We start from the raw sequence: 288358 nt of genomic DNA on the forward strand, positions 1-288358 counted from the left end.
CTTTATTTATCCTAAGCTGAATGGAAGATTACAGTGGCGTAGCCCTAACCTAAGACTTGTCCCTCTTGATTGTAATTGCTTGTTTCAGCACTTTCCTTGTGAAGTGAAATCTCTAGGACTGTGGGCACTGCTTCCACTTGGTTTGCCACTGTTCTCCCAGTGCTGAAACATAATCCCTGTCATAGAGTCCACTCTTAATAAATATATACTGACCAAATCACCCAGGCCTGTAGCTGATTGAATGTGGAATTTGAGAAAGAAAGAGGAGTCCAGGGTGGCTGGAGGATTCATTTCCTAGTGAGCCCACCAGGTCACTGCAGGAAAAGCACACTTAGGGTAGCGTGGTGGTTAAATGATCCAACTAGGATCATAGTAGCTTCTGGCATGAAGGGCAATGTCCAGGTAATGCTTTTATAAGGGCAGAGGGAAGTCCTTTGGGTGGTTTTTATGGAACGTGATCATTCTGCAGCCTATAACACCAAATCAGATAGGTCGATGGTATTTTGTTGCCAGAAGATCATCTGTGACAATTTAAGCAAGTTAGGAGAATATTTGGCTCAGATCAATCTGAAAAAAAAATGTTTCATGGAAGTTTCAAGAAGGAAAAAAAAAAAATGAACCCTACAGAAAACAAATGTTTCTGACCTAGGTCAGACTCTTTAAACAAAACCACATGAATGTTCAGACACGTTGGTCAATTAGCTTAAAGGAGCGTGCACCACACCTTCCAAATGCTTTCTTCTTTGGGGAGGGGCTTTAATTAAAAGGCCAGAGGAAGTCTGGCACAGAGGATGACAAATGGGAAGGGATCACCTTAGAGAAGCCATTGGCACAGAAACAGAGAAATCTGGGTTGGCTAGGATGCTCAACATTTATTAAAATTCCCCAAGTGTGAACTCACGCCTGAGTCAGACTGTCAGTGGGCTGCCTGAGGAGGAGAGTGGGGGCCCATAATGAATTCTACAGTCAGAAGCTTTACCACCAACTCCAGTTCCATGACTGAGGCTGAAGCAGGGGAGTTGGAAAACCAAACCTTGGATAGGGAACCTTAGGAGAGCAGGGTCCCAATGCAGAACTGGACTTGCCTTGGTGGAGTATCCCAGCTTAGGTGGTCTCAGAAAGGGAGCATGTTTGGGCCTCATCCAACAGCTAGTCTAAGGGAAATAAAGCTGAAGCTGAACAAATCATCCAGGCATTGTATGGCTGTACCCTAAACAGGAAGGGAGGCTTTTTGGGGGCTAGGGGTAACCCAAAGGAGCTACATGGGCCCTTCTTTGTCCCTCCATCCTATAATTATCTGTGCTCCCCAGAATTCAGTCTCTGCCTGTTTCTCCTCTCATTTACTCCTCTCCAGCTTTAGCCACACTCATGAGATCCAGACTCAGATGTCCATCGGCCTACTGGCCTTCTCTTATGGGATGTCCCAGGGGGCCTGTCAAACCTCTGTTCACTGTCTCAGTGACCTCAGGAAAATTACTTATGCTTACTGAGCTTTTCTTTCTTGCAAAATGGGCATCCAAATATCTGCTTTACACAATTCTTTTGAGATTAAATGACTTAATGAATGACACATACTCAATCCAGGGCTTACTCAATATCTCTCCCCTTCCTCCAGGAATATGTAGTCCCCCATCATGTTCCAATTTGTGTTTTGGCCAATCATTTGGGCTTCTGTACACCCTTCATAGGCAATAACCAAAGAGATTGAACTTAATGACACTTCTAGGGTTGTGTTCTCTGGTGATCCATGTGGAAAATGGAGCCAGGTATTGAACGACCCTTCAAATCCAAGATTCGCCAACCCAGACTCATTTTCCTACCTACCCTGCAGTACTGCTCATCTTAAATCCCCTCTGTGAGTGAATGGCAGAACCATCCATCCAAAACCCCTGAACTGAAAAGCTGGATATTAGCTTCAACTCCTCTCTTCCCAGCAGTCACCAAGTCCAGCTCTATCTCTTGTTGCTGCTGCTGCTGCGTCGCTTCAGTCGTGTCTGACTCTGTGCGACCCCACAGAGAGCAGCCCACCAGGCTCCTCCATCCATGGGATTCTCCAGGCAAGAATATTGGAGTGGGTTTCCATTTCCTTCTCCAAGCTCTATCTCTTAAATCGATCTTAAACCCATCATCTCTCATTGCTCCCCACCTAGAATACCTCAGATGCATATAGGGGCTTCCCTGAAGATCCTATGGTAGGATGCGTATACTCAGCCAAGTATATGTATGGTTGAGTCCCTTTGCTATTCACCCGAAACTATCACATTGTTAATTGGCTATACCCCACTACAAAATAAAAAGCTAATAAAGATTAGAACTCAAATCCTTCTTCAAACCTGCTATGCTGCTGGCCTCTTCCCACCAACCGAAGCAGCTAACAGTGAGACAGAACTAAGGGGAAGGCACTACTGAGGAAAGTAAGGGGAGTGGGGAGTCACTTAGAGGAAAACCACTCTGTAACAGCAAGAGGAGATGGCAAAAAGAAAGAGCATTTGTTAGGGGCAGCAGTCTGCCAGGCACAGACTTCAAAGTCGCCCCTATGTCACTGCATCTAATCCTCACAACAGCCTATAAAAGAGGTTCCAATTATCTCCATCTTAAGAGGAGGAAACTGGACACAAAGAAGTGAAGTTACATAGCCAATGCTGAAACTATAATGCAGCTGAGATTGCAATGTTATCTACCTAATTCAAGAAGGGCTGAAGATTTTGTGGTGGAGGCCCACAGCCACTGCCACCCTCAGCCAGATTGTACAAAATCCAACACTGGCTGCTGACCTGGGAGGATCTAGGAAAATAAAATGCCAAGTTCATCTGGCTAGAATCCAGCCCTACTCAGTGACTCTGGAATCCAAGATGGTGTTTCCCTGTTTACACTCAGAGCAAAGGTATTTGGGGCTGGAGGCTTTGAAGAAAAGGTGAGACAGATCCTGGCCCCTGCATATGGAAGCACTCTGCATTCCACTTCCCACTTCCCCACATGTACTGCCCTGGTGCTGATCCATGAGTGTATCATACTTTAAGAGGGAAAAGCTGCAAAGATAAACAAGGAATAAAATCCAACAATACCTAAAACCCCAAGGGACAAGAATTACTGTCATTAAGGAGACTTCCTGTCACCTAGGTTGCTGGCTTGCTAAAATCTATTTTCTTTTGAAAACCCTGGTTCAAATGCCATCTCTTGTAGGAAGCCACTCCCTGGAATGAATCCCTCCCTCCCTCACCTGGACTCTGTTGTATGGTTTGGAATTTATCATACTCATCCTTCAAATTAACCATACTTCTTCACTAACCTGTAAGCATACTGACAGCAAAGAGCTTGCTCTCTTCATAGTCATAAAGGAGAATTTATGGTCATATTTGTTGGTGTTCTCCATGCCCACATGCTGTACATTCATCATCTCCTATAATCTCAGAGTGTCCCACATTTGTTTTCTCAAATGGAAAGTCATGGGCAGAAAGATCACTCATAAGGTCAGGATCCAAACCCAGATCCAAGACTGGACTCTTTCCAACAGATGACAACACATAAAGTATTTATTGAAAAAGTTATTCATTCAATATTTGTGAATTTATGGGTTTTGAATTTGTGAATTCATTCAAGCCCATCACCCTCTGTGTCAAGTAAAGCCAGACACGACAGTGTACCAGTTTTCTATTGCTGCACAATAACCCACCCAAATAACAATCAACACCACATCCTGTTGGTATCCAATAACAATCATTTCCTTTGCTCCCAGTTCTGAGGATGGGGAATTCTGGCAGGGCTCAGTGGGGACTCTCCTCTCTGTTCTGTAGAGTGTCTGTTTTACTCCTTGTGGCCTCTCTCTCCACGTGGCTACTCTGGGCTTCTTTACATGGCTAATCTGTTTTTTTCTGAGCAAAAGCATTCTGAAAAGGCTCGTTAAATCTCAGGATGTCAATTCTGCTGCATTCTCCTTGCCAAACCAAGTCAGAAGTCCAATCTAGATTCCAGAAGGTAAAGAAATTAACCCAAATTCCTCGTTGGGAGGAGGAGGCAAGGTCACACTGCAAAAGGACGACACAGGAGAAATAATCCACGGGGGTCTTTTTTAGCACTCTGCCAGATACAAATGACAGATTCTGATCCAAGTCTAGAGCTGTGGGATTAACTGTGTGCACCTTTAAAGAAGGGGCTTCCCAGGTGGCACTAGTGGTAAAGAACATACCTGCCAATGCAGGAGACCTAAGAGACATGGGTTCGATCCCTGGGTCAGGAGGATCCTCTGAAGAAAGAAATGGCAACCCACTCCAGTATTCTTGCCTTGAGAATCCCATGGACAGAGGAGACTAGCAGGCTACAGTCCATGGGATCACAGAGTCGGACATGGGTGAAGCAACATAGCACGCACGTACACACCCTTAAAGAAATAGAGACAATTCCAACTCTAATCTGGAAATCAGAGCAGAGCTGCAACAGACCCAGGATTTTTCATGAGTTTTTTCCTTTCTGTTTTGGCCATGGTTTGCTGTGATAATTATCACATCCGCTTTACAAAGGTATTCACAAACATCATAACTTGTACAGTGATGGAGCAATCTCTGAGTTAAAACTTCTCGCCAACCAGGGGTTTTGTTGTGGCAGGAAGTCTGTTGGGAGCCCATCTCAGAATTGCGGGCACCACCACAGCCCTCACTGAGCACGAGGCACGAAACAGGCACCAGAATCAACTCTTAACTTAACCTGAGCCACTCTCTCAGATTCACAGCATTCAAAGTGGCTGCCGCTGCTGCTGCTAAGTCACTATAGTTGTGTCCTACTCTGTGCGACCCCATAGATGGCAGCCCACCAGGCTCCCCCGTCCCTGGGATTCTCCAGGCAAGAGTACTGGAGTGGGGTGCCATTGCCTTCTCCGATTCAAAGTGGACGTTTCATTATCTGGAAGCTTAACTAGGTGGAAAATTCCTGGCTGGGCAGGAACCAGAGGAGAAAGAGACCAACAAGGGAGATAAGTCACACCTGCCAATTAGTGCCTGAAAAGACACAGCCTGTCCTTATCCAACCTGCAGATCAATAGCAGACATTTATACTCAATACCCTCTTTAATGCAGGTGTGTGACAAACAACCCTTTCAAGTTCACTACCTGTGTAATGAGCTGTAGGGGGTTCCCAGCAGATTCAGAGAGTACACTAAATCTGTAGAAGGGGTGGGCAATGAACAAAGGGGCTCTTCTGTAAGATGTGAGCAGAATTGAAGCAAACCATCAAGGGAGGTTTAGTGCCCTGGGGTTATCAGCAGCCAAGCTGCCGACCACTTAGCTAACTCGTGGCCCCCTGGGCTGGGAGGAACCCCTGCCAGTCACTCTTCTCCCCCCCGCCCCCCGCCCCCGATCCCATCCCCTGCCAGTGCCAACTATTGGCTGACCCCAAGCCAGAGGGCAATGAACCCATTGAAGCAGGCTGTTAGAGTCAGCTTCCCAAGGTGCAGAGTACAGAAGAGAATGGATCTGCAAGGACAAAAGACAGATAGATAACCAGCACATAGCCCCTCTGCTAAGCAGCATATTGTGAGTTGTTCCTAAGAACTGCACCCCCCCGCCCCCGCCTCCCTGCCAAATCATGCCTGCCTTGGTAATCTTTAAAATCCAGTTTCACCCGATTATGCATTTTGTAAGGGGAAGAAGAAGGACAGAACACTGAAACTAGTCCAAGAGACATCCCCTAAGTCTCGGTGCTTTGACCCATAAATTTTGGGTAGTTTGTGTTTCCTGGGGTGTGAAAACTCAATGAGCTCATATTTGTATACGATCCTTATAAAGTATTAAATATAAAGCAATAGACAGATGTGCTCAATTATATCAGACGGGGGTGGAAAGGCCACAGATGTGAAACCACATCTCCTGTGAAGAACACACTGGGCATGTCTGGACCAGGCCCTTCCTTTCCATCACAGCCCATCACATGACGTCAATCCCCAGACAGAAGTCCTGGGAAGCTCTCACATCCCTCACAGCCACCTCCACTCTGACCTATGAGGCCAGCAAGGGGTCCAGGCCAGGCCCCTGTGGCATCAGCAATGACCGACTGAATGGGCCATTGGGAATTCAGTCCCTTGTCAGCAAGACTGATGAACCAGACGTGCATCAACGTCATCGGAGTTTTTGTTTCAGGAATACTCTCCACTCCAGAAAGGTCCCATGGGAGCATTTAAATCCACAAGGTTTATTTAGGGCACACGAAGTAAGTCAAGGATGCCAAAGAGTGCACTCCCTGGGGAACTGCTATGCAGAGCTGCTGGCCAGAGAGAGACAGACAGGAGTTGGCCAGGCCAGACTGGCCTTTCACATCCTCGCAGGACCCTCGCCAAGGTCTTGGAAAGAACAGATTCAGAATTAAAGGGGTTCTTTGTGATTTTTAGAAGACATTGGATGGGTATAGCGGGAATGGGGGTGAAGCAGCATAAGAACCCATGGAAATGGCATCAGGCGTGCACCCTCTTGACTTAAAGTAAAATTTCCATTTGACTCAAGAAGGAGGGGCGGACTTCTGCTCTCCTTTCCCACTGAGTGGCTCCCACTGCCCACAAAACATTGCCCAGAGCTCCTTAATCTGGCATTTCAGAGCCTGCCCAGCTGGCCCCAGCCTACATTTGCAAGTTTACTTCCCAATACTGTACTTCATAGGCTCACACAGTCTGGCATCATATGGTCATCAACGGCATAGGCTTCAGAGCTGATATACCAGAGCGCTAACCTGGGCCCTGTCCCTTCCCAAGCTATGCGACTTTGGGTCAGGGGTCCCGGTTCCACCTCCTAAAAGTAATAGCATTTGCTACAGATGAAGTGAGATTATGCAGGTAAAGCCTGCAACACATTGCCTAATCCAACTTCAGAAGTCAATCAAATGCAGGTGATAACAAACCAATCTCCTGGTTGTGCTGTGTTCTTCACCCCACAGAATCCTACCTGCTCAGTCCTCTGCCAGTGCAGACCCACCCCAAGCCCAACACTTCCAGCTGCTCCAAACACAGGAGCCCCTCCCCTGCCTTTAACCTCCACTCCTTCCTCAAGACTCCAAGTAACCACACTCACCCTGCAAAGGCTGCTGCCAAGAGACAGAAATACTGCTGGATTGAGCCCCAAAAGACCCCAGGTCAAGTCCCAGACTTTCCAGTGATATACCACCTGATCTCTCACCTGTCACCCAGCATCTCTGAACTTCTGTTTCCTCTCCTCTAAAACAGGGAGAATCTACCCCCTGCCACAGGTGGAAAAGCAACAGAATAACATGTGGGAAAGGACTTCATAAACTTTGAAATACCATGGAGTATTTAAAAAATGAAACCATTGACTTTCAGGACAACAGTAATACTAAGCCAGAAAGACTAACTTTTTATGATCTGATTCTGCAATTTCAGTCTATGATGTTTCTGCTGGAAGACCCAGTGAAAGTGAAAGTTGGTCAGTTGTGTCCGACTCTTTGTGACCACATGGACCATACAGTCCATGGAATTCTCCAGGCCAGAATATTGGAGTGGGTAGCCTTTCCCTTCTCCAGGGGATCTTCCCAACCCAGGGATCGAACCCAGGTCTCCTGCATTGCAGGCGGATTCTTTACCATTTGAGCCACAAGGGAAGCCCAAGAATACTGGAGTGGTAGCCTTTCCCTTCTCCAGGGGATCTTCCCAGTCCAGGGATCAAACCCAGGTCTCCTGCATTGCAGGCAGATTCTTTACCAGCTGAGCCACAGATCCAGTATACAGATTCAAATATACTATCTGAGCCACCAGGGAAGCCCTCAAATATACACTCCAGTTCACTGTCACCAACAAGAAGAATTTCCACAGATGCCCTCTGATCCCAAAGTCCTCCTCTGAAAAGTGTAGAAATAAAGTATGTTGTTGAAATGCTACTTCTCATTTGCAAAGGTGCTTTTGCAGTTTACAAACCACCATATATTCCAGGACCTAAGGAGCGTCAGTTAAATGAACAAGCCAGCCAGAGTCCCTGGCAGCAGCCTGGGTCACTGATCTCCCTCCAAACCAGAAGGGCCTAGAGCTTCTGATTACTTGAAAACCCGAGAGCAACCCAGGCTCACCCACAAAGGGCCAAATGCCTGTGGGAAATGGGATTCTTTCCAGCACCTGGTCGTATGTCAAATATCAAGCTGGAGTTCTGTAACCTGGGCAGTAAAGGATTGCTTCTGTTTTACTTCTCACTAAGTACAAATCTAGTCATTCTTCTCTCCTCTCCAGCTTACAGCCTGAAAACACACTGAGAACCCAGTGACCTACTCAAGCCACCTGTCAAGGTCTCCACATAGCCTATGCCACAGTTTCCTTCATTTTAACCTGTTTAGCTGACATGTCTTAGGCAATGTCTAGTTCACAAGGCTTAAACTGTCCAGTTTCTTTGAGATAGGGGAAGATATCCAGGGGAAGTAAATTTATCTGTTAAGCACAAAAAGATTAGCTGATGTGTGTTTATTGCTACACAACAATAAACTGTGAGATCAGAACCTGTGGCCTTCAATGTTCTAGACTGCCTCGATGATTTCCACTTAAACAGTGGAAATCCTGCTGAGGTAAGGAAAATGATGAGTTTTAAAAAAAAAATTTATTGAGTTATAGTTGATGTATAATATTGCATAAGTTTCAGGTTTACAACATAGTGATTCACAATTTTTAAAGGCTTTACTCCATATATATTATTATTAAATACGTGCTACATTGCCTGTGCTGTACAATACAGCCTTGTAGTTTATCTATGTTTTATATAGTGGTTTGTACCTCTTAATCTCCTACTCCTATTCTGCCCCTCCCCACCCCTCCCTCTCTCCACTGGTAAACACTAATTTATTCTCTATTTTATCTGTGAGTCTGCATCTTTCTTGTCATAGTCACTAGTTTGTTATATTTTTTTAAATTCCATATACAAGTATTTGTCTATGTCTGACTTATTTCACATAATATCCTCCAAGTCCATCCATGTTGTTGCAAATGGCAAATTTTCATTTTTTTCATGGCCCAGTAGCATTCCAGTGTGTGTGTGTGTGTGTGTGTGACATCTTCTTTATCCATTCATCTGTTGATGGACACTTAGGTTGCTTCCATATCTTAGCTATTATAAATAATGCTGCTATGAACATTGGGGTGCATGTATTTAATATCTTTTTCAAATTAGTATTTTTGTTTGTTGTTTTTCAGATATATTGGAATTGCTGGGTCATATGGTAGTTCTACTTTTATATTTTTGAGAAACTTCCATTCTGTTTTCAATAGTGACTACATCAATTTACATTCTGACGAACAGCATATAAGTATTCCCTGGAAACTGACTGGAGTCTAGGAAGTTGAACTGAAGTGGAAAAACAAAAAACAATCATTAATCAAAGCTCTGCCCCTAGTTCATTGTGTAACCTTAAAAAAGTCAATTCCCTTCACTGAAGGTTATTTCTTCATTGGCTAAATGAGAAAGTTGGACTAGATAAGACAGAGCAAGTACATATCACCCTCACTTATCTACCCAAAAGCCCAGGCAGACATTGCTAATCAGTCACAGCACCCATTCCCCATAAGCAGGATGCAATGCATGGCTTCAGGCAATCTGTACAAGTAGATCAGACCCAGCACATGAAGTAAATAAAATCTGTTTACCATCTCTGAGCTAGATGATTTTTATCCGTTTTGACATTGTACAACCCATGAAGGATAGAAGCATAGAAACAGAGATTAGGAAACCTGAGGCCTAGAGAGCACCTGCCCATAGTTTCAGTGCCACTGAGAAAGCATCGCAAAATCTGAGTCTCCATTTCCTCATCTGTGAAGAGTGTCACAGCTTTATTTTCCTTATTTTCAAGATCTCTTTGAAGATGAAACTCAAAACAAAAACCACATAAAAGAGCTTTCTCAACGGAAAGTCCTCTAATAATCTTAGTATACTAACATTTGTTAGTGAAAGTCACTCAGTCATGTCCAATTCTTGTGACCCCGTGGACTGTAGCCCACCAGAACTCCTCTGTCCATGGAATTCTCCAGGCCAGAATACTGGAGTGGGTATAGCCATTCCCTTTTCCAGGTGATCGTCCCAACCCAGGGATCAAACCTGAGTGTCTGGCATTGCAGGCAGATTATTTACTATCTGAGCTACCAGGGAAGCCCAACATTGTTAACTACCATGCTAATTACATTAGGTTTATTTCTTGTCTCATTTGAGTCTCACAGCAGCACTATAAAGTTGGGTTTCTAGCACATTTGTAACCAAAGATCTTATTAATACATTGTGAACTCCTCTCTTTGTCCAAATGTTCACTTTGGAGTCTGGTGTAGTCAATAAATATTTCCTGATTTTACATGACTCTCTGGAGGAAATTGTGTGACTCCTGAAAACTTAGGGGCATATTTTAGAAGGTGAAGTACAACAGATAGAATGCACTGGGATGACCTAACAATGATTTCAAATCCTAAGGATGGTTGAGGACGTGATATATGGACCTTCACCTCAGGGTTCCAAGATGGCTGCTGCAGCTCCAGACATCACATTTTCACAATATGTTTCCAAAGTAAAAAATCACAAGGGTAGCTGAGACGATGGAAGAGCTCTCACTGAATACCTAGTTTCCTTTATCAGGAAAGGAGACACTTGCCCCTGCTGACTTCCTTATGATTCATTGGGTCATATGATCACCAGAGAACAAAGGAGGCTGGGAATAAAGAGCACCTGGGAAGAAGGCAAGGGAGGAAGGGCCACTGGGTAGCCAAGTAGTAATGTCTACCATAGGGAATAGTTCTAGAAGTCTTCATGTATTAGTTTCCTGTTGCTGCTATTACAAATTACCATAAATGTAGTAAAGTAATAACATGATTTTATTATCTTACAGATCTGGAGGTCAGAAGTCCAAAATGGATTTTGCTAGGCCAAAATGTAAGTGTCAACAAAACTGTGTTCTTTTCAGAAGCTCTAGGGGAAAACCCTTTTCCAGTTCTATAGGCTGCATTCATCCCATTACTTGGGGCCCCTTTTTCTATTTTCAGTGCCAGCAACAAAACATCTTCAAATCCCTCTCTGACTCTGGCTCTGCTTCCATCTTCACATCCCCTTCCCTGATCTAACCTTCTGCATCCCCTTCCAGCTTTTAAGGACACGTGTGAGTACATTGGGTCCACCAGGATAACCTCTGTATCTCAAGATGATTAACTTAATTACATCTGCAATGTTCTCTTTGTCACATAAGGTAACAGTCACAGGTTCTGAGGATTAGGTAGTGGACACCTCTGGGGGCCTATTATTCAGACCATCTCATCTCACATGATTCTTTGCAAACCTCCTCTGACTAAACACAGACTCCTGCTCCTGAGGAAATCTAAAAACAAAACTTCAAACTTGTCATCTTATACATCTACTCACGTAAACATCAATGTTAACATTAAGAAGAGCCACAGAAAGGCTAGTTCATGTCCATCTTTCAACTTCTCCAAGTTCTTGAGAAGAGATACACAAAATAAATTTGAAAACAAAAAGAAATGCCTTTCCTGGGTTGAGGGAAATATTACTTCTTAGACTATCCAACAGCACCCCCCAGTGCCATGAAGCAGGAAGAAGGAAGGAGGGCTACCATTTGGTTAAAAAAGAATCAGAATGTTTAGCCACAATCATGAGGCACAGGTACCCAGGCCCCAGTCTCAGAGATTCAGAGGCAAGTGCTCTGAAGCTAGGCCCAGGTGTGAGAAGTTTTTCAGAGGTCCCAAGGGATCACATGTTCCGTTAGAGCCACGGAGTTCAGCATAGAAATAAACATGGTCTGAAAGCCCTTAGGCCCTATTGTTTAGTTGCTAAGTCATGTCCAACTCTTTGCAACTCCATGGACTGTAGCACTCCAGGCTTCCCTATCCTTTACCACATTCCTGAGTTTGCTCAATCTCATGTCCATTGAGCCTGTGATGCCATGCAACCATTTCATTCTCCTTTTCCTCCTGCCTTCAATCTTTCCCAGCATCATAGTCTGCTGCTACTGCTGCTAAGTCGCTTCAGTCGTGTCCGACTCTGTGCGACCCCAGAGACGGCAGCCCACCAGGCTCCCCCATCCCTAGGATTCTCCAGGCAAGAATACTGGAGTGGGTTGCCATTTCCTTCTCCAATGCATGGAAGGGAAAAGTGAAAGTGAAGTCGCTCGGTCGTGTCCGACTCTTAGCGACCCCATGGACGGCAACTTACCAGGCTCCTCCGCCCATGGGAATTTCCAGGCAAGAATACTGGAGTGGGTTGCCATTGCCTTCTCCAAGCATCATAGTCTAGAGATTCAGAAATAAATATGATAAAGCTCCTCTTCTCAAAGAACTTTCAGTCTCATTAGACAATGAGAGCTGGAAGAGACACTGGTCACAACTAACATCTGTATGACTTAGGGCAAATTATTTAACCTCTCTGTGCCAGATTTCTCCTGTGCAAAATGAGGATAACAATAGTGTCTGCCTTAAAAGTGTTGTTAAGATAATTAAATGATACAATTCACAAGAAGCATTTAGTATGGCGCCTGGTACAAAATAAACACACAATGATGTTAGAGGTTCCTAGCAAGTTCCCAGGGTAAAAAGTACATGGCCCACATGCTACCAGTGCCCTGTCACTCAGAGCAGACACTACTGATTGATCTTAACTCTTTTTCCTATTGAATCTGGACAAAGTTTCTCAATTCCACTCAAACTAGTTCTCCATTGCTGGTGGGGAGGATCAAATTTGCCGTGCAAACTCCTCCTGCATTTTTCATGTAAGGAAATTGAGACCCAGGAGGGCCAAGCTCATTACACGAGCCTGTGCAGAGATCAGTTCAGTTCAGTTGCTCAGTTGTGTCCGACTCGTTATGACCCCATGGACTGCAGCATGCCAGGCTTCCCTGTCTATCACCAGCTCCCAGAGCTTACTCAAACTCATGTCCATCGCATCAGTGATGCCATCCAACCATCTCATCCTCTGTCATCCCCTTCTCCTCCTGCCTTCGATCTTTCCCAGCATCAGGGTCTTTTTCAATGAGTCAGTTCTTCATATCAGGTGGCCAAAGTATTAGAGTTTCAGCTTCAGCATCAGTCCTTCCAGTGAATATTCAGGACTGATTTTCTTTTTTTTTTTTTTTTTTTTTTTTAGGACTGATTTTCTTTAGGATGGACTGGTTTGTGCAGAGCTGAGAAGGTCCAAATCATCCCAGCTGGAGCTCTGCACATGCGCCCTGCCACATACACCAGCTTGCTGGACTCTGCCTCAGCCACAGTGTATACCACACTTACAGGTGCCTCCTGTCAGGGCTCCTGGCTATTCTTGTCCTCTCCACCTGCTACCTCCTGGGTGTTTTGCAGTGGCAGAATGACCTCAGAGTCTCTCGTTGGGCCAGAGGCCCAGTGTGACATTGTAAGAACTCACACCCGGGGATTGAAGCCACTCCCACTAGCAGAACCCTGACACCTGCCTTTTATTAATTGCTTGATTGTATCTGATGTACTTCAGATAGCTTCATGTTGATTCTGCCAGGCAGGGATTTTTATCTCTATTGCAAGGATGAGAAAACTGATACTGAAAGAAATCTAGTATCCAGCCCAAGGTAAAATTTTTAAGTGGGCTTCCCTGGTGGCTCAGTGGTAAAGAATTTGCCTGTAATGCAGGAGACTTGGGTTTGATCCCTGAACTGGCAAGATCCTCTCGAGAAGGAAATGGCAACCCACTCCAGTATTCTTGCCTGAGAAATCCCATGGACAGAGGAGCCTGGTGGGCTACAGTCTATGGCGTTGCAAAAGAACTGGACATGACCTGACATCTAAGCAACAAAATAGTTAAGCAGCAAAAGAAGACTCAAATCCAGGTCTGATAGAAACAAGCTTAAGCACGCAGCACACCTTTTAGCTTCACACATGCATAACTTCATGATGCAGAACCGTTATACTTTGCCAGGCTCCTAATGAACCAAGTTCTCCCCCCTCATCACATTTACTCAATTACACTGGCATCTGTCCTGTCCACTGACGAGTCTCCTCTGTAAAACTAAGGTCCTTCAGCCACCGCTCTTCTGACACATACACACATGCATACATAGACACCTTCTCCACCAGCTGTATCCTATTTGTCCTTCAGTGTTATGCTTATAACTACTTCTCCTCCAGGAAGTCTGCCTAGACTGCCAGGTATCCCTGCTATATGCCACTGTATCAACCTATATTCCCTTTGTCTCAGCATTTGTCAAACTGTATGGTATATGCTTTCTAATTATAGTAGAATTAAGTTCCCATTATATGTAAAAATTAAGAAACACTAACAAATACTGCATGATATCATTTAATATGCGTTATCTAGAACAGTTAAAATCATAGTAACAGAGTAGGTGTTGGTTACCAGGGACTGGAGGCTGGGGAAAATGGAGAGATGCTGGTCAAACGGTACAAGCTTTCAGTTATAAAATGAATGAATTCTGGAGACCAAATGTACAGTACAGTGACTAGAGGAAACAGCTGGTAGAAACTCTTGGTAATTGTATATTCTACATTCGAAATTTTCTGAGTATATATTTCAAGTGGTCTCACCACACACATACACACACACACACACACACACACACACACACACACAATGGCAACCATGTGAGGGGATGGATATGTTAGCTTGATAGTAGTCATCATTTCACAATGTATACATATACCAAAACATGATGTTCTTTACTTTAAATGCATACAATTTTTATTTGTCAATCATACCTCAATAAAGCTAGTAGAAGGGATGTAATAACACTCAATTATACTTAGTAATAACAGCTACCATTCATCAAGCCTTCTGCCAGGCACTCACTATACCAGGCCTTGTATCCACACACATACATGTATAAAATCTCATTGATCACTCCCAGCTTCTGAGGTATCACTTTCCTCACTCCACAGCAGGTAGGAGTGGGAACTGGCAGAGAATGAGCTTCCAATAGGTTAAGTCATCTGCCCAAAGCCATATAGATATACACATGGCAAAAGCAGAATGTGGACCCAGGTCCATGAGTTCTCAGGGCCATGCTGTGGACACCATGCTAAACCGCCCCAATGCAGTGTGTGCAGTGTGACTTCCTCTCACACCTTGCACAAGGGCCAGCGGCCCTGTGACAACTAGTTCAGCCTTGGAAGGCAGCATTCCTTTCTTCCTCTTGGTATTGTGATGTCAGCTACTAGAAAAGTTACCGGATTGTGACAGTTAATTAAACTCAGTCATCAGGCGTTGCTAACAGCCAAGTTCTCACAAAAACTGTCCCAAAAATCACATGTTGGAGATGGTGAAATACAAGGAGGGTGGGGACTTGTTCCTACTTCCAAAACACAAGAAGGACCTGTTGAGGCAGATGAAATAAGATCCAATCCATCAAACTATATACGTTTGCTTCCCATCAGAATCTGAGCTTTATGAAGAAGAGATGGTTTCATTCCTTGCTGTCTCCCAGGAGTCTAGAACCATGTCTGCCGCAAAGTAGGTGCTCAAGGAAAACCACCATTGAATGAGTGAATGGACTAACATTAAATCCAGATAATAGCAGTGCAGGAATGATGAGAAGGATCCTGAACAACCCAAAATCATTGTTCAAAGTTTTCCAAATATGGCACAAAAAATTGCTTAGTGTAAATTTAAGTGGTAAAAATTATATCCACTTTTTAGGAACACATTTAGCCTTTTTTCTTATATATCCCTTATCCAAAAATCATAAAAAGTTGTTTAATATGAAATACACTGATGAGGGGAGAAGAAAAAAATATGAGTATGGGATTAAGAGATACAAACTACTATGTAACAATAGGTAAGCAACAAGGAAATATCGGATAGCATGGGGGATTATAGCCATTATCTTGTAATAACTTTTTTTTTCCTGAAAAGCTGTTTATTGGGACAATCAATCAAGGAGAGACTCCACTGACCCTGATTTTCAGTGGTAAAGAAATATAATCTGTAAAAATACTGAATCACTATGCTGTATAGAAGTTAATATTCTAAATCAACTATACTTCAATTTAAAAAATAAAATACACTCATAATTAACGCACATACTCTTTATCTTATCATGCATGTGTGCTCAGTCTTATCCAACTCTTGTGACCCCCTGGACCATAGCCCACCAGGCTCCTCTGTCCATGGAATTTTCCAAGCAAGAATAATGGAGTGGGTCAAGAGAGAGGGGACATACGTATACCTATGGCTAATTTATGTTGATGTATGACAGAAATCAAACCAATATTGTAAAACAATCATCAATCAATTAAAAAGAAATAAATATTTTTAAAAGAAATATATAGATAAGTCAAAAAAAAAAAAGAATACTGGAGTGGGTTACCATTCCCACCTCCAGGGAATCTTCCTGACCCAGGGAGGGAAGCAACATCTGTGGTATCTCCTGCATTGGCAGGCAGATTCTTTACCACTGAGCTATCTAGGAAGCCCCACTCTTCATCTTATACCATCCCTAAAAATAATATGATAAAATATACTAATAATTAACGAGCAATATATCATGTAAATTGTTTGATGAAAAACACTATTAAACTGATACCACTGTTACTGTGAAAGGGTCAAGGAAAGAACATTGCACGAAAGGGACAGAGGAGCGGAAGTGGGGGTGGAGATCAGAGGCAGGAAGGTGCTCAGAGGACAGCCGAGAGGAAGCTGAGGGACTTCCCTGGTGGTCTGGTGGTTAAGACTCTACGCTGTCAATACAGGGGACCCAGGTTCAATCCTTGGTGGGGGAATTAGATCCTGCCCTACAAGCTGCAATTAAAGATCTTGCACATGGCACTGAAGATCCCACATGCTGCAAATAAGACCCAGCGCAGATACCTAAATAAAAAAAAAAAAAAAGAGGAGGCTGAAGCCAGAGGAGGGGCTCTTCAGGAGGGGACATTTTAGGAGAAGTTTGGGGGTGTCTGGGAGGAAGGTGTGTGGGGCAGTCTCAACAATGCAACTGGACCCAGAAACTTTGCTCCTTCATGCCCAGGACTAGGCCACTCTGGCTGTGCCTCCCAGGGGTTAATTTGTGGTCACTGGGGTTTTTTCCTAAGTGCTCTGCCTTATTTGAAATCATGGTTATTCTGCAAAGCAGTTCATTCACCCCATCCCCTCATCATGGAGAGCCAATCCTAAAAAAATTAACAAACTCCTGAAATAAGAACGTACCGGAACCAGGAGTAGGTCCTTACTAAAGGTGGTTAGAGAAAGGAGATGACTGTCTTCTGAGAGTGGTCAAGGGCTGCCTTTCCTATTGATTAAACCACATCTTGAGGCCCCATTCAGTCCTGACAGCAGGTGACAAGGGCCATGAAGTGAAACTTCAGCCACCGTCACAGCTGCGCTGCTGTCCACAAGAGGGCGGTGGTGTATGTCAGTTCAGTTCCGTTCAGTTCCGTTCGGTTCAGTGGCTCAGTCATGTCCGACTCGGCAACCCCATGGACAGGTTTCCCTGTCCATCACCAGCACCCGAAGCCTGCTCAAACTCATATGCATTGAGTCGGTGATGCCATCCAACCATCTCATCCTCCATCATCCCCTTCTCCTCTCGCCTTCAATCTTTCCCAGCATCAGGGTCTTTTCAAATGAGTCAGTGTTTCACATCAGATGGTGAAAGTATTGGAGTTTCAGCTTCAGCATCAGTCCTTCCAATGAATATTCAGGACTGATTTCCTTTAGGATGGACTGGTTGGATCTCTTTGCAGTCCAAAGGACTCTCAAGAGTCTTCTCCAACACCACGGGTCAAAAGCATCAATTCTTCGGCACTCAGCTTTCTTTATAGTCCAACTCTCACATCCATATATGACTACTGGGAAAACTGTAGCTTTGACTAGATGGACCTTTGTTGGCAAAGTAATGTCTCTGCTTTTTATATGCTGTCTAGGTTGGTCATAACTTTTCTTCCAAGGAGCAAGCATCTTTTAATTTCATGGCTACAGTCATCATCTGCAGTGATTTTGGAGCCCCAAAAAATAAAGTCTGTCACTGTTTCCACTGTATCCCCATCTATTCGCCATGAAGTGATGGGACCAGATGCCATGATTTTAGTTTTCTGAATGTTGAGTTTTAAGCCAACTTTTTCACTCTTCTCTTTCACTTTCATCAAGAGGTTCTTTAGTTCTTCTTCAATTTCTGCCATAAGGGTGGTATCATCTGCATATCTGAGGTTATTGATATTTCTCCCAGCAGTCTTGATTCCAGCTTGTGCTTCATCCAGCCCAGCGTTTCTCATGATGTACTCCACATGTAAGTTAAATAAGCAGGGTTACAATATACAGCTTTGATGTACTCCTTTCCCTATTTGGTCAGAACCAAAGTTCTCTTGCTGAGATTAGCATTTCTTGTGTTGTTTATCTGAGATCAGCATTAGAGACACTAGTCGAGGATCCAGAACCAGAGTCAGAGACCCAACACACAGGCACCCACACACACAGCTCAGGTGGGGCACTGAAGCTCAGAGCAAAGGACTCACCTGTGGTCTCCCAGAAACTAATTACAGAGCCAGATGCCCTTCCGCATATCAGTGGCTCCCATGTAGAGTTCCTGGCGCTATAACTCGGGGTCCCGCCAAGATCCAAGTATCCAAACCTCAGGGTAGGGTTAAAGCACTAGTTGCTTTTTGAATCATCTCAAGGTGAAGTCCTACTCATCTCTCTCAACACAAGGAATGCAAAAGAAAGAAAAATGAGTCTTCTATACTTTAACAGGTGTCAGTATACTAAATGGTAAAAGGGAAAGAAAATACGCTATATTGTGAGAAAATGTATATGAAACAATGTATGAAAACAGATGTATCCTAAGGAAAGTTTGATAAAGAAATTATAACAGTTACATTGGTGGGAGAACAGTATGGAGATTCCTTAACAAACTAGGAAAACACTACCATATGACCCAGCCATCCCACTACTGGGCAACTATCCTGAGAAAAACAACATTCAAAAAGACACTTGTACCCAAATGTTCATTACAGCACTATTTGCAATAGCTGGGACAAAGAAGTAACCTAGACATCCATTGACAGATGAATGGATAAGGAAGATGTGGTACGTATATACAGTGAAATATTACTCAGCCCTAAAAAAGAACAAATTTGAGTCAGCTGTAGTGAGGTGGATAAACCTAGACCTTGTTATACAGAATAAAGTAAATCAAAAGAGAAAAACAAATACTGTATATTAACACATATATAGAGAATCTAGAAAAATAGTTATTAATGAAGCTATTTACAGGGAAGAAATGGAGACACAGACTAATGGACACAGCAGGGAAGGAAGAGGGTGGGACAAATTTAGAAAGTAGCATGATATACACTATCATGTATAAAATAGATAACTAGTGGAGAGCTGCTATATAAGACAGGCACCCCAGCATGGCGCTCTGTGATGACCTAGAGGGGTAGGAAGAGGTATTAAGAAGAGGTGGCAAGAATACGCAGAAGAACTACACAAAAAAGATCTTCATGACCCAGATAACCATGATGGTGTGATCACTCACCTAGAGCCATATATCCTGGAATTTGAAATCAAGCGGGCCTTAGGAAGCATCACTGCAAACAAAGCTAGTGGAGGTTATGGAATTCCAGTTGAGCTATTTCAAATCCTAAAAGATGATGCTCTGAAAGTGCTGCACTCAATATACCAGCAAATTTGCAAAACTCAGCAGGGGCCACAGGACTGGACAAGGTCAGTTTTCATTCCAATCCCAAAGAAAGGCAATGCCAAAGAATGCTTAAACTACTGCACAATTGCACTCATCTCACACGATAGCAAAGTAATGCTCAAAATTCTCCAGGTCAGGCTTCAAAGTGAACCGTGAACTCCCAGATGTTCAAGCTGGATTTAGAAAAGGTGGAGGAATCAGAGATCAAATTGCCAACATCTGTTGGATCATCAAAAAAGCAAGAGAGTTCCAGAAAAACATTTACTTCTGCTTTACTGACTATACCAAAGCCTTTGACTGTGTGGATCACAACAAACTGTGGAAAATTCTTCAAGAGATGGGAATCCCAGAGCACCTTACCTGCCTTCTGAGAAATCTGTATGCAAGTCAAGAAGCAACAGTTAGAACTGGACATGGAACAACAGACTGGTTCAAACTTGGAAAGGAGAACATCAAGGCTGTATATTGTCACCCTGCTTATTTAACTTGTATGCAGAATACATCATGCGAGATGCCAGGCTGAATGAAACACAATCTGGAATCAAGACTGCTGGGAGAAATATCAATAACCTCAGATATGCAGATGACACCACCCTTATGGCAGAAAGCAAAGAAGAACTAAAGAGCCTCTTGATGAAAGTGAAAGAGGAGAATGAAAAAGTTAACTTAAAGCTCAACATTCAGAAAACTAAGATCATGGCATGCAGTCCCATCGTTTCATGGCAAATAGATGGGGAAACAATGGAAACAGTGACAGACTATTTTAGGGGGCTCCAAAACCACTGCAGATGATGACTGCAGCCATGAAATTAACAGACGCTTGCTCCTTGAAGAAAAGTTGACCAACCTAGACAGCATATAAAAAGCAGAGACATTACTTTGCCAACAAAGGTCCATCTAGTCAAAGCTATGGTTTTTCCAGTAGTCATATATGGATGTGAGGGTTGGACTATAAAGAAAGCTGAGTGCTGAAGAACTGATGTTTTTGACCTGTGGTGTTGGAGAAGACTCTTGAGAGTCCCTTGCACTGAAAGGAGATCAAACCAGTCAATTCTCAAAAAAATCAGTCCTGAATATTCATTGGAAGGACTGATGCTAAAGCTGAAGCTCCAATACTTTGGCCATCTGATGCAAAGCACTGACTCATTGGAAAAGACCCTGATGCTAGGAAAGATTGAAGGTAGAAAAAGAAGGGGATGAGAGAGGATGAGATGGTTGGATGGCATCACCGACTCGATGGACATGAGTTTGAGTGGGCTCTGGCTGTTGGTGATGGACAGGGAAGCCTGGCATGCTGTAGTCCATGGGGTCACAAACAGTCGGACACAACTGAGCAACTGAACTGAACTGAACTGAGAGGGGTGGGATGGGAGAGGGAAGGGAGGCTCTGATGGTGGGGGAGGAGGAATATATATATATGTATATATGTACATACACATATAATTATGACTGATTTGTGTTGTTGTACAGCAGAAACCAATACAACATTGTAAAGCAATTACTCTCCAATTGAAAAAAAAAAGAAATTACTACAGTTACAATCAGGATGTGAAGGAACCTCAAGGAACAGTGGGCAGACATTTACCTGCAGGCCAAAGCCAGACAAGGGAGTGGCTATGAGACCCAGAGACAAGGCAGGCTGGGTGGGAAGGACTCCCTTGGTAAAGCGAGGAAGCCAAAAGAATAAATACCCCAGCCCACCATCCTCCACGCTCTGAGCTCCTGCCAGCCAAACTCAACCAGAAACCAAAAGGCAAGGAAGTCCCTAGAAGTGAGTTTCCAGGGACAAAGAGCAAGGTGGCAGAGGATGACAGGCTCCAGAGGTACAGCAATCACACACCATTTCAGCCTGGCCCTTCAACTTCACGAGCAGTATGATATTCAGATACTGTTAGAGGCAAAACAACTTTACTTTCAACTTCTGTGGATGAGGAGTAGCTATTCTTTGCTGGTGGGAATACAGTCTAAGAAAAGCTACTTCTGGGGAAACAAGAAGAGGGTTTTAGTTGGACAAAAGAGGAATTCCTAAACATTTTTACTCTTTTTAAATATAGCAAATGAGTGACTTTTCTCAGAGTTGGACAACAGAAAAAAATTTTCATTAAGTTGCAACAAAATAGGGTTAGTGGAATTATGTAGAGAAACTCACTTCTGAGGCTTAGAGAAAAGAAGTAAGTTCCTTATATTTATTATAAAATATCTGGCTTTTCAAAGAAGTATCATGTATTATCTTATGTGTGCATGCATGCTAAGTCACTCCAGTTATGTCTGAATCTTTGCAACCCTATAGACTGTAGCCCACCAGGCTCTCCTTGCCTGGGATTCTCCAGGCAATAATACTGGAGTGGGTTGCCATGCCCTCCTCCAGGGGATCTTCCTGACAGAGGGATCAAACCTTATGTCTCTTATGTCTCCTGCATTGGCAGGTTGGTTCTTTATCACTAGCACCACCTGGGAAGCCCATATTATCTCATAGTACTCTTTTAAGGTAGTATTCTTATTTACTATCTTACAGATGAGGAAACTCAAATACAGAGTAGTCAAACCATTCTCAAAAAGGGCAGCAGAGAGCAAGGGACAAGGGATACATCCAGGCTGACCTTCTGATGCCCCACCCTAGTCTTCAGAACCAGGATATTTATCTGACCCTGGAGGTGAGCTCAGAAGGTCACAGTTACGAACTCAGCAACACTGAGTCCCAGATCTAACATGACTTCACTGGGTGACCTTGGGCAGTCCCTTCCCATCTTTGGCCTCAGTTTCTCCAATCATAATGTGAGCAAGTTGAACTAAACTTGCAGTTTTCAAACATTTTTAGCAGGAGAAATTTTTTGGATACAATCTTACAAGGCAACCAGCAACGTCTTCACTACAGAACTTTTCAGGGCTTTTAATAAGCACATATATTTCGTCCCTCTCCAGGCTGGTGATTTAATATACACTTGGGAAAACAACGATCCAGACAAGTGTTTCTCAGCCTTTTTATTCTTTTTTTTTTTTTAACCACAATCCATAGCCAGAAAGACAAGTTACATTATGATCCAAGATACACACACACACCCAACGTGTGTGGAAATGAATATACCTTTCCTTTCAATGACATAGAAAAGCAAGTTTCACCAAACGATATTTATCTTCACTGCATTCTGATACTATTTCCTTTTTTAATGTGTAAATTATGCATGAGAGTGTACATGACCATGTCAGTGTGTGTGACTGGGTCATGATTCAAAATTTATTTCTCTTTAAAGGCTACAGTCAAAAATGTTTGGAAACTGCTGTCTTGGGCTCCTCTCAGCTCCATGACCCCAGCCGTGCAGGCTGCTGGCTGCTTGTGGGTCTCCAAGACACAAATTAACTGATTATTCTTTTTAGGGTTTAAAGCATGGGAGACTCTGTGCCTCTCTGCACAGCTGAGTTGGGCCAGAGAATGTGGACAGGATGGAGTGAAGAAAGCTGGCACTGCCCGTGTCTGGGAGGTACAACTCAGAAACAAAGAGGGAGTTTGTCTCAAGGGCTGCCAACACCGCCTCATTCACAGGCTCTAAATTCATTCAGCCTCCACCGGCCCACAGGCATCCCCTCAGCCCAGGGGCCTGCCAGCCACTTTGACAAGGGGTTAGTGTCAGATCTGGGCAGCTCTCCCTACCCGATGTGATGGGCATTCAGTTCGCCTGTGAGAATCGGAAGCGGAGTCACTCTTGTCAGCTGAAAAACAACATCCTTCCCCAGTCACCCCGTGCGCTCCCTGCTCCCACCCCCACCCTCAAGGGAACCCAGGAACACAACGTATCTTGAGATGTGCGTCAGCCGTGGGAAAGGGCTCTGGCTGGCCTGGCTACTGTGTGCAAGTCACCAGAGGTCATCTCTCTTCATCCTCTTTCCCTCACTGGTCTCCTTTCATCTTACTTTGAAAGGGCTGCCCTTCCAGAGTCGGCCACCCTAAGCCACTCCACTGGGAGAGGAGAAAGCAAGTGGAAAACGTTAGCCCTTGTGTCAAGCAGTGCCCAGAGGACCTTGTGTCATAAATATGTGGCATCCCCTTTTATAGAGGTGAAGAGAAGGAGGCTTAGACAAGCTGCCACTCAAGTCTGTCTAGTTCCAAGGTTCCAGACCTACCACCAAGCCATGGGGAAGAGGTGGGTAACAAAATAGCAGATCACGCTGCAGCGAGTCCAGAGCAGCCTCAGACTTGGCACAATGGAGGCCAGTCACTCACAAAATGAAGCTCCAAGGTGCCTACACTAGGGCAGCCCAATACACCACCATGTGAGTTACCAGCCGAACGCTAATAATGGGGACAATGGTGTAAAACTACCCATTTTGCAACTGCACAGACTCAGGATATTTTTAGCTTATTTTCTAGAGCACTTTTAAGCTTATAGCAAAACTGAGCAGAAAGCACAGAGCTCTCACATACACCCCACACAACTATCACCAACCCCACTCCTCGCCACCTAAGACATCCCCCACTTGAGTGGTACGTTTGTTATAAATAATGCAACCTACGCTGACACATCATTATCACCCAGATTCCATAATTCACATCAGAGTTCACTTTATGTCATACATTCTACAAGTTTTGACAACTGGAGAGTGATGGGTAGCCACCATTATAGTATTATACAGAAGTTTCCCTGCCCTAAGTATCCTCTGTGTACCACCTGTTCAGCCATCTCTTCCTACCCCTGACAATCACCAATCTTTTTATTGTCTCCATAATTCTGTATATTAATGAAATTTAATTCATTTCAACTACCCAAAAACAAACATCCAGGCCCGTATGTTTCCACTGGACAATTCTACCAAGGGTTTAAATAAGAATTAGCACTAGTTCTACAAAAACTCTTCCAGAAAATAGAAGAGAATAGAATATCTCTCAGTCCATTTTATAAAGTTAATATCACCCTGATACCAAAACCTAATGAAAACAATACAAAAAAAAAAACCCTCACACACCAAAATTCCTCATAAATATAGATGCAAAAATTGCTAAACTATTAGCAAACAGAATTTGGTAACACATTAAAAGAATTATATACCATGGTATATAATTAGAATTATATACCGATTATATACCATGACCAAGATATATTCCAGGGATACAAGGCAAGTTTCAGTTCAGTTCAGTTCAGTCACTCAGTCATGTCCAACTCTTTGCAACCCCATGGACTGCAGCACACCAGGCCTCCCTGTCCATCACCAACTCCCGGAGTTTACTCAAACTCATGTCCATTGAGTCGGTGATGCCATCCAACCATCTCATTCTCTGTAATCCATTTCTCCTCCTGCCTTCAATCTTTCCAGAATCAGGATCTTTTCCAATGAGTCAGTTCTGTGCATCAGATGACCAAAAGTTTTGGAGTTTGAGCTTCAGCATGAGTCCTTCTAATGAATATTCAGGACTGATCTCCTTTAGGATGGACTGGTTTGATGTCCCTGCTGTCCAAGGGACTCACAAGAGTCTTCTCCAACACCACAGTTCAAAAGCATCAATTCTTCGGTGCTCAGCTTTCTCTATAGTCCAAATCTCACATCCATACATGACTACTGGAAAAACCATAGCTTTGACTAGACAGACCTTTGTTGGCAAAGTAATGTCTCTGCTTTTCAATATGCTGTCTAAGTTGGTCATAACTTTTCTTTCAAGGAGCAATCATCTTTTAATTTCATGGCTGCAGTCACCATCTGCAGCAATTTGGGAGCCCAAAAAAATAAAGTCTGCCACTGTTTCCACTGTTTCCCCATCTATTTACCACGAAGTGATGGGACTGCATGCCATGATCTAAGTTTTCTGAATGTTGAGCTTTAAGCCAACTTTTTCACTCTCCTCTTTCACTTTCATCAAAAGGCTCTTTAGTTTTTCTCCACTTTCTGCCATAAGAGTGGTGTCATCTGCATATCTGAGGTTATTGATATTTCTCCCAGCAATCTTGATTCCAGCTTGTGCTTCTTCCAACCCAGCATTTCTCATGATGTACTCTGCATATAAGTTAAATAAACGGGGTGACAATATACAGCCTTGACGTACTCCTTTTCCTATTTGGAACCAGTCTGTTGTTCCATGTCCAGTTCTAACTGTTGCTTCCTGACCTGCATACAGATTTCTCAAGAGGCAGGTCAGGTGGTCTGGTATTCCCATCTCTTTCAGAATTTTCCACAGTTTATTGTGATCCACACAGTCAAAGGCTTTGGCATAGTCAATAAAGCAGAAATAGATGTTTTTCTGGAACTCTCTTGCTTTTTTGTTGATCCAACAGATGTTGGCAATTTGATCTGGTTCCTCTGCCTTTTCCAAAACCAGACTGAACATCTGGAAGTTCACTGTTCACGTATTGCTGAAGCCTGGCTTGGAGAATTTTGAACATTACTTTACTAGAATGTGAGATGAGTGCAATTGTGTGGTAGTTTGAGCATTCTTTGGCATTGCTTTTCTTTGGGATTGGAATGAATACTGACCTTTTCCAGTCCTGTGGCCAGTGCTGAGTTTTCCAAATTTGCTGGCATATTGAGTGAAGAAGGTATACAGATGGTAAATAAGCATATAAAAAGTTGTTTGACATTACCAGGCTCCTCTGTCCATGGGAGTTTCCAGGCAAGAGTACTGGAGTGGGGTGCCATTGCCTTCTCCGTATTAACCATTAGGGAGATGCAAATTAAAACCATAGTGAGTATCGCTATACATCTATTCAAATGTCTGAAATCAAATGGTGAGGCCAAATGATACAGTTTCCAGAGAAACTGGATCATTCACACATTGTTGGTCAAATGTAAAATAATACACAACTCCAGAAAACAGTTGGCCATTTATTTAGAAATTAAATATGCAGCTACCGTGCAAACCAGAAATATCCTTCCCAGGCATTTATTCCAGAAAAATGAAAACTTATATTCACGTAAAAACCTGTACACAAATGTTTATAGCTGCTTTATTTGAAACAGTCAAAGCTAGAAACAACCCAGATGTCCTTCCAAATATTTTACAAATACCAACAATGCTGCTGCAATGATCATTGTTGTGACATGTCTTCCTATATGCACACAAGAGCTTGGCAGACACTGTTGGAGGTCTGCCCATAATCCATTTGCACCTTCTAAGGTTATTTCAGTGAGTGAGACAGACATAATCTCTGTTATTACAGAGCTCACATTTTGGAGGAGAGAGAGATAAGTAAACAAGTTTCTACAATTGATTCTTCAGTAGCAGGTTGTTATAAAACCATCAGTTCACTGCTACCTCAGCCCCAAAAGATGCCAAACTCAGTAGCTGAATTCACTTCATTTTGCAGAGAAGCCTAGAACTCTTCTATATAAAACTCATCACAAAACTTTTCAGAGGACTGGGTGATGGCCCCAGGAAACCTAATTAAATCTGACTTACTAGAAATCCAAATTCTGCTAAGGTTCTCTGATCAATGGTTCAAGGAACAGTTTGCCCCTGCCAACTTTAACAATATAATAGCCAGTTATTTAAAGCAAAAGTGAGTTTATTTGGGAATGGTCAAAGGAACTGCAATTCCAGATATAAGAACCAAGGAGGGAGGACGATAGGCAAGTCCAGAGAACAAAGAAAAGGAATTTGCTTTTATAGGGAAAGGGGGCAATTTGGAAGGGCTGTAATAACCAAAAAGTTCAGTGGAGAAAGCTGGGAGTCCAAAGCATGGAGATTGTTCATTGGTTGAACTGCTACAGTTTCTGATTGACCTGGCTGTCCTCTCACAGAGAGTTTTCTTCTTCCTGGTAAATTGTAGAGAACACCTGCCTGTCAAGAGATGTAGGCAGAAATCTCTTCCTGTTTAGAGTAATTGACATGTATGTGGGTGGGGAGGGGGTAGTTCCCCCTGCAAGCCTATCCTTACTCCAATTTTAGCTGAGGTTTCTTTAATTAATTCCACAGCTGATTTAATTTTGTTGTAAAAAGACTGACTTTTTACCTTTTTCTTGGACCAGTGCATTAGTGAGTCCACAGAGTAAAGGTCTATACACTAGAGTCAGATAATCCCAACTTCTCCACGTTTTCACAATAAATGACCTTTACTTAACTTCCTTAAGCCTCTGTTTCCTCTTGCAAAAAGGGACTTACTGAAAGTACCCACCTAAAAAGTCGGTTGTACAGATTAAATAAAATAATACATAGTAATGCACTCACCCCAATGCCTAGCACATAGCAGTTTCTCTGTTCTGTTCTGTGATAACAGTGAAGACTTCGGATGATTTCCTTAGGATGATTCTTAGTAGAAGTACAAATCAAAGAATGTAAACATTTTTAAATCTCATGAAACAGACTATAAAATTATTTTCTAAGAAGAACTAATCTACACTCTTGCCAGCTGAGTAGAGAACACTCATCTTTCCTTTCCTTGGTAGCTTTTTGTGCTCTCATTTTTAAATCTTTCTAATTTGATAGATAAAAATCTATATATTCCTTTCCTTTCTGACTCTTTGATTATCAGCAAGGTTGAATGATATTTTTTAAAACACCTTCTAGCTATTTTTCTTTCCCCCTTAGTAGATTGTTGATTAATATCCTCTTGTTGTTGTTCAGTTGCTAAGTTGTGTCCGACTCTTTGTGACCTCGTGGACTGTAGCACACTGGGCTCATCTGTCTGTGGGGCTCTCTACACAGGAATATTTGCCATTTCCTTCTCCAGGGATACTTCCCAGACCAGGGGTCGAACCCATGTCTCCTGCAAAAAAAAAAAAAAAAAAAAGGCTTCATTTTTATTGAGTTGTGGAAGTTCTTTATATATTATTGATTCTTTTCTGGCATTGTGAAGTTTAATAAATACGTGTGGAAGGGATGAGGGTGGTGCTACTGCTTTGTCACTAGAATGTAAGTAATATTTATAAGTTGATGTATGCAATCTTTAAGTCTTTTAATTCTGCATGGATGCTAGGGCTACCACTTCCTTTTTTTTTTACCCTTAACTAATAATACATCATTTTCCATCCTCCACAAACCTGAAGATACATTTTCTGTTTATCATTTCTAGGGTAGCTATAGTGGGATCCCATCAGTGCTCCTTTTCCTACCCAGTGAATGTGAATATTGCTGACAAAATTCTACTGTCCTCTTCTGAATGGAAGTGCCCTGGACCAAACAAGAGCAACCTCACCAGAGAGGCTACACAACTCCCTCCTCCACCCTACCTGTCCACCAGACTTCAACCAATAACTGATGGATATGTGGGTATAGGAGGCCCACTCCCTTACTCTGAGGTGAGACTAACCTGCAGTGCAATTTGTGTTCTAGAGCTCCCCTGTGAGAACCAACTGGAGCCAGGCTCTGGAGGAGACCAGCCTCACTTTTCTGCTCTGTCTTATGTCAGTTGTGGCACTTCCTTCCCCTGAGAGCATTCTCCCAGGAAATCCCTTCAATGAGAATCCCTCTCTCAGGCTCTGCTTCCTGAGAACTCAACTCAAGGCAGCAGCCCTTCTAAGAATAACTGTTTCCGTGTACCTTTGTCCTCCCAACCATTCTGAGTCACACTCTTCTATGGCCACCATGAGCATGTAGTTACTTGCTTCTCCTTGGAGGTTGAGTTAACCAAGTGATGGATTGTTTCAGTAGCTTGTTCAAGGTCATCCAGTACATTGGTTAATATTTACTGAGACCCCTGAAGCAAAGTGACCTGAATGTGAAATCTGGGCCATTACTTGGCACCCAGCCTTGATGAACTGAAATCTCACATCTCATGTGCCTCCTCAAGGTTAGTTCCTTTTCAGAAGAAATGATACACACTGATTCTACACCCCCAGTACAAAAATAGCTCACCCAGGGCCCCAAGAGGCTGGAATATGCTGGTTTGCACAATCATACAGTTAGAGCTGGAGAATACCATAGTGGTTATGTAGTCTTACAGATGGGCAAACTGAGGTCCAGAAAGGTGAACTTACTTATTCAAGGCCAGGAAGCATGATGGTACTGCCACTGCAAATGTTTCTGGCACAGAGGAAAACATGGGCTGAATCATAATTTCTTTGCCTTTGATTTCCCCACTATCTCCTCATCTAGAAACCCCCTTTCTGTTCCTTCCTTGCTACCCAAGTACAGCCCATGGCTGTTTGGCATGAAAGAAGCTCTCCTCTACCTCCCCACCAATCTTCCAGCCTTGACTCAATGGCCTCAGTTGGTCTTCCTGATTCCTATACCCTGCACCCTGCTGGTTCACGGCATCCACCTCAGCTGACCAAGACTTCAACAGCTTCTTGCTAATTTGTAGTTGTCTCGCTCCACCCTTCCCATCATTGCCCACCCCCTAACACAGGGGCCCCCAGTCTCTAGGGCACATACTGCTACCTTCTGTCAGATCAGCAGCTGCATTCAGTTCAGTTCAGTTCAGTCGCTCAGTCGTGTCCGACTCTTTGCGACCCCATGAATCACAGCATGCCAGGCCTCCCTGTCCATCACCAACTCCCAGAGTTCACTCAGACTCACGTCCATCGAGTCAGTGATGCCATCCAGCCATCTCATCCTCTGTCATCCCCTTCTCCTCCTGCCCCCAATCCCTCCCAGCATCAGAGTCTTTTCCAACGAGTCAACTCTTTGCATGAGGTGGCCAAAGTACTGGAGTTTCAGCTTTAGCAGCTGCATTAGATTAGAAATAAAGTGTACAATAAATACAACGCACTTGAATCATCCCAAAACCATTCTCACTCCAATCCCTGCTCTGTGGAAAAAATATCATCCATGAAATTGGTCCCTGGTGCCAAAAATATTTGGGACCTTTGTCTAACACACAAACAAACTCTGAAGACCTCTTAGGAAAACAGAGGCGCCAAGGTATGTACCCCCAAACTGTCTCCATCTGCAAGGAAATTTATATCTACACCCAGATACTTCCTCTTCCTTTGGCCCTTTTCCTTGTTCCTTCATCAGCTCCTGCTCCCTAGGGCCCAGCCCCTTGGAGTACACTGCCTTCTCTCTAATATTCAACCTCACTGTCTCACCTCTGCCTCAAATAAGCCAACGAGCTTGCTCAAGTTCCTCCCATGCCACACCCTGCAAACAAACCAACTAACAAATGTACCCTTGATTAAAAATATACAAAATGGTCTTAATGATCTGGATAACCATAATGGTGTGGTCACTTGCCTAGAGCTAGACATCATGGGGTGTGAAGTCAAGTGGGCCTCAGGAAGCATTATAACAAAGTTAGTGGAGGTGATGGAATTCCACTTGAGCTATTTAAAATCATAAAAGACAAAGTAGTGCTATACTCAGTATGCCAGCAAATTTGGAAGATTCAGCAGTGGCCACAGTATAGGAAAAGGTCAGTTTTCATTCCAATCCCAAAGAAGGGTTTTGCCAAAGAATGTTCAAATGTGGTAAAATTGGGCTCATTTCACATGCCAGCAAGATAATGCTCAAAATTCTTCAAGCTAGGCTTTAGCAATACATGATCTGAGAACTTCCAGATGCACAGGCTGGCTTTTGAAGAGGCAGAGGAACCAGAGATCAAATTTCCAACAATTGTTGGATAATGGAGAAAGAAAAGGAGTCCCAGAAAAACATCTACTTCTACTTCATTGACTATGTTAAAGCCACTGTGTATATCACAACAAACTGTGGAAAATTCTGAAAGAGATGGGAATACCAGACCACCTTACCTGTCTCCTGAGAAACCTGTATGTGAGTCAAGAAGCAATAGTTAGAATTGGACATGAAACAACAGACTGGTACCAAATTGGGAAAGGAGTTTGACAAGGCTGTATATTGTTACCTTTTTTATTTAACTTATATGCAGGGTGTGTATGTGTGTGTGTGCATGCGCATGTGTGTGCTAAGTTGCTTCAGTCATGTCCAACTCTTTGCGACCCTATGGACCATAGCCCACCAGACTCCTCTGTCCATGGGATTCTCTAGGCAAGAATACTGGAGTAGGTTGCCATGCCCTCCTCTGGGGTATCTTCCCAACCTAGGGATCGAATCTGTATCTCTTATATCTCCTGCACTGGCAGGCGAATTCTGTACCACTAGTGCCAACTGGGAAGCCCTATATACAGAGTACATCATGAGAATGCCAGGTTGAATGAATCACAGCTAGAAAAAGATTGCTGGGAGAAATATCCACAACCTCAGATATCCAGGTGATACCATCCTAATGGCAGAAAGTGAAGAGGAACTAAAGAGCCTCTTGATGAGGGTGAAAGAGTGAAAAAGGATGGCTTGAAACTTAACATTAAAAAAAACTAAGATCATGGCATCCAGTCCCATCACTTCATGGCAAATAGAAGGGGAAAAAGTGAAAGCAGTGACAGACTTTATTTTCTTGGGCTCCAAAATCACTGCGGACTGCAATGATGATGGCTGCCATAAAATTAAAAGATCCTTGCTCTTTGGAAGGAAAGCTATGACAAACCTAGACAGCATATTAGAGACAGCATAACAGAGATATCACTTTGCTGACAAAGGTTCATATAGTGAAAGTTATAGTTTTTCCAGTAGTCATGTACATATATGAGAGTTGGACCATAAAGAAGGCTGAGCACCAAAGAATTGATAATTTCAAATTGTGGTGTTGGAGAAGACTCTTGAGAGTCCCTTGGACTGCAAGGGGATCAAATTAGTCAATCCTAAATGAAATCAACTCTGAATATTCATTGGAAAGACTAATGCTGAAGCTGAAGCTCCAATACTTGGCCCACCTGATGCAAGAGTCAGTTCATTGGAAAAGACCCTGATGCTAGGAAAGATTGAAGGCAGGAGGAGAAGGGGATGACAGAGGATGAGATAGATAGATAGCATCACTGACTCAATGGACGTGAATTTGAGCAAACTCCAGGAGAGAGTGCAAAACAGAGAAGCCTGGCTTGCTACAGTCCCTGGGGCTGCAAAGAGTCAGACATGACTTAGGGACTGAAAAACAACAACAACAAATGGCAATAATAATTCCCATCTCACTGGGTTACTGTGAAGATCAAATGAGGCAAAAAATGAAGAGTGCTTAAAATGTTTTTTTTTTTTGGTTAGATCTAGGTTGTTGTGGGGTTTTTTTTGTTATCAAGCCTTTATTGCCTATCTTGACTTCTTATCTGACCACCAGACTGTTATCTTAATTTGGATATCCCACAGGCAACTCAAATACAGGATATTCAAGATTCTGTGATCACCAGGCACCACCTCCACCACTTCCTCTCTCACTTTATCACCCACTAACTGACTCTTCCTATATCCTTCCTCTCAGCACCTGCCCTGCCAAACGCCACTCTCTCAAGCAATACACCTAAAAGATGGTCAGCTATTCCAATTTCCTTGGGACGTAGGGAGTTGCCAAGACATAGGACTTTCAGTTTTAAAACTGGTAGAATCCCACTACCGTATGATCCATCAATACCGCTCCTAGGCCTACGTCCAGAGATAACCATAATTTGAAAAGATACATGCACCCCATCATTCATTGCAGCACTATTTAAAACAGCCAAGACATGCGGGCACCCTAAGTGTCCTCTGACAGAGGAGTGGATAAAGAAGACGTGGTATGTAAATACAATGGAATATTACTCAGCCATAAAACAGAAGGAACTAATGCCGTTTGCAGAAATATGGATGGACCTAGAGATTATCACACTGGGTGATGTAGACAGAAAAGGACAAGTATCATATGATCTATTTATATATGGAATCTAAAAAAAAAATAGTACAAATGAACATCTTTATGAACCACAAATAGAGTCACAGACATAGAAAAAAAACTTATGGTTATTGGGAAAGAAGGGGGAGGGATAAATCTGGATATTGAGATTGACATATACGCAGTGTGGTACATGCCAAGTTTGCTTCAGTCGTGTCAGACTCTTTATGACCCCATGGACTGTAGCCCACCAGTCTCCTCTGCCCATGGGATTCTCCAGGCAAGAATACTAGAGTGGGCTGCCATGTCCTCCAGGGAATCTTTCCAACCCAGGGATCGAACCTATGTCTCCTGCAACTCCTGCATTGCAGGTGGATTCGTTACTGCTGAGCCACTGGGGAAGCCCATATACCACTAGTAGATATAAAATGGGCTTCTCAGGTGGCGCCAGTGGTAAAGAACCCACCTGCCAATATAGGAGACGTAAGAGATGTAGGTTCGATCCCTGGGTCAGGAAGATTCCCCTGGAGGAGGGCATGGAAACCCTATTCTTGCCTGAAGAATCCAATGGATTCTCTAATATTCTTGCCTGGAGAATCCAATGGACAGAGAAGCCTGGCAGGCTACAGTCCATAGGGCCACAAAGTGTCTGACATGACTGAAGCAACTCAGCATGCACACATATATAATAGATAATAAGGATCTACTGTATAGAGAGGGAACTCTACTCAATACTTGGTAATGATCTATATGGGAAAAAATCTTTAAAAGGGTGGGTATATGTACATGTATAATTAATTCACTTTACTGTTCACCTGAAAGTAACACAACATTGTAAATCAACTGTACTCCAGTAAAATTATTTTAATAAACACTGGTAAAATTCCAGGCCAACCAGGACAAGTTGGTCACCCTAATTCTTGATCCTTCCCTTCCCTCAACTTCCCACATCCATTTACCACTCGCTTCTGTAAGCTCTACCTCCTGATCCATCCCTTCATTCCACTGCCACCAACCATGCCTTATCTTAGAGCTTCTTGGCTTCTGCTTGTGGTTTCCTTGAATCCACTTTTGCCTCCCTCCTGTCATTTCATCTAGGGTGACCTTTCTGAAAGACATTAAGTCTAATGGCATAAATCTCCTACTAGGATTTTTCAATGGCTCCTTGCCTCCTGTATGATCAGGCCACCCAAGATGGCTGTTCTCTTGCTCTCTGTACTTCCCCCTGTAGGAATTACCCTTACTGCTTCACCTACACCCTCTTCCCATGACTGAATTTCCCTCTTCATCATAGAGCCTAGTGAGTAAATGCCTACACACTTTCCCCCAGCCCCAGCTAGTGATTGCTCTAATCTTTAGATCTATGGTAGCTTATCAAAGTGGTGGTAAGGGATGTGTCCCTCCCCTGGTTTCCCTGGTAACCAATGAGACATCAATTCCCCCTATAACTGGTAACCTCCTTCTCCCCTTAGTAGCAAAGACTGCTGCCATGTCCTGCCTGCCATCTGCCATTCATAGTGGGATGTCGCTCCAGAACACTCTTGCTTCAGATGTGTAATATCCTCCATCTAGTGAACAATTGGTGTCTCTGTCACTGACTCCCAGCTCTTTCTTCTGCTTGGGGCTGGGCAAGTCCAGGGCTTGTAGGCGTAGGGGGTATAGCCCAACAGCTCCCCTTACCCCTACTGTTAGTCCCAACTCTTTACCACAACTGGGGTTCTGATATGTCAAAATTCCACTGATAGGCCACTATTTGTAAGTATTTTAATATTTTTTATAATTCTGCACTCCTTTGCATAAAATGAGTCACAAATGTTGTATTGACCTAATGTGCATAACTATGATGTGAATGAGAACACATTTTGACCAGAGTTCCTCTTAACATGGGTTAAGTATCTTTGTTGGCAAAATACATGATAAATGCTTGGGCTAGGGTTGGTTTGTCTCTCCCATGTGAGATGGGGAGGAATTTTTGTGCAGGACAGAAGGAAGAAAAGGAAAAGAGAAGAAAAATGGAGGAAATAAAACTGGGAGGCAGCAGAGGCTATGTGTCTGGGATGTGCCTGGGACCTGCATTACCTGCCCCCATCCATCATCAGTAGCATTTTACTAAGTTCATGAAAGAATCAGTGTCTGTGTATTGTTTGTGGAACTTGGTGAAAGCCCTGGGCTTTGTTTCTGCTTTGACTTGGAGCAGCGCAAAGCAGCAAGTGGAAGAAGTGATCTGAGGCAGAGAGAAACGATGCAGAGGCCTTGTGATGTCACAGGCTGTGGAATTCAGCTTCTGGTCAAGGTTACTCAGACTTCCCAAGGATGGGGAGTCCCAGCTGGTACCCATATTGCACAAACCCTTTCCGAAACACATCTTCATCTCTGCAAGTCCTGGTTTGGGTTCAATATGAGCTTGACACCGAGAACAGAGGAGAAGAGCAATCTGTCTTCAGGACAGGTCTGCTGCTGCTAAGTCACTTCAGTCGTGTCCAACTCTGTGCGACCGCATAGACAGCAGCCCACCAGGCTCCCCCATCCCTGGGATTCTCCAGGCAAGAACACTGGAGTGGGTTGCCATTTCCTTCTCCAATGCATGAAAGTGAAAGTGAAAGTCACTCAGTCATATCCGACTCTTAGCAACCCCATGGACTGCAGCCCATCAGGCTCCTCCATCCATGGGATTTTCCAGGCAAGAGTACTGGAGTGGGGTGCCATTGGGTCTTAACAAAACTCGACCATCTCCCTCTGACTCTGGGAAAGCTTGTGGCGGCTACACCTTCCCACCTCTCTGCTCTGCTCAGGGCTCCCATTCCCCTCTTCCTTGTCAAATGCGTCCATCTTGTGTATTCATCCCCAAATTTTATCACCAAGGACCCCTGCCATTTCTCCTCTCCTCCCCCATCCCAGCCATATTTTGAAAGAGTTTATTGACCAGACTGCATTTACTCACAGTTCAACCATTTTCCCATATTTTGGCAATCAAATGCTATATAATCATCAATGGAGATTTCTGATTTGCTTGAGACAATAAAATTAGTGCTGAGTTGATATAGCTCCAGATCAAAGCAAAGAAACTTTATAGTTTAATGATAGCTAATGTTTACAGATACCTTACCACGTGCCAGGCCGTAACCCACTGTGTGTGTGTGCTAAATCATGCCTGCTCCTCTGTCCATGAAAATTTTCAGGGACGAATACTGGAGTTAGTTGCCATTTCCTACTCCAGGGGATCTTTCTGACCTACGGATCAAAACTCTGTCTCCTGCATCTCCTGCATTGGCAGGCAGATTCTTTACCACTGCACCACCTGGGAAGCCCAGTAAGCCACCGAGATGGGCATCATTATTATTAATTCCAGTTTACAGACAAACAGAAGAGATTTGTTTGCCCAGCATCACTTAACAAATGGGTAACAAAGCTGGGATTCGAATCAGGTGTTTCTGATAACAGAGCCAAATTTAACTATCCTTTTTCTGACAAAGGTCAGCAAAACCAAAGCTACGGTTTTTCCAGTAGTCATGTACAGATGTGAGAGTTGAACCATAAAGAAGGCTGAGTGCTGACAAATTGATGTTTTGAAGCTGTGGTGTTGGAGAAGACTCTTGAGAGTCCCTTGGACAGATCTAACGAGTCAATCCTAAAGGAAATCAACCCTGAATGTTGATTGGAAGGACTGATGCTGAAGCTGAAGCTCCAATACTTTGGCCAGCTGAGGTGAAGAGCCGACTCATTAGAAAATACTCTGATGCTGGGAAGGATTGAGGACAGGAAGAGAAGGGGACGATAGAGGATGAGATGGTTGAAGGGCATCACTGACTCAATGGACATGAGTCTGAGCAAACTCTGGGAGATAGTGAAGGATGGGGAAGGCTGGCGTGCTGTAGTCCATGCGGTTGCAGGGTCAGACACAACTTAGCCACTAAACAAAGAACAACAACTATTGCCAAGGTTATCAAACATGCTTTAAAAGTAATTAATTTCCATCATGCTTTGTGAAATACAGCACAGATTTGGAGCCCCTCTATTACTAGTCCTAAAATTTCAGACGAGGAAATGCTATAATAAACAAATCCCTCTCAGTCATCAAACAGTCATCACTTATTGTTTCAGTGTCTTCAAGATGCTAGTTTTACAATTTAAATCTAGATAGCTTTTTTAAAATCTCTTTTTAAAAACTTGGTTCAATACACTCTTACTTTTTTAAATTGAATACTATATTTAAACTACTCTGCCCCAAAATACAACAGAGCCTTCATACACTAATCATTTGCATAACTCTGACAATTTCTATTCCCTATTGGTGTACAGATATCAATTTTCCTTAGCCTTGAGAAGTATGTGTATAGTCATTGCAGGACTATTTTGCTTTCTGTCCTTTCTACTAAATATAGTTTTAGATGTTCTCCATTGACATGATTCATGTATTGGTCTTTTAAAATTTATTCTATTACGTTAATGTGTGGTAGTTGGCTCCTTCACTGTCCAATTTGAGGTCATAGAGCTATGTGATAAGTATAAGCTATAAATACTTTTGGACTTTAGTTTTAACAACTAACCTTCTTTTCTTTCTAAAATTACTTACTTTAGGACCTTTTCCCAGTAGTGGGACTTCCAGGCCAAAGAGTAGCAAGGCACAATGGGGAAAATATGGCCATTGAAGTTAGGCCTCTATTTGAATTCTTTCCTCATCACTTACCCTCAGGTGGCTTCAGACATGTTGCTTAATTTCTTCCTAAGCATCATAAATAGAATGATAATAACACCATCCCCACAGGGTAGTCACAAGGATTAACAATAAAAGACATCAAATATATAATATACCCTAATTAAATGGAGGCAGCTGTTGTACTAATAATTTAAGGATTTTTTTTACCAGCTTATTTTCCAGCTTGCACAATAAATAGTTTAATTATTAATTAAGACTTAAAAATTGAGATTGATCATGGTTTAAAGTGCTTTCTCTTTAAGGTATTTTCTTTGTGATCAGGATTCCCAGAGATAGCACAACTTAATTCAAATGTCAACAGTGGAATTTATCAGCTTATAATGAACTATGGAAGGGAAGGCTAGTATTGATTAACACCACCTGTGGTTTGCCTTCACATTCATGCCATATTAACAGCTACCATTTATTGGTCACTATCTCCATGCCAGGGCACAACACAAAAAGCTATATTGTGTTTTCTGATTTGATCTTCACAGCCCTATGAGTTATGAGTCACAATAACCATTTTAGAGATGAGAAAACTGAGTCACAATGAGGTTATATAAACTGGATGAGGCGATACAGACTGAAGAGGTTGCATTCAGTTCCAAACCCAGGCCTTCATGACCCCAAAGCTTATGATTTGTCTTTCACACCAGGCTGCTTCCCAGTGAACTGGATAAATATCTATAATCATTAACATGTCAACCTACAGGGAGTATTCTGGGTCATACTTGGATCTCTCTAGAATCCACTGTTTTCATGATCATTCTTTGCTAGACCTCCTAACTGGAAATCATTGTGTAATTTTATATTCTCATCCTCAAGGCAAAAATTTCAGCTCCCCTATCTTCAGCTTTAAACACACTTCTCCTACTTATTTGGGCTTCCCTGGTGGCTCAGTTGGTAAAGAATCAGCTTGCAATGCAGGAGACCTGGATTCAATACCTGTTAAGATTCCCTGGAGGAGGTCATGGCAACCCACTCCAGTATTCTTGCCTGGAGAATCCCCATGGGCAGAGGAGCCAAGCAGGTTGCAGTCCATGGGGTCACAAAGAGCTGGACACTGAGCAACTAAGAACTGCTACTTACTGACCTTGGGCAAGTTTCTTAACCTCCTTCATCCTCAACTTTCTAATCTATAAAGTGGGAATAACAATAGAACACAGCTTAAAGGGCTATAACTTTAAAAAGTAAATGAGCTAATATATAGACGAATCCCTAGACAGTACCTGGGACCTAGTGAGTGTTTAATAAATGTTACCTATTATTATAGAAATAATAAATTGTTATTAAATGAGGAACTAACCTATTTACAGCTTAGGTGTCCTTGTTGTGATCACTGTCTTCCCCTGCTTGCTTTCCCAATCATATCATCCTTGGTACAAAAGCTATTTGGAGACTATTTCTGCTTAAGGATAGGAATTTGGGAAGAAAGCAAAGTTAAATCAATCAGGTCGTAAAAATTCCTCTTTGCCAAGATGTCTCTGAGCTAGGCCTGCTGGCACTCAGAATATATGAACCAAGGGGAAATGAAGGGTGCAGTTGCTGTCAGACAATCCCGTTGCCAAGATCAATCTCTAGCCTGGAGTCAGAGCTCGCCTCCTCCGTGAGAAGGCAAGCTGGACTGGACAAGGAGCCTCAGAGGCCCCTGCAGAGGTCAGGCCCACATCCCCAAGTATCACCCAGCCTGGCATTACCACCAGGAGAGTGAAGACACTAGACAGGTCCCTTCTCTCAGGGCTGGTCTTGCTGGGCCAGGATGGAACAAATCCATTCCTAAACAAGCCAGAGGGGTGTTTCCCCCCATACCCAGGGGCCACGTAACAATGCTAGGTTATCAGAACAGTCATGACTGAGCCAAAACCAAGGCTGAGAAAAAGAGTCCAGCCTTTCAGGTCAAGGAAAAGCAAGTGATAAAGCCCTGAGAGAGGAAGTTGGTAGAAGAGTGACCAGAAAGTCACTGTGAGCTGGACAAGTAGAGAGCCAGGGTGAGAGTGGCTCCAGGTAAGGCTGCGAGGTTGGGGGGACACAGCCCTCAGGACCTTCTATCTGTGTTGACCATGTTCGTTTTCATCCTAAAGTTAATGGAACATTTTAAGCTGAGAGACATGATCGGATTTGCATTTTATTTCTTTCTTTATGGCTGCACTGGGTCTTCGTTGTTGCATGCCCGCTTTCTCCAGTTTTGATGTACAGCGCTTCTCACTGCAGTGTCTTGTTGCGGAGCACAGCCTTGAGGGTACGACAGCTCAGCAGCTGCAGCTCCAGGCTCTAGAGCGCAGACTGAATAGTGGCAGCACGTGGGCTTGGTTGCTCCACAGCATGTGGGATCTTCCCAGCCCAAGGAGCGAACTCGTGTCCTCTACATCGGCAGGCAGATTCTTAACCACTGGACCACCAGGGAAGTCCTCAGATTTGCATTTTTTTCTAAACGATTCACTCAAGAAATACTCTTGAGTACCTACAACAAATTATGTGTGATATTAAGAAGAGACTGTGGAAAAAATAACACTTAATGAGCACTCAGTCTTGCAGGGCAATAAGGCTAGTCACAAAGGCAGAAGATGGTGTTTCTAAGAGAGGGATCTGGAAAGCTTCATGTAGAAGTGGGAGAGGCACTTATACACTTAGGTATAATGTAGCCTAATGTAATATAGACATCGTAGAGTGTTGCCACTAGTGTCTGATGGCCAGCACCCAAAACCTGGCTTTACCACTTACATGAGAGTTGTAAGACCTTGAGCAAATTGCTTAACCTCTTTGTTTCTTCTTCTTTTTAAAAATATTTATTTGGCCGTGCCAAGTCTTAGTTGTAGCACATTGAGGTCTTAGATCTTCAGTGTGACTTATGAACTTTAAGTTTTGGGAAAAGAACTCTTAGTTGCAGAATTTGGGATCTAGTTCCCTGACCAGGAATTGAACCCGGGCCCCCTGCATTGAGAGCATGGAGTCTTAGCCACTGGACCACAACAAAAGTCCCTACCTCTTTCTTCATTTGTATTATTTTCATTTGAGCCAAACTTTAAAAGAGAAATAGGATTTGGACATTCAGAGATGGGGGAAAGAGAATATAGATGGGAGATGGGATGGGGATGAACATCAGGGAAAGGCTTGAACATGAAAGAGCAAGGCAGCTTCATTTGTCCAGAGACAATGTGTGAGAAGAACTGTGAAATCGAGAAGAACATTAACACATATTAAATTTTTAGCAGGTGCCAGAACTCTGCACACATTAATACGTTCATCTTCATAACAACCCCACAAGGTGGGATTTCTTCCATTTTACATGCAAGGAATTTGGTGCTCTGAGACACTGAGCAGTTTGACTAAGCTTGTAAGCAGAAGAGAGAGGATCTGAACTTGAATCATCTCGCTCCAAAGTTCACACCTGTTCCACTATGACCACACTTCCAACCCACCCCCCCCCCACCCCACACACATACAAACACACACCACCAGAATGGGACCGCATCTTCTCCTGAGCAAATGCCCCATGCCCCCCAAGGACATAGAGCTATGATCATTGAGGACATTTCAGAACCCGATCCATACCTGGGACAATAATTCTGGAAAAGAAAGAAAGTGAAAGGGAAGTCACTCAGTCGTGTCTGACTCTTTGCAACCCCATGGACTGTAGCCTACCAGGCTTCTCTGTCCATAGGATTCTCCAGGCAATAATATTGTAGTGGGTTACCATTTCCTTCTCCGGGGGATCTTCCCAACCCAGGGATCGAATCCGGGTCTCCTGCATTGGAGGCAGACGCTTTAACCTCTGAGCCACCAGGGAATTCTGGAAAAGTAATTCCAAAAACTGCTTTGAGTGAAAAAATATTGTCAGGTCATGCACAATGACTTCCAAAGTGGGAGGCTCTTCAGGGAGTTCCATGTTCATTTGGATGTGTAAGCTCTATGGTGGTTTTTAAAGCAACAGTCACGTTGCTTAACATTCACACCACTTGGTTACCTTGGAGTAGTAACAAATTAAGCCAGAGTCAGCTATTCACGCTGAATGATTTTATAAAGCTTGCTTTGCTCCCACAGCTTGACGACTTTAAATGCAAGCTACTTGCCTAAAGAAGCAGATATGATGGAAACTGCATTAAAAGAAGGTGCGATAAATCAGTTCCAAGATCCTGGACCCTTTCCTTCCAAAATTCCCTTATTCATTGATTCTCCTAGATTTCAGTCCAGTAAAAAACAAAAGACGTTGTAGAGTGTGGGCAAGAAAATGTTACTTTTGTCCAAAAAGAACCATCAATGACTGAAATGTACCTTTCATACTGCAGAGTAAATTCTACCAGGAAGAAACAAACAAACAAACCAACATGTCTTTGAGAATGACAATGGACAGGTGAGAGAGAATTGACATTTGGTGAGTTTAAAAATAGATCCTCCAATAGAAAGAGCATCTGCTAAAAATACAAACCAGCGCAGGCCTTGCGCATTCTGAGAGCTCTGAGCAGGTTATTAGGCTACTCAATAATGCCCTATTTTTAGGGCTGTGGAGCCGGGAAACACTGGCTGGCTTCAGCAGCTCAAATCAACACATAATGCAAGGACATGCAGATTAGTCTCTAAAGTACCTGGAAGTAAGGGCTTGTAGTCCTGGAGAAAGTTTTCTAGGGCAAAGTGATGATGTAGTAGCTTTTATAAGTTGCTGAGGTTAATGGAAAGGTGGAGTGGGGTGATGACTGGATCCATTCTTATTTTGCTGATGCACACATGGATTGTTAACATTGGCAGGATCGTTAAGACTGGACATTAGATGTTGACTGGCTCTCGGGATCTGAACCTTCTGATTCCTCCCCTGGGAAAGTCCCCCTTTTAGGAGGGTTGATGGCCAACGGAGCCTGCCTCCATCTCTAGGAAGCTGTCTTCCCAGTCCCCCACCCTCATCCCCACACCTGCCCCCACACACCAGGCATGGCAGATGCATCTGCTCAGGTTTTTGAATCAGAAGCTTATGACGCAAAGGAAAGAGAGCAGAGCATTCTTTCCGAGGGTAGCAAGCAAAGGCAGCAAGATCCAGTTCCCAAGGGCAGCACAGACAGTGGTGCCAACAGGGGTAGCCGTGCCCACTCCTGGCAGGGACACAAGCTGTGACGCCACAACTGAGTGGCATTGTAGCTGTGCTGGCTTCAAGGGAGCCTGGCTCCTCAGTGAGGCGCTGCCCAGGCTTTGCCCATACAATCCTCCCTGTTCTTACCGGTTCTCTCCGTCTGGTTCTTCGGGCTTCCTGGGAACCCTGTGAGCTGGCTGATAGCCCTTCAATCAGTTAAGTTTCTGTTTAAATTGCCCAGAGGCAATATTTGTTCTTTGCAACGAAGAACCCTGACTGCTGTAATAATGTAGCACTGTTATTTTACAAATTAAATTAAGAATGAGAGGGAAAAACACACAGCTAGTTAGCATCAAATCCAGGCCTTAAAAACTGTCTCCTGACAGTTTGGGCACATGGCACAGCTTTTCAGAGGCGCAGAGTGCGTCTGCAGACATGCCTTCTGTCCCCAACAGGCCCTTTCAGTTGTCTCCTGCCCAGAGGTTTCCACTGTCCTGGCCCACCCACCTAATTGTCTACCTCTTTCCCATGCATGAAGTCACCTCAGTCATGTCTGACTCTTTGCAACCATATGGACTGAAGCCCACCAGGCTCCTCTGTCCATGGGATTCTCCAAGCAAGAATACTGGAGTGGGTAACTATACCCTACCCCAGGGGAGCTTCCCAACCCAGGGATTGAACCCACACCTCTTATGACTCCTGTGTTGCAGGTGGGTTATCACTAGGGCTACTTGGGAAGCTTTCCCCACATCTTACCCAAGTCATTCCAAATGTCATAAACCACTTACCCTCAGTCACTCTCCCCCTGAGCCCTTCCAGATTACAAAGTCTCCTTTCTTCCAGAACATATTTATTGAGTACCTACTATGTGCCTGACACTGCATTAAGCACTACGAGTCCCATAGACAGAAAACAGAAGTGGACTCAGATACCATGAGCAGCACAGTATAGAGGGGAAGACAGATAGGAATCAAATAATCATGCAAGCGTACACGAAGAAAGAAAAGCATAAGAAGCTGTTGTGACAGCATGTGACTGAGGGTTCTTATCTAGTGTAGAATTCAGGAAGAGCTCCCTGAGAAGGAAGCATTTGAAATGAGATCTAAAATCGATTAAGGTCATTTGGTGACAAAAGGGGAGAGAGAATTCTAGGAAGGATTAGCACTCCACAGGTCCTGAAACAGAAGCACAGAAGTGGGAACCACAAAAGAAAGTCAATGTGTCAGAGCAAGGGATAGAGTGGAAAGGGCTGGGCTGAGATGTGGGAGGATGGAACTGGGGCATTTAGGGCCTTGTTAAGGATTTTGCTCAGAGCAACAAGCAGCCACTGAAAGATCCAAAGCAAAGGAGGGACATGGGGCATGCTCTAGTTTGCAAAGATAGCTGTGGCTGCTCTGTGGAAAATGAACTGGAGAAGAGATGACAGTGAACATATGCAAACAAATTAGCAGTCCATCACCATGGTTCCAGGGGGAAGTGACGATTGCACTGGAGAAGGAGAGAGGTGATCAGACTGGAGAGAGCTATGAGTAAAAATCCACAGGACTTGGTGTTTGGGGAGACTGCAGAGAAGATATTGAGAATGATGCTACATTTCTGGATAGATAGTAGAGTTATTTGCCAGAATAGATATTGTATTTTTTTTTAAAAAAGGTCAGTTTTGACACACGACACCATGAGTTTGGTATTAAATAAACTGAAGTTGTAATACCTTTGAGGCATTCCAACGGAAATGTCAACATATATGGATCTGAGGCTCGGGAGAAAGGATTGAGCTAAAATATGCATCTGAGTATCATTATTACATAGATGATCATTGAAGCATGCATGCAGATGAGTTCACTTGGGGAGAGAGTATAAAGGAACAAGACAAAGAGAGTTAGGAAAAGACTTTAAGAGTTACACCATTTATGCAGCACTATTTGCAACAGCCAGGACATGGAAGCAACCTAAATGTCCATGGACAGATGAATGGATAAAGAAGATATGGTACATATATACCATGACATATTACTCAGCAATCAAAAGGTATGAATTTGGGTCATTTGTAGTGATGTAGATAGACCTGGAGTCTGTCATACAGAGTGAAGTAAGTCAGAAAAAGAAAAACATATATTGCGTACATATGGAATCTAGAAAAATGGTACCAAAGAGCCTATTTGCAGGGCAGGAGTAGAGACACAGACTTACAGAACAGAATTGTGGACACAGCAAAGGAAGGTGAGGGTAAGACAAATTGAGAGACATATATACACTAGCATATATAAAATACTTACATGCAGTAGACATATATACAGTACCATGTGTAAAATAGCTAGCTAGGGGAAGCTGCTGTACAGCACAGGGAGCTCAGCTCAGTGTTCCATGATGACCTAGAGGGTAGGATAGAGGGAGAGGGAGGCTCAAGAGGGAGGGGATATACGTATACATACAGCTGATTCATTTCATTGTACAGCAGAGACCAACACAACACTGTGAAACAATTACACTCCAATGAAAAAAAAAAATTACACCATTTAAAAATCACAGAGAAGAAGGTGATGTAGCCAAAGAAAGAGAAAAACCCCTAAGATTCCGAAAGCCTGTATTCAAGCAAGTATACCTGAAATTCCTTGGCCTGGCTGCTGACCAGGATAGTATTTGCTGACAGAACAACAGCACATGGATACTCGGGGCTTTGAGCTTTGGAGTCAGACATTTTGTCATTCTGCTTCTGATTTAGAAGCCCTAAACTCCCAAGAAATCAGGTCCCAGAGAGACGAAAAGGCAGAATACAGAGAGTTTTTAGGGCAGTGCAACCGCTGTGTGTGATAATGGTGGATACATGTCATTGTACATTTGTCCAAATTCATAGAATATACAACACCAAGAACGAACCTTAATGTAAACTTGAACTTTGAGTAATAATGGTGTGTCAGTGTAGGTTCACCAGTTATAACCAAGGTACCACTTCAGTGCAAGATGTTGATACTGGAGGAGGCTATGCATATGCAGCAGCAAATATATGAGAAATCTCTTGTGCTCAGTACTTCTGTAACCTAAAACTGCTCTTAAAAAATAAAGTTTATTTAAAAAAAAAAGAAGGAGAAAAACCAGGTGAATGCTTCACAAATGCCAAGTGAGCAAGTGGAGCTGGTGTCCATGGCATCAAATGCTACTGAGAGGTCAGGTAATCTGGGGATTGAAAAGTTGCCAGTTGGCTCAAGAGATGTGGAGGCCATTGTTAATCTTAGGGAGGATCATTTTGATGGTGGCATGAGTGGAAGCCAGGATGAAGTGAGTTGAGAGATGAGTGACTGGGAGGTAAGAAAATAATGACGGCAAGAAAAAAAACCGTTCTTGTGTGAAGTTTCACTACACAGAGAAAGAGGACACATGGAGCAGTGGGGGAAATGAACTTTAGGGGGAATTCTTTAAGATGTACAAGGCTTGAGCATCCTTAAATGCGGCGGAAAAGCATACATTGGAAGAAAGAGGTTGATCATTACGGACCTAAACACTGTTGATGGGTAAAGTTAACATCACCCATCTCCCAGGAAATATTGATATTTTTGGATGGATATTTGATCTAACCCAAGTAATAGATGATGTGGGACTTTCTAGGTTATTGCATTGCCCAAGGCAGAGTTCACTGTTCTGTCCTGTGTCTCCAACACTTGATTAGTGTCTTTCGTAGTACTCCCAATGTTGCAATGTGATTTACCACTTGTTTCTCCCACTCATTGTACGTTCCTGGATTTGTATGTTGTACATTATATGTTTTGTATTTTACTCATCTTTATACCCCTGGCCTAACTTTATCGGTTCAGTTCAGTCGCTCAGTCATGTCCGACTCTCTGCGACCCCATGAACTGCAGCACACCAGGCCTCCCTGTCCATCACCAACTCCTGGCATCCACCCAAACCCATGTCCATTGAGTCAATGATGCCATCCAACCATCTCATCCTCTGTCGTCCCCTTCTCCTCCTGCCCTCAATCTTTCCCAGCATCAGGATCTTTTCAAATGAGTCAGCTCTTTGCATCAGGTGGCCAAAGTATTGGAGTTTCAGCCTCAACATCAGTCATTCCAATGAACACCCAGGACCGATCTCCTTTAGGATGGACTGGTTGGATTTCCTTGCAGTCCAAAGGACTCTCAAGAGTCTTCTCCAACACCATAGTTCACAAGCATCAATTCTTCGGTGGTCAGCCTTCTTTATAGTCCAACTTTCACATCCATACATGACCACAGGAAAAACCATAGCCTTGACTAGACGGACCTTTGTTGGCAAAGTAATGTCTCTGCTTTTGAATATGCTATCTAGGTTGGTCATAACTTTCCTTCCAAGGAGTAAGCGCCTTTTAATTTCATGGCTGCAGTCACCAACTGCAGTGATTTTGGAGCCCAGAAAAATAAAGTCAGCCACTGTTTCCACATCTATCTGCCATCAAGTGATGGGACCGGATGCCATGATCTTAGTTTTCTGAATGTTGAGCTTTAAGCCAACTTTTTCACTCTCCACTTTCACTTTCATCAAGAGGCTCTTTAGTTCCTCTTCACTTTCTGCCATAAGGGTGGTGTCATCTGCATATCTGAGGTTATTGATATTTCTCCGGCAATCTTGATTCCAGCTTGTGCTTCCTCCAGCCCAACGTTTCTCATGATGTACTCTGCATATAAGTTAAATAAGCAGGGTGACAATATACAGCCTTGACGTACTCCTTTTCCTATTTGGAACAAGTCTGTTGTTCCATGTCCAGTTCTAACTGCTGCTTCCTGACCTGCATACAGATTTCTCAAGAGGCAGGTCAGCTGGTCTGGTATTCTGGAGGAATTAGCTCTGCCCGACCCATTCCACTCAATAAATACTTACTGAATGAATGAAAAAGTAAAGAACAACAAAAACAAGATAGTAATAGGACCTCTAAAGGAGAACACTGGAGTTCAGAAGGGACTTTTCATGACCCATCAAATCTCAGCCACTTGTAAGAACTCTAACTTCATCCATGTAGCTAGCCCTGGTGGCAAGATAAGCCCTGTATTTAAACAGGATGACTTCTGACCAACACACAGGGACAGTGATCTGAGTGTGTCAGGCTGTGCTAGAAGCAGCCCAGGAGGAGCCACTAGGCTTGTCCTCAGGGATTAAAGACCTGAGCTAAGTCCGCACTTCTTCAGCCAAGACAATTTCTCAGAGAACCCAGGCCTCTTAGATCAAACTTTGCTTGAATTCCCTGTAAAATGCAGCAACACTTTGGCATAAACTGGCAGATATCACCCCAAAACATAGGGTAGTTTCCTGCTGTCTCTGTAGACCAGTCTAGAAAGTGCTATCTTTTCTCTTTTCATTCCTTGAATAATCCAGGGCTAGACAATTTCATTGCTTTTTATGAGCAAAAACAACTATAAAGTTTATCTCACCTTCTCTGCTGAATGGTCTGATCCAGATGGAATCCGCTGCATCAGCTTTTTCTTTCATCTGAAACTCAAGCACTGATAATAATTGGCATGCTTCTGTCTTTTTGCCTTCCTCCTGTGCCTGCTCTGTGTTTCAAGGAACTAGCTGCCATGGACATAGTCCTCAGACTCCCTTGCCGTCTGGTTCCAGGTGGGTTTGTGGAGGTACTAATAGGAGGTACTAGAGGGAGGTAAAGAGCTAAGGGAATGTGGGGTCAGTATATTTCCCCATCCCTCTGTGATCTGCACACGGTTCTAGAAGGGTGGCCTCCCTCCACAGCCTCAGCTCCCTCTGGGGAGCTCCCTCACAATGCCAGCTCTGTGGGACCTGAGGAGTGGCAGAGACCTACACCCTGCTGCTATACCCCAGAAGCCTTAACCTGCCCTTACCTCTGTAAACAGTGCCTTTGTCCAATTCTCCCTTGAATTCCACCTGAGTATACTTCTGGTTCCTGCCAGGACCCTGACTGATACACGTGGGGGACAAGTTATCAAGGGACAAACAACTGAAACGTCAAGTGGAGAGATGAGTCAAGTCATAACAAACAGGAGAAAAGTCTAAGGTCCTACCAACCAAGTAGTCCATATTCCTAATTCATGGAAATGGATTTCCCAGATCTGTCTCAAAAACTCTTTCTTGTGACTTACAGGGTGTCGCTTGTGTTTTTCACTAAGGTGGGTAAAGTTCTGACTAAAAGACATTTTCAAATGTCAACTGATTTAGATTTTTTCCCTGCAATACTGAGCAACATTCATTAACATAGAGTAGTCTGTTCATTTTCAAAGGATTGGTTTCTATAAATAGGTATTAAGTAAAATTCTGAAGAAAGTAAAAATCTGTGTTTTCCCTCACCTTCACCTGCAATGCAGGAAACCTAGTTTCATTCCCTGGGTCAGGAAGATCCCCTGGAGAAGGGATTGGCTACCCACTCCAGTATTCTTGTCTGGAGAATTCCAAGGACAGAGGAATCTGGCAGGCTACAGTCCACAGGGTCCCAAAGAGTTGGACACGACTGAGCGACTAACACTTTCACTTTCTTTTCTTTCCTTCTTTCATGCTGCTCGAGGGCTCTGGATCGCTTCTTCCACAGGAAAGCAAGGAGAAAACTAGTGCCCCACACTGTTAGCAACCAATTAAAGCTCTTTAAAATCCTAAAATGATGCCAAAACATAGTATGTATGGTTTTTACACACACCTCTCACTTCTCTATTTTCCTAGTGTATACACACACACACACACACACACACACACACACATACACACTTTCCTGATGGTCCAGTGTCTAAGAATCTGTCTTCCAATGCAGGGGACGTGGGTTTGATCCCTGATTGGGGCACTGAGATCACACATGCTGGAGGGCAACTAAGCCCGTGCACCACAACTAGAGAAGCCCACACACGGGCTGTGTGCTACCGTGAAGAACCAATGGAGCAAAAAAACAATGGTAATAAATTTAAAAATAAATAAATACATACACAGAAGCATTTGACAGAGCAGAGCACACTCATGGGCGTCACCTTGCATATGCCAAACTGGAAAAATAGACACATTTTAAAAATTTATTTGTCCACATATGTATCTGAAGAAATAATGGGGACACTGTCAGGAGGAAGTTGGATGTGTATCTACCAGCAATACTGGGTCCTTGTGGTCATTTGGTAATGGTGCTGGTTCAGAACAGAGACATCTCTTCATCTTTCTTAAAGGTTTTCTGTTTCAAGGTTGCTGTATTGTTTATCCCTCCTACTTTCTTGTTTGTTTTAGTTTTGACTCTTTAAAATAATTTTTAATTTAGTTCTTACTCCCTTTTTTGTTTGTTTTTTTTTGGCCTTGCTGCGTGGTATGTGAGATCTTAGTTTTCCAACCAGGGGTTCAATCCGCACCCTCTGTAATGGAAGTGTGGAGTCTTAACCACTGGACCACCAGGGAGGTCCCTATCCCTCATCATTTTGAATATTGTGTATTCCAACTAACATATCTTCCTTTCCTCTGATTCTGCTGACAATCACATCTTTAAATCTCTTATAACTATAGCCAGACTGCTCCAGATAAAATACCTAACTGATTGATGGGGGTGTATTTGGGGGCAGCGCTGGTAAATTGCTAGGTGGGATTAGGTAGCCATTGGATATTTAACTGAGGGAGCTGCCTCTCATTGTTCTTGGCTAACTTCCTGCCTAACATTCCCAAACCCAATACAAGGGAGGACTCGGGAACTTGTCACAGCCTTTATTTCTTCCCTCTCTCGTTCACAAAATATTTAGCATGCATTTATAGTCCACGTACTGGAGAAGGAGGGCTTAACCCAGCCCAGAGCTGGCTCGGACCCAATGGGTAAGGCTGCCTAATTCCATGGAGAAGGCAATGGCACCCCACTCCAGTACTCTTGCCTGGAGAATCCCATGGATGGAGGAGCCTGGTGGGCTGCAGTCCATGGGGTCGCTAAGAGTCGGACACGGCTGAGCGACTTCACTTTCACTTTTCACTTTCATGCTTTGGAGAAGGAAATGGCAACCCACTCCAGTATTCTTGCCTTGAGAATCCTAGGGACGGGGGAGCCTGTTGGGCTGCCATCTATGGGGTCACACAGAGTTGGACACGACTGAAGTGACAGCAGCAGCAGCCTAATTCCATAGCCAGTCGGCTTTGCCGAGGCTAAACTTCCAAATTAGCCCTCACTGGTAATACAGGTGCTATTATGTTAACTTCTGTCTTTACCCTTTTATTATATTTCTTGAAACTGTTCAGAACCTGAAGGCCTAGAGGAATGTTGCTTATTGTGTGTGTGTGTGTGTGTGTGTGTGTGTGTGTGTGTAGGGGGAAGTACCTTGAAGTTGACAACCAGGTACTGTCTAAACAGCTAGAGACAGGATAGTATGGCTCCAGTTCTAATAGAGTTTATGTTCCACAGGAGGAAGACAGTTGATAAACAAAGATCAAAGGTAAATTCCAAAAATGGCAGGTGCTAGGAAGAAATGAACTGTGTAATGTCACAGAGTAAAAGAGTGGATGTCCTAGACTTTCGGTAAAGAGGAGGCTCTCTCAGGAGGTAACATTGAAGTGAGGCTGAATGATGACAAGACATGCAAATGAGATATGTGAGAAGCTTTTCAGGAAGCAAATAGCAGTTGAAACATCTCTGGGGTGTGAAAGAGCATGGAGTATGCAAAGGAAGATTTGCATGGCATCAGCTTTATTAATAAGATGGAGAGTGAGATGAGGTCAGAGAGATACGCAAGAAGCGGATGACATAAGGGAAGGAATTTGAATTTTCTTTTCATTGTGATTAGTAAGCCTTCTACTAATTTTAAGTAAGAGATCTGATATGATCTGATTTACATATTTTTAACTTTTTATTATGAGATAATTATAGATTCATCACCTCCACTAGCTTTGTTCGTAGTGATGCTTTCTAAGGCCCACTTGACTTCACATTCCAGGATGTCTGGCTCTAGGTCAGTGATCACACCATCGTGATTATCTGGGTCGTGAAGATCTTTTTTGTACAGTTCTTCGGTGTATTCTTGCCATCTCTTCTTAATATCTTCTGCTTCTGTTAGGTCCATACCATTTCTGTCCTTTATCGAGCCCATCTTTGCGTGAAATGTTCCTTTGGTATCTCTGATTTTCTCGAAGAGATCCCTAGTCTCTCCCATTCTGTTGTTTTCCTCTATTTCTTTGCATTGATTGCTGAAGAAGGCTTTCTTATCTCTCCTTGCTATTCTTTGGAACTCTGCATTCAGATGCTTATATCTTTCCTTTCCTCCTTTGCTTTTCGCTTCTCTTCTTTTCACAGCTATTTGTAAGGCCTCCCCAGACAGCCATTTTGCTTTTTTGCATTTCTTTTCTATGGGGATGGTCTTGATCCCTGTCTCCTGTACAATGTCACGAACCTCATTCCATAGCTCATCAGGCACTCTATCAGATCTAGGCCCTTAAATCTATTTCTCACTTCCACTGTATAATCATAAGGGATTTGATTTAGGTCATACCTGAATGGTCTAGTGGTTTTCCCTACTTTCTTCAATTTCAGTCTGAATTTGGCAATAAGGAGTTCATGGTCTGAGCCACAGTCAGCTCCTGGTCTTGTTTTTGCTGACTGTATAGAGCTTCTCCATCTTTGGCTGCAAAGAATATAATCAATTTGATTTTGGTGTTGACCATCTGGTGATGTCCATGTATAGAGTCTTCTCTTGTGTTGTTGGAAGAGGGTGTTTGTTATGACCAGTGCATTTTCTTGGCAAAACTCTATTAGTCTTTGCCCTGCTTCATTCCGTATTCCAAGGCCAAATTTGCCTGTTACTCCAGGTGTTTCTTGACTTCCTACTTTTGCATTCTAGTCCCCTATAATGAAAAGGACATCTTTTTTGGGTGTGAGTTCTAAAAGGTCTTGTAGGTCTTCATAGAACCGTTCAACTTCAGCTTCTTCAGCGTTACTGGTTGGGGCATAGACTTGGATTACTGTGATATTGAATGGTTTGCCTTGGAAACGAACAGAGATCATTCTGTCATTTTTGAGATTGCATCCAAGTACTGCATTTCGGACTCTTTTGTTGACCATGATGGCCACTCCATTTCTTCTGAGGGATTCCTGCCCGCAGTAGTAGATAAAATGGTCATCTGAGTTAAATTCACCCTCTCCAGTCCATTTCAGTTCGCTGATTCCTAGAATGTCGACATTCACTCTTGCCATCTCTTGTTTGACCACTTCCAATTTGCCTTGATTCGTGGACCTGACATTCCAGGGTCCTACACAATATTGGTCTTCACAGCATCGGACCTTGCTTCTATCACCAGTCACATCCACAGCTGGGTATTCTTTTTGCTTTGGCTCCATCCCTTCATTCTTTCTGGAGTTATTTCTCCACTGATCTCCAGTAGCATATTGGGCACCTACTGACCTGGGGAGTTTCTCTTTCAGTATCCTCTCTCTCATTTTGCCTTTTCACACTGTTCATGGGATTCTCAAGGCAAGAATACTGAAGTGGTTTGCCGCTAGTGGAGGTGATGGAATTCCACTTGAGCTATTCCAAATCCTGAAAGATGATGCTGTGAAAATGCTGCACTCAATATGCCAGCAAATTTGGAAAACTCAGCAGTGGCCACAGAACTGGAAAAGGTCAGTTTTCATTCCAATCCCAAAGAAAGGCAATGCCAAAGAATGCTCAAACTACCACACAATTGCACTCATCTCACACGCTAGTAAAGTAATGCTCAAAATTCTCCAAGCCAGGCTTCAGCAATAAGTGAATTGTGAACTTCCAGATGTTCAAGCTGGTTTTAGAAAAGGCAGAGGAACCAGAGATCAAATTGCCAACATCCACTGGATCATCAAAAAAGCAAGAGAGTTCCAAAAAAACATCATTTCTGCTTTATTGACTATGTCAAAGCCTTTGACTATGTGGATTACCGCAAACTGTGGGAAATTCTTCAATAGATGGGAATACCAGACTACCTGAACTGCCTCTTGAGAAACCTGTATGCAGGTCAGGAAGCAACAGTTAGAACTGGACATGGAACAACAGACTGGTTCCAAATAGGAAAAGGAGTACGTCAAGGCTGTATATTGTCACCCTGCTTATTTAACTTATATGCAGAGTACATCATGAGAAATGCTAGGCTGGATGAAGCACAAGCTGGAACCAAGATTGCCGGGAGAAATATCAATAACCTCAGATATGTATATGACACCACCCTTATGGCAGAAAGTGAAGAGGAACTCAAAAGCCTCTTGATGAAAGTGAAAGTGGAGAGTGAAAAAGTTGGCTTAAAGCTCAACATTCAGAAAACGAAGATCATGGCATCAGGTCCCATCACTTCATGGGAAATAGATGGGGAAACAGTGGAAACAGTGTCAGACTTTATTTTTCGGGGCTCCAAAATCACTGCAGATGGTGACTGCAGCCATGAAATTAAAAGACGCTTACTCCTTGGAAGAAAAGTTATGACCAACCTAGATAGCATATTCAAAAGCAGAGACATTCCTTTGCCAACAAAGGACCGTCTAGTCAAGGCTATGGTTTTTCCTGTGGTCATGTATGGATGTGAGAGTTGGACTGTGAAGAAGGCTGAGCGCCGAAGAATTGATGCTTTTGAACTGTGGTGTTGGAGAAGACTCTTGAGAGTCCCTTGGACTGCAAGGAGATCCAACCCGTCCATTCTGAAGGAGATCAGCCCTGGGATTTCTTTGGAAGGAGTGATGCTGAAGCTGAAACTCCAGTAGTTTGGCCACCTCATGCGAAGAGTTGACTCATTGGAAAAGACTCTGATGCTGGGAGGGATTGGGGGCAGGAGGAGAAGGGGACGACAGAGGATGAGATGGCTGATAGATTCATAGTTCAGTTCAGTTCAGTCGCTCAGTCGTGTCCAACTCTTTGCGACCCCATGAATCGCAGCACGCCAGGCCTCCCTGTCCATCACCAAATCCCAGAGTCCACCCAGACTCACGTCCATCGAGTCGGTGATGCCATCCAGCCATCTCATCCTCTGTCGTCCCCTTCTCCTCCTGCCCCCAATCCCTCCCAGCATCAGAGTCTTTTCCAATGAGTCAACTCTTCAAATGAGGTGGCCAAAGTACTGGAGTTTCAGCTTTAGCATCATTCCCTCCAAAGAAATCCCAGGGCTGATCGCCTTCAGAATGGACTGGTTGGATCTCCTCTAGGCAATTTTATAACATGAGTAGCTTTGCCTTACCATCACTACAGTGACAATACAGAATTATTCAACCATGTGACCCCTTTGTAGTCACTCCTACCCTTTCCCCCAAAGCCCTAATCCCTGGCAGTCACTAATTTGTTTGCAAACTCTGTATTTACAGCATTTCAAGAAGACTAAATCAGTGGAAGCATACAGTATATAACCGTTTGAAATGGCCTTTTTTCACTCAGCACAATTCCCTTGAGATCCATCCAACTTGTTGTTTATCTCAATACTTTGTTTCTTTTTATTGCAGAATAATATTCCCTGGTATGTATGTACCACAGTTTATCATCCAGTGAGGGAAATCTGGGTTGTTTCCAGTGTTGAGGTATTATGAATAATATGAACGTTTGGGTGCAGGTTTTCACATGAACGTAAGTTTTCACTTTTCACTTTCATGCATTGGAGAAGGAAATGGCAACCCACTCCAGTGTTCTTGCCTGGAGAATCCCAGGGATAGGGGAGCCTGGTGGGCTGCCGTCTATAGGGTGGCACAGAGTTGGACACGACTGAAGTGACTTAGCAGCAGCAGCAGCAAGTTTTCATTTCTCTGGAATAAATGCCCTTTTATCATGAATTGAAGCACATCTGGGTTGTTTCCAGTGTTTAGGTATTATGAGTAATATGAACATTTGTGTGCAGGTTTTTACATGAATGTAAGTTTTCAATTCTCTGGAATAAATGCCCAGAAATTCAACTGCTGCATAGTACTGTAAGTGATTTTTTGGTGTTAAAAGAGACTGCTGTTTTCTATAGTGACTGTACCAATTTACAGTCCCACCAGCAATGTATAATTAATGGTCCAGTTTTTCTGTATCCTCACCAGCATTTTGCATTATCACTATTTTTTATTTTTGCCAGTGTGCTAGGTATATAGTGATATCTTATTTGTGATTGTAACTTACATTTCCCTAAGAGCTAATGATAGTGAACATCTCATGTGCTTATTTGTCATTTTTATTTTAGTGAAATGTCTCTACATGTCCTCTGCCCATTTTCTAACTGGACTGTTTGCTTAATATTTTCTCCCATCTGTAGCTTATCTTTACATCTTCTTAACAGTCTTCATAGAGTAAAAGTATTTAATTTTGATGCAATCAAATTTATTATATTCTCCTTTCGGGTTTGTTTTGTTTAGGAAGAAGTTGTTGTGCTTTTGGTGTGAAGTCTAAGAAGTGTTTACTTTATCTTAAGTTCTGAAGATTTTGTATGTTTTATCTAAAAGTTTCATGGTTTTATGCTTACATTTAAATCTTGGACCTATTTTGACTTAATTCTGTGAGGATTAGGTCAAAGTTCTTTTATTTTTTAATTTACCTTCTTTTTGCTTAAGGGTGTCCAACGGCCCTAAAACCATTTGTTTAAAAGGATATCCTTCTTCCATTGAATTGTTCTTACTACTTTCTCAAAAATTACTTGGACATTTTTGTATGGGTTTATTTCTGGTTTCTCTATTTTATGCCTTTGATCTGTATATCCTTCTGTCTTGAGTTTAGCTATTCTAGGCCTTTTGGTTTGATATATATGTTTTTAATATAAAAAATGATTTCCAGGACTTTGATAGAAATTTCATTAAGCTTATAGATCAGTTTGAGTTGAATTGAAATGTTTACTATGTTGAGTTTCAATAAATGACCACTAGATGAACAATAAATGAAATGGTATATCTCTCATTTGTTTAGATCTTCTTTCTTTCATCTGCATTTTACAATTTATAGCATACAGATCCTGTACATGTTTTGTCAGATTTATATCTAAATATTTCATTTTCTGTGGAGCTTTTGTAACTGGTATTGTGCTTTGAATTTCCACTTCCACATACTTTTATCTGTATATAGATTTTCCTGGTGTTCTTATCTTATAAATTGCTACCTTATTAAATTTATTTATTCTAGGATTTTTATTTTTTCCGCTGGGGCATTTTATTTACGTGTATGTATTACATCCCTAGCAAAAGAATTCAAAGAGTTTCCCTCTTGTGTGTTTTCCATCTTGCTTCTTCATGGTCCCTGATACCAAGTGAGGTTATCAGTATATTGAAACCAAACTGATAAGACAGGAGCAGGTTATTCTGCCATTTTTCTAGGTTTTCAAGTTGCACATCAAATCTGGGGCTGATCACTCCACACTTATTTAGCCTGCCTGTGAGGTTCACAGCAATTTTCTCAGCCCTGTGATTATAGATTATTTCAAATTCGCCATTGTAACCTTACTTCATCATCACAGTCAGAAACCAGACTACGACTTTGGCGTACAGCCTAATAAGAACTTGTCATTTGCTTCTCTTTTCAGCATTGTTGATACTCTTGAGAGCATCATCCAGGACATTGATGCAAACCAGTATGACAGCATGGAAAGAGCTATGATTTTGTTTTGTTTTGTTTGGGAAAATTTTTTTGTAGATTCTTTGTGGCTGTCTATATAGACAACCCTGTTGTCTGCAGATCAAGACAGCTTTATTTCTTCCTTTCAAATATGTATATCTTTTTTTTTCTTTTTCTTGCTTCATTGTGCTAGCTAAAACTTCTTGTACTGTGTTGAAGAAGAATGGTGATAGTGGGCATATTTGCCTTTTCCCTAATCTTGGGGGTTATGCATTTAATTTTTCATCATTAAATATAATGCCACCTGTAGAATTGTAGATGATCCTTCTCAAGTTGAAAAGTTCACCCTCTATTTCTATTTATTGGAGAGTTTTCATGATTGTATATTGAATTCTGTGAAATGCTTTTTCTGCCATCAATTGATACGACTCTGTGAATTTTCTTTAGGCTGTTAATATGGTGTATTACACTGATTAATCTTAAAATACTGAACCAGCCTTGCATTCCTGGAATAAACCCCACTTGGTTATAGTATATACATTTTTTTGTACATAGGTAGATCCAGTAGTTTGGAGGAGGCGATGGCACCCCACTCCAGTACTCTTGCCTGGAAAATCCCATGGACGGAGGAGCCTGGTAGGCTTCAGTCCATGGGATCGCAAAGAGTTGGACACAACTGAGCGACTTCACTTTCACTTTTCACTTTCATGCATTGGAGAAGGAAATGGCAACCCACTCCAGTGTTCTTGCCTGGAGAATCCCAGGGACAGGGGAGGCTGTTGAGCTGCCGTCTATTGGGTAGCACAGAGTTGGACACGACTGAAGCAACTTAGCAGCAGCAGTAACAGAGCCAATGGTTAATATTTTGCTGAATACTTTTTCACCTAAATTCATTAATATTTTTTCATCTAAATCCATGAGTGATAGTGGTTGATAAACATTTTTAAAAGATTGCTCTGGTTTCTTTGTGGAGAATGGGTAGAAGAGCACGACTGGCAGCTGGGAAATTAAATATTTTTCTCTTCGCTCAACCTTGAGCTCCCTCCTCAGCCCTAATAGTCATTTGCTTTTTAAATTAAATTTTCCTCTTTTGGGTCCAATTAACACCATAGTGTGGGCTTCCCTGGTGGCTCAGAGGTTAAAGCATCTGCCTGCAATACGGGAGACCTGGGTTCGATCCCTGGGTCAGGAAGATCCCCTGGAGAAGGAAATGGCAACCCGCTCCACTATTCTTGCCTGGAGAATCCCATGGACGGAGGAGCCTGGTGGGCTACAGTCCACGGGGTCGCAAAGAGTCAGACACAACTGAGCGACTGCACTTTCTCTTTCACTTTCACACCATTGTTCAAGTTCAACTGAATATAACCCCAGTGATCCCAACCTACCAGTTCCAGGGAGTTTGCTCCAACTCCAGCAAAAGGGAATTAAACTCTTCACTCTAGCCATGGAAGTCCTTGTTGAATGTGCCATGTACCTTATTTTTATGTCTTATCCGTCCTTCAATATCCTCCTGAAGTCCTAGAACCTCCATAAAGCTTTCCCACCCATCCCAGTCATTGGTAAGCGTTCCTTCCTGTCACCTCTTACAGTTCTTATTGTCTGTGATACTCATTTCACTTCATTCCATTCATTCATTTATGCATTCAACAAACATTAATTCAGTGGCTACCATCTTGAAGGTACTGTGTAGATACCAGGACACAGATGTGAACAAAAGAAACGCAGCTGCCTTTCCTAATGGAACTTACAGTCTAGGGAAGGACACAGCATTAAATAGATAAAGATTTATATATAGATATATTATACACTCAGAGAGAGTGATACAAATCAAGATAAGTGCTATGAAGAAGAAATATTGAATATTTAGAACAAAAGAATAGACTACTTTCATTTTATTTTTTTCTGTGCATATTTCATTTTAATAATTTCTTAGAGAATAGAAATCATATTTAATGTCCCTTGGTTAAACTCAGAATCTAACCCATGGTAGGTATGCAGTGGGTGTTTATAATGATGAAGTAGCAATGAAGGAGAACAGGATGATCTGAGGATGAATCAAGTACCAGGAGCTGAGGAAATTCTACTTCTCTTTGCATCCCTGCAAAAAAAATAAGCAAGCTTATAATGCCTTCTTATTGTGTTGGTTTAAAACACAGGGAACCATCTCTTTGTGTGTTTTATCTCTGGCAGGGCTTTGAAAACTGTTTTAAAATGCCTACCTACTTACCTCAAATGTCTATGCATATCTATCCTCTCTTCAAATTATTGTTTTCTAGGACTATGCACAATGCAGTGCTGGTAAATGTCTGACTACTGCAAAAAAAAAAAAAAAGAAAAGTACCAGATTTGTAGCATTTGCTGATTTCTGTGGTGTAAATACTCCCACCATGGCCAATTTAAAGCTACCAAGTTGTCACTAAACACAGAGATGAGAAGAAATGCACAGTAGCACATTTTTAGAATTCCATACAGATACAGCAGACATAAATAACCTCAAGAGCATAGTTAGCAGTGAAATATATTAAAATGTTAGGAAGTGGTGAGCTTTTTTGAGCTTTTATGACCTTTTTCAAAATAATGTATTTAATTTTAAGTTAATATAATTCTATGTTAATAATGACTAAGTTTCTCAGCTGTCTCACAGTGTTCCTAAAAATTTAATAATTTGCTCTCATGAGATGGTAAAAGCCAGCTCCAGTACCCCACCTACTGTGCAGCTTAATTGACCCATATATGTTCCAGATGGAACCCAACTATGCTAAATTGGGTCTTTCATTAGACAAGAGGAGAAAGTGAAGTTGATCTTACTAAGCAACTCTCAACTTTCTCCCTCAGCTTTGCAAAACAATTGAGGGTCAAACTAAAAGTTTCATTCAGACAATATTTCAAGTTAGTGGGCCAAAGACCCATTTCTGACCTCCTCTCCCTTGTCTACCTCCACTAGAAAGGCTAAAAAAGCTAAGCACTCATTTTCTCAACTTCCAGTGAGGCTGAGTTGCCAACAACACATTGGCAACTGCTGGGCAGTTGAGAGTGGTCTGAAAAACCTTTTCGCTTTCCTAATGAAAAGACTAGATAGATCTTCTACTCTTCCTTTCTGTCTCAGATATGAATATGATGTCTGGAGCTGCAGTAGCCATTTTGGAACCATGAGGCAATATGGATGAGGCAAAGGCCAAGAGAATTGAAGAGCTACTAGCTGTGGATTTTTTATTTTATTAAGTGTATTTATTTGGGGAAAAAACCCAATATACTAAAGATAAACTTGTCAAAAACAAGTCTTATGAACAAGCATTTAAAATGTTTAACATTGGACTAATGCAATAACAAAATTGACCTGTGAATTTTTGAAGATTTTTGTTGTTCAGCTGCTAGTCATGTCCAACTCTTTGTGATAGAAAAGATCTAATTTGGTTTAAATAAGCTCTGAAACACCTTTATGAAACTTACTTTGCTCAATTGGTATGATTTTAAAGAAGTTATGTGTATAATAAACTGAAGTGAAAGTTGCTCAGTCATGTCTGACCCTTTGTAACCCCACGGACTGAGGTCCACCAGGCTCCTCTATCCATGGGATTTCCCAGGCAAGAACACTGGAGTGGGTTTGGCTGTGGATTTGTTGGTCTTCCAGACAAAAATCAAACCAGTAGACTCCATCAGACTTAGTGTTACATGAGGGGAAAAGCAAACTCTTATGACGAGTTTTCTGTTATTTACAGGCAAAACCATTCCTAGCCCATATAGATAGGAATTTCATCAGTTTTGCCTTCTACCACTCTAAGAGCTGGAAACAGAATAAGAGGAAAGGCAACTGATAGGCCAAGCATGGTGCTGGGCAGCTTTCATACTTCATTCTCTTTAAGTTTCACAACAACACTATGAGAGATGACATTTATAAATATGTGTGATTTATCAGGGTTAGTCATACTTTAAAGGAAGTGTGTTTGAAACGAAGATTTGACAAAGCTGTGGTTACGTGGACCTTGAAGAATTAATTTCGGTGTGAACTTGCAAAGGTTTGAACACGTATTCTTCTTCAGTAAATGAAAAGTACATCACACAAACATTTCCTTTGGATTAATTAGACACAAACTGCCTAACTGAGAGACACAGCATCCACACTACCTTCTGCCAAGTGACTAAGGACATTTGGTTTGACTAATAAACAGTGGGGAACACTTTTCCTTTCATCAAAGCTGGCTTGGGTTTCAAGGAAATTTAGAAAAGATCTATCTCCCTTTTGGCATCCATTAATGAGGAGGAGGAAGTGGTACTTTCTGTGGGGTGGGCTGGTCAGAGGAGCTTTCCCCAGGGATCTAGAACTCTCTTAGTGAGAGTCAGGAGGGAAGTGGAGGTGAGCACTGCATTTCCACTGCTCCATCAATCAACCAGCAGTCAGAAGTCCCTGTGCCTTCATAATGTATGAAGAAACCTTGGCATGAGGAGCACTGGGAAACTGAAGGTGCCAAAGGAGAAAAATGAGGGTGGAGTGACAGAAACCACATCAGAAATTACAAAAAGAGCAGGGGTTGTATTCCATCTCAAGGAATGGAATTCCTACTGTTCAGGCATTCATTAGTCATTCGGAGGAGAGAGGTATTTACTGAGTGTCTCCAATGAGCTAGGCCCTGGGGATGGAGCAGTAAATTAATAAGTAAATGTAGCTTCTGCTGTCATGGAGTTCACGGTCTAGTCGAGAAAACAAATGGTTAAAACAAGTTATAATAAAGTAGCAGGAGAGTTATAATAAGTGAATGCTGTGATTTATATTCATTGTCTTCCTTATTCATGGTGTGATGGTGGTGACATGGAATGAGGAGAGAGCACTGCACCGGAGCACCTGGTGGGCTCTGATTAGTTCAGTTCCAGATCTTCTCCAGCTGTGTGTCCTTCGGTAAATCTCTTTACCCTCTCCATCTTTCTTTTTCTTCAAAATGAAGTCAAATTAGATGGTTATGATTCTATTATTTATACCAAAAAACAGTAGCAGTAACTTTTTAAAAATTATTTATTTTTGGCTGCACTGGGTCTTCCTTGCTGCGTGTGGGCTTCCTCTAATTGTGGCGAGCAGGGGCTACTCAGCGGCGTACCGCGGTGCTGCACTGCCTTCTCACTGCAGTGGCTTTTCTTATTGTTGGGAGTGGGCTCGAGAGCAAACAGGCTCAGTAGTTGTGGCACACAGGCGTAGCTGCTCCATGGCATGTGGGATCGTCCTGGATCAGGGATCGAACTCATGTCTCCTACATTGGCAGATGGATTCTCTACTACAGAGCCACCTGGGAAGCCCTTCACCCTGCTTGGGACAGACAGGCTCTTCTCAACAAGTCCTATTTATTTATTCTTCAATGTATTCAAAGGAGCACCAATTATACAGGCTGTTTCTAGGTTTGAGTTAAAAAAATATAATGAAATAATTTGAGAAGTGCTTGATTAAACACAATTCTTTCCCACGAGACTTGCCAGAGTCTTCAAATTTGCCTTATGAATTCCCAACTGGATAAAGTAACATGACCATAGGACCCTGTGTCAAGGAGCAACTGTGAGGACATCTTGGGAACTGCTCTCTGTCTGGCTGATTTACTAGTTCCCTGTGGCCAACACAGCTTCAGCGAGATTGTGACTATCATTGTTGGTTCCTTTTCTAGCCGAGCAAAAGTCTGCGAGGTGTTCACTCCACTTCTGACGATTACTAGCTGTGGGACTTGGAAAAGTCACATCAGTTCTTTGAGTCTCAGCTTCTTCATCGGTAAGGTGATGATGTTAGACTCCATGACCTTTTGGAACCCATCCAATTGTCGAATTCTCTGCTTGTGGGATTATACAAGGTTCTGGGAGACTGAATGTCGAGTATTTGGACACTGGGCCTGTGAAGGCCAGGAAAGGCCCAGGCTGTTGTGTGGGGAATGGGAGGGGAGCTGGGGCACGGCAACCACAGTTCATGGCAGCCACTGGAATCACTTCCACTTTTTGGAGATTTTCTTCCAGCATTCTAGCAAAACAATATCTGGGTCATCTCAACTTTTTAAAATTAAGGTCTCTCATGGCACTAGACTCATCTACCTTTCAGATTTGGATGGAACAAAGCTAAAGACTCAAAAAACAAAAGGTTAATGTAACTGAATGTTTGCCCTGTGGATCCTCAAATGCCAAGAAAACCTAACAGAAAGAGGTGACAGAGAGTGAAGATTGCATGACTTAGAACTCTGGAATCCTGAGCAACAACTTTGTACTCCTTATTCAAATTTAAGCAAGACAGCTGTCAACAAGCTATCAATCTAACTCTCTTCTCTTGTGCTCTCCTCAAACTAACCAACAGGAAACCTTCTCAGGGGTGCTTAGAAAGTGTTAAATGAAATGACAAGGGAATGAAAGGAAACCTTTTGAAAACTGCAAATGCTCCACAAATATATTATTTTTATCATTATTCATAACGTTTAAAGTATAATTTTGGCTTTACCACAGACATTACTTCAGGCAAGTAATTTATCAGCTCCACCCTCCACATAAAACGGATGTGGTAATGGATGGGAAAGGTTAACTAGAAAATGACGGTGGACGCCTTTGAAAATTGAGGGTCACTGTAATACTTAATTAGTAGTAACCATACAATTGTGAAGTTATAAACAGATCTGCATCTGAGCAGACCCAGAGCCTCTGCTATTTTTTCACTTGTTGCCATTTTGATTCAGTTCATTAGTTCCACTAGCCTGTAATTAGCACAACACCCTGGAAAATTAATGCACACTGGTGAGTCAACAGTAGGGAAATGAAACAGACTTCTAAATGATGTTGAAATTTCGCTAAAGCCTGACAGCCAGGTCCTCCTGGTTTCAGAGGAACTAAAAGCTGCAAATCCTGAGTCTTCACCTACAGAGAGGGGTGTCCATGTTTCTCTTTTGAACAACAGAGTTTCAACACTACTATCAAGGTAAACATATTCCTTATTCAAAATTTTAATCAATCAGAGAGTTGTAAGCTGTTATATTATGACTGTATGTTTTTCAGAAAATATAATTGAGATAAACTGCCCAATTCTTATCTCCTGATAGAAATTCTAGGGTCAGCCTGAGCAGGAGGGTTCTGAAGGGATGAGCTAGCAGAGGAAGTCTTGTACTGGAAATTGTGAGATTGCTGAAATCTGAACCCATGGAGAGAGGGCTCCAACATGCAGGAAGGGGTACTAAACATTACTATGGTCAAGAGGCCACAGGTAGATTAGCCACAATATGGAAAGCTGGAGTACAGAACCAGCTAACCAAGAATAGGGAGATGAAAATGAGGACCAGGAGAATAAAAATGGGAGTGTGTGCTTGGGGCACCTCTGCCTGAACAAGCTTAGCTTTCTTGAGCTGCCATGTAGAGTCATGTGCAGGTGGGTATGCTGAGCTAAAGGCCAGGAACTAGGTCATAAGAGAAATAAATGACTCCTTTCATCTTTCTCTTTTTGTAAAATCTTTTCACTTTCCAAATTAAATAGCTCTAGTCTCCTTGCCTGGAGAAGGCAATGGCAACCCACTGCAGTACTCTTGCCTGGAAAATCCCATGGACGGAGGAGCCTGGTAGGCTTCAGTCCATGGGGTCGCTAGGAGTCAGACACGACTGAGCAACTTCACTTTCCCTTTCATGCATTGGAGAAGGAAATGGCAACCCACTCCAGTATTCTTGCCTGGAGACGGAGGAGCCTGGTGGGCTGCCGTCTATGAGGTCGCACAGAGTCAGACACGACTGAAGCGACTTAGCAGCAGCAGCAGCAGTCTCCTTGCCTTGTAAATGCTTATCAGCTGTAACTGCTTTATTTCCAATTGTATGCATGTGATATGATTGGTGAAGTCTGCAGGCAAACTTTCCTAATTAACTGTCAATTCATCTAAAGCCTAAGTTATCACCTACCCTTCCGGTTGAATCCTGACTTCAGATCATCCATTCTTAAAATTGAGGAGTCTTTCCTTGTCCTTGATCATCAAATCCAATTGCCAAATCCTAAAGACTCTATCTTCTACGTACTTCTTTTCATTCTCACCTCACAGCTGTTTATTTGATCTCTTATGTTCAATACACTAATGCCAGTTTAATCTTAAAGTACATCTTCCATCACGTTATTCCTAGACTCACAATATTTAATGGCTGTTTAGTGCCTAACAAATTCAGGAGAAGGCAGTTTGGCAGTCAAAACCTTGGCCCTATCTCCCACTCACACCACAATCCGATAGCATGCATTTCCTCATGTTGTGGACTGCTGGATTCCTAGTTCATCCCCTACAAGTGAAAAGCTTCCCAAAGTGGGGGCAGTGGAATCAATGTGCACACACAGGGGATACATCTGCCCATTAGTCATGGGGGCTCAGGAAAACCCATTGCTGCTGCTGGAAAACTATCCAAAAGCTAAGCTGGACTGCCATCAGGTCAGTTGCATCATCTTCTAGTTGGAAAGACATCATATTAACTTTTCAATGACACCTCATTTGGAAATATACTTTCTTTATTAAAGGGTGGGAGGAACCTTGAACTTAAAAATTACCTCTTCCTCTTTCTTCTTTTAGCTTTCTCCATTTTTTCACACCGATTTTTTTTTTTTCAGGAAATAATCAGAATCTAGATTCCTCTAAAGAGTTCCTCTAAAAGTAATTGCTCTTTTCCTCCAACATTGTACAGGTTGCTCAGTTGTGTCTGACTCTTTGCGACTTCATGGACTGTAGACTGTCAGGCTCCTCTATCCATGGGATTCTCCAGGCAAGAATACTGAAGTGGGTAGCCATTCTCTCCTCCAGGGGATCTTCCCAACTCAGGAATTGAACCCTGGTCTCCTGCATTGCAGGCTGATTCTTTACTGTTTTAACCACCATCACTGTGTTCTTAAACAAAATATTAGCAAACTAAATTCAGTTACATATATAAAGTAGTACCACCATGATTAAGTGGGATTTATCCCAGAATGCAAGATTGGTGTAACATCTGAAAATCAATTAAGGCAATGCCCTAGATCAACAGAATAAAAAACAAACCACATAATTATCTCAAGATACAAAGAAAAAGTATTTGACAAATACTTTTATGATAAAACAAATACCTTTTATGATAAAACACTCAAAAAACTAGGAATAGATGGAAACTATCTCAACATAAATAAAAGCCATATATGAAAAAGCCACAGTGAATATCATACTTAATGGTGAAAGACTGCATGCTTTTCTCCTAATATCAAGAACAGGACAAGGATGGCTGCTACTGATATCTCTATTCGACACCAACTGTCTAGAGGTTCTAGCCAGGGCAATTAGGCAAGGAAAATAAACAAAAGGCATCCAGACTGGAAAGAAAGAAATTAAACTATCTTTATTCACAGAAAACATGATCTTGTATATAGAAAATCCTAAGACAGATGTTAGGAAACTGTATAATTAATAAGTTCAGCAAGCAAGGTTGTAGTTTACAAGAGTAACATACAAAATTTAATTGTATAATTGCATTCAAATAATCCAAAATGAAGTTAATAAAGCAATGCCATCTATAGTAGCATCAAAAAAGAGTAAAATATTTAGGTATAAATCTGTCTAAAGGAGTATAAGACTTATACTCTGAAAAGTAGAAAACAGTGCTGAAAGAAATTAAAGATGATCTAAATAAATGAAAACACAGTCTATGTTCATAGATTGAAACTGTTGTTAACATGGTGAAAGTGAAAAGTGAAGTCTCTCAGTCGTGTCCGACTCTTTTCGACCCCATGGACTGTAGCCTACCAGGCTCCTCTGTCCATGGGATTTTCCAGGAAAGAGTACTGGAGTGGGTTGCCATTTCCTTCTCCAGGGGATCTTCCTGATCCAGCGATCAAACCCGGGTCTCCCGTATTGTAGGCAGATGCTTTACCATCTGAGCCACCAGGGAAGTCCTGGGGAGAATAAGGAGATATAATAAGGACAGCTAACGGGTGCAGTTTCTTTGTTATCATTGTTGTCTGTCACTAAGTCATGTCCAACTCTGCCACCCCATGGACTGTAGCATTCCAGGCTCCTCTGTCCTCCACCATCTCCCAGAGTTTGCTCAAATTCATGTTCATTGAGTCCCTGATGCTATCTAACCATCTCATCCCCTGCCGCCCCTTCTCCTTTTGCCTTCAATTTTTCCCAGCATCAGATTCTTTTTCAATGAGTCGGCTCTTTGCATCAAGTGGTCAAAGTATTGGAGCTTCAGCATCAGTCCTTCCAATGAATATTCAGGGTTGATTTCCTTTAGAATTGACTGGTTTGATCTCCTTGCTGTCCAAGAGACTCTCAAGAGTCTTCCTCCGGCACCACAATTTGAAAGCATCGATTCTTTGGCGCTCAGCCTTCTTTATGGTCCAACTCTCACATCTGTACATGACTGCTGGAAAAACCACAGTGTTGCCTATATGGACCTTTGTCAGCAAATTGATGTCTCTGCTTTTGAATACACTGTCTAGGTGCATAGCTGAAGAGAGAATTTGTGAACTAGAGGAAAGGACAGAAAAAAAATCTAGACTCAAGCACAGAGTTAAAAGAATAAAAAATACAGAAACAAGCAGAGGAGACAGATATGATTCAATGAAAAGAGCCTCATGTTTATTTAACTGAAGTCCCAGGAGGAGAAGAGAGAGAATGAAACAGAAGTAATACAAAGAAACAATAGCCAAGAATTTTCCAAGCTATGAAAGATCTCAAGCCACATATTCAAGAATCCCTACAAACTCCACTGAAAACAAGTACAAAGAAAACCGCTCCTCAACACAACCAAGAACAAAAAAATAAGTATCACAGATTGAATAAGAAAACTACTTTTTCATTTCAAAGGTTACCTAGGAAGGCTAAATGGTCTTGTCTCCTAAATAAAATCCCCATCTTCACTGTTCCTCTCATCTACACCATTCTCTACACTGCAGTTAGGTTGATCTTAAATTTTTAAATAGCATCCATCACCTCTCTCCTCTACATAAATGTTTCAGTGACTTCTCACTCCCTCAGAATAAAGTTCAAACTCCTTGTCACAGTTTAGGTGGCCCTCTCAGATCTGGTGTCCATTTACATTTGCTTCTAGATTCCTTTCTCACTGCTACCTCTCTACAACTCTGCACTCCAGCCACTTTCCACTGACTTTTTCTCATGCATGTGTGTGTGCTCAATCACGTGCAACTCTCTGCAACCCCATGGACTGCAGCCCGCCAAATTCCTCTGTCCATGGAATTCTCCAGGCAAGGATACTGGAGTGGGTTGCCATTTTCTACTCCAGTGGATCTTCCTGACCCAGGGATTGAACCCTTGTCTCCTATGTTGCCTGCACTGGCAGCAGGATTCTTTACCACTGAGCCACCTGGCAAGTCCCCACTTTTTAAAAAAAAAATTTTTTTATTGAAGGATAATTGCTTTATAGAATTTTTTGTTTACTGTCAAATCTCAACATGAACCAGCCATCAGTTCAGTTCAATTCAGTGTTCAGTCATGTCCGACTCTTTGCGACCCCATGAATCACAGCATGCCAGGCCTCCCTGTCCATCACCAACTCCCGGAGTTCACTCAGACTCACGTCCATTGAGTCAGTGATGCCATCCAGCCATCTCATCCTCTGTCGTCCCCTTCTCCTCCTGCCCCCAATCCCTCCCAGCATCAGAGTCTTTTCCAATGAGTCAACTCTTCACATGAGGTGGCCAAAGTACTGGAGTTTCAGCTTTAGCATCATTCCTTCCAATAGGTTCCCCCAAATTGTTTCCCTCTTACCCATTCCAGGTCCTTTGCATATGCTGTTCCTATTCCTTCTAACTCTCTCCTCATCTTACACTCCTTTTCCTGGCTTTCCTACTTTCTATCACATTATTGTTTAAATAAGATTTCCCTTGGAAAACTTTCTAGATTTCCTAGATTTGGTCATTTATGCCCATAGAGGGCAAGAAATTTGCTCCTTACTTTCTGAAATTCTCCAATCAAAGCACTTATCACATTTTATGATTACTGTTTGTCTCTCTGTAAAGCCTTTAAAGTTCTAAACAGGCAGAAACTATGTGTATTTTGCTCACATTTGTCTCCCTTAGTCCTTGGCCTGGCTCAAAACTGACATTCAATAACTTTTTTTTAATTACTTATTAATTATTACAAGAAACCCCTCATATATTATCTTCAAGACAGTTCATTATACTTCTCTTCCAGACCAAGCTATTTCTTTTTCTTCTAAAAGTTTCTAAATAAGGATAAATGTGAATTAAATATTTATCTTGGAGGGTCCTTTATCATTTTCAAGATATTACTGCAATAAAAATAAAAATGTAAGTGAATATATGAATATTCATACCACAGGTCCCTCTCCTCCTATCCTAATTCAACAGAGTTTAATGTTTTTACTTGCTTTCTTACATGCAAAAAAAGTGTGATTATACTACTAGCATCCTCAAATGACACTCTGGCTTTTCACTCACTCCACAATCGGGTTCAGAAATGGCCTTCTTTGTTTCTTGTAGCCTTCTGTGGCTCTTTTCCAGTTTTTATCACAGACTTTTTCTCTGCTTCCTCTTCTCAGTTCAGCACAGCTTCCTCTGTCATGTTCTATAACCCTGCCACTGTTGATGAGTCTTTTTATGTGCCATCTGAATTGGTTGGCTCTGTCTCATTACCTCTTGAGTTCTATTTCGAATTTCAGTGGCAAACAATTTTTTTCTTCACCTGCAACTTTCTCTCCCTTTATAACTTATTTCTTAATTTGGTCATTGATTTAACTCTTTAAACATAGGGCAAAATTGAATATGATCCCCTTACCATCATCACATTTTATCTACTGTTGAAAGCCAAGAACAGTACCTGCTGCTGCTGCTGCTGCTGCTAAGTTGCTTCAGTCATGTCGAACTCTGTGCAACCCCATAGACGGCAGCCCACCAGGCTCCCCCGTCCCTGGGATTCTCCAGGCAAGAACACTGGAGTGGGTTGCCATTTCCTTCTCCAATGCATGAAAGTGAAAAGTGAAAGTGAAGTCTCTCAGTCGTGCCCAACCCTCAGCGACCCCATGGACTGCAGCCTACCAGGCTCCTCCATCCATGAGATTTGCCAGGCAACAGTACTGGAGTAGGGTGCCATTGCCTTCTCCTAGCACCTGACATATACTAAGTATATATTTGTTGCAAAAATTAAATACTTTTGGAAGGTACTCTATGACAGGTTGATTAGGTTGATTCAGATTACTTTTGTTCTTCATATACCACAGATAAATATCTAAAATGTCATTGAATCCCTGGAAGTTGATAACACTTAATAACATTTTATTTCAATATACACATTGTGATCTGATACAATTATAGGCATTCTTCCTTAGCCAGTTCTTTTTTGTTGTTGCTCAGAAATGGAAGAGAGGAGTTTTGTTATTTTCATTAACACATTTAGAAAACTTTACTTCCTTTGCATATCAGTCCTAGTCTTTGGTCAATAATCTAGTCTAACCAGCACAAGAAACACAGTTACTTCATTTACATGTTAACTAACAATGACAAATTCACCCTGTAAATCAATTTGCTGGTGTTTAAAAATGTAGACAGCAAGTAAGGCTCATGGTCCAGGGAAAAGGATCCTAATAGAATGCAGAGAAAATTTCTGGGTAGCACCCCTAATTTGAGATTTGGGGTAAATGGGGATTTTAGTGAGTGCCTGGGTTGGCAACAGGAAGGATTTGATAGAAAGACAAAGGTTAGATAGATGATGGACTTCACGGTTCAGGAAGAAACCAGGGTCAGCCTATTAGGAGATGGACTAATTTAGCATGTAGTGAGATAAGGGGAAAGTATCAGGATCTTGGGAGAGGGTAGGGAAATAACTTAGAAGCGTGAATTAAAGGAAATTGAAGCGGGGAAATAGCAAGGCCCAGGGCTTAGATGGTAAAGTCAATGGCCTAAAGATATGCCCCCTGGGTAATAATGCTAAAAGTGGAAAGAGAAAGCAAGGAAAGCAGTCTCTGAAGGGGAAGGGGAATGCTCAAAGGTGGAAATCAACAGGGGTGCGGTTGCCTCCCGCAACGGGTATAGAAAAGAGGGGGCGCAGTTCCCCCTCAAAAGGCAGAAACATAGCCAGAATCCTGAGCTAGAGTGCAGTAAAACGTGGGTGGGTGGGTAGCAGGAGGGGAACAGAGGTCCAAGGTGCTGGGATGAGTCAAGGGCTGAAGGAGGGTGATGCAGTCAGGAGTTTTGGGAGGCTTTCACAGAGAGCACTGGGATTTAGAGTTCGGATTGTAAAAATATGTTTCAGACTCTCAGGGGGCTCTGGCATGTGTTTGGTAGAGTCCACTCAGGTTAGCCTGGGGTACGTAGGTGGTTGTCAGTCAAGGATGGAAGGCAAATTCAACGAGGTCTGGGAATTCATTTAAACCAGTTAAGGGTGATTTCAGCGAAAGTTGGGAGGATTTAGGTCGAGAGTATGGTGCATTTCAGCCCGAGTGGGTCGATTTGCCCGGTTTGGGGCATGAATTTAAGTGGGCGCTGAAGGGTATTTCAGGCAGCGTGGCTGAAGAATTTCCTTCAGGACCGCAGTCCCTACCAGACCGGGTTCGGGGTGGGTTACAGCAGCGGCCAACCGCACTGCGTTTAGGATGGAGTGCGTTCCGGGCCGCGCCGGGGCGAGCGAGTCCGGGAGCGGGAGTCCGGCGGGGACTCCGGGGAGGTTCGGAGGGAACAGCCGTCAGCGCAGGGCAGGATCGCCGGCTCGGGGATGTTCCGCGCCGCGAGCTGTACTTCACTCCCGCCCCTCCCGATCCCGGGGGAACCTGTTGCCGGAGGAATGGGCGGGCGGCGGCGGCGGCGAACCCTCCATCGCCTCCGCCTGGGCCTCATGGCGGCCCTTTCGACCTAGACGCTGCGCGGCACGGCCCCTCCCTGTTGCCTCTGTTTTTAAAAAAAAAAAAAAACGAAAGAAAGAAAGAAAAATCAGCCCCCAACCCTCACCCGTGACCTGCGGGCCCGGCGGCGGCTCGTGCGGCTTCCGGGAGCGGAGGCGCGGCCCCGCGGGCCGGAGGAGGCGGAGGCGGAGGAGGAGGCCAACATGGCGGCGCGCAGGGCTGGGCCGGGCCGCCGCCGCTCTTGAGCGCCCCAGTGCCGTAGCTCGGCTCGCGGTGCCCACGCCCGCGCCCAACCTGGCCCGGCGGCCGCGGAGCGCGCAGCCCAGGAGCGCAAGGGCCCGCCCGGGCGCGGGGACGGCGCAGAGGCAGCGCCGCTGGGCCCGCCAGGCCCCGCACCCGCAGCTTCGCTGCTCGCCGGCCGGCGGGGCCCGGAGGCCGGAGCCATGGAATCGGAGGAGGAGCAGCACATGACCACGCTGCTGTGCATGGGCTTCTCGGACCCCGCCACCATCCGCAAGGCCCTGCGCCTGGCCAAGAACGACATCAACGAAGCCGTGGCGCTGCTCACCAACGAGCGGCCGGGCCTCGACTACGGCGGCTACGAGCCGATGGACAGCGGTGGCGGCCCCAGCCCCGGGCCCGGCGGGGGCTCGCGGGGCGACGGCGGCGGCGGCGGCGGCGACGGCCCCTCCCGCGGCGGGAGCACCGGAGGCGGCGGCGGGTTCGACCCCCCGCCCGCGTACCACGAGGTGGTGGACGCCGAGGTGAGGAGGGGCGACCCGTGACCCCCGTGGGAGAGGCCAGCGGGCTAGAGTTCCGTGGGGAGGGGACACACCCCACTGGGCTTGAAGTGCGGGGAGCGTGTGGAGCAGGGGAGGCACGGAGAAAGGGCAAATGGAGCACCGGGCTCGTCAGGACGGAGGTCACCGGACTGCGGTCAGGTAGGGAGTGGAGCCCGTAGGGTAACGGCTGATGAAATTGAATTGGGGATGCGGGGCAGGGCTGCGCGGCAGGGTGGGGAGGGGTCTCTCGGGCTTTGAGCTGAGGTCACCAGCGGGGCAGGCCCGGGAAGGGGATGGGGAGGAGGGTCCAAAGCTGGCATCCCCGAGATGGGGGAAGATGACACATTGGCCTGGAGAGTGTGATGGGGGATGGCGCGTGTTATCAGGCAGTCAGAAATGGGGTACTAGTAGACTAGGCAAGGACCCGAGATTTCGTGGCCCAGGGTTTCAGTGAAGGAGTCGGGGAAGGCACCAGGTTCAGAGTCAGAGAAAAAGTGGGATGGGCCAGCCAGGGTAAAGAAAGGCCTTTGCTGGGTCAGAGGAGGACTTGAGGTTACGATGGGATTTGGGTTTTAGCCAAGGACCAGAAAAAAGAGATTGGTCGGGGTCTAAAATGAAGAGGGACTGGGCAGAGGCCAGGAATGACAGTAATTGATATGAGATGTGGATTGGGGCGTCATCGATAAAATCAGGTATTAAAGCCATGGGGATTACACTGAGAAAGGTTAGAGATAAGAGGCCAGGACAGGAGTCAGAGCTGAGAAAGGGCTCGGCAGTGATGGGACTGGAGTTGGAATATGAAGCTGGGACCAAGTCTGGGTACTGGTCATTGATTAAGTCCGAAATGAGGGAAAGCTAGACGGGAGAAAGGGGTTGTAGCAATCAGGGTGCTCTGCAGAGGGACAGGGACAGGGTGGGAAATAAAGGGGCTGGAGGAATCTGTTAAGGAGAAAGGGCCATCTAGGTGAATGGCTTTGATCAGAGATCTCACTCAAGTGTGGATGGAGACGATTCCTTCTGTTTAGTTTGAGATGTGAGCAAAGAACATGAGGGAGAAAACAGACTTTACCTCTCATTTTTTTTAAAAAAGGATCAACCAGAAGCAACAGTGTTGGTGAATAATTCCTTTGCAGAAAAATGACAGCTCATGATAGGGGTTTTGGTCCGATTTGCTGCATAGTACATTTCAAAGGTCCAGTAGAGTAGGTTGGCTTACCCTAGTGGTTTGAGTTTTTAAGTAGAGATGTGAATTTGGATAATTCTTAATGTAGCTAAGCCTCCTGAAAGGATTTTTTCATAAATAATATTCTGTCTTTTTAGTCACATGCTTTGGCAGCATGGGCTGAAGTAGCTTGGGAAAGAAAGTAGCACTTCAAAAAACTAGATTTCTTCCCAAGATCTCTTTGGTTTCCAGACTTCCGCACACTTGATTGATTGCCCTCTTGTTACCCAGTAACTCAGCTGTATCATTGACTAGTGTATGGAAGTAAAGGTTGTAAGTATTCCTACTTTGGGGGAAAGGTCCCATATAATTAAATCAGATCAGATCAGTCGCTCAGTCGTGTCCGACTCTTTGCAACCCCATGAATCGCAGCACGCCAGGCCTCCCTGTCCATCACCAACTCCCGGAGTTCACTCAGACTCACGTCCATCGAGTCAGTGATGCCATCCAGCCATCTCATCCTCTGTCACCCCCTTCTCCTCCTGCCCCCAATCCCTCCCAGCATCAGAGTCTTTTCCAATGAGTCAACTCTTCACATGAGGTGGCCAAAGGACTGGAGTTTCAGCTTCAGCATCACTCCTTCCAAAGAAATCCCAGGGCTGATCTCCTTCAGAATGGACGGGTTGGATCTCCTTGCAGTCCAAGGGACTCTCAAGAGTCTTCTCCAACACCACAGTTCAAAAGCATCAATTCTTTGGCGCTCAGCCTTCTTCACAGTCCAACTCTCACATCCATACGTGACCACAGGAAAAACCATAGCCTTGACTAGACGGTCCTTTGTTGGCAAAGCAATGTCTCTGCTTTTGAATATGCTATCTAGGTTGGTCATAACTTTTCTTCCAAGGAGTAAGCGTCTTTTAATTTCATGGCTGCAGTCACCATCTGCAGTGATTTTGGAGCCCCGAAAAATAAAGTCTGACACTGTTTCCACTGTTTCCCCATCTATTTCCCATGAAGTGATGGGACCAGATGCCATGATCTTCGTTTTCTGAATGTTGATCTTTAAGCCAACTTTTTCACTCTCCACTTTCACTTTCATCAAGAGGCTTTTGAGTTCCCCTTCACTTTCTGCCATAAGGGTGGTGTCATCTGCATATCTGAGGTTATTGATATTTCTCTGGGCAATCTTGATTCCAGTTTGTGTTTCTTCCAGTCCAGCGTTTCTCATGATGTACTCTGCATATAAGTTAAATAAACAGGGTGACAATATACAGCCTTGACGAACTCCTTTTCCTATTTGGAACCAGTCTGTTAAATAACTGTACTTAAATCACTTTAAGAAATGAGCTTCTGTTTGCAAGCCCCCATCACTCTTCTTGTTCCTTTTAGTTTTGACCCAGTTTTGAAATCAAGAAGAAAGCCACTGCTTTTTCTGAAGCTGCTTTTATAGTTCTTCAAAGTTCAGCGTATCCTCATTTTGTGAAAAAAATTTACTTTTTTTTTCTTTTATCATGCCTTTTAATTTCCTGGAATTGCAAAATCAAAATAAATTATAATGCTTGGTGGTACTTTAACATTAACTGTACTAATGTATGTTGAAATACTCACATTAGCTGCCCTGCCTGAACATTTAAACACTAAGAATTTTTGGCTTCCTTTCACATTAATGACAGGCTGAGGAGTCTGCTTTCACATAAAATCTAGAGAATCTATGACTTTCTGAAGACCCCTGTCAAGTTTTCATTTCCTCTTGACTTGTGGATTTGGCTCTACCATTTAATTTTGCAAGGTCAGAGTGGGAAGTGGGGGTTGCTACTGCTGCCTGAGGATGCTTTACCCAGAAGAAGACCGACAAGGATATAGGCTCATGGGAACCTGGTGAGAATATTTAATCCAGTTGTTGCCTCTGTAGTTTTACAAATCTACTTGCATGCCGCTTGTGCAGCTTGTTGGTCATCCTTGTCGACAACGGGAACCTGAGGCATTTGATCTTGGGAAATAGGGAGAAGCGCTGATCATTGTTGAACATCTATATGGTGTCAGGTGCTGTTAGGTGCTTTATACATTGTACTTAATCCCCAGTGAGGTAGTTAATAACATCACTATTTTAGAGCTATGCTTAGCTAGTGGCAAAATCTGAATTTGAAACTGGTCTCTCTGACTTCAAAGACAGTGTGTTTTTCATTCTACTCAACTCATGGTTTAAAATTGAATTCATTTTAAGATAAAAAGGAAAAATAAAAAGGGAATGAGACAAATTTGAGGTTCCTGTACAAGCTAGAAAGATGTGGCTTGCAAGGGCTGAATCAAGGCATTGGGAATAGGATAATGGATAGAATGAAGGGAGAATCCTACCTTTTTAAAGAAAACTTCAGAAATTAATGCTTAGTTTGTCTCCTTGGTTTTACATACACAAGCGGGCAAGCCCCAAAGGGGAAGTGACATGTCCCCACAGAGTCAGTTCACGAAAGAGATGGGACTAGGATCCAGGCCCGCTCACTCCAAGTCCATTGCACTCTCTCCCTATCAGCTGCCTGCCTTTCAAATGAAAAAGGGACAGGACACAGTTAAAGGTTGGAGAAAAGAAAGTGTAATAAACAAGGTGAAGATTGTCAGCTCTTGTATAATCTTACTTGTTTTATTTCTTTAAAATGAGGTCCTTGGCTGAAATTATATAAATTTGTATTGGCCCAATAGGAAATTTCAGTTTCAGTGTCCTCTTAAAAATATTTGGGAATATACAGATCAAAATCCAATTGTTAAAAAAGAGAAAAATGATTGCATTTATTTTGTATTTGTCATTTGGTAACGGGAACAGTCCTCTCATTTGGTAAGCATTTAATCCTTCCAGGTTCCGGGGCTGGGAACAGAATGTAGAGGTTACATTCTGGTGGATCTTAGTGCAAGCCTCTAGTTTTACAAGAAGTGACTTCCCAAGGTCATGCAGTTAGGTAAATCAGTTTAGTAATTTGGGCTCGTGCTATAATTAGGATTTGGTTTAAAAATTAAAATTTGGAAAGTAAAAGCAGTTAACTTCTGGTTCAGTAGCACTAAGGAGAATGCAGATAGAAAAGACTCAGATGTCTAGTAGAATGCATAACACTGCACAGAAAGCCACTTTTTTAGATAATCTTCCAGTGACTTAAAGGTACTGCTTTCCAGAAAGTTGTGCTAGGTGTAGATGTGTATTAATTCTTGGTGTCTTGGCTGGATTGGATTTTGAAAAGTTCACCAGTTTTGATTTTAAATAGCATTACTTAACAACCTTTCCACAGCAGGTAGGAGTCTGTTCTATTTATTATTAAAGAGAGTGAGATCTCACACACAGCTGCTCCAAATAACTTATCCAGATGTTTAACACCCCCCCCCCCCCCCCCCCCGGTGTTAGAATTCTTCAATGTTTCTTTTATGGTTAATGTCAGCCCCCCTGACCACTATTCAGGGCATGCCCCCTGGTTCTGCCCTCCTAGAGCTGGGACAGAGTTGGTCCTTTTAAGAACTGTGATCCTATCCAGAGAGTTAGAACTTAGAACCAGGAACCCTTTTAGGCACGTTTTAAAATTTGACACTTGTGCAATATACCTTACTTGTTACTAAGTTTCCTTGTTTTGTCTTTAGAAAATACTAAAATGGATTTTTTTTTTTGCAAGGAGAGTTTTAACAGAAATACCTTAGTGTCGAGTTTCATGTTAATTCTTATTCCTAGAAGTGACATTTAATGCTGTGATCTCACTAATATTGTGAACTTGTTTTGTTTCTGTTTAATTGTGGATAGTCTTCTGGAAATATTTTGTCAGAAGTATTTGCATGATTTCATTGCTTTTTTGTTAAAGAGCCCTAAAGTTGGTCCTGCTAGACTATATATAAATCACATAAAAATCACATTAATTTGTAAATCCTTAACTTATTTTTGCCTCTTTTTTTTTTCTTTGGTATTAAGTGGGTAGTTATACATGAATTAAAATTATACATTATATATTACATAATATACTAAGGTTTATATTAAAACTCGTGTCCTTTTTTTCCTCTAAAATACACAATTCTAGCTCATTTGAATGTGGAGTAAATATCTTATAAATAAATTTTAGTTATTTGTGATTTGAATATATGATTTACAGTTTCTGATCTACTGTGACTTGTTCAATTAGAAAATGTAGAATCTATTTATAAGTTTTACAGTTAAAAAAATAAAATAATTCCCAGGACTTCCTTGGCAATCCAGTGGTTAAGACTCTGTGCCCCCAGTACAAGGGGCAGCAGTTCCATCCCTGGGCTGGGAACTAAGATTCTGCATACCACGGGGCAAGGCCAAAAAAAGGGAAAAAAGAATTCCAAAATTCAGTTGAAAGTACGTGAAAAATAGGGACTCTGAAAGATTAATTTTGAAATAAAAATTTCTTTATAATCTAGTATATGTGTCTCCTTTGTGAACTAGGCATATGAGTTCATCTGACTTGTAATTACCTGACCATTTGCTATTAGAATGAATGTAATTTGGCATGAAAGAAGTACCTTTTGTGTATCAGTGAGGTGTATTCTAGTGAAATCATAGTAGGTAGGGACAGCTTTATGCAACATAATAATCCTGTTAGCTTAAAATTTGAAACCAATAACAATACTAGAAAAGTAAATGTTGTTTTAATAATTTGAGGAAAGAATTTCAACCGTAATGTAACCTAAATAGCAGACATCAAGGTATTCCATAGCTTCATGCTTACTGCTCAAAAAGCATATAACATGGATTTTATTTGAATTTGAGTGCAAAGATGAAAAATTGTTGCTTTTAATAAGAATTATTATATTCAGGAAGATTTGGTTCAGTAATGATTTTCCTGTCTGTGGAGTTCAGTTTTCCCAGAAGTTTTTTTTATTTGAAATACCAAAGAGAAATGAGAAGTAAAATATATAAGATTAAACCATTTCAAAACACCCTCATATTCCACATGCACTCAAGATCATGCACTTCACTCGTTTGTGTTTTAGTTTGTTTTTATTTTATGTATTGAATTGCTTTTATTTTTGACTGTTCTGGGTCTTCACTGCTGCTCACGCTTTTCTCCAGTTGCGGCGAGCTGGGGGGCTGCCCTACAGTTGCAAGTGCATGGCTTCTCGCTGCGGTGGCTTCCCTTGCTGTGTACTCGGGCTCTGGAGAGCGAGGGCTTCAGGAGCTGAGCGTGTGAGGTCGCTAGTTGTGGTTCACCGGCTCTAGAGCACAGACTCAGTAAGTTGTGGCGCGTGGGCTTAGTTGCTCCGCAGCATGTGGGATCCTCCCAGATCAGAGGTCAAACCTGTGTCTCCTGCATTGGCAAGGTGGATTCTCTACCACTGAGCCACCAGGGAAGTCCTAGCTGTTTTGTCTTTTTTTTTTTTTTTTAAACATAGTTCAAATAAGCTTTAATTTAGGTTTCCTGTCAAATTAGAAGTGTTTTGCAGTAGTCCAGACATGCGGTGATGAGCTGCCGGAGGCAAACACAGTAGTGAGAAGTGACAAGTGGCTCAGGGATGAAGGAGGAGACAGGAAGCTTTGAAAGCAAAGCCATGTGTATGGAGTGATGTGCAACAGCTTTGTGTGCTGCGTGCCCCCGAGAGGCTGTTTTTACTGATGCCGCACTCCAGAAAAGGTTACAGTCTGTTCTGTTTAAGAAAGTCCAGGAATGTGTAATACATTTTACCACGGTTTTGATTTAAAAAATAAGAAAATAAGAAGAAGAAAGTTGGGCATATAAAGAAGTAAGCATTCAGGTACCTGGAAAATTGAGATACAAGGGATGTATCAGCCTGAGATTTTCGCATTGTGGAGGCATTGCTAAGAAAGTTGTGCTTCACTTTCAGGAGTAGATGTTTTTTCTCACCTTCCTTCCAGGGAGTTTTAGTTTCTTTTTTAAGTTTGTATTTCTCGTTCTCATTATATTATAATAGGAATTTTTATTATTCATTATTGAAATATTTTTCAGTCACAATTGAGTTGTAAAAATTTTTTCTTAAGCTCATATTAGTAGTAGGTGACATTAGATTTGGTGTATGTTTATTTGTTCTGAAGAAAAGAGCTAACACAATTAAGTTGGCATTTCATTTTGATAATCTTTATCAAAATTGAAATATTTTAGCCATGAAGCAGGAATCTTTAGCCATGAAGGTGGAATCTTTTTCTGGGGCTAAGTTGAAGATTTTATTTTTCTTCTTGGAAATAAGTAATATCTTCAGTGCCCACCAAAGTCTTCTCACTTCTTAAGTTCCAGTATAGTTTGCTTTCTTGTAGTATCTGTTTCAGTTATGTGCATTGTGAAATTCAGTTGACAGCATTTGATATACTTTCACTTAAGTTTAAGATGTTTCTGTTAGAAATATGTTATTTAAAAAATAAATATGATACATTCTTTATCAGTAGGCTTCCAAAATGGTTTCTGAAGTTAAAATCTTTTCCAGAAAGATTTGTTAGTCACTGTTGCCAGTGCTTTTCAATTTCTACTTTGTCTTCTTTTAGAATCTAGCTTTCATAACAGATCAAAATTTTTAGGCTTTTTTTCCCCCTTCTTTCCATTCCTCACTCATATTGGCAGTTTTGGTTGAAAATTGAATTGCTTGCTGCAACTTACCATTAGAAGCCTACCGTGTAGCATTTTAGTAGCAATTTAAATTATAGCAATTTAAAATACAGATCCTAAAAAATATGAAGGTATTCCATACTGCCAATGGCAACACCATCTGTCAATTAGTTAATTTATTTAAGACTCCTTACTTTGTCTTCTTATCAAGTAGCCTGTTAATTCTAACCGTAAATATCTCTCCTGCCCCCGCTGTTACTGCTCTGGTTTTGTTCTTGTCCTGTTCTTACTGTTTCTCTGTGCCACTCATGGGTACCAGAATGATCTTTGTAAAATATAAATTTTAGTTATGAGATAACCTTGCTTAAGCTGAAACTCCAGTACTTTGGCCACCTCATATGAAGAGTTGACTCATTGGAAAAGACCCTGATGCTGGGAGGGATTGGGGGCAGGAGGAGAAGGGGACAACAGAGGATGAGATGGCTGGATGGCATCACTGACTCGATGGACGTGAGTCTGAGTGAACTCCCGGAGTTGGTGATGGACAGGGAGGCCTGGTGTGCTGCGATTCATGGGGTCGCAAAGAGTCAGACACGACTGAGCGACTGAACTGAACTGAACTGAACCTTGCTTAAAAATGTTTGGTGGCTCCTTAATTCCTGTAGGTAAAATCTGAACTCCTTTCTTCCAAGATCTCCATCCTTCTCCACTCCACCATGCCTCCTGCCTTCCAGTGCCGTGTTCAGGGGCCATCTGTCCCCTCACTCTCCTCCCCAAACCTCAATAAGCATCTCTCTGGCTAACATGGATTTATTCTTCGAGATTACCTTAAATGCTGTTTCTCTTCAAGGCACGCTTGTCTTACCTGACCACATTCTCCCAACGGCATTTTGTAGGTACACCAAGTAAAGAAATGATCATATTTTAGCTAACAAAAAGGTGTATTTACATCTATGTATCTGTATTTCCACTGGACTTGAGGAACAGTAATATTTCTTTTTATCTCTGTGTCCCTGAGACCCCTGGCTCACAGTGTTTGACTGGGTAAATAAATGAATGGAGAAGGAATATCTTAAGGGAAATAAAAAATCAAATGGCGTTTGAAAGAATATTAAACCAGGAATTTGGGAGATAGTACATTTCTCTTCAGGGTTCTGTTGATTGCTAACTATAAGTTTATTGGGCAAGTCAGTTTGCCTCTCTGAGCCTCAGTTTTCTCGTCCATGAAATGGGCATCTTGCACTAAATCTATTGTTAATTTTCATTCTTTAATCTCTCTGAGAAGTTAAAAGCTATGAGGCCTTTCAGAAAATAGCATGTGTAAATATACGCACTTGGTTTTCTAAATAAACTGATGCTAAACACTAATGGCTGTTATTTTTGGGTGATAGGGGACACAGGTAATTCTCTTCTGTTTTACTGAATTAAAAAAAGATTAAGTTTTTAAAAAGTATATAAACTCTATTAAATGAAGACAAACCAAACTCTGGTGTCCATTAAAAATGAAAATAGCTTAAAAAATTGATTAAAGTATTTCATGATTCTTAGGAAAATTTCACCTCGATTCTAAAATTGTTTTAAAACTTTGCAACTGAGGGAAGTTAAATACAGGAAGGGTTTGTGTTTTATGTAACTGAAAAACTGGAAAAAGTATATTACTTCCTAACATAAAATTGGGAACTTTTTTTTTAAATCTAAATTTCATGTTTGATTATATACTTATGCTGCTGCTAAGTCGCTTCAGTCGTGTCCGACTCTGTGCGACTCCAGAGACGGCAGCCCACCAGGCTCCCCCGTCCATGGGATTCTCCAGGCAAGAACACTGGAGTGGGTTGCCATTTCCTTATATACTTACTAGATAGTTCCTAATTCTAGCTATAAGAAAACTGACTCAGAAGATGTGGTTCAGCAGGACTTTTCGAATTTGAGTCACATTTTGAGCTTTAATGGAGCTTCTGTTTAGTTGCTTTTCCTGCCTTTCTCCTTTTCTCCATGTTCCCCCATTCCTCACCTAATATCTCCAAGCAGTTTGCCTTGTTGACTGATTTTAGAACTTTGTTATCTATGACTCAGGTATGTTTGGACTCACCTTTAGATTAATCTGCCAGCATTTAGAGACTCTCTGAGATCTATGACTCTGTCTTGGAAACAGCTGTTTTTAAAGCACAGATTTTTTTGTTTAGCTTTGCATCGCCAAAGGGATGGAATAGAGATGCATACCTGGCCAACAAGGCCTTCCCTTGTCACCTGTGATTTCTGGGACTGGTAGCACTGCTACAGGGAGGCCTGGTATGCTGCGGTCCATGGGCTTGCAAAGAGTCAGACACAACGGAGTAACTGAACTGAACTGAGCACTGCTACTCATGACTGTTGGGCTCTTGGTAGCTCCAGACTTAGCCTCATCTGCTGTTTTCAAGAAGACACGACTGACGTGACTTAGCAGCAGCAACTGTTTTCAAGAAACAGTCCACTCACTTGACTCTTTTCGGTCATTTGTTCACCTTAATGTACTCTTTCATGTCTGCTTACTTATTTCTAAGAGAGCAAGACTGCTGTTTCTGGAATTTTTATTAAAATACTGGAAAAAAGAGCTCTTAGAAGAGTTCTCTAATTTATATTAAATAAAGATAGAAATCAAATTCCAATGATAAAAACAGGCATTATACCCAAAATGTCAGAGCAGCAAGACAGGTAATAGTCCATTCAATAAAACACTTAAATCTACCTTCATTCAGTAGGTTTTTATTGAGCATTGAATGTATGCTCGGCACTGAGTAGATGTTGGGCATACAGGAATGAACCAATCACAGTCCCTTCCCTGTTACAGTTTCAAGGCTGATGGGTTTCCTTTGCTCTGTGTCCAATAAATTATAATGTTATAATTCAGAAAAGTAAGGCCTTGAAGAGTTGTGGGTTAAGTATGAAGAGATTAGATCTTTTGTGATGTAATTTGATCTATAGTGGTATCGATTGCCAGGAAACCAAGTGATACTGTTTTTTCAAGTGTTATTTCTTTTAGTGCCATGGAATGTACAGAATTTGTATTTATGTACTTGTTGCATGTTTAATATTAGGTTAATGATTCTCTCAACTAGCACCTCTTTTAATAATGGTGCTAATTATTTCAGCTAAATGTCATTATGTTTTGTCCTAAAATCATATTTGTGCATTTTCCCCAGGAAAGAGAAATTGCTCTAGAAACTGGCCTTTTTTTAGGCTAAAAATCTCTTATAATTGTTGATAATACCCCCCGAAAAAGATTGTTTTTAAAGCTAAATGAAAAACTTGTCTGTTATTAATAACATTAGGAATCCTTAGTTTATTATCAACATTTGTGTGTGGGGGGGTGTTTAGTTTTATGTTGGAGTGTTTTATGTTTACTAAAATACTATATACTTTTAAAATGTTAGTACTTTTCATTTTGTAAGATTTCCTTCTGCTTCATTTGAAATGTTTTTAAATGAAACATTTAAACAACAGTAGCAACAGATCATCCTATATTTCACTAGTTTGTATATCATATTTGATTTTGAGAAAATATCTGTTGTCTGTTGAGCAATCAGTATTCTCAGTTATACCAGGCAAAAAATGTATGTGTAATATATAAAACTTGTACCGTAAAAAACAATTGGTTCATGAGATGTGTGCAGACATACTGACATCTGTAGAGAATAACAAGCAAGTCCTGTTCGCTTTTCATTACTTTGGGGTTTTTATGGTTGGAATATAAAACATGTCTGTGATAAAGAAGTTCCAAGTATTTGTTAAGGAGGATCAACTATCAGAATCCATGCTGAGTTACCTTGGATTCACCCAGTTCACAGTAATTTTAACATGGGAGAGAAATATCAAAAATAGTTGGCAAGATACACTTCGTAAAACAGAGCAATTATCTGTAGAGCTGAGAATATTTTCTGTCCTCTCCTCTCTCTGTTCCAATAAAAATGTTAAAAGTTGTAAATTTAAAGATTAAGGTTGAAGATGTGTTTCAAAGCTGGAAGAGACCATCGGGATCTTGTGATGTTACATCTCGTCAGTTTAGGTGTAAGGACCTTGACTCGGATCATTAGCAAAGTGAGGAAGGGAACTAGCTTTCCGCTTCTCAAGAAGCATTTTGTATATTTGACCAAACTGTCTTTCTGACATGAGGAAGTCTTTTACTGTAACTCATCTTTAGTATATCCTTCCTCGTAAGCTTGCTGTATCTTCATCACCACCATTTCCTTTGTTAGATACTAGTTTCAGTTAGGGGGCAAAAAGTTGACACTTGATTCATTTTTTCCCCCTTGAAGATATTTATCTTGTTTACCTTGCTTTCTCACTCAGCACTTTCTAATGTTAGCAGCTGTTGATAAGTTTATAAGAGGCGGTGAGGACTAAGGAGAGGAAGGTTGAAGAAGCGCTGTCATTTGTGAAGGAGCTGTGTCCATCTGTCTGCTTAGCGTCGTTGTAAACCTGACAAGGATTAGTGATCCCCTGCCTGAGTGTCCACAGTGGTACATGGGTACTGATATTTTAAAATAAGCTTAATAGTTAGTATATAAATTTCTTGAAATAACATATGCCTAATTTGTGTACATCTTTTACTTACTTAAAACTGCCTTTTTGTTTTCTGTGTATCAAATACAGTGATTATCATAAATATCCACTCAGAAATATTATACACCTGTAGGTTTGAAATAAAAACATTTTGAATGATACTTTGAAAGGCTATTAATACTCTTAAAAACATGACACTTGCATTAATTATATATTTTAATGAATATAGAAATAAAACATAGTGTGTGTTGATTTACTCTTAGAGGATCCATTTTAAAAAATTAGCCTTAAAATATGCCAGGTTCTTTTATGACTCCCAGCCTATAGGCATACTTTTCCTTCTACCTGGCCTGTTCCCCTCAACCTTCACCCCTAAGGAAAGGGGAATTCTCTTGTCATAATAGACCAGGAGAATTAGTCCAACAGCACTATGTGACATCAGTTTGATCCTTGTGGTTGATCCTTTCTCCACAAAGTAGATTTAACACAAGTTTGTAGTTGGCAGAATTAGATATTGAACATCCTCCTATTTCAGTCTCGTGAGTCCCATGAAATTCCAGATGTTAACCAAACCACATGTACTGTTAGATTTGCTACTGGTTTTCTTTTAGAGCTGATGCCTTCCATTCCACTTCCTCCTATTCAGTCTTCCCCTCTACCCAGTTAAAAGTCCCTTCTTGAGTTTGAATAGAAACCCTTACATACAGTGCTCAGTCATAGCATTTATCCCCTTGTATTGGAATTATTTATATATTTGTTAACCCAGACTGAATTGTAACTCTTTTGAGGTCAGGGTCTGATCATCTCTATTTACCACAAAGTCCAGGGAACACTTGACATTTGTTGTTGCTCAGTCACTCGTTATGTCTGGCTCTTTGCGACCCCATGGGCTGCAGCACGCTAGGCTTCGCTGTTCTTCACCATCTCCCAGAGTTTGCTCAAACGCACGTCCATTGAGTCAGTGATGCCATCTAACCATCTCGTCCTCTGTTGTCCACTTCTCTTCCTACCTTCAATCTTTCCCAGCATCAAGGTTTTTTCCAATGAGTTGGCTGTTCGTATCAGGTGGCCAAAATACTGGCACTTCAGCTTCAGCATCAACCCTTCGATGAATATTCAGGCTTGTTTCCTTTAGGTTTGACTGGTTTGATCTCCTTGATGTCCAAGGGACTCAAAAATCTTCGCCAGCACCACAGTTTGAACGTATCAATTCTTTGGCCCTCAGCCATGTTATTGTCCAGTTCTCACATCTGTACGTTACTACTAGAAAAACCATAGCTTTGACCATACAGACCTTTGTCGGCAAAGTAACATCTCTGCTTTTTAGTACACTGTCTAGGTTTGTCATAGCCTTTCTTCTAAGGAGCAAGTATCTTTTAATTTCATGGCTGCAGTCACCATCTGCAGTAATTTTTGAGCCCCAAAAAATAAAGTGTTACTGTTCCCATTGTTTCCGCATCTATTTGCCATGAAGTGATGGGACCGGATGCTGTTATTTTCCTGTTTTGAATGTTGGTTTTTAGGCCAGCTTTTTTACTCTCCTCTTTCACCTTCATCAAGAGCCTCGTCAGTTCCTCTTTGCTTTCTGTCATAAGGATGGTGTCATATGTGTATCTGTTGTTATTGATATTTCTCCTGACAATCTTGATTCTAGCTTGCGATTCTTCCAGTCCAGAATTTCACATTATGTACACTGCACATAAGTTAAATTAGCAGGGTGACAATATACAGCCTTGAAGTACTCCTTTCCCAATTCGGAAAGGAGTATATGGTTGTCTGAGGGGGCCACACTTGACATAGGAGGTACTAAATAAAAAAATCTGATCTGGAAAATATTTAGTTTGCGTCAGCATTTTGGAACACATTTTCTTACATTCACGTACGTCAAGTAATGTTGGGGATGGTGCATTTATCAGTATAATAATGATTAATGATGTTACTGTTAATCCAAGTGAGTTTATTTTGAAGTAAAGCTATGGAGACACCATTCAATTTTTTTTTTTAAGCCCTCCTTTCTTACCCCAGTTTCTTAAAGTGAATCTTGCCTGTAATAACCTATACTGTAGCTTGAAGGTAAGAAGTATTTTGGTAGCCCTATAGCAGATTTCTGTCATGGTATTTTCATTGTTTTACAGTTTGTGGAGGGCTTCCCAGATGGTACAGTGGTAAAGAATCTACCTGCAATGCAGGTTCAATTCCTGGGTCAGGAAGACCCCCTGGAGGAGGAAATGGCAACCCACTGCAGTATTCTTGCCTAGATAATCCCATAGAGAGGGGAGCCTAGTGGACTATAGTCCAGGGGGTCGCAAAGAGTTAAACACGACTTTGCATCTGAGCACTTGTGGCAACTTTTTTTGAACTGTTGCCAGTATCTTTCTAATGGACACCATTTTGGACATAATGCATTAAATGTGAAGTTGTTATTTGGCACCACTCCCTCTGCTTTGTATATTTTTTCTGTAGCGCATAGAAAAATACTGTACACAGGAAAGAACATAATGTATGATCAGTTCAGTTCAGTCGTGTCCGACTCTTTGCATGGACTGCAGCACGCTAGGTTTCCCTGTCCATCACCAGCTCCTGGAGCTTACTCAGACTCATGTCCATCGAGTTGGTAATGCCATCCAACCATCTTATCCCCTGTCATCACTTTCTCCTCCTGCCTTCAGTCTTTCCCAGCATCAGGGTCTTTTCCAGTGAGTCAGCTCTTCGCATCAGGTGGCCAAAGTATTGGAGCTTCAGCTTCACCATCAGTCCTTCCAGTGAATATTCAGGGTTGATTTCCTTTAGGATTGACTGGTTGGATCTCCTTGCAGTGCAAGGGACTCTCAAGAGTCTTCTCCAACACCACAATTCAAAAGCATCAACTCTTCAGCACCCAGCTTTCTTTGTGGTCCAACTCTCACATCCATACATGACTTAGAAGAAACAAAAGTTTTTTTTAGCCTTTGTAGGACTATTTACCAGTCTGTTCTTATTACATGTCTTAGTTGAGCTCAGCCTCAATAAGGAGAAGATTATTTGCAGAAACTGTCACTTCAGGAAAAGAAAGAAAAATAGGATACAGAATAATTATAATAGTAAACTGATTTTTAGTGTCTTTTCTGTTTCAGATTGTCCTATTTATTTCATTTATTAATATAATAATGATTAATGATATTACTATTAATCCAAGTGAGTTTATTTTTAAGTAAAGCTATTGAGACGCTGATTGGCTTTTACCCCTCCTTACTTACCCTAATGTAAAAGGAGGAAAAAAAAAAAAAAAAGGTGTGTCTAAAAGTAGGAAGAAGAAGGAAACAGTAGTATGGGAAGTATTTATGCATCACTGAACAAATGTTTGTTGAATGCCTTTGGCACTGGTCTGGCTGCTTATTGCTTGTTACTAGCTCGTAACCTATTGCAGTGATCCTGAAGGGTGGTAGGGGTAATCAGCAACAGATCAGGTTGTGTTTTCAGGATGACTTGTCCTCAACAGGGCCCCCAGCTATCTCAGGAGTGGAGAGGATTGGGTAAAAGTACTTAATAAAGCTTTAGAAATATCAATAACCTCAGATATGCAGATGACACCACCCTTATGGCAGAAAGTGAAGAGGAACTCAAAAGCCTCTTGATGAAAGTGAAAGAGGAGAGTGAAAAAGTTGGTTTAAAGCTCAACATTCAGAATCACGAAGATCATGGCGTCCGGTCCCATCACTTCATGGGAAATAGATGGGGAAACAGTGGAAACAGTGACAGACTTTATTTTGGGGGGCTCCAAAATCACTGCAGATGGTGACTGCAGCCATGAAATTAAAAGACGCTTACTCCTTGGAAGAAAAGTTATGACCAACCTAGATAGCATATTCAAAAGCAGAGACATTACTTTGCCAACAAAGGTTCGTCTAGTCAAGGCTATGGTTTTTCCTGTGGTCATGTATGGATGTGAGAGTTGGACTGTGAAGAAGGCTGAGCGCCAAAGAATTGATGCTTTTGAACTGTGGTGTTGGGGAAGACTCTTGAGAGTCCCTTGGACTGCAAGGAGATCCAACCAGTCCATTCTGAAGGAGATCAGCCCTGGGATTTCTTTGGAAGGAATGATGCTAAAGCTGAAACTCCAGTACTTTGGTCACCTCATGTGAAGAGTTGACTCATTGGAAAAGACTCTGATGCTGGGAGGGATTGGGGGCAGGAGGAGAAGGGGACGACAGAGGATGAGATGGCTGGATGGCATCACTGACTCGATGGATGTGAGTCTGAGTGAACTCCGGGAGTTGGTGATGGACAGGGAGGCCTGGCGTGCTGCAATTCATGGGGTCACAAAGAGTCAGACATGACTGAGTGACTGAACTGAACTGAAGCTTTAGAAAAGGTGTGTGTGCTCTAGCTAATGACAAATCCAATGTGTATGTAATTTGATTTGTATACTAGATGTATTTTTCCAAAATTTTTATCTTGAGCGATTTCCAGCCTACAGAAAAGTTGGAAGAACAGTACAGTGAATACTTGCATACCTTTTACCTCGATTCAACATTTACAAACATTCTGTCACACTGACTCTATCTCACTTGTCTCTAAAGACAAACACCTACACACACACACCCATTTTTTACCCTGAACCTTTTGAACCTAAGTTGCAAAAACATTGTCCAACAGAACCACAATAGCATTGTCTCAACCAAAGGAATTTAACAATACATTAATATTCTCTACTATTTGGTCCATATTTAGATTTCTCTACTTGTACCAAAAATATCCTTTATAGATGTTTTAAAAAACAGTCCAGGATTGAATCAAAAATTATCATCTCACACCTGTCAGAGTGACTGTCATCTAAAAGAATACAAATGACAAACATTGGCAAGGGTGTGGAGAAAAGGGAACCTTTGTCCATTGTTGATGGGAAGGTAAATTGGTGTGGCCACTGTGGAAAACAGTATGGAGGTTTCTCAAAAAGCTAAACATAGAACTACCTTATGACCTGGCAAGTCCACTCTTGAATATATATCTGAAGAAAAAAAACACACTGATTTGAAAAGATACATACGTGCTGATGTTCATAGCAACATTACTTATAATTGCCAAAGTATGGCAGCAACTTAAGTGTCCATCAACAGATGAATAGATAAAGGAGATGTGTATATATACACATATACATATATACAAAGAAATACTACTTAGCCATAAAAAAGAATGAAATGTTGCCAATTGCCATAACATGAATAGACTTGGAGAGCATTATGCTAAGTGAAATAAGTCAGAGAAAGATATACTGTATGATACTACTAAAATGTGGAATCTGAAAAGTAAAACAAACTAGTGAATATAACAACAAAGAAGTGGACTCACAGATAAAGTGAACAAACAGTGGGGAGAGGAGACGGGAGGGGCAACATAGGCATGAGGGATTAAGAGACATAAACTATTAGGTATAAAATAAGCTGCAAGGATATATTATACAACATGGGAGTATAGCAGATATTTTATAATAACTATAAATGAAATATAACCTTTAAAAAAATCATATGATAAAGTACTAGGCCCCATATTAAGCACTTCAGATGTATCATTGTGTTGGGAAAAAGTACAGGATTGAATAAAAAATTATGCATTGCATTTGGTTATCATATCCCTTTAATGTAGATTCTAGAATAGTCTTTATATCCTTTTAGTCTTTTGATATTGACATTTTCAAAAATAACCCAATTCTCATCTTGTATTTTTAAAAGATTTTATAATTGAATCATTTTAAATATACAAGAAAGTTTTATCATTGTCTATTAAGGTAATAAGGAAAACTGAACAAAAATATTAACTTCCTTCATGACATAACTTGTTTCTCTTTAATAAGACTGTACTTACAGTCATCTTTATTTTGATCTTTTATAGAATTTTAACATTTTTAGAGCCAAAGAAGGATCTTAGATCTATGGGTAAATGTTTTCATTTTAAAGATGATACTAAAATTAAGTGTGAAGATATGAAGTCTTACGTAAGACTGTGGTTCCCAGCCAGAGGATACTTAGTAATGTCTGGAGACCTTTTTGGTTGCCACAAGAAGGGAATTACTGGCACATAGTAGGTAGAGGCCTGGGATGTTGCCATACATCCCACAGTGCATAGAACAGCCCCCTCAGCAAAGAATTACCCACCCTAAAATGTCAGTAATACCAGGGTTAAGAAACCCTGGTCTGAAATCATACAGCTAGTGGTGAGCTTAAACCAATGTGTCTTTACCCTCAGTTCTGTGTTCTTTCCACGCACAAAACATACAGTGCCTTACTTTCGCTCCCTTTTGTTCTCCCTGGCTTCATTCTCCGTTTCTGCACTTTGAACCTTTTTTGTTAAGCCTAATGCATTTCTTTATGCCTGTAAGTATTAAGGTGATTTAAAGCATATTACCAGAAGAGCATGGAATATCTTTTTAAAAGAGAAGTATAAAAGTGTTTTCAGTGGAGTTTTGTTCCTGTAAGCAAAAGTGTATGCAGAATAACCTTTTGAGAGCAGTTTAGATAACCATAACAGATCTTTACTTTGTTTATTTGATATTTGCATTTACAGAGCATTTTTACATACATTATCTTACTTAGTATTCACAAAGCCCATTTTTAGTTACAAGCAAGCAAATGTCAGTCTCCTTTTCACAAGTGTAGAAATGAAGGGTCACAGAAAATACTATATCCCATCTGATTGTGGTCTGGTAGGTATTAGTTAAATTTACATGGAGAGAGATTTCAGTTGAACTTTTATCTGTGTGAAAAAAGGAACAGGCAGCCTTAAAGTGTCATAGGCTTTTGGTTACTAGACCTATTTAGGCAGAAGGACATTTCTGAGGTTGTGGAAGGCAGATTCCTTACCGTCTGAGCCACCAGGGAATCCCAAGAATACTGGTGGGTAGCCTATCCCTTCTCCAGGGGAACTTCCCTACCCAGGAATTGAACCAGGCCTTCCTGCATTGCAGGTAGATTCTTTACCAGCTGAGCTACAAGGAATCCCCCAGCTTGTTGAGTAACACAATCCAATTAGGGCTGTACAGCTGTAAATAGGTAAAGTTTAATACAACTCAGTATTTGTTGTTATGGAAATAGAAGAATGTGCTTTAAATATACCACACTCTCTCTGGTGGTAGACTCACACATACAATTCTCTAGGCCTAGAATCCTTTTCCCCTTCTCTTTCATTTTCTAAGTATTTATTAGATGCTTAACATTCATTCATTCATTCACCAAATATTTATTGAGCACCTACTCTGTATCAAGGGCTGTTGATGCAACAGATAAAGCAAAAATTCTGCCCTGGCGGAGCTTGTATTCTGGCTGAAGGAAGACAGACAGCAAACAATTAAGTGTAGAAAGTTAGATGGTGAGTGCTATAGAAAAAGATGAAGCAAGGAATGGGGCCGAGAGCATGCTGGCCTAGGGGGTGGGTATGCCTTTTAGATGAGATTCAGAAGTGAAGCAGAGGGCAGCTCCTCACTGGAGCCCTGGAGGCCACTGAAATGGCCTTTTTGTCAGAATGGAGTCGAGCATCGAGGGTTCTGAGCAGGGAGGTAATGTGATCTTACGGGAAAGATCCAGAGTTTGTTTTCAGATGTGTTTATTTAAGATGCCTAGTAAATATTCCTAGTGTAGATGTCAGAGGAGACATTGGATAAGTGCCTGGTGTCTAGGAAGAGGTCCATGCTGGAGATAAACTGTGAGGGCCTTCAGCTTGGAGATGGTATTTAAGACCGTTACACTGTGCATTCTCAGCAGGGCCAGCAGCCCTCCAAAGGAGCAAAAATTGGTTTCTCAGGGTTGACAAATATCTTAGATATTAACAGTGGTTTGGTCCAAAGCTCAGCCCTACCCAACACAACCTTACTCTTTAGTATTTCAGAGAGATCAGACAATGCATGTGTCTAACGTAGATTTCTGAGGACTGGGTTCCTGGGTACTCCAGTGTTTAGGGACTGAGGTGACAAGAGAGGAACCAGCTGAGGAGAGTGAGGAGTGGCTAGTGAAGTAAGAGGAACCAGGGAGTGGATCTGTCCTGGAAGCCACATGGAGGAGGTGTTTCAGGGAGGATGGAGCAATCAGCAGTGTGAGCTGTCGCTGGTGGGTGAGATCAGGTGAGGACTGAGCACTAACCCTGTGCGCGAGGCTGAAGATGCTGGATGCTTACTTAGGTCTCAGCCTAAATGTGAGTTCATTTTTAGGCTATCTTTGATCATGATAGGCTGGGTCCCCTTCTTCTTCTTCTTCTTTTCTTTTTGAGAAGGATATTGAAATTATTCAATATGAAATTGAAAAATTATGAAAAACACAAAACATAAAATTTACCATCTTAGCTATTTTTGAGTGCACAGTTAATTATAGTTACATTTTGTGAAGCAGATCTCCAGAACTTGTCATCTTGTAAAACTGAAACTCTGTACCAGTTAAACTACAGTTCCTCTTTTTTCCCCTGCCCCCAGCTCCTGCTAACCACCTTTCTTTTTGTTTCTATGAATTTGACTATCTCAGATACCTCGTGTAAGTGGAATAGCACAGTGTACTCAAGGTTCATTGATTTTATAGCATATAACAGGATTTGCTTCCTTTTTAAGGTGAAATAATATCCCATGGGTTCTCCTTCTTATACACTTTCATAATACTCTTGTTGTTATAGCATGCTCCTTATAAGAAATGATAATCCCTTATGTAATTGTCTTTTCTGATAGGTAGTGTATCTCAAAGCCTCAAAGGCAGAATGTTTGTCTTATTCATTTATGTATTCACAGCTTCTAGATAGTACTGAATGAGAATTCAGTATAAAAACAGAAGACAGAATACCTTAGTCTGGCGGAATCTTGAAAAATGTATTAAAGAAATGATACTTGAACTGATTTTAAAGACTGTCTTAGTCCATTCAGGGTACTATATTAAAATACTATAGAAATGGATGGCTTGTAAAGAACAGAAATTAATTTCTTGTAGTTCTGGAGGTTGGGAAGTCCAGGATCAAGGTGCCCGCAGCTTTAGTATCTGGTGAGGACCTGCTTCCAGATTCATGGACAACTGTCTCCTGGCTTTAACCTTACATGGTGAAAGGGCCGAGGGAGCGCCCTGTGGTCTCTTTGAAAAGAACAGAGCTCTTGTGACTCACCTGTTAAAGGCCCCATCTCCAAATACTATCACATCAGGGATTCAGTTTCAGCATATGAACTTTGAAGGGACACAAACATGCAGCCTATAGCAAAATAAAAGTAGTAATTTATTGTGTTGGAGAAAAAGCACTCTAGGCAGAGGAAAGAGCATCGAGGTAGCATGGCATCACGGCAAGTCCTGTGTGCTCAAGGGCCTAGGAGTTCAGTGTGGTTAGAGCAGAAGGGTTAAGGAAATAAGCAATGAGGTTCTGTGTGTAGGTTGTGGTCAGCTGGTGAAGAGCTTTGCATGCCAGTCAGTGCTGGAGACCTGCTTTTACTTTCTAGGTACTTAAGGCAGCTGGGGTCTAAAGGAGGTTTATGAGCAAGTAAGTGATGGGATCAGATCCCTTTTCTTGGTTTAGTTTAGTTTTTCTTTTGTTAGGAAAGATCACTGGCATTTTGAAGAGGACACAAGAGTGGGGTAGAACAGCGGCAGGGACGCAGTCCTGATTGTGAGTGTTGGCTGCAGTCTGAGCAGCGTGCAGCGAGGGCCTCAGCCACAGTGGTGGTTGGCCAGGAGAGACTATTGAGAAGTTTCTGAGGTAGAATCACTGTGGAATGGAGACCGACTAGTTGGGAAGATGACACTAAGTTTCAGAGACTAGGTATAGTTTCTTCAGAGAAGAAACATATTCAAATTAGAACACTGAATTCTTTGTGGAAGCTGAAGAGTCTAACAGGGATATAGAAACACTCATCTGAAGCTTGAAGAGTGGTCTGGGCCACTGGGTAGGATGTACCCGTTTGTGGTAGTTGGTCTTCTACAAGGATGCTCTCCCATCTGCATAGTAATCCCGCAAGGCAGGCGCTGTTCTCTGCTTGCTGTTGAGAAAACTACGGCATATAGAGAGGTTAAGAAGCTTATTCAAGGTCACACAGCAAGCAAATGGTGGTGACAGAATCAACATTTAGATCTGTCATGGGAATATATAGTAAAGAAAATTCCAACAAAATTTAATAAAAGGTACTTGTTTATCCTAGAAAACCTCTTACCTAAAACTTTAGGAATATCAGTGGATTAAGAAATAACGAGTGCTTTGGGAGAAAAGCAGTTGAGAATCAATTCATTCTTACCTTGTCAACTCTTAGCTTAGGGTACATTATATAAAATTTTTGTTTGGTTGTTTTTTAATAACAATTTACCTCCATTCTGGAATGATGCTTTTAGGGACTGAGCCCTCCTACCAGTTTTAGGAGGAACTGGAATACCTCCAGAGTGCTTAATCTGGAATATGAGATTTGGAGAAACCTCGATCTGAATTCTCATCCCATTCTGAATCCATGAGTGACTGTTAGCATTAGGCAAGAGACCATAAGAAATAGATTTGAGTAACTTGTCTTACTTGAGCCTCAGTTTTGCCCATGACAGATATTGAGCACAATGACAGATTTTGCCTCGTTGCCTCGTGGGGTTGGGCACCATCCCTGACACAGAGTAGCTAAGCCGTCAGGAGACATGCTAGTTCTCCTTTGCCTCTCTCTCATTTTTCTCTGCATGTATCTAAATCCCCCTTTACCATCTCACTCCTTCTTCCTGCTGTCTATTAAAACTGAAGGTCTAACTACAGCTACCAGCTTTTTTGTTCCTGAGATCAACGATATATAAATCTCAGACCTTAAATCTAAATGATAAAGGATAATCCTATGTGTTGCTCAGTAGTATCCAACTCTTTGTGGCTGCACAGACTGTAACTCACCAAGCTCCTCTGCCCATGGGATTCTCCAGTCAAGAATACTGGAGTAAGTACCCATTCTCCACTCCAGGGGGATCTTTTTGACCCTGGGATCAAACCCGGGTCTCCTGCATTGCAGGTGGATTCCTTACCATCTGAGCCACCAGGGAAGCCCGTATGTAAGATGCCACCTTTGAAATCAAAGACAACTTCTCATGAAAACCTTGTTTCTATGTATTGAATCAACACTAAGTGTTATGAAAGAAAGGGACCCCAAGAAATGTCTGCTTTTGTAGAACAGTTAGGAAATTCTCTACTGCTTATAATATGAAATGAAAATGAATTTCAAGAAAACAATTTGCCAACAGACTAATGTATTAGTGACTTGGGAACCACCTGCACTTGTCCCTCATCTCTTTCTTCAGTAAGCAGTATTTTAGGAATCATCTAGTCCAAAATAACAGATCATATTATTAATAGATTTGCATAGAACTAACTCTGAATTGCTTTGAAAAATATTAAATAAGACTGACGAGCCTGAAGTCTCAACTTTCATTAGAAAGTTGTTTAAGTTAGTGACTTGGAAGCAAATGTTCATGTTTTCATCTTTTTTTCCTTAAGCACTTGACATATATGGTGCTAATTATTGTTTATTTTAGGTAATGGACAAATGCATTTTTAAAAATCATGGGAAAATGATTTGGCATCAATTTGGCCTTTTCATTTTTCTGTACATTAATCAAACATTTGGAAGTTCTTTTGAGTACATTTTTGGCTAACAAAATAGTTCAGTAATCAAATTTAGTATTAGCATAAACTTTAAGCAATATTGGCAATCTTCTATCCCTTAAGGGTTTTTTTTCTGTATTTGTTGGGTTAGTGGCTAGACCGGAGCAGAGCTTATCTCTGAACAGCAGGCAGTATTTACTCCAGTAGGTTCCACTTCTTTAAACAAAGAAGGTTTAAATTGAGTTTAAGAGCAAAAGGTTTGTTAATTTCTTTGAACTTGAAGTGGTTTTCTAAGTAACTATTAAAATTCTGTTATTAACCTTAATGCTTATACAATAGTATTTCAAAGGCCAGTTGCAAAGGCTGAGTAAATTATACTGTTTTGTGTATGCAGCCCTCAATCAAGTTAGTGCCTGTACAATGTTTATGTTGGTTCATCTGCATTTTTCAAACAGGCAAGTTTCTAGATATGGATAGTGACATATATGCTCATGTCTAACTGTAAATATAGAAGATTTCATGCAAAGAAATATTTTTGTCAAGATAATCTACATGTTAAATCTAAAGATCTCTACCTCTGTGGAGGTAGATTTACACTATGCAGAGACAGCATTTATCAATTCTGTGAAAAACTATTTCCAGTAATTAAAAGTGCTAAGCCCATTTATAGATAAACAGTAAGCCTTATTCTGAACCATTTGCCAGTAATGAAGTTATAATCACAACTATATGAATTTCTAGGGTGTTTATGACATTATCAAATATCATGGGAATTACAGAGATCTTGTTTATACTTGTATTAATTTATATTTATGGGCATAAGTAAAATTACTTCTTTAGGAAATAGCCTAAATTATGTTTCCAGCAATTGTTTTGGTTCTAATCTTAAAATGTCTAGTTTAGAAATCATAATGTAGGGCATTAACTCATTTGTTATTTTTCTTGGATGACCAGATACACAAGATTCAGTGTTATTAGAAATTTTTCAGGTTAAAAGTGATATTCAAGAATTTTTTGTGAGCTCATTTCTTTTCTGCCTTAGTGACAGAATTGTGCATCCCTAACATGCTAAATTTACATAAATATTGTAAAGCATTTTCAAAACTTAAATGTCTTTCAATTTTAAATAAAATTGGTGGCTATCATAATAAAAGGACATTGCCTCAGATGGTCAACAAAGTTGAAAATGTTGAAGTTTTATTACTTAATATACTTGAAAAATAAAGTAATACCAGTTTTGAAATATGAAAGCTCTGTAGCCCTCTGCTTATAATACTGTTTCCCTTAAACATCAACTGTTTGCATGCATGTACACCGCCACCCGCAGCGTGGTTTGGATCCACCCTTTCTCTTCTTTCACATTGTCCTGGTCTCTAAAGATGAGAATTGTGTCTTTATCTCTGTCCCCAAAGTTCAGTACCTTGTCTGGAACATAGTGAACTTTTGATAAGTGTGGTGGTAGTGGTTTAGTGGCTCAGTCGTGTCTGACTCTTGTGACCCCCATGGCCTGTAGCCTACTAGGCTCCTCTGTCTATGGAATTTCCCAGGCAAAAATCCTGGAGTGGGTTGCCATTTCCTTCATCAGGGTAAATTCCTCACCCAGGGATCGAACCCAGGTCTCCTGCATTGCAGGTGGATTCTTTACCAACTGAGCCAGGGAAGCCCGTTGACAAGTGTATTTATTATCAATTTAGGTTAAGTGCTCATTAACTGTTACTTGGGTATCACATGCATTAGACATCTAATGAGAAAATAATATATTACATTCCAGAGTTCTTATTAAAAGCCCTATACCTTATGTCTGTTGGGAGCTATTTTGCAGTAGGACAATTCCAAGCTGCTTTGCATGTGTTCTCTTGTTTAGTATGTAATTTTTGCCAGGGACGGGCTCTACTCAAAATGATGGCTCAGAATATTAAACCAACCTAAATATGGGCTCCTGTCACTGTTTCCTCCTCTGGTGATTCCGTCTCTTGTCTGTGTTGGTAGTACCCTCCTCAGAACATAATGCTGCTCTGTATCGCTTGTTAACTCTGATGTGTACCTTGTACGTTCCCCCCTTTTAAAGACCAAGAATGTTAACTGCTTAGAAGGCAACGTGAGATTTTTCATCTGTTATGTCTTAAATATATGATTTTTTAAATTATTTTTAAAAACTAATTGGCATATTTATTTTTATTATAGATCATTAGATACAGCTGGGTTTTGAAATTCTTAGATGAGATTTTAAGCTCACTTATATTTAATAACTATAATCTTTGAACTCATATTTGTTAATCAAGGTTTTCAAATAGCAGCTTTATCAAGATATAATTCACACACGCTAAAGCTTACCTTTTTAAGTGTACATGCTTAGAGTTGGACAGCCATCACCACTCTTTAATTTTAGACAGTTTTCTCATCACCCCCAAAAGGAAACCTTGCATGCATTTTTCCCCTTTGGTTATTTTTGTTTTCTGTCATATTAATGTAAGATTGAAACAGATGGCTACAACAACATTTGAGATTCCACAGAGGGAACTCCTCTTTGTTGCTGCGCACAGGCCTCTCATTGCAGTGGCCCCTCTTGTTGTGGAGCACGGGCTCTAGGGCACGCCAGCTCAGTAGCAGCTGTACACAGCGGGCTTTAGTTGCTCGGTGGCATGTAGAGTCTTCCCAGACCAGGGATTGAACCCATGTCCCCTGCATTGGCAGGCAGATTCCTATCAACTGTACCACCAGGGAAGTTGAAGAGATTTTACTTTTGATGAACTTCAGAATTTATCTTTTCTTTTTTGTCGTTGTGTTTTTTTGTGTCCTATTTAAGAAATATTATCTAAACCAAGATTATGTAGATTCACTCCTGTGTTACATTTTAAGTTAATTTTTTTATATGGTGTGAAATAGGGGTTCAGTTTTATTCTTTTGCCTGTGTCTTAATGGTTGTCTCAGTTTCACTTGTTAAGAAAGCTAACCTTCCTCCATTGAGTTGCTTTTATGCCTTTGTCAGAGATTAAATTGTATTATCTCTCTTGTTGAGGGAGAATTGGCCACATATATAAGGGCTTATATATGGAATTTCAGTTCGATTCCATTTTCTGTATGTGTACCTTTTTATATTTTTGGCTGTGCCACGTGGCTTGTAGGATCTTAGCTCCCCCATAGAGGTTGAACTTGCTCCATCAGCACTGAAAGCATGGAGTCCTAACTTATGGACCTCCAGGGAATTCCCTGTATGTGTATCTTTATGCCAGTACCACATTATCTTGATTACTGTAGCTTTATAGTAAATTTTGAAAGTTGAAAGTGTGACTCCTCAAACTGTATTCTTTTTCAAGATTATTTTAGTTATACAGGGTTCTTTGCATTTCTATGTGAGTTTTAGAGTCAACCTGTCAATTTTTGCAAAATAAGCTGAAATTTTGATGCTGATTGAATTGAATCTGTAGACTAATTTGGGGAATATTGCCCTCTTAACAATATTAAATTTCAGTCCATGAACATGGACTCTTTCTATTTATTTAATTCTTTAGTTTCTCTCCATAATGTTCTGTAGTTTTCAGTGTATAAATCCTGTACTTATTAAGTATTTTATTTCTTTTGATGTTATTGTAAATGAAATTGTTTTTTTAATTTTAAAATTGTTCATTAGTGTATAGAAATACAAGTGAATTTTAGATATTGATGTTTTATTCTGCAACCTTGCTGAACTCAGTTATTGGTTCTAATGGTTTCTTTTTTTCATGAATTCCTTAGAATTTTCTACCTACAAGATCATATAATGAGTGAATAGAAATAGTTTTACTTCATCCTTTTCAATCTGAATGAATGCCTTTGATTTCTCATCTTGCCTAATTGCCCTAGCTAGAATCTCTAGTACAATGTTAAATGAAAGCTGGTGAACAGGCATCCTTGTTCTGATTTTAGAGGAAAACATTCAGCCTTTCACACTTAAGTATGATGTTAATTGTAGGGTTTTTGTAGATACCTTTCATCAAGTTGAAGAAATTCCATTTTATTTATTTGTTGATTTTTTTCTGTTACTGTTACGACAAGGTGATGGATTTTGTGAATATTTTTTCTGCATTTATTGAAATGACTGTATTTTTTTATATTTATTCTGTGACTGCTCACAGCATTGTATTGATTTACTATTGTATGCTGAACCAACCTTGTGTGCATACTTGGTCCTGGTGTACAGTCCTTTTTATCATGCGGTTTGCTGCTGCTGCTGCTGTCCCTTCAGTCGTGTCCGACTCTGTGCGACCCCAGAGACGGCAGCCCACCAGGCTCCCCTGTCTCTGGGACTCTCCAGGCAAGAATACTGGAGTGGGTTGCCATTTCCCTCTCCGATGCATGAGAGTGAAAAGTGAAAGTGAAGTCGCTCAGTCGTGTCCGACTCTTCAAGACCCCATGGACTGCAGCCCACCAGGCTCCTCCGTCCATGGGATTTTCCAGGCAAGAGTACTGGAGTGGGGTGCTATTGCCTTCTCCCACTATTAAGGATTTTTGTGTTTATATTCATAGGATCATTGGGCTGTAGTTTTATTTTTCTTGGGATGTCTTTGTCCATTTTATATATATTATTTAATTTTCACATGTTTTTGGATTTCCTTTTGCTATTGATTTTTAAGTTCATTCCATTGTGGTCAGAGAACATATGTTGTATGATTTTAATCCCTCCAAATAGACTGAGACTTGTTTTATAGCCTAACACGTACTCTATCTTAGAGAATGTTTCATGTGCGCTTGAAAAGAATGTACATCCTGCAGCTGTTATGGAGTGGAGCATTCTGTAAGTGTCTTTTAGGTATACTTGGTTTGTAGTATTTTTTTGTTGTTGACCTCTGCCTAGTTCTAGCTATTATTGAAAGTGAAAGTCTCCAACTCTTTTGTTGAATTGTGTGTTTCTCTTGTTCGGTCAGTTTTTACTTCCTGTACTTTGGGTCTCTGTCATGAGATGCATATTTGTTTAGAACTGTTACGGCCATCCTTCTTTATCTTTAGTAATAAATTTCCATATAACTTCTATTTTTTTCCGATATTAGTATAGTCACTTCAGCTCTCTTTTGGTTTTTGTTTTCGTAGCGTATCTTTTTCCATTCTTTTTATTGACCTTTGTTTTTCTCATTATGAAGTGTCCTTCTTTGTCTCTAGGAATATATTTCTTGTCTTAACGTCTGTAGGCATACCTTGGAGCTACTGTGGTTTTAGTTCGGCACCACTGAAGTAAAGCAATACCACAATAGAGTGAGTCACATGAACTTTTTGGTTTCCCAGTACCTAAAAACAGTGTTAATGTTATATTGTCATCAGTAAATACGCAGGAGCATTATGTACAATACTTTGGCCACTTGATGTGAAGAACCAGCTCATTGAAAAAGATCCTGATGCTGGGAAAGATTGAAGGCAAAATGTGAAGGGAGCAGCGGGGAATGAGATGGTTAGAGAGTATCACCAACTCAATGGACATGAATTTGAGCAAACTCAGGGATAGTGGAGGACAAAGGAGCCTGGCATGCTGTATATAATCCATGGGGTTGCAAAGAGTCAGACACAACTTAGTGACTAAACAAGAACAACAGCATTATGTCTAAAAAAATGTACATACCTCAGTTTTACAATACTGTATTGCTTGAAAATGCTCACCATCATCTGAGCCTTCAGTAAGTCATAATATATATATATTTTTTGTAAATAACTGCTTACTGATGAGGGTGGTGGTTATTGAAGGTAGGGGTAGCGGTGGCATTTTCTTAAAAACAATGAAGTTTGCTCCATCAGTTAACCCTGTGTTTCATGAATGGATTCTCTGTAATGTGCAGTGCTGATTGATAGCATTTTATTAGAAGAACTTCTTGCAAAATTGGAATCAATCTTCTCAAACCCTGCCACTGCTTTTTTTAATCAAAGTTTATAAATATTCTGACTCTTGTTGACATCTCAACAGTCTTCACAGGATCTTTACCAGGAGCAGATTCCATCAAGAAACTATTCTCTTTGTTCATCCATTAGAAGTAACTGGTCATCTGTTCAGCTTTTATCATGAGATTGCAACAATTTAGTCACATCTTCAACTCAACTTCTAATTCTAGTTTCTCTTGCTATTTCTACCACATCCGCAATGACTTCCTCCACTGAAGTCTTGAACCCCTTACTTAAAGTCATCCATGCGGGTTGAAGTCAACTTCTTCCTAACTCGTGTTAGTGTTGATATTTTGGTCTCTTCCCATGAATTATGAATGTTCTTAACGGCATGTAGAATGATGAATCCTTCCCAAATGATTTTCAATTTCTTTTGCCCAGATCTATCAGAGGAATCACTATCTATGACACTAAAGCCTTACAGAAGGTATTTCTTAAACAATAAGACTTGAAAGGTAAGATTACTCCTTGATCCATGAGCTGCAGAATGGATACTGTATTCACAGGCATGAAAACAACATTAATCTCATTGTATCTCTCCAGCAGAGCTTTTTGGTGACCAAGTGCATTGTCGGTGAGCAGTAATATTTTGAAAGGAATTTTTTCCTGAGTAGTAGGTCTTAACAGTAGGTTTTAAATATTCAGTAAACCATGTTGTTAACAGATGTGCTGTCATCTAGGCTTTGTTGTTCCATTTGTGGAGCACAGGCAGAGTAGATTTAGCATAATTCTTAAGGGCCCTCTGATCTTCGGAATCACAAATGACCATTGGCTTCTACTTCACATCACCAGCTTCATCAGTCCCTCACAAGAGAGTCAGCCCATCTTTTCTTTTTTTTCTTTTTTTGGTGGTGGAAGAGAGGTATATTTGCTTGTTTAATTAACCATTAATTTTTTTTCTTCTTTTTTGCTTTTATTTTTTTAATTATGAAACTATAATAACATGTTTACAGGAGACTTGGAAAATACAGAACAAGGTTACATATAGTTCCACTATATATTACAATTTTTATCTTTTTAAATAGATAAATTTTTAGTAGATTTTTAGTTGGAATTTTAATATAAAGCTCTCAAAAATTAATAGACTATACAGAGAAGTAGAATGATATAGTAGACCTGAAAAGCTCTGTGAACCAATTCAACATAATTAAGATTTATACAGTTTTCACACAACAGTAGGATACAAATTCTATTCAAGGTTACTTTTCATTTACAGTTATTACAAAATATTGGCTATATTCCCTGTGTCGTACAATACATCTTCGAGCCAGTCTTACACTCAGTAGTTTGTACCTCACTCTCCTCACCCTATGTTCTCTGTCCCCTACTCCGCTAACCACTAGTTTGTTCTCTGTGTCTGTGAGTCAGTTTGTCTTTTGAAGCTCTAATGCCAGGCATTGACTTCTCCTCTCCAGCAGTGCAAGTCCTGGATGTCATCCTCTTCCAATATGAGGCTGTTTTGTCTGCACTGAAGATCTGCTGTTTAGTGTAGCTGCCTTCTTTAATTACCTTAGTTAGATATTCTGGGTAGTTTGCTGTAGCTTCCACATCACCACTTGCTACTTCGTCTTTCACTTTTGTATTATGGTGATTTGGCTTCTTTCCTTCAACCTCACGAAGCAACCTCTGTTAGCCTCAGACTTCTGCAGCTTTCTCATCTCCCTCAGCCTTTATAGAACTGAATAGAGTTAGGGCCTTGCTCAGTTTAGGCTTTGGCTTACGGGAATGTTGTGGCCACTTTGATCTTCTGCCCGGACCACTGAAACTTTCTCCCTGTCAGCAGTAAGGCTGTTTTAAACGGCTTTGTTAGCGTTTGTGTGTTCACTGGAGTAACACTTTTAATTTCCTTCAACAACTTTTCCTTTGCATTCACAACTTACCTAACAGTTTGGTGCAAGACACCTATCTTTCAGCCTGTCTTGGCTTTCAACTTGCCTTCCTCACTCAGCTTAATCATTTCTAGCTTTTGATTTAAAGTGAGAGATGTGCTACTCACTCTTCCTTTCACTTGAACGTGTGGAGGCCATTGCAGGGCTGTTAATTGGCTTAATTTTAATACTCTTATATCAGGGACAAGGGTAGCCTGAGGAGTGGGAGAGAAACCAGAGATAAGCAGTTGGCGAAGCAGTCAGAACACATGTATTTATTGTTTGCTCTTCTAAACAGGCACAGTTCATAGTGCCCCTAAAGCAATTACAATAGTAATAGCAAAGATAACTGATCACAGATCACCATAACAAATGTAACAATAATGAAAAAGTTTGAAATATTGTTAAGAATTGCCAAAATGTAATAGGTGGCGCTAGTGGTAAAGAACCTGCCTGCCAACTCAGGAGACGTAAGAGACACTGGTTCGATCCCTGAGTTGGGAAGATCCCTGGAGGATCCCTGCAGCCCACTCCAGTATCTTTGCCTGGAGAATCCCATGGACAGAGGAGCCTGGCAGGCTACAGTCCATGGGGCCGCACAGAGTCAGTCACGACTGAAGCAGTAGCATGAACACAACACATAGATATAATTGAGCAAATGCTCTTGGGAAAACAGTGCTGATAGACTTGCTGTATGCAGGGTTGCCACAAACATTCAATTTGTAAAAAGCGCAAGGTCTGCCAAGCACAGCAAAGCAAAGCAGTGTAAAACAAGGGATGCCTAGATTCTGTTTGATACTAATACAGCCGCTCCAGCTCCTTTGTGTGTACATATCTTCTTCCATCCTTTTATTTCAACCTCTTTGTGTCTTTAAATCTAAAGGGTATCTGTTGTAGACAGCATAGAGTTCAGTCCATTTTTAAAAATCCATTCTGCAAATCTCTGCCTTTTGGCTTGAGCCTTTAGTCCATATTCATTTAATATATTACTGGTAATTATAACTTAATATAATTATTTGATAAAACAAGGTTTATAGCTGCCATTTTGCTGTTTGTCTTCTACTTTATGCCTTTTTGATCCTCTAATCCTCCATTACCACTCTGGTGTTAAGTAGATATTTTCAAGTGTGCTGTTTTCCTTGGTTTTTCTTTCACTGTGTAATTGTTAAAGTTATTTTATTAGTCATTGTCCCATAGTTTATATTTAACATCTTAATCTATAACAGTGTAATTTGGGTTAAAACCAACTTAATTTCAGTAGCATACAAAACATTCCTGCAGTAAAGCTCTGTTCTCTCACCCCTCCTTTGTGCTGTTATTATCATAGAGGTCACATCTGTAGTCATTATAAGCCCATTAACACAGTTTTGCAATTATTGCTTTATGCATCTATCTTTTGAATCAAAGGCAATGGCACCCCACTCCAGTACTCTTGCCTGGAAAATCCCATGGACGGAGGAGCCTAGTAGGCTACAGTCCATGGGGTCACTAAGAGTCGGACACGACTGAGCGACTTCACTTTCACTTTTCACTTTCATGCATTGAAGAAGGAAATGGCAACCCACTCCAGTGTTCTTGCCTGGAGAATCCCAGGGACAGGGGAGCCTGGTGGGCTGCCGTCTATGGGGTCGCACAGAGTCGGACACGACTGAAGTGACTTAGCAGCAGGAGAAGAAAGACTCCATTAATACTGTCTTTAATGAGAGGATGATGACGGGCCATGGAGGTGATGAAAATAGAGTTAATTCCACATTTGTGAATTTTTAACAAAAAAATCCATAAAGAAAAGGCTTTTACTGGAAAAATATTTATTAAAATGTCAGTGTGATTAATTTTTAAATGGTGAAATTAATGATGGGTTTTACTTTTTGCTATTCATATTTTCTGTATCTTCTGCAGTGAATATATATTACTTATTTGGTAATTTAAGACAAAAGCATAAAGGTATTTACAAACCAAATTATATTACCAAGTGGAATGGGTTCTTCAGTAGAACATACACCCTTTTTTTTTTTTTTAACCACTACAGGTGAATCCTTACCTCTCTAATTTAGTATGTTCTTCAAAAATCTGTATTTTAATATATATCATGCTAAATTATTTTACTTCTAAAATAATTCCAAGCTCACAAAAAAGTTGTAAGAATAGCACAAAACTGTTTTTGCAACTTTTCTGTAAATCTTTATAAAGAGCCATAATAAATTTGAAATTCTTATATAAACTTTATTCAAGTTCTTAAAATGTTAACATTTTATCACATTCTCTTTATTATTCTTTCTTTCTGTATATGTAAATATCCATGTATGTATAATGTACATGTGTATATCGAAGTATTAATATATGTGTGTTTTGTTGTTTTTTTCTAAAATGTTTGAGAATAAAGACATTTGAGAATAATGATATACCTTTACCCTTAAATACTTCAGTGTGTATTTCCTACAAACAGATATTCTCTTATGTAACCACAGTATATTATCAAAATTAGGATATTAACACTGATCAGGTACTAACGTCCTTTAAACCCAAGAAGTAAAAACAAATAAAAATTCCTATTTCACAACCTAATCAGGATCCCATGTTGTATTTCTCTAGTCTGACTCAATCTTTAATGATGCTGACATTTTTGAAGAATACAGGCTAGTTATTTTTTAGATTGTTCCTCATTTTGGGTTTCCCTGAAAGTGAAAGAGGAGAGTGAAGTTGGCTTAAAGCTCAACATTCAGAAAACTAAGATCATTGCATCCGGTCCCATCACTTCATGGCAAATAGATGGGGAAACAGTGGAAACAGTGGCTGACTTTTTTGCGGGGGGCTCCAAAATGACTGCAGATGGTGATCGCAGCCAGGAAATTAAAAGATGCTTACTCCTTGGAAGGAAAGTTATGACCAACCTAGACAGCATATTAAAAAGCAGAGACATTACTTTGCCAACAAAGGTCCGTCTAGTCAAGGCTATGGTTTTTCCAGTGGTCATGTATGGATGTGAGAGTTGAACTATAAAGAAAGCTGAGCACAGAAGAATTGATGCTTTTGACCTGTGGTGTTGGAGAAGACTCTTGAGAGTCCCTTGGACTGCAAGGAGATCCAACCAGTCCATCCTAAGGGAGATCAGTCCTGGGTGTTCATTGGAAGGACTGATGTTGAAGCTGAAACTCCAATACTTTGGCCACCTGATGAAGGGCTGACTCATTTGAAAAGACCCTGATGCTGGGAAAGATTAAGGGCAGGAGGAGAAGGGGACCACAGAGGATGAGATGGTTGGATGGCATCACCAACTTGATGGACATGGGTTTGGGTGGACTCCAGGAGTTGGTGATGGACAGGGAGGCCTGGTGTGCTATGGTTCATGGGGTCGCAAAGAGTCGGATGCGACTGAACTGAACTGAACTGAACTGTGCCTAGAATCAAGGGATGCATGTTTGGCAAGACTATCACAGAAATGATGCTGTGCCGTTTATAGTGCGTCCATTCAGGAGGCACACGATGTCTGTGTCGTTACTGCTGATGTTAAAGGTCTCCCTCCCTCAAGGAAGGAAGGAAGCACTTTGCTTTGGGTGGGTTTTGTTGGTTTATTGGTTTGTAAACAATAGAAATGTACTTCTCAGAGTTCTTGAGGCTGAGAGTCTGAGATCAGGATCCCAGCATGGTTGAGTCCTACTGTGGCCCTCCTCTGGGTCCCAGGCTGCTGTCTTACAGTGTGAAGAGCAGAGAGGAGATACAGGCTCTTCTGTGACTCTCACAAGGGGAGTAATCCCATTTGGAAGCTCTTAGTTTTCATAGCTGCTGGGTACATCAGATATTTCATATATGATTTGATCTGTTAACTTCCTGTGGCAATTGATGGTAGATATCTCATAGTAATGATATATTTCCATCATCCAACTGAATTCTGTTTTTACATACCTTAATTCTACTTTGATCTTAGGTTCATAAATTGAAGCATTTAACAAGTGTACAATTTTAATACTATCTTAACCTCTTTATACATTTGGTCCTTTTCAGTTCCTTTAAGTAAAATTGGTTTATTTACAGAATTTATTAATTAAAAGTATTTCTTAAAGATGTTGTGCTTTAAAAACTGAATTATCCCCAGATATCATAATTCTGAATTTACTTCATTCACCACCCCTCACTCACCTCCAATTTATATCATCTACTCCATTTTTAATTTTTATCACCTTCCTGGTTTTTGTCTTGTTTTCATCCTAATTTAGCCTTGAACCTGAAAAAAATTTGTTGCATTCCTTTAGATAGCATTCATATGGGGTTGAAAATTCTTTTTTAATGTGCTTTTAAATCATTTCTGTTTTACACATATGCTCCTTTGCTTCATTGAGGCTCAAGGTGAATTTTTTTAATGAAATTACTTTATTTTTAATGATTGAATTATAGAGTGGATTGTGAAAATGGATAGGTTTTCAAAGAAACTAGGTACTGGGCCATTTGGGAGGAGACGTTCTGTTTGATTTATTACAGATTGTCGTAGCAAGAACTGATGGAAAGTCTGACAGTTACTCCATTGATAGCTTGAACTTTGTGTGAATTATTTTCCATTTGAAAATATGTTTTAAATACCTGCTTTGTGCTAGGCACTAGGTTTTAGAGATATAGAAATTGTCAGAAACAGGGTCTTTGTCCTTATGGCTCACTTGTTTTAATGGGGACAAACAGAATAAAGCACAAATATTATAAATGTAAAGTTGTATCTGTGAGTTATGTTATAAAGGAGAAGTTCAGTATGGTAAGGTTATCAAATAATTAATGGAATTTGGAGATGTTTAGAAGTTCTTTAAAGGCTTTTCTCTGAAAGAGTTTTATAAGAGTTAAGTAGATTGAAAAGGGCAGAAAGATGAGTTCAGGAATAGAAGCATCCCTATGGAGAAGGACAGATAGAGATGGGTTTGAGAGAAATATAGGGGGTCTGATCACTTAGTCTTAGTGGTGGAGATGGGAGACTAGGGTTTTAAGAATGTGATCCTGATTTCTGTCTGTGCTGCCAAATGAATGTGGTACCTACCATTCACTGAGTGGAAAGAAGGGAGCACAGCTCTGAGGTTTGAGAAACTCCAATGTTTGATGGCTAGGAAGGGGAGGATATACGAGAATAGGAGACGGAAGGAACAGCAGACCCCAGAGAAGAGGAGGGAAACAGGCTATCCTGGGAGGTTAGGGGAGTGAATCTAGCATACCAAGAAGAGGAAGCCTGCAGGTCAGACATTCCTGGAGAGTAAGATAAGGACTGAAAAATGTCCATTGGATATAATGCTACAGCATTCAGTGTGGTGACCTTAACAACTGCCACCTTGGGAGAGCAGGAACTCTGAAATCTATATTGGTATAATACCAGGAGTGAGTCAGTGTGAGGAAATGGAGATAGCAGGTATAGATAATAACTCGAAGGTGAAATACATGCCCTTGGTGAAAAAGGGAGATAAGAAATAGGATGGCTGTAGGTAAAGGTAGATTGGGTACTATAGTGAGATAAAGAGAGTTCATTTTTGAAGACTGAGATGAGTTCACTTTCTGAGGGAGTAAGGATTCCACATTGATAAAAGCTGAGAATATTTCAGGTAGTCTTGGTATAAGATGTGGTTATGAGAAAGAAATGTGGAATCCACACTCTTGGCATTAATGGCTACCATTAAGGGTCTACTTTGTGTTAAACTGAAAAGATTTTAAGTAGTCACTAATTAGTTTGTTTTTTCCTTTAAACTGTAATCCCTTTTTGTCAGAAGAATGATGAAAATGGAAACTGCTCAGGGGAAGGAATTGAATTCCCTACAACAAATTTATATGAACTGGAAAGCCGCGTTTTGACAGATCACTGGTCCATACCTTACAAGCGGGAAGAGTCACTAGGCAAATGCCTGTTGGCGTCTACCTACCTAGCAAGACTTGGTAAGTTCATACCTCAGGACACAGAGGGAGACTTCTTTTTTGATAGGAGGCCTGGCTTTAATCTTAGCTCCTGTTGCTGCCCATCTCTGTTATCTTAGATTGTGTACTCTCTTAGTCTTTCTTAGGGAAAGCGTTAGTCGCTCAGTCGAGTCAGACTCTTTACAATTGGACTATAGCCCAACAAGTTCCTTTCTTCATGGGATTCTCCAGGCATGAATACTGGAGTGGGTTGCCATTTCTTTCTCCAGGGGTCTTCCCGATCCAGGGATCGAACCTAGGTCTCCCACATTGCAGGCAGATTCTTTATTATCTGAGCCACCAGGAAAGTCCTGTGAAATAAAAGGGTTATATGAAATCAGCTGCTTTCTTCTAGCTCCAATAGAGTATAAGATTCATTAAATATATTTGAAAATTCATATTATGGAAATTGAAATTAACGTATTCTAAAGAGGAGAAAGTACTGTTTATTTAAAAAACATTTTATACTTATTAAGTGCTTGGCACTGTCTTAGGTGCTTTGTGGTTGTTGTTCAGTCACCCAGTCGTGTCCGACTCTTTTCAACCGCATGGACTGCAGCACGCCAGGCTTCCCTGCCCCTCACCATCTCCTGAAGTTTGCCCACTTTCATGTCCATTGCATTGGTGATGCCATCCTCTCATCCTCTGATGCCATCTTCTCCCTCTGCCCTCAATCATTCCAAGCATCAGAGTCTTTTCCAATGAGTCAGCTGTTCACATCAGATGACCAAAATACTGGAGCTTCAGCATCAGTCCTTCCAACAAGTATTCAGGGTTGACTTCCCTTAAGATCGACTGTTTGATCTCCTACTGTCCAAGGGACCTTCAGGAGTCTTCTCCAGCACCACAGTTCAAAGGCATCAACTCTTTGGTGTTCTGCCTTCTTTACAGTCCAGCTCTCACAACTGTTCGTGACCACTGAAAGACCATAGTCTTGACTATATGGATCTTTGCCGGCAGAGTAATATCTCTGCTTTTCAACACACTGTCTAGATTTGTCATGGTTTTCCTGCCAGGAAGCAACTGTCTTCTGATTTCATGGCTGCAGTCACCATCCACAGTGATTTTAGAGCCCAAAGAAAAGGAAATGTGTCACACTTCCACCTTTAAATTATATTATTAAATAAAATATCACTAGGTTGGAGAATATGTATCATCATAAGGAGGCTTCTACACTATGAATATATTATATATTAAAGAGAAAATGGGCTTCCCTGGTGTCTCAGATGGTAAAGAATCTGCCTACAACACAGGAGACCTGGGTTTGATCTCTGAGTCAGGAGGATTCCCTGGAGAAGGAAAGGGCTCCAATATTCTTGCCTGGAGAATTCCATGGACAGAGGAGCCTGGCGAGCTACAATCCATAGAGTCGCAAAGAGTTGGACTCAAGTGAGCAACTGACACTTTCACTAAAGAGAAAATGATTTGTTTTTCATATTGAATTCAGTTATAAATAGAATTGGGCTGTTTTGCGAATTTTTTTTTCCTCATTTAAAGTGCATAGTTTACTATCGTGATTAAGTAAGAGGCGCATCAAAAGGAAATATTTTGGCTAGCTTTCATGGTGTGTTTATGACTGGCTTCTCAGCAGCAGCATTTATTGAGTGCCTGAGAGAATGCAGGTACTATGCTAAGCAGTGGCCCTGAAAAAAGAAAAGGCATGCGGCAGTCTCCCCACTGATAAGCAAGATATGTTACTGCGGTTTTTAAGTGTATTCTGAAGGGTAATTTTACAGTGGACTCATTCACTCACTCACTTATCTCTGTGCCAGGCACAGTTCTGTGTGTTTTACTGCATAGAGTTCAATTTGTTTTAGGGAAGAAGAGTGATCTTGGCATTTACTGAGAATAGTTCTGTTTTTAGTAGAGATGTTTAGAAAAACAATAATGGCTAATAAGTAGCTGCTGTTGCTGTTTTATTAGCTATTTTGTCAGATCATTGGCAGTTACTCTGACATGGAAACTTAAGTCCAACCATTTCAATTCTAATTAGTGTTTATTATGCTATTAGTCAGTATATATTAATAATATAAATATATCCTGCTATTAATAAATAATTTAATGCTGTAACTGTTTCTCAGTCTGTTCCTTTATCAGAATGTATGTCTTCTGCTTTTAATAATCCCTTAAGAATCAAGGTTTCTATGATAAGTAGTTCCATATGTATGAATTTGGAATGATATATGTGATTTCTACAACCACCTAAAATCTCAATAAAGCATATTGTTTCATTTACTTTACTAAGGTCTTTCCGAGTCTGATGAGAACTGTAAAAGATTTATGGATAGGTGTATGCCTGAAGCGTTTAAAAAGGTAAGGAAAATGTGCTGGGCTGATTTTTTGTTGTTGTTGTTGGGGGTGACGCTGAACAGGCTTTTTGTTTCAGTTTTAGTTTTTCATGTGTGAGCCCAGTTTATGAATCCTGCTCAACTGAGGAATGCTCTAATACGAAAAAAGTAGCTCTTAATTGGGGGCTCAGAAATCATTTGTTTCTTGTGTATTTATTGTTTGCTCATTGCTTCATTGAATATCGCTTTTACTTTCTTCTATTTAACTGCTAAAGAATAGATTAAGGGTTGTACTAGGAAATTAGACATCTTACTAAACTATGGATTGTGGCACTTAGATAATATTTATTTATGAAAAATATAGGTTGTTTTGTACTCACTATCCTACTGAGACAGTAGTGGATGTTTAAACTACAGAAAGTTTAACTGGATTGAATATTGTATCTGGCAAAACGTCATGCAGATGGCAGCATCTCTTTTGGACCTAGACTGATATGCTTGCCCCAATTCTGGTCACATCTCTTGTAAAGCAGTTTTTCTTAATAGTGAGAATAGAAGATCACAGGACTTGTGTTTCTGAAAGCAGTCTAACTCAGCATGGCTGCCTTTGCAGGACCTGAGTCCTGAATCCAGCAAGAGCAGAGACGATGTCACAGACACTGTTGTTTTTCCCAGTGTATAGCCAGTGCCAAGAACAGAGAAAGAGCTCAGTAAATCTTTGTTGAATGAATAAATGAGTCTCCTGCAGTCTCAATAGTTCTGGGTTTTGATATCCATTTTTGTCTCAAATGCAAGTAAGTTACTACAACTACAGATGGATGAAGTTTATATTTATTCATAAAACCCAGTAAAATAAACTGTTCATTTGCAAACTATTATTCCCGTCTGCATTTTGACAGAATCTCCATTGATTCAAGGCTTAAGGGAGAACGAAACTAATTTTAGGATTGAAAACAGCTTTATCTTTGTAAAAAGGGAGAAATCTTTTAAAATTGTCACTTGGGCCGGGATTATATGGAATCAAGGTTTCTCCCCATTTTGGATGAATTCATCTACCATTTTGTAGTTTTGTGGTTGTAACTTTTTTAAGAATTTTGTTAAGAATTACAGTAGCTGTTAAAAATAGCAGCATTTTTATAATGTAATACACTGTGACACAACACACTGGTCATAGGAGACACCCTCTCCCAACAACACGAGAAATGACCACCCTACACATGGACGTCACCACATGGTCAGTACCAAAATCAGATTGATTAGATTCTTTGCAGCTAAAGATGGAGAGACTCTATACAATCAGCAAAAACAAGACTGGGAGCTGTCTGTGGCTCAGATCATTAACTCCTTATTCAAAATTTGGGGTTAAATTGAAGACAGTAGGGAAAACCACTAGACCTTTCAGGTATAACCTAAATCAGATTCCTTATGATTATACAGTAGAGGTGACAAATAGAGTCAAGGAATTAGGTCTGGTAGACAAGAGTGCCTGAATAACTTTGAAAGGAGGTTTGTAACATTGTGCAGGAATCGTCGACCAAAACCATTCCCAAGAAAAAGAAATGCAAGAAGGCAAAGTGGTTGTCTGAGACAGCCTTACAAATAGCTGAGAAGAGAAGCGAAAGGCAAAGGAGAAAGGGAAAGATATACCCATATGAAAACAGAATTCCAGAGAAGAGCAAGGAGAGATAAGAAGGCCTTTTTAAATGAACAATGCAAAGAAATAGAGGAAAACAATAGAATGGTAAAGTCTTTAGATCTCTTCAGGAGAATTGGAGATATCAAATGAACATTTTATGCCAGGATGTGCACAGTAAAGGAGAGAAATGGCAAGGACCTGCAGAAGGGGACGAACTTAAGAAGAAGTGGCAAGGATGCACAGACCTTACAAAAGAAGTCTTAATGACCCAGATTACCGCAATGTTGTTACCCAGTCACTCACCTAGAGCCAAGACATCCTGGAATGCAATGTCAAGTGGGTATTATTACAACAAACAAAGCTAGCAGAGGTGATGGAAGTCTAGTTGAGCTATTTCAAATCCTAAAAGATTATGCTGTTAAAGTGCTACACTCAATATACCAGCAAATTTGCAAAACTCAAAACAGTGGCTATAGAACTGGAAAAGGTCAGTTTTCATTCCAATCTCAAAGAAAGACAATGACAAAGAATGTTCCAACTACCATATAATTGCACTCATTTCATATGCGCGGCGCAGACGGTAATGCTCAAAATCCCTCAAGCTAGGCTTCAGCAGTATGTAAATTGAGTACTTCCAGATTTACAGACTGGATTTAGAAAAGGGAGAGAAACCAGAGATCAAAGTGCCAACATCGGTTGGACCATAGAAAAAGCAAGGGAATTACAGAAAAACATCCATTGCTGCTTCATTGACTGTGCTAAAGCCTTTGACTGTGTGGATCACAACAAACTATGGAAAACTGTTTAAAGAGATGGAAATATCAGACTATCTTACCTGACTCCTGAGAAACCTCTATGCAGGTCAAGAAGCAACAGTTAGAACCAGGCTGGTTCAAAATGGGGAAGATAGTGCATCAAGTCTTTATATTGCCACTCTGCTTATTTATATGTAGAGTACATCATGTGAAATGCTGGGCTGAATGAATCACAAGCTGGAGTCCAGATTGCTGGGAGAAATATCAACAACCTCAGATATGCAGATGATACCATTCTAAAGATAGAAAATGAAAGGGAACTAAAGAGCTTCTTAATGAGGGTGATAGAGAAAAGTGAAAAAGCTGGTTTAAAACTCAAAAAACTAAGTTTCAAAAAGCTAAGATCATGGCATCCAGTCCCATCACTTCATGACAAATAGATGGGGAAAAATGAAAACAGTGGCAGATTTTATTTTCTTGGGCTCCAAAATCACTGTGGATGGTGACTGCAGCCACAAAATTAGAAGACACTTGCTCCTTGGAAGAAACGCTACGACAAACCTAAAAAGCAGAGACATTACTTTGCTGACAAAGGTCCATATAGTCAAAGCTGTGGTTTTTCCAGTAGTCATGTATGGGCGTGAAAGTTGGACCATAAAGAAAACTGAACACCAAAGAATTGATCCTTTCAAATTGTGGTTCTGGAAAAGACTCTTGAGAGTCCCTTGGATAGCACAGAGATCAAACCAGTCAATTCTAAAGGAAATCAACCCTGAATATTCACTGGAAGGACTGATGCTGAAGCTGCCATACTTTGGCCACCTGATGCAAGGAGTGGACTCATTGGGAAAGACCCCGATGCTAGAAAAGATTGAGGGCAGGAAGAGAAGGAAGTGACAAAGAATGAGATGGTTAGATAGCGTCACCGACTCAATGGACTTGAATTTGAACAAGTCCAGGGAGATGGTGAAGGACAGGGAAGCCTTGCATGTGGAAGCCTTGCATGGAATCCCAAAGAGTTGGACATGACTTAGTGACTGAACAGCAACAACAGCAAGCTGTAATAGTATAACAAATGGTCAAGTGGTTGTTGGGAGTTTTTTCCTATAAAACTCTGAGCACAAAAGTACTTTGCATTGTGTTCATTGTCATTCAATTCTTAGAATTTAGAGCTATTGAAAAGATTTCTCTACACCAGAAGAGCTACAGAATTCTGTGTTTCTTTAGACTTGTGTTTCCTGATATGATAAATCTCTCCCTGCCCTCTTCCCTGGGCTTTTCTTACGAGCTGCCTGTTTTTTAAAAACAGAAAAAAGAAAAAAAAAAAAAAGAGTATAAATAATAAGCAGTTGTGTGAATAAGGTGCAGAAAAGGAGTTTTGTTGTAATTTCTACTTTTGTCACCTTTCTCCTTCAGGCTAGCCTAGATTCTAGTGTGTTCAGGCAGGTAAAAGCATGTAAATCTGGTCATAGTGCATAGTAATGTTTAAACCTTGCGTACCTTTTCCCTGCACTGTGCTGCTTGTCTTACCCGCCTTAATCTGAAAGGTAGATAGGACTCCCATTTTCAAAGCAAAACCTGAACAAATGAGATGACAACAGAGGCAGTGGTGCTTAGCCCACATAAATTTTATTTTGTTACATGTGCTTAGTCGCTCAGTCCTGTCCAACTCTTTGCAACCCCATGGACTGTAGCCTGCCAGGCTCCTCTGTCTGTGGGGATTTTTGTTGTTACATGGAGCTTCTTAAATCTTAATCTCTGCTTTATTTTGCTTTATTATATAAGTTTTAAGTACAGGAAGGATAGATAGGCAGGCAAAAGACTTCTGGCAAAAAATATTAACTCATTGGCTTAAAATCACATTGGCTTATATAAAATCAGCCTTATGGTTATTGTTCATTTGAGCAAGTGGTGCAGCTAATTGCTATATAGAAAGTCTGAAGCTGAGGTTTTCCTTTGCTGCTAAAGAAGTTTGGATTATTTCAGGATCTTAACCCTCTTGTTAAGCAGTTCTTGGTGTGGCCAAGGTGAAATTTTTATAGCACAATATTTTCCCTCTCAATGGAAATCTTAGAAAAACCACTGTACCCATTTGCTAGTATTTTATTAAGTGGAATCCTTTGATTTCTCATTCCCTGTTCTGGTGGTTATTCCTGAGTTAGACTTCCCCAAGGACTTAGATCAAAATTTGGGGAACTCTAAAGATGAAGATTTTAGATTCTTAAGTGCCTTTTCCTTCCTTCCTTTTTTTTTTAATCTAAGATACTGATTATAAGATGTACCATTATGTTATACTCTGTGTTTTATATTTCAGAAAAATAATGCTAAGTAAACAGTGTTATAATGCCTTATCACTTAGAGCTATTTTTTATTTACTTAAACTTTTAAAAAAGTTGAGTATTAACTTTTATGCACACCAGAAAGGAAAACACAGTCAAAATAAATTGGCAAGGTATTCCTAAAAAATTTTTTCCCGCTCAGAGCCCTGCTGCCATCTGGTCAACAGGTGGGAAGATCCATTTCTGTTTCTGAGATATAAATAATATGAAGAGAATGTGCATGTTCAAATCATGAAGTACAGCATCCATTTCTTAGATTCCAGGAATTTTAATTAATAGTGACAGCCAAAATACACTTATCATAAAACCTTGCTAATACTTTTACATTCATTATACCTTTTGATATTAATATTTGTAACATCTCTGTTAAGTGGGTAGGAGTTATGCCTGTTTTGAGACAGGAGAACTGAGTCTCTGAGAATTCAGGTAAATTTGTCCAAGGCCACGCAGCTAGAAAATAGTACCAGAAGTGAGCTCAGGTTCTTTCTTGCTCTTCACCATTTCACCTCCCCTAATAATAATGAAAGGTAGAGAAATACTAAACATTCTCTTTTAACAAACTGTTTTAATATAAGGGAATTAAAGTTCAAAAAATAAATCTAAGTGTTGACTGAAATAAATGAACGAGTAAATGGACTGCAGCTGTGGGTCTGTTAAAGCAAGTCATCTGCATAAAAGTAAGTATTATAATAATAATCACTTGATTATTGTAAAGATTGCACTCATGATTGCAGTCATTTTTTTTTTCTTTCTTTCTGAATAAGACTCTAAACTGCCCTTTTTGTTTTTATAGCTCCTGACATCAAGTGCTGTTCACAAGTGGGGTACTGAAATTCATGAAGGGATCTACAACATGTTGATGCTATTAATAGAACTGGTTGCAGAAAGAATAAAACAAGATCCAATTCCCACTGGTCTGCTGGCTGTGCTTACAATGGTACAGTATGTCTAAAATGAAGTACTTTGCATTTTGGTTTTGTTTAACATACCTACTACCTTTTGACTAATAATTAGTAATAAGTCATAATGATATTATCATTAAAGACATTCTTCCATTTTATTTTTAAAGCAGAGCTGCCATTCTTGCTTTCAGTTTTAAAGAAATACATTAAATAGAATGAATAAAATTATTAAATTGCTTAATGATTAATTAGAATGATTAAATAGCTTTCCGTTTTGTCTCCCTTATTATTCACATCACAAATACTATCATATAGGGTGCTGATGTAGTTTGGTTTCCAGGCTTTCCTCTGATTAGTAACAGTAGCTGCAAGAGGAAGCGGGGCTCGTGTGTTCCCTCGGAACTATTTTTGCTGGGGCCGTCTCATGCAGCATCCAAGATCTTAGTTCCCCAATCAGGTATACAACCCATGCCCCTTGCACTGGGAGCATGGAGTCTTAACCACTGGATTGCTGGGAAGTCCCTGCCTCCTAACTTCTGTCTCCACTGCCTTATGGCCTATCTCTACTGGTGGGGGCCCTAGGACATTTACAGCGTTGGCTTCCCCTTGCCTTGGATCAGACCTCTGGTCCTAAGCCCTCCTTCTCTTTCCCCGTAGCAAACATTGAGCGAAGCAAGAGAGTAGTACTTTGGCCATTTGCTCCTCAGCACTTGCTAAGGAGTATATTTTGTTGAGGTACTTGAAAGATTCCATTAATGAGGAAGTCCAAGGTGATATTTTTATCTTCTTTTCTAATGCTAATATGTGTTGCTATAGAAATAGCTAATAATAATGTTTCTCTGTTCTGTTTGAATCTAGGCTTTCAATCCTGATAATGAATACCATTTTAAAAACAGAATGAAAGTATCTCAAAGGAATTGGGCAGAAGTATTTGGAGAGGGAAATATGTTTGCTGTTTCACCTGTATCTACTTTCCAAAAGGTAAACATAGTTCTGTTTCATAGTTTTATAAATAAACGTATTGAAAAAGATTTTGTCTGCTACAAAAATGACAGTTTACATGGAACGATTAAAATAGCCCATAAAAATGGCAAATACTCCATGTGGCTCTTAAAATAGCTCAATATTTCAACAGTTTTTTTCAGCTATTGCATATTTTTCCATAGCTGTTAATTAACTTCATGAGGAACTTTATAGATTTGAAATGTTTGGTGAATAAGAAATAACTGCATGACATGAAAAGTGCCCTATTTATTGAATTACCAGAACTCCTGTTTAATGGGTGTCCCAGTTTCTTAGAGACATTTGAGAAGCTAGAGCATTTGAAATTATTTGAAATGATTAGTTATTGCTAGAAAAAATAATAATTAATCTCATGTATAATTTTCTCCTAAACTCTACAAGCTTTAAAGCTTTTGTTTTTCTTTCAAGCACAGACCAATATCTTCATTTTATATTTAAAGGTCTACAATGTGCCAATAACATACCCACAAAGAGCACATAATTCAAACAGTTTGTTGATCAAACACTGTTTTGGTTTTGGAGAAATATTTGAAAGAAGTCAACATAGTAGATAAGAAACTTGTCCATTGCTTTAGTAGAAGCAGAGGTTTAGTTCAGTGATCGTTTGTTGAACATTTGCTGTGTGTCTGGCATTATTCTAGGTTTTGGAGATATAAATAAATAGTTCTTGCATAGATGGTTCTTGCCCTTAGTATAGAGTAATAAGACATGGTTTCTAACTTACAGCATAGTGGAGGAAATAGGAAATTTAAAAAAAAAAATCACAGTGTAACAAACAACAGGTGCAAGTGTAATAATAATGTGCTAAAAAAATAAAACAACAACAACAAAAAAAATAATAATAATGTGCTATTCATGGGATACAGGGAAAGGAGTTGCCACCTTGGAGGGTCAGGCAGTACTCCAGGGAGGAGGTGAGAGCTGAGTGGAAAGGACAGTGAGTATATCCTGTGGAATGTAACCACAGCAACTCTGTGAGTTAGGTATTATTTTTACCCCCATTTTGTAGGTGAGAAATTTGAGGCACACAGAGGTTAACTACTTGTCCAAATTCACAAGCCTTGTTACAGCAGGGACCTATGTGAGCTGGCTCCATAGTCTGCATTCTTTATATAGCCTTGCCTCTCAAGATATTAAAATCTCATCTTCAATGTTGTCGTGACTATTAAATGACAAATGTATACAAAAACACTGAACACAGTGGGTCACTTTAGTAAGTACTCAGCGAATGTTCTTTCTCTCCCCTGCGCAGTTTATATATGCAGCAACAGACACCCAGAAACGTTCAGTCTCTAATTTCCTCTCATTACCATGAAAGGAATTCTCTCTCCTACAAAGGCCCTATACACCCTCTCCTCTCCTGTTGCCTTCTAAAGCATTTTACACCTTAGCATTTCTGTTTTTTCTTTGGTATGCTCAGTTTTTTCCTCTTCATCGATTACTCCCATTGTGTATTACATGGTCTAGTATTTTCCCGTCTTTAAAAATTCTGCCTTTGATACAGCATCCATCTCTAGCTTCAGCATTATGCTCTGTCCCACTTCACAACCAACCAGATGAAAGTTTCCATGTCCTTCCCTCTCAGTTATTCTTTTAGTGCTTACTCTGACATTTTAACTTATAAAAAACAAAGCATACATTTCATCACTATCTTTACGCTTCTCTGAGCAGTACATGAAAACCTTAGTATGTTCTGTGTGCTCATTCCTCACCTGACTCATCCTTTTGTCTTTATTACGCATTGTCTTAGCCCTCTCCTATCTCATTTTATTCCCCTCAAATAGGTACCATCAACCTTATTTTGTGCAGTGCTTTGACTCAGCCCTGTTTACATGCTGTCTCTTTGTGTACCATTTCGTCTATATTTCAGGCCTTCTGTTGGGATAATTTTTCTTCTTCCTGGAGTACATCCTGTAAATTGTCCTCTCATAAGGGGTCCATTGGTGACTGAGTCTTTGTTTTTGATGGCCTAACCTTGATTTTATTTTCTGTTACTTGAAGAACATTTTTTCTGGGTTTTAAATTCTAGATTGACATATGTTTTGTGTCAGAATATCACAGATATCATTTCAGTGTCTTCTGGCTTTGAGTATTGCTTTTGAAAGTTGACTGATGATCTGACTATTGTTTGTTTTTAAGAAGTCTCTTTTCGTGGCTGTTTTTTGAGATCTATTTCTTTTAGATATTTGGCAGTTTGACTCTCACTGCAGTTAACTGAGATATTCTTTTTGTTTATTTTGCCTCAGATGCATTGAATTTCCAAAACTAAGGATGTATATCTTGTATCAATTCTGGAAAATTCTCACCCATTACCTTTTAAAATACTGCCTTTTCCCCAATAGTCTCTTTGTCTAGAACTATGGCTGCATGTTCAACCTTCTCATCCTGTCCTTATGTCCCTTAACCTCTTTCATACATTTTATCTGTTTGTTTTCCTGTGCAGTGTTTGAGATGACATTTTTCAGATCTGTGGTCCAGTTCAACTCTGCTTGTTTCTAATTATCTCATATTCTTGAGTCATATTTTCAGTCACCTCCTTGTTTAATGCTTAACTTATATGCTCTGTCTGATATCTAAAAGCTGGTCTGATTCTGACAACTTTTACTCACTTGTTTGTTGATGTGTGTGTAGAAAAACGTATTTATACTTGTTTCTTTATTTTTCTGTGAACTTATGTTTCTTGGAATTTAGGAACATTTTTTGAGGCCTGAGTTGCAAGTTCTTTCCTCCAAAAAGCATTTACTTCTTCTGGGTGCCTGGGAATACTATGATTTGGGACCACTTTAGAATAAATATTCAACTTAAGGTTTTTCAGACCATAAGGTCAATTTGAATTAGAGCAGCAAAGCCATGTGAGGGCAATTAGATGTTTATAAATTCCTGGAGAATTTTTTTCTCCTCACCATCCAGTAGCAGAGTCAAGGTAGGCTTGTTGTTTCCATTCCACAGTAAGTTTATTTCAGTTCACCTTACATTCAGGCTGTAGCGCTTTGAGTTCTTGCTTTATGTGACAACCTCTTCTTAGTCTCTGAGCCCTGTACTGGCATTGTGTCTTGCTTCTGAGCCACCGTAAGGCTATGAAAATGGAAGCTAGGGGTCTTCTCAGTTCCATAGATGCCTGCAGCATGATAACTGGCCTCACGGCTTGTTTACTTCACAGGATTTCTGCTTTCTCTTTTTTAGTTTTTGGTTACACTTCTGAGGACGTTTTGCCAACTCAGTTCTATGCTTTAAAAGATTGTTTTTTAATTTAAGATCTTTTTTAAGCTGTGGTGGCTCTTTGTTGCTGTGAGCAGGCTTTCTCCAGTTGCAGTGAGCGGGACTACTCTGTAGTTGCAGTGTGGTGACTTCTCTCGTGGGGCACGGGTTCTAGGTGTGCAGGCTTCAGCAGTTGCACACGTGGGCTCAGTAGTTGTGGTGCATGGGCTCAGTTGCTCCGCAGCATGTGGTATCTTCCTAGACCAGATATTGAACCGAAGTCCCTTGCATTGCAAGGGAGATTCTTAACTACTGGACCACCAGGGAAGCACTTAAATGTTTTCTGTTAGTTGTTTTCAGTTGGAGAGATGTTTGAGGCAACTAGACTGAAGTCTCCATTAGATCTTCTAGGCATTCCATCCCTCCTCCTTCTGCCACCAGTTCCCTGAAACTGCTGTCATTAAGGTACTGTGCTTCTAGATCCAGAGAAACTGTCTCTTGCCCCAGTCAGCATCAGTGGTCAGTTTCTTCTTCCTTGAAACTTCCTTCCTACAGTCTCTTGCTCTCTGCCTGCCCCCTCAGCTACCTCTCCTTTCTTGACTCATCCAGAGCCTTCTTCTCTTCGTCCACCATACTCCCTGTAAGAAATAGCTTCCATTCTTACAGATCTAAATGTCATCTTTGTGCTGATGGCCCTCTGCTTTATATCTCTGTGGCCCAGTCCTCTTTCCTGAGCACAGCAGACTTGAAGAGCCAGCTGTCTCCACTTGGTTACCACAGAGACATCTCAGACTGTGCCTGAAGCAGAACTTCATTATTTTTCCCCAGACTTCATTCTCCACCTTTTCAATAAATGGCATCACCATCTACCTAGATGCCCAAGCTGAAAACATAGGAATCAGCCATGATTCATATTCATATCCAAACCATAAACAGGTCCTTTGATTTAATCTCACATAGATCTTCAGTTGACGTCTCTCTGTTTCTTCTGCCACCATCCCACTCCAAACACCATCATGTCCTGCCTAATTACTACACTAGTCTTCCCTCTGGTATCTCTGCTTTTTACTTTCTCATTCATCCTTTCCTTTCCATTCTCCACATAAGTGTAAGAGTCCCCTTAAAACATAAAATGTATCATTTTCTTCTTTAAACACCTCTGTGGCTTTCCTTCTAATCACAGTCTACAAATTTCTGCATGTTCCAGCTTTTCTTCTCTCTACAATTTAATCTTTGCCATTCTCCCCTGCTCACCACCTCCCAGTTGGGAGAGTTGCCTCTCCTTTTTTCAAATGAAGGTAGGCTTTTCTGCCTTCCCCAAACAGGGCCTTTTCCATTTTAGCCTCTCTGCCTGGACTGTTCTTTGAATGGCTAAATCTGTCTCATCCTTTAAGTTCTAGATTAAAAGACCACCTTTTCAAAGAGATTTTCTATGACCACCACTCTGAACAGAGTGGGCTCTTATTTCTCATTGGAGGACCTTTTGTGGAAATGCACAACCTGAATGAATTATGTGTTGGTTTACTTGTCTTTATCAACCCTGCTGGAATATGAATTCCATGAAAGCAGGTAGCACATCTCTTCTTCATCACTGTTCTGTATCCAGCCACTGGAACATTATGCAGCTTCTAGAACAGTGAATGCTTGAGAGAGGAAATAAAGGAAGAAAAGGAGGAGAAAAGAAGTGCTTACTCTAGGACACTAATTAATGGTACAGCTGGGACTAAATCTTTAATGTCTTGATTCTTGATTTGCTACTCTGAGTTAATAATTATTTATCCTGTACCTCAGAAAGCTTAAACAACTGATCTCACCTACCCAAAATGCATAAATGCTTTGTATTGTAGCAGTCCCATCAAAATACAGACTTACTTATAAAATTGTTTTCAGTAATGTCAAAGATTCACATGAAGAAACATTTGGGAAAACCTTTTGAAATAATGTTAAATTTTTTTCCAACTTTCTGATTTAGGATAATAGAAATATGAGAGTTAGTAGGGAAGTTTTTGTATTGCCATTTCAATTTCTGTTTTCTTTTCTCATAGGAGCCTCATGGATGGGTTGTGGATTTGGTAAATAAGGTATACAGCTTTTATTAATATGGGCATGTTTTTCATTTTCTAATGAGCTTTCCTAGAGTTTTAGGTAGATGACAGCTACAAAGAATAATCAAATATGTTTTATCATTTCCTCCTCTTTTTTATACATGCTGTTTAAACAGATAAACATCAGCTTTAGGACTTAGTACATCTCCTGTAGTGTATCACAGGAGCATTAGAATTATCTTTGTGGTGACTCTGAAGACCAGGGTTATAAGCACATTGATAAAGTAGAATGTGAGCCGTAGTTGCTTGCTAAATTATTAAAGTATAGTATTTTAAAGTGTATACCTTTTTTCTTCTCAGTTTGGAGAATTAGGTGGATTTGCAGCAATCCAAGCCAAGCTTCATTCAGAAGATATAGAACTTGGGGTAAGTTAAACCGCTGTATGTACACAGTGTGGAAGTTCACTTTATTGAGGTTGCTGTGTAACCCCTGGGACATTGTCTGGACACATTAAATTAAATGTTAAAACTCAAGTTAATCTTTATGGGAGTAGCTCCCATGGTTCTGATAACCACAGAAATGTTTACTCTTTCTTGATCATAATAACCAAATTGTAGTGTAGAGCATTTGGTTGTGTTTTTTTGTTTTTCCACCACATTCATTTCTCTTTGTGATGTTTTTCTCTCAACTCCTTACTTGTAGTGGTTATATGAAATTATCTTGCTGTTTAGGGATAATTGCTGTGTGTGGCAAGTATATGTGTACATAGCAATCTTATGCCTCAGTTAAGTCACAATTTATTGATAGTACCAGAAGCAAATAAAATATTTTAACATCGTTCAGTCAGCTTTTTGGTATTACAGAGATTCGTAGGTAATAAAGGGCTGTACCTGGAGCTTAGAATCACCCCTCAGGTGCAGTACCAGTATGTTTTCATGTCAACTTCACTTTCTCAAAAAATTTAACCGTATGGTAAGGGGAATAACTTCATCTTTAATTTTTCACAGACTACTTGTTTGTAACTGAAAGCACTTCATTCTGTTCTCTAATCATTCAGTTAGAGACTACTTATTATGCACTTGCCATGTAGAAGACACTGTGCCAGCTACTGCGAATTGACCAGAGTAGAAAATGATGTTGTGAAATAATATGCCTAAGTGACACAAACTGTGCTTAGAGTAATACCCGTTATTTCTGTGGGCTGTGGCTTATCAGCTGACCCCGTTGGTCCATCTTTGCATGAGAGTAGTAACAACAGTCAAGGAGAGAGACGCGCTCTGCTTGGTAATAGACTATTGCTTGCTGCCCTCTGCTTACTCTTGAAGATCAGAGGTCAACCAGATCATGAATACTTGCAGTGACACTGGTCAGAGGCCTGTTCTCCCTCCCTGAACCTTGACTAGGTTGTTAGGCTGTCATTTTGATCCCCGTTAAACGGATCAAGTATGTTAGCGAGGACTTTATTGACCTGGAAGATAATAGGTAGTGACTGAAAAAGCAAGACAAAACAAAACCTATTCAGATAGAGGGTTTTATCCAGCTGGCTTATTTCTCAAGAACTGGCTATGTAGGTCACTGGGCAATAATAGAAATAGACTTCCTTTTTTTTAAAGGTTAAATGAAACACTCACTAATTTCCTGCAAAGTGTATTTTAAGAGAAGCTCAAAGTTTCTCCCCTACTTGATGAAAATTGGCTAATGGTGGATATATAGAAATCTAGGCTTGTTCTCATTGTTATCAGATGTCTTCAGGCTAAAGATTTCTCTAAGATTTTTCCCTTCTTCATTTCTGCTGATGGTGTCGTTTTGTGTCAGTTTTTCCCTAATGGCTTAAAATTTTTCTAATTTGCTTGAGGGGTGTTCTCGTTGCCATCTCAAAGTTTATAAAAGTACTCATTTCATTTTATACTCAAAACAATTTCATTTTTTAAAGTTAGTTCTTGAGTTCATTTAGAATTTATTTATATATGTCACATAAGATAGAAATCCAGTTTTATTTTCTTCCAAAAGGGTAACTAATTGTTTTAAGATCTGAAGAACATTCCTTTTTTTTTTCCTACAAGGTTTTTTTTTTTTTCCACTATTTTGGTTTGTTGACTTTATCAAATGTCTGAGTGTGTGTATATGGTATACGTGAATTGTTCCTGGACTTCTGTCATTTTTTGGTACTGTTTCTCCGCTATTTTGATTATTGGTGGTGCCAGCTTTGCTCAGCATCTTCCTTTTATCAGATTTTCTTGATCATTCTCGTGTTTTTATTCTTCCAAATATAGGCAACGTGTCAGGATCTCCTGCAGAAAGTGCCACCAAGATCATGTGTGGAGAATTGACATGTCTATAGTACTAGTCCTTTCCCTTCAAGAACATGATCTTTCCTCATTTATTTGGACCATTTATGTATTTCTGTAAAGTTTTATAGATTTCTTAATGAAAGTCTTAAATGTTTTCTTTGTTAAAGGCACATTTCATTCCTTTCCCCACTATTCTCTCATTTTTCAATAAAAATTTTTATTATTCTACAATGTGAACTTTAGAATCATCTCATCCAAGCCTTGAAAGAAGTTTTATTGGCATAGTATGATTTAAGTTACATTAAATTTCTACAATAATTTAGATGAATTGACATCTTTATATCAGCTTTTCCTGCCCCAAAGTATAAAATGTTCTCTGACATATAAAAAAGGATTTGTTTAATGTTGAAAGGAAAGAACTTGCTCACATTTGTTTCTGACATTTGCTGTCTTTTTTTCAGGCAGTCTCAGCACTAGTGCAGCCCTTAGGGGTATGTGCAGAGTACCTCAGTTCCTCAGTGGTACAGGTAAGATAAACCATCTTACACTTATTTCAAAAGTCATCTAAGGCATACAAACAGTAAAAGTTATCTTTTTATCAGGTTGTTCAGAATTGTGCCTATCAGAATAACTGCTTTTTTTTAATTAGCTATCCTTGTAGTGAAATTTTTATCAGAAGATAAATAAAAGTGATTAATAAGTTATAGGTAACATCTAAACATTTAAAGTTACTTATCTTTTCAATTTATCATTTTATCAAATACAATTACAGATTATAGCTTTTGTCCCCCCCACTTTCTTCACTGTAAAATAGGTGGCATATGTCCCTACCCCCTTCACAGGATTATTTAAGGATTCAGCATCACGTTAAACAGTGTTGAGTGGCCTGCTGGGCTCCCTCTAGCCAAGTCACTGAGAATCTGAGTAGCAGTTTGACAGCGCATCTTGTCTGCATGTCAGCAGGTCGTAGGATAGTCAGAGCTGTGAGTGTTGAGCTTTCTGATGCTTAGGGCCCATTGCACTTTCTGGTTGCCTTTCCATTTCAGTTAACAAGTTTTACTGAAGAAAATGTCATGTTGAAATACCTCCATTTATTATTTTCTTTATAAAAATATGTCTGTGAAACTTAGCTGTCACAGAGATTTTTTAAAAATCACCGTAAATGGTTTTGAAAGCTTAGTGTCCTTTGGGAGCATAGTATGCACTGTTCCTCATTTCTAATGTCTAGTGTACATAGGGCCATTTTAACAAGGGAAATGGGATTTTTTTTTTTTTAGTAGGTTCTGGAAATTTCTAAGTTTTAAGTGCCTTCTTTAGATTTCAGAGTAATTCTGCAAAATTATTTAAATGAAGCAGAGTGACTAAGTATTTCTTCATTCTGATATTAAGGTCTTTAGAGACATGTAGTGTTCTCTCACTTACAAGCATATGCATATAATCATTTGTTTTGTAGTGAAACACTGAAACATAAAGAGGCAAAATGATTTGACTTAATAATTTAATAATCTATATTAGCAATTTAATAATTGGCTTTTTAATAATCAAAGCTAGGATTGAATTTTTAAGTGCATACTCTTTATCCATGCATTGCTCCATGGAAAGAGATTTAGTGCAGATACTCCAACTGCTAATTAATACTAAGTTCTTTAGAATTCCAGGCTTTATATATAAGCACTGCTGCTGCTGCTGCTGCTGCTGCTAAGTCACTTCAGTCGTGTCCAACTCTGTGCAACCCCATAGACGGCAGCCCACCAGGCCCCGCCGTCCCTGAGATTCTCCAGGCAAGAACACTGGAGAGGGTTGCCATTTCTTCCTCCAGTGCATGAAAGTGAAAAGTGAAAGTGAAAAATGAAAGTGAATCACTCAGTCGTGTCCGACTCTTAGCGACCCCATGGACTGCAGCCTACCAGGCTCCTCTGTCCATGGGATTTTCCAGGCAAGAGTACTGGAGTGGGTTGCCATTGCCTTCTCTTTATATATAAGCATAGTGTTCTTTAAAAAAACGTTTATGAATTTCCAACCAAAGTATGTTTAACTTCCTGCAGTAGCAACTGAAACAACACATCCAACCTTAAATTCACTCAGCAATAAATTCATGCTGTAGTTATGTACATTAATACTTGTCTCTAACACTTGCTCCTTTAGAAGACTAACGTGACCCCTGGGACTTGCTTCCTTATTTATCTGTAAAGTAGTAGTAACCCATACCTGTCTCACAGAGTTGCGGTGGAAGCTAAGTAAGGCTGGCACATGCTTGACAAGAGCAGCGTGACTTGCCTCTTACCCTGACAGCCCTCAGTTTTCACTATACAGTTGGCATAAGTGTAAATAAGGAAATTCTATGTGGATGATTGCATGATGGCATTTTAATTCATTGCTAATGTGTTCTTGCTTTGACAGCCAAATATTTTCTAGTCACCAGATAAGTTTAAAACTTATTTTACTTAAAAAAAATTTATTTTACTTAAAGACAAGTGATCATTTAGACCTTGCTAATTTTTCACTACTTCTCGTATATTACTTAGAGTTAGTTATCTGGCTATGCTACCATTCAGGAACAGTATGTTGTATGAGTCTTATCTGTAGGCCTCATTTACATATCAGCCAACAAAAGTAAGTGCATAAAGCATCATATTTTTGTGGTTTGTGCTTCTATTTATTCTTTAAAAATCAAATGCAAAATACTTTATTCCAAATGATACATACTCCTGTTTAATACTTTAAGTCAATCTGTGTGTCTTTGGTTGTCTTTGGCTGCTCTTCAAAGGACCCTTATAAGAAAGTAAAGAGGAACTGCACCCATATGATAGTAAAGAAGCTGAGGCTCAGAATCAGTTAAAAGGGTTTACTTGGGATGGTGTTAGTTAGTTGGTGGTAGTCTGATACTAGATTCAGATCTTTGCATTGTACCTTCTCCTTTGTGAAATGTGAATGAAGAAGGATCTCCTCTCTAGTTTAAGAACAGATTCAGGGGTCCTTATTAACTTTAGCACTTTTTTCCTACAGCCCATGCTAGACCCAGTCATCCTTAATACAATCCAGGATGTGCGGAGTGTGGAGGAAAAGGACCTCAAAGACAAGGTAATGCATCTCCAGTCACGTGATTGCAGCGCATGCTGGTCCACAGAAGCACAACCAGGACTTGGGGCAAGGTTCACATATCATTGCTCTTTGGATTCTGGTCACATACAGCTCACATTAAATTAATTTTACATTTCCTGACCAAAAAAGTGTTATCTTTGTCAATATCAGTCAATAAAATGAATGGAGGGTTCTCAGTAAGTGACACCGTTAAGAATTTAACTAAAATGCTGGTTTTGATAGTAGTACAATTGGTATAGCATTGAATAAGCTTTAAAATAATTTGGTACTAAAAGCTATCCAGAGTTGTTCTATGATTCATTTTTCTGCCTTGACTTTCTCTCAGACCCTTTCTCTTTTCTTTGCTCACTCATGCACTGATTTTTGGTTAAAAGCAAAATGTAGTTATCAACCATGTGAAATATCAGATACCGCTAGACCATGGTTACTGAATATATCCTTTATTCCTGTGTGTGTAAGAATTGGCATCAAAATGTTTTATTGGTTCCTTTTTGTTTTCTCTGTATGTGTGTGTGTGTGTGTTTTGTTTTTAAATGAAAGAGATTGGTTAGCATCCCTGAGCTCTTGTCTGCCATCAAGTTACTTTGCATGCGCTTCCAACCAGATCTGGTGACCGTGGTGGATGACCTTCGACTAGACATCCTGCTACGCATGCTGAAATCACCACATTTCAGTGCCAAAATGAATTCCCTCAAAGAAGTAAGTCTTGCACTTATTTCTAGAAGACTTAAAGTATAGATACTTTTAAGTTCTTCCAAAACTTGTTATTAATGTAAAAATGTTGGGAAATAAAAAATAATAATTTCTTGTAATCCCACTAAAAGAGATAACAGTGATTATATATAAAATGGTCTATGTTTACATTTGTCTGTTAATAAAGTAATACTTTCATATGTATTACGTTCAGAATTCATCCTATGAAGTATTCAGTGTTTTAGTGAGATTTTTCTGGAACACAGTTCCTTGGACTATGAAGTTTGAGGTTTACTTTTTATCCCAAGGGTATAATTCCTTTTATTATATTTCAGATATGCACTTACTTAAACCAAATCTTTTAACTGGGGTTCAGGCAAAATTTTGTTTTGTTTACAACTGGAGTGGTCTAAGCAAAATAATGGAAATAAGATCTTGCAGCTTCCTAAACTTTCCAGGAGCATAGTTGGTTTTGGTGAGTGATAGGTGGGGCCAATAGAGTTCAGCCATAATGACAATTATTTTCCTTCAGTTTTGTACTAATTAGGATTCTTGGCTACAAGTAACTCTTGATTCTTGAGTGAATCACTTGATCATTTGAGTGATTCTTGAATTATTTTAAACTAGAAGAAGAATTTAATAAAAGAAGGCTGGGCTATCTCATAAAAATAGCCAAACCTCATAAGGTCAGAGACACATGTGGGCAACAGGACCAACTAGAATCCAAGACCAAACCACTGCCAGGACTCTGTCCAGGTCTTATCTCTGCTTTTCTTTGTTCTCTCTCTCCATGCAGAGTGGCGTCTTCATAAGGTAGACATGGCCATGGATAGCTCCCATGACCAGGGAAGGACTGATGCTTTCTCTCTGGTCCCAAGTGTAGAATTTGGAGACATGCTCTGATTGAAGTTTGGGTCAGATGTGCTTCCCTGAGCCAGTCAGCAGTGGCCCAGGGAATGTGAGCCCTGTGTTCTTTTTAAAGACATTAAAAATAGGTAGTCTATTAACTTCTAATAACTGGCCTTTGATACATTTAGGCTAATTATCAGACTACATTGTAATACTGTAAAAGTCACAAGATATAGGTGAAGATTTTGATTATGAATATTTGCATTAGATTAAATCGCAATAATCCTGTCTTTTTAGGTAACCAAACTCATAGAAGATAGCACTTTATCCAAATCTGTGAAGAATGCTATAGATACAGACAGATTGTTAGATTGGCTAGTTGAAAACTCAGTTCTGTCAATCGCATTGGAAGGTAAGTTAACTTGCTTTAAAAAATTACTTAACTCATAAATAATATACTTTTGTGTTAAAAATATATGAAGTTGTTGCTTTGACTATATTAGCCTTTATTTATTTTTTCTATTGTCATCTTTATTTTGTACTAGCCTTTAAATAATCTTATAGCAAGTTACTGTTGCTTTGAATTAATAGAATCATGTTTAGAAAGTCAGCGTTCATTACATCTGTCTGCCTCTCTGGTGTTTCTTCTTTTAGGCAACATAGACCAAGCACAATACTGTGATCGTATAAAGGGAATTATTGAACTCTTGGGCAGTAAACTGTCATTAGATGAGCTCACTAAAATTTGGAAGATACAGGTAAGTTGATCAGAATTGCTTTTGCCCTTTTCTGACATTTTTTATCAGAGAAAGAGAAGGATGGTGACTTACTGTCCATGGATAAATAAATATTAATTGAACTCAAAATATCTATGAGCAGATTTTAAAATGAGGTACATAATACTCTCAACTGAAGCCCTCAAGATCATTTAATAAAATGTGAAAGATTAGTATGTATTTCTTGTAAACTTAATCAGTATAAATTATTTTTAAGCCAGTTGAAAATATTTTGTTCTCCTCTTAAAATGAATATGTCAGATTGAGAATTTGATTCTCATCTTTTTTTCTTTTTAGAGATTTAATGCTTCAAGAAATTAAAATAAGGCCAACTGATAACCACTAATAATGGTTGCTTCGTGTAGTCTTACCAGTTTTATCATGCAAGTGTATGCTGATAGTCTAGAATCAATTTATCTTTGTTAGTGTTTTACTTTTGCTTCTGTATATCTCTGGGGAAAGACTTGTATTTTTCCAGGTTCCAAGACTTAACTTCTTCCCCAATGTCTTCTTTTCTAGTCAGGACAATCATCTACTGTGATTGAGAACATTCATACTATTATTGCTGCAGCAGCTGTCAAGTTTAATTCAGATCAGCTTAATCATTTGTTTGTTCTTATTCAGAAGGTATGTGCTCAAATGTGCTTTTGAATTTTTCTAAAATGAGGTCTCCTTCCTCTAGATTAGCAATATTTAACCGTACTCTTCTTAAACTTTTTTAGCTCAAGTTTAAAGTTTCTGCATATTTTGCCAGTGTGATCAAAACGGACTGGGGAGCAATTCGTATGTCTTGTCTTTTTCGTTCTACAGAGCTGGGAAACTGAGAGCGATAGAGTGAGACAGAAGCTATTGAGCCTTATTGGACGAATAGGCCGGGAAGCTCGCTTTGAGACCACTTCTGGAAAGGCAGGAAAATCAAATTTTTCTAGCTATAAGCGCTTAAAGCAGCTTTATTTGCATATGGGCTGGCTCATCACATGTGGTTTACTGTAGGTGCTGGATGTTCTCTGGGAACTGGCTCATCTCCCCACGCTGCCCAGTAGCCTTATTCAGCAAGCTCTGGAGGAGCATCTGACAATCCTTAGTGATGCGTATGCAGTGAAAGAAGCAATCAAGAGGAGCTACATAATTAAATGCATAGAGGATATTAAAAGGGTTGGTTTTACCTTTGGTCTAGTTTTGTTGTCAAAGTAATAGTATTGTCTGAGTAATTAGAACCAAATAATTTTCCTCCCCTATTGTTTAAATTAAGCTAAATGTCCTGCATGGAAGCCCTTTAATCTTAGAGTCCAAAATTGGGAAATTATAGGTACGGCTTTTATCAAGTCACTTACATTTTTCTTAAAATTAATTTTCAGCCTGGAGAATGGTCAGGTCTGGATAAAAACAAGAAGGATGGATTCAAGGTAAGAATTTGCAGATGAGGTATAAAGTAAAAGGTATACTAATTTAATAATTCTATGTAATAAATTGAGTTAAATTTTAAGATAATAGTAAATTATTATAGTGTTTTTTCAAGTAGTATTCAGATACAGACTGCTGTTTGAATATTTTCTTATGACCTGTGCTTTATTATTTAAACCTTGGGGAATTATTGACTCACAAAGAGAAAAAAACCCAGGGTTCCATTCGAAGAGTAGTTTTACTATATTATTTTCATAAGATTATAAGACCTTCAACTTAGTTTTTATTTTTAAAATTAAATCCAAAATATGCACAAGTTTAATAAATATCGTGCCCATTTTTCTCCCGTACGAGAGAAATGGAGGAATTCCCAAGAGTCAGAAGAGAGAAAGAAGGGGAGAAGGAGGTTCATTCAGTGCTGGCATGTAGTCATTTTTGGATGCTTGATTCAGATGTGGTCCTAAAGATGCTTGGTTCAGATGTGGTCCTAAAGATCTTAGAAGGGTGATTGTTCCATGAGCACCTGCTGCTGGGACTGTGTAGGGATGAGTGCATGGGGGCCCCTCCCCTCCAGGGCTTTGACCTCCAGTGGCTGGAGGCTTCAGCCTGTTCTTGGTAAGCGGGGGCTGCAGAACGGGCAGCAATGGCCGTAGCTCTCCTGTTGCTGCAGTCCTTAAACGTCAAGGCTCTCCTTGGAGAGGGCTGACCTCAGTGGTCAGTCCCTGGAGCCTGCCTCCATGATTTCAGCAGCCCTGATTAGAGCACGTCCTCCTCCTCCACGCAGGCCCTCAGGTTGCTCAGATGAAACGAAACCTCACAGCAAGAGGGGTTTCATTTCACTGTTACTTAAGAAAAGACTTTAGTAAATAGCTTACAGCTTAACAATTTCGTTGGTAAAGCATATTTCTTGGTTTTCCCCATAAGTATTTGTTTAAAGGATCTTGAATACTGCTAATTTACACTGGTAAATTCAGAGACTCTTGTTAAGCACCCTTGGTGACTCATAGGCTTTTATTCTCCTAAATTATGCTTGGTCATAAAGTTTAGTTGGGGGCATTTAAGAACTTTATGGGTTATATTTCTGACATTGAAATTTGATCAAGTGAATTTTCTACATTAAAATTATTCATAAACTGGAGCTGGTACCTCTCAGGTTATGATTAAATTATTCCTTTAATTCAACAACATTGCTCTGTTTCTCCTCAGATACAGTGTGAATTTTTCCAGTTTTCTCAGCTCAGCGATTCAGATAATTTAGCACCCTCTGTCTTTATGATTGAAACTCATCTAGAGCTATTTAAGCAGTTTAAATCTTTTGATACTAATAGTAAGAAAGAAAAGGTATCTGTAGAAAATGGTCTTTTCTTCACTGTAACAGATACATTTCTTTATAGGTCTGAAGGTTAAAGCTGAAGGGACTTTTTCCTCCCTCCAGGGAAATGACTTTTGAAACCAGAAAATCCTTCCTGAGCCCTGTCCCTGCCTTGTCACAGCTGAGCATTACTTTAGCCCTTCTAGCCAGTAGCATCGCTGCATCTTTATTGCTTCTCTTTGCAGTCACTTCACTCATGTCTGATGTTTTAAAACAAAACTCAAAAAGTAACAGGGAGAATTTTGGAGTCATTTTGTTAGTCTTGAAAGAAATATTCTTCATTTTTTATATCCCACTGCTCCCAGTAAGGAAATTCTGATGTACCATTCCTTCATTTCGAATAATAATAACTTGCATTTACCTAGCACTTCTCCATTGACTGAGTTCTTTTGCAAATACTCTTTTAAAGTACCTGTGGCTGAAGGGGGGCAGTGGGAAGATCAAAGCCCCCGACATGACTCCAGGCAGGGGGGTGAGTTATATACTGCCACTAAAGGTGTTTTTCTATGCTATGCCCTTTCCTGCCAGGCAGCAAGGTGGGCTGACTGGGAATTATGTCTCCCTGCCAGGCTACACAGAAACTAAGCAAAGGGTAAGACAAGATCACCCACCTCTTACTCCCCTCCCACCCCCAGCTACCTCTACTCCTCCAACTGATTCCCTTTCCCTCTGCTTTTGACACTTAAAATTCCCAAGTTCCATTGTTGTGTTCAGAAATTCTGACCTTTATTTCTTAACTTTATTTCTGTAGATTCTGCCAGGATACCCTTGGCTTCCTTGGTCCTCTTTTCCTTTGCTTCCTTTATACCTTCCACTGTCTGCCCCCAACCCTTTCCCTCTTATTTCACTCTTTTTTACTTTTCAATTAAAAAGTTTAAATGTACGCACCCAAAAAATATTACTAAACAAAAAAAAAAAATCATTTTTACTTGATCAGTGGTGTTTGCATATCCTTAAGTCATTATATGAAGTCCTCCTAGCAGAGTGCCCAGCAGCCTTTCAGTAAATGTTGGTTCCCTTCTTCTTACTTCCTCTGCTTCACCTGTGAAGACACTAAAATCATTTACACATACCTGAATGACCTCCACTTGACAAAACACGTAACTGAAAGTAAAAATAGCAAGGTGCCCTCAGTACAGTCTCTCAATGATGTGATTGATTAGCACAGGAGGAAATACTTGTTAAAAAGTGTCCACCCTTGTAAAAATTTTTACTTTGGTTCTAGATAAATGGCTAGGTCTGGAAAAACAAGGCAGATGAAGAATTGGGATATTCAGCTTTGAGAAGTGAGAACTCAAGAAAGAATATGAAAGCTTTCTTTTAGATACTTTTAGGATTGTTAGAGACGTTTGATTCAACTTAGTTTTTATGTCTCATAAGCAGTTATGGTAAAGGCATGTTTCAGTATCACAGATCCCTGAACTTTCTAGGAAGACAATCTGACACAGAATGCACTGTCTCCTGAGTTCCTCATCACTGGAAACACCGGAAGACAACTCTTTTAACAAAAATGAATAAGGAGAGTTTAGGCACAGGTTTGCAGGCTAAACTAGTTGACCTCTACAGCTTCAGCTAACATTCAGTCTTAATTTGGATATACCATTAACTGCTACTTATGAAACCTCAGCTTCGTTATCAGACATTATCAAATATTTTCGTTTTAATTGTTCACCATATTCTCTTGCCCCTTTTGTAAATGGAAAAGAGTAATTTTAAAAATTTTCTTATAGCTTAGCAGCATAATGTCATAGCATAGATATGATGGAATAAATAACATCTGTCTTGTTTGCTGAACTCTAGAAAGGCTATGTCAGAAATACCTTTCAGATTCCAAAGGATAGTTTTCAGTGTCAAAAAAATAATCTAACCATAATTGACTCAGAATGATACTTTCTAATATACCTGATTATTTACAAAAAGGTTTATATTCATATCCCAATGTTTGTAATCCTTTCAGAAGGTATCAGTTTGGACTTAAGCCTCAGAATTTTTAGTTTCTGTCATTTTGCGACTTTTATGTCTTAGCAGAAATATCCTAGCTAGTCTTGCAAGTAGTTGCCCTTTAATATATACCTTATTTCTCTGATTCTAAGATGCCAGTGATTGCACCACGCATCACAGGGTCAATCCAGTATGTACGGCCTCACGGCGGCCTGCTGCTTTCCAGTATCCAGTGTAGTGCTTTGGGCTTCTTCGAAATCTTTAAGAGTATAGAATTTTGAGGCATGTTGAGAAATATGGAGTTTTGTGTCCTTGTCTTTTTTGTAAAACTCAAGCTGCTTTTTTCCTTCATTAAGTTGTTTATACTACAAGTTAAATAGTTCCTCTTGAATTAAGCTGCAACTTTGGACAGAGAGATGTTTAATGCCAAATGATGTAACCCTTCACAGAGTATGAGTCTGTCACACCAAATTCTCCTGGCTTTGGAAAATGCTTTAGTCTTAAGACCACTGGCAGTTTTCTTTGCTTTTAATTGAATTGATAGACATGATGGGCTCATCAATACCACATCATAGTGTAATCCTTTGATAGCATTCAAGAAACAAATCAGTGATCTACATTTAAATTAAAAACCCATCCTTGTTTGGTGCTAACTATGCCATGTAAGAACAGAAATGATGGGTAGATGAATAAATACCTTTTTAACAGCCAAGTTTGCACATCCCACATAAGGATAGCCGTATTTAAACTTACTCCTATGCCTAATGGCCGGAAAGTTTCTTTTATATAATTGTTAAGAAGTATCACTATCAGAAATGTTGAATTTTGTAAAATTTGTATCTTAGAATCCAGGAAATATGGTATTTGCTGATTGATTGGCTAATCTCTAGGAAAGCCAATATTATTTTGGCAACAGCTGTCCACATTTACGTATTTAGTAGTACAACCGTTTTCTGCAAATGACATCAAAAGTATTTTTCTGCCCTATAGGCATCTTTATCTTACAGAAAGACTTGAAGAAGCAAGAAGGCTTTTTTTAAAAAATAAAGTTTTTAAAGTAAATGCTAACTCTAATTCAGTTTTTAGAGAGTTACTTGATCAGTTGATTAATAGTGTTAATATGACATTTTTACAGATTTTATAATGAAATCTCATAGTTTAAAAGATGTCATTTATTAAAAAGCAGTTCTTTTTTTAAAGAGTAGTGCATGAACATCAGACTTTTCAGATATGTACATGAAGATCTGGAATGTCATGCACCAGTTTCAGAAATAACATATTTAAAAGTGTTTTGAAAAATATAAATTATAAAGTGGCTGTAATAATTAATAAAAACAGAATTCTCTCTTCTAAAATTGTTTTAACTAGGAAATACAAGCAGATCATGGATTTTCTTTAATACTTAGACCACTGTTAGTATCTTGATCATATCATTGGTATCTTGATCATATCATTGTAGAAAATCATATTTTTATACCATTTTACTTATCAGCCACTTCTGTATTATCCAAGTTAAGCTTGTGCCATTGATTTTTTTATTATGTCAACATATCCTAGCAGCCTGTGCTACTTATAATCTGTCCTCTGAAGTTGCTAATTCCTTGTTGTCTGTTTTTTGCTGATGTACCCCTGTACATTTACTGTCACTTCATATCCACTCCTGTTTGCAGTTCTTGGCTTTAGGATTGCATGCAGAATAAGAAGTTGGAGACTGAATTATGAATGCATGGAGATAAACTATAAATGAGCAATGTGAAGAGAAAAATAATAGAATGTATAACAGTAGAACCTAATTGACTTGGAACTTTTTTATAGCTAATAAATTTAACCTGCCATTTATTTCTAAATTAATGTAACTTCTTTTTAACTCTAGTCATCTCAGATTAACAATCCCCAGTTTGTATGGGTGGTACCAGCTTTGCGTCAGCTACATGAAATCACCCGCTCGTTCATAAAGCAAACCTATCAGAAGCAAGACAAGGTAAGAGGATTGCTATATTTGATTATTATGCAGTTACTTGTATAACCTTTTGTAATGACTAAACATCATAAGATTGCTAAGTTTTATAGTGACTGTTTTACAGTTTTATGGTTATTAATATAATTCATTTATATTATTTAATAATCTTGAATTTAAGCATCATTCTGCTTTCATTTCTGTGGAGCTTGTCTTTTGATATATCCCTAATTCATTTATTTTTTATTTCCTTAATTTACTGAAGTAAGCCAATTTTTAAAAGTTAGAATAGTATTGGAGGAATTTGAAAAGATTCTCAAGACTTGTTTTATATTGTGAAAAAACATCAGTTCGCTTAAGGAACTACAGGCTCTTCAGTGTAAGAGACTTGGGAAGAAAGATCTGGAAAAGTATGCAAGAAGTGAAATAGTGCTTTTGAAAGACTTATTTTTTAAAAGAATAATAAAAAATTCCTTTAGAACCAGAAATTTTCGAGGGAAGTTTATTAATTCTGTAGTAATTCCCAAGTAAATGTACATATGAGATTGTTTTCATTTACTTTTATGTAGGAAATGTGAGTGAAAAATTGTAATGTTTGCTGTTCCTCAACTGCATGCTCAAATAGAAGCTTGTATTAAACTGACAAAGTAGCTGCACATTCTCATACCTTTTTTTGTTTGTTTGTTTTCACCAAGAGCATTATTCAAGACTTGAAGAAAAATTTTGAAATAGTAAAACTGGTAACAGGAAGCTTGATAGCTTGTCATCGGCTTGCAGCAGCCGTGGCTGGACCTGGAGGCTTAACTGGTTCAACGCTAGTGGATGGCCGATATACCTACCGGGAGGTACCTGCAATTGTGCTGTAGTCTCATGCCTTACAGCATCCATTTGATCTTTTTGCATTTGAACTATAACAGTAATATTTATTGGAAGGAACTCTAAAGAGGAAGCATGAGGTGTCTTTGTCATGATGGAACAGTTTTTAATCTTTAATAAAACACCTTGAAGTAAAAGGTTAGAAAATTGATATTTGTGGGTATATCTTTCAGTAAATCACCTAACATAACTGCATATGATATGGTATTAAAAGTAAATATCTTTTGTCTTTGATCGAAAATATAATTGTCAATTCTATGGCTCATGGCTTTTTGTTTCTCAAAGCTGTCAGTAATATTGTTTTCCAAAAAATAGAAAAATATTTTCACTCATCAGTTGTGTTCTGGTGTTTTACTCTGAGATTGCTTGGCATTTAAAGTCACCCAAGTTTGTAATAGACAAGTAGTTTCTGCTACATTGTATTGTCACCTCATAAACGGATTTCTCACATTTACTTTACCCTAAATTACAAGAGAAAGCATTAGGTAAACTACTTTTTAATTAAAGGTAAAACTACTTTTTAATTTCAGTTGTTTGTTTGTTTGTTTGCTTGCTTTTACATATGAATGCCTGGAGTTGACTAAATAGCATTATTTCTTTTTCCAGTATTTAGAAGCCCATCTTAAATTCCTGGCATTTTTCTTGCAAGAAGCTACTCTGTATTTGGGTTGGAATCGTGCCAAGGAAATCTGGGAGTGTCTTGTGACTGGCCAGGATGTTTGTGAATTAGATAGAGAGGTAAGAAGATGGCATTATGGATGAAGTAAGACAAAAGTGTGACTTAATAGTATTTCGCTTTACTGTGTGTATCTCACATTTTTGTGCATGTCTCATATCTTCAATTCTAAACACTTTTCAGTTTACTAAGCATACATTTATAATAAGCTAGGAGCTGAGAGTGTTGAAAAGATATTTTATATATATGTGATATACACAAGCATATGAGATCTTTGGTAATTTTGATAACCATTCTGCATAAAACCAAATTCAGCTAAGTGAGTACAGCAAACTTAGTGTATTCTTTAGTTTTTTTTTTTTCCTCCCATGAAACTAATTTTAAGTTAACCAACAGAAACTTTGAGTTCCTATAATGATGTTGTATCCCAGAAACCCTAAAGAAAGAATTGTTGTCTAGACAGATCTTTAGAACGACAGTTGCTTCGACATTTCCTAACAGTGAATCACTATTTCCTCCTCTCATTTTGCAGAATAACGTTAACTACATCATAGAGTTATTGAAAGGATCAAGTATGTGACAGTGCCTAGCACAGCATAAAGCTTATTTAATAAATGTCAGTGGAAAAACTGAAATGTAATGATTCAGTGGAAAGTATGAGTATGTATTTTCATTATCTAGAAGAAAGATTGCTGTAACTAACTGCTTCATTTAGTTCCAGAGTTCCAATCATTTTAGTTTTGAGTGGTACTAAGGCATTATAAATTTCTAAAGAATTAAAAATCATTTGTCTTTGCTTTCTTCGTTTGGATTATGTATTTGCCTGAAGTGGGTTTTAGTTACAGGGTGATATTTGTCTTGATTCGCAGATGTGTTTTGAATGGTTTACAAAAGGGCAACATGATCTTGAGAGTGATGTTCAGCAGCAGCTCTTCAAGGAGAAAATTCTTAAATTGGAGTCATATGAAATCACTATGAATGGTAAGGAAAAACATTAAAATTGTTTTTTCAGTTCTTTAAATTTTATTCTTTTCTTTTCAGCCCACTGTGAGAAACAGCATCACAGTTTGGTATATGCTTCTGGACTTTGCCTTATGCATATAAAGATACATCTATATAAACATGTTTATATAAACAGATGAATTTCTTTTTACATGAATGGTATTTTTAAATTACACAGTCTAATAACTGTCAAACTGTTTTCATGAAATTACTTAGTACAGAAAGGATTCATTTAAGATAAAAATTGGTCCGAGTATAGACATCCTCTTTTCAGTTGTTTAATTGAAATTTTTCTTATTGATATGAATTTTGCATGCCATAAAATTTATTTTTTTAAAGTGTACACGAAGTGTTTTTTGTATGTTCACAAACTTGTTCAGCCTTCACCCTTTTTAACCTCAGGACATTTTCATCACCCCAGAAGGAAACTATGTAGTCACTCTCCATTCTCCCCTTTCCACAGTCGCATATCTGATTGTTGTCCTTGTAGGTTATTCTGATCTGGACATTTTATATCAATAGAATCGTGCAGTATGTCACCTTTTGTATTTGGCTTCTTGATCAAGCTGAGACATAATGTGGTCAAAGTTCACCCAGGTTTTTGCACGTGTCAAAACTTCGTTCCATATGACCGGATAACACTTATTGAATGGGTGTAACACATTGTGTTTATCCATTCATCAGTGGATAGGCATCTGGGTTGTTACCACTTTTGGTTATTGTCAATAATGCTGCTGTAAATGTCCGTATACAAGTTTTTATCTACCTAGGAGTGAAATTGCTGTATGATATAATTAACATTTGAGGAATTGCCAATCTTTTTTGCAAAGTGCCTGTACCATTTTACAATCCCACCAGCAGCAAGGCAATGGCACCCCACTCCAGTACTCTTGCCTGGAAAATCCCATGGACGGAGGGGCCTGGTGGGCTGCAGTCCACGGGGTCGCTAAGAGTCGGACACGACTGAGCAACTTCACTTTCACTTTTCACTTTTCACTTTCATGCATTGGAGAAGGAAATGGCAGCCCACTCCAGTGTTCTTGCCTGGAGAATCCCAGGGACGGGGAGCCTGGTGGGCTGCCGTCTATGGGGTCGCACAGAGTCGGACACGACTAAAGCAACTTAGCAGTAGCAGCAGTATATGAGGTTTTGATTTTTCCCCATCTTCTCTAATAATTATAAACTGTCATTTTTATTTTAGCCATCCTAGTGGTTTTGAGATGGAGTCTCATGGCCTTTAATATCCCCTTTGAAAAGATGTCTATTAAAATCTTTCTCATCTTTAAATTGGGTTATTTGCCCTTTTAGTTTTGAGTTTTAAGGGTTGTTTATATATTCTGCATACTCACTCCTTATCAAATAACATGATTTACCAACATTTTGTCCTGTTCTCTGGATTGGCTTTTCATTTTCACGATAGTCATTTAAAGCACAAAAGCTTTTAGTTTTGATGAAATTTTTTTGTCGTTATTGTTGCTTGTTTTTGATACCATATCTAAGAAACTATTACCAATTGACAGTCTTGAAGATTTGTGCCTGTTTTGTCCTGAAAGTTTTATAGTTTTAGCTCTTGATATACTTTGTCTTTTCATTGATTATCTGTGGTACCAAGAGTACATGAATTTATCTGACATTCTATAATTTCAGGTTTTAACTTATTTAAGACTTTTTTTGAAAATGTGAATCTGTGTGATCATCGATTAAAAAGACAAGGAGCTCAGTTGGTAAGTAGCATTGTTTTCAAATCTAGATAATTTGGATAATCTAGTAAAACTTGATATTCAGCAAAAAAAAAAATATTCTAATTGAGAGATTTAAAAAGAATGGGCTCCTCCTTGACTGCAGTCTCCTGCATCATTCAGAGAGCTCCTCAGAGTGTGAGGGCATTCCCCTTCCCATACAGGTGACTTCTCAGATTCCTCTTTGGTTTTTGCTGACCTGAGAGAGCCAGTGGCCTCCTGTGGCTGGGTGAATGCAGAGTAGGGATAGTTCTAGCCCAGCTTCTAACCTCTCAGATCCAACAGTTCACAGGTACCTGAGAATGTACCAAAATCTTCAGTTCTGAGGTCTCAGAGGCAAGGATTTGGGGGAAAATTTTTAGAACAGACAAAGAAGCAGGAAAATGAGAATGTATACAGCTTACGTTTATATTTACGTGAGTAGCTTTAAAAAGGCGAAAAATAACTCTTATTTCAGATCTGTTTCATTCATGACCTGATTTCCTACAATTTTTACAAGATCTTGTAAGCCCTCGATCTGGCCATTTCTAACTGAGCTTTGAAAAGACCAAATGGAGCCCTGAGGATTAGTAACCACCTCTAGCTTGATTCCCTTTCCTTTGAAGAAAAACTCCTGCAGGGGGTGCCCATGTTATTCCTGTATGTGTGCCTCAGTGCCCCATCTGGGTAGAGTTGCAGCTTCAGTTTAGGATAACACCTGGAGGAAAATCTCCTTATCTGTCCTGATTCCATGGAAGTTGCCCAGTATTTCTGTTGTTGGCTGTTTTTTGTTTTAAAAAATTATTATATAAAACTGTTGCTTTGTATAATAGTGTTCTCGAGTGTACCTCGGTTCTTGTAGCCTTAATCCATAGTGAACTGTAAGAGGTACGGATTTACAATGTAGTGGAAAATAATTGTATTTTTGTGGCCTTGATGTGCTATAATTTTTTTTCTTCTGAACAGTATGTAGAAAAACTGGAATTGATAGGAATGGATTTCATTTGGAAAATAGCCATGGAATCACCTGATGAAGAAATTGCTAATGAGGCTATTCAGTTAATTATAAACTACAGTTACATTAATCTAAATCCTAGGTTAAAGAAGGTAAGTAAGGAGAAAAGGTGCTCATACACAAAAAGTAATGTATTTTTAATTGATAAGTTGGCATGCCTGAAAGTTTAGCTTCTTTATTTTGACATTTTATCCTTAATAATGATTACAACTAAATGGTAGACTCATTAATTTCCATTTACCTCTTAACTTTTAGGATTCTGTATCATTACATAAGAAATTCATTGCTGATTGCTACACAAGATTGGAAGTGAGTAGCAAATTTTATTTAACCTTTTTTTTGAAATAAATGCTCCTGAGTTTTTTTCCATTTATAATTTTGTATTTTGAGATCATGTATAGTTCTGGCTGGATCCCATTGGAAGAATTTGCCAGCAGTATCGTATTGTCAGCGTAGGGAACAGGCATTTGCCTTGATGCCCACAATATAGAAATAAACTTAACTTTATGGGAAATCATTCCTTCTCCCTCCACCATCTGCCTTCCCTGTTTCACCTACCGTGCCACACCTCACTCCCCTCTTCCTTTGGGGGTATAAAACTGTCTTCTGTACATTCCACATTTCAGTAGATTCTTTTTCTCCTTTTTTGGTCCAGAAATTTTATATACACACTTGCTTCTTTTCCCATCATTCCTCATGTGTCATTCATTTATATCGTAAATGCTGGTAAAAGCCACAGCAACACACTCAGTAGTAGGCCGTATTGGTTGTCTGTCCATTAGTAGCCTGTGACGTAATACTGTCTCGTGTGTGTTTCCAGTGCCTTATTTCTAGCATGATGGTTAAAGTATTAAGCATTCATCTTTTCATTCCTAATTTGTGCTTGTTGAAGTTTACTACCTAATAAAGAGTGTTCCAAAAGCATAAAATGCTACTGTCCTCAAATGTTAAAAAGTTAAATTTTCTGGTAATGAATATATGCTGGCAGTGAATCTGTACATGAGTTCCCGGGTTGTGACTTTCATCCAAATTCGTGATTATAAAAACACTTAAAGTATTCAGGTACCCTAAATAAAACACCGTGTAAGTAATAACACGTGTAGAACAGTCGTTCTCAATCGGAGATTATTGGACCTCCCAGGGGATATTTGGCAGTGTCTAGAGACCTTCTGGTTGTCACTAGACAGGTCCTGCCGGTACCTGGTGGCCAGTGGGTGGTGAGTACAAGTCAGAAATGCCACTAAACGTCCTACAAAGTCCAAGACAGTCTTCCACGACAAAACAGCTTCCAGCCCAAAATGTCAGCAGAGCTGATGTTGAGAAACCCTGATGTAGAATAATTTCTTGTTTAGGCAGCCAGTTCGGCCCTTGGCGGCCCCACTCTGACACACGCTGTGACTAGAGCAACAAAAATGCTGACAGCGACTGCCATGCCGACCGTAGCCACGTCGGTCCAGTCTCCTTACAGGTAAGCGGTTACAGACGCCACAGCAAACGCGCAACACACAAAGATCGGTCAGCTTAAAAGCAAAATTGGAATCTTTTTTCTTCCTTTGGAGATCTCTGTTAATTGTTCATTTCCTCATTTTATTTCATGTATTTTTCAAATAGTCATATCCTTGAAAATTATGTATTCCCTGTCATATATTTTATCATTTGATTCATTTTACTTTAACTCTGTGTAATATGAGTAGCGTACTCTATGATTGAACCAAGATATATTTTTTGTGTGAAGAATAATTTTTTTCAAATTTGAAATATTTACTTAGACATAACTTTCTGAATAGACAAGTCATGACACAGTGTAAGCAAAATGAAGTGGCATGTGATGATTAATATTGTACATTATGATATAACCATAGTTAAAATGTTATGTACTTAAAATTATTTTTCAAATAATTGTGTTAAAAGTTTGAATTGACATCTCTAAATCACATTGCTGTGTTGAGTGTTTTCAAATGTTGTCAGTGAAATTTGAGTTGAGCATTTTCTGTACTTCTTTGGTATAGTAAGGAGAATAGATGGATATTTAGAAAATTAAATCGAAGCAGTTAAACTACTGTGGATTTTAATAAGTCTTTCATTACTGGTGAGCAGCCCCAAATCAGTGATGCTCAGGTGCTCAGAGAAGAGCTCCCTCTGTGTCTCATTCTGCTGCCCTCCAGTGGTTGGTGCTGATAGAGTCTCTACTTCTGGAATGTGTGTATTTCTTTCTCTTTATTTACAGTTGGTTGTGTTCCTTTTCTTTTTAAAGCCTTTAAAGCACTTTATAGCAAAGTGATTCAGTTACATATGTATATTTTTTCCATATTGTTTTCCTTTATAGGTTATTGCAAGATATTGAGTATAATTCCCTGTGCTAACCAACTCTTTTAAAGTGAAATTTCCAGTACTGCTAATCAGCATGCCCGAGATTTAGAAATACACCTGTATGAACTATTTAGACTTGCGGAATATCACGTGTTTGAGGGCACTTGGATCTCCATCTGTCAGTGTAACACATGTTGTGTTTAATCAGGTGTGGAGCTGTCGCTGTATAAGCTGCTGGATATTGGAGTCCTCTTATTTCAAATGATATATAAGATTACTTAACTCTGACCTAAAGAGACCTCAGGTCTCATTTTTAGAGTCTGAGAGCGCCACACTTCCTTGCTATGTGTTTTCTGTTCCAAAGATGATCATATCTCTTTGATGTGTGTGGATTTCTTCACTATTTTAAAAATCCTTGGGATACCGTATTCTGTATATGTTTTAACTATACAGGATAGTCACATAAACCAGATGAACATTTTTTGCGGGGGGGGGGGGGGTCTTTTCCTTCCACCTCATTCTTAAGCTAATTAAACAGCAATTCTCATTTGTGGTATACTAAATGGTTTGCATTTGTCTTCTAAATTTCAGGCAGTTCAGAGCCTTGTCAGGTTCTGTGTGTTTACAGAATTATATGGCATATTTTAGTTGTAAGATTATGAGATTCAAACTCACTGATTGTTCATTCTTGGTGAATTGATAAACAAATAAGCCTGCAGACCCAGAAGAAGCGCAGGCCTTCTATTTGTGGAACAACTGTTTAAAAAAAAAAAAAAGACAAGGACAGGACAGGAAAGGAAACGTGGGCAGGGCAGCGTCTCCCCTGTTACCCGCCTGTGTGTGGCAGCTGTGACCGCTTGAACCATCTCCGCCTTGAGTAAAGGGGAGTTGAGTTTTGCAGATTTCAGTGAGGGCGAAATGTGATTGTGGTTTTGGTGAAAGAGACTGAAATTGAGCTCATGTTAGCAATTCATTTCAAGTATGTTCAAAAAAATGTTTTTAATTCATAGATCCACTAAACTTGTAATAATTGAGCGATTACTACTTCTGGCAGAACGTTACGTGATCACTATAGAGGTAAGCCTCTCTTCTTTGTAAGACAACTTGATCATCCTATAACTAGTCTGTTAGGAGTATATTTTTGCGACGTTTGACTGTGGCACTGTGCTGTTTGTTTGACTTGCTGTGTCTTTTTCAAGGATTTTTACTCTGTTCCCCGAACTATTCTACCTCATGGTGCCTCATTCCACGGACATCTTTTAACTCTTAATGTTACTTACGAGTCTACCAAAGATACCTTCACTGTAGAGGTAGGTTTACATTAAGTTCTGAAACCATTTCCATATTGTCTTGTTATTTTCATATGAACATCATTGATTAAGATAGCGGCAAGAATGACTATTTCAAAAGCTATGTAGTAAACAAATTTAAAATAAAGATCTGAAGTGAAAGGAAGTTGATAAGGTATAAGCAGATAATAAGTAAGTACATGATATCAGGTGATAAATGGGTGTTATAAAGATTTAAAAAGAATACCACAGAATCAGATGGGTATAGATGACATATTTTAGAATGGACAGGGATGGTCTCTGAGGTGGTCACATTTGAATGGAGACTTGAATGAATTGACAGAGCACGTTATTTCTGGGGAGGAGCTTTCCATACCAAGGGAGCAGCAGGTACAAAGGTCCTAAGATGGGAGTCTGTTTGGCTTATTCAGTGGCAAGGAAAGTGGCTGGTGTGACTAGAGCACGGTGAGAAGGGGAAGAATGGAAGGCTCTGCAGTGGAAGGATTTGAAATTTGATTACATGCATGATGGGGAGTGACGTATGGAATAGAATGTTTAATTACTGCAGAGGGGAGGCCTCATGAGGGCACGGGTTCTTGTCTTTGGGTTCTCTGCTGTGTTCCCAGCTTCTGCAGCAGTGCCCAGTACATACAAGGTGCTCACTAGTAGCTGTTTAAATTAATTGATAAGCGAATTACAGTATTGTTTCACTTCATTTTACAGGCTCACAGTAATGAAACCATAGGGAGTGTCCGGTGGAAGATAGCCAAGCAGTTGTGCTCTCCAGTGGACAGTATACAGATATTTACAAATGACAGTCTGGTAGGTGTAAATACACATTTTGTGTCACTTTAGTCTGTTGTCAGTATTCTCCTCTCTTTTCCTTCTCAGTAATTAAACAACTTTCTGCAGCTGACAGTGAATAAAGATCAAAAGCTACTCCACCAGCTGGGCTTCTCTGATGAACAAATCCTCACAGTGAAGACTTCTGGCAGTGGGACACCATCTGGGAGCTCCGCAGATTCCTCAACCAGCTCCAGCAGCAGCAGCAGCGGGGTGTTCAGCTCATCATATGCCATGGAACAGGTATCCAGTGATAATCTTCAAGTGCAAAACAAGAACTTCACATCATGAAGTTTTGCCTTCAGCCCATATAGATTTGGATGATTATGTCCTTTCCTCATAAGTCCTGACTCTTCAGAACTGTATCACAGAAATGCTGGGATTTAGTTGGGAGAAGACTATGTACTTTATCAATCTTCTGAACCAGACTCTTGTGAGTCTGAGTGATTCTGCCTGGCCCCTGCTTGCTGCTGCTCTGTTACATCTCTCTTCATTGATTGTCCTCTACTGGGTCATTACCATTAACAGTCAAATGTGCTGTGTTATTTCTGCCATCTTTTAAAAGTACCTTTTTCACCCAAACTTCAGCTTCAGTTTCCCTCAGTTCTCTGCTTTTCAAATCAGCAGAGCTCCCTAAAAGAGTCTGGACTCTCTTTACCATCCTTTCTTGACTCCTCTTGAAAAGAGACTCTACATGTTTTGTCGACTTCTTAATCCTCATCTTCTTGACATCTCAGCAGACTTGTTTCTTGTGATCATTTCCCCTTGAAATACTTTCTCCACTTGTCTTCCAGGACTCACTGGGCTCTCCATCCCTCTCTAGGTCTTCTTCTTTGGGCTCCTCTGCTGCTGCTGCTTCATCTTCCTGATCTGTATGCAGAGGAGTTCCCTGGCTCAGTCCTTTGACCTCTCCTCTGTCTACGCTTATTTAGGAATCTTATTTAGGAATCTCATCCAGTTTCAAAACTTTATATATTATATATACATTGATAACACCCCAACTTTTATCTTTAGCTTGAAGTGTAGATTGTTGTGTTAGTCACTCTGTCTAGGCCAACTCTTTGTGACCCCATGGACTGTAGCCCACCAGGCTCCTCTGTCCGTGGGATTTTTCAGGCAAGAATACCAGAGTGGGTTACCATTCCCTTCTCAAGGGGATCTTCCCAACCCAGGGATCGAACTTGAGTCTCCTACACTGCAGGTGGATTCTTTACCATCTGATACATGGAACCAATTACTCAACACAGCATCTCCTCTTAAATGTTTGATAGACACTCCATTCTAACTTTTGAAACTGAGCTGCTACCCGCTCTCCCACCACCTGCTCCTACCCCAAACCTCTTCATCCCACAGTCTTGTCCTGTTTCAGATAATGCCTATTTCATTCTTCTAGGGATTCATGCCTGAATCTTAAAGTCCCTTCTTTCCCTCATACCTCTATGCATCACCAAATCCTTGACTCTACCTTTAAAATACGTCTATATCCAGAAGCCAGCTACTCTTCTCTGCCTCCACAGCTTCCGCACAGATCCAGGCAGCCATCACGCCCCCCACCACCTGAGGGTAGCAGTAGTGCTGCGTCTGGCCTCAGGGCTTCTGCCCTTGCTCCAGTTCAGTCTCTCTGGTGTGTAGCACCCAGCATCCCGTGATCTTTTTACAGACCAGTCAGATTATGCCACTCCTCAATTCAGAGGCTTCAGCACCTCCCACCTCACTTAGTGTTCTCCCCTGAGGTCTTCCCCCAGGACCCACCCTCCCCCTCCCCATTCCAGCTGCAGTGGCCTCGATGTTGGTCCTCAAACATAGTAGGGCCTGTGCACTTGTTCTTCCCCAATACCCAGGCATTTTCTTTGCTGATACCAGGTTCTTTCTCACTTCCTCCTGCTCTCACTCAAATGTAGCCTTCTTGGTGAGCCTTCTTGGCAATCCCGTTTAAACTTTCAGTCTGTTCCTACTCCTGCATGGCTCATTTCCCTTCCCTGCTTTATTTCCATCTAACGTACTATATAAAATATTCATCTTGTTTAATGTCCCTGTTTGTCTCCCCAGTGAAATGTAAGCTCTGTGAGAGCAGACCTCTGAATGTTTTGCTCACTACTGTATTTCCAGCACCTAAAACAACAGTGAAACATAGTAGGTAGTCTGTATTTGTTGATTTTATGAATCATTCAAGGTTTTTTGTACCTTCTCTGTGCCAGGAACTGAGCTCGGCACCAGGGGTACAAAACTGACAAAAGACATTCTGCTCTTTATGTGTTTACAGTCTAGAAAGTAAGATAATAACCAGCACTCATGTGAAGTAAAAGTATTTAAGTAATGGAGAGGGTTATTACATACAGCTCTTTCATTTAATAACTTATGTAAGATGCTTGTGTGGCTGACTCTTTAAAACTTAGAGAGCATAGTCTTGCTATAGATACCACTGAAGCCTGCAGGGTTAATGTTAATATTGTGATGTTTCTTAAAAACTAACTATACTTACATGTGAAAGTGAGAGTCACTCAGTCATGTCCAACTCTTTGGGGCCCCATGGACTACCATGGAATTCTCTAGGCCAGAATACTGGAGTGGGTAGCCTTTCCTTTCTCCAGGGGATCTTCCCAACCCAGGGATCGAACCCATGTCTCCCACATTGCAGACGGGTTCTTTACCAGCTGAGCCACAAGGGAAGCCCAAGAATTCTGGAGTGGGTAGCCTATCCCTTCTGCAGCGGATCTTCCCGACCCAGGAATCAAACCGGGGTCTCCTGCATTGCGGGCATATTCTTCATGTAGTGAGAATTTAAGAATGAAATCCCACTCAGAGCATTATTAAGACAGTTTATCAATAGCAGAAGTGATGTACATAGCATCCTCAAGTTTCACATTTTTATATTTCATCATTGTTGTTCAGTCGCTAAGTTGTGTCGGGCTCTTTGCAACCCCGTAAACTGCAGCACGCCAGGCTTCCCTGTCCTTCACTATCTCCCTGAGTTTGCTCAAACTCATGTCCACTAGGTCAGTGATGCCATCCAACTATTTCATATCTGTCGCCCCCGTCTCCTGCCTTCAATCTTTCCCAGCATCAGGGTGTTTTCCAGTGAGTCAGCTCTTCACATCAGGTGGCCAGAGTATTTATTGGAGCTTCAGCTTTGGTGCTAGTCCTTCCAATTTAGGGTTGATTTCCTTTAGTATTGACTGGTTTGATCTCGTTGCAGTCCAAGGGACTCTCAAGAGTCTTCTCAAGCACCACAATTCAAAAGCATCAATTCTTCAGTACTCAGCCTTCTTTATGGTCCAACTCTCACATCCGTATGTGACTACTGGAAAAACCATGGCTTTGACTAGATGGACCTTTGTTGGCAAAGTGATGTCTCTGCTTTTTAATATGCTGTCTAGGTTTGTTATAGCTACTGTTCCAAGAAGCAAGCATCTTTTAATTTTGTGGCTGCAGTCACCTTCTGCAGTGATTTTGGAGCATAAGAAAATGAAATCTGACACTGTTTTCACACTTTCCCCATTTATTTGCCATGAAGTGATAGGACCGGATGCCATGATCTTCATTTTTTGAATGTTGAGTTTTAAGCCAGCTTTTTCACTCTCCTCTCTCACCTTCATCAGGAGGCTCTTTAGTTCCTCTTTATTTTCCTCCATTAAAATGGTATCATCTGCATATCTGAGGTTGTTGGTATTTCTCCCAGCAGTCTTGATTGCAGCTTGTGATTCTTCCAGCCCAGCATTTCACATGATATACTCTGCATATAAGTTAAATAAGCAGAATGACAATATACAGCCTTGACGTACTCCTTTCCCAATTTTGAACCAGTCCATTTTTCAGTGTCTAGTTCTGTTTCCTCTTGTCCTGCATACATGTTCTCAGGAGGCAGGTCAGGTGGTCTGGTATTCCCATCTCATTAACAGTATTCCACAGTTTGTTATGATCCACACAGTCAAAGGCTTTATCATAGTCAGTGGAGCAGAAGTAGATGTTTTTTTGGAATTCCCTTGCTTTTTCTGTGATCCAGCATATGTTGGCAATTTGATCTCAGGTTCCTGCTTTTTCTAAATCCAGCTTGTACTTCTGGAAATTCTCGATTCCCATACTGCTGAAGCCTAAGCTTGAAGGATTTTGAGCATATCTTGCTGGCATTTTAAATGTGTACAATTGTACAATAATTTGAACATTCTTTGGCATTGCCTTTCTTTGGGGTTGGAATGAAAACTGACCTTTTCCAGTCCTGTGGCCACTGCTGAGTTTTCCAAATTTGTTGGCATGATGAGTGCAGCACTTTAGCAGCAGCATCTTTCAGGATTTGAAATAGCTCAGCTGGAATTCCATCACCTCCACTAGCTTGGTTTGTTGTAATGCTTCCTAAGGCCCACTTGACTTCACACTCCAGGATGTCGGGCTCTAGGTGAGTGACCACACCATCGCGGTTATCTGGGTCATTAAGAGGTTTTTAGATAGTTCTTCCATCCTTGCCACCTTTTCTTAATCTCTTCTACTTTTGTTAGGTTCTTTCTGTTTTTGTCCTTTATTGAGCCCATCTTTGCATGAAATGTCCCCTTGGTATCTCCAGTTTTCTTAAAGAGATCTCTGGTCTTTCCATTCTATTGTTTTCCTCCATTTCTTTGCACTGTTTACTTGCAAAGGCTCTCTTACCTTTCCTTGCTCTTCTCTGGAACTCTGCATTCAGTTGGGTTTATCTTTCCCCATCTCCTTTTCCTTTCGCTTCTCTTTTCTCATCTGTTTGTAAGATAAGCACTCCTCAGATAAGCACTTTGCCTTCTTACATTTCTTTTCCTTGGGGATGGTTTTGGTCACCACCTCCTGTACAGTGTTATGCATTACAGGTGGATTCTTTACCAGCTGAGCCACAAGGGAAGCCCAGGAATTCTGGAATGGGTAGCCTAACCCTTCTCCAGCGGATCTTCCTGACCCAGGAATTAAACCGCAGTCTTCTGCGTTCCAGGCATATTCTTCATGTAGTAAGAATTTAAGAGTGAAATCCTACTCAGAGCAGTATTAAGACAGAGAAGTCAAAGTGAAAGCATTAGTCACTCAGTCATGTCCAGTCCTTTGCAACCTTATGGACTATAGGCCACCAGGCTCCTCTGTCCGTGGTATTCTCCAGGCAAGAATAGTGGAGTGGTTAGCCATTCCCTTCTCCAAAGGATCTTCCGACCCAGGGGTTGAATTTGCATCTCCTGCATTGCAGGCAGAGTCTTTACCACTGTGCCACCAAGGAAGCCCCAAGTTTTGCAGTAGCCAGTCTTTAAGAACCAGTCATTTTATTGTTTGTACCTTTGATTGGAAAAGGAGAAAATTCTTTTGTAAGTTTGTATCTCTCTTTTGCTTCTTCCCTCAGGAGAAATCCCTCCCTGGTGTGGTGATGGCACTTGTGTGTAATGTATTCGACATGCTTTACCAGCTGGCCAATCTAGAGGAGCCAAGGTAAATAGAACTGTTTGTGAAGCTTGCAAGAGAGCAAGCTATTAAAGTTAGGGAGCCAAATAAATGTTCTCTTAATATGTATATCACTCCACATCCCCTACTAAATTTGACTATTTTTTATTTGAAACTGTGGCTTTAAGAAAAAAATTTTCACATTTGAAAAATTTCAGGATAACTCTACGAGTACGAAAGCTTCTGCTCTTGATACCTACTGATCCAGCCATTCAGGAAGCCCTTGATCAACTTGATTCTTTAGGAAGAAAGGTATGAGTATCTTGGATAGTTACTTAACAGGCATGGAAATTTTATATCATGATTCAGTAAAAATGCAACATAGCATCACATAAAGGTCATATGATCCCATCTTTCCCATAACAGATTTTGTTCTTTAGAAAAATACCTTTGCTCTAAATGGAAATCTGAACTTCATGATGACTTTTAAATTATCTGTAGTCAATAATGACATCAGATTTTAGAACTGGAAGAACCTTTAGTGTCATCTGCTTCTACCTCCTTCATGTTTTATATGAGGAAACCTAAACCCAGAGTAATGAAGTGTCTCATCTAGGGTCATCTAGGGTCAGACTCTAGTGCCCATTCAGCTGTGATGTTTCTCTTCTGTCATGATGCCTCTCTGAATGTGGTTGTTGCATATGTTTGAGTTGTTTGCATAAATGGGTTATCACGTAATTTTTTCACAGTTGGTATTTAAAGTTCCTTTTGTTTAATTTTTAGAATCTTGTTCCTTAAGAGTTTATACTAAAAATGTTTTATTTATAATATTGTTTAATTGTATTGTCGGAATAAATTCATTTAGAACAAAGTTGTTAAAACTAAGCTATGAATTTTGTATTTCATTGATTATTATTTAGATCAGGTCAGAACCTTATCACATATACCTTATTTATTAATTTGAGGGAGAAGAGAACTTTTGTAATTGTAAACTATATTACTAGAACTAACCCCACAAAATTCTCAAAACTACTACTCTGCAATCTTATGATTTAATTATCAGAGTTCAGCAGTACAAATTTTAAAAACCTGGAAATAAATTAGGATGGCCTCACTAGTGTTGCTTAGAATACAGTCTCAGAGGCATTCCTGTAGAATGGAATGCTGTTGACCACTGACGGTCTGTGTGTTGGAGTTCAGTGCTTCGTTAATAATTGAAGAGTGATGTGGCCTTGAGGTTAATTTTTTTAGAAAATGTCGATGATTTGGGTATATTAAAGTGGAAAAGAATATTAGAATATACAGTGATAATGTTTCTCCTTCATTTGTGTCCTTTTTCATTATTTTAAACTTAGAAAACATTACTGTCTGAAACAAGTTCTCAGTCTTCAAAGTCTCCATCCCTGTCTTCTAAGCAGCAGCATCAGCCAAGCGCCAGTTCAATTTTAGAAAGTCTGTTTCGATCTTTCGCTCCAGGAATGTCCACCTTCAGAGTGCTCTACAACTTAGAAGTAAGAAACCTCATTTTTTTTAATTTAATTTTAACAGATTCATTTTGGTCTGAAGATTCATGCTTACAGATGTCAGAAATAAGTAAAGAGACTATAAATTGAAGTGTTTTATTGTTTTGGACTTTGAAAATGCTCTTTTTTTCCCCCAACTTATACATATCTATGTACATTGTTATACTTGTAAAATAGCATGTAAATAAATAATTAGGAAGCCTAATGTATAAAAATGTGTAATTAACTTCCTCTGGAAGTTTTGCAAGTGTTTATATCAGTTTTTAATCCTCAGCCTTGTTACTAAATGCATCCTAACTTTTTAAAAAAGCTGTTGCCATTTGTTGCCATTAATGAAGCTTTATAAATAGTTTCTCAGGAAACACATTTAACATTATTCTTTTAGGGTTTTTTTAGAAAGCTATTTTATTAAAAGTATTTGACCAAAAGAATATTTTTATTGCCCTCCTTCCTAACAGTAGCTTTAAATTAGTAGATTCAGTTCAGTAAACTTTACTAATTATTTACTGTCTACAAATCATTGTGGTAGTTTTAACTACCACAGAGTTGAAAAGATGATAATTGCTCCAGGTTCTTATGAGTGAGACGTAGGAGAGGCTGGATAGGCTGAGTCCTGGAATCAGAACCGTAGCAAAGCACTGTGGAGGTGGAAACTGCCCCGCTCTGCCAGACCCTCAGGGCACGTAAAGTTCTAGGGAATATAAAGCCCTAAATGATTTTGTTTTACCTTAAATTGTTCTACAATGGCACCCAACTCCAGTACTCTTGCCTGGAAAGTCCCATGGACGGAGGAGCCTGGTGGGCTGCAGTCCATGGGGTCGCGAAGAGTCTGACAGGACTGCACGACTTCACTTTCACTCTTCACTCTCATGCATTGGAGAAGGAAATGGCAACCCACTCCAGTGTTCTTGCCTGGAGAATCCCAGGGACGGGGGAGCCTGGTGGGCTGCCGTCTATGGGGTCGCACAGAGTCGGACACGACTGAAGCAACTTAGCAGCAGCAGCAGTTAATTGTTTATTAAGGAATCCAGATCAGTGCCTGAGCAACCTTTATCAAATTACCATTTATCTTCAGTAGGTTTTGAATCACAACAAAGGTCCTAATTGGCAAGAAGGTACCTACTCAGGCATGTTTTCAAAGTTTTATTTCATCTTACAGTCTAATTTGGAGTATAAAGTCATATTCACTCATTTTTGTGCTTAATTCATTATTTAAATGTTTGTATGGTAGAGCTGTGATAATGTTTCATAGTTGCCTTAAAATAATCGTTCTTGTGAAAATGTTTGTGGGGTGCAAGAGGAAAAAATATTTAGCATGTATTTTAAAAATAAAGTATGACCTCATTTCTTATGAACATTTAAAAATACATACAATATTCCAAAACAGAAAATTACCTAGAAATTTTTGGCTAATTCAGTCTTATAAATTTATATCTTGCACTGCTGCCAGATTTGTTATTTGCTTTTGAATGATTGTCTCAGAAAGTTAAGGTATAAATCTTAACACCCACATTTGAGAGCACCCTGGAAATCAGAAGGACCCAGCAGTGGTCATTCTGGTCATTTGTCATCAGCTACTTAGATTGCATTACCTTAGAGCCAAAGGACTGTATAAATCATCCCCAGTCTTATTTTAGAACTTCAGATTAACTGGGAATTCCTCTGATAGGCTGCCTTTTGCTCTATAAAAAATGTAGAAACCATAACACCCCCAAAGCACTTCTTTTTACTGTTACCTGAAAGGTTCATATCCTTGCATTTCAATCTTTAACTTACATTTGGCTTCTAGGGGAAATTCAGAGTGGATATTCCAAGTACCCATTCCTTTGGGAAAACCTTTCACCCTCCCTAAATTGTTGTCCATTAAGCATGGGGAGTGTGTGCCTGTGGCTGTCAACACTTAGAAAGGGTTAGGATAGCAGAAGGTTCCCATTCTCCTGAATGATGCTTGTGATCTGAAGCTGGCAAACTAGTTTCCCAAAGGGCAGCTTAGGAAGAAAGCATCTTTGGACAAAAATATCACATTAAGAATCTAAGCTCCTAAAATTACTAATAAGTTCATAGAAGCAGATTTTTTTTTAATAAAGAAAGGATCTTGAATTACATCTAGATTAAAACCTTGGGAAAACTGAGGCTATGAGCTTTAAAAAATTTAAGTCATAACTAAATAAGCAGTTGTTTCCTGGGCACTTGTTTTGTGCCAGTGCTTATACTAAGCACCTTAAGTTTGTGTTATCTTACTTACAAACAATACTCTGGGAAAGGTAATTACTGTCCTCATTTACCCAGTGAGAAAACTGAGGCAAAAAGGAAAATTACCTATGTGAGATCTCTCAACTAGTCGGTGGTAAACTAGGATGTGAGCTAAATTTGTAGTCTCATACTGCAGGTTGATTATGTGAAAATAGTTTCCTTTAGGTGGATACTACAGTGTCATAAAAAGGGCATGGATGTTAGAGTGAGACCCATCTAGACTCAAATTCTAACTGTGTGACCACAGGTGGGAGGTCACATAACCTCTCAGGTCTCAGTCTTTCCCTGTAGAATAAAATACCTGTGCCTTACAGATTGAGATTAAGAGATAGAGCAAATTAAGTACTTCATCTTATGCCTAGTACCTTGTAGACAGTTGCTCAATAAATAGGAGTTAGAATCATTATCAGGAAACTCACCCAGCATTTCTAATAAATGGACTGTTATAAAACTTTGGTTTATATACTTTTTCTGGAACATATCTGCATAACACATAATGTTACCTGCTCTTAGGCAAGTCTGGAGCCTGAGACATTCACATTTGCTGGTTTCATGAAAGAGGAGCATACTAGCTCTCTAAAAACAGAAAGATTTTTCATGCTAAGTAAATGGAACTATTTGTGAAACTATAAACTATAAACTCCAGTTATACTACTGGAGGTAGAAAGAGCAGCAGTTAAAGAGATTCTGACTCAAGTTGTCTGATTGTTTTACTTGGTATAAAGGAATAATTTCTACTGGAAATGTTGGGATGATTAATTGTGCTTTATCTTTTTTCCAAGGTTCTAAGCTCCAAACTCATGCCAACAGCTGATGATGACATGGCAAGAAATTGTGCAAAATCATTTTGTGAGAACTTCCTCAAAGCAGGAGGTTTGAGGTTAGAGTTTCAATATTGTATTATATGAATTGCAGAAAATGAATAGAGTTATTTTAATTAATTTCTCCTGCCAGGTCTTATTTATGCCTACAAGGCATGATTTGAAGTATTATGGGAGTTGTAATAAGGAGGAATGATGTTTCTGTCTTTAGAATATTTTTAAATGTTTTAATGACTTTTGATTATTTGGAAAACTGACAGAAGCATGTGTCTTTCCCCTTTGGTAGTGGGGGAAATTCTCAAGAGGAGAGGAGACTGTGCTGTTTCTGGTCACTCCCACATCAGTTTAAGATAAGGTGGATCTGATTCTTAGTAATCTATGTTGTGCAAGGCATTAGCACTGGGGGAAGATATTATCCCTGCCCTTGAGAGCTTCTTGTTATTCTTTAACAAAGAATAACAAACAGTTATTGCAGGTATTGAAACAGAGGCTTATAAAAGGTGCTTTATGGGATGAAGTGGGGAAGAAAGCAGTGGTTAAAATGGTAAGGTTTGCTTGGGGTAATAAGATTAGGAGATGCTTCCCAGAAAGTGACATGTGAGCTGGAAACAGAGATGAGTCACCGCTTTCTAGGTAATCAAGGGGGGAAGGACATTCTCAGCCAGAAGAGGGGTGGGGATGAGTGACAGCATGGATGGCACGGGACTGTCTTGGGAACTACAGTTGCCTGGTGAGACTAGAGCAAAGGGTAAAGGAGAGAGATTGTGAATAGGGGGTCATATTGAGGAATTTCAGCACTACCTTGTAAAAACAGGAGGTGTCTAAGCCAGGAGTTAGCTAGAACAGTTACTCTGACTGCAGTAGAAAAGATGACTGCAGGTGGAAGAGCCTGGAGGCAGGGAGAACTGTAAGAACTGTTACAGCGTTCCAGAGAAGAGATGACAGGTTCTAAATTTGGGACAGTGGTAGAGGGACATTTATAAGATGAAAAGTCTTTATGATTAGATGCAAGATTGTTGTTGCTGTTTAGTCTCTTAAGTCATGTCCAACTTGTGCAACTCCTTGGACTGTAGCTTACCAGTCTCCTCTGGCCATAGGATTTCCCAGGCAATAATATACTGGAGTGGGTTGCCATTTCCTTCTCCAGGGGATCTTCCCAACGCAGGGATCAAACCTGTGTCTTCTGCATTGGCAGGTGGATTCTTTACCACTGAACCACCTGGGAAGCACAGATATAGAGTAGGGAACATTTTTTAAATGGCCCTATGATTTCTAGCTTGGGAGAATGAGTGAATGATAACTCTTTAGTCCATATAGGGAATGAAGATAAGATGGAGGAAACTGAGAAAGTCAAGAGAAGTGAGTTTGATTGTGCAAAAGATCTCTGTGAGTCACATGAAGGGGATGGTTTGGACATGATGCTCTTGAGAGAAGTGGAGAATGGCACTGGATGTCCAAGGAGGCGTTGTGTATAAGGAAAGCCTTGCAGCCTGAGACCCTGGCAAGTGTAAGGCTGGGAAGCAGAATCAGTAAGTGGAAATCTCTACTGTATGAGTGAGAGAAAAGGAGGTGACCAAAGTTTGAAGGATAGGATAACTGAAGAGAAAGTTTGCTTTTCTGTTTTGATTTTAACTTGGAGAAGCCTTAGTTTTCATTGTGAGCCGACTAAAAGGGGCCAATGAAAAAGAAAAGAATAAAAGGGGGTGATCAACCAATGGGGCTAAGTTCCACTGCAGTTGGAAGATACGTTCCATAAAGAAAGTAAGCATGCCGTCTCCTTTGGGAAAGAAAAGAGTGAAAACCAGCTTGAATTTTGAGCAGAGGGTAATTGAAGGAATTCTGTTGGAGGCCTTCAGGAAAGAGAGCTTGGGTGAGACCTTGCAGAGATCAAGGGGACTAGAAACAGAAGTGGAAATAGAGGGTGAAAACTCATTTCAGATCATCAGCCAATTACAGAGCTATGCTAACACAGGCATTTTAATTCTGGCTTATTTCTGAGTGTCAATGCACATGCTAAGCATCGTTCTAAGTACTAGAAACAGAGCAGTGTATCGATAAAACAATAATCCATGTCCTTGCGAAGATGATAGTCTAGAAGGGAAGACAATAAAGAAGTAAAAGTGTATGTCAGGTGGTGATAAAAGCTGTAGAGAAAAATAAGACAAAGAAGAGCGGGTGGGTAGGGGAAGGGTTTGTTCAGTGGAGTGATCAGAAAACACTTCACTGATGGGGGGATATTTTTCAATGACCTGAAGGAGGTGAGGGAGCAAGATCTGGAGATGCTGGGGAAAGCTGTCCAGAGGAGCATCCAACGTGAGCCCCTATGAGGGTCGACCTGGTGTCTGTAAAGCCAGCAGGGGGCTAGTATGGTTGGGGCTGAGTGAGGGGAGAAGGGTAGGGGGCATGAGGTTACAGAGATACCAGAGGTCAGGGTATGCAGGATTTTACAGGCTACTGTGAAGGATATAGGAAACCATGGGAGGATTTTGTCCAGAGGAATCCCATGGTAACCTCCATTTTTAAGGGATCATTCTGGTTGATCTTTTGAGAATAGATTTTGGAGGTGAAGCTTCAAGAGTAGAAGCAAGAAAAAGAGTTGGGAAGCTTTTACAGCAATGTAGGTGATAGTAGATGTGAAAACAAGCTTTGTAGATTACACCAATTCTGGATATACTTTTGAATTGATAGCTCTTCTAATACCAACATAGCAGTTGATTGGGGAACTCATACAAGTTAGTGAGAAGGAAAACTATCTAAACACTGTATTGGTTATCTTTTTGGCTAAGAAAGGAGTCTAATTTTAATTCTGAACCAGGAAGGTTATATGTACCATAAGAAATCGTTGTGATAGGAATCTGTGTGATCCATTTATATGTAAGAAGCATGTAAGAATTTTAAGTAATTGATAAGTATTAAACTACTTATATGGAGAGCTTTCCTGGTGGCTCAGACGGTAAAGCATCTGCCTGCAATGTGGGAGACCCAGGTTCGATTCCTGGGTTGGGAAGATCCCCTGGAGAAGGAAATGGCAATCCACTCCAGCACTCTTGCCTGGAAAATCCAATGGACGGAGGAGCCTGATAGGCTACAGTCCATGGGGTCGCAAAGAGTCAGACACGACTGAGCGACTTCACTTTCACTTTCAAACTACTTATAGAAAATTGCCTGTGGAAGAAACAGAAGTCTTAAATATCCTGCCTTTTCTTTTTTCTTTTTTTTTTGAAGTTTGGTTGTAAATGTCATGCAGAGGGATTCCATCCCATCAGAAGTAGACTATGAAACAAGGCAAGGCGTTTATTCCATCTGTCTACAACTGGCAAGGTACGTAAATCTATTGATTACTCTCAGATGGCTATTCTTGACTCTTTCTTCCAGATCCCATCCTTTAAACATAGTATGAAGTGACCTTGGCTTAGCCTAGCTTATTTCCTTTTAAGATTTTTACTCGTGGGACAAACATTGCCAACCTTATTGGATGAAGACCTCACCAAAGACGGCATAGAAGCACTGTCTTCTCGCCCATTCCGAAATGTCAGCCGGCAGACGAGCAGGCAGATGTCCTTATGTGGCACCCCAGAGAAGTCATCCTACCGACAGCTGTCAGTGTCTGACCGGTCTTCCATCAGAGTTGAGGAGATCATTCCTGCTGCACGAGTCGCAATACAAGTAAGTGACTTGGTTTGTTCAAGAAGTCCCAAGGGCCTCCTTTACAGAAGGCACCACTGGTGGGGAGGGCCTATGCAGATATAAAAATTATTGATGTGAGTATCATCCTCAAGGAGCATACAGGAAGAAAGAAAGAGATCAACTAGTATAGAATTCACTGTAATTCACGTGGAAAACATCAATTGTTGTAAGAAGACTGCCAAAGCAAGACATTCTACAGGGCTTAAGAGGAATGGAATAGTCATCTTCATGTGCGGCTGTCACAAGGATTCCATGTAGGAGGGGCTAAGCCTTTAAGAATAGGTAGGGATTCCATATCCATGGATTCATTTAGAGAGAGGAAAGTTGTTCAGGTAAAGGGAAAGGTGGGAGCAATTAGAAAAGAAGCCTGTGTAGGAGGCCGTATGGTGGTTCACATAGACCGGATGCTGTGTGTGGAAGAGGGGACATGGTGACAGCAAAATGGGTGATTTGAAGCCAGAACCCAGAGAGCAGGGTCTCTGTGTTGTAGTAGCAGAGAGGCAGTTGTAAGTCTTTGAACAGTACAGAAGCATAAAAAGGCTGTCTGTCTTGTAGATGATGTTGGAGGGAAATGAGCCTGCAAACTGAGACCAAGAGGAGGTTATTGAAGTCAGTGGGACGTGTTCAAGTACTCACAGCACTTTCTTGCTTCCTTAGACAATGGAAGTCGGTGATTTCACATCTACTGTGGCTTGTTTCATGCGACTGTCATGGGCTGCAGCCGCAGGACGGCTTGACCTCGTTGGGAGTAGCCAACCAATTAAAGAAAGTAATTCTCTGTTTCCTGCTGGAATTCGAAACAGACTCAGCAGTTCAGGTACTGATTAAGAAGGATAAAATAATTAGAATATTGAACAGGAAGTAGCTATAAAAATCGTCTTTGTATAGGTTATTCAGGGTCACAGAAAGGAGAAAGCCTTTTCTCTTGCTTTTGAGCATGAACAGAAATTCATCAAGCTAAATAAACCCTCAAGATTTATGCATATTCAAGTATGCATGTATGTATATACATCCTTCATTTATCTATGTCATACTAAGAAAAAAGTTTATAAATGCAAAACAAATAGAAAAACCAAGCAGAGTTTTAGCTTGCTGAGTATGAAAGTGTCATGAGGCCAATAATTATGGCTGTAATAAAAATTCACCTAGAATATTTACCTGGAAAAATCATTTTCTTGGTTTGGCCTGTTATTTTCTGTTAGGCCTTTATAAATAGCTTTATTTCTCAGCTTTATTTGGTTTCCCTGCTGTGTATATACCTCACTAATACTAGAGCTTTTAAACTGTACGACATACAGTAAAGTGCAGAAATGCTGAATGTGCAGGAGTTTTAGAGTTTTTACATAAGTATAACCCATTAGATTAAGATAAGGAGCATTTCTAATAACCCAGAAAGACTCCCACATGCCTCCAAAATTGCACTGTTTTTGCTTCTGGCACCTGAAACTAGTTTTTCGTCGTAAATGTATTTTTCAGCGCTTCCAAATGTGTTTTAAGTACAAAGAAAGCAGTGGGGGTCAAAGTAAATGATTAATTCTCTCTTGTTTCTTAGACCAAAGTGTCTTCTTGAACTCTTTACCTTCACTTGAGGATTATGGACACATTAAAGGGTTTTAATCTCAAGGGTCCTGTGGGATCCCCAGTAACCCTTCAGTAACCTTCCGTTTTGTATGTTTCCAGGAAGCAATTGCAGCTCTGGAAGTGAAGGGGACCCAGTGGCCTTGCACGCAGGCATCTGTGTACGACAACAGTCCGTGTCCACCAAAGACTCCCTGATTGCTGGAGAGGCTTTGTCTCTTCTTGTCACCTGCCTGCAGCTTCGGAGCCAACAGCTGGGTATGCAGGAGGCCTGCTTGCCATTCGTGTTTTAGGAAATGGCCAGGTTTCTGTTGGGAATTATTTATATCCCTTCATAGATAAGGTCATATTAATAGAAATGGAAAAGGGGAAAGTTGGCATATGGAATAGGTAAGAATGGTGCTAGAGTACTTAATTCTGAACAAGTATTTATTGAGCACCTCTGTATACACGGTTCCACAGTTGATGTTATAAAGGCAGTATGTCTGCTGTCCAGGAGAGCTTACCATCTGTTGGAGGAATTAAAACAAGCCAAAGTTGTAGGTCATAAGCTATAGAAGTAGAATTATATATCAATCCCTAAACTGATAACGACTCCAGTATTAAAAATTATGAAACTTAAGATTTGTCCTTTTATCTTTATTGTTGGTTTTGACAAACTGGGGCTATTGCTAAACATATTTTTAGCATTAGATTCCCCAGGGCTCAGTCCCTGGACACTTTTTTTCCTCTGCCTACGCTCATTCTCATAATCACCCATTCACATAATCACATCCACGTTCACAGCCTTAAATTCCCTATATGTGTCGGTAACACTTAAATTTGGCTCTGTGACCTGGGCCCCTCCCCTGACATCTCTACTTAGATATAGTAGACTTCCTGAACTTAACATGTCCAGAACTGAACACTGGTCTGGCCCACACCACCCAAGAGATTGCCCATCTTAATTAGTAGCATTTTCGTTCTTGGAGTCATCCTACTCCAGGATTCCTTTCTTTACATCCTACTTCTAATCTGCCAACACACCCTTCTTCAGACTCCACCTTTGCTGGATTAAGGGGATTCCTCCCCTTAGACCACCTTTGCTGTTAGTACCCTCTGCTCCTCCATCATCTCTTACCTTGATTATAGCAGCAGTGCCCTGACTAATCTCCCTGCTTCTACCCTTGCAGTTTATTCTCCACACAGTAACCAGAGTGGACCCGCTAAAATGTAAGTCAGATCATATCACTCCTCTATTTACAGCCTTGCAGTGGCCCCAGTTCACACTGAGTAAAAGCCAGATCTTCCCTAAGGCCTTCCAAGCCTGACACCATCCACGCCCGTGATACCTGTGTGCCTTCACCTCTTGCACTCCCTGCCTCACCCACCATGCTTCAGCCACCCTGGCTTCCTAGCTGTTCCCTGACACTTAGGCACATGCCTGCCTCAGGGCCCTTGCACTAGCTATTCCCACTTCCCCCACCTTTTTTTAGAGAAATCACAGTCCTCACCTCTCCCAGCATTCACTTGTAAACTCTGTTGTTGTTTTTTTCTCTGTCACTTATCACTGTACAGCATACAGTAAAATTTCTCTGCTTTCATGTTTATTGTCGTTATCCCCTTCCCCACCTAGATGGTAAGCTCCATAAGAACAGAGGCTTTTGTCCCGTGTGTTCCTAATGAATCCTTAACACCCAAACACTGTGGGGTGTAGTAGGCCCTCAATAAATACTTATTCAGGGATGCAGTCTTAATGACTTGACTTTTAAAAATTGTACCAATACATGGAGCCCAGTTCATTACCATTATTACTGGTTCAGACTGCCTGTTACTTAGAATTGGTGATCATTATGTATTATTCGGTATAACATCCAAATTTATCATATAAGATATCAAGATAAACATACAGAAAAAGTTAGACAGTGAAGTATCAAAAATTTGACAGTACAATATCAAAAATGATTTACTTTGGTCAGATTTGCTTTTAAAGGCTTATATATGAGAAGTCTTAAGTTACTGTGAAATACTATTAAGCATAAGCCATACTTTTAGTTCAGTTTCCTACAACTGTTTGATTACAGAAGTATTTTCAAATCAGGATGAGAAAAATTTTAACTTCAAGCTTTTTTATCGTTTTTAAGTTTATTGTAGAGTACATTTTATAGTTCAGAGGTATTGGTAGTTAATCAAAGCAAGACATATTTGTTCTGTCACTAGTAAGCACAAGACATTGTGGGAAAAAGTGAGGGTACAAAGATTACTTGGACACAGTCCTGCTCCCGAGCGCCTTAGGCGCTCATGGGGGCAGTTATGGAGGTACTGAATTTGATTCTGTGTGGAAGAAGAGATGATGTCTACGATAGTTAAGGGTAAGAAATTATTCAAAACTTCTGAAATTTTGAAAATGCACTTCCTAACTTAGTTTCCTCCCCTGCCCCTATTCTCCTTATTCTTACCATCAGCCTCTTTCTATAACTTGCCCTGTGTTGCTGATTTTATTATTGATATTCTGCTTGGATCACCAAGTGCTGAGGTAAGGCTCACTTTATACAAAACCCCTTTGGTCTTGCTCTGCCTGGGCTCCTGGATGCCCGAGGCAGTGTGGGGACTGTAGAGGGAGTGGTGCTATCCTCCTGGGGAGTCACGTCGAGCGCTGCAGACCATTATGACAGTGACCGTTTAGACTCGCACCTTCCTTCCTTGTCTGTGTTTCACCGGAAGTTAAGAGACTAGTGCTATGATTAACTTGCAGTTATTTATAGCAAACAAAATCTTACAGTGTTCAACATCCATAGCTGGCCAAGTCAGCCAACATTAAACATTAACTTGTTGGCCCAAATCAAGAAAGACCAACTTCAAGCCGTGAACTTTCATTAAGTCTTAGAATTCTTATTTTCGTACATAACCTTGAGAATTAACTTTGAGACACATGAAGAAGAGGTTTGTTGGGTTTTTTTTCTAATTTTCATTTGCATTAAATTATAAGCCTGTTGATTAGAGTAGAATGTGCTGTGCTTAGACACTCAGTCATGTCTGACTCTTGGCAGCTCCATGGGCTGTAGCCCACCAGGCTCCTCTGTCCATAGGGATTTTCCAGACAAGAATACAGGAGTGAGTTGCCATGCCCTTCTTCAGGGGATCTTCCCAACCAGGGATCAAACCCAAGTCTCCCACATTGTAGGCAGATTCTTTACCATCTGAGTAGAATCCAGTACTAGAATAATTTGGGAAATCAGTACCCAGACCACACTTGATTTAAATTAGCCCTAGTTTATTCAATGTAAACTTTACTGACTGAAATGCTCACACCCTTATAGCATCATTCAGAGTATGGGCTTTGGAGGAAATTCATTTTTTAAGCAGTCTATGTATTGATTGATATACATCCTTGGCCACTAAAAATGTGATTTCAGATTCGCCATGTTGCCTGCGATCAACTGTATACTCTGAGTCAGACAGATACTTCAGCCCACCCAGATGTGCAGAAGCCAAACCAGTTTCTGCTGGGTGTGATTCTCACTGCTCAGCTGCCTCTCTGGTCCCCAACCAGTATCATGCGAGGAGTCAATCAGAGGTATGTAATAAGATGAAAACGTTCACGTCATACAGAGAGGGAGTAATGATTTGTGTACTGCTCCCCTACAGGCCACAGTGCATGACTGAGATGACAGAATCTCTCCTTCTCTCTTCCAGCATGTATACCTTGAAAGAAGGCATTTCAGGTTTTCCTCCCATTTAGGACCAAAGAGTTAGAAGAAACAATACCAGGCTTTCTTTCTCTCTACCAGCCCAGCTTCTATCTCCACCTACTCCAAAAAGAAGACTCACCTGGTGGTTGAGAAACTGCATTATTTGAGCCGGATCACTGCGTAAAGAGTTCACACCTGTATATCACATTTTTAGCATACTTTATAACTCCATGTCTAGAGGTACTAGGGTATCCTTCTAGCTTTTTCTTGGGTTTATACATCCTGGACATGGAAGGAGGCTTGTGATCCAGGTTCAGAGACTTGAGTAAAACCATTCTGCCTGCCCCATCTTACCTCCTGAGGCAAGCCTGCCTACAAGGGTGCCCCAGTGTAGGCTCAGCCTGGGAGGTCAGAAATCCCACATGGACCTCAAGTTTAAGCCACATTTCCAGCTCAACAGCAAGGCCTTGCTCTGAGGCTTAGAAGACACCACAGAGATTTGTGAAATCAGTATATATTTTCCTTTGTATACGCTTTATAAATCAGAGACCTTAGTAAAAATGTTAGAGCTACTCCAAATAATACCAGACACATCCACAATTGGGCGTCACTTCCACTTCGGCTCAGCCTCTTCATTCCTTCTGGATCTGTTTCTCTGTTCTTCTCCAGTATCATATTGGACACCTACCGTCCTGTGGGGTTCATCTTTCAGTGTTGTATCTCTTTGCCTTTTCATACTGTTCATGGGGTTCTCAAGGCAAGAATGCTGAAGTGGCACAGTACAACTTGTTTTCACATGCTGGGCTGGGTGAAGCTTAAGCTGGAATCAAGATTGCCCGGAGAAATATTAATAACCTTGGATATGCAGATGACACCATCCTAATGGCAGAAATCAGAGGATCTAAAGAGTCCCTTGATGAAGGTGAAAGAGGAGAGTGAAAAAGCTAGCTTAAAACAGCATTCAAAAAACTAAGATCATGGCATCTGGTCCCATCGCTTCATGGCAAATAGATGGGGAAACAATGGAAACAGTGACAGACTATTTTGGGGCGCCAAAATCACTGTGGATGGTGATTGTAGCCATGAAATTAAGATACATTCGCTCCTTGGAAGAAAAGCTATGACAAACCTAGACAGTGTATTAAAAAGCAGAGACATCAGTTTGCCCACAAAAGCCCATCTGGTCAAAGGTGTAGTTTTTCCAGTAGTCATGTATGGAGAGTTGGACTATAAAGAAAGCTGAGCACCGAAGAACTGACAATTTTGAACTGTGCTGTTAGAGAAGACTTTTGAGAGTCCCTTGGACAGCAAGGAGATCAAACCAGTCAATCCTAAAGGAAATCAACCCTGAATATTCGTTGGCAGGACTGATGCTGAAACTCCAATACTTTGGCCACCTGATCTGAAAAGATTATTCATTGGAAAAGATGCTGATGCTGGGCAAGATTGAGGGCAAGAGGAGAAGGGGACAACAGAGGATGAGATGATTGGAAGGCATCACTGGCTCAATGGACATGAGTTTGAGCAATCTCTGGGAGCTAGTGAAGGACAAGGAAGCCTGGCATGTTGCAGTCCACGGGTCGCAGAGAGTTGGGCCCAACTGAGTGACTAAATAGCAACAGCTCCAAATACCAAACTTGGTCTTTTTTTTCAGTGCAGTAAAATATACATAGGGGCTTCCCTGGTGCACAGGTAGTAAAAAATCTGCCTACAGTGTGGGAGACCCATGTTCAATCCCTGGGTCAAGAAGATCCATAACATAACATTTAACATTTTAATGATTTTTAACTGAACAGTGCAGTAACATTAAGTGTATTCCCCTTGTTGTGCAGCCAAGTTCTTTAGCATTCTAAACTGCAAGTCTGTACCCAGTAAGAAATCACTAAATGCAAGACTGGTAAATTTGACTCCAAAAAATATCTATGAAAAAAAATATACCTGAGTCAAAAGTCAGTTAAACTATATAGTTAGTTACTATATAGACTTATAACATATGTGACAGACAGCAAGCTAACTTTGATAATACATATGAAGAGATATTATAAACCACAAAAGACCAACAGCCAAATAGAAAAATGGACAAAGGACATGATGAGACAGCTCAGAGACAATCTTGTAGATGATTTTTTTTTTTTTTTTTTTTTTAGATTTGCTAGATTTATTTTTTTCTTTTACTGTGGTAGAATATGCGTAACATAAAATTTACAATTATATCAGTTTTAGGGGTGTAACTTAGTGAAATTAAGTACATACACATTTTTGTGTAACCATCACCACTGTCTGTTTCCAAAATTTTTCCATCATCTCAAACTGAAATTCTTCTCCCATTAAACAATAATACCTCATTCGTTTCACACCTCCCTCCAGGCACCGGCAACTACCAGTTTACTTTCTAGCTCTATAAATTTGACTATTCTAGGTACCTCGTAAAAGTGAAACCATACAATATTTGTCCTTTTCTATCTAGCTTATTTCAATTACCATAATATTTTCAAGGTTCATCCACGTTACAGCATGAGTGAGGGTTTCATTTCTATTCAACACTGAATGATAATTCCTTTTTGTATATATCATACTTTGTTTATCCATTCACCATCAGTTCAGTTCACTTCAGTCACTCAGTCGTGCCTGACTCTTTGCAACCCCTTGAATCGCAGCACGCCAGGCCTCCCTGTCCATCACCAACTCCCAGAGTTCACCCAAACTAAAGTCCATTGAGTCAGTGATGCCACCCAACCATCTCATTCTCTGTCATCCCCTTCTCCTTGTGCCCTCAATCTTTCCCAGCATCAGGGTCTTTTCAAATGAGTCAGCTCTTCGCATCAGGTGGCCAAAGTATTGGGGTTTCAGCTTCAACATCAGCCCTTCCAAGGAACACCCAGTCTCCTTGCAGTCCAGGGGATTCTCAAGAGTCTTCTACAACACCACAGTTCAAAAGCATCAATTCTTCGGTGCTCAGCTTTCTTTATAGTCCAACTCTCACATCCGTACATGACTACTGGAAAAACCATAGCCTTGATTAGATGGACCTTTGTTGGCAGAGTAATGCCTGCTTTTTAATATGCTGTCTAGGTTGGTCATAACTTCTCTTCCAAGGAGTAAGCATCTTTTAATTTCATGGCTGCAGTCACCACCTGCACTGATTTTGTAGCCCAAAAAAGTAAAGTCAGCCACTGTTTCCACTTTCTCAAGAGGCAGGTCAGGTCGTCTGGTATTCCCATCTCTTGAAGAATTTTCCACAGTTTATTGTGATCCACACAGTCAAAGGCTTTGGCATAGTCAATAAAGCAGAAATAGATGTTTTTCTGGAATTCTTTTGCTTTTTCAATGGTCCAGTGGATGTTGGCAATTTGATCTCTGGTTCCTCTGCCTTTTCTAAAGAACCAGCTTGAACATCTGGAAGTTCACCGTTACATATTGCTGAAGCCTGGCTTGGAGAATTTTGAGCATTAGTTTACTAGCGTGTGAGATGAGTGCAATTGTGCGGTAGTTTGAGCATTCTTTGGCATTGCCTTTCTTTGGTATTGGAATGAAAACTGACCTTTTCCCGTCCTGTGACCACTGCTGAGTTTTCCAAATTTGTTGATATATTGAGTGCAGCACTTTCACAGCATCATATTTTAGAATTTGAAATAGCTCAATTGGAATTCCATCACCTCCACTAGCTTTGTTCATAGTGATGCTTTCTAAGGCCCACTTGACTTCACATTCCAGGATGTCTGGCTCTAGGTGAGTGATCACACCATCGTGATTATCTGGGTCATGAAGATCTTTTTTGTACAGTTCTTCTGTGTATTCTTGCCACCTCTTCTTAATATCTTCTGCTTCTGTTAGGTCCATACCATTTCTGTCCTTTATTGAGCCCATCTTTGCATGAAATGTTCCCTTGGTATCTCTGATTTTCTTGAAGAGATCCCTAGTCTTTCCCATTCTATTGTTTTCCTCTATTTCTTTGAACTGATCACTGAGGAAGGCTTTCTTATCGCTACTTGCTAATTTTTGGAACTCTGCATTCAAATGGGTATATCATTTTTCCTTTGCTTTTCACTTCTTTTCTTTTCACAGCTATTTGTAAGGCCTCCTCAGATACCCATTTTGCTTTTTTGCATTTCTTTTTCTTGGGGATGGTCTTGATCCCTGTCTCCTGTACAATGTCATGAACTTCTGTCCATAGTTCATCAGGCACTCTATCAGATCTAGTCCCTTAAATCTATTTCTCACTTCCACTGTATAATCATAAGGGATTTGATTTAGGTCATACCTGAATGGTCTAGTGGTTTTTCCCCACTTTCTTCAATTTTAGTCTGAACTTGGCAATAAGGAGTTCATGATCTGAGACACAGTCAGCTCCTGGTCTTGTTTTTGCTGACTGTTTAGAGCTTCTCCATCTTTGGCTGCAAAGAATATAATCAATCTGATTTTGGTGTTGGCCATCTGGTGATGTCCATATGTAGAGTCTTCTCTTGTGTTGTTGGAAGAGGGTGTTTGCTATGACCAGTGCCTTCTCTTGGCAAAACTCTATTAGCCTTTGCCCTGCTTCATTCCGTACTCCAAGGCCAAATTTGCCTGTTACTCCAGGTGTTTCTTGACTTCCTACTTTTGCATTCCAGTCCCCTACAACGAAAGGAACATCTTTTTTGGGTGTTAGTTCTAGAAGTGAAAGGTTGTTGCTTAACCATGAAAAGACACCAGGATTCTTGGCCTCTGGAGGAGAAGAATTCAATCCGGCGCCAGAGACAAGGCTTGATCGCTCAGAGCATTTGTGTAATAAAATTTTATTAAAGTATAAAGGAGACAGAGAAAGCTTCTAACATAGGCATCAGAAGGGGGCAGAAAGAGTACCCCCTTGCTAGTGTTAGCAGCGGAGTTATATACTCTCCAATGAATCAAAAGAATGTCTGGAGGTTGTAAAGACCTCACCAGACCTACTCCCATAATTTACATCTTAAGATAACAAGATTAGCCAGAAGGTTTAATCCAGAGACTGTCCTCAAGCAGGATACATTATTGTTATATAATCCTTGTAAAGACTTCACTAAGGAAAGTAGAGGGGAAAAAAAAAGTTTGTCCTTTCTTCCTCCTTGAGAATTCCAGACCTCTCTCTCCTGGGCACCCTTAGTCTTCTTATCAATCTGCCTAGGAAATGACTGTCTCATTCCCCCCTTTTCTTTTAGGAGAATTATACTGCCAAGGGAAAGTGGCATCGTTTTCATTCCATAACTACTTCTTGCTAGGAGCGTGGTTGCTTAATTGTTGAGGCAACATATTCTCCTAACCCTCATATTGAGGGTCTCTGATCCAGGGGCCCCAAGTAGTAGTGGAGGAGGCTGTGGCACTCGTAGGAGCCTGGACAACCATTTGCAACTTAAAAGCCTTCATGCATCCGAAACAAATCCAGTTACACAGTTCCAGATGCAAGCCAAAATAGTCATCAAAGCAAGTTAAAATTAAGTCATATTATACCCATAGTTACATCAGTCCATCTTAGGATTGTTAGATGTTATCAGTTTAAGAAGAGGCATCACATGCGGTTGTTGTTGAAGGCATTTGCAGACTTGGAGAAAGTCTTTTCTTTTAAGAGATGTCCACCATGGGAAGTCTTCCACTGATGAAGATAGGAGTGCTCCACAGACCCAGCAGTTAGACTGATTGTGGAATTCAGCATAGGAATGAGCCCAGGACAGGAAGGCATTGTCTTGAGGATCAAACGGCATACTCAGGACTTTTGGAGTCAGCATAAGTAGGCTCACATAGATTATCAGGCCCATCTGAAAAGTACAAAGTCAGAGCATAGAAAGTAAAGACATAAAATGAAGTCACTTAGTTCCGGTCAGGGTGCCACCTCTTAACTCGAGTGTGATGTACCCACAGATCAATTCCTGGCACTTTGACAGCTGTGGGAGAAGAAAGAATAACCTGGTAAGGGCCTTCCCAGACGGGCTCGAGGGATTGGACCCCAGATCCCAATGTTTTTATGAGGACCTCGGTTCCTGGCTCAAATAGAGGCTTGCTTGACTCAGAGGCTGGGTCAGGAGTCGTCTCCCAGAGTTCTGTTAGCGCCTGTTGAAAAGCTGAGAGCTAAGTTACATAACTAGTTAATTTCAAGGCTTCAAGGTCTATAACAATGTCTGTGCATAAGGCCTTCCATAAATACATTCAAAGGGGGACAGTCCCTCCTTTTTGGGGGCAGTTTGAGCCCTCCTTAAAGCTATGGATGGGACTTTAATCCAGTTGTCTTGCATCTCTTGAGTTAATTTGTGCAGATGTCTTTTGATAATGTCATTAGCTTTTTCAACCTTTGCTGAGGATTGGGGTCTCCAGGAGCAGTGTAAGTGATATTCTATTCCTAGAGCCTTAGACACCCCCTGAGTTACAGCAGCTTTAAAGGCGGAGCCATTGTCACTCTGAAGGCTCCATGGCAGCCCAAACCTAGGGATAATTTCATAGATTAAAATCTTTATAACCTCCTTAGCCTGTTCACTGTGACAGGGAAAAGCCTCAATCCATCCAGTAAAAGTATCCACCCAAACTTGTAAGCAAGAATACCCATTAGCTTTTGGCATACGAGTAAAATCAATTTCCCAGTCCTCTCCAGGATACCTTCCACTTCGTTGCAATCCAAATTTTACTAGCTTTTCAGTCTTTGAGTTATTTTTCTGACAAGCCTCACACCTTTTGATAATCTTCAAAGCTTTCATTACATTTTTACCTTCAAACAAACGAGAAGCCATCTGGTAAGTACTCTCTGCACCCAAATGAAAACTCTGCTGTAAACCCTTAAGAATTTTCCATTGAGCATTTTCAGGAATTAGTAATCGTCCATCTTCTGACTGTAACCATCCTTTATCAGTAATCTTTGCTCCTCTTTTCTCGTATCTTTCTAATTCTTCCTCAGTGTAGATCAAAGGCGTCTGTGAAGGGGTTTCGTAAAGTGCCGCTTTTCTGGCTTGACAGTCAGCCAGCTGATTACCTTCAGCTACTTTACTCCCATCTCTTTTGTGTTCTTTGCAATGCATAACAGCTACTTCTTTAGGACAATATATAGCAGTTAAAAGTCACTCGATCTGATCTCTCTGAAATGTTTAATAGGTTCTCCTGTTGCTGTTTTAAACTGTCTTTCTTTCCATATTGCAGCATGAGCACATAAAGTCAAATAAGCATACTTAGAATCAGTGTAGATATTTATCCACTGCCCTTTGTTTAACTCTAGAGCTCGGGTCAGAGCCACAAGCTCCGCTAACTGAGCACTGGTTCCCTGGGGGAGAGATTTTGCTTCTGAAACCTGTTCAGCAGTCACCACGGTGTAACCTGCTTTACGCTTTCCATCCCGAACAAAAGAACTGCCTTCTTTAAATATTTCCATGTCAGGATTGTCTAATGGGGTATCCATTAGTTCTTCCGAGCTGCATAGTTTAAAGTTAGGAATTCCGAACAGTCGTGATCAGGTGTTTTATTTTCCTTCTCAGGAAGGAAAGTGGCAGGATTTAAACTTCCACAGACTTTAAGCTTAGTTACTGGTCCTTCTAACAACAGTGACTGATATTTAAGAAGTCTACTGTCTGTCATCCAAATATTAACCTTAGAATTTAAGATTCCACTCACATCATGAGAAGTCAGTACAGTAAGGTTTTGTCCATTAATTATTTTTAAAGCTTCAGGTGCTAATAAAGCCGCTGCCCCAATTACTCTTAGGCAGTGGGGCCACCCACGTGAAACTACATCTAATTCTGTGCTTAGATAAGCAGTAGGTTGCTGGTGAGGCCTTCAGGGTTGTGTCAAAACTCCCAAGGCCATACCTTTTCTTTCAGTGAAAAACAAATTAAATTCTGACCCTGTGGGCAAGCTGAGAGCCGGAGCTTGCAGGAGAGCAGTCTGAAGAACCTTAAAAGCCTTTTGAGTGTCTGGAGACCAAACCAGTTTGTCAGTTTGGGCCTGCTGAGTTTCAACTATAAGTTTATATAAAGGCCAGGCAAGTTGCCCATAACCCAGAATCAAAATTAACAGTAGCCTGTGATTCCCAAAAATCCTCTCAATTGTCTTAAGTCATAGGTAGGGGATGATTTAGTATAGGTTTAATTCTCTCAGGGCCTATGGCCCTAGTCCCTTCTGATATGATTAGGCCCAGATATCTAGCAGATTGTTGACAAAGCTGAGCCTTTTCTCTTGATGCGTTGTAACCACAGCCTGCCAGAAAGTTTAAGAAGTCTTCTGAGGCTCGTGAACAAGTTTCCTCTGTCTCAGCACAGAGCAAAATATCATCTACATATTGTAACACCACTGCTTCGGAGCTATTAAAGTTTTGTAGATCCCGTGACAAACTTTGTCCAAATAAGTGAGGACTCTCATGAAATCCCTGGGGCAAAACTGTCCAGGTTAATTGAGAAGCTGGCTGTATAGGGTCCTCAAAGGCAAATAGAAATCGACTTTCCTCCGCCAAAGGCACTGAATAGAAGGCATCCTTTAAATCAATTACTGAGAAATATTTGGCTCCTTCAGGAATTTCAGACAATAGAGTATAAGGATTAGGCACCATGGGGTGTAAAGAAACTACAGCCTCATTTATTATTTGTAAATCTTGAACTAGTCTCCATTTACCATTTGATTTCTTTGTACCCAAAATAGGAGTGTTACATGGACTGGGGAATTAATAGTCCCTGCTCCTTTTAAATTGTCAATGATGGGTTTTAACCCTTCCTTAACCTCAGGTTTCAGTGGCTACTGCTTCTTATGTGGAAATAAGTGTGGGTCTTTGAGCTTGACAACGACAAGAATAGCATTTTGTGCTCGACCCACAGATTTTCCATCAGCCCATACTCTAGGATTTACATTTTGTTCAATTAAAGGGAGAGAAATGGAGGGCTCCATATTCATAAAAACAGAGGCATGGACCTTGCTCAGTATATCCCTCCCCAAAAGGGGTGAGGGAGACACTGACACAATCAGAAACTCGTATGAAAATAGCACAGAATCCCAGTCACAACTTATAGAAACACTGAAGTAATACCTATTGGCTCATCCAAACAGTCCCATTACGGAAGCAGATCGGGAAGAAAGTGGGCCAGGGGCTTCAGTAAGCACGGAGTAAGTTGGCCCAGTATCTAAAAGGAAATCGACGGATTGGCCCCCCACAATTATTAATACCCAGGGTTCCTCAGGTGTAATTAGGACGGGAGCTTGTGTGGGGACCTTCACAGGACCCCGGGCACCTTCAGTCCTGATTGTCTTGAGAGTCGACCCCTGAAACCTACGCCTCTGGGGGCAGTCTCTCTTCCAGTGTAGTCCTTTGCAGACATGAAGCTGGGGTTGGCTTAGATGCCTGAGGGCAATTCCACTTGAGGTGCCCCTCCTTTCCACAGTAATAGCAAGCCCATCCCTTTTCACCTGGGTCCCTCTGGACATTTTTCTATGAATGGTTCTCATAGCCATTGCGAGGGCTTCCACCTGTAAGTATAAGGGAGATAGAGAAAGCTTCTGACATAGGCATCAGAAGGGGGCAGAAAAAGTACCCCCCTGCTAGTATTGGCAGTGGAGTTATATACTCTCCAATGAATCAAGAGAATGTCTGGAGGTTGTAAAGACTTCACCAGACCTGCTCCCATAATTTACATTTTATGATAACAAGATTAGCCAGAAGGTTTAATCCAGAGACTGTCCTCAGGCAGGATACATTATTGTTATATAATCCTTGTAAAGACTTCACCAGACCTACTCCCATAATTTACATTTTAAGATAACAGGATTAGCCAGAAGGTTTAATCCAGAGACTGTCCTCAGACAGGATACATTATTGTTATATAATCCTATGGAATGTAGAGGGGAAAAAAAAGTTTGTCCTTTCTTCCTCCTTGAGAATTCCAGACCCCTCTCTCCTTGGGGACCCCTAGAATTCTTATCAACCTGCCTAGGAAATGACTCTCTCAGAAGGTCTTGTAGGTTTTCATAGAACCATTCAGCTTCAGCTTCTTTAGCATTACTGGTGGGCCATGGACTTGGATTACCATAATATTGAATGGTTTGCCTTGGAAACAAACAGAGATCATTCTGTCGCTTTTGAGATTGCATCCAAGTACTGCATTTTGGACTTTTTTGTTGACTATGATGGCTACTCCATTTCTTCTAAGGGATTCCTGCCCACAGTAATAGATATAATGGTCATCTGAATTAAAGTCACCCATTCCATTCCATTTTAGTTCACTGATTCCTAGAATGTCGATGTTCACTCTTACCATCTCCTGTTTGACCACTTCCAATTTTCCTTGATTCATGGACCTAACATTCCAGGTTCCTATGCAATGTTGCTCTTTACAGCATTGGACCTTGCTTCTAACACCAGTCACATCCACAACTGGGTGTTGTTTTTGCTTTGGCTCCATCCCTTCGTTCTTTCTGGAGTTATTCACCCATAGGTGGACATTTGGTTTCATCTTTTAGCTAGTATAAATATTGCTACTATCAACCATGAGTATATGGATACCACTTTGAGTCCCGCTTTTGGTTCTTGTGTATATATGCCCAGTAGAATTGCTGGGTCCTGTAATAGTCCCGTGTGTGATGTTTTTGAGGAGCCACCACATCATTTCCACAGTAGCTGCACCATTTTCCTCTCCCACCAGCCATGTATAAGGGTCCATATTCTCCAGTGTCTTGCCAACACTTGTTTTCTGTTTGCTTTTGATAGTAACCACCCTGAGCATGAAGTGGCACCTTGGGGTTTTCATTTGCATGTCCCTAGTGATCAGTGATTTTGCATATCTCATCGTGTGCTTATTGGCCATTTGTATATCTTCTTTGGAGAAATGTCTGTTCAAGTCTTTTTCTTATTTTTAAGTTAGGTTTTCAATTTTTGGTTGTTGTTCTTTAGGTATTCTGAATATTAATCCCTAATCACATACATGAATTGCATATATTTTCTCATTCTTATGCTCCTTCTTTGTCTAGTGATTGTAGCATGAAAAGGCATTAAATTTTGTCATTTTTTCTGTGTTAATCGAGGTGATCATGTGGGGTTTTTTTCTCTTCATTCTATTAATGTAGGATATTCATTGGTAGGTTTTTGTATTTCGAACCATCCTTGCATTCCAGATATTAGTCTCAGTTGTTCACGGTGTTTAATTCTTTAAATGTTACTGCCAAATTAGATTTGCTAGGAAGTGTTCCTCTTCAATTTTTGAGGAAAAGTTTGAGAAGGGTTGGTGTTGATTCTTCTTTAAATGTTGGATGGAATTTACCAGTGCACCCGTTTGGTCCAAGAATTTTCTTTGTTGATAGGTTTTTGATTGATTCAGTGGTCTTGTTAGTGTACAATCACTGTTTCTACCTCATTCAGTCTTCTGAAGTGTTACGCTTCTAAGGATTTTCCATTTCATCTAGGTTATCCAACTTGTTGGTATACAGTTGCTCATAGTACGATCTTATAATCTCTTATAATCTCTCGTATGTGGAGATTCATGGCCCACATATCTAAGTCTCAAATATTGTTTTGAAGCATTTAACCTATTTTAACTTTATAAATTTATAAATAAGGAATAAATTAAGATTTTGGTTGCTGAGACAAGATAATTTTGAGTGACTTTAAAGTTAAAAAGTTAACTAAAATTTAGAGTTATGTTACAGCTGACCCCATTTAACCTAAATTAGATATTAGTTATATATTTCTGGTTCAGTTCAGTTCAGTCGCTGTAATGAAAAGTAATTCTTCTTAACAGTATAAAGCCAAATTTCAGAGAATGATTTTTCCCTGACAAAGTCATGGATTAAAAGTTATAGAAACTTCTTTTTTTTTTTTGCCCTTGTACATTTTTTTACTTTAGTATTCCAGTTTTTCCTAGTTAAAAGTTTTCTAAAATCAGATGATCCTTTTGTTAACTAGTAAGCTCAATGAATCTTTAGTTGAAATGTGTAAGCCATTTCCAAGTAATAAGCTGTTGTGCTTAAGTATAAGGTATAGTAATGATGTTAATAGCCGTTACGGGCTGATTATTTGGCTCACAGTATGCTAAATTCTTTACATACATTTATCATCTAATCTTCACAGTAGCCAAATGAGTGTGGCAGTGTTCTTATCCCGCTTTGTTAATAATCATAATTCTTGGCTCATGTGTAGTGTCATCATCAGTGCATTCTTGAGCCCTTTCTGTTTGTATGTATGTGTGCACGTCTGTTTCTAATACTCTGGTAAGCATTTAGAAATCAGGAAACTAAGAAAACTGAAATACATCATCCCTGGACACCCAGCTATTAAGTAGTGGAAAATGAAGGTGTTAGTCACTCAGCAACCCTGTGGACTGTAGCCCACCAGACTCCTCTGTCCCTGGAAGTCTCCAGTCAAGAATACTGGAGTTGGTAGCCATTCCCTTCTCCAGCGTATCTTCCCAACCCAGGGGATCGAATCCAGGTCTGTCTCACTGCAGGCAGATTCTTCACTGTCTGAGCCGTAAGTAGTGGAGCCAGGATTAAAAGTAAGGTCCGCCTTACTTTAAAATGTAAACCTGTGCTCTTCATTACTGTAATTGCCAGAAAAAACTTTCATTGATCATCCTAGAAAAAAGAATTTACCTTTCTCTTTCTTCTTTTATCCACTTTATTTTGCTTCTTAGCTCTTATCACCAATTGACATATGTATGTATTTTTCATCTGTTGTCTGTCTTCATTGTTTCTTGTTCATTGGTCCCCTAAAACAGTTCCAAGCATGTAGTAGGTGCTTAGGTGTATCAGTTAATATTTGAACAGTGAATGTAACTAGTGGATTATGTATGCAAGCAGTGTGTGCATCATTACAAAATGTGATAGATTTAGTAAGTTTCTTCTCTTTACACTATTATTCCTATATCTGTTTAAGTAAAATCACTAGTGTGTGTCTTGCTGAAATACTTAAGTTGAATTAATGTAGTTATTTTATGCTTAGGAAAATTATCTTATTCATCTGTTTCATTAACTTATTATAAGTAATTTTTTTTATTTTCAAATTAGCCTCTTTTTAATAATTCAAATCTATCTATTTTTTAGACTGTTATCCCAGTGCATGGAGTATTTTGATCTGAGGTGCCAATTATTAGATGATCTGACAAGTAAGTAGATGTCTAACTGATTTATGTCAGGGAAGGGGTTGAGAAGAACCAGAAAAGAAAGCCAAACAGACATTTCTAAATCTGACTTAATATATCTGAGATAGAAACAATTTTATGATTATTGTTTGAAGTTGAATTTTATTCTCTTGAAAATATTTTACAATAGTATATAACCCCATGTACCAATTAGCTCTTCTCTATAATATGTCCAACCATTAACTTATTGAGATTTGTTGATATTTAAAATTGTCAAAGGCTCATATTTTAATCACACTGATACAGAATTGTTAGGAAGAGTCTTTCTCTCCATTACAGTCAATTCTGACAATTTGGAAGGTTTGAAGGAAAGAAGGAAGCACTGTTGTGATATATTGAGAGTAATAGAAGTGAGTGATGGAAGTCAGGCAACTGTTTAGTGTTAGGTGACTTGCAATATCATTGTTAGAAACACTGTTGTTAGAGTGTTTAGATTTTAATCATCTGTACTTACTCTTATATAATGCAAATACACGTTGGAATGCTCTGAATTTTAGTTGTTCCAATCAAGAGTTTGTTAATTTTATTTCCTACCCTTTACACAAATCTTATAGGGAAGATTTATAATAAATAAATATAAATAAAATGAAATTCAGGATCAACAAAAGCATTGATTGGAAAAGAATGTCAAGCTCAGGAGGTTAAAAAAATACCTTTGTATATATGCAGAATTAGGTTGTGAGTTCCTGGAGGACAAAGGTAAAAAGGGAATCACATTTCTTCAGTTGTTCTCAATACCCTAGAGGAAGAAACAGAATGGTTTCTCAAAAGAAACACAGAACCTAAAAGAAACTTAACACAAAGGTCTTCAGATAACAGACACATAAAGGGAGAGCGACTAAGAAACCTCAGCAGTATCTCTAAAGCAGACACCATCCTGGGTTTCATGAGTGCCCCTCAAAAGCTGAGGACAGAGTACTCTGAGCACTGTGGTGTCATTGGTTTTGTTGGAACCTGAGATAATGCAGTCTGTGTCTTCATTCAGGAGTAAGACCTATACTGTCTAGAGGAGTGAATGGACTACATGTCCATATAGCCTGGCACTGCATATTTCAACCAAGCTTCCGGTGTTGAATTAGGCAGCAGCCCAAAAAGGTTTGCTTTGTGGCTTAGACTTGCAGAGGGTATTCTGTTTTGCTGCTTGAGAACTGGACTCATGAATTGACTGGACACGTACATCCTCAGAATGCATGAACAGGTTATTAGTGGAGGCCTTTTCTGTGCCATTGAGCCATCGAGTAAGGGATTCAAGATCCCTTCATTGATACTGAGGGCAGAATGGGAATATGTTTTGAAATGAGCAGTCTTTGCCATTTTTGGAGTATTGTCTTATGCCAGTGCCCATCCTAGGCCCTTTACGCACAGCACCCTGCAGTGTAGGTGATAGCCCCATTTTGTGAATGAGGAAACCAGGACACAGTGTCCCCTGAAGTATCTTTCCATCTCACCCCACGGGGCCCTGCGTGCCTGTGGCCCCAGTGCACCAGGAAGACAGTTTGATCACTCCCACTCTCCCTGCTAGTCCCAGCTTCCACTATGGAATCTTATTCCCAATCCTTGTTTGGAGGGGAAAGCAAAATACTGAATTCAAAGGAGCAGAGTAGTTCTCTCAAGGCTGGCTCATTGTCTGGAAGCCTGGATCCTGCCGCCCGCTGTGGACCCCTCTCCTCCACAGAGCTCACCACTCCCTAGGCGTAGGTAATACTCCGAGACCACTGGCGTTCCTCTCATCCCTTGACTGACCACTTCCTGCTCTGGCAGGGTTCCTTGCCTGGGACATCTGCTCACACCCACCAGACAGGAGCTTCTTCAGAACAAGGATTGGCCCCTTCAGCTTGTATCCCCAGCATGAGTACCATGACCCACAGAGGATGCACTCAGGGCCATTTGATCTGTGACTGAGAGGAGGAGGCAGGGAAGGAACAGACATGTATGAGCCTTCGTAGTCCCCTGGGCAGTTGCTGTTCATCAGTGACGATTTCTTTAATCTGTGAGATGAAAGATTGAGACTTGTCTCTGCTTAACTATTTTAATTCAGGATTTTGACTCTATGAAAAGAAATTCTTCTTTCAAGATGGGATGTTTTTTGTTTTGTCTTGTTTTTCTATCTTAGCCTCAGAAATGGAGCAGTTAAGAATCAGCCCAGCTACCATGCTTGAAGATGAGATTACCTGGCTGGATAACTTTGAACCCAATCGCACAGCTGAGTGTGAGACCAGTGAAGCAGACAACATCTTATTGGCAGGACACTTACGGCTCATTAAGACCCTTCTTTCACTCTGTGGGGCAGAAAAGGAAATGCTTGGTAATTATTACTTCATCTTATCATGTGACAGAGTACCTCAGTGCTCAGGTATTGCCATAGTGTTGTATGAAATTGGGAACATAAGACAGGTGCTAAGTGTTCCATAGAGAACCGACCCTTCAGACAATAGGAGATTGTCTGGAATTTTAGTGGATAACCAACATAAGGTGTATTTATCTGTGTCATTAAACCATATAGAGAATTTTATAGTGTTCAAAATAGCTGGATCATGTAACAAAAAAATAATAAATCATAGATGTTTCTCTTTTTTACAGTTACATACTTTATAAAATATAGTCCATTGTGTATCTTACCTCTTTTACAGATTATTCTTGTCTGGAGAGGCAGGCCCCAACCACCACCCCCTGGGTGGTGGGATACATATATAATTTGTAAAAGCATATTCAGTATTATAAATTACATTCAGAAAACAAATCAAAATGTTGATTATCACTTCTATCACACAAACTAAGTTCTATAAAAGTTTTCTTGGCTACTGGGGATACATAGAAAAGAGTGATCCTAAACCAGGGTGAGATGGGGCGCATCATTTTTACCTGAAGATTTTTACAGTTTCAGACCTTTTATGTGGACTGCCCCTATGCCCAGAGTAAAGTACATTATTCACCCAAACTATCTGCCTTGTGGTGTTCTTGGCGTTTATGTTCCTTAAGTGAAAGTGTAACTCCTTTCACTGTATTGTCAGCTCTTAAAGGAAGGTAGCTGCACTTGTCTATCTTTGTATCCTGTTCCCAGACTCTCCCACCCATCCCCACCCTGCTGCCCCACAGAGCTTTGCCAGGTACTGTAAGTGCTCAAAAAATAAGCATCAAGTAGAGTGAGTGTCCTGCCACTGGGTGGCCGCAGGAGCCTTTGCTGCTCTGATATGAAAGTGCAAGACAGGATCTTTGAATTAAATGTGTGTTCATCCTCAACATGAATATTATGCTCTATTCCAGGTTCATCACTCATTAAACCATTGTTAGATGACTTCCTTTTCCGAGCTTCTAGAATTATTTTAAATAGTCATTCTCCAGCTGGCAGTGCCGCCATCAGTCAACAGGACTTTCATCCAAAGTATGGAAAATGCACGTTGTGTTCAGTTTTGGTAAAAATTCTAATTCGAAACTTTAGTCCAAAAAGATTTTCTTAACTTGGAGTCTGTCTTCCATCTTGTGAGTGTGTGTAGCTTGTAAGATACTACCCTCTGTGTAAAGAAATGCATGTAAGGGGCTTAGGATAAAGCCTACTGGCACACAGTATTGCTGAGCAAGTATGCTAGTACTGATACCATCATCAGGATGGAAGAGTAAGAATGTTAACTTGATCAGTAACAAATTCCGAGAGAAACTGAGGTTTTAAGAATTGCTTCCAGAGTAAATTAGGCTCTGAGTCTTGAGGGAGTCTGTGAGGAGAAAAGTGTTGGTGCTTTAGTGCATGAACCCTGCAATTTGCTGAGTATTGACTGTGTCCTGATAATTAAAACTGATAGTGATTTACTACAGTGGTAATTTTAAAATCCAATTTTGTATCAGTTTTTATGGGTAGAAATTTGGAAGATCTTTCACAGTGTTGACCCTGCATGGGTGCTGTTTCTGCTCTTGGAGAGAGGAGGACCCAGCTACAAGCTGCCATCTTATTTGCTCTCAACCTAACTTACTTTGTTCTTTTCTCATGAAAACCAGAGTTAATTGAGGTAATCCTGAAGAAACTGAGGATTTGGTATTTAACCAGTGAAAAAAATTCCCATACAATTTCAGTAATTATTGAAATGGGCAAGGCATAATAAGCAATATTTTATGAACTCTTAAGAGGTGTCTTATCATGTATAGATTTATCTCTATCTAGAAATTCCTCGTTAGCAAAATCTGTTTTAGGTAATCTTCATTAAAACTCTCGGGGTGTCCTTCACACTGTGACCCCAGTCCTTACCCCTGCCCTAGTCTTGTTCTGGAAGATTTGGTGCTCGGTCTGCGAGAGTCTTTTGTTAAAGCAGTGGAAACACGTGATTATCTCAGTTTTCAGTGAACAGAGAAAACAAATCTTCAGCAGTTTTCACTGAAATGTTTTTTTCATGAATCCTTCCATTTGTATTTATTATTATAAAAGTAATACATCCATCAACAAGGAGTTGATTTTAAATCATATACAGTACCTTGAATAGAAAAGGAAACACTCTTTCATCGCTCCCTGGTGTACTGAATGGTGTTCATTTATCACAGTGACTCACAGCCTTTTCCCACCTAAATTCTAAAGCTAGCAAGAGACTTACACGGAAACTCTCTTCACAAGTAATACTATTCTTGTATCATACCAACAAAAGAACTTCCTAATGTATATATAGATTTATATAATGGTACCTTCTATTCATTCTTTACCTGTCCTTTGCAACCCAGAAATGCAATGCAGTTAAGAAGCAGAGGATAGTGCCAGGTCCATGGCCTGTATCCTCAGTGCCTGATGCAGTTCTGATCTCCATGCCCTTCCCCCCTCTTGAACACATCTCCTACACTCCATTCCATAATTGTTTCTCTCAGAGGTTGGATGTCCTCTTTTCTGTGTATCCTTCCTAACCTGCGACCTCCTAAGAAATGGAAAGTTGACTTAGGTGACAGTGAGAAATTACTGTCCATCCCCCAAATGATTTCTGCTAAAGGGGAGTAGTAAAGAAGCCTTTGGTTTCCTGCAGAATGCTTGCTAGTTATCTTTCACTGTCACTTTATAAACACACTGACTTGGCAAGCTATTTCTGTCTCCACATTTTCAGCAAAATAGAAAGTTGACTAGTATCCTTGATGTTTATGGGCATCTGTTCTGATTTGTATAGCTTTCTGCCATGTAGATATTTGAATTTCATATCTACAAAAACTTTTCTTCCTACCTATTTTGATTGAAAGATAGTTGTTTCCATGTTATTTTTCGGTAAAGTTTTCAGACTCTTTATATTCTTGCTAATCCATCCCTTAGATAAGAGTATTCTGGAGTCATAGTGGAAAGATTTGCTACTTGATCATCAGGCCAAGAAGATATTTAGCTCTAAATCATAATCATCCTTCCTCGGTTCATGGTCTCTCCGTTTGTTACCTGATCGCCTCCCACTAGATTCCTGGGTTCTGACTTACCCCTGTTTTAGAGATTGCACCGCTTATATTTTCATTTCAAATGTTGGTTTAATTTAATAAGCGACTTAAGTAAGCTATTCACTGTTGAAATTCACTTGTGTCTTTTGTTTTTAGGTGTAGTACAGTGAATAGCCGATTGGCAGCCTACGAAGTCCTTGTCATGCTGGCTGATAGCTCACCTTCAAATCTTCAAATTATTACAAAAGAACTACTTTCTATGCATCATCAACCTGATCCTGCTCTTACCAAGGAGTTTGATGTAAGTTTTCTAGACCTTGATGCACTTAATTTTTTTTAGAATGAGCTCTTGTTTAAACATAGTATTTTAAAATTATGCTTGCATTATCCTAATCACAAAGAAAGTCAGTGTTATTCCTTTGCTTATCGTGTTCACATACTCAAATTAGCTATAATCTATAGTGTATTATCCTAATACATTACTAAATGGCACCCTTTTAATTAAAAAGAAGACTTTTTAATTTTTATTTTTTATTTACTTACTTATTTTTGGCTCCTCTGGGTCTTCGTTGCTACACAAGGGCTTTCTCTAGTTGCGGCCAAGTGGGGGCTACTCTAGTTGCGGAGCGCAGACTTTTCATTGCAGTGACTTCCCTTGCTATGGAGCACGGGCTCTAGGCACGTGGGCTTCAGTAGTTGTGGAACATGGGCTCAGTAGTTGCAGCTCACAGGCTGTATAGAGCAGTAGTTGTGGCTCACGGGCCCAGTTGCCACTAGTCCCATGGAATCTTCCCCAGACCAGGGATCGAACCCATGTCCTCTGCTTTGGCAGGCAGATTCTTCACTGCTGGGCTACAAGGGAAGTCCCGAAAAAAGGGACTTTTTGACATTTGACTTTGACATTTTTGACAATTTTTTGTCAAAAATTGACATTTTTGACATTTGACTTTTGACATTTTTAAGTTAAGTGGTAATTAGTCACAGTATAAACTAGCATTTCAGCCTATTTTTTGAGAAACTATGCTTGGTGCAGTGACAGGCACTAGGGCTACAAACTCAAACACTGGCTCTGGCACAGTCTAGTCTGTGTTCACTTAAATTCAACTAAGATTTATTGAGTTTACCATGCACTGAGGCGCTGTAGGCTTCTGGAGCTCAAAAATGAAGATATGAGTCCAGCCTTTAGATAGAGGTATATCCTGAATGCTCTAACAGAGGCACTTTGACACCAGATGGTGGTATTTTAGAACCCTTCTTAGAAATTATAGCATTTAAAATAGAGCCCTTCACAGTAGTGAGCCAATTGAGGCAAGGTAGGAAGGTCATTTCAGACAGGAGAAGCCATGTCAACATCTACAAGAGGAAAACGAGCTGCAGATAGATGCCCTGGAGCACCAGACCAGGAGCAGGAGGACACTTAAGCACCCTCCACGAACATGCAGAGGCAACCTCACCCCTTTGGACGCCTGAGCTGAGTACTGTGAAGCAGGCAGGGAGAGAAGTGAGAAGAGGTGTTCTAAATAGAGGCAGTAGTGCTTGCAAAGTGAAATGTGTGCGTACACTGGGAGCTGTTTTGGTATGAACTGTTTAGTTTATAATGCTTATTTTATGCAGTGCTTTAAGTTTTACATGCATTTAATAATCAGGTTAAAATGACAATCTTACTTTAGTAAGCCAGGGATTATATCAGCATAATCAAGAAAATATTTGTCATATAAATACAGTTTTAGCACTGTTATGAACCAGTTTTTTCTTGTTTTGCAACTTTTTTTTTAATCTGTACTTTGGACTACAAATAAATTACACTGTTAATTAGATCACAAAAATCACCTTGCTCTAAGTATATGTTGAATGTTAATGAAAAGTATATGATGTTTAGCAATTCCTTTCAGTCCAGAAGACCTCCAGGGTCTTGTCAGTTTGTTAGTTATTACATCGATCCAGGTACTTGATAATGCAGATAAAATATGGTTCTGGTCATAGCATCCGCACCAAATTCTACTCTAATCACATTGCAGAGTGTCACTACAGTACCCTTTTTCACTTGGAGAAGTGCCATGTTGAACTTTATTCAGGATGCCTCTTCTAAATTATTTCTACCTAGAAAAACACTGTGCTAGAATCTGCATTGTTACAAAACATCCTTAAGTAAAATGCTACAGTATTTACATATTTTTTTAATTGCATGCTTATTAGAAGAAATTCAGTAGAAGAATGTTACCTTCTCAGAAAGTAAGAGAAGGAGTATGAGCCTTCCTTGACCATCCACACATGTTAGGATTCTTCGTAGTAAATGCTTCACAGAACCCTTCCTACTTTCCAAAGTACTACCTCAGTTTGAAAATATGTATCAATATTTTTAATTAATGTCTACCCTGCTATATAATGTAAGCTCCTTGAGATCAAAGACCAAATATATTTCTGCTCTCTCATATCCCTGGCTTCAGGGTATTCTAAAGAAGTATTTGTTGAATGATAATGAAGTGACTAAATGCATGACTACATAGTGAATATGCAAATACATGCTTCATATATGGGGGGTATTTTAGGAACTAAATGGAAACAGTAAGATAGTCGTTTTAGAATTGCATTGCATCTGTAGAGATGCTTTGTGGACATGGGTTTGCTACCATAGCTTGTTGACACACTGGATGAATACATTTGCAAGTTTCTCTCTTTTCCTCTGGGATATCTGACATAGCTGTGAGGAAGTCTGCTAGTGACCAAGATACTAACTCTGTCTCAATGGTTTCTACTTGCTTTCCTAGTACCTTCCCCCTGTGGATAGCAGGTCCAGCTCAGGGTTTGTGGGGCTGAGGAATGGTGGTGCTACGTGTTACATGAATGCAGTCTTCCAGCAGCTGTATATGCAACCTGGTCTCCCAGAGGTGATTTCCTTCCTCTTTTCTGTTTAGTTTCATAAATGTGTATGCCTGAGAACTCTTCCATATTCATATATTGCATTTTGGGGTTTACTAAAACTAGACCCAATTAGAGATTCTGTAGTAGCTTCTGAAGTCTGTATAGATGACGTTGTTCATAGTCATAAACTTTTATAAATCTGCTGAGGTCTCATACTGCCTGTTTGACAGATGAATTTGACCTAATGAGATTTTTTTAACTCCTAAAATTATTCTCAAATTCTATCCCACAAAGCTATTAATGTTTCTCCTGTTTTAGAAATATTTAGACTCTATCATTTGCACTTTGTAATCATCTACTAGTAGGTTATGATATAGCAGTAAATAGTTTTGAGAATATTCTGTGTCATTATGTCATACTTATTTCTTGCAAAGATCCTGGTATTATTGGTTTCGGTTTTTCATAACCGAATGGAAGCTCAGAGATGATTTGTTCATTATTATACTAGCTAGAAGTGTTAAAGCTAAACATACGCAGAGTTGTAGCCACAGATAAACACACATGTCATTCTGAAAGAACAGTGTGGGTACTTGGAGTATAGAAATCAAGGTTTTCTGAAAGTGGTTGAATATTTCTAATTTAATACATTTGATTTCTTTTTAGTCATTACTTTCAGTGGATGATGACACGGACAACCCAGATGATAGTGTATTCTACCAAGTGCAGTCTCTCTTTGGGCATTTGATGGAAAGCAAACTGCAGTACTATGTACCTGAGAACTTTTGGAAGGTATTTCACCCAGTAACTCTTTAGGTTGAAAGATGTTAGCTATTTGGAATGTGGCTACATTCTTTCTCTAGTGATAACTGTCTCTTCTTTATTAACTCTAGACTAATGCCATTGCCAAGACCTATAAAAGAAATATCTTTACCATTCTTCTTCAAGTGATTAGAATGTTGAGAATAGTCATTTATATAATTTCTAGAGATTTGCTAGTCTTAATTGTTTGGGCTGTTTCCCCTTATTTTTACTTATCTGTTTGAAATATTTGTTCAAATTATTCCTCTGAACATATGCCAGTTTCACTAATACCTCTAAATAAAGAATATCTTTTAAAGCATTGCTGTACTATGGTTTGCCTTATATTTCCCCCATAGGTTGGATAGTTTCTAAGAAAGAAACTGTCTGTTCCTTGACCTTAAATCTCACCCTATATGGTTTCATACGCTTATTACTATAAAGAGACTGTGGAAAAACATAGATGGCTGAATGCAAGCTAATCTCACATCAGTAAAAACTTTTATATCCTAATAGTGAACTTGATTTTTAGAAGCATTTAAAGACTCTTCTCGCATTCCTTTTCTACCATATTCAGAAATTGCTATTTTTCCTTCAACAATGTATTTAATTGTTACATAGATTTTCAAGATGTGGAACAAAGAACTTTATGTGAGAGAACAGCAGGATGCATATGAATTCTTCACCAGTCTCATCGATCAGATGGATGAGTATCTCAAGGTAGAAAAAATTTGCATTTTTCCCTCTCATTTCTCTCAAAGTCTAGCATGAGAACAGTGCTTTAGAATTTGGGATTACAAATCAGAAAGTGATTATCTTTAATACCACAACTGTAATTCGTTTCATCTGGGTTTGAATATCAAAATATACAGAACACACTATAGATTATAGATTTACTTTCTTAATTCATCTGACACTTGTATATAGTTCTTAACCTATATCCCATAATAATAACTATTTGTAGCTACTCACTATGTGTCTGCATTGAAGTAACCTTGCCTCAGAGCAGTGCTGCTCTCAGCAGTGAACCCATGGCTCCGCACAGAGCTGTCTTGGTTTGTCAAAGGGAATGAAAGAACCAAACTCAGAAGTTGTTTGTGGTTACGTGACCCAGAGCTTCCTACCTCTACCCAGTAAAACCTGTCACAAACTTCCTAAGTGGTGTCGCCTTCTAAGACACAGACAGCCTCCCGCCACTGCCAGCATTACCTCTCCTCTCATCACAAGGCACAAGTTACCTGCTTCTTTAAAAAAAATAATGTACAGGGATTTCTCTGGTGATCCAGTGGTTAGGACCCTGCTTCTACTGCAGGGGGCCCAAAATGAAATAACTTATAAATTTGTAGCATTCTATCCACAAGAAAAAAGAAGAAATCATGGAGAGTCACTACTAGCGTGGTAACTGTGGCAAGGGGGGGAGGACTCAGACGATCATGGAGAGTGCCATCCTTGTGTCAGTGTGGCCGACGGCCCTGCTCTTCCTCTTCTGATTACTTACGTTACTCTGACCGTGGGCCTACGGGTCGTAACTCTTTCATTAGTTCCCAGCTTAAACTACCAAGCCGACTAATTTTATTTTGTTGGGTAAATTAAAATCTATGCTTTAGCTTAGGTCTAAATAAAATTCTGTATAAACAACCTGAAAGTTCTAAAGGTGTCAACTGAAATTTTAACTCTGTATTTCAACAGAAAATGGGGAGAGACCAAATCTTTAAGAATACTTTTCAGGGCATCTATTCTGATCAGAAAATCTGTAAAGACTGTCCTCACAGGTTAGTAAAAATAACACTGACATCAAAAAAATAACCATCATCCTTTTTGAATAATTCTTCTAATATGGTGTAGATTTTTTATTCATTGAGAGGCTTGCAGATGTATCTCCTAATAGATCTATATATGTTTTTTGAATTAAATTTCTTTGGCTTCATTTCTAAAGTTTCTTTGTTGAAATTCTTAATTTTAAGCAGTTCTAAGTGGTCAAAATTTGGCATTTTTATTTGGGAGTTTACTTTTAGAAGGATGAGGGAAGGTATGTGTTAATTACACTGATTATGAATGTAGTTCTACGTTTAGTCTCAAGTATTGTGGTGCTTTCAAGATTTTTTCATTCCATTGTTGATCATGGTTTTCCTGTTGTTTGCTATTCAAGATACGAGCGTGAAGAAACTTTCATGGCTCTCAATCTAGGAGTTACTTCCTGTCAGAGTTTGGAAATTTCTTTGGACCAGTTTGTTAGAGGAGAAGTTCTCGAGGGAAGTAATGCATATTACTGCGAAAAGTGTAAAGAAAAGGTATTACATTTGCCCTTTTAAAAAAATAGGTTTAATTTGTTATTCATGTTTTATGTTTTACGTAAGATCAGCTTTAACCTCCTGTTGTTATTTCCATTAGATTGTGTCATGACTTGTGTTCACACAGATGGGAAAGTCCTATACAAATCAGTGACCTCTGTATTAATTACTTTGATGTTTTATCATCTCCATGGAAATAATTGAGTTTTGCTTCTCTTTAGAGAACAACAGTGAAAAGGACCTGTATTAAATCGTTACCTAGTGTCTTGGTCATTCATCTGATGAGATTTGGATTTGACTGGGAGAGTGGACGCTCCATTAAATACGATGAACAGATAAGGGTAACTTTTGTTTTCCTGATTTTTTAAATAACCATTATTACTACACTGTCTTTATTGTTTCCTTTTCTGTATTTTCAAATTTCATTTAAAGTGTGAAACCTTAGCTTTCTGAGAAGTACACAGCCCCATGTCTTAAGCTGCTAGTGGCACAGGCAGATCTCTGGACAATAACCTTCATATCTAGAAGGCATCCTCGTGACAGAGAGGAGGCCTTTCCTTAGTGCTCAAACAGGAGACTACTCATACTTTCCCAGACCTGTGAGCCACTCTGAGATTGTGTGCTTGAGCTGGAGGGTGTTGCTTGCTTAAATTAGGAAAACACATCCCTCTTGTTTGTGCAGAATTCAGTGGGTGTGGCCCTGTATGTTGCTGCTGCTGCTGCTGCTAAGTCGCTTCAGTTGTGTCCGACTCTGTGCGACCCCATAGACGGCAGCCCACCAGGCTCCCCCGTCCCTGGGATTCTCCAGGCAAGGACACTGGAGTGGGTTGCCATTTCCTTCTCCAGTGCATGAAAGTGAAAAGTGAAAGTGAAGTTGCTCAGTCATGTCCAACTCTTCGCAACCCCATGGACTGCAGCCTACCAGGCTCCTCCATCCATGGGATTTTCTAGGCAAAAGTACTGGAGTGGGGTGCCATTGCCTTCATTAATGTGCTGTTTTTGCTTTTAAATAGTTTCCCTGGATGCTAAACATGGAGCCTTACACAGTTTCAGGAATGGCTCGCCAAGATTCATCTTCGGAAGTTGGTGAAAACGGGCGAAGTACAGATCAAGGAGGTGGAGGATCTCCACGAAAAAAAGTTGCCCTCACAGAAAACTATGAACTTGTGGGTGTCATTGTACATAGTGGGCAGGCGCATGCGGGCCACTACTATTCCTTCATCAAGGATAGGCGGTAAGTGGTTCTCACACCACTCCACCCCTCCAGCAGGCTCTCCTCCTGCTGTGCTTTTCCTCTCCTCTGCTCCCCCGCCCTCCTCCCGCCCTACTGTGCCCCTCCCCTGCCCCCCCCCCCACCACCGCTCCCCCTCCTGTGTCCCTCCCCTGCTCCCCCTCCCACCCTCCTGTGTCTTTTCTGTGCACACTCCATCCTCCTGTATCTCTCCTTCACCCTTGCCCTCCTCTATCTGTCTTCTGCTCCCTCTGCCCTACTGTTACTCACACTTACCCTTAGGTAGAGCAGAAGCTTTCACATTGCTCTTTGATCTTATTTCCCAAATTGGATTTTTAAAACTTGTTGCAATTGTTTTATCCCTTTATTCTGAAAAGTTGTTTAAAAAATTGAAGTAACTTTTGCTATGTTTTTCTTAGGTGTTTTCAAATGGTAATTACTGTCTGTATTTATAGACAATACATAGAGATGAATGCTGGGGATGGAAGTTTGACTTTTTAACCTCATGTTTGTTTTATCAAATCTGCACTCTAGGGGATGTGGAAAAGGAAAGTGGTATAAATTTAATGACACAGTTATAGAAGAATTTGACCTTAATGATGAGACCCTGGAATATGAATGCTTTGGAGGAGAATATAGACCAAAAGTTTATGATCAAAGTAAGTTTTTACAAATGTATATTTTCCATTGGTTTTATTTTTTACTTGGTACTTTATTTTTATTGGTACTTTTCTATCAAATTGAAAGCAGTATTTTTTATATAAAAATAGAACCAATTTTATTTATTTATTTTTTTTACTTACAGCTGCTCTAGCCATATAGATCCACAAACTCCTTGATAGCCAGAGTGAGAAGGTTCAAGCTGCTTACAAAATTTTTCTTAATTTTTTTGATTCTTTACAATATTCCTAGGGTAAGAAGTAAGTTAAGTGTGAGAAATGAATATTAAAGAACAACTTGAAAGAATTTCAACCTTAAAAGTAGTTTCAGAAGAAGTAGTTGTCCACTAAAATGTTCAAATTTCCTTTTCACTTACATAGAGGTATATGATTAATAGAGAAGATATTACTAGCACCTGTGTTTTTAAAGCTGTATTTGTTAGTGTGGCAAACGAATCTTTCCACAGCCCCTGCCCCCAGAAGAAAAAACACAAAAGTACTTGACAGAATCCCATCAGAATTTACTATTTGAAGAAACCTTGGCATTTTTTATACCTGACTTCAAAATAGTCTAGGGGCATTTAAAATTTTCCCCCTGTGTGAGATCCACAATATTAGATCTTGATACCAGACCATGGTAGTCATGTATCTAAAGGTAGCAACCTTTATCAGCTGAATGTAGTGTCACTGCCAAAATTTACGTGGATTTGGCTGTTTTGTGCAGAAATGGTTAAGTGAGGCCAATTATAGCCCCAACCTGTGCCACAGAATTTACTTTCAAATGTGACTTGCCCTTTGATTGCATTTCAGCTTGCCTGGGAAAGCTTGCCTTCTTTCCCTTACTCCGTTACCATACAGCTCCCTTACTCCCTGCCCCCCTGGAGTGCCGTCTGAGTGACTTTAAGTCTCACTCTAAAAAGACACGCACTTTACTTGCACTTTGCATCTAACGAATTTAGTAAGTACTTACTTGCTGGATTTGTGTTTTAAATTGTCAAGAGAAAATTTTTTATTTACAAAGAGTTTTTCCTGTTGTCTCATTATGAAGCGAACCCCTATACTGATGTACGCCGAAGATACTGGAACGCATACATGCTCTTTTACCAAAGGGTGTCTGATCAGAACTCCCCTGTGTTACCAAAGAAAAGTCGAGTCAGCGTTGTACGTCAGGAAGCCGAGGACCTCTCTCTGTGAGTTTCTCCTCTGTGTAGTTTGCTGTGTGATTTCAGTAGGTGATATTGTGATCTTTAGAGCATGCTCTTTGGTATTTAAAGGTAATTAGCTTAAGTGAAAGAAAGTAAAAGTGAAGTCGCTCAGTCGTGTCCGACTCTTTGCGACCCCATGGACTGTAGCCTACCAGGCTCCACTGCCATGGGATTTTCCAGGCAATAGTACTGGAGTGGATTGCCATTTCCTTCTCCAGGAATTAGCTAAACTAAAGAGAAATTCTAAAAAGTAAGTAAGGAAATCCCTCCATCCCCCGTCTGTCTTCTCACTGCTACCTTGGCAAGTTGGGAAGTAACCTTGGTGGTTACTTCCTTGGCAAGAAGTTCTTTGTATTTAGAAACATGGACAGAAATTATTTCATTTTAGAATTGAGATTTTTAAAACAAATGGGACCTAATTAACCTTAAAAGCTTCTGCACATCAAAGGAAACTATTAGCAAGGTGAAAAGACAGCCTTCAGAATGGGAGAAGATAATAGCAAATGAAGCAACTGACAAACAACTAATCTCGAGGATATACAAGCAACTCCTACAGCTCAACTCCAGAAAAATAAATGACCCAATCAAAAAATGGGCCAAAGAACTAAATAGACATTTCTCCAAAGAAGACATACAGATGGCTAACAAACACATGAAAAGATGCTCAACATCACTCATTATCAGAGAAATGCAAATCAAAACCACTATGAGGTACCATTTCACACCAGTCAGAATGGCTGCGATCCAAAAGTCTACAAGTAATAAATGCTGGAGAGGGTGTGGAGAAAAGGGAACCCTCTTACACTGTTGGTGGGAATGCAAACTAGTACAGCCACTATGGAGAACAGTGTGGAGATTCCTTAAAAAACTGGAAATAGACATGCCTTATGATCCAGCAATCCCACTGCTGGGCATACACACTGAGAAAACCAGAAGGGAAAGAGACATGAGTACCCCAGTGTTCATCGCGGCACTGTTTATAATAGCCAGGACATGGAAGCAACCTAGATGTCCATCAGCAGATGAATGGATAAGAAAGCAGTGGTACATATACACAATGGAGTATTATTCAGCCATTAAAAAGAATACATTTGAATCAGTTCTAATGAGGTGGATGAAACTGGAGCCTATTATACAGAGTGAAGTAAGCCAGAAAGAAAAACACCAATACAGTATACTAACGCATATATATGGAATTTAGGAAGATGGTAACAATAACCCTGTGTACGAGACAGCAAAAGAGACACTGATGTATAGAACAGTCTTACGGACTCTGTGGGAGAGGGAGAGGGTGGGAAGATTTGGGAGAATGGCATTGAAACATGTAAAATATCATGTATGAAATGAGTTGCCAGTCCAGGTTCGATGCACGATACTGGATGCTTGGGGCTGGTGCACTGGGACGATCCAGAGGGATGGAATGGGGAGGGAGGAGGGAGGAGGGTTCAGGATGGGGAACACATGTATACCTGTGGCGGATTCATTTTGATATTTGGCAAATCTAATACAGTTATGTTAAGTTTAAAAATAAAATAAAATTAAAAAAAAAAAAAAAAAATCTCATTTATTGAGTGCAGTTTATGTCCAGAACCTAGTACTGTGCCAGCACTGTCTGAAAGGTTTTTTTTTTTAAGTCCTATTTTCTACGAATTTGCATTTTAATACATTGGATCAGGAAACTGTACAGTTTATTTTTAAATCTAATACGTTATTTATGTCTCTTAGGTCAGCACCATCTTCACCAGAAATTTCACCTCAGTCGTCTCCTCGGCCCCATAGGCCTAACAATGACCGACTGTCTATTCTAACCAAGCTGGTGAAAAAAGGTGAGAAGAAAGGACTATTTGTGGAGAAAATGCCTGTTCGAATATACCAGGTAAGAACTGTATAAAAAGTTCTAAGGGAGAAAACCCAGATAAATGTCAGAATCTTATCTCATGGGTCCAGAGCTACTGTTGCCAGCCTCTTGTGGACATAGCTGTGTCCAGAACGTCTGACACAGTGACAGCCTAGCACAGTGTCCTCTGACCCACCTTGTCCCAGAAGCGGCTATGGACTCGGGGTTGACGAGCACCGTCACCCGCCTGCTGCGTGCTGTGGGTGCCCCCTGGAAGCAAGGGGGAGGGAGTGGGCAGTGCAGAAACTCATTGCTGAAATTAACTTATTAAATCTGGAAAGAAAAATAAGGCTCATAACCTTTGAGTAGAACTAATAATAACAATGATGATTATCAGTTATTGAATACCTACCCTGTGCTACATGCTTAAATCCCTAATTCTTAAAACACTCTTGTGGAGTAGCAGGTTTTATTCCCATTTTTCAGATGAAAAGGGGGAAAAGCTCAGAGGGGAGAAATAATGCTGCCAGTGTCACAGAGCCAGGATTTAAATTCAAACTGTCCCATTACCCTGTCCAGACTTTATACACTAAGTAATCAAGAGCTAAGTAGCCAGAATCAAAAAATTTAAGAGAAATATGAAGTCTTTGGTAAAAAAAAAAAAAAAGGCAAATTAAGCCATCTGATACATGGAGAGCATGGAGTTGGTTGTATTTGGAAAAACTCTTAATTGTCCCTTTCTGCTCAAAGTAACAGATTCGAATTCACTTGTCCTTCACATGGTGGTTTTCCTGAATTTCCCAGAAGAATTGGGTTGTTTAGTGAATAATAATTCACCTTTTTACAACTCTTTTATCTTTGAAAGTTTTTCCTCTCTCCTTTTTAAAAAGTTCAAAGCTTGAGATAAGTATTTTATGAACCTGTTTTACCCTAACTTATCACTAAAAATATCTTCTACATATTGAATAATTTTACCCTGTTTCTTAAAAATAATTAACACTTTTCTTTTGTAGATGGTGAGAGATGAAAACCTCAAGTTTATGAAGAATAGAGATGTGTACAGTAGTGATTATTTCAGTTTTGTTTTGTCTTTAGCATCATTGAATGCCGTAAGTACTAGTCGGAGTTTTACTAGAGAAATTAGAAAGAATCATAGTTAAAAATCTTTCCACTAAAGCAATCAGAGGGTTTCCTTTGTGGCTCAGCTGGTAAAGAATCCGCCTTCAATGCAGGAGGCCTGGGTTCGATTACTGGGTTGGGAGGATCCCCTGGAGAAGGGAATGGCTACCCACTCCAGTATTCTGGCCTGGAGAAGTCCATGGACAGTCCATGGGGGTCGCAGGGTCGGACACAACTGAGTGACTTTCACTCACTCAAAGCATTCAGTGACTTATCCTTATTCTTACATGTTAGCATTTAGATTATATGCCCAAAAAATTCTCACAAATGTGTCAGTTACTGAGTGATATTCAAATACAGGCCGTATTCAAAATGTACAGTGCAGATTGTGAATGAGTGTGGCTTTCCACTTCTTGGCTTTTTAAAGTGCTTTTATTATATTTTGTAAAGAATTTAATAGCCCTAAGTGATGTAAATGGATATTGTGCTGTGAGGAGATTGATTATTATAATTTGTAATCAGACATTAGTAGTCTCCAAGTGCTTCTTTTCCTAGAGTACCATGATCACCATTTGCCAATAAGGGGAAGACTTTCTTAGTCTGTTAGTAGATTACTTAACATCTTGTGGTCTAAAGGCTCTATTTTGAGAAGCCTTCATGTAAGAAATGCAGACGATATCTTTCTTAATCTTTTTAAAATTTAACTGGAACATTTTCTATAACAAACTGGCTTTATTTTTCTTACTTGTATTTAACTCTATTATATGTATTATTATTGTTATAGATCTTGTTACTCAGTTTGTAACAATGCATATTAATCTATAAAACTGTGGGGAAAAAAAAATCTCTTTTTTTCTCCCTCTCTCACAGACTAAATTAAAGCATCCATACTATCCTTGCATGGCAAAGGTTAGCTTACAGCTTGCCATTCAATTCCTTTTTCAAACTTATCTACGAACAAAGAAAAAACTCAGGTAAGAAATGTTATGTTTTCACAGTCTGTTCTGCAAAAGGCATTATTAATTAAACAGAAGTTGAATTTATAAATTCAGATACTCAAAAATTCAAAACATTCTTTTCAATAGTTGAAGGCAATTTCTAATACATTCTGATGCTGAAGACATTTTTAAGGAATTTCTAATCCAGGAGGAAAGATGGAAAAAATAGAAAAAGAAATAACTGTGGTAGAAGTTTTAGATGCTGTTTACCTTTAGAACCTGGGGAAAGCTATATCCAGACCTGGGGATTGAACTAACTATCTGTGTTAGTCCAGCAATCATTGAATACATACTTATCCTCCACCCTACTCCTGAGAAAAGTTAAAAAAAATTTTTTTAAAAAGTGAAAGACACTCCATGAATTTATTTGCCGGGCTATCTAACATCACTGTCTTTGCTTTTTTAAAGGGTTGACACTGAAGAGTGGATTGCCACTATTGAAGCATTACTTTCAAAAAGTTTTGATGCTTGTCAATGGCTAGTTGAATACTTTATTAGTTCTGAAGGACGAGAATTGATAAAGTAAGTGTCAGTATCTTGTAGTTGAAAGAAATTTGTTTCTCTTCCAGTGATTTAAGGCTGAAGTTTCTTGTAACGCTTTGTGTTTCAACTTGAAATTATTTTTCTGGTTGGAATCCATTTTAAGCAGAGAGCCAGTTGCTCAGAGGCAGGCATGTCTTGAACCCCTGTCACTCAGAGGATTCTCAAATACAAGTCTGTCCCCTCAGGGACTCACAGTCTGGTGTCAGATAAAGATCAGCAGTCCTGGGTTACTGCACAGTAATACCGCAGTATTGCTTATATGTTTGGATTCTGGCTAAAATACTCTTTTTCAAAAATCTTTTGATGTGTGTTACCTGTGATAGTATATTTACTTGTGTATCTGTAGTTAAAAAGTAATTTTGTTTTTCAAGATGGTCCAATCACTGTGAATGTTTATACCTTACTCCCTCTCATTCTCGTATCCTCAGAGAGTTCAACATTCCTATGGGGATTGCAGCGAGCACCCTGATTTCTCAGTGTCCAGGCTCCTTTATCCCCAGGGACCTCCTCCTTCCCTCTGCCACAGCTGTCCTGGCTCACCACCCTAGCCAGGGGCCTTGCCTCAGGCTTCACTGAGGCACAAGTCTAGCAGATGAGCAGCAGCCCACCATCCCCTGTCACGAGTTACACACCAGCCAGTCTCTTCCCGTCTCCTTTCCTCCTGATGGGATGGAGGAAGTGTCCTCTCGCCTCTCAAAATGAATCTCTCTACATGAGCAAGGCTTCTCAAGGAAGTTGGTTCTTTATCATTCCAGCATCTTTATCTTCCAGAATTTTCTACCAGGTCACTGCTGTCAGCATACAAATACACTCTCATACCTCTCAGCCTAAAGCAGACCACAGGGAATTCAGAAATGCACTCCTTTCTCACAGGGAGTTCGTCATCCAGTGGCAAGTTAAGATCTAGAAACTCTTGATCCCATTTCCCCTTCATCTGTAGGTCTGAGCTTCTAACATTGGCCCATTTAGTATCTCCACCTCCCCCTAGTCCAGTGTACCTCATACAGCAACAAAAGTGTTCCTTTTAAAACAAGGTAGATCATGTTACTTCTCTGCTTAAAATTTCTTCAGTGGATTCTGATTGCTCATAATAAAACCAAAATCTTTACCATAATAGAACACAAAAGGCCTCCCTTGAATGTGGGCTTTGCCTGTGTGTTTCACTATCCTCCTATCTTAGCATTCACCGGCTTGTTGATTCCTTGAACACACTAAGCTCTTTGTTCTGCAAAGACCTTTCTGCCTATTGTTCCCTCTACCTAGAACAGTTTACCCTCATCTCTGCATAGCAAACACCTTCTCACCCATCAGATGGCAAAGAGGATGTTCACTCCGGACAGCCCAGTTTAAAGTAGGTCCGCCCTGTGGGTGTGCTCCTTTGTTTTGCCTGTCCCCTCTAAAGACGCCAGCTTCTTGACAGCAGACGCTATGTGTGTTTGATTCCCTGCTGTACACATGGAGCCTGGCAAGCCTAAGTGCTCAGTATGTGTGTGTACATACACGCATACAGTTCATAAAGAAAGAATAAATCAATGTGTCTTTCAAGTATTTTTGCCTGTCCTTTTAGAATTTACTTTAAAGATAATCTTTCACCCATTTTTCCAGCTCAATTCCAAAATATCCTCCCATCAGGATTCCTGAGTATTGTGTTAAGCAGTAGAACATCATAGACCCATCCATTTGAAAGGAATATGGCAAAATATTTATTTAACTCCCTTTTATGTTCAAACAGGCTTGCTCTTAAATATCTCCAGAAAAACTCAGTAACTTCCTTTGAAAGTGTGATTTGGTTTCTTAGAATTCCTACATGGTAAAAAGAATCTTAGTAAATTACCTAATCTAAATTTTTTCTGACATTTTTTAGAGTTTATTATATTTTGTCCCTTTCTTTATAAAACCCAATTACTCATCATTATCAATTGCTCTGATTTCATTATTTGAAGAATTAATATTTTCTATTCTCTTTTTTCTCTAATTGGGTTTCCCTGGTGGTTCAGACAGTAAAAAAAAATCTGCCTGCAACATAGGAGACCCAGGTTTGATCCCTGGGTCGGGAAGATTCCCTGGAGAAGGAATAGCTACCTACTCCAGTATTCTTGCCTGGAGAATCCCATGGACAGAGGAGCCTGGAGGGCTACAGTCCATGGGGTCACACAGAGTTGGTCACAACTGAGCAACTAACACTTTCACTTCACTTTCACTTTTCTCTAAATACTAATTTCTTTAGCACTTTTAATACAACTTAAGTTGTCAGTGTTACAACTAAAAGAATAAATATGCACTATATTAATACCTTAGTGAACTTGAAGAGGCTGTTATCTCAGATCAACCCCTCCATGTAGTCCTCTTCAGGGGAGATTTTTAAGTGTAATTATAACTGTAAAATACTAAACTAGAAGCTGTTGCTGCTGCTGCTGCTAAGTCGCTTCAGTCGTTTCCGACTCTGTGCGACCCCAGAGACGGCAGCCCACCAGGCTCCCCCGTCCCTGGGATTCTCCAGGCAAGAACACTGGAGTGGGTTGCCATTTCCTTCTCCAATGCATGAAAGTGAAAAGTGAAAGTGAAGTCGCTCAGTCGTGTCCGACTCTTTGCGACCCCATGGACTGCAGCCCACCAGGCTCCTCCGTCCATGGGATTTTCCAGGCAAGAGTACTGGAGTGGGGTACCATTGACTTCTCCGAAACTAGAAGCAAATACTGCTTTTAAATTGATCTAAAAAATTACTAACCTGAAGGGTACTTTACATCTTTGAAAAAAATTTTTTTCCTGTGGAAATTTTTAAACATACAGCAAAGTAGAGAGCCTGTACCTGTCCCCAGCTCAGGTTGTAGCATTTGGCCAGTCATGTTTACTTATTCCTATTCTACACATTCTCATACCTTTATTCTCTGAGGTATTTTAAAGTAACCTTCAGACATCATTATTTCATTCTAAATTTTTCAGCATATATCTCTAACAGGTTAAGGTAAAAAAAAAAAAAAAAAGTAAACACTTTACCATCGTCACTCCAAACAAAAATGGTAATTCCTTCATATCATATCATCCTATACACAGTCATGTTCAGATTTCCCCAGATGTCTCAAAAGCGTCATTTTACCATTGAATTTGTATAAATCGGGATCCAAATGAGCTTCCCATGTTGTATTTGGTGTGTATGTCTCTTCCTGTTCTTTTAATCTGTAATCGTTCCGTATCCCCACCACTTTTTCTGTCATGCCATGTATTTGGGGTGAGATGGATCATTCGACCTATAGAGTTGCCCGTATTCTGGATTTCTTTGCATTCTCACAGTGCTTCCTAATGTCTGTGATAGGTAATGTGGAGCACCCCCATTAATGTTCTTCCCAAAAGAATTGTGCCTGAACCTAATCAGACCCCTAGGGCCAAATATTACAGAAGTAAACTTTCCTAGAGTTATCACTTAGAACCTTAGTGGATGGTGGACAGCCTTTGTGTCGGGTTCACATTAGGTAGCTAATGCTTAGCATTAACAGTTACCTGGAATGAGCAGAAGTGAAGCAGCCTTGGAAAGCTCCTCTCTCATCTTCCTATGGGGAGAAGGAGGGCAGGGCTGTCAGCTCATCCTGCCCTCAAGACGGAGACGTGGGCAGCTTTCACTGCTGTGACTTGAAAGAACGCCTCATCTGGGCAGTTTTGACTTGGGTCATCAAAATTATGTTGTATTTAAATCTTGCTCATGAAACAGTGAGAATTTTCTGTTAAGAAATATTAGAAATAGTTAAGTTTTCACTGTGCTGATTATAGTAAAGGTTGTCATGTCAGAGTGCGTGTATGAAGCAGAGAAGGGCTCACTGCATGTGGGAATGCATGCAGTTACCCCGTTGCTCTAAGGTAGGTAGTTATCACTCTCACCCAGCCCCAGGGACACTGATGGTGCCACCCACGCCCCCGCCCCTCCCCACCACCCCCACCACACCTGAGGCTGCTGCATCTACCACCTCGCTGTGCAAAGGGTTGGGTTAGGTCATGCCTTTTCAGCAAACAGTGTAGTGTCTGGACGTATCAAATATAATGGACATGCCTGGTAAACCTTAACTGCTCTCGTTGTCATCATCATAGGAGAAGAAAGGAAGGGAACAGAACATTTTCAGCCTCACGTGCTTCTAGGAGGACCACATAATAAGTCAGAGTTGGGAGAGCAAAGGAAAGGGAAGTGAAAATCGGATGGCAGTGTAGGTGAACAGAGGGTTTAGGAAGTACTGTGTTGACTGAGAACTCTTAACTAGTATCCTATTCTGAGAAATCGAAGGGGTGCCAGGGAAAATTACTCCTGAGTAAATGGAATTTATAAAACCTTAGGTTCTTTGCTTTTATATCTCTTGAAGTCCAAATTTACATTTATACAGATACTCATCTTAGGGGGAAAAAAGGAAGAAACAGAAAAAAAATCTAACTTCCGAGTGCAAAGGTCTCATTTTTCCTCTTTCATCTTCTTCCTCTCTCACAAGGGCCTGTGTGTGCCAACACTCAGGAGACTTGAACTGACATTTTGGAGTAATTTTTTCCTTGGATAGTAGGTGGGACCCGTGTTGGGAAGGTTGGGTTATAGAAATCTGTTTTGCTTTTTTACACATCTTCCTCTCTGTGTTAGGATTTTCTTGTTGGAGTGCAATGTGAGAGAAGTACGCGTTGCTGTGGCCACAATCCTGGAGAAGACCCTAGACAGTGCCTTGTTTTATCAGGATAAGGTCAGTCTCATTTTCTAAATACTGTTTACACATTCTGTTTTTACCAAATGTTTTAAATTGCACATAATAAGAAAAGAAGCCTAGGATTAGAGTCTGGTAACTTTCCACATAAAAATGCATGTTCCGTGAACTGACGTCCTGATCAGTGCCAGGCTGGAAGGCGTTCTGTCCTCTCTTCCTCAGATCCCAGACATCAGGGTAGGCTCAGAATTCAGATCTGCTTTGATCTGTATCTGGGCTTTCTGTCTAGAACTCTTCCCTCTCAAAGTCTTCTCCCAAGAGTTTGTGTTCAATCTCTCTGAGTAAAGACCAGCCTGAGTCTAGAGTCTGTAGTCTAGACCAGCAGTCATTTTGAGCCACCCCTGGCTTTGTCTCTTTCCTCAGGAGCTATGTTCATGATCTGAACCTTCATTTGGCAACGAACCAGACAGTGCCATCCATCCAGGGGCACTGGCCACAGTAGCTCCTTCTTTGATCTCTGTTATTCCCTAATGCTTGTTCCTGTTATTCTGAATTTCTTCCTCTTCCTAACCCTGTTTTCTGTAACATATTTTCTTCTAGTTCACAATTCCACACATGCTCAAACAACATGGTATTTATTACCATTCTCAGTTTCCCCCAAATTTTAAGTCTTAGGGACATAAATGACATGAGTCTGATTATTCAATCTGTTAAGTCCTAGCAAATACAGCAGTAACATCCCAAGTTTGCTGTTTCAAACAGCTGACACTACATGGAAAACTTTGAAAAATGTTGTATTCAGAATGAATTGGCTCCTTAAAAACGTTGGTTGGAGGCAGTGTTTCAGTGAGCTAAATGTAAATTCTAGGAATTGTTGCTTCAAATTCAGCTGTTGGCTTTACTGTTCAACCCTGAGCAAGTCCTTGCAGGAGGCCGTTGATGCAGTCCCAGCGCATGGCACCCAAGCACTTAGTTCCTTCAACATTCCTGAGCCAGGGCGCTCTATTTGCAGACAAGTTTCAGTCCAGGATGGAGAAGGAGGTCAGATATACTCTTCAGGAAGGACCTAGAAGAAGAACACTGTCCGTCTCAGTTCCAAGAATCCTAAGAAAGGGGAGGGAGGTTTGCTCTAAGGCAGTGGCTTTCAGTCAGCTTATACAGCAGAACCATTCTTCACAAAACCTTACTTGGTTGCAGAATATTAAAAAATAAGTCATTGGGAGCTGCCTAGGACAGCTTGGATACCGTTGCTCTGAAGTACCCTGTGGAAGTTCTCTGAGATAGTTAACGTAAGAATGTTCTCCCGCTCCTGCTTCCTCCCATGTACCAACCCAAACAAAGGATAAAGGCAGAATCAATGCAGTCTACCTACAGATGGGGTCAGGCCATAGCGCATCACCCCACCAGCCTCTAAAAGCAGGACTGCAGGGGGAGGAAAGTGAAGGGAGTGGTGGAGGACGTAAACCACTGGCCTCAGTAAATTCCACTTGATACTCAGCTGTTGTTATATTATGTCTATTTTCCCCCTTAATGGAAATGGTGCCACTTGCCACCCACTTTATATTGGAAAGCACTTTGAAATGGAATGCTACATGCATGGTAGATTTTACTGTATTTATAATGAGCATGACAGGATGGATGGGAATATTTCAAAAGTCTATGAGAGCCTTCTCCAGAGGAAAGGAACTGACAAGAGTAGTAAGCCGGGTCTCAATCCTCAGGTCACACATGGATTTCCAGGGACTTGTCCAGAAACAGTTGGGGTGGGAGGGGAAGAAGAAGCAATGTGATAACCAAAATGGTTTCTAAACAAATAAAATGTTTTTCAAAGCTTTCCATGAGGCGTCAGCGGGCTTTCAAGTAAGTTCACAGTTGAGTTGATATTACCGTTGTCATTCTGTCAGGCTGTTGCTCTCCATTTGCTCCATTGGCTTGGTTCCTAGCCTCTCTGCCTGTGTCTGTGTTTTTTATTCTTTGCATCTGTGATTATGTGAAGAAGTAGCAAAGTGGAGGGAGGGATTCAGAAGTGTTTCCTCTAAAACCCCTGCCTTTTTTTTAAAAGACAGAAAGAACTGGGCTTTTTAGAAAATGTGACCATTAGGCAGTGGAACCATGCCCTTGAGTCTGAAGGCGAGGAAGCAAAACTAGGCTTTTCTTTCATTATTTCAACAGTTCTACCAGTCTTCCTGGAAGATCAAATTGATAATTCTGTTTCTGCTCTCCAAAGCATAAATCCATCTGAATCTGAGACTGGATTGTATCAATCAGACCTTTCCTTTTGTTCTTATGGTGGTTTATTTCAGGTTAATCCTATTACAGATGTCCATCTTACATTCTTTTTCTTTATGTAATTTCTCCTCTAACCAGTTAAAGAGCCTTCATCAGTTACTGGAGGTACTACTTGCTCTGTTGGATAAAGATGTCCCCGAAAATTGTAAAAACTGTGCTCAGTACTTTTTCCTGTTCAACACTTTTGTGCAAAAGGTAAATGATTTTTTTTTCCACTAGGGATTTATAGTCTAAAGGAATTTTATATATGCAAAACATTTATATTGGTCAACATAGGACCTATATGATATAATTTTACAAGTGTTCCTTTTTAAAAATCTTCAATTGTGTTATATTATTTGTAAGAATCCAGCATAAGTAGGTGGGGGTGATTTCTTATTGTTGGAGCAAGAGTCTGCATTGAAATGAGGGGCCATTGTGCAGCCCCACAGGGCTGTTAGGTTTTCAACAAGTACTTTCTATATGTAAATTGTGGCATTTAAACACTTTCTACTTAAAGCTTCTCTCTTGGCTGTATTTTTGGAATAGCTTTCTATCTGGATAAGAACATAATTTGTCATTCTGTTTCTTATGACAGCAAGGGATTAAGGCTGGGGATCTCCTTCTGAAGCATTCTGCTCTGCGACACATGATCAGCTTCCTCCTCGGGGCCAGCCGGCAGAGCACCCAGGTACTGCCTGCTTTTCCTTCATACAGCCCAGTGACCTGGCCACGGTTTTGGTCATAGCCACAGTGTCTCTCTTTGTAAGTTTCATCAGAGTTCAGGTACAACAAGTGCTGTATAGCTTTTAAAATTCTTTGGAGTTTAGTTATTTTTACAGCCTCCTCATAGAATTTATTTTAAATGCCATAACCAGTGGGAATGACTAACTCAGACATCAGTCAAAATATGAAGTGCCAAGTGTCCTAGGAGGAAAGATGGGTTCTGCCCGGGGAATTCAAAAGCCTTCAGAAAGAGTGACACGGGTCCTCCTCCACTCACTCTCTGGGACTGTGAGCAAGGCCTGGTGGAGGTGCTTACCTGGGTGCTGTCACAGGCCATTATTCACATGTGAAGTTGAACCATTAAGTGCTGAGCAACGTTGCTGCAGATGTGATACTCATATTCAGAAAATGAAAGGGAAATGTTTTGGTTTTTTTTTTCTACTATTTTTGGAATAGTAGAGTCAAATATACTTCACTTTTCACTTTCATGCATTGAAGAAGGAAATGGCAACCCACTCCAGTGTTCTTGCCTGGAGAATCCCAGGGACGGCGAAGCCTGGTGGGCTGCTGACTATGGGGTCGCACAGAGTCAGACACGACTGAAGCGACTTAGCAGCAGTAGCAGCAGCAGAGTCAAATATATCCTCAAAGGACTCTCCTGTTTGAAGGTCCTATGTTGGTGTGTTTTTTCCAATCATTGTATTTCTTCTGTTTGATAGATTTAAAATACACAAAATGTCAACATGCTGTAATGATAAATACTATGTATGGAGCAGTTATTATGTGCCAGACACAACCAGTTACTTTTCATGCTCTACCTCTGAAGTTCACAGTTCAGTAAAACAGGTAGTTTCATCCCCCTTCTTGGGCAAGAATTACAGCTGAGAGAAACTGTGACTCGTTCAGGATCACAGGACTTAAGCTCTAGTTTCCACTGTCTGTGATTCACTGCCTAGGGAAGCTTTCCTTTTTTTATTAAGGGAGACAGACTTGTCATTTAGGCCTCCTCTCAGCTTCCTGTCATACCACCTAGCCACTCTGACTCCTTAATGTTGAAAACGGGATTTCGCTGGTGGTCCAGTGGCTAAGACTTCCACTGGAGGGGGTACAAGTTCAATCCCTTGTTAAGGAACTAAGATCCTACGTGCCACACAGTGTGGCCTAAATAAATGCACTGACAGTAACTTGCTCTGTGTGCTGATATTATGTTGAGTAGCAATTTTTTACTTCAAGCTTTTCCTTATCAGGGGCTCCATTAACACTGACGATTATTTTAAATTCATTGTAATTTAAAAAATATTCAGTTTAATTACTGATGTTATATTGTATGATTAATATTGTTTTGCATTTATGGAGCACATAAGTTTGAAAACGTTCTCACCTTTAATGTTTCATTGGTCCTCCCAACCATGAAGTGGGTGCGGAACAGGTAGTGGGTAGGTTGTCCCTGTCCTGATACAAGGAAGTCAGGTAGAGAACTCGCCCACATCCGCACAGATCAGTGAGTGGCAGAGGGGGCCAGGCCTGCAGACCTCCAGCCTCACGGGCTTTCCCCACTGTACTGGTGCAGGAAGATTACCTAGCACATGGTGAGAGCTCAGTGCCTAAATAGGATTGCATGATAGTATTTGTTTTAGAATACAAATCCATATATATCTGTGTTAAGCCACTCTTAAGTTGGCTTAAAACCTGTGAGTTTTTTGTCCTTTGATCTCTTGTACTGTCAAACATTGAGAAAGAATGTGGCTCAGAATATCATGCACCCACGCACCTCTTCCTTCCTTGTCACTCGTTTCTCACCAGAGCACTAACACCCACTTTATTTTCTCCGACAACAGATCCGTCGGTGGAGTTCTGCACAAGCACGAGAATTTGGGAACCTTCACAACACAGTGGCATTGCTTGTCCTGCATTCAGATGTCTCTTCCCAGAGGAATGTTGGTAAGCTTCAAAACCTGTCTTTAGTATGTCAAGGAAATGGAGAGATGGTGAGTTTGTGAGCAACACGTAGAGAATGATAATGTTGGCAATTAAATGTATGTTAGTGGCTTCTCATTTGGCTATTTGGTATTTGAGGGATGCTTAAAATTTTTTGTTTCAATTCATGTTACGCTTCACCTTATTTTTACTAGTTTGTCACAAGAGAAAGTCAGTAATTTATTTGGGGTGGGATATAGAAGCATTTAAAAACAGTCTGGGTTTAAAGGCTGCCTCTCTCCACTGTTGGCAGGCCTTACGCTGACGGCACCAACAGCAGCACCGATTGTGCAGCTCAGCTGCTGCACAGGCCCCAGTGTTCCGCGTGTCGTGCCGCGCCTGCGGCTCTCAGCTTGTTGTGTTGAGTCCCCTCAGCAAACCTGTGAGGTCGGTTCCCCTTCTGAGTGTGCGGGAGCTAAGATGGGGAGAGCGCGAGTAACTCCCACGTCTCACAGGTGGTCAGAGGTGGAGCAGCCAGTGTGGAACACAAGCCTCTGACCCCAGAGCCTATGGCAGGGTTTTCACGTCTTCTGACCAGGAAACTAGATTAAAATCACAGTGCATCCCTCTGACCTGGAGACACTGTTGGCGCTCTGAAGCAATGTGGGGGAGCTCTCGTATAGTCGTGAGCTAGACTGTGCTTCCTAAATTCTGATTCACCAGTCTAAAAGATGAAGCTACCTCCTCTGTGAGTTCAGACAGGTCTGCAAAAGAAAATTGAGAGGGAGCGTCCTTGCTTTTCTAGCGTGTAGGGTAACCCTTCCACGTGAGAGATTCTGCTCAGCATTGGCAGTTGTTTAAGCAGCAGAAGTGCCTTGTCCTCAGTCTCTTCAGAGGCACTTTGGGCCTTTTTTTTTTTCTCATTTTAAACTTCTTCGAAAGGATTATCTTGGGTGTGAATTACTGGGAGTCTAGGGATTTAACAGTTAGTCCAGGGCATACATTGAAAGAGAGAGGAAGCCTTTCCTCAAGTCTCATGACTGTGAGAGACGGCTGTACATGTTCAGCAGTTGGGTGTGTGAATCTTGAGGCAGTCGCCGTACCTTGTAGACGTCAGTTTCACATGGTAACACGAGGTGGCTTTTTCCTTTGATTTCCTAAAGCTCCGGGTGTGTTTAAACAACGGCCGCCTATCAGCATTGCTCCCTCGAGCCCTCTGCTGCCCCTCCACGAGGAAGTCGAAGCCCTGTTGTTCTTGTCTGAAGGGAAACCTTACCTGTTAGAGGTATGTCCTTGTTCCACTAACGCCATTTTCCTTTTATCTGTTTTCTTCTTTTTGAGGAAAAAAAACACCTTTTGTTATTAGTTGTATTTTGTATGTTACTCTCGTATAGGGGAGTATAGTTAAGAAGCAATTATTTCAAATTAGTTTTACTTCCTGTATGCATGTCAGAAAGAAATAGGTAGCTGGAAAGAATATTATTAGTCCTCCCTGCAACTAAGAATTGGGCCTTCAGGTCCCAGGAGGAGGTATATGGCACACACATACCACTGTCCCCCGCCGAGTCACAGTCACTCCATTTGTTAGCAGAGGGTTTATTCCCAATCTTGTGTGTGTCCTTGGTCCTGAAATACTACAGCTCTGAAGCATACGGGTTTTTCAACCTCAGGAGTATGGAAGTGAGCTCTTCACAACCTCCTGTTGAGGTTCCTCTCCCTTCCATCCAGAGCTACTGCACCTTAAGAATGTAATCTTCCAATCCTTGTTCTGTAACTTGATTTTTATATATATGACTTGGTGAACATAATCATACTAGTTTTTATTTATATCAACAGTGCTGTGCTATATCTCTTTTTTTTTTTTTTAAAGCTTAACGTCATGTATTTTTTGGACCTATCAGTGGTTATTTTAATGGGGGAGATTCCCTTTTAAAGTCTGATAAAAGGGACTGATAAAAGTGAGGAAAAGGTACACATTTGCACAGACTGTGTTAACTCTCAGACAGACTCAAACTATTTTGAGGCAGTGTTGATGGTCCTTAATCTGAGTAGATTTCAGTGAAAGTCGGAAGCAGCGTTTTAACAGTGAACTGTGACAAAAGAAACACTCCTCTTCTACCTCACCAGGTGATGTTTGCTCTGCGAGAGCTGACGGGCTCGCTGCTGGCGCTCATCGAGATGGTGGTGTACTGCTGTTTCTGTAACGAGCATTTCTCCTTCACCATGCTGCATTTCATCAAGGTAGGACCCCGTAAACACCTGTGGTAGCCTGCGAGCCTGCAGTTGAGACCTAGGAAAGCATTGCTTTGGCTCCCAGGCACTTGCTTCTTTTAATAACTTTGTTTTCCTAATCATAAAAATAGTATAGACTCATTTTTTAAATGAATAAAAAAATGCAGAATCTCACCATTTATGATGATCAGCATGAATATTCTCTCACGTTTCCTTTTTATTTTCTATGCGTATATTTTAACATAATTGGGGTTTTATTGTCTGTATGATTTTTGTGCCCTCTTTTTTCAGTTGACATTATATTCAATGATATTCCATATCATTAAAAGCTACCTGAGTGTATTTCATGTATCTTTCATGTATCACAGTTTACTCAGCCATTCCCTTCCCAGTGAGGCACATTTGCATTGGGTGCAGTTTTTAACTATTAAGAATAATACTTTAATGCTATGGTGACCATTATTGTATAAAATGGTTTTAAAGTTTAAGGTTATTTCCCTAGGCCACATCTAAAAAATCAAAAGTAGATTGATTTTTCTCACCTTATGAAGTAGTAATATATGTAGTTCATTATGAAGCTCTGATCAGTGTGTAGTAATTACTTATGTTGCATTTTCTGGATGCCACGCACAGTTCCAAGCATATTTCGTATTTAACTCACTTAATTCTCTAGTACGTAAGTCCTGTGAGGTATAGATACTGGTATTGAAGGTACTGAAGACACCAGTCTCACACAACCAGTAAGTGGCAGAGTGGGAGTTTGAGTATCAGCAGTATGGCTCCAGGGCTGTGCTCTTAACTACTGCCTTGCTAGGGATTACTAGAAAAACCTTGAAGCCTATGCATACCATTTTTATTCGTTATTAATCTTTTAATTTTTAATTCCGTGGAGAATACATGGCTTCATTCTCTTTGTGAAACAATATGCAAAGTCCGTTTCGACCCTCACCAGCCAGCCATGTCTCCTCTCCACCCTTCCCCGTGGGCCAGTATTGTCACGTCGGTTACGTGGCTTTCCAGTCTTCTTTGTGTGAAATTACAAGAGATATTTTGGTTTCTCCCACACCTTGCCTGCCCCAGGATTTGTAATAGTGATACAGGTAGTGTTAACAAGTAGCTGTGATCAGTGGGTCATGCCTCCAAGCTCTAGTAACGCATGTTTTGCCCTCAGTGTCTTCTGTACAGATCTGCCTGTATCAGGGTTGATTGAGACCTCTCTTTACTGTTTACTAATTATATAACCAAGGACAGTTTCCTCTTCTGAAAAACAGGAGGAAATTTGCCCAGACCTCACAGATAGTGTAGATTCAGTGAGGCCTGATACGTGAAGTACTTACTTAGTGCCAGACCCGGCACCTTGCACACGCCCTGTCGTCATGCAGTGTCCTCTCCCACTGCACGGTGTGTGTAAGGTTATTAAAATGCACAGGGCTGTGAGTTTTCTCAGCCTTGCTTCTTCATTTAGTGTGTCTTGACAGATTTTTCTACTTCCTAAGCAGACTTTTCTTATATTTCACTCACAGCATGTTGATCTCAGAACACTCTAATTAGCATTCTCATAGCTACTCGAGAATAGTCAACAAAACAGAATAAGTATAAATGAAATATAAGTACAAATTGAGGCCGGTTTAATGAAACTAAAAACCCTCTCCCTTCCTTTCTGCTTCTTTCCCTCTCTCCTTCCTAATTTCGTAGTGAAATATCATGGAGGGTTATAGTAGGGAGGGTTGTGGTATTGTTTCAGTCCCCAGACTTAGCATTTGGGGAACTGAGACCCAGAGAAGGGAATGACTTGCCCAAGGTCAGCCAGGTGGTGGTAGAACTTAGGCTGGAGTCCCAGCACTGTTGATTGCCACTCCGACCTGCTTTTCACTGAAGACTTACTGGAATCTTTGTGCTTTTAAAAAATATTTCAGAACCAACTAGAAACAGCTCCACCCCATGAGTTAAAGAATACATTCCAACTACTTCATGAGATACTGGTAAGTCATGAATGTTTTGATTCACTTGCATTTAGATATTTACTAGGCAGCATGCATTTGCAAATAAAAACTGTATGTCCTTGTGTTGCTTTTGCATTCATTTGGTCTGCACTCACCAAGTCCTCTTCACATCACCCATTCGTCTTGCCTTAACTGATTCAGAGGTGAGTGGTAATAAATTTCGTTATGTTTAGTGAGGGAGCTAGACAAGGACACAAGCAATTCTAGTGCAGAAAGCAAAGGCCTTACTTAGCATGCACAGAAAATGGTGCTCAGCTCAAGTGTGATCTTGTGTGAACCTCGCGAGGACCAGGAGAGGTGAATGGCTGGCTCTGCAGCCTGTCCATGTGCTACTGAAAATATCTCTATGAGCCACGAAACTGAAATGTAATCCACTACAGGGTGCATCCCAGTTTGGGAAATACAAAAGGCAGGGAAAAAAATACAACTGCAGTCAGTGAAATAAGGTATTATTAGAAGCTGAACTTAGAGAAGTGGAGTGACTTGCCCAAGGACATCGTCAGTAAGTGACAGTCAGGATCTGAGCCAGATGACTGGCCGTGGAGCCTGTGCTCTCTACAAACGCCTGGTTTGCTCAGTGACTGGAAGAGGTAAGACTAAAAGGAGTGGGAACTGGTGGGGCTTGAGGAAGGAGCCCAGACCAGACCAGGAAGAGTTCCAGGTTCCAGTGCCTGTGGACTTTCTCCCTGGAGGCCAGCGGTGACACGATGCTGGCCAGGTTCCACCTACATGTCTTGTCTATTTGGCCCAGATTGTTCTGTTCTTTAATTTCTGGATGCCAACCTGTCTTCAGAAATCAGGTCATCTGGCCACCCTGGTCTGTTTCCTGCGTGCTCCAGCCACCCAGAGCAGTGACAGCACGTCCTTTCTGTGAAGCTTGTGGGCTCCAGTTCCCACTGCCTCAGCACTGCTGTTGTCTGCCACGTGGCTCATTTCTTACCATCTCGGACTCTGTAGACATTTAAGTCAGTAACCTCTGCCATCAGTGATGGACACCATGGAAGGGTTTGAGGCAGGAAAGTGATATAACCTGATTTATGTCTTAGAAAGATTCCCCCAGCAATTGTCTTAAAGGATGGGCTAAAGAAGGAAGCAGGGTTGGAACTGGAAAACCGTATAGGAGTCTGTGGCAGTAATCTGCGTGTACAATACCAAGGCTTATGCTAAGGAGAGACCAGAGCAGAAGGGGCTAGGGCCAGAACAACAGGTGTTTAGAAAGAGAATCAGTGAAATTTGGTGACTGACTGAACCAATGAGAGAGACTAGCCCAAGAACTATTTAAAATAAAGAGCGGGCGGTGGGATGGGGACTGGCTTCCGTTTAGGTCCCTAAGGCCTTGGCACAGGGTAAGCATTTAATAAACACTTTTGAATATGGAGATACATCATGGGTGCCATTTCTAAAATGTCCGACTCTCTGGTCCTTTGCCTCCTTTTGGTCCTAGCGCTTTTGTAAGATCATTGCTTCTCAGGACTGGGATTGAGTGATGATCATCCGCTCAACAACAGACCCACTTAGTTTATTGAACTGTGCACGGCTCAGTTTCAGGCATTAGAAGTACGGCAAGAGTGTGCCATAGATCCAGCCTTGTGTGGTGTGGCATAAGTCTCCACATCGACTTGTAGAGCCTGTATTATATCAAAAGTTTTTGACAGGTTTTTGCGAACCGTAAATGTCTCATCTTTGGGATCATGAAATACATGTCCTTATAACCCACAGAGAACCCTAGAGGCAGTTCTTAAGAGCATGTATTAGGAAATGTGTGGATCTTCAAATACTGCTTAATATTTTTTTATCTTTAGTTTGAAATTTAATATATTGTTGAAAATATGGCAGTGACTTATTTGTTTTTGGTTTTACTATGTTAGTAACTATAGTCCCTTGAACGAGTTATCTTTAAAGGCACCAGCGGCTGTAACACAAGCTGCTTCTTTCATTTACCAGCCTTTGTCTCCTGCTCCTCACAGGTCATCGAGGATCCCATACAAGTGGAGCGAGTCAAGTTTGTGTTTGAGACAGAAAACGGATTACTAGGCAAGTATGGCCACCCCGTGAAGAAGCGCCTGCAGTAAAGGTGCAGAGAGCCCATCGTGCCAGCCGGCCTCTCCTCCCCAGGGTCTGCCTGGCACACTCTGCCTGGCATGGATCGCTGAGGAATCCAGGAGTTGCCTGGTCAGGGCTGTTAGACTCCCTCAGTCTAGTCAGGAGATTTAAAGCCAGAGGGTCTTACGCCCTTGAACACTCCTGCTTTTCGTAAGACAACAGCTTGAGGGCCTTTTACTGGGTCAGGTAAGATTCAGGGGTGCTATGACTTTCTTCAGCAAGCTAAAGGTTTGCCACTTAACAAGAAACCTTTCTTCCACTCTGTAGCCATTGAGGTGGGAAAAGACTAAAACCTTATACTCAGGGTATTGTCAAGCTCATGAAATGCAGTTTCTTTTTTTCTTTCAACCTGTGGTATGAATGCACCCACATTTTTATTATCTGCTCATAAAAGTTTTTTGACAGCCTTTTCTTTTTCAGAAGGCTAAAGTGGCTTTAATGAGCTATTTCTTAGAAAAAGTTTAGTTAAAGATAGTCTTATCCAACTCCCACCATCCACCTGTATTCCCAGTTAACTTGAGTCATTTTAGACATTGCTGTGTGTTTAAAAGAAATTTTAGTATCTCCTTTTATTGCAGAAAAGAAATTTATGCTTAAAATGTTCTGCAGTTACAACATTCTAGGCCACCACTTTGAAATGCTGCTGTCTGCTCTGAGCAGCACCCAGGCTCTCTGAAACTTACAGACCATACACGCCTCAAGGGCGGGGAGCAGGCATTACAGTCATCCCTTGGTAACCTTAGGGCACTGGTTCCAGGACCCACTCGGACACCAAAACCCATGGATGCTCAAGTTCCATAGTCTACCCTTCATATCCATGGTTTTGCACCTGAGGATTCAACCAGCCACAGATTGTGTAGTGCACTATACATATTTATTGAAAAAAATTCACATATAAGTGGACCTGCACAGTTCAAGCCCATGTTGTTCAAGGGTTGCCTATATTTTTCTTTAAATGCCCAAAGCACAGACCCGTAAATATTTGTTGAAGTGAAATAGTACCATAAATCTCCATTTATCACACTGAAGTATTTTAACTGCTCTTTGTCAGTATTGCAGTGAATGGAAAACTTTGCAAGTCTCTAGGTGAAAAATTAGCCAATATAAATTTTAGTTCCTTTCAGTTCTTCTGAAAGTCAAACCTTCACCACCTTGTATATTTCTTGAATCCTACGTAAAGTAGTGTTTCTGTCCATTAGAACTTGGAGAACCCTGTTAAGTCAGCATACTGTGCTTTGGTTAAGCTCCTCGCCTGCTTATCAAGTTTGCTGGGAATGCTCAGAACATGAGCGCTGCTGTTACCTGGGCCTGCTGAAGTTGAGTGCTTTATTGTTAACCTTGTTTCCTTTATTCTTCAGCTCTGATGCACCACAGTAATCATGTGGACAGCAGTCGCTGCTACCAGTGTGTCAAATTTCTTGTAACTCTTGCTCAAAAGTAAGTATTGACTCAAAATGCAGTTGAGTAAATGATGGTTTTAGTTACAAGTCAGATATGACTCAAGAAAAAAAATTCCCTTATTTTGGTACCTAGGGAATCTGAGCCAGCCAGGGCACACTTGCTTGGATGGTACAGACAATTATTCAAACAATCTCAAAGAGACGTAAAAAGGGAGTATGAAAAGTAACAGATCTTATGGCATCCGAGGGCGGGGAAAGTGCTAACCTGACAGTTTGTGCAGGAAGGAGAGGAGTCCAGGGCGGGTTTAGGGACCTCAACAGCAAGAATTCATGAACTGTCACTCAGGATACCTTTAGTTAACTGTCAGCTGTGTCAGCTTCCAGATCCCCACTTTCAAAACAGTCTCTCAAGAGGCCAAATCATTTAACAGCTACTTAAACCCATGAACCCAGGCACTGTGCTAAATGTCGCCTGTATTCTCATTTAACATTTTCAGCAGTCTTAGGAGGTTAGGTGCTGTTACTAGTCCCATATCATGGGTGGTTTAAGTGACGTGCCTGCCGTCAGAGCTAGGACTCGAGCACAGGCTGACTGACTTCAGGGCAAAGGTTCTTTTCTCCTTTTATTTAATTGTGCTAAAATATGTGTGTGTTAAGTCACTCAGTCATGTCCAACTCTTTGCAATCCCATGGACTGTAGCCCACCAGGCTCCTTTGTCCATGGAATTCTCCAGGCAAGAATACTGGAGTGGATTGCCATTCCTTCTCCAGGGGATCTTCCCAACCCAGGGATTGAACCCAGGTCTCTTAGGTCTCCTGCATTGGCAGGTGGGTTGTTTACCACTGGCACCACCTGGGAAGTCCCTAAAACATACATAACATAAAATTCACCGTTTTAGCCATTTTGAGGTGCACAGTTCAGTGGCATTAAGTGCATTTATAGCGTTGTGCAGCCATCAGCATCACCATCATCTTTCTCCAGAACTTTTTTTATCTTCCAGAACTGAAATTCCATAGCCATTAAATAGTACCTCTCCATTCCTCCTCCCTCCAGCTCCCACCAACCATCCTTCTGCTTTTTGTCTTCATGAATTTGACTGTTGTAGATACCTCACATAAATAGAGTCATACAGTATTTTTCCTTTCATGACTGGCTTATTGCCCGTAGCATGACATCTTCCAAGGTGTATCCATGTTGTAGCGTGTGTCAGAATTTCCTTTCTGTCTAAGGCTGAATAACATTCCATTGTATAGATATGTATATGTACTGCATTTTACTTATCCATTCATCTGTCAGTAGATCCTTGGAAAGGTTCTCAATGTTAGAAGGAACCTGAGTTGTTTGCAACTTCAGCTCCCCTATTTGTTTATTATGTTGGCCCACAAAAGATCAGAGTGACTGCATGCTAATCCAAGGTTGTTTTTTTAAATTGAAGTATAGTTGATTTACAATATTGTGTTAGTTTCAAGTGTATAACAAAGTGATTCAGTTAGTATTATTTTCTCAGGTTGTTTTCTATTATAGGTTGTTACAGGATACTGAATATAGTCCCCTGTGCTGCACAGTAAATCCTTGTTTCTAGTCTATTTCATATATAGTAGTTTGTGTCTGTTAATCCCATACTCCTCTAACTTATCCCTCCTTTCACCCCTTTCCCCTGGTAACCATAAATTTGTTTTCTGTGTCTGTGTGTCTGTTTCTGCTTTGTATATAGATTCTTTTGTATTATTTAAGATTCCACATATAAATGATACTAAGTATAATATTCTCCAGATCCATTCATGTTGCTGCAAATGGCAATATTTCATTCTTTTTATGGCCAAGTATGGAGAAGAACATGACAACCACTCCAGTATTCTTGCCTGGGATATCCCACGGACAGAGGAGCCTGGCGGGCTACAGTCCATAGGGTCATAAAGAGTCATACATGACTGAAGCAACTTAGCACATGCGTGGCTGAGTAATATTCCTTTGTGTAAATATATATACATCACATCTTCTTAAACCAGTCTCTGTTAATGGACACATAGGTTACTCCCATGTCTTGGCTGTTGCAGATAGTATTGCAGAGTAAACATTGGGGTGCACGTATCTTTTCAAATTAGAGTTTTTGTCTCTTCAGGACACATACCCAGGGGTGTAACTAACCCAGGATCCCAGGATTACTGAGCAGGCAGCACTGCCATCACTGAGTTTTGCACTGAGCTCTCTTTAGCTTAATTTATTTTGCTGCAGATTTTTCCTGATTCTTAGCTAGCCTTGGACTTATACCAGAATGAGAAATCTGTTGGGATTAATCTGCTGCATTTGAGCATCCTCAACAGATTTAAATGAGAGCTCCATCGAAATAGTACATGAACACACATTTTCCAGATGACATAATATTGTAAACACAGATGGAGATCATCCTGCCACAAATGTGGGTTCATTAATTAGGCTTCATACTGACAGCATGTCGTCATAATGACATAAAAGGCTAAAAGAGTGGTATTTCCAAGTAGTGCTGGGGCCACATAACATATCTGATGCCAGCAAACACAAAGTCCATATATTAGTAGTGTCTTTATATGTACTTCCATATCCTGCACATATCCCATTTATTACATATGTTAATGGCAGTCTCCCCATCGGTACTATCTTCAAATAAGGACAGCTTTCTAGGTAGGCAAATATAAATGGAAAGGGCTCTAAAAGCAGGTTTTAAAATTGTTTTTCCCTCATATCATTCTTTCTTATTTAAATTATAAAAATTAAAGACTAGTTTGATTTTATCAAGAGGTCATTTATTGTATACCTTAACATTACTAGAAGAGAACATAGGCAAAATATTCTTTGACATAAATTGTAGCAATGTTTTCTTAGGCCAGTCTCCCAAGGCAATAGAAATAAAAGCAAAAATAAACAAATGGGACCTAGTCAAACTTACACATTTTTGCACAGCAGAGGAAACTAACCAAAATGAAAAGGCGACCTACAGAATGGGAGAAAATATTTGCAATTGATGCATCCAACAAGGACTTAATTACCAAAATATATGAACAGCTCATACAACTTAATAACAACAACAAAAATCAAAAAGTGGGCAGAAGACCAAAAAGACATACAGATGGCCAAGTGGCACATGACAAGATGCTCAGCATTGCCAGTTATCAGAGGAATGTAAATCAAAGTCAGAACTAGAGCGGGGTATCATGTCACAACAATCAGAATGGCTGTCATTAAAAAGTCTACAAATAATAAATGCTAGAGAGGTTGTAGAGAAACAGGAACCCCTCCTACACTGTTGGTGGGAGTATAAATTGGTATAGCCACTATGGAAAACAGTATGGAGGTTCCTTAAAAACTGAAAATAGAGCTACCATATGATTCAGCAATCCCACTCCTGGACATATATCCAGAAAAAACTGTTGAAAAGATGCATATACTCCAGTGTTCATTGCAGCACTATTTTACAATAGCCAAGACATAAAGCCACCTAAATATCCACCAACAGATGGATGGATGAAGATGTAGTACATATATACAATGGAATATTACTCAGCTATTAAAAAAACAATGTCATTTGCAGCAACATGGATGGACCTAGAAGTCATTATACTAAGTGAAATAGACAAAGACGAATGTCATATCACTTATATATGGAATCTAAAGTATGATACAAAAGAACTTATTAAAAAAAAAAAAAAAACCGAGACATAGGAAACAAACTTATGGTTACCAAAGTGGAAAGGAGGTTGAGGAAGGATAAATTAGGAGTGTGAGATTAGCAGATGCAAACTACTGTGTGCAAAATAGATAAACAAGGGCCTACTGTATAGCACGGAGAACTGTCTTCAGTTTCTTGTAATAACCCGTAATGGAAAAGAATCAGAAAATGTATATGCATAACTGGTTCATTTTGCTGTACACCAGAAACTAACTCAACTTGATAAATCAATTATACTTTTAATTTTTTAAAATAATTAAGAGGTTATTTATCAAATGTACAATTTGTTGTGGCTAATTTTGTTTGTTATTTTTCATTTTCCAACCTTGAGTTTTAGTAGAACTGAGTGGATAAGTTAGAGATAGATATAAGAAACTTTTCACCACATATTTACCTTTTACTGCTTTTTGAAGTTTTAAACATGTGAATATATCCAAAGCAAAAGAAAAGACAAATTTCATATAAAGACAACTGAAAGTAGCATTTGTGTTTCAAATCTTAAAGTACTATGTATTAAACAAGAATATTTGCAAAGAAGGTGTTTGGCTAATAAAAATTTCCTGCCATCACCAGGTGTCCTGCTGCTAAAGAATACTTCAAGGAGAACTCCCACCACTGGAGTTGGGCTGTGCAGTGGCTGCAGAAGAAGGTAATGAAGTTTTTAACTTTTCTGGTTATTTCATGGGAATCAATAACAACATATCTTATCAGGAAATAAAATCTCAGACTTGATTTGGAGACTGTCAAAGTATTTTCAGAGTTCACACATTTAGGGGAACAGTTGATACCTATCTTTATGCATGTAATTTGTATCTTAATACATTTGTCTTAATTTTATGGATAAAAAGGTAAGGATTATTTAAGAGGTAGTATTTTAGTGAACTCTTAAAAGCAGAAGTACAGTCTTATCAAAAAGAATCTCCTGATGGAGAAAGTCTGGGTCAATTTATACACTATTCTGTATGCTTTTTATACTGTAATATGTATTGGTAGAAACTGTAGATTCATGTGGGCTCATTTGTCATCTCTAATGGCCTTTTTGACCTTCCATGTCAGATGTCAGAACATTATTGGACACCACAGAGTAACGTCTCTAATGAAACATCAACTGGAAAAACCTTTCAGCGAACAATTTCAGCTCAGGTGAGAGTTGTCTTTTGGTTTTGTGTGGATTGAAATCCCTTAGTTAAGATTTTTAGTGTGTTTCTCAGAAACTGCTGTCTCAGAAAAGAGGTATACATTAAAAGTGAGTAAGCACTGAAGACACGGTTGATTTTTCTGTGAAAAAGCAGCAAGTGAGTTGTTGGCCTGGAAGGAAAGCAGTGAGGGTCATTCAGTGCGGCTCCACCTGCCACAGAAGCTGACATGAAGGCACCGCCCCCAAAGGTCAAATGAAGGGCAGCCTCGGTGCCGCTGCCACTGCACACCCTGACTTCTCCTTGTGCTTCAATCTCTGGCAGGACACGTTAGCATATGCCACAGCGCTGCTGAATGAGAAGGAGCAGTCAGGAAGCAGTAACGGGTCGGAGAGCAGTCCTGCGAACGAGAATGGAGAGAGACACTTACAGCAGGTACATCTGTAGGGCAGGTCCTGGGTGAAAGGGCAGTGCCCGCTCTGAGGTTTCCCAGGGACAACCTCAATCATCAGGAGAGAAAGGAGACCCCAGCTCCGCCCTCTGGGAACCTCTGCTCAGGACTCATTCTCTGTGCTTAGAAAGCAGAGCGGCGTTGCACCATGACATTTATCCAGGCTTTGGTCTCAGTCTGCTGGCTGTTTTACTCAGCTTGGAGAACATCCGGATAAAGCCCGGTTTGCAGATACGGTCCTTCCAGATTGTACTTCATTCTGCTGGGTTACAAAAAATTACCGCTTTCCCCTTCTGCTCTCACCAGCCTTCCTAGAAACACATATGCTTGAAAAGAAGGGCCTCATGCCATTGGAATCTGTGTGCTTGTCAGGGGCGTCAAATTTTTTAGTATTTTTCAATACTAATCACTATAGTAGAAAAAGGAGTGAATTATTTATTGAACACTTACCATGTAGAATAATGCAGCAGGTTTAAATGTAATGACATGTATCATTTCTTCCCTCCAGTCCGTAACTTTCTGAAAGGCCTTCGCCATAATCTTTGGGATCCTGGTAATAACCAGTGAGGTCGCTGTTCCCCTGATTTCACAGAAGGAAACTGACACTCAGCATAGTGATTTGATTTAACTCAAGGCCACATTATGCCTCTAGGCAAGTCACTAGATTGTTCCTGTAAGTCAGTAAGAACACAGAAATGGAAGCTCTGCATAATCAAGAATTGTCAAATATGAGGTCAAACATACACTTGTTACATTTTATGGCCCTTTGATAAACATTAAGTAGTTAAATGAGGACATGTTAAACTGCAAAACACAAGTAAGTCAGTCGACATAGGAAAACTTTTTTCTGTTAACTTTATTAAGTATGTATTTATTCCTTTCATTTCCCAAAGGGTTCTGAATCACCCATGATGATCGGTGAGTTAAGAAGTGACCTGGATGATGTGGATCCCTAGGGGCCATGCCCAGCACGTGACGAGCAGACATGTCATGGTTACTGGATGCTCAGCACCTTTTTGAAATCAGAATCTCATTCTTGAACCCTTTAGCAGAGCCCGGAGGCTGGACTGGGAGAACCTACCATGAGGGGAGGAGCCCGTGTTTTTAAGGAACGCACTCTCAGCCCCCAGGGAAGGCCTGGGAGCTGTTTGGCAGTGGGAATACTCCAGCCTGTGGAGTTCAGCTTACCTGGGGCATGGTCCACGTGTGGACTGACACTTCTGTACAGATTTTAGGAAGTAAAGCTGGTGGCAGACTGTTTTGTTACACGAACATACAGGAGTGAGTGAAGATAAAGCTGTTGCTTTCTCTATCATGCTACAAAAGAAATTCCTTTGGTTTTTATATTGAAAAAAAAAAGCAAGCTGCCTTTAGATATATGGGCGCAAATTTTTAATCTTGCAGTAATATTGAATAGAAATATCAAGTTTAAAATGATGTAAAAATATGTGACAAAAATTCCTTTTCACTGTAAAATAGTAGTTAAAGAATTCAGTTTACACAGACCTTTGTATTTAATATGTCTCCCTATTTGTATAGAATTTCAGGTGGGTCTGGATGAGAGCCCTGGGCATAAACTTGGATCTTAATGAAATGTTACCAGGATCAAAAATTGGGAAATTAAGCTCTTTAAGGTATTTTTCTGATAAATTGAGATTGAAAGAGCAATAAAAAAAATGCTATGTTCTCTAGAAGTATAGAGTGCATTCTTTGACATCAATCACTGATTGTTCCCAAAACAAATTTTACAAAGAGCAAAATGAAAAGCACTTTAAGATATGATTTTATTTAGTTTGACTTCATAAAATCTTTTTAATGCTTGGAGACATATTGAATAAACTGTAGTCTTAAATCATGTGACCTGCAATCATTTGCTTTTGCTGGAAACTTAATTACTAAAACCCTTGGTACTGGTTGTATATGAAGTTAAATATTTGAGTTGAGAGACACTGCTTTGTGAGTTTCTGGACGTTTTACCGCAGAGAAGGAATAGGAGACTTGATTTCTCCTCAGCATGATTGACTGACACTGAAAAGATAAGGATAAGAAAGAACTCGCAAGCCACTGAACAACCACCCATTTAGCTGTGTTTCCCAGGTCTTGGCGCCATTCACTCGTTTCAGGTTAGCTGCCAGCCCACTCCTTTTTCTGGAGTGGAGAGGGGATGCCGACATGGTTCATATATTGTGTACCTTTGGGGTTTTGAGTCACTGCACACATTTTCAATCCTGTCTGTCTTTAGTTGTGTGCTCTGCCTTGTTCTGTGCTCCCACGCACAGGACTAGGGGAGCTTCTGGAAGCACTGAGCAGCCCCAGTCCAGGCTCTGCAGAGTCAGAGAGGCGCAGAGGACGCATGCCAGGGCTGACGGCTGCTCCTGCCGTGCACCGCAGACTCTGTGGCCTCACCGCCCAAGGTGCAGTTACAGTGCGGCCAGGCTGCAGTCTGTAATTGCACGACTGGCCAGCGGTGATGTCTGTCAAAGACAGCAGCTGGGTGGAGGGCCAACACCTCAGAGCAGAGCTGCGCCCCAGAGAAAGGGCCGGAGGTCCTTGGCAGATTTTATGTGGTTCTGATGTTCTTGCAAATTCAAATGTGATGTTTTAAAGTGGATTTTTGAGTCCATGAATACCCACACCCTGCTGCCCCCCACCCTCCCTCTGCCCTCCTCCTCACAAAGCGACCCCGCGGGATGTGACCTTGAAATGCCAGCCACGAGGAGATGGCGCTGGCAGCTGCACTCAGGAGCCCAGATTCAGGAGTGAAATTGCCACTTCTGTCCCTTATTTCCTATGGAAACAATGCCTTCCACAGCCCCCAGCACCTGCTATCCTCACAGTAGCGTTCATCGGGACCAGGACTACCCGTCGCTGACACGAGGCACCTGGTTGGTTTTGCTCGCGTTGTTGCTGCAGTGAACATCACTTGCCCTTTGCCAGTGACCTTGATTTCCCCGTGGCTGCAGTCTGCCAACCTGCTGAAGACTTTTTTTTTAATGTCATACAACAAAGTGACAATTACGACAGGCTTACCTTGGAAGAGGTTCATTTTTACTGCCAATCTTTTTGGATGAAGATGTTTTTATAAATCTTTCAAAATGGTCTGCAGGTCGAATAGGAATTGCACAACTAAACCCAATGCTGTGTGTCCTCAAGAAGCTCCCTTCATGAGACCCTTCTTAGGATGGCCAAGTCAGTCCCTTAGAGACATCCTGGGAAAGAAAGCAAAGGAGCCTTCGGACAGGCATCCCAGCCTGTGACTTCCCCTGGAGCCCACACGTGGGCCCAGAGCACATGCCACCAGACTCACCCTCTCTTGCTCCACCCTCCCTGCAAACATCAAGGTGTGTGCAGTTACTTTTGAGCTTGGAACAGGCAGACTGGAATTTTCCTCTGCTACCTCTTGTGTACAAAATCTTGTTTATACAATTTCAAAAAGAAGTAGATAAACTAAGGAAGAAACTTCATTCTAAATTTGGTTCACTGAGTGGCAGAGTTCTTAGCTTCTAAAGGTATAAAATAAATTTTTCAAAAACAGAGTTGGAGGCTCACTGACATTTTTCTGTGTATACCAGAAAATGGCTGTGGTTGGGGAGGGGTGCCAGGGGCCGGTGACCTGGAAGGAAATAGTGCCGATTCCTTTTCATACTTTGTACCAATGATGTGAATAGGGTCCATTCTTTAATGATAAAGGGCAGTGGGTCTTTTTCTAAGCTTTTTACTATTTCTCCCTCTGGATATCCTGACCATTTCAGGATTCACTTGCAAGGCTGGATAAGGATGTGCAGAGCTCAGACCAGTGGCCTGCAGCTGTCTTCCCCTTAGTTTTCAGGCAACCCTGCGGTCCCCAGCATAAATCACATCCCTGATCAAGCTGGATTTTTTGGTGGACCCCACGGGTCTCAGCCTCACCCCTGATGCCCTGCCTCTGCCCACATGGTTCCCCTCTCCTGGGCTCTTTGCTGCTCCAGCTACTCTGCAGTCCACACCCATTCCTCCCCGGCTCCCAGTGACCAGCTACCATCGTCTGCAAAAACCAGGTGTTCCCTTTTCTCAAATCTTAGAGCCTTCTGGGTATGAACAGCTAAGGAGCTAAACTCTGGCTCTTGGGTGATGGGGAGAGGGGTCTCTGGCATGTACCACAGATAGGGTGCCATTGGGCCCACTTACACAGATATCCCCTGGCAGTCGGGTCCTTAGCAGCTGGCAGGTTTTGAACACTTTCCATGACACTAAGTTGTCCAAGTTTGAGAGGACTTCTGCCTTTGCAGGTCAATTCCCTGATCACTTATAATATGAGCTGTTTGGAGCTGTTTAGAGCCTTGCTCAAGGCCTTGCTCAAACAACAACACTCACCAGCCTCAAAATGGGGCTGGGGGATGGGGGGCCACATTGCATGGGGTAATTATTATTTTTGCAAAGTGGAAAGTTCTGAGACTGTTCTTAATTTCAAATCATGAAAAATGACCCTGGACATAATTCTCATTACAGATGCCTCAGCCACTCATTTAAACCTTTGCCATAAACATTGACTCTGTGCCAGGCCCTGGGAGAGGAGAATGGAAAGGACACAGGGACCCTGAGCATCTAGAATGTGAGGCACAGGATGCCAAGAAGGGAGAGCCCTGGTTGCTGGGTGGGGGGGCTTGGAAATTACAGGCAGACTCCAGTTTTATCCCAGGACAGGCTTAAGTACTCAAATACTTATACTGAAAATACACATACTCTTCAAAGGCTCAGTTTGCTCAACCATCCCACATACTGTTATCTGGCACCTCTTATAAGCAAGGTCTCATCCTAGATGGTCAAATTCAGGCAAGAGTCATGATTAAGTTGTTTTTATTTTAAAAAGTCACCATATAATAAAACGGCTACAAAACCCAGAATAAATATCCTCAAATTACAAAAGGAAAACAGATTCAGAAAAGATGCTTGCTGTAAAAAGGCAATAGAGGATTGATGGCAAACACAGACCAAAAAGATAAATGCATATTTCTTTGCTTGGGTAGAGGTGGGGTTGAGGGAGCTCAGAGGGAGAGTTGTGCCTCCTGCCTCCTGCCTGCATCCCTCCAAAGGCCTCTCCGCTCAGGCCCCAGTGCTCTCTCCTGGCTCACGGGATCTGTGTTCCCCTTAGGAGCCTCAGCTCTGAAGATAGGTGGCCCAACCTGGTGCAGTAAAAAGTCTTGACTTTAAGGCCAAATCTGGGTTTATATCGTGGTCCTACTTCACTTCCTGGTGAGCTAGGTGAGCACCCACCTCCCCATCTCTGGTTCCCAGGTTCCTCCTGAATCAGGGATGAAGGTGTGTGCTGTGCAAGGTAGGCGTGGACCCGGGAAGAAGCTGGATGGAGCTGGTGGCCCTCCGCTGCAAATGCAGTCAGCCTTTGGGTGATATCCCCCTGCAGGCTGATGCCAGGGAGGCTGTAAACCTGGACCAGAGCAAGGTGAGGACAGCCAAGAGAACCAGAGGCCTGGCCCCTGGTCACCTGGGGCCCATCTGGCTGCATCTCATGCTCTTGGTGGTGGCTCAAGGTATGGGTAAAAGAGGTTTTGTGTTTTTTTTTAATGAAACACAGATGAACATTTTTAATGATTAAAAGATACAAGTCACAAAGATAAACATCATCATATACCATTAGACACCTTAACAACAGAGATAAAGCAAAAATCAGAAGAAATATAAGGGAAAAGAAAGCCATAGTGAGACATATTAACATTTTTTCTGAGAATATTTATCATGTGCAGAAAAAAATAGCATCTTGAATGATGTCATTAATGTAATATATTTTTATCTAATTAATTTATATTAATCATAGGCTTCCCAGGTGGCCTAGAAGTTGCAGGAGATGCAGGTTCAATCCCTGGGTTGGGAGGATCTCCTGGAGAAGGAAGTGGCAACCCACTCCAGTATTCTTGTCTGAAAAATCCCACAAACAGAAGCCTGGAGGGCTACAGTCCATGGGGTTGCAAAAATCAGACATGGCTGAGCACACACCACCATATTAATCATATCCTACACAATTACACTTAAAATTTTGTATCTCATACAATGTTAGTAGATGTCCATAGAACATTTAGAAAAACTGGCAAGAAGATAAAACATTACTAAATTTCAAAAAGTAGAATTCTTTTTTGTGCATGTGATTCAGATATACACATGTATTAATTTTGAAGTTTTTTTCCCTTATAGGTTATTACAATATATTGACTATAATTCCCTGGAGAGTTAGGAATTTTATCAACAAAAGCTGTTTTCAGGAGGTGAGTCCTAATGGCAGAACTGAGAGGGCCCCGTGGAGATCAAACTGATGGAGGTCTCTAGAAAAAGAGCAAGGACTTAAGCCAAAGAGACTTGGCAGCTGACTCTGGGCTGGTGCTTTGGACCCAACATCCTCATCTATCCAGAGGGTAGCGTAGGCCCTGCCTTTGCCCCAGGGCTGTTCTGAAAACCTGTGAGAAGTTGGGTGGAGAAGCCCTTTGGACATTTTGAAACACAGGCCTTTTCTAAGAAGTATCACCCTTATCAGAGCCACCCAGTACCCTCAGAGGCAGGGAAAACATCCTCCACTAATCAGGAAGCCTCCTCACGGGGCTTCCCCAAAGCAGGCCAGAAGTGATGGGCCATCTCTACCTTTCACGTCCCCCTGACTGATATTTGGCCTCTTCCAGCCTTCAAGCGCCTCACTGCCTCCCCACAGGAGGATGACCACCTCCTTCATGGAGGCCTGAGCATTGACTAACCGCTCAATAAAAGGTCGTTCTGCCCATAATGTTGGCATCTGGGGAGTGGCTGGCAGGAAGCTGAGCACAGCCTGGCCTGTGCTAACGGTGGCATGTGGACCCCACCCTGCGGTGAGGGAGGGCCTGCCTGGCGCCTGCAGCCCTGCTCCATCAGCCTCCATTCAGCTCAGGTCTGGGGCGGGGTGATGCAGGCCAAGAGCTGGGGTTTTCCCAGGCAGGGAGCTGGCACACCCCAAGTGCCAGCACCAGAGCTCCAGGAGGAAGAAGTAGCCTCTTTGCCCGGGGTCCAGGCTGAAGAGGGCGGAAGAAGGAACCAGTTCAAAGCTCAGCCAAGGCCTGGGACCACGGCATCCAGGACATGACCCCTTCCCCGTGCAAGTGTCCTGGGCAGGGCAGTCACTGGGCCTCCCAAGAGGCCGGCTCTGGCAGCGGATGGCGACAGCTACAGGGGCCGCCTCGGCAGTCCTGCCTCCTGCACTGACGTCCCAGCCCCACATCACACACGTGTTGTCCACCACGTAGGTCCCCGTGGTGTGGGAGGCCTCCAGGTGAGTCCCGCAGCCAGTCAGTGTCCAGCGCTCTCCCAGGCCACAGTGACCTGCCAGGGCCCCAGGACCAAAGAAAGGGCACATGAGGCACTCTGCAAGCTAGGCCCGCAGGGCACAAGCGAATGTCTGCAGGCCAACACGAGCTCCTCTTCTTCCCCAGACACCAGGCTTCCCGCAGCTCTCACCATCCCCGTCAGGGGCAAAGCCAAAAAACCTTGGCAGCCCCCCTCCACTGCCCCCGCCACAGCCAGTCCATCAGAGCTGTGGGCTCCCCTCTCAGGGCCCAGTATCCTGCACACTCCCTCCCTGGCTAAGCCCCACCACCCAGGCCAGGACAGTCACAGGAGCTGACCACTGGTGCCAGGGACCACCGCCCAGTGGGAGCTGCAGCCTGGGGCAGGGGAGGACCGGCTCAGACACTCGGATGCTCAGGGACTTTCTGTCTCTCCTCTTCTGTCCTCATCAGTCCATCTTTTTAGGGTCTGATCCTGAAGCGGGGAAATCCAGAGAAAGGGCAGGAAGCGGCACTGAGCTGAGTGACAGGACTGCGGCGTTCTCAACCTTGCTGCTGGCATGCTGTGCCACCTTAGGAAAGCCATTCACCCTCTCTGAGCCTCTCAGGGAAAACATCATCTCCTCTCACTCCAAGATGGGGAGCAGTGGGTAAGGGGTTCCAAGGCCTGAGATGCTAGACCAGGAGATGGGACACCCCGCCATAACCCAGCCACCAGGACAGAGGTTCAGGGGTGAGCTTGATGTCTCCCTGGGAGACAGGCTTCCCTCCAGAGCTTGGGATTTGGGCACACACCCTGGCTACAAGACCTCAGAGGGTGGTCCTGGGCTAGAGCAAGCCTCAGTGTCCCTTTATGTGAAGTGGAAAGGGAGGCTGTACGGATGGAACGAGGAAAGCCACATGGAGCCCAGCACAGTGCCTGGCACCAGGCAAGGGCTTGCCTCGCGTTAGGGTCGTGGTCACTACAATCCCTGGGTGCTAGCTGGGGGGCCTTGCAGAAGGCACTCAGGGCACACTCCCCTTCGCTGTAAAGTGGGACTCTAGGGCGTGCTTCGCAGGTAGTGGATTCTATGGCCTTCAAACTGGCACATGCCCTGGAGATAACCTGTTGGGTGATCCAAAGAACGCATGGACCCTGATGAGATGGCCAGTGATCCACTGGGCCTGTCCCAGCCTCTCCACCTCTCTGGGCTCATCTTTCTGTTGCAAAGCCATCCTTCAACCTTCATCAGACACTCCTATAGCTGGCTCCTAACTTGTCACTCGCCCTTGTCATCTTCTTCCTCAACCTTCAGTGGCTTCCCAGTACAAACTCTGTGGAAAATCAACTCTTGAGCTAGTTATTTCAGGCCCACTACCTGCCCCCTCCCTCAACTCTCCCCAGGACATCCCACGTTCCCACCAAGCAGGACAGCTCAGTCCCTCCACCGGTTTGAGGGGCTCCATCCCCAGATCCCCCACAAGGTCCCCATCTGTGCCCTCCTGCTACCTACACAGGCCATGTTTTAGACACAAGGTAACCCATCCACAGTTACCTATATCAAGAATGGGTTTTAAAGCAATAGGTGATAACCATGATAGCCAGCACACTGTCCTCGCGCCAAGCTAAATGCTTAGCACCCGTCACCTTCATTCTATTGATGAGGCACCGGAGGCACAGAGAAGTTAAATAACTTGCATGAGTCACACAGCGGATGACTGGCAGAGCCAGAATTAAACCGAGGTCAGTTCCACTTTCAGAGCCTCTCCCTGAATGGTCCCTCATGCACCGCGCTGCCTGTGGTTAAGCCCCTGCGAAGCTCCGGGCCTGGTGCTCTAGGTGTTACACATTTTCCCAGCAACGCAGTGAAGCAGGAGCTACCACGGCCCCTCTTAGGGAGGAGGAAGCTGAGACTGAGACAGACGAGGTGCCTGCTCAGGGCTCCAGGGATGGAAGGGGTAGCACTGCCCTTCCCACCAGACAGTTGCACTCCAGCATGGGACCAGCCATCTGTAAGCTGGTGCACAGGGAGCCAAGGATGCCTCCTTACCCCGGGGTGAGCCCAGCCTCCTACCTGTAAGCACGTAGCATCAGGCATGGGTCTGCACACCAGGCCCAGCTGGTAAAGCTGTATGGATGCTGCAGTTGGCCTGGGGAGACAGGCAGCATCTGGCAATAGCGTAGACACCCTCGCCCCCAAACGCGTTGTGGGCCAGGCAGACGTGACTATCCTCTCGGGCCTGAGAACCAAAAACAGAAACCCTGTTTTAGAAAGGGCTTTAAAACACAGGATGAGGGGGTGGGAGGGGACCAACTCAGACACCTGGTCCCAGCCCCTCGAACCCTCTCCAATGTCCCAGCAAGGGGCCAGCCAGCCCCTGAAGACAAGGAACTCACTGCTGTCCAAGACAGACTGTTCTGCAGATGGGCAGCTGTGAATGTTATCAAGTTCTTCTGGACACCGAGAGTGACTTCAGAATGCAGATACAGGGAAATCATAGACCCCAGAACCAGGACCCAGACGGCTTAGCCCCACTCCACTCTCGGCCTCTCCCACATCCCCTAACCTGCAGGTTCAAGGGCTCAGTCAAGCACACTGCTGGACACTGTCTCCTGGGCAGAAATGGTTGCCCGCCGCTGTCCTCCTGGCCTAAGTGCTGCCCTTCCACCAAAAGGCTATGACCAGATGGCATCTGTGCCAGGCTCTCTGGCCTTAACCTCAGGCCCCCTCTCTTGCTGGTTTGAGATTTCTCATCTGCCAGAGCCATGGACCATCTGAGAGAAAAGGGCCCTGGAGACCACTGCGTGCAGAGGCAGCGAATCCCCTGCACACGTCTGGTGCTCCCCTCCCCCAAGGCAGTGAGTCCCTGGCACACACGCTGGCCCCACCCCCTCGAGGCAGGCGCTGCAATCCATCCAGCCTCATCCTACAGAGTCTCCCAGGACCCCTCAGCGTGGCTCCTTCTAGAGCACCCAAACTAAGGGACTGAGATATGCCCCATTTAACTTTAACTTGCAGAAGGGGCACTGGAGTTCAGAGGAGGAAGGGGTCTGGGCAGATCTGGGCCTGAAAGCGGGAACTCCCCTCATGCTCCTGTGGGAGGGCACAGGTCACCTCGATGCACTCGCCCCATGGCCTCCTGCCCCTGCAGAAGTTGGAGCAGCCCAGCAACTCCTCAGGGAGGTACAGTGGGCCTCAGTCATGCCATCTGCATGGGCCCAGAGTACACCGACCACACAGTCCTACAAAGCAGCCGCCTGCCTTCAAGGAGCCCCTGGGGTGAGGAGGGATGGCTGGGGAGGGGAGCCTCCATTAAGGCTCTGCTCATGGAGGACTCCAGATCTTTGACTCCTGGTGGAAGAGAGGGGGGCTTCCCTGGTGGCTCAGCAGTAAAGAATCTGCCAGCAACGTGGGAGTCACGGGAGACACGGGTTCCATCCCTGAATCTGGAAGATCCCCTGGAGTAGGGCATGGCAGCCCACTCCTGTATTCTTGCCTGGAGAATCCCACAGACAGAGGAACCTGGCGGGCTATAGTCCAGAGTCAGACACAACTAAAGAGACTTATCCTGCACGCATGGGAGAGAGGGGCCTTAAAGAAGGTGATCAATTTTCCCACTAAAACACATCAGCAGAGCCCATATTTGTCAATCTCTCCCAGTCCCCAGAAGCAGGCAGCTGAATCCTCCCTCCATAGGTGAGGGAGGGGCCAGATTGCCCAGTCACACAGACCCCCGAGACCTCCCAAGCCCCAGCCTGGACTCTGCCCACCCTGTCATCCTGCTGACCTGCTCCATAGGTGTGGAGGGTTGCACTGTGGCCACCAGGTTGGGGTTCCCGAGCTGGTCCTCAGGGAAGAACCAGGCCTTGTTGATGACATCTTTGGCAGAGAAACAGATCAGCTCTGCCTCAGCTCAGCCAGGGTGAGCTCCGGCTCGGAGGTCAGCATCATAACCACGACGCCTGGCCATGGGGCAGGCAGTGAGAGACAGTGGTGGCCCAGCCCTCCTTCCCGATCTGGGACTCCTCTCCTGGGGCACACACAGACACCCAAGCACACACACATGCATGCACGCACATGGACACACCAAACTGTTCTTCAGAAATTAAACCACCTGCAATCTCATGCTTAAAAAACAGCTAGAATACGACTCTCTTAATCTTGTTCTCACACCTCTGAGCCTTGGCAGTTGCTGTTTTATTTGCCAGGTAAACTTTTATTCATCCACTAAACCGAAGATGAAATGTCCCTCCTCCGGGAAATTTTCCCCGACCTTTAGTGTGGGCAGGCACCTCCTCCAGGCTCCCTTCCACACAGCCCTGGCTACTCTGTTTGTACATCGGCCTCCCCCATCAGACTGAGCGACCTTGAGGGCACCATTTATCTGACTCATCTTTAGTCCCCACGCCCAACACAGAGCCTGGCACAAGGGGTCCTGTTGCAGACCCTGCCTGCCAAACGGGCTGTCGGAATCATGATGGCTGAGGGCAGCTACTCACCAGTCACGTGGGCGGCACGTGTGTGTTAAATGACTCAGTTTGCAGATTTTTTTTTACACACCACGTCCAAGAACATGACTGCCAAGGGTGTGGTGAACAGCTGCTACGTGAGGGAGGAAGCAGGAGGCCAGCATCCCCAGGCCTTGGGTCGGTGTGCCACACTGGGCCAGGCAGCCCTCCCAGAAGGGCCGCACTGCCTGTAACCTGGAGACTTCCAGACCCCACTTTGCAGATGAGCCGTGGGTTCTGAGAGACATGACTTACCATGAGCCTGGGTCACTGGACTCCAAAGCCCAAGCTCTTTCCTCCTGGCTTGTAGACCCCACTTTGCAGATGAGCCGTGGGTTCTGAGAGACATGACTTACCCTGAGCCTGGGTCACTGGACTCCAAAGCCCAAGCTCTTTCTCCTGGCTTGTAGACATCTGACTCCCAGGGCAGGGCCAACTGAACAACTGTGCAGCCAGTGGGCAGACGGCAACCTCTGCAACGTCAGGATCTCGTCCACTGTGTTCTCCCGTGGAATACTCCACCCTCCCTGGCGCAGAGCAGCTCATTGATTGTTCACTAAGAGAGGTAGCTCGTGGCTATCAGCAGGCAGCCAGTGGTCCCTTGCCTGTCACCTATAAAGAGACCTGTATTTGAAATATGCTTTGGGCAGCTTCCTCATCAAAGGGCTCCCTCCCCCTTTGGGAGGTGGGAGCAAGCTTCCCTGATGCTCCCTGGGGGACCCCGGGACCTGACCCACCAGCAGATGACCGGCACAGGCACAGAGGGACGTGATGTTGCCAGGCTGAGGAAGGGGGTGCTGCCGAGTGTGCAGTGGGTGCTTCGGATGGGAGTGGGGAGCCAGGAAGCCCTGCAGGCACCTGGACTTTGGGACAGGTGGACCCAGAGGGCAGTCCCTTCTCATCCCACATCCTCCTCGGCACCCTTCGGGGGTCAGCCCCACCCAGGCCTCTTGCCACTTGGCAGGGCTTTTGTCCCTCTTTAATTACTTCTCCCCCAACACACACACATACACACACTCACCCGCATACACTCAGATGCACATACACTCACACTCACACACATACTCACATACACCCATTCACACTCGCAAGAGTTGCCCAAAGCAGCTGTGTCAGCTCCTCCCTCTTCTCAGATGCACCCCGCCTTTGACCTGGCCAGCTGACAACCAACCAACACTCACAGTGCTCCTCTCCAACCCCCATCCCCACCCCAGAGATTAAGGGATCAGGGGAAGACAGAGCCTCTTGCACCTCTTTCCCTTCATCTGAGTGCTTCCTGGCCAATACCCACCCTTCCCTCCTCCTTCTGTCCTTTCTCTTTTGGGGCAGAAGGGACCATCCTCCTGTCCACAAGAGGACCTCCCCTCCTTGCCCCAGTCAGGCTTCTTCAGGGATCTCCGTGTCCACAATCTCTTCTCCCCCTCCTAGCTCCAAGTCCCTTACCTCCTGTTATTCTTCCTCTTCACCACATACGATTTCTCAAGGCTTCTCCACCCCCAAAACCCCATCCCTCCAAATGGATCCCTCTCCCCTTGATGTCCACTCAGCCTAAACAATACACAAAACCCGCTCTTTGCACCTTCTACTTCTCCAGCCTCAGAAAACTTGGAGTCTGCAGCCACTACCGCTGTGAGTGGCCATTAGGTCAATTCAGCAGTGTCAACATTTTGAACATGCACACTTTTGGAAGGGACCTATCCTTTTTGTGTGTATGTTCATTAAAAAAAAAAAATTTATAAGAAATTCTTGGGTTTCTTTTTTAATGTAAGTAGCTCAGAACTGCATACAGTGAAAAGTTTATCTCTCTCCCATTCCTGACCACCCCCCACCTTCCCAGGGGCAATTCAATTGTAGTAGGTCAAATAGTGTTCCTGTCGAAAGAACTGTACCTGTGCATGTGTGCTCGGTCGTGTTTGACCCTTTGTGACTCTGTGCTTTGAAGCCCACCAACCTCCTCTGTCCATGGGATTCCCCAGGCAAGAATACTGGAGTGGGTTGCCATTCCTTTCTCCAGGGGATCTTCCCAACCCAGGGATCAAACCCATGTCTCTTGCATTGGCAGGCGGTTTCTTTAACACTCCTGGTATCTGTGACTATGACCTTATTTGGAAAGAAGGTCCCTGCAGATGTGCTTAAGATAAGGATGTCCTGATCACCTGGGTTTAGGATGGGCCCCAAATGCGATGACTGCTGTGGGAAGAAAAAAGAGATGGGGAGTTAAGACAGAGGGAGACACAGAGAAGAGGGCTGTGTGGAGATAAAGGCACAGAAGGAAATGTTGCACAAACCAAGGAAAACCAGGAGCCACTAGAAGCTGGAAAGAACAGGAAGAGATTCTCCTGGAGAGGCTGCAGGGCCTTTATTTCAGACTTCTGGGCCCCAGAACTGTGAGAGAACTCATATCTGTTGTTTTAAACCACCACATTGTTTTCTTTGTACTTTGTACAAAATTGTCTAATTTGTTATAGCAGCCCTAGGCAACTAATATACCCATTTATTGGATAACTTTTCAGATATTATATTTTTATAAAAATACTTTAAAACACTGCAACATTTATGACTCATTTTTAACTTTTTATTTACATGGGCAAGGTGGAGAGGGGCATCTTAGTCTTTAGATATTGGGTGTCTGTCATCTTACGCCAGTCTTATTCCGGGGGTTACACTTTGTTGGTGCATCTACATCTGCTGTGTCCTTTCTCTAGTGGCAGATGATCCCATTCTGTGTGTTCCAGTCTCTGGTGGGTGCGGGTCGTTTTCTGTCTTTTGCTGCTACAAAGCAGCAATGCCTAGCCTCATCCATGCCTCACATGTGAGTCTCCATGTGGCATGTTGGGATGCTCTCATCTAGTCCCCTAGAAGGTCCCATGATCACATGTAGATTCACTCAGCTCTCTCCTTCCAGCTTTTCTGCCTTCTGGAATAAAACTTTCACTTTGATCGGCCACGATGTCACATTTTCATTCACTATCACTGAATTCTTCTACGGGATCAGCAAATATCCATGAATATGGAGGGGCAAGTTTTAGTCTATTCACATAGTGGGATATTTTGCAGGTGTTAAAAAGAATGAAACAGATGCTTGTATATTGATACGGAAAGATGTCCAAAATTCATCATGTTTTAAAAGTAGATTATGCGTGTTTCCATAAAATGGTTACATGCGTATATATGATGCTTGCCTCTGCATAAAGGAAACAAAATCAATGCTATAGACCCTGAGCTGAATTCGAGGAAATTCTATGTGTTCTGTGTTTGGAACTGTGAAAGAAACGTGGTGTCTCCCCTAATGCCACTTAGAACTCTTCACCTTTGCCCACAGTCTCCCATCTACAAAGCATTTTCATATTCACCATCTATTTGCCCCAATCCCAAAGAACATACTGAGCTGGTACCATTATCTGTATTTAAAAGATGGGGAATTGAAGCCAGAGAGGGGGAGCACTTTGTCAATGTCACACGATTACTTGTCAAAGTGAACCCAGACCCTAATTCCAGCTGCTTCCACAGCAAAGGGGTCTCAGGTTCAATCTCTGGTTGAGAAACCAAGATCTCACATGCCAGACAGCGTGGTTCAGTCAAAAAATAATAAAAAGAGTGGTCAGAGAAGACCTCAGGAAGAAAGAGACACTGGGAGGAAGGAGCTGAGGGAATGAGCCATGTTGATAGGGGTTGGGGAAAAGCACTCCAAACCGAGGGAAGCCAGGCGCACAAGACCAGCCACGGAGGGTGCAGCCAGAGTGACCGGGACACAGCACGGCAACTGCAGGGCTGGGGTGCCGGGGCGTGTAGACCATTCTGGGAGCTCTGGTTTCTGTCTTATAAGGCAAGAAGCTAAAGGCAAACTTTGATCAGAGGAGTGAAATGCCTTGATGATGTAAAGGATTGTTTCCACTGTTAGTTAGAAAACAGATGGTAGGGGGCAAGGTCAGAAGCAGAGAAACCCAGCCAGAAGACCACAAGACGCTGCTAGAGGCTAGAACTCCGGGGGAGCACTGGGGCACTGAGAGTGGCTGGATTCTGGATGTATTTTGAAGATAAAGGCTGTTGCATTTGCGGACAATTTAGATGTGCATTCGAGAGAAGAGTGAAGGTTCCGTGTTTTGGCCAAAGCTACTGGAAGGACAGAGTTGGCATTAGGCAGCAGGAAAGTCCAGGGAGAGAGGCATGGCAGGGCAACTGCAGGATTTTGGTTGCCCCTGTTTGGAGCTTTCACAAAACAACCAAGCTGCCATATCAGTGGTGGGACACGTGACCCGAGCTCAGGGAGATACTGGCTGGAAGCTGTCAGCTTATCAATGATATCCAAGGCCACCAACTCTTAGGGATCTAAGGGAGTGTTTCCAAGAGGAGAAAGGGACCATTCGGGTCAAACACAGCCCACGGGTCAAGTAAGGTGAGACCAGAAATTTGATTTAACAGTTCAGGTGATCAGATCTGAAGATCAGATTTTTTAGCAGAATGGCTTGAATAAAGAGGGTTCTAGAGAGAATGCACACTTCCCAGCTGGCGGTAGTGGTAAAGAACCTGTCTTTCAATGCCGGAGATGTAAGAGACCCAGGTTTGATTTCTGGGTTGGGGAAAATGCCCTGAAGAAGGGCATGGCAACCGACTCCAGTATTCTTGCCTGGAGAATCCCATGGACAGAGGAGCCTGGTGGGCTTACAGTCTATAGGGTTGCACAGAGTCAGACATGACTGAAGCAACATAGCATATACTCACAGAGAGAATGTGAGAAGGGAACTGAGAAAGCCAGGGAGTACAGACAGCTCCTTTAAGGAGTGAGTGAGTGGGTGATAGTCACTCAGTCGTGTCCAACTCTTTTGCGACCCCATGGACTGTAGCCTGCCAGGCTCCCCTGTCCATGAAATTCTCCAGGCAAGAATACTGGAGTGGGTTGCAACTTGCCTATAAAGGACTCAGGAAACCAGGTTGTGGTCAGAGAGAGTATGAGGCCAAGAAAGCTTTTTTCCTTAGATGGGAACTTGTAAAGCAAGCTTATGAGCTGATGGGAATGTTACAGCAGAGAAGGGAAGGAAGCTGGCAACCAGGAGGGGGAGAATTTAGGTGGGTGAGAAGGGGTGTTTTCTGGTGCAGTGGAGACAGGGCAGAAGCACTTTATCCTAAGAGGTGTGGAAGTGGAGATGGGGGCAGAGGCAGAAGCAGCCGGGTCTGTGGAGTGGGAGCTGCTGGGGGGGTCGGGGTCTCTATTTACTGCATCTGTTTTCTCATGGAAATAGGAAGCACCTGCGGAATGAGCTGGGAGAAGCGATGGGAGAAGGCTTGGGGATGTGAGGAGGAAGGAGAAGGGGTGATGTCGTCCAGGCAGGGTCTCTGGGGGCTTGAGGGCATGGGGCCCTAGTGCAGGCCACTTAGCCCTGCTCTGCATCCCCTCCTCCCACCAATGCTTCAGTCTCCTTATCTGTAAAATGAAAGTGACTATTACTATATCGGGCAGAGAAAGAAATGACAACCCACACCAGTATTCTTGCCTGAGAAATCCCATGGACAGAGGAGCCTGGTAGGCTACAGTCCAAGGGGTCACAAAGAGTCAGACACAACTGAGTGACTGACACCAACGCTTTCATGCTCAGGATGGATTTTCTAGCTTCAATTCACCCTTTGAGGAACTGCCTCATTTTATACTGCTTTGTGTAAAAATAAAGACTATTGTTTACTAAAAAAAACAAAAATGTATTTTAATATACTGGGGTGGCCCCAGAGAAAGAGGCATCTCCCAGAAGTTTCCATCTCCTTGCAAGCAGTGGCTATGCCCAGATACGCCAGCAGAGGGCGCACAGCAGCCAGCGTGAGAGCCCATGGCTAACCACCCAGGCCAGGCATAGTCCAGGCATCGCTGGCAGCCTGCTCCAGCCCCCGAGATGCAGCAGACCCTGCCCTGCCCTTGGCGAGCCCACAGGAAGGCAGGTAGGAGCTCAGGCCTCTGTGATGAGAGACAGGAGGAGACAAGTTACTTAAGGGAGAGAAAAGCTAGGTTCTGTGGAACTGGTCGATGGAAACTGAATCTAGGCAGGCTTCCTGGAGGAGACAACTCTGGATTTTTGGTCCATTTGTAATGGGGTGACATGTCTAGTGAGCAGTGCATGCTCACTAGCAGTCCCCCCTAGTTGGGGACATTGGGACAGGAGGCTAGCTTTTGATGTTTCCCTTGAGGTCAAGGAAGGGTATGGCCCCTTCTGGTGGGTGGAGAGGACCTGGGAGGTTCTGAACAAAAGAGAGAGGTGACCAGAGTGTCAGCCCCAGTAAGGCTTTCACTTACTCCCCAAGGAATCCCCCTCAGGAACTACTCTAGGCGCATCTCCATCTAAGAACCTCCCCACCCTTCCCCCTCTTTCTACGTGCAGGTCATGGAGGAAATGAAGGCCAGTGTCACTGGTCTCCTGCACCACCTCCCCATCACGCTCTGTCCCTGCAAGTTTGAAGCGAGGAGTTGTCCAGCAGGTTGAGGGGCCCGTCCTTTCCCCTAGCTTCCTCCAGGAACTGTGCTCTGATGTTCTGTCTCCATCTTGTTTGCACCAAGGCTTGTGAGCTTCTGAGGATGCTCATCCACCATGAAGATAAATGAAATAATCAAAACAGAACACAGCCCCCTCTATCACCTTACATGTGCCAGCTACTGCTCTAGGTGCCAGGTCATCAGTGAACCCGATAGACACAACTCCTGCCCTCATGTTGCCCTCCATCTTGGAGAGTAAAGCACAAGAAACTACCAAGTCAAGTGTGCAGTATGTGAGGTGGTGACAAGAGCCATGGAGAGGGGAGAAAGGGAAGGGTGGAGGTGCAGTTTTAAGCAGGAAGGTCCAAGAAGGTCTGCTCCTATGACTCAGTCTGCTCCAACACTGCTCCTATAACTCACTGCACACCTGCAGCCTCCCCCGGACCCTTGCCCACTGCTCTGCTCATCTTTGCAACTCTGCTGTGCTTCTCCACTGACCCAAGGACCACTGCTTTGGAGCGGTGGGAGCCCCAGTCTGTGAGAAGTGAAGGTTCCTCAGACTGACCCCAAATCTCTGGGAACATGCCCAGGAATCTGCATGTCATGAGCTCTCCAGGAGAGTCTGAGGTAGCCCCAAAGCATGCAGCCACAGATTTACTCCTTGAAGCTGCGGCACTGCTTAGCGTGGTCCAGATTGCCCAGCTCCACTCTGCAGCCACCAGGCAGTTCCGTGCCTCCATGCAATGCTGTTCCCTTCTCCCATGCCTCTCCCAGTGTTCCTCAGGTGATAACTCTTACACATCCTTTAAGACCCACTCAGAGTCGCCTCCTCCAGCCAGCACTCCCAGAACAGGCAGGCCTGGACAGCAGGTGGGGCAGGACCTGGGGCACCATTTCAATTCCAGCTCTGCCACTAAACTCATGGTGTGATCCTGGGTGGGTCATTGCTCCTCACCAAACTCCAGTTGATTCATAAGTAGAATGGTGACAATAATTTCAACCTTACCAGGGAGATGTGAGGCCAAAAGAGACGACAGATCTGAAAATGCTTTATAGCCTCATCACATTTTAGACACACATAGAGGGAGAAGATGGGTGGGAGGTGTAAATGGTTGGATGGAAGATCCCCCCCAGGCCCCGCTCCATACAAACACCCAACTGTATCATGGACTGGCGATTTGATTCTCAAGACCCCAAGGGCATGCGCTCAATTGGCATCAAGTGTCCAGAGGTCTGGAGTGAAAGAATCCAAGGCAGCCCCAGGGCCCTAGGGCCATGAGTGAAGCCCAGGAGGAATGTGCTGCTGGCAGCTTCCCGGCCATTAACCCTCACCCCCAGGCCAAAATATCTCCATCATCTGCTGGTCAGGGTGTTAATGGGGCAGGGAAGGCAGCCATCTGAGGCAGGAGGGCCAGAAGCCCTGAAGCCCAGCCCAGCAGTAACCACCTTAACCCCTCCCAGGCCTTACATCAGCCACATGGCGCTGCTGATCCATTACGGGATGAGGAAACTGAGGCAAGGGCAGATCCTACAGGGAATAAGGGGTGGGGTCTGGATCCCCTTCTCCAGACAGGGAAGATCAAAAGGTTCCCTGAGAGAAGTTCCCTGGTGGTCTAGTGGTTAGGATTCCGTGCTTTCGCTGCTCTGGTCCAGGTTCAACCCCTCGTTAGGGAACTGAGATCCTGCAAGCCTCATGGCGTGGCCAAAATTTTAAAATATATATATTTTTTGGTGGGCTTGTAGTTAGGATTCCAGACTTTAAATTGCCAGGGCCCAGGTTTAATCCTTGATGGGGGAACGGAGATCCTGCAAGATGCACAGTGCAGCCAAAAAAAGAGTTCCCTGGGAAGAGGTGGGCGGCATTGGCCAGCTCCCCATCATTTCACTGGGAAAAACCAAGGCTCATGCAGACGGCTGAACATCAGAACTCAGAGGCTAAAAGAGGCAGGAGAAAAGAGGAGGCTGGAAGGAAAGAGAGGTAAGAAAACTGGGGTTACTGGGATGGCAAGCTGCTCCAGACTGGTCTACATTCTAAAGGAGATGGTGGGGGCAGAGCTGGTACCCAGGTTCCTCACCCGAGGGGATGCTGGCATGAACCACCCTGACGGCCCAGCCTCCTCCCATCCCAGGATAAAATCCTGCTGCCCTTAAGTGTCCCTGGCGCTCTCTCTGCCCCCGCTTCTCCAGGACAGTTTCCTCTGATGCATCTCTGAAGGCACTGCCCCCGGGTGAAGATCTGATGAGCCAGCACGTGTGCGTGGCTAAGAAGGGCTCCGTTGGGCACCCAGAACAATGCTGGCGGTTGTCCGGACAACCGTGTCCCCGGCAGCACAGCGGCAACCCTGGGGATGTTTGCCGAGTAGAGTGTCAACAGTGCTCCTTTAGTGTGATGTCCTCTGCTTCGTCCCAGGGTCACTTTCCCAGAGATCATCTGGGTTTGTTGTGGGAAGAGATGACAGGGCTGCTTGGGTAAATGTGTTTACAGCCAATACAGGTGCTGCCTGACCATCAATCCCATCTGCAGCTCCCATGGCCGCTCCATCTTCCTGAGGCCTCAGGCCCATGTGGGTCCCAGAGCGGCGCTTTCTCCCAGTTACCCGGTCATCACCCCTGGAGCTGGCTGAGAACCTGCTTCACAGGCTGTTCAGCTGAGAAAGCCTGGGGGGCCAATCTCAGGGTGTTTCTCTTAGCATTTCCTTCATGGTTGCAAGACAGCTGCTGCAGCTCCAACCATTGCATCTGTGTTCAAGGCCAGAAAAGCTAATCACTTCTGACTTGCTAATGAAGAAACTAAAGGTTTTTTTCAGGATTGACTCCAGCAAATTCCTTTTTAGGTCTATTGGCTAGAACTGTCGATAGAGAATAGGATTGCCATGACCGACTTTGGGTCAATCATAGTTTATCACCTGGCTGCAGACATGTGATCCCTCCAAACAAAATCAAGGAAGGAGGGAATTAGCAATGTTTGCTGCTTTCTGCTTTATAATCTCTCTTTTTATTAATTATATATCATGAACATCTTTCTGCATCAATAAATACAGACTCGGGGGATAGGGATAGAGGGGGAAATTGAAAGAAAGTAGAATGGTGGTTGCTGGAGAGCAAGAAGGGAAGAATGGGAGGTTACTGCTAAATGGGTACAGTTTCAGTTTGGAGACGGGTGGTGGAGACAGTCGCACAACCACATGAATGCAGTAAATAGCACTGAAGTGTACACTTTAAAATGCTTAAGAAGGTAAGTTTTATGCTATGGGTATTTTACCACACTAAAAATAAATACAGAGTTAGTCATTTGATAACTACTGAGATCAGTACCAAGGGCACAATATTAAACGTAACAAACAAAGAACTGGCCTTCATGGGGCTTAGCATCAGATGGGAAATGCAGAAAGCCATCCCCGAAATTCACAAGTACAACGATCCCACATGCTACCAAGGAGAGGTTGGGGAAAGGGGTGTGAGTCAACCGGAGGGTTCCCATTTTGACGGCCATGCACCATTCCCTCGCAGAGCTGTAGCATCATTATTTCCACATTTCTCCTATTGCTGGAGGTTTAGAGTCTTGCCATGTTTGAGCTATAATAAACACTGCCACAGTAAACACCTCCCACAGTTCAAGGCTATGGTTTTTCCTGTGGTCATGTATGGATGTGAGAGTTGGACTGTGAAGAAAGCTGAGCGCCAAAGAATTGATGCTTTTGAACTGTGGTGTTGGAGAAGACTCTTGAGAGTCCCTTGGACTGCAAGGAGATCCAACCAGTCCATTCTGAAGGAGATCAGCCCTGGGATTTCTTTGGAAGGACTGATGCTAAAGCTGAAACTCCAGTACTTTGGCCACCTTATGCGAAGAGTTGACTCATTGGAAAAGACTCTGATGCTGGGATGAATTGGGGGCAAGAGGAGAAGGGGACGACAGAGGATGAGATGGCTGGATGGCATCACCAACTCGATGGATGTGAGTCTGAGTGAACTCCGGGAGTTAGTGATGGACAGGGAGGCCTGGCGTGCTGCAATTCATGGGGTCACAAAGAGTCAAACACGACTGAGCAACTGAACTGAACTGAACTGAAGTACATCTTGGTGCATCTATTTCCTTAGGATAATTCCTTCGTGTGGAAGTGCAGAATCTCAGGCACCCATGTGCTGAGGCTCTTAGCACGGGCTGCCACATTCCTCCCCAAACCTCGTATCGTTTCTGTTCCTACCAGGGATGTAAGAAATTGCCCTGTTCTTCCACTTTCTGCCAACATCATCTGTTATTGTCTTTGTAAAATGTTGCCAATGTTATGGGGTGAAACATGGTTTCTTGATGTTTTAAAGTGCATTCCCTTGATTCTTTCTGAGGTTGACATGTTTTCATTTGTCTCTTTTATGGGGTCACAGGTCTTTCCTGTGAGTGAGCTCCTTTTCTTTTCCTGTCTGATTTGTGGCGCTCTCTCTCTCAGGATTGTGAGCTCTGTCTGTAAGATGTTGCCGCCACTCTTTGGGCACCTCTGGGTGTTACAAGATCTTCCTCCTATGGAGACTGTGTTTGTGTGTTTGTCCTCGAGCCCCCTGGGGCTCTCCCACTTGCTTCAGGGTGGCATCCACAGCCCCTCCTGATCAAATCCCCACCCACCCACCAGTGTCCTCTCCAGCCATCCTCTCCATCCTAAGCTCCGTTCTCATCTACCCCTGGTCACTCCTCAGCTGTCTTGGGGTGACTCAAGGCTTCCAGCCTGTGTCCAGGCTACTCTCCCTGAGTGAACCCTTAGGGTGTAGCTCAGGACAAATCTGAGATGATTTTACTGACTCTCCAGGTGGGATCAGACCCCGCTGTGCCTCCCTCTGCCCAGCACTAACCACTTTGACCTGTCATGGTTCATTCTGCAGCTACCTCAGGGGAGTGGGGGCTCTAGTGGGATAGGCCTGGGTCACACACATCTGCCCCTAGTGCCTGGCACAGAGGGTGGCACCAAGCAAGTGATTAGAGTGTGCTTATGAGTGAATGAAGTAACAAATGGATGACTGAATGAAATTGACCCCTCCCTGACTCCAGGTTGGCAGATCAGGCTCTAAAGCATGCAGTTGCCCACTTACCCACCACCCTAGCTAGGTCTGCTCTCTTCGAGGTTAACGTGAGGATGTGCAGGTGGCTTGGGAGTTCTCTCCACCTGCAGAATCACCTGTGGAGCTCGTTATCTGACCTGGGCACTGCCTGCGTCACTCAGACCCTCGCCCGCCCTTCCCCTGGGCCATCTCTGAACTGAGCACTGTCTTGGACAGGGCTCTGGAGACTGGGATTAAAGGTCCAGCCTCTGCCACATGGTGTCCTGTTCTGCTGGGCTGGGCTTGTAGTCAGCAATGAGGAATCTGGGGCGTTGGCTCCACCAAGCTACCATCCACTCAGTTCTCCCTTCACGGTGGAAAAAACCTTTCACAGGTCAGGTTGGGAACTGAAACCCTGCCACAGGCCGCAAGCTAGCTTTCTTGCCACCCTTCCACCCTCTTTTGCACCTGCTAACTAGAATATGTCCTAACGATTTCCTTCTTCATGTCTCTCCTCTGCTCAAGAACCATCAGTGGACTCCACTTGTCCATCACATGGAATCTGAGCTCTGTAGTAGGAATTCAAGATGCCCCACAACCAAGCTCCAGCCTCATTCTCTGACTCCGTCCGCCATCGCTGTAGCCAGGTTAGTCTCCTTCAGGTTACTGGGACCATCCTTCCTCCTTCTCTCCTATGGACCTTTGCCAGTACCATGCCTTCTGCCTGAGATACACCTGCCCCTTCATCCTACCTAGTTAATTCCTGACTTGCTGCCCCCACCTTCTGTGGGTCTTCTTCCAACCATTTCAGTCCTTGATAATCTGTTTAAAAAGAAAAGACTAAGCCCTTCTCCCCAGTGGAATTACCTGGCTTGCTTATTCGCATTTCAGACCACCCCAAACCTCTATGGGGGTTCTGGGGCCCTGGGCCTTTAAAGACTCCCAGGAGTGTCTGATGCCACCAGCCCAGCTGGGTCCATTGACCTGCATTTGGGAAGTGCTGATTGTATGGGGCTTGGATGCCAACTCCAAGTCTACTCTGGCTCCTGATGTCTACACACTGTGCACATTCCCCTCTTTTCTGCAAATGATAGCTGCCATTTACTGAGGGCTCGCCAGGTACACTCTGAGCACTCGATATGCATCATCTCGTCTAACCTTCATATGCAATTAGGTAGATACTGTTAACCTCTTTTTATTGATAAACTGAGGACCAGAGAGAGTCAGTCTCATAACCAAAGTCACACAGCTTTCGGGGGAAGCCCAATCTCAACCCCAGGACTGGTTATGCTTAAGCCAGAGTTCCTCATCCCTGTGCTATGTAGTCTATGCAACTGGGCCACAAGCCTTCAGAGGGGCCACGTGGTTCAGTTCAGTTAGGGTCAGTTCCATCCTGTTCCACTGGCACTATTACCACTTGCTTTTGCTAAGTCCTGGGGATAGAAACGTGGGTAGGCAGAGGTCCCTGTCCTTGAAGGACACTCCAGTCCAGGCGAGAAGACCAGCACACGCACACCTAGGGGCACGGAGACCGGAGCAGTGCACGCCTTTGGGAAGGACGCAGAGGACAGGGTGGGATTCTGCCCCAGGAGGAAGTGCAAGCCAGCTCAGGCTCCAAGCAACGGGCTGCAGGGACGACAGAGAAGGGGAGGAAGGGCATTAAGCAGATGGGGTGGACAGACAGGTTTCCAGCAGCTACAGAACTGGAGGAAGTGGTGGGCAAATTGGCTGAAAAGGGCTCAGCTCCAGGCTGAGGAGCCCGGCCTTATCCTGTGGGTGTAGGGACCATGAGAGGTGTGGGAGCTGGGGTGTCTGTCCTGAGGGCCAGCACAGGTAGACGCTGAGGGCAAGCTTGCTGCCTGGATTGTTGGGGTACATCTCCTGTCCTCACCAGGGCTGGGATCACTTGGGACTAAAACTGGATGATTCCTGCCAGGAACGGAAGGCCCTACAGCAACACCTCCTCCCCTCCATCCAACCCTTCTCCGGGAGGATGGGCATACTATTCAGCCTCTCGGAGTCCGTTTCCTCATCTGTAACCTGGGGACACACACCAACGTTGCAGGCTGTGAGGATGAAATGAAGGTGAGCACAGCATAGGTCATTATGGGTCTTGTTACATGTGTGGACCCAGGGGCACTGGAAGAAGAGCACAGGCTCTGGGGTCCATTCTCCAGTCCCCTGGGATGCCCATCTCTCAGGGCTTGTGGGAGGGTCCCATTCAGACAGCATCCGATACGTTGCACATGTGCAGTAACTTTGTGGGCTGCCCCATCTGCCCAGGCACACACAGTCCTGCTCACCTCGCCCCTGCTCCTAGGACCCTGCTGCTGTCTCTGCACGCTGCTCTCCTCCCTGGCCCTTAGCTCCCTGTTGCCTGCCATCAGCTCCCCTGCCCCGAGCACCTGGCACACTGGACATGTTCTGTACCCTTTGCAAAGAGCTTCACACGCACGTTCTCCCTGCAAATCCACTCACCTACTGTAGGGGATTAACCTATAGAGTTAATCCCCACCGTGCAGATGAGGAGAGAGAAGGACACGGACACTATTCAGGCACCTATGATGTGTCGGAGGCGTCATACCGGTTAATTTTTCACAACGTCCTGAGAGGCTGGTAGTATCTTCCCCACTGCATAAACGCAGATGCTGAAGATCAGAGAGGGGCAGTGACTTATCCAAATTCATCCAGCAAGAAACTGGCAGAGGCTGAGTGCAGACCCAGGTCTTTCTGACTCGAGAGTCTGGGATTTAGAGCAAACATTTGCAATGTGGGGTTGACAGATCTGTCTCTCAGGGCCGTTGCAGAGACTAAATGGGGAAATTGGTGTGAGAGTGTCTGGCATCATGCTTAAGGACCAAGAGTAGAAAAGGAATCTTGTCCACCTCCATCTAATCATATAGAACACAGGGAGAAATGTCCAGGGAGGGTCGCCACATGCCCAAGGTCACAGCAGGCAATCACAGAGCCCAAGCTCATCGTCCCTGGGATCACTTTTCCCCAGTAAAGGGCAGGGGCTACCCCTCTCCAGAGAATGGAAACTTCCAAAAGTGCCTCTGAGCTGATGGAGGGGGAGGAGGGGGTTGTGGAAAGAGCAGGAATGTTGCCATTGTACGCCAATCTGGAGCCTGAGGCTGAGAGTGGGAAGCCCAGGGTTTGCCAAGGTCATTCCTTTCGGCTCCACCCCCACCCCCAGAGACCTGCGTGAAGACCTTGCCTTCCCAGTTAATCAGCCAACGAGAGGGCCCATTCCAGAGGCCCTCACGGCTGGGCCCCAATGGTCTGATGAACTTGAATAATTTCACAGAACATCAGCATCAGATAAGCACTCTGTGACTGTGATGGGTCATGACACGTCCAGACCCCTCAGTAGCCACGGCCGAACACAGCAAACAGGAACACTGTCCAATCACATCAGCGGCTACACAGCCTCTCCTGGCTGGAGCATGACCTGTGCTTCTTTGTCAGCTATATCCTTAGCTTGGTCTTCCATGTAGGATCTTAATCAAGACGCCCCATCATGGGATCAGCCCCGCTTCCCAATAGCATCCAGTCTAGAGCAGAGACCCACTTCCATAGACCCTCCCCTCAGTCACCTCGAACAAGCCCATATCCCTTAAGTCCCTTCTCACAGCCTGTTACAGAGACACCTCACAGATCTCCTGGGGTTTCTCCCCTCGCTGCAATGAGTAACAATGTACGTGTGCTCAGCCATATCCAACTCTTGCAACCTCAGGGACTGTAGAACACCAGGCTCCTCAGTCCATGGGATTTTCCAACCAAGAATGCTGGAATTGGTTGCCATTTCCTACTCCAGGGGATCTTCCTGAACCAGAGATCAAATCCAAATCTTCTGTGGCTCCTGCATTGGCAGGTGGATTCTTTACCACTGAGCCACCTGCAAAGCCCACAATGAGTAACAAACCCAACAAGTAACCACAGGTGGAGCGGTGGTAAAGAATCCTCCCACCAGTGCAGGAGAGGCAGGAGGTGCAGGTTTGATCCCTGGGTCAGGAAAGTGCCCTGTAGAAGGAAATGAAGACCCACTCCAGGATTCTGGCCTGGGACTTTCCATGGGGGTCGCCAAAGAGTTGACACGACTTAGCGACTAAACAACAAGCAGCCACAGGTGAGCTCCTGGTGGCCCTCACCTGCAGGGCGCCGGCAGAAGGATCCCATCAAACCCCCACCCCTCCCACCAACCCTGCAAAATGCAAAGACAAGGATCCATCACCTCCCTCTTGCAGGTGAGAAAAGTAAGGTCCAAGCCCAAGGTCACAGAGTAGGGTGAATATGTAATTTATCATCCTGAGGGGATAATTTGAGGGTGAAAGGTCTAACTAGGCAGGGACAGTGGGCCGGAACGAGGGCAGTCCAGGGCAGGCCAGGCATGTGGTCTCCCAATCACGCAGCAGGACGAAGGGACATCTGGTCTGGAGTGGAAGCCCGGCCCGGCCATCTGTGTCCCTGCCTCAGTCCCCGGCCCCCTCCCTGGGACAGGTTTCTCTCTGGGCTGGCAGCCAGATGCTCCTGGTTCTCTGCTGAGTTCTGGGGGTGCCCTGCAGTGTGATGTGGAGGCAGAGGCCACTCTCGAGTTTCCACCCGCACAGCTGTCCCACCGGCCACACTGCTGTCTTCTGTTCACTTTCCAGAGAGTCCCCTCACTGATCCCCCTCGGTTATCCTGCCCAGAGGGGGACAGTGGAAGCAGCGTTGGGTGTGGGAAGAGGGTTCACATAAAAGAATTTGCAGGTGAATGAAGGTAACCATTCTAAACACTGAAAACTTTTTTATTTGAACCTCCCACTGGTGTTCTCTCTGATGCAGGTCGCCCCTCCCCTGCGTGAATGAGCAGAGCACAGGAACAGCTGTTACAGCAGAGGCTTTCCTACTGGAGGCGGCAATGACCCAGAAAGGAGATGGAGGGCGTGCCAGGGGCATGCCCTTCCCTCGGCCATGACCCCAGTCCCGACCCGGAGGCCCTCCTAAGAGGCCCAGTGTGCCAGCTCTGATTGTGGGGGCCGGGGCTGAGGTGGTACCACCCATGCTGGGGCCCAGAGGAGCTTTGCAGAGATCAGCCCAAGCAAGCGTCACTCAGTGATGCTGCCATACCTTCAGGGTCTGCTCAGACACCCAGAGCTGTTTGTTCCTGGGCTCCGTGGCCACAATGGTTGTGTGGGTGTCACTCTGTTGGGACAGTTTTTAACTCCTCTGTTCCCACCTCAGTTTCTGCTCTGCACTCTGTGTCTAACCGACAAGATGCCGGGCTCAGAGGACTGTAAGCCCCTGAGGGTGAGGCTGCCATCAGATTGTGTCTCTTTCTGCCTAAAGATCCCAGCTTACCATCTGGCACACAGTAGATGCTCCATAAATGCCACTGGGACCAAAGAAGTTAAGTCAGGAGTCTGAGAGTCAGTGGAATGAGGGATGGGGCATTCCCTGCAAAAGCCTTCTGGGTTCTGGTCACTTCTGTACAACCTCAGGGACCACCAGTTGAGCATAGGAGAGACCAAGGCAAGTGAAGCAAAGGTACTGGCCTTGAGCAGGCAGCCACACTCCAAGATAAATGTGGAAGGGCCAGGACTAACTCGGTCCAAAAGCAGCGACATCGGGAAGAGCCTTCAGAAGAAGGAGGTCTGTGCAGAGGTTTGAAAGATGAGCCTGAATGTGCCAGGCAGAAAGGAACAAAGGGCATCCTGGTGGAGAAGACAGCTTGGCAAGGGCATAAGGCACAGGGTGAGCATGGGATGGGCTGACCAGGAGAAAGTTGGAAGGTCAGCAGAGGTCACTCATGGGAGATTTTGGATCCCAGAACAACAGAAGCTACAGGAAGGATGTAGGACCAGACGTCAGCTCAGAAGACCCATTTCACCATCTGTCTAGTGGACCAAAAGACTCAGCAGGAATGAGAACCCTGATGGGCTTTCACAGGGGATGAGGGACCCAGGGGCAGCACCAAGGAGGGTTCCTGGTCAGAAGCTAGCTTTGAGGTGAGGCTATAAAGGCACTTGAGGGCCCTGGCTGCTGTGAATCTTCTCAACAAATCCTATTACCTTCAAAGCTCCACAAAAAAAGTATTAATCAAAACAGCAATGGCCCAGTAATGTAATCATCTCCTCTCTGTGTGATTCTCAAAATGCTCTCGGCCCACTGAGAGTCTGCAAAATCAAACCCCATTTTGCAGTTAGTGAAATGGAAGCCCTATGAGGTCACACGGAGATTGGTGGTGGAGCCAGATTGAAACCCCGGGAGCAGTTCCATGTCAGCCCTGGGCCTCAGGTTCAAAGCCCAGTTCCTTGTCTGGGAGGGGATCCCCGGGGCTGTCGGGAAGCCCATAGTACAGGTCTTCCTCTTCCTGTGCCGGCCCCTCTGTGCCTGTGTCTGAAGCCTCTTCTTCCTCTTTTGTCCTTGGGGACCTCTGCTGGGAGCTAGGCACGGCTGCCTCCCGCCGCTGCTTCTCTGGAGGCACATCCTCCGTCGCGGGGGCATCAATCAGGGCAAAGTCGTGGAAGCGGTCCAGCTGGCACCTGCAGGTCCAGGACTCCGGAGGCGGGGGCTGAGGTTCCGCTTCCTCAGGTAGAGACAGATTGGGGCTGCTCCCCTCACTGGAGCCCACGTCCAGGTCATCTTGGAAGGAAGCCAAGGGTGCAGGACCCTGGGGACAGGTCGGGGGGCTGTAGGGGTAAAGGTGGAGAGGGTGAGGGTAGCCCTGAGTCAGACTGCCTGGGTCTGAACCCCAGCCAAGAGCTGCAAGCCCCGGGGTAGGTGAGTTCACCTGTCTGGGCCTCAGTTTCCTCCCCTGAAAAATGGGGGGAATACCAGCATTCGCTCCTATGTTTCTCCCTGAGGTTTATAGCAAATAATGAGTGCAAAGCACTTTGCATGAGGCCTGGCACATAGTAGGTGCTCAAGAAATGGACCATTATTATGTTATCCAAACCAGGTCACTTCTCTGCCTCTCCAACCACTCAGGGACTCCTCTGGGCCCACTGTCCCTGTCACACTGGGCGTCACCTTCTGTCCCTTCGTCTGCCTCCCCCACTGGACAAGGGGCTCCCACAGGGTGGGGCTGTCAAGGCCTGGCAGGGAGTAGGTGCCCAGGGATGCTGGTGAGTGAGTGACTACAGGCTTGAATGAGGGATATTCATGTTCCCATTTGTGAATGGCTGGGGACAGGGTGGGGGTGGGGGAGGGGATGGAGAGACCTGCCCGAGGCCAAGAGCATGTCAGCAGCAGAGCCTGGATTTGAATTTAGGTCCTCTGGCTCCCCACCTGGCTCCTCATGGTGAGAGTTCAAACTACTCTGAGATAGGAGTGATTAATCTCATGTGAGGAAACTGAGGCTTGGCAAGGAGAGGAGCATTTGAAGGTTACACAGCAGAGGAGCTGGGGTTTGAACCAGGCCCAGGTAACTAAGCCCAGACCCACATATCTCCTCAAGGTGTCCCCAGCCTCTCTCCTGCCCAGGGTCCCCAGTCACCCTCAGTGGCCCACACCCCCTCCTCCTTCACCCCAGAACCCCTCTGCTCTGCACACTCACCTGAGCCTGCCCTGACTTGGGTCTCTTTCTCCCTCATCCTGGTCCGAGCCCCTGTGGATGACCACGGCGGCTTCCAACCAGGCCTGAGGGTCACGAGGGCCATTTTCTCCTCCATCGCTGGCTCCTGGCTGCCACTGTCCGGGTTCCGGGTCCAGGAGGGGGCGGGGGTTCTCACTGTAGCTCATGACCTTCATCTGGATGTGGCTGAAGTCAGGCAGGCTCTGGTCGTAGGCGGCTGCCTCCCACAGCCTGACATAGGGGGGCTGGGGGCTGAATGGGGGTGCAGGAGACAGCAGGAGAGAGAATAGGCAGGTAGGCAAAGCTTCGCTCTGTGTTGTCCCCTGGCCCACCTGCTCTGAGCAGCGGGTCTCCCCTGATCTCCAAGAAGCCTCTGGGAGCAGTTACTGTACCCAGTTCATGGATAAGGAGACTGAGGCCCAGCAAGGTAAGCTGAGTGGCAGAGCTCAGACACTCAGGCCAGTGTTCCTTTCACCCCGTGTCTCCAAAGTGAACCCCAGGGCTGAAACTACCAAATGAAGGTCGGTTTGCATTAACTGGGAGTTTGCTGGGTTCCAGACGGTGGCCTGAAGGCTTTATGTTGTTTATTCTGAGCAACCCCTTGAAGCAGAGCGGTCGTTCCCATTTTTCAGATGAGGACGCAGCAGCAGGAAGGGCCCAGGGACTGAGTGGTCCTTGTGGGCCGGGCTCTGTGGGTTAGCTCATCGAGTCCTTGCCGGAACTCTGGGAGCTGCTGGGGGAGGCTGAGGCACAGACACTGGCTGGCTTGCCTGGGTGACTCAGACCTAGGGAAGGGGCTGGGATTCCAAGCACCACCTTCTCCACTGCTCTATGATCCAGGGCTGGGGAGTGACAGGGAAGAGCCCAGGCAAAGGGAGATCCAAGCCCCAGCTCTATTCCAGCAGCTCTCTCCGTGTGACCAGTCCTGAGGCTGGTCCCAATACCCACCCAGGGTCTATCTGCCTCAGTCCCCTGGGACATTTGGTCACCTAGGTGCCAGGGACAGAAAATACCATCACCACCTCCTTCCCCAAGCAAAACAGAGCAAGTTCCAGAGCCCTGGCCACAGATCCTGGATCTGTAGCCTGGACTTCTGAACACAATCATCCCAGCTTCAGGGGTGGGGAGGGGTTACCAAGTCAGGTCACCCCTCCAGGGCTGCCGTGTTTTGGCAAGACAGCACTTGGCACTTCCAAGGATGAAGGCAGGTATGGTCTGTGAGGTTTGGGTTTGTGATTGCACTTCTTGAGCCTCAGTTTCCACATCTGTATAAAGGGCCCGACACCACCACCCCTTTCATAGATTCCTATGAAGACCAAAAGAGGTCATGGGCGCAAAATGCCTGAGTTGGTCTCTGGTGCTTTTGGAAGCGCTTCCTACCAATGATGGCAAAGGCTTATAGAGGTCCTGCTATGGTCCAGGCTCTGTTCTTAGCACTTATAAAGTCTGCCATCCATATCACAGGTTCCACATCTGTGGATTCAACTAACTGTGGTTTGAAGATACTCAGGAGAAAAAATTCTAGAAAGCCGCAAATAGCAAAACTTGAATTTGTCACACACCAGCAACTATTTACATAGCACTTACATTTTATTATACAATCCTAGAGAATTCCAAGGACTGTATAGTCCATGGGGTCGCAAAGAGTCAGACAGGACTGAGCGACTTTCACTTTCATTATATTTACAACTATTGACATAGCATTTACATGCTATGTATTAGAAGTAACCTAGAGATGATTTAAAGTATATGGGAGGATGTCTTACATTATAAACAAATATTATGCCTTTTTATATAAGGGACTTGAGCATCTGCAGACTTTGGTGTCTGAGGGGGATCTGGAGCCAGTTCCCTACAGATGCGAAGAGATGATTATTATCTCATTTAGCCCCTCCACTGAAGCTGTATTTGAAATACACCGTATCTGTATTTCAAAGATGGGGCAAAGAGAGGCAGGTCAATTTCCCAAAGTCACTCAGCCAAAAAGTGGCAGGGCCCCAGGGCTGTGCCTTGGCCATCATTATGCCTCTTGTTTGCTAGCGTAGTAGTATCGCCACTGTGTGGGATTTAGGGTCACACCTATTTGGCTGCCACTAATTCACTGTAAGGCAGGACAAAAATCCCCAAGCCTCAGTTTCCTCATCTGTAAAATGGGAACAATAATGACCACCTCATAGACTTGAGAGGCCAAAATAATCTATGATTTCTGAGAGTCTGTTCTCGGTAAGTAAGAAGGTAAAGCCAGAGCCTGCAGCAGAGGGGAGACACTGCCCCTCTGCTCATGCCCCACCCCCTCACTCTCCTCAGCAGGGGGAGACTGGCCTGAGGGTCACTAACCCTCCCCTCCCTCCACTCCACCCAGAGGGCTCAGCACCCACCTCTTCATCTCGGCAGCAAACCCGCTCTCCAGCAGGCCCAGCGCCTTCGCCTTCGTGGACAGGACACCTTGGAAGTCAGAGTCAGCAGGTATGAAGGTGATCTGCCAGGCAAAGGGGAGAAGGCTTCTCTGTAGCTGCCCGCACACATTCGTACGTGCTGCTCCCCCAGAGCAGGGGCCTAACCTCTCCAGATACCCTGGGACAGAAACCTCACAAGGGAGCACACCCTGTTTGACAGGAGGGCCCAGCACTGTTGGCTATCTGGATCCTGGGCTCCTGCTCCCACTGGAGCATTCACCCAGCAAACACTCCTGGAGCATCAGCTGTGTGCCAGGCACTCTTCTAGGCAGTAGGGGGCAGCAGTGAGTGAATGAGACAGGCACCCCTTCCCTGGGGGAGGTCATATCTTGTCCTGCCTGACATGGAGCAGGCCCTTCATCCGTATCTGGTGAATGGGTAAGAAGCAGGTCATTGTCAGGTGTTTCCTGGCACCGACAGAGGCTGCGACAGAGGACAGAGAAGGGGGTGGCCAGGGTGGTGCCCAACACTGACCCCTGAACTCTCCGGGATCTCGAGGTCTCTGCAGGTGCCACACCACAGGTGGGCACGGGGCAGTGGAGGGGAGGCAGGTCACAAAAGAGGCAGTGGGATGAGGCAGAAGGCGCCCTGCCTTTGGGGTCTGAGAGGCTAGGTGAGCAGCCTTCCTTGGGCAGGTCATCACTCCTCCCACAGCCTGTCTGTGATCCTCTGTAAAATGGGGTTCACCTCGAAGAGATATATGCAGCGCTGCTCACAATGGCCAAAAGGTGGAAGCACCCTAAGTACCCATTGATGGAGGACTAGATAAACAAAATGTGGTGTATACACACAAAGGAAGATTATTCAGCCTTTAAAAGAAAAAAAATGAAGTTCTGACATGTGCTACAACATGGATGAACCTTGAGGAAATAAGCCAGTCCCAAGACAAATTCCACAGGATTCCACTTATATGAAGTATCTGCTGCTGCTGCTGCTGCTGCTGCTAAGTCGCTTCAGTCATGTCCGACTCTGTGCGACCCCAAAAACAGCAATCCATCAGGCTCCTCCATCCCTGGGATTCTCCAGGCAAGAACACTGGAGTGGGTTGCCATTTCCTTCTCCAAGGCATGAAAGTGAAAAGTGAAAGTGAAGTCGCTCAGTCGTGTCCCACTCTTAGCGACCCCATGGACTGCAGCCTACCAGGCCCGTCCGTCCATGGGATTTTCCAGGCAAGAGTACTGGAGTGGGGTGCCATCGCCTTCTCCAGTGAAGTATCTAGAATAGTCAAATCCATAGAGACAGAAGGGAGAATGGTGGTTGCCACAGATAGGAGCAGGGCGGATGGGGAGTTATCATTTATTGGGTATAGAGTTTCAGTTTTACAAGATGAAAAGCATTCTGGAAATCGGTTCCATAATAATGTGAATGTAATTAACACTGAAAAGGTCACTTAAAAATGTTTCAGATGGTAAATTTTAGGTTATGTATATTTCACAATTTAAAAAAGCAGGATTAGTATTGCCTGTCTCCTGGCTGTGAGGATTCCATGAGATCATACATAAGGTGTCCTTCAGCACAGTGTCTGGCACATAGTAGCTGTTCTATAAATCATGGTTCGACGCTATTGAAGATGAAATTACCTGACTTCTCTGAGTCTTGTTCTCCTCAACTGAAAATTTCCTCAACAAATATTTGATAAGACCCTTGGGCTTCCCTGGTGGCTTAGAGGGTAAAGAATCTACCTGCAATGTGGGAAACGGGTTTGATCCCGGGTGGGGAAGATCCCCTGGTGAGAATGGAATGGTTACCCACTCTAGTATTCTTGCCTGGAGAATCCCATGGACAGAGGGGCCCGTCCAGAGGAGCCTGGTATGCTACAGTCCACGGGGTCATAAAGAACTGGACACAACTGAGCGACTAACACTTTCACTTCACTTTACAGTATTATACCAGGTTCATGAGCAGCAACCTCCTTTCTCCCTTCCCACAGAGTACAGTGAGTGAAAGACACTTGTCTGCACCATCAAAGCCCAATCCTGATGGGGAGAAGGGAATGATAGCTGGAGGGGTTCTTAGAACACCTGTGAGTAGTAAGCTTCCCCCCAAATGTCTGGAAATGAGGGAGGGCCCTGGGTATCTTCCACAGCCATTAAGTATGTCCTGCACTTGCCAGATGGTTCTGTATTTCCTAGAAGCTTCCCCTTCCTCCTGTCATCCTCCTCTTCATCATCATAATCACCACCATTATCTCCATCAACATCATAATCGTATCATCACCATCAGCACCAGCACCTTCATCAACAGCAGCATTATCATCCTACAGCATCATTGCCACTGCCACTGTGAAAGCCTGGAGGAGAAGGAAAGTCCTGAGCATCTTACAACACAAAATCTTTTAAAAGAGGGGGACAGGCAGAGTTGAAGCTGGGAAGGGGAGATCAGACCATGAAGACAGCAAAGCATCAGGCTAAGGAATTCAGCCTTTATCCAGAAGCAGAGGGAGCCCTGGAGGAGTTCTCAGCTGGAGAGTACACAGACAGATCTGTGTTTGGGCAGAGCTCTGGGAAGTCCCCAGAGGGAGGAACAGAGGGATGATGGAGGGAGGCCCATGGAGAGGTCAATCCATCAGTCACCAATCAGGGGTCTGGTCCTGGGCTCCAGCAGAGCAGGCAGGAGTGGGGAGTAGGGAGTGGGGAACTTGGGGGTAGAAGCAGAAGCCAGGCAAAGAGGTCCAGCCTTCCCAGCCAATCCTTCCCCTTGCCCCATCTCAGCTAACAAGCACAGCATCCCTGACTGTCCCACCGGCTAGATTTGTCCCAATTCTTCCTCCTCTCAAGCCCGAAACCCTGCTGACCACTAAATCTGAGCAAGTCTACTTCAGAAATTCAATAAGGTAAGCAAGCTGGAAGTGCCAGGGCCACACCTAGCCACAGCAGGTACTGTATGTTTGATGAACTGGAAATGTCTTCTCCGCACCTACAGCCTTGGGTTCAAGTTCTGCCTTAATCTAGGAGATGATCATCTCTCACCTGGACCACAGATGGAGCCCCCCCTCCACCTCTGGCCAGTTGCTCTTGAAACTTCCTCCTCCCAGATGTCAGCCTGATAACTTTCCTGAACTGCAAAGCTGCTCATGTCCCCCTCTTGTCCCATCAACTACAATGTAAGGTCCGAATTCCTCAGCATGGCATCCAGGCCCCGCGGGCCCAAGTCCCACTCCCTCTCCACCTTCCCTTGCTCCCTGCACTCTCCAGTCACCATGTCAATCCACTTGCCTTGCTGTTTCACCTCATGTCTTTCTTCACCCTATTCCTTCTGCCCGAAATGTCTTTCCTCATTTTTTCTACCTGGTGAACTTCTACTTTACCTACAAACCCCAAATCATCTTCTCTGTGAAACCCATTCCCTCCCCAGCAGGCAGAAAATTGACTCCTCCACAGTCCTCCAAAGACAGGGACAGCCTAATTCACACTGGTATTGGCTAGCCCTTACCCCCATATTGGGCTTCCCTGGTGGCTCTGCTGGTAAAGAATCAGCCTGCAATGCAGGAGACCTGGGTTCGATCCCAGGGTTGGGAAGATCCCCTGGAGAAGGGAAAGGCTACCCACTCCAGCATTCTGGCCTGGAGAATTCCACGGACTGCATAGTTCGGGCGTTGCAAAGAGTGGGACACGACTGAGCAACTTTACTTACTTACTTTCACTTTACCCCCATATCATAATTGTCTAATTCTATTCCCTTATATATTTCTTTCAATCCAGAAAATTCCCATTTGTCAGGCTCTGAGGCAGGAGAGGATCTGGCAGGGAAGATGGGCATCAGTATTTGCTGAGCACTCCGGTGGCCCAGGCCCCAGTGAGATGATGTGGGAGAGGGGACCCTCGTCTAGCACACCTCCCGGGCTTACGACACACTTGCCTTCTCTCCTTAGTTGTCGCCCTAACAGCCTGCATCCCTGAAACACACATCCACATCTGTGCTCGCATACCTACCTGCACATACATACAAAGACCCGCTCAAAGCCACAACACTGATCCTGAGACGGCTGCCTTCGAATTGGCTCCAGGCCAGGCGTGACGCCAGGTCCCCACACACAAGACCCTATTGGTTCCTCCCACAGGGCCATGTAAGTCTCATGGAGGCAGGGGATTCTTCTGCCAGGGTCACAGAAGTGGGGTACAGGGAGGAGAGATCTGAGGCCTGGCAGACACTGAAACCTGTGCTCTTTCTACCCCACCATGCAGCCTCTGCAGCACAGGAACACGTGAATCCGTCAACAGTTACTCATTAATACCCAAGAATATTCCCTGTCCCCAATTTCTCTCCCTCATCCCCACAGCCACTCTGCCCCCCTCCCCTTCCCTGCCCACAGCCAGCTCTGTGAAGGGGGCCAGGGCAAGAAGGACCCTCCCCCGACGCTCCCCTACAGCCATTGCCTTGCCGTCCCCCAGGGTCCAGGCTCCTCATTGGGAGGATGACAATCAAGACGGTGGTGACGTGGGTGGCTCGGCCCCAAGGCCTTCTTCTCCTAGTGACCTCTGCTCAGGGCATTGCACAGAGTCGAGTTGACTGTAAACTGCTCAGAAAATGACTACAAACCAGCCTGGACCGCCCCAGTGCTGAATAAACGCTCTGACAGCCAGGGGCTGCCCGCAGAGGAAACAGGGCTGGGAGAGCCTAACCCAGGCCCTGGGAGCCTCCTCCCTCCACCAAACCCCAGCACAGCCACCCAGGCGAGAGATGAGGAGGGGGCTGCAGGGGGAGGGGCGGGGAGGAAGGGGAAGGTGGTGGCTGCCTGGGGACTGGAGCCCCAGATGGCAGGACCAGGGGGGTCCTTAAGATACACCCTCTTTCCCACCCCCATCTTCCTAACTCACACATTCTACAAATGTGCAAACTGAGACTCAGAGAGGGAAGGAGCTTAACCAAAGTCTTCCATGTAATTAGAGGCAGAGTGCAAGTTAGAATCCATGCTTCTTTCCTTGTCTCCCTGGATCTAGCTGACCAGCTGCTGTGTGACCTTGGAAAAGCCACTCAACCTCTCTGGGCACCAAAAGATTACAACACTTGATATGCCCATTCCACACTTTTGTTGGGAGGATCAATAACAGTAAGGGTGACAGCCTTTCACCTAAATATTATACTCTACAGTTTACAAACTGTTCGTCTTTTCTCTGTTCTCCATAATAACCATGAGACTGGAGAAATAGGGGCCCAGGGCCTCATTTTGCAGATAAAAGAAACTGAGACTCAGAAAGACAAAGGTCACATAGAGCTAGAACTAGAACTCAAGACTCTCAAACCAGTGCTCTTCCCATCATTAAGTCACTCATTAAAACTCCAAAAGAGAGAGCACTGACCAAGCCATGAGGTTCCAGCTGACTCACTCAGAGCTCTCAGCAGCTCTGGGACACAGGGACCGTTCTGCCGAGGAAGGTTATGCTTTAGACACCACACATCTGAGCTCTGATCCCAACTCTGATACCCAGGAGCTGAAGGAACCTCACTTTCTGAGCCTCAGGCTTCTCCACTATAAAATAGAACTTCAGAGGTACCAAAAAGCTCAGGATGGATGCTGAACATCACCAGGGATACAGGTGTGCCTGGCAGGCAGCAAGCCCTCAGGAACTCTGGTTTCAAGAACCTGGATTGTGTCTCCCACATGGTACCTAGTTCAGGGCTCCAGATTCAGGGGACTTCTGATTAATCTTTATGCTAAGGGATGGATGGATGGATGGATGCTCAGGAGAGTGGAGATAAGAAAAGAAACGGTAAGGGGAGAGGATGACAAGATGATTGAAGGATGGGGGACTGATACGTGGAATAGAGGCACAGCCCCAGACCCTCCTGGGCCCTGGCCCGCAGCCCACCTGTTCCCACTGTTCCCACCTACCTTGGGGTAGCATTGGCACATGCTCCAGATGACACCCCCGATCACCATGACGCCTCCCATGGCGTAGAAGGTTCCGTAGACTTGGGGCCGGTCGTGGCTCATGAGGAACGTGCCAAGGGCCAGCAGGAAGAGCCCCAGCACGATGAAGCCGATGCGGAAGGTCTTCTCATCAGTCATGGCTGCCTGGCCAGGCCTGGCCTGTGAGCCACCTGCAGAGGGGTGCCAGCAAACCAGCCAGCTACCTACACACGCACTCACACTTGAGGAGTGACGCTCCGGGATCACTGCCGATCAGGACTTAAGCCAAGAGGGAGGCAGGCTCCCTGCAGGCCCAGCCCAGCCACCAGGCACACCCCATGCTCCAGGCTGGAGGAGTTACGCACAGGTGGCCTCGCGACCCCACCTTCACCGCCTCACCTCCCCTCTGGCCCTCTGGAGCGTGTGGGAATCTGAGTGAGGGAGACAGAGGGAGGGAAGGGGAGGTTCCAGGGCTGGGCCCCAGCCCAGGCTTTGACATCACCTCATTTCCCTGAGTGGGGCTGAGCTGGGCGGACAGGCAGCCTGCACCATCCAGCCAGGGAAAGCAGGTACATACTGCAGCCCAAAGGCATCAGAATGCCACTGGGGGATTCCAGGATCCCACAGGCTGGCATTTTAGAATCCTGAAGAATTTTAGACTCTTCAAGGTCATGGGCCCACCTGGCCACTAGTTACGAATGGTGCCTGCATGCAGGGCTCTATTTTAAACATGTGATACGTATTAACTCATTTAGGGAACCCCATAAGGTCGGCACTACTATCCCTACTTTATAAATGAAGACACAGGTACATAACTTGCCCAAGGTCACACAGCCAGGAAAGACAGGGCAGTTGGCGTTTGAACCTAGTACTGTCCCCAGGTGAAACTGCCTAACTGCAGCGCAAGGGCTCAACGTGCAGGCTCTGGTGGCCATACAGACCTCCCGGCTTGGCTTCTGACTCCTCTACTACGGGGCGGTGTGGTCTTGATCCAGTTGCCTCTGTGCCGAAGTCTTCCTCCTCCCTACAATGGGGATAGTGATAGCAACTCACAGGCCTGGGCTCCCTGGGTGCCTCTGTCCCCTTCCCATGCTCTGCGATCCATCCAGGCCTACTGGCCATGAAAGGCTCTAGTGGGCAATGCCCCTCTAGGGTGTGATTGGTTGATAGTGAGTTCCTTGCCTCCTAACCTAGGAAGATGCCCTCATTCTAAGAATGACATTCTAATGATGGAATTTCAGTCTTGCAGCAGGCTGATGGGAAAAATCAGATTCTCATAGAGGATTATAGGGAAATGATGGTCAACAGTATCTGTAAAAAAAAAAAAAAAAAAGCATTAACTTGTTTGTACGGGGTTGAACTGGCTCTGAATTGGCGTTGCAGGATGAAAGGTTTTCACTTGGCATCCTGACTTCATAGGCTTGGGGAATCTTCCTGTTTGCCATTGCCACCCTCTCCACCCCCCCAGACGCAAGCTGTACTGGTTCCCAACACCACACCTATGTTCACATGATACACTCTGGTGTCGCTGCCCGCAGCGCCTTGGAGTTTCATTATGAAGCAGTTTCTCCTTCACCAGCCCTCAGATCCAACACTTTACAGTTTGCCGAGGTGTCCTGTAGCAGAACTCAGGTGACCCTTCCAGTGAGAGGTGACTGAGAGGTCAGAAAGGGCTGAAAGGCACAGGGCGACATCTACGTTTGGTGTTTTCCAGGGTGACCTTGGCCTGGTGGCTCTGCTCTGGGCTTGAGTTTGTCATCTTTGGTTGAATGTGGTATCACGTTACCTCCCAGGGGTTGTGGAGAGACGTCATATGATAGCGGGAAAAACGCTTTGCAAACTAGGATTATTTACAGGGCAGAACCCCAGGTGGCTCAGTGGTAAAGAATCCACCTGCCAAAGCAGGAGACGCAGCAGTCACAGGTTCGATCCCTGGGTCGGGAAGATCTCCTGGAGGAGGAAATGGCAACCCACTCCAGCATTCTTAACCTGTAAAACCCCATGGACAGAGGAGCCTGGTGGGGTCGCAGAGTCGGACACGACTGAGCACACACCCTCCAGGGAAACACTATTATCATAATTTTACACAGGCTCAGAGAAGGGAAGCTACACGCCCCTCCCAGAAAATGAATCCGGGGCCCAGAGGGGCTTCAGCCTGCCCTTTCTGGTCCTGGAGCCCGGGTCCACGGCGGCGGGAAGATTTTGGTCGCAATCCAGCAGGAGCCTCTCGCGCCCCCTGGTGGCCATAGTAGCACGCGCTTGGCTAGGTGCTTGCACATCTCTTCAGTTCAGTTCAGTTCAGCCGCTCAGTCGTGTCTGACTCTGCGACATCTCTTAGGTCGTGCCAGCGTCCCGCAACCCCGTGAGGCTACCGGAAGAGGTTACCCTGCCTATTTCACAGGCGAGGAAACTGAGTCAGGGGACATCTCTCCAAAGATCTCCCCAAACTGTACTGGGGGCTGAACGCGGACCTGGATCCACGCAGCCCCAGTCGCATTGTAGATGAATCTGGTCCTTAGGGCTTCCTGAGAAGCCTCCTGGTCACCCCAGCACTCTCCTTGTTTCCCCATCTTTTCTTTCCTCTCCACTACTCACCCATTTTCTGCCTTTTCTCTCCTTAAAACAGGTTGGGGGCTGGGAGTGACAAGAGTAAGAAGCTCTGGGACAAGTAGGTGCTCTGTAAAATGGGTCTAATCTAACCTCTTGCATAAAGCCGTGGTGAGGGTGAAATGGGGACACGTGTGTACAGCGCATTGGAAGTATTGGGTGATCCGTGGTTCCCACTCGCCTCTCACCTGCCTCTGACTTCTGCCTTCCACCCCTGCAAAGCGGGGTGAGCCTGAGGAGCAGTTGCAGAGTCTACCATCTTGCAGCAGAGGGCGCGCTAACCACTGTTTTCTTCCCCGTTTACAGCATTCAGCGTCCCTGCAAGATCTTAAAAGCTGTGCCTGCAGGTAGGTGAATATCACACCCATTTGACAGAAACTGAGGCTCTCAAAGGCAGAATAAGCGGCCCAAGATGGCAGAGCCTGTAAAGAGCAGAGCCAGGGTTCAAACGAGGCCCCAGGTCAGTCCTTGTTGAGTACCTGCTATATGTCGCTCACTCCGAGGTGTGGGTGTCTGAGAACATGGTTATTCAGCGTGATGGCTGGTGGCGGGTCAGATGGTAAAGAGTCTGCCTGCAGTGTGGGAGACCCGGGTTCGATTCCTGGGTCGGGAAGATCCCCTGGAGAAGGAAATGGCAAACCACTCCACTATTCTTACCTGGAAAATCTTGTGGACGGAGGAGCCTTGGCAGCCTACAGCCCACGGGGTCCCAAAGGGTTGGACACGACTGAGCGACTTCACTTTCACTTTCTTTCCTGTTTCGCGGGGCACAGAGATACGTCTGAGGTCCAGCAAGTGCACAAAGCAGCCAGAGGCAGAGACTGGGGAGGGGGTGGCCCAAGGGAGGAATGAAAGGACAGAGTCACAGGAGGGATTCTTGAGAAGCCAGTTGGCATTCTTCTGTCAGGGCAGGAAAAGCAGTTCAGGCAAAGAGATCAACATGTGCAAAGGCCTAGAGACAAGTAAGCACTGACACATGGCTGGAGGTAAAACCAAGTGCTGCGCGCATACCATCCCTACACTGCAGAATCCTCCCCCTCTTCCCCTACCTGCGCCTCCATGTCGGCTCCACCCTTCCAGCACCTGGATATCCTGGCCACCATCCTCACCTCCTCCCTCTCATCCACATGGTATTGGCCCTGCCTCTGGGACGGAGGGCTTCCCTGATAGCTCAGTTGGTAAAGAATCCTTCTGCAATGCAGGAGACCCCGGTTCGATTTCTGGTTCGGGAAGATCCCCTGGAGAAGGGATAGGCTACCCACTCCAGTATTCTTGGGCTTCCTTTGTGACTCAGCTGATAAAGAATCTGCCTGTAATGTGGGACACCTGGGTTTGATCCCTGGATTGGGAAGATCCCCTGGAGAAGAGAAAGGCTACCCACTCTAATATTCTGGCCTGGAGAATTCCATAGACTGTATAGTCCATGGAGTTGCAAAGAGTCGGACACAACTGAGAGACTTTGACTTCAGTGAGACAGAAGAATCGAATCACTTCTCGCTCCCACTACGGCTCATCACTCTGGTCTGAGGCCCATCATGCCTGTCCTCTAAGTGGTCTCTCCTTCTCCCCTTGCCGGCTGCAGTGTCTTTCCAACCTAAATGCCAGATTAGACCATGTCACTTCTCTCCTCAGAGCCCTGGAATGGTTCTCTTCCCTATCAGAGTAAAACTCAAGACTTAAAATGGCCTATAAAACCCTAGATAATCTGCCCAGCCTATCACTGCTCTGAGATAGTCTCCTGCCACGCCTCCCCTCACTTATTCCACCCTAGTCTCCCTGGCTGCATGCTTCTCTGGGAATAGGCCTTTGCACCTGTTCATCCTTCCACCTAGAAGGCTCTTCCTCCAGATATCTGCACAGCTCCCTCCCTTGCCTTCTTCAAATCTATATCCAGATGTCAGCTTCTCTGGTGTGACATCCAAAACTGCAGAACCCCTCCCCCAGGTGTTCCCTGCCCTCCTTTCCTAATTTACTTTTCTCCACAGCACCATCAATTACACTGTACACATAAGTTATGAATCTCACCGCTTGTCTGAATTCCCGCACTAGAATTCGAGCTCCTACAGGCTTGGGGCTTTGTTTTGTTCATTGTTGGATCTCCAGGGGTTAGACCTGGTCGACTCTCAATTCATATTTGGAAATAGAGGGATGGCTATCAGCTCCAGAGCAGAGGAAGGCCGGAGAGGAAATGCAGGCAGGAAACCTGGGGTCAGGCCAGGGGAGCCGGCATCTTTCAGAGGCCAATGGGGAGTCTCCAAGGGAGTTATGCGGGGAGTGACACGGGTTGGATTTTCATTTTGTACCCATCCTCTGGTTCTGAGATCAGGTTGGAAGAAGCAAAAGGAGACAGTGGAAGTGAGGGGCAGTCACCAGACTCTAGTAGAAACCTAGGGCTACAAAGATTAAAATGAACACTTTTTAAAAGAGCTGCTGAAGGGATGGAAAGCGAGGGAATTTTCCAACTGATTTGAGGTGGTAAGCTCCAGGGGGTGGGGTCACTGGTCAACGCAGAGGAAAACAGGGCAAAGGAGGAGCCCAGTGCAAGCAGGGGAGAGGCCTGAACCCGGAGTGTCCCTGATGTCCCAGGCCTGGGGACAGACATCAGAGGTGAGCTCTGGGTGATGGATGAATAAACTGGTCAGCCGGCCTGGGAGGAAAGAGGCCAGAAAGAGAACCAGTGCCTCCTGGGGGCTGGATTGACAGACCCAGCCTCATGGGGCTGCTCAGCCTGAGTCCTTCCCAGTTCACAGTCAAGGCCACTGCAGCTCAGAAAGGACCCTGGCTTGTTAGGAGACTGGCTCCATGGCCCTGGCTTTGCCTCCAAGGAGCTGGTGACCTTGAGCAAACCACTGCCCCTCCCCGGGACTTTCAGTTGGGACGCAGATGACTTAGGACTATAGAAAAAGTTTTTCCAGTCTTCCAGCCCTCCCCAACCCCTGCCTCTTCCAGCTCCTGCTTGGCAAAGGTGGTGCCTCACACCTGCAACTCATTAACTCACCTGCCTGGGGGAAATTCCTGTCTGGAGGTAGGAGGGAAGCTGGGCTTTGTTTCCCAGCCTGGAACCCCTTTAACCCCTTAGGAATTACAGAGGTCCTGATGGATCCCTTGCACTTCTCCCAGCCAAATCCCCAAGGTACACAGTGAAAGCCGGTGTGTGTGCGTGTGTACGGACGCATGTGCCTGCACCTGTGCATCTCAGGGTCCCACAGAAAGGTCAGGGCCAAGGCAGAATTCAAACCTGCATCTCCATCATAGCAGGAAGTACAAGGCACACACAAGGAAGAGAGAGAGGAGTACAGGATAAGGATCCGGGATCTGGTGATGGGGAAAGGAGAGGATCCACAAGATCCACGAGAAGAGCCACAAGATCTGGCTCAGGTGGCTGAGAGAGGACCTGGGAATGACCAGGGTAGCGGACCTTTTTTGTTTCATTTTCAGTCAACAAATATCTACTGAGCATCTTCCACGGGCCAGGCACTGTTTCTAAGCTTTAGGTAAAGAAATTGTATATATTGTATGTATATAATAGTAAAGGAAAGAAGCAAGAATACCCCTGCTCTTGGAGAGCTCGCTGGGGTAGAAACATAATAAACAAAGAAATTTTTAAATATTAATTTTAAATATTAAATGATGACAGGGGTTATTTAAAAAGTAGAGCAGGAAGGAGGCTTGGAGTGCAGGGTGCTGGGTGGGATAACAATTTTAACAGATTGGCTCAGGATGGCATCTTGAAGAGAGGTTCAGACAAAGATGTGAGGGGCATGAGGAGTAAGCCTGGAGGAAAACTTCCAGAGAGAGAAGACAGGAGCAAAGGCCCATAGGAGGGCCGACTGCAGCAGAGAGCAAGGGCGGGGACCGAGACCCACCCACACCATCCTCGATAGAGATTTCATTACTCAGCGTGACCTGGGAACCACTCAGGGTTTTGAGCCCAGGAGGGGTGTCATGCATCTGAGTTTGATCAGGCTCATTCTGTCCAGTGGGCTTCCCTGGTGGCTCAGACAGTAAAGAATCTGCCTGCAATGGAGACTGGGTTTGATCTCTGGGTCAGGAAGATCCCCTGGAGAAGGGAATGGCTATCCACTCCAGTGTTCTTGCCTGGAGAATTCCATGGGTGAGTGGCCTGGTGGGCCATAAGTCCATGGGTTTGCAAACAGTCAGCAAAACTGAATGACTAACACTTTCCATTAAACTTTGAGGAGACATCAGGAGACCCCACAGGGAGACGGGATGGCAGGTAAGGAGCTGGTCCAGGCCTACATGGGAGGATCCAAGGACTGGAACCAAACCAGGCCTGAATGAAAACACATTTATTTATATGAAAAACTTTTATTCTCTGTGATTTTAACCTCTCTTAGACTCAGTTTCCACACCTGTTAAATGGGGACACTACCTGTAGCAAAGAACTTGAGGATGTGAAAGAACTGCAGGGAGCCTGGCCTGGTAAATGGGAAGCTCCTCGGGGAATGCTGTACCTACACAGCTGATTCTGACTGAGCCCCAGGACTTTGAACTCCTGCTTGCGGAGTGACCCTCAGAAGGTTACTTAACCTTTCTGGGCTAGTTTTCTCATCTGTGAATGGGGTATGACATTCTGGAAGCAGACATTTCTATCATATCTGGAATACAAGAAGAGGGGTGGAGCTCCCTGTCACAGAAGGTCTACGAGCAGAGGCGCCTAGTGGAGGGGGGTCACCTCTACTAACAAAATCCAACAATCACTGCATGCTTAAGAGAGGCTGCCACGGGCTCAGAAGTCTGCATTTATTGTTTGCTACATTAGCATTGAGCCTGCAGGTTCAGTGTGATCTCATAATGTCACCTGCTATCATCTCATTTAATGCTCAAAACTCAGCTCTCTAAGGTAGGGGCTGGTGCCTCTGTAATTCCCATTTAACAGATGAGGAAACGGAGGCAGAGAGAGGTATAGTCACTTGTCCAAAGTCACTCAGCGGGTACCTGGTGGAACTCATGCACAGATGGTCTGAATTCAGAGTTCATGTTTTTTTGGTATAACTGAAACTCAATGCATTACTTTGGGCCAGTCCTGGCTCTGCCTCTAGGCCCCAGTTTCCTCATCAGCACAAGAATATTTCCCAGCTGACAGCCAACAGTAACGGCCACGTGAAAGTGCCACCTTGGACATGCTGGGCCCCAGGGACTGCGGCCCCACCAACATCACAAAGGGCCGCAGAACCACCCAGCTGGGCCCAGGCAATCCACAGAATCACGAGGGATAATAAAATGGATTTATTTTCAGCCATTTGTTACACAGCAAGAGAAAAAACAAAACAGCATTCAGCAGTATTTGTTGACTGCCTGTGTGTACCAGGCACTGGACCAGACACTTAGAAGAAGCCCATCATTGGTCTCCAGCTTCCAGGCCTACTAAAAGACTTTAACTTCCACCCTCTGTAATCTGGACAGGGCCCGTGAGGGAGCATGCAGCCCCAGGTGCTGTCTCTCCAGAGATGCCACCAGCAGCGAAGATGAGGCTCTCATAGCTAGGTGGAGGCAAGGGGGGCTGGGCCCCAGGCAGGGCATCCCCCAAGGCACTGCGCTCCAGGTCTTCCTCCACAGGGGACGCAGGTGGTATCAAGGGTCCCCCAGCCAGTGGGCAGCGCACAGCCTCCTCATAAGTGGGGACGGTAATCACCTTCGGGGTCCTAGAGGGACAGAAGAGAGGCTATCAACAGGGGTGGGGTAAAACCCGACGGCACACCGGTGGGGGGGGGGGAGGCTATGGGCTTCCCTGGGCCCGCAAACACCGCTGGAGCTTGACAGCCACCAGCCCCTGTCCACCTCAGCTCCTTGATTCTGCTCTCCCTCCCTTGTAGTCAGTTCTCCATTCAGTTAGCTCTCCACCCGGGCTCGTCACACCCTCTGTCTCCTCAATTCTCTCTGCAGAGAATGTCCTTCCCACCTCCCTCACACCTTCCCTGCTTCCCTGTCAGTTCCCACTTGTCCTTGGAGTCTCCATCCAGGCTCTTCTGACCAGGCTCTGCCCTCTAGATTCCAAGAATAGGTCACTTGCATCCCAGCCACACCAAAGCTGATGGAAATGAGGCTGATCCTCCGTCCTCTCAGGGCCCTGGAGAATCACCTGTGGGGAGTCAGTGCTCCTTCCCTTCCCAGGACCTTGGCGGTAGGAATGTCACTGATCCTATGTCTGGGCTGCTTCTGCTTTGGGAAGATACTGCCACATACAGGGGCTGACAGGTGATTCTGAGGTCCCTTCCCACCCCAAGCGTCTCTAAGGTTGATTATGAGTCACAGCGTTGGCTGGTTCAGCTCCCTGCTCAGCCACATTCTCGGTGGGAGATCATGGGTCAGTGTTAAAGAAATTAAATGAATAGTCTTGTTTAGGCTTCAGAGCCAAAGCAGAGCAGGCCTCTGACCTTGCTTCTAACCTGCCTGGACACTGCCCTGACTGTGAGTGACTGCTGTGAGTGCCAAGACTTGCAGCACCATAGATAAGATGCAGGAGAAATCCTGAGATTGTTGAGCCGCTAGAGGGGGCCTGGCCAACCAAGCCCCAGGCTTAATGACATTCCAAGTTTTACAAGACAAAATAAACAGCATTAACAGGAAGCCAGCAATGACAACCCACTCCAGTACTCTTGCCTGGAAAATCCCATGGACGGAGGAGCCTGGTGGGCTGCAGTCCATGGGGTCACTAAGAGTGGGACACGACTGAGCGACTTCACTTTCACTTTTCACTTTCATGCATTGGAGAAGGAAATGGCAACGCACTCCAGTGTTCTTGCCTGGAGAATCCCAGGGACGGGGGAGCCTGGTGGGCTGCCAACTATGGGACCGCACAGAGTGGGACACGACTGAAGCGACTTAGCGGCAGCAGCAACACGAAGCCAGAGCTGCGATTTGGTCACAGATTGATGATGATCGCAGTTTGCCACCGTCCTGGGATTATAGATGGGAACCCAAGCTGCAGCCTCTGCAGTCTCACCCACAGAGCCGGCGCGCTACCCTGCGACCCTTTCCCAACTGGGACTCTAGATGTGCCGTAACACGGGACTTCCCAGTGCGGTTTAAGTCTGGATGTTGGTCAAAACCCAATTTGGTGATGTATTCTCTGGTCTATTTCTCTTTTCTTTTAATGTTAGTATGTTGAAAACAAGTTAGACAATTCTCTAATAAATATCTGTGTTATTTATTTGTATATAACAAGTGGCTTATTTTGTTAACAAATCCTGTGAACCTGAGATTAAAGTGAAAACTTTTGCAACCAGTCAGTAACTCTATTAACCCGAGTCCCAGTTTCCCCGTCTGTAAACGGGGATGATACGGGCACCGACCTCACAGGACCATGTGAAGATTAAATGAGGTAACATGGGGCACTTCAGCCAAGGAAGCTGATAAGGGGACCCACCCGCCTCTGACTCACAGTGTCATTTGAAGTGAGGGCAGACAAAGAATATCGTTCCTGGAGGCAGACAAGCTAGGTTCAATTGCTACGTGACCTAGGCTATGTTCATACCCAATCTGAGCCTCTTTCTTCTCATCCATAACATGAGGATAACAATTACTATTTTATAGATTCAGGAAAAGGGAAAATGCTTTGACAACTCAAGAAAATATGGGTGATTAGGCTTCCAGAAGCCCAAATCTCCTGCCCTGCTCACCTCCTAGCCATGCCCCAGCCACTCCCTACTTCTCCAAGCCTGCGAGACACGAGGCAGGCTTTGAGTACCCCTGGCACTGCTTCAGCAGGCAACAGCTGGCAGGGCAGGGCACAGCTGCCAGGTGAGACCAGCCCACAGCAGGAAGTTTGCTTAGAGGGTAGAGGTGCAGTAGTCCTCACACCGTCTCACCTAGCCAGCTGGGCCCACCCAGCCCCAGGTCACCACGGTCATGGTCCCGAAAGCCGGAAACTTGGGAAACATGAAGCCTGAGGCTAGGGGACCACATCGCACACTTGAGCGGCAGACCCATTCATGGCGTAATCTGGACGTGGCTCCCTGCAGCTGGGTGGGGCGGGCAGGCCGCTGTGGTCCCCGTGCTCAGGAAGCTTCGCTGAGCCTGGTGGCGACAGGAGATCCGAGCCTAGCACCAGCTTCTCCACCATTCAGCTGAGTCAGACAAGCATAGTAGGGAAAGGGGAAAGGGACCAGGGGTGAAGCACTATTTGCCCTACACTCAAGCTCTCTAATCTCATTTCACATTCGTGACAAGCCTGGTCAGTCATCGCACAGGTAAGCTAGGGCCACACATCAACTAAGCGGCAAAGCCCCAGCCCACGTCAACCGTCACACCTCCCCTACCCGACCCCTGATCTCTCCATACCTCAGCTTTCTCATCTGTAAATCAGACCTTACATTGCCTTTTAAGCAGCGAAGCTTAAATCAGTGGGCATGAAAGGACATCATCAAATGAAAGCAAAGAAGAGAACTGAGTTTTGCAGTAAATACACCTCCCCATCTATCATCTCATTTGAGCCTAACGGCAATCCCAGGGAAAATTCCAGGATTGACGGGAAAAACCAGATATGGCTCAGAGAGTCTAAGTCAAGAACACACAGCTTAGGAAAGAGTGGACACTGACAGCCTTATGTCCGACTAGACCCATGCTTTTTTCTGCTGTTCTCACTGTGGTTGGGAGTGGGGAATCCCAGAGACCTCCCACCCAGGCACTTCATCTAAGGCTCACATTTCATATGGGAGCCCCTGAGAGTAGGGGTTTTGTCTATTTTGTCCACTGCTTCATTGTAAGTGCCCTGCAGAATTAGGTACTCAGTAAATGTTGGTGAAATGCATGAAAGAATAAGCAGATGAATAAATGAGGACACTGAGCCCCCAAGAGGGAAATGGGCCCACCAAGTCATCAGCCTAGATGGCCTTTGTCTCTAACCTGGAGTTACCCACAGAGAGCAAGGCGCCTGGAGGCAGGGACAGCTAAGTGACCTTCCCATGGGGCCCAGATGCTGGGCTTTCAGTAGGAGGGCCAGGATGGCTCAGCCCCAGGGACAAAAAAGAACCGTTAGCAGAAGCAGCCTCACCAACATGAAGCCATCCCAGCTCTGAGTCTAAGACATGGTCTCTGAACTTGATGGACCATGAGTACCCTGCAATGGGTGAGTTCCTCCCTGGCTCAGCTGGGAAAGAAGGCTGAGTTCCCCCACCTGACATGCAGCTGCAGCCCGGACCCTGTTGGGTCAACACGACTGTGGGTATTGACAACACTCACTCTCTGTGCTCAGGTCAGGCTGGGCGGGGAAGGACAGGTACTCTGAGGCATGATCTGGTTCCAAGCAATAACTCACTGAGTGACCAGATAGGTCACTGGTCTCTCTGAGACCCAGGTTTCTCATCTGAGAAGTGAAGAGGCCCCAAGGTCCTGCCCTTCCTTCTAAAGTCAAACCAAGGCCTGACCACTGGACTAAGGGACTTCCATTGAACACTCTATTCTCTGTGACCTCAGGGAGTCCCAGGCCAGTAGCAAGGACTAATCTGTTACCTTCTTTAACTCAGGATGCATTTACCTCTCTAACTCAGGGAAGAAGAGTGCTCAGGGTCCCAGGCCAACTCATGGATATCTGGTTTAGCCCTTAGTGCATGCAAATCCAGTGCTTACAGAGTGGTGTAGGGGAACACACACCTCACAGCCAGCAGGCTCTGCTGCTTTCTAGCTGTATAACCCTCACCCTCTTTTTCTGTAAATAGTACTTCTTACCTTACAGGTGGGCTGGACTGGGGAAGGTACATGCAGGCCCCTGACATATGCAGGCACAGCAGACACTTGTTGAAAGAGTAAGTACATAATAAGAGCATGTAAGATACACGCATTCGCAACAGGGCAAAAACTGGTTCTGGGAATCTTGCTGATACTGTGTTTATGTATAAAGCACAGATATACATGCAGACCAAATATACAGTATATCTGTGGTATTAACATTCCATGAGGGAGTATTAAGGGAAAAAGGCCTAAACAGTCTCCTGGGAGGGAGTGATTTAGAAAAACATGAGAAATATTATGTAAATGTAAGATTTTTTTCTCCATTCCCTACCTCATCCCTGGGCTTCTGCACATGCTCCTCTGCCTGCTGAAGACACCCCTCTCCACCTTATCCACTTGAGGAAAAGTTGGCACTTGTGCATCTATCGTGTGCCAGGCTCTGGGCTGAGTTCTTCATTTACATCATCTCAGGTAAGTACTATGAGCCGACTCATTGGAAACGACCCTGATGCTGGAAAAGACAGAGGGCAGGAGGAGAAGAGGGAGCCAGAGGATAAGGTGTTTGGATGGCGTGGCATCACTGTCTCAATGGACACGTGTTTGAAAAAACTCCAGGAGATAGTGAAGGACAGGGAAGCCTGGTGTGCTGCAGTCCATGGGGTCGCAAAGAGCCAGATAGGACTTAGCAACTCAGCAACTGCTATACAGGCATTTGCTACATTTGTCATTCGTATACCTCCTGTTTCATTTCTGATGAGATGTTGAGGTTCAGTGGGGTTGGATAATCTCCTGAAGTCCCATAGCTAGTTAGTGACAGAACCAGGAGAGGATCCCTATTGGTCTGACTCCTGTGGGTACGTTCTTAACCCCTACACTACTCTGCCCAATACCATGCTAATCACTACTGCCACTTGCTCCAGGAAGCCTTCCTGGGTTTTCCCATGTCCCACACGACCACGTCTGCCCTCTTTCACAGCTTTAACTACTCTGATTTGTCAAAGCCTGCCTCTGTCAAGGGACTTAAAACACTTCCAGGAGTGCTGATCAGCCTCCAGGACCCCAAAGCACAGGTAAAGCCTAGACCAGAGGAGAAACCCCATGGGAGTTTGTTGAGTAAATGCCTGATGGTGTGACCGGGCCCTACCTGTGGCCCCCACTCCCCGCAGCTGCACCTGACCTACAGCTCTCCTTCTCTGAGGACTCCACAGTGAGGTAGTACAGGTCCCTGGAGAGGTGGTATGGGTCCCATCGAGGCAGCTTCTGGGTGCTGGCCTTGACTGACCACAGCAGGCCGAAGAGCAGCAGCAGGCCACCTGCGCTGCAGCAGAAGAAGCTGACCGACCTGAGTAGGGCACCGGGGGCCCCAGGCTCAGGGCATCCAGTGGGTGGGGCCGACTGGCTGGGCGGGGGGCCTGCGTCTCCTTCACTCCACCAGGCGAAGCAGAGGGTCCCAGCCACTAGGACCACCGTGCCGCTGACCATCATGCAGTAGCGCAGGGTGGAGGCCACACGGGCCCTGTCACAAGTCTGGACAGAAAAGGAGAGAAAAGAAGAAACAAGCCCTGTGAGAGGCCTGCTAGGTACCAGATGTGGGTTTAGTCCTGCCTGAGATCACTGAGCAGTCTCGGAGGGGTCATTTGACTCCTCTGTGCCTCTGCTTCCTCATCTGTGGAATGGAGGTGAGGCTCCCAGCCCTCCAGGGCTGCTCTGAAGGCCATAGATCATGTGTCCCAAGGTCCTGGCACCACACCTGGGACCTGGCAGGACTCAGTAAGTGCGGCTGTTTCCTGCCCAGCCTTCCCCCAGGACTCAGAGGCCTCATCTGCTTGGTGGGTATGAGATTCCCCTGTGTCTTCTGCAGGCTGGGAGGGAGGAGAGTGAACCCTGTGGGGTCCACCAGGCCTGCCAGGAGAGGGGCTTGCTGCTTATGCGTTGTCTCACTTCACCCAGGTCACAATCTCGAAAGGGTGATGCTCTTATCTCCATTTGATAGGCTTCCCTGGTGGCTAAGTTGGTAAAGAATTTGCCTGCAATGCAGGAGACCTGGGTTCAATCCCTGGGTTGGGAAGATTCCCTGGAGAAGGAAATGGCAACCCATTCCAGTATTCTTGCCTGGGAAATTCCACGGACAGAGGAGCCTGGTGGGCTACAGTCTATGGAGTTGCAAAAGAGTTGGACATGACTTAGTGACTAAACAACAACTACAACAAATCTCCATCCAACCGAGGAAGACACTGAAACCTGGGGCAGGTACCGGCGCCAGTGGGGAAAGGGCATTGAGAAGCCTGGAGCTGAGATTCACAACACAAAGCAAAATTTCATGCAAAAAGATGGTTTTTGTGACCTTATTTTTAATGGTCATAATTTGGAAAGAGCCTAAATGTCCAACTATAGGGAAAGGGTGAATAAACCATGGCATAAAATCTAGATGGAATATTCATGACTGATTTTTTAAAAAAATTAAGCTCAGCACAGATATTTAACAACAGTGGGAAATTCTTATGATATCTGACTTTTTCCAACTTAGGTGCCAAATTAAACACACAGTATTATCTCAGTGAGGAAAAACAAAATGCCCAGGGGGTGGAAAAAAACACCTGGGAGGAACCCTGGCTCCAGATTATACAGACAGGAAGGGATTTCTCCAAAACCAACATCCAGGTCATTGTACACGCTGTTCCCTCTCCCTGGTAACTTGCTATCATCAATGTCCTCTCCACGCTCAGCTTGACTCTCACCCGAGAAGCCTTCAAAGGGGACACTTTAAACTCAGAGTCCCCTGGGCCTTCATTGACCAAGCTGTTATCTGTCTGTTTGACTTCTCTTTGTGTCTTGTCCTCACCAGACAGCAAGTTCCCTGGGGGCAGGGTCTGTATCTGCCTTGTTTACAGCTCTATCCCCCACTGCCTAACACATAGTAGCTGCTCCATAAACAGGTGTTGAAGAAATTCTCCTAAATGAGAAACAGTGTTGCTGAATAAACCTTGTTGGGTGAAATGCCCCTCTCCTAGCTGGGAGGGATTGGGAGAGGGGAGGGAATACAGGATGCCAGTTGGGGCAGCACCCAGCCTTGGAGTTTGGTTTTGGTCCCTACTCTGCAGCTCACCAGCCATGTCCTGGGATAAGCCTCCCAACTGCGCCTGACCTGTCTCCTCATCTATACAGAGTCCCCCTCTCCTCTTCCACAAGTTGAGCCAGTGAAGGAGAGGGCCAGGGACTCGTAGACCTCAGGAAGACTAATGGTCAGCCTTCCAAATGGGGCTTGCCCAGCCTAACAGGGTACAACTGAACAACGCCCTGCTGTGCAGTCATTCAGAGACACAGTCCTCAGGGAGCTGAAAGTGAATTCACTCAGTCGTGTCCGACTCTTAGCGACCCCATGGACTGTAGCCCACCAGGCTCCTCCATCCATGGGATTCTCCAGGCAAGAATACTGGAGTGTGTTGCCATTTCCTTCTCCAGGGTATCTTCCTGACCCAGGGATCGAACCCAGGTCTCCCACATTGCAGGCAGACGCTCTAACCTCTGAGCCACCAGGAAAGCGCACTCGGGGGGCTGAAGAGCATGGCAAAGTGTTCAAGATCTAGTAGGTGAGACTTTAGATTTCAAAAGGGCATGTTTCCAGATGTGTTTAAAAATGTGTGTATGCATATGTACGGAATCTAGAAAAATGGTACTGAAGAATTTATTTACAGGGCAACAATGGAGAAACAGACATAAGACAATAGACTTATGGACATGGGGAGAGGGGAGGAGAGGGTGAGATGTATGGAAAGAGTGACACGGAAACTTACATTACCATGTGTAAAATAGATAGCCAACAGGAATTTGCTGTATGGCTCAGGAAATTCAAACAGGGGCTCTGTATCAACCCAGAGCGGTGGGATGGGGAGGGAGATGGGAGGGAGTTCCAAAAGGGAGGGGATATATGTATACCTATGGCTGATTCATGTTGAGGTTTGACAGAAAACAGCAAAATTCTGTAAAGCAATTATCTTTCAATTAAAAAATAAATTTTTTTAAAAAGTGTGTATGTGTTTGTATGTACACATGTGAGCGAGAAAGATAAAATGTATACATGAAATGAGGTGCTCGAGGAGTGGACCTCAATCTTTATGAGCCTCCAGGCCACCAGAAGCATATAGAAACATGCCATTTGTAAATTACCTTTGGTTCTCTTCCTGTGAATCTGTCAATGGGGCAAGTGCCTCCTGTCTCCAGCTCAAGGCATTTTCTCTGGGGGAGAAAAAGAACCTCACTACACTCTCTCCAAAGACAGCAAGGAGAGGCTGTCAGAAGGAAAAACTGAAAGAAAAATAAACCCCAGCAAATCGGTAACAGTAACCCCTCACCTATATATTGACACTTGATAGTTCCCCTTCACACCTGGCATCTCATCTGACCACAACTGAGGCAGATGGTCGGGCAGGGAAAGAAATTCTTATTTTACAAATGACTAGACTGAGTCCACCCTTATGGCAGATGACACCACCCTTATGGCAGAAAGCGAAGAACTAAAGAACCTCTTGATGAAAGTGAAAGAGGAGAGTGAAAAAGTTGGCTTAAAACTCAACATTCAGAAAACTAAGATTATGGCATCTGGTCCCATCACTTCATGGGAAATAGATGGGGAAACAATGGAAACAGTGACAGACTATTTTGGGGGCTCTAAAATCACTGCAGATGGTGACTGCAGCCATGAAATTAAAAGACGCTTGCTCCTTGGAAGAAAAGTTATGACCAACCTGGACAGCTTATTAAAAAACAGAGACATTACTTTGCCAACAAAGGTCCATCTAGTCAAAGCTATGATTTTTCCAGTGGTCATGTATGGATGTGAGAGTTGGACTACAAAGAAAGCTGAGCACTGAAGAATTGATGCTTTTGAACCGTGGTGTTGGAAAGGACTCTCAAGAGTCCCTTGGACAGCGAGAAGATCCAACCAGTCCATCCTAAGAAAATCAGTCCTGAATATTCACTGGAAGGACTGATGCTGAAGCTGAAACTCCAATACTTTGGCCACCTGATGTGAAGAACTGACTCATTTGAAAAGACCCCGAGGCTGGGAAAGATTGAAGGCAGGAGGAGAAGGGGACGACAGAGGATGAGATGGTTGGATGGCATCACCGACTCGATGGACATGAGTTTGAACAACCTCCAGGAGTTGGTGATGGACAGGGAGGCCTGGCATGCTGCAGTTCATGGGGTCGCAAAGAGTCAGACTCAACTGAGCAACTGAACTGAACTGAGACTGAGTCCAGGAAGGTGAGAGACTTTACCAAAGCAGCATACAGCTTGTGTGTCAACCCTTGCATTGTAAGGTAACTTACGATGCTTTTAAATTTCTATAAAAGAAATAGTTCCTCATTGTGAAGGAGAGGAGAAAACCACATAAGAGAATAAAAATGCAAATATCATTAATGCTGCCCACCAGAGATGAGCACGATCCACAGTGGATGCTTCCTTTTGGGTCCTCCTCCCTTGGCCTGCATACCTGATGATAGTGGCAGCACGTGTGTACTGGGCATTTACTGGGGCTGGGAACCACACCCAGCAATTTACAGGTGTCCCCCATCTTAATCCTTGCAACAGCACTAGGTCCCAAAGACACTGGAGCTGCAAGGGTGACAGCTTGTCTGAGGTCAACGCCAAATCTGAACCAGGTCTACTCTGACTCCCTGGTGGCTCAGATGGTAAAGAATCTGGTAAAGAAGACTGCAATGCAGGATACCCAGGTTTGATCCCTGGGCTGGAAAGATCCCCTGGAGAAGGGAATGGCTGCTCACTCCAGTATTCTTGCCTGGAGAATTCCATGGACAGAGGAGCCTGGTGGGCTACAATCCATGGGGTTGCAAAGAGTCAGACACAACTAAGCTACTAACACACACACACATTGCTGCTGCTGCTAAGTCGCTTCAGTCGTGTCCGACTCTGTGTGACCCCATAGATGGCAGCCCACCAGGCTCCCCCGTCCCTGGGATTCTCCAGGCAAGAACACTGGAGTGGGTTGCCATTTCCTTCTCCAACGCATGAAAGTGAAAGTGAAGTCGCTCAGTCGTGTCCGACTCCTAGCGACCTCATGGACTGCAGTCTACCAGGCTTCTAAGTCCATGAGATTTTCCAGGCAAGAGTACTAGAGTGGGGTGCCATAGCCTTCTCCACACACACACACACACACACACACACACACTAGTCTAACTCAAATACCTGTGAGTGCACAGCTAGATAGATCTGTATTTTTCAGTATATAAAGTTGAGACCATGCTGTGAATAGACGCATTTGTAAGTCTTTAGCTCAGGCAGTTCCCACTTTCTAAAACGCCCTGCCCTTCATCCTGACTCGAATGCTTCCAGACCTCAGAGAAGCCCCTGGATCACCCCTAGCATGGTCTCACTGGAAGCTGTGTCATCTCCTTCTGTGTGAGTCACCCTCTCTCCATGTGGATTCCCCCGCTCCACGGGCAAGCAGAGCACACAGTGACCTGCCACCCCTGGGCGGTGGAAGCTGTCAGTGTCTGCTGGACAAAGGACAGACTGCCCTGTTGTGCGGTAGTTTTATTTTTACAGATCGGGGCTCTGATGGATTATCAGCAGGATGTGCTCACCCAAGATTCCCCTGGTCCCTTTCAGAGAGGTGGTCTTCAGGCAGTTTACTCACCCTTCACAGGAGTGTACCCTGGACCCTGATCGGGGGGAGGAAGGAAGGGCTCCCTGCCCTGGAGGGCATGACTCCACTCCAGACCCAGAGAATTGTCTTTCCCAATCCAGCACTCAGGCTGCCAGGCTGGCCCCCTCCTTCCAGCTCCCTCCTATTCCAATCCATGCACCCAAGTTCCTGCCACCTGGGGTCCTGTACACCTGCTGCTCCCTCCACCTGGAGAGCCCTCTGTCCCCATTCAGGGCCCTCATTTCACAACCCCCTTTGAGACCCATGCCAAACACCACATCTTCGCAGAAGTCTTTCTGCTGCTACCACCCACACCTCCCACCAGCTAGAGTTATCACTCCCTCTATCAGTTCAGTCACTTAGCTGTGTCCAACTCTTTGCGACCTCATGGACTGCAGCACGCCAGGCTTCCTTGTCCATCACCACTCCCAAAGCTTGCTCAAACTCATGTCCATCGAGTCGGTGATGCCATCCAACCATCTCATCCTCTGTCATCCCCTTCTCGTCCCGCCTTCAATCTTTCCCAGCCTCAGGGTCTTTTCCAATGAGTCAGTTCTTCACATCAGGTGGCCAAAGTATTGGAGTTTCAGCTTCAGCATCAGTCCTTCCAATGAATATTCAGGACTGATTTCTTTTAGGATGGACTGGTTGGATCTCCTGGCAGTCCAAGGGACTCTCAAGAGTCTTCTCCAACACTGCAGTTCAAAAGCATCAATTCTTCGGAGCTCAGCTTTCTTTATGGTGCAACTCTCACATCTATACATGACTATTGGAAAAACCATAGATGTGACTAGACGGACCTTTGTCGGTAATGTCCCTTTGACTATAGCCACTCTGTTTGCTCTGTGATCTTGATCAGGGTGCTCAACATCTCTGAGCTCAAATTACTGCCTCCTGGGGAGGAGCAAGTTGTGAAGATGAAATGGGAGGCTGGCAAGCAGTGACACAGCTGGACAGAGGAGGAACCCTGGCTCTGGCACTGGGTAAGTTGTCTAGATTCTCCATGCCTCAGTTTCCTCCTTTGTGAAATGGGCACAATAATATCCCACTGTCCCCGCTACCAACAAGAGAACTTTAGGTGCCAGTTTTCTGTAAAGAACTAAACCATCTGAACAAGAAGGGTTCTGAACTATCTTCACCATAACCCCGGGGCAAACTGAGGCTCCAAGCGCCACCCAGCGAGTTACAACACAGTTAGGAGGAGACTTCGGTGTCCAAACTCTGCGCACTAAACCACTGAGGTCAAGGTGAAGGGAAGGGGACCAGGCGGGGTTGGCTTAGGAGGAGCCGAGCTGCTCCTGAAGACGGGAGGCGGGGCGGGGGGAGGTTAAGGAAGTTTATACCCACCTTGGGCGCAGTCATCGCGCCGTAGGGTCAGGCGTAGTCCTGGCGCGAGGAGCCCGACGAATCCACCGGGGGTGAAGACATGGTGGCTGTCGAGCCGGAGGGCAGCGCGAACCTGGGAAAGACGGTCCCTCCGGCCTGCTGGGGGCGCGTAGCGTTAGGGGCGGCCCGGCGACCGTCCTCCAGCCCTGCTCTCCACGTCCCCGCAGAAACGCTAACGTCCGGCTGCGGGTCTAGTCCAAGGGTCCCGTCCCGGTCCCGGTGGGAGCGGTGCCAAGGCCCCTTCACCGCGCAGGGGTTCGGCCACCGGGTGGAGGCTTTGAGGGGCGCACGGAGTCCTGCTTGGCCGTCGACTCCGGTGATGACCAGCCCCGCCCCCGCCCCGGGCTTGGCAGACGGCTGCGGGGAACCTGCGCTTGGGCTCCGGGACGCGGCCCGCCCCACCTCTCATCGGATCCGCGTCCTCGCGGCCGGCAGCCGGACGGGCGGAGACTCCCGGGTGGAGAGGCTCCGGGTGGCTCCAGGTGCCGCGCCCGACCTTAAAGGAACAGCGAGATGGCTGGCTGGGGATGGGGTTTCCCAGGGCGAAGGGGGTGAGGGGAGCGGCAAGACCCCTGTTAACGGCTACCTCCCTGAACTGTCGGCAATCCGCGGTCCTCGGGGGCCATCCCGTCCCTACTGCCCCACGAAGCGGGCTTGGGAACGGGACACGAAACTCCTCCAAGAGCTATTGCGTTCAGTCCGAAAGGGCTGTGGCATCCTGAGCAAGCCACAGGTCTTTCGAACACTGACATCCCCAGGAGATAAGCGTTCTCAGAAATAACTGCCTGCCTTTAAGCGCTTCCCCAGCCTCTACAGGAATCAAGTCACTGCCCCAGCCGGTGAGAGGCCAGGAGAGCGCAGTTGGAGAACAAGGCCTCCCACCTACTGTGTGGGATCGTAACTTCTCTGAACTTATCCACTCCTGCATCAAAGGAGAGCTAGGACCCTACCCCACGGGTCTTCAGGTCACCCTTTCACAGGTGCAGGCTGGAGGCAGGTATTGTGGACAAGTGATTCAGGAGCCTGGAGGAAGGGTCAGCATGGGTGAAGCCTGTGTGTAAAACCTTCTGCTGGGGACTCCTGAGTTGTGGCGGGTAGGAATGGGGCGGAGCCTCCAGGCTGAAGGAGCAGCATGTGCAGAGGGTGGGCCAAGTCATAGGCAGGTTAGACCTCAACAAGTTCACCTGGGTCAGAGGGAGGCAGTTCTGGACTAGTCTGGGTTTTGTTTGTGTCTTTTCCGGCTGTTCCATTGAGCCAGGGGGCTGGTCAGATTCCCTTCAGCCGTGGCCTTAGGACTGCCCACTGAGCTGATGGAAACCAACTCCCTTTCCAGCCCAGGGACACAGGAGGCTAGAGCAGCCTGCCCAGTGGAGATCTGAAGCTCGGAGAGGGAAAACCACTGTCTCAGAGTCACAGAGCAGGTCAGAGGCAGGGTCCAGGTCCCTAATTCTTAAACTCTTTGTCTCCAAGGAAATATGCCACCTGAGAGCTTTAGCGTTCTCTGCGCACTGACTCCTCTGACTGGTGAGGTCCTTTTATATGTTATTTCATTTTCACGGTGTGTGTGGTCCATGTAAGTGTTCCCATTTTACAGACAGAACGCTGAGGCTCAGAGATGGGCAAAGGCCTGTGCAAGTCTAAAGAGTTTACAAGAGGCTGAGCTGAGACAAGGGAAGAGTTAGACCTCAAACCAAGACCTCCTTCAGCTTTGCTTTACTTAAGCTGGAGGTGGGAACAAGCACCCCTCTTGCTGTCCTTGTCAGCCTGCCCATGGAGGGTATGAGTGAACAGCTGGAGGCCATGAAGCTGTCAGCACCACTCAGTTCTGCAGAGGCCGGGGTCCATGCAAGTGTGGGCCCTTTGCTGATCTAGACTCTCCTTTTCCTCCCTGCTGGGAGGTCCATGGTCACAAGTCACAGGTTGATAATGTTGAGATCGAATCCTGGCACACCCCTGACCTTGCTGAAACCCGAGTCCCCTGGCCCAGGCTGGCCACTCAGGTCCTAGAGGTGGCCAGGTTGTGATTTCTGTACTGACTCAGTCACTTCCAGGCTGGACAACTCTGGTCCTATCCTTCTCTTTAAGCTGCTGTTTCCTTATTTATAAAGTGGAAACCATGGTTGCTGCTGCTGCTGCTGCGTCGCGTCCAACTCTGTGAGACCCCATAAACGGCAGCCCACCAGGCTTCCCATCCCTGGGATTCTCCAGGCAAGAACACTGGAGTGGGTTGCCATTTCCTTCTCCGATGCATGAAAGTGAAAAGTGAAAGTGAAGTCGCTCAGTCGTGTCCAACTCTAGCAACCCCATGGACTGCAGCCTACCAGGCTCCTCTGTCCATGGGATTTTCTAGGCAAAAGTACTGGAGTGGGGTGCCATTGCCTTCTCCGGGAGACCATGGTACCTCCTTCCTAAGGTAGCTATGAGGGCGCAGTGGTTTAGTAAGACTTTGCCCATGAGGAGCTGGCTTGGGTATGCTCTTGCATTACACAATGGCCCAGTCTGTGAATCTCCCTTAGTTGATGGTGACCTCCTTGAGGACAGGGAGTAGATGTGACTTGGAGTAGGGCCCAGCCAGACCCAGCAGGGCCAGGACCAGAGGGGACTGGGACTGGGTGGTGACTCGAACCCAAGGATCTGGTCCAGGTCTTTTAGCTCCATTTTCCTCCCCCACTTTTGGAGGCTCTGATCCTAGCCCCGAGTCTGTCGTGATGCCCAGGCACTGTGGGGACCATGCAGGCTTGGGAATACTTGTGGGTCCTTTCTAAACAATCAGACTCAGGCTTTCCCTGGCACCCTGGGGCAGCTCAGAGCAGAAAAATCAGTCACCAACTTCTGCCTCCAGGTATGGGGGAGGGAACTCACACTTACTAGACATCACCAGTCAGGGCTTTTCCCATTTAGCTGCCACTTCAGCTAATTCATCAAGGCTGAGAGAGAAATATTAATACCTTCTCAGGGAACTGACTCATTTGAAAAGACCCTGAGGCTGGGAAAGATTGAAGGCAGGAGGAGAAGGGGACAACAGAGGATGAGATGGTTAGATGGCATCACCAACTGAATGGACATGAGTTTGAGTAAACTCCAGGAGTTGGTGATGGACAGGGAGGCCTGGCGTGCTGCAGTCCATGGGGTCGCAAAGAGTAGGACACGACTGAGCAACTGAACTGAAATGAGGGTCACAGAGCTAATAAGTGGGGGGGCTGGGAGTTGGGAGTGGCAGAGGAAGTGCTAAAGTCCACATCTGTCTGAGTCTTCCACACCCACATGTATTTTTCCTTTTTTCCCACATTGGCCTCTCCTCGGTGGACAGGAGGCCTGGGCTGCTGCTCCCCACCTCTCACTGGCCTCTCTGCCCCAGGCTGTCTGCCTTCCGTCATGCACCAGCTTGAAGTTCCAGACCAGCACCCCAATCAGTGTGAGTCACCTCCCTAACCTTTCAGTGCCTCCCACTGCCCTCAGAATACTGACACCAGCTTCACTGCCTGCACTCCGCTCATGCCCCTCCTGAACTTCTGTCCCCCGTGTCCCAAGCGCAATACCACACCTTTGCTACAAAGCCCTCCCGTTTTACCAGCTTCACCTGGTGAACTCACACACTTCCCCTAAGACAGGTCACAGGTTCCCTTCTCTGGGTGATGTCTCCTCAGTGTTCCAAAGGAGAATTATATGGTGCCTCTCCCAAGCCCCCGCAGGACTTCTTTTTATCTCCACTTTAGCATCAAGGAAGCTGAGGCTCAGAGAAGTTAGAATGGCCACCCAAGATCAGAGAACAGAGCAGGTTTAAACTCAGGTTCACCTAACATCAAAGCCCTCTCTCTCTGTCTCTCTCTCTCTATATATATATATAAAAAACACCAAAGCCTCTGGATATATATTATATATATATAATTATATGTAATAATATTTATATTATTTATATAACTATATAATGATATATCATATAATATTTATTATAGGTTTATATGATATTATACATAATAAATAATATATATCTAGAAGCAGGATTATATATTTATTATATAATTATTACATATTATATAAATTTATTATACATTATATAATATGATATGTATTATATAATATAGGGCTTCTCTGGTGGCTCAGGTGGTAAAGAATCCGCCTGCAATGTGGGAGACCCGGGTTTGGTCACTGGTTGGAAAGATTCCCTGGAGAACGAAATGGCTACCCACTCCAGTATTCTTGTCTGGAAAATTCCATGAAAAGAGGAGTCCATGGGGTCTCAAAGAGTTGAACACAACTGAGCAATTAACACACACACACATTATATAATAATATATATATATATATATATATGTATATGTATATGTATATATCCAGAGGCAGGAGATAGAGAACTTTGGTGCTGGATGGACCTGAGTTTAAACCTGCTCTGTTTATATTTAAGCCTACTTTGTATGTATGCTGCTGCTAAGTCGCTTCAGTCGTGTCCGACTCTGTGCGACCCCCTGGACTGCAGCCCACCAGGCTCCCCCGTCCCTGGGATTCTCCAGGCAAGAACACTGGAGTGGGTTGCCATTTCCTTCTCCAATGCATGAAAGTGAAAAGTGAAAGTGAAGTTGCTCAGTCATGTCCGACTCCTAGCAACCCCATGGACTGCAGCCTACCAGGCTCCTCAGCCCAAGGGATTTTCCAGGCAAGAGTACTGGAGTGGGGTGCCATTGTCTTCTCCACTTTGTATGTACATATTATAATAAATGTGTGTATATATATATATGTAAAAGAATGTGCAGAGGTCTCTTTTAACCATTGCCCTCTTGAAATATGGATTTCTTGAGAGCTGGGATTTTGTCTGTTTTATCTGATATGTCCAAAAAGTTTTACTGCCTCAAAGAAGCTAGCACATAGTGGGTGCTTGATACACACTTGTTGCATGAAGGGCAGAATGAATAAGTGTGGATGATTTGAGGGTAGAGGAGTGGCGTCGTGGGAAATCCTCAAGATTCCTGTTGGGTCCAGAGTTGGGCCAGACTTGGTGCCAGGATGAAGTTTTCAGACCCTTGGAGCCGGCTCCAGCTACGCAACAAGGGACACACTCTCCCCCTGCAGTCAACCTTGAGAGGCCGTTGTCTCTGGTGGCCCCGTGGGTTCCGTGAATTCTGTGCCTGGGAGACAGTCTATTCATGAAGAGGCAGGGAGCCACATCCTCTGAGTTCATGTTCTAAAAAAGGAAACTGCTGTCTGTGGGTAAGAAAAGCATTAGAACCTCAAGGCCTCAGCTTCCTTGGAAGGCATTTTCTGCCCAAGTGAGCCAGCTCCGGGCTATTCTGGGGCCTCTGTTCTGGGCAAGCTGAGGCTGGGCCAGCAGGCCTGAAGGGTGGGGGAGATGCACGCCGGTCAGGGGAGGAAATGTGGTCTGGGAACCCAAACAAAGGCTTGTCGATGGAGGGCTGGCGGCAGCCTTGACTCCAGGGCTGACCTCTGGGAATAGACACATAAAAGGAGGCAGATTCTGGGAAAGACCCAGCTGTTCCCTCTGTTTCCACAGATCCCGGGAAAGATACGGTAAGCTCTCTTGTCGGTGGGGAGCATGATTCTCAATGTGCTGAGATGGGGCGCGAGGGAAGAGAGCTGCCCTCACAGAGAGCAGGGGCTGCTTTGGGTCCTGACTCTGACTTGGCCAAGTGTCTGTCCCCTCTCAGTCTCCATTGCCCTTACCTAGGAAAAGTCGGGAGTCCTTTCAAGCTCTCAACCCTATTCTGAGGCTTAATTCTCTCTTCTTCTCCTCTCTCCTCCTCTGAATTGGATTTACTAATCCCATCCAATTCTAATAGCAATCCTAGACTCTGTTCATAGAGTCAGCGCTTTCTTTGCAGGTCTGTAGAGGCTCTTTCCCTCAAGCCTAGCATTTCTTTTTTTTTTCTAATTAGAGAATAATTACTTTACAATGTTGTGGTATAAACATTGATGTAATGCCATACAACATGAATCAGCCACAGGTATACATATGTCCCTTACCTCTTGAACCCCCCTCCATCTCCCTCCCCATCCCACCCCTCTAAGTTTTCATAGACTACAGCTTTGGGTTCCATGCATCATACAGCACACGCCCACTGGCTTTCTATTTTAAATACGGTAATGTATCTGTTTCAATGCTATTCTCTCAAAGCATCCCAGCCTCTCCTTCCCCCACCTTGTCCAAAAGTCTGTTCTTTATGTCTCCTTTGCTAACTGCAAGTGAGATCATCAGAACTGTTTCTAGATTCCATGCTGCTGCTGCTTAGTCGCTCCAGTTGTGTCCCACTCTGTGCGACCCTATGTACTGTAGCCCGCCAGGCTCCTCTGTCTGTGGGATTCTCCAGGCAAGAGTACTGGAGTGGGTTGCCATGCCCTCCTCCAGAGGATCTTCCCGACCCAGGGATCAAACCCGGGTCTCCTGCATTGCTGGTAGATTCTTTACCGGAGAAGAATCTTTTTTATTTTTTCATTGCTCCTTATTTTTATTTTTTTAATATAAATTTATTTATTTTAATTGGAGGCTAATTACTCTA

General features: G+C 42.9%; 3 protein-coding genes and 1 pseudogene across 8 annotated transcripts; 1 reads left to right on the forward strand and 3 right to left on the reverse strand.

Annotated features, from left to right (window-relative positions):
• Positions 1-57043: 57043 nt before the first annotated feature.
• Positions 57044-59664, reverse strand: LOC129656476 (40S ribosomal protein S15a-like; annotated as a pseudogene).
• A 12198-nt stretch (positions 59665-71862) lies between these two features.
• On the forward strand, positions 71863-225894 carry USP24 (ubiquitin specific peptidase 24). 3 transcript variants are annotated; one of them, XM_055585778.1, is made up of 69 exons: positions 71863-72998; positions 110314-110479; positions 112743-112810; positions 118309-118452; positions 119276-119398; positions 124684-124719; positions 125044-125109; positions 127437-127502; positions 129982-130056; positions 130618-130776; positions 131917-132031; positions 132274-132377; positions 132915-133022; positions 133206-133301; positions 133389-133550; positions 133754-133801; positions 135704-135763; positions 138986-139093; positions 139765-139914; positions 140552-140683; positions 141491-141602; positions 143271-143347; positions 144308-144448; positions 144612-144665; positions 145709-145824; positions 147677-147743; positions 147866-147976; positions 148679-148777; positions 148868-149041; positions 154146-154231; positions 154402-154495; positions 155539-155694; positions 158742-158839; positions 162006-162101; positions 162218-162446; positions 163125-163284; positions 164148-164303; positions 166490-166560; positions 167441-167601; positions 180722-180783; positions 182933-183124; positions 184084-184201; positions 186361-186505; positions 188973-189092; positions 189730-189855; positions 190486-190584; positions 191554-191636; positions 192014-192155; positions 192377-192496; positions 193169-193389; positions 193921-194045; positions 195094-195235; positions 196976-197126; positions 198101-198196; positions 199077-199180; positions 199613-199726; positions 204360-204456; positions 206785-206901; positions 207284-207376; positions 209250-209352; positions 210492-210613; positions 211456-211569; positions 213477-213542; positions 215531-215597; positions 217025-217103; positions 221347-221422; positions 221830-221916; positions 222234-222344; positions 223254-225894. In XM_055585778.1, exons 1-69 carry the CDS (start codon positions 72678-72680, stop codon positions 223314-223316), a joined length of 7920 nt encoding a protein of 2639 aa, XP_055441753.1. In that variant the 5' UTR covers positions 71863-72677; the 3' UTR covers positions 223317-225894. The 3 variants fall into 3 exon arrangements, with proteins under 3 accessions (XP_055441753.1, XP_055441755.1, XP_055441756.1); XM_055585780.1 differs by having other exon boundaries at positions 110317-110479; XM_055585781.1 differs by lacking the exon at positions 135704-135763 and having other exon boundaries at positions 71864-72998.
• A 25561-nt stretch (positions 225895-251455) lies between these two features.
• BSND (barttin CLCNK type accessory subunit beta) lies at positions 251456-265369 on the reverse strand. 3 transcript variants are annotated; one of them, XM_055586945.1, is made up of 7 exons: positions 265213-265369; positions 264761-264858; positions 262438-262807; positions 261479-261687; positions 255568-255668; positions 253172-253441; positions 251456-252305 (listed from the first exon to the last, which is right to left on the reverse strand). In XM_055586945.1, the coding sequence occupies exons 3-7, from the start codon at positions 262616-262618 to the stop codon at positions 251894-251896; spliced, it is 1173 nt and encodes a 390-aa protein (XP_055442920.1). In that variant the 5' UTR covers positions 262619-262807; positions 264761-264858; positions 265213-265369; the 3' UTR covers positions 251456-251893. The 3 variants fall into 3 exon arrangements, 1 of the variants encoding a protein (XP_055442920.1); XR_008716283.1 differs by lacking the exons at positions 251456-252305; positions 253172-253441; positions 255568-255668; positions 261479-261687 and adding an exon at positions 264292-264421 and having other exon boundaries at positions 262171-262807; XR_008716284.1 differs by lacking the exons at positions 251456-252305; positions 253172-253441; positions 255568-255668; positions 261479-261687 and adding an exon at positions 264583-264675 and having other exon boundaries at positions 262171-262807.
• A 3986-nt stretch (positions 265370-269355) lies between these two features.
• On the reverse strand, positions 269356-282326 carry TMEM61 (transmembrane protein 61). Of its 2 annotated transcripts, none has more exons than XM_055586947.1 (3): positions 281811-282326; positions 274974-275323; positions 269356-269769 (listed from the first exon to the last, which is right to left on the reverse strand). In XM_055586947.1, exons 1-3 carry the CDS (start codon positions 281823-281825, stop codon positions 269502-269504), a joined length of 633 nt encoding a protein of 210 aa, XP_055442922.1. In that variant the 5' UTR covers positions 281826-282326; the 3' UTR covers positions 269356-269501. The 2 variants fall into 2 exon arrangements, with proteins under 2 accessions (XP_055442922.1, XP_055442921.1); XM_055586946.1 differs by having other exon boundaries at positions 274941-275323.
• Positions 282327-288358: the final 6032 nt, after the last annotated feature.

Source organism: Bubalus kerabau, chromosome 6, assembly GCF_029407905.1.
Source record: "Bubalus kerabau isolate K-KA32 ecotype Philippines breed swamp buffalo chromosome 6, PCC_UOA_SB_1v2, whole genome shotgun sequence".
In the NCBI taxonomy this organism is placed as follows: domain Eukaryota; kingdom Metazoa; phylum Chordata; class Mammalia; order Artiodactyla; family Bovidae; genus Bubalus; species Bubalus kerabau.

Excerpts from the sequence above, each read along its gene's own strand:
- BSND (XM_055586945.1), bottom strand. The coding sequence starts at position 262,618 with ATGGCCAGTAGGCCTGGATGGATCGCAGAGCATGGGAAGGGGACAGAG. Across the intron at positions 261,688-262,437 it reads GTCAGAAGCCAAGCCGGGAG|GTGGCTCACAGGCCAGGCCT; the intron begins GTCTGTATGGCC and ends ACCCCTCTGCAG. Across the intron at positions 253,442-255,567 it reads TTTGCTGCCGAGATGAAGAG|CCCCCAGCCCCCCTATGTCA; the intron begins GTGGGTGCTGAG and ends ACCCCCATTCAG.
- TMEM61 (XM_055586946.1), bottom strand. Across the intron at positions 269,770-274,940 it reads GCGGGGAGTGGGGGCCACAG|GACCCCGAAGGTGATTACCG; the intron begins GTAGGGCCCGGT and ends CTGTCCCTCTAG.
- USP24 (XM_055585778.1), top strand. The coding sequence starts at position 72,678 with ATGGAATCGGAGGAGGAGCAGCACATGACCACGCTGCTGTGCATGGGC. Across the intron at positions 145,825-147,676 it reads TCGGTCCAGTCTCCTTACAG|ATCCACTAAACTTGTAATAA; the intron begins GTAAGCGGTTAC and ends TTTAATTCATAG. Across the intron at positions 199,181-199,612 it reads CGAACAAAGAAAAAACTCAG|GGTTGACACTGAAGAGTGGA; the intron begins GTAAGAAATGTT and ends GCTTTTTTAAAG.